Consider the following 288,358-nt stretch of genomic DNA (forward strand, 5'->3'; position numbering starts at 1 on the left):
AACATGGACAAATTGCGACGGAGGACTACAAAAGAATAGGTCAAGCATGTAGGGACAAAATGAGAAAGGTTAAGGCACAAAATGAGTTACACATAGCAATAGACATAAAAGGCCATCAGAAGAGGTTCTTTAAATATGTATACAAGAGAAAGATTAAGGAAAGTGTAGGTCCTCTACTTAACGGGGAAGGAGCGCTAATAACTGATGACATACATCCAGAAGGCTGAAGTGCTCAATACCTATGTTGTTTCAGTCATTACTAAAAAGATTAATGGTGTCCAGACATTCAACACAATTAATATTAACAACAAGGGGGAGGAATACAAGCCAAAATAGGGAAAGAACTGGTTAAAGAATAGTTAGGTAAGTTAGGGTATGTCTATAGGTGCAGGTGGAGTTGGCGGGGGAGTGGCAGCAGTCAACTCACAGCAGTGAAGACACCGCGGTGAGTAGATCTAAGTACATCAACTTCAGCTATGGTATTCACATAGCTGAAGTTGCATAACTTAGATCGATTCCCCCCTCTCCCAGTGTAGACCAGGCCTTAGATGTATTCAAGCTGCTAGGGCCTGATTAAATTCATCCTAGGGTACTTAAGGAACTAGCTGAAGCAATCTTGGAACCATTAGCAATTATCTTCAAGAACTCCTCGAGAATGAGTGAGGTCCAGAGGATTGAAAAAAGACAATCATATTACCTATCCTTAAAAAGGGGAACAAAGAGGACCTGGAGAATTATAGACTTGTCAGCCGAACTTTGATATCTGGAAAGATACTGGAACAAATCATTAAACAATCAATTTATAAGCACCTGGTTGATAATAGTGTTATAGAGAGTAGCTAGCATGGATATATCAAGAACAAATCATGCAAACCATCTAATGTCCTTCTTTGACAGGGTTACTGGCCTAGTGGGTAGGAAGAAAGGAGCTGCTGTGATATATCTGAATATTAGTAGGTTTTTGACAGTCCCACATGGCATTCTCATAAGCAAACCAGGGAAATGTGGTCTAAATTACATTACTATAAGGTGGATGCACAACTGATTGAAAGTCTGTACTCCAAGTGTAGTTATCAGTGCTGTCAAACTGGGAGGGCATATCTGGTGGGGCCCCACAGGGGTTAGACCTGGGTCTAGTACTAGTCAATATTTTCATTAGTGACTTGGATAATAGAGTGGAGAGTATGCTCATAAAATATGCAGACGACATCAAGCTGGGAGGAGTTACATGGACTTTGCAGGACAGGATTAGAATTTAAAATGACCTTGACATACCGGAGAATTGGTCTGAATTCAACAAGATGAAATTAAATAAAGACAAGTGCAAAATCCTTCACTTAGAAGGAAAAATGAAATGCACAACTGTAAAATGGGGAATAACTGGGTCGGTGTGAGTCCTGCTGAAAATGATCTGGGAGTTATAGTGGATAACAAATTGAATATGAGTCAGTAATATGATACAGTTGCAAATATGATACAGTTGCAAAAAAATATCATTCTAGCATATATTAACTGGAGTGTTGTAAGTAAGACACAGGAAGTAGTTGTCCCACTCTGCGTGGCAATGCTGAGGCCTCGGATGGAGCATTGTGTCCAGTGTTGGGCACCACACCTTAAAAAAGACTTGAAGAAGTCCCGAGGAGAGCAACAAAAATGATAAGGGATTTAGAAAACATGACCTATGAGTAGCAGTTAAAAGAACTCGACATGTTTAGTCTAGAGATGGCTGAGGGAAGACATAAGTTTTCAAATATGTAAAAGATTGTTATAAAGAGGACGGTGTCAGTTGTTTTCTATGTCCACCAACGGAAGGGCAAGAAGGAATCGAGTTAATCTGCAGCCAGGGAAACTTAGGTTAGATATGAGGAAAAATTTGCTAACTGTAAAATTAGCTAAGCACTGGAACAGGTTACCTAGGGGGCTGTGGAATCCCCCATCACACAAGAAGGGGTTACACAGACGATCCCTGACAGGTGTTTAGGTATATGTAAACCTGCTTCAGGGGGGCTGGATTACATGACCTGTTGAGCTCCCTTTCAGCCCTAAATTTCTATGGTTCTATGGCCTCTTGTTTGCGAGAATAGGGGAATTTTGTGCTCCTACCTCGGCTGTGCCTGTTCTTCCATTAAATGCAGGTTTCCATCTGTGGGGTGGTTCTCAAGCTTGCGTCTTCCACCAGAAATTAAATACCCTCAAAAGAAATGTTAACTTCATTGGTGAATAGTTTGATCCAACTTTCCCAAGCAAACCATCTAACTTTCCCAGATGTTTTTGTGATCCGCTTGAAGAATCAAGAGTAGCCAATGTCCGGAAAGTCTCCCAACATCACAGTAACGTGGTTTCAGCAACTGGTGACATTCCAGAGCGTGGGTGTCCAACGTCTTCCCTGTATCTAAGCAGAAAAGCAAAGAGAAGCAGCCAGCAAGATAATCAGCGCAGCATCTTGGGAAGATAGAAATAATTATTTAAACCTGACTTGGATTACTCATTGGAGTGCATCTAATGAACAAATTCCATTTATTTCTGTAACTATTGTGCAACAACCAGTGGGCGTTAAATGGAGCTCATCTGCCCAGGATTTCAATGGCATATTTTTGCCAAGATGCCTTTCTCTTTCCTACAATGCCCAATGCCAATGAGCACAGAGTACAGCTGGTTGCAACATTTTTGACAACATGTATTTTTCTTGAAATATTCTGTTTAATTGAAGCTGAAACATCTTTGCGGCGACACATCAATTTCAAAGACGTTTGCGCCGAGCGGGCTTCTGAGATTCAGTGCTCTCTGGGCACTTCTGATGACACAGACAGACAGACAGTAGAATCGAAATCCTGAACTTTCCAAGCAGAAAACGGACGTTTTGTCACAAGTCCATTTCACAAAAACATTCAGCAGGCTGATTTACATTCTCTTGTTGATTGAAACAAATTTCGAAACCTCAAAAGCTGTCGCAAAACCGAAGTCTTGCTCCATAATTTTCCCCCTAACTCTTACATAATGCACTTTATCAGATCTCAAAGCGCTTTACAGGGGAGGTCAGTATGATTATCCACATTTTACTAATGGGGAAACTGAGTCACAGGGCAATGGCATGACTTGCCAAAGGCCCCCCCCACATACAGACACACACACTGGGATTTTAGGGGGTGAATTACCACCTTTCTGGGAAGACTAGGTAAAAAGCAGGGCTCTTCTCTGTTAGCACATCCTGTACCAGATGGGAAATTCAGGCCCCCTGTGAAAATTAGTACAGGTCCAGGTTGAATTCTCTTTGCATGTGCTCTCTTCAGCTGTGTGTGTAAATGTTAAGACTCTGACTCCAGTGTTTGTGCCCTGCTGTAGGAAAGTTGCACTCAGTTCCCAGATGCCACCTTCATTCTGCAGGTCACTGGGATGGGAATGTTGCAGGCATTGACCCCGTTGCCTGATAAATATGTGTTTACATTGCACCTCTCACTGGACTTGTGCGAGCACATTACTGAAATTAAAGCGGAGAACTGTTGCTAGCTTTTGGGCAAATCCCACTAACATCATCCCATGGATAAGCACCTGCCCCAACTGAGACAATCTCTTGTCTCTGGTTTTTGTCCCACCCTCGTTGCTGTGCGAGCTGAGTGAACAAAGGGTGGCTAATCAGGGCCCCAGAAATTGGCAAACTCAGGTTCTAATGGGTCACACGAGAGAGAGAGAAGGAGCGCAGGCATGAGTAACATTTTTGGATCAAGGGCATCCACTGAAAATGCCCTGTCACCCACCTCCAAGATCCCAACAGGGGACAGAGCATAGCCACTGGCATGGAACTTGGATGGAGGGCCACAGCTTACAGGAGGAAAGTGGTTTACCCAGTTTGCAGTACATTAAGTGGAGAGCAAAAGCATTCGGGAGGATCACGCCTTCAGCTTAAGGAGAGAAACAGTGTGTGAGTTAGCCAGGCCCTAGGACATTCACAGCTGTGGGAATGTTTGTGGCCCAAGAACCCCTTAAAGCCACTTGACCAGGGGTTTACAGGAATGTCCTGATTCTGGTATGTACATTCTGGTGCACCAAAGAATGTCCTGCAAGGGCTTAAATGAAAGCCAGTGTCCACTGTTGTTGTGAAATGTACGTGCAGATACTACGTAAGCAGTTATGTGTAGATACTGAAACTATGTTCTCATATCACGGTATGAGTCACCAGCAGAGGAGAAAAAACAGGTCTTCTGTCAAAGAAGAGATGTTTTTTCACCTCCCTCAAGGTGTAAATTAAGCATTGTAAACTAACACAATGGATGGCCATGTACATGCAAAGTCAATAGAGAGGCAGGAAGCAACACACAGGAAAAACAAGCCCTGGTGCCTTGCCTGTCTGTGAGTACAGACTATGAGCTTTTTCGGGGCATGGGAAGTATAAGGAAAAGAAGACACCCCTTCATCCTGCACCTAAGAATTGAAAAGGCAGTGTGTTAACATTCATGAACATGGGATCTCAGCCAGCCTTGACTGAAAAACTGCAGAAGACTTGAGTGAGAAAGAACACCTTTAGACAGGCTTAGCTAAGTAGTTAAGTGTAGTCTCTAGAAAGCGTGTTATGATTTTATATGTAACCATTTGTTTCCAATGTTCTTACTCATGATCTCTTGAATCTTTGATGATAAACGTATTCTGGTTTTCACTATAAATACATCTCAGTGCTGTGATATGAAGCATGGTGCTGATTCTGAGCTGAATCATACAAACTGGTGTGTATTCTGTTTCTTTGGGGACAGCAAACCAGGTATTTCTGAGAGAGTTTAGTGGATAAGGGGCCGAATCCCATTGGGGGAACACTTCAAAGGGACTCAGGGACTGGGGCAAAATAAGGGCTAGCATACCCCAGAGGAGAGCGCTAACAGGCTGGTGGTGTTAGGGATCTTACACCCAATTAAACATAAGCTGGAGACTGTGGGTAACAAGGTGACTCTCAGTCCTGGGTATCCCAAGAACATTCACAGTGATAATACCCACAGTCGATTGCACTTGAAGCAGAACAGAAAGCCATTGCAGAGTACAACCACTACAATGCTCAGGTCTTCCCTTTCTGCTTCAGAGGCAGAGATAGCGGGAGTCTGCACTAGTTGAAGCTTTTAAGTGATCCTCAACGGTGGACTGAAGTGGAGGGACGTTGCAATAGTCCATCTTGGAGGTGACCTGTCAGACGAGAAAGGTCATAATCTGAGGGACAGCTATTGCCCTCTCTGGGAATCCAGGAGCAGTGATGGACCCAATAAGTCCCTGATATTTTGAACATCTGAGGAAAATGGTGACCAAAGGCATCCCCAACAGCAGGGAACACCCACAATAGCCATCGTTTTCTTCAGATGTTTCCCCCGTACACCAGTGTCGCCTCCACCTAGGTGGACTGAGTGGAACCCAGCGTTCACTGTCACTTTTACTCCTTGAGTGCTAACTATTGCTAAGAGATGTTTGCCATTGTGGGACCTTGTCATGTAAGCCTCAGGTGCACCACTGAGCTTGATGGGAGTTCTATGAGCAGAGGGATTTGATGGGCTTTGCACGTTTTTTCCCTTGGAGCCTGACCATCCACTTCCTCTCCATTTTTGAGGCTGAGTCTATAAATAGAAAGCCAATCAGGTTTCCAGACTGACGGTGTTGCTGCTTTCAAGGAAGGGTGGGAGAATGTTTGGGGTGGGTGGGAATGTATCTTGATAGAAAAGACCAGATGGCACACACACACACCCCAGCACAATACAATGGGAGCTGTGATGAGGCTGAAAAAGTCAGCACAGGAGACATAAATTAAAGCTTTGAAGCCAAGGTTGTAGAAAGTCCTTCTTAATGCTGGATAATTTATTGCTGTGAATACCTCCACCCCACTCCTCAGAGCCCAGCTGAGTCCCACTTTGCTCCTTCAGCACTTGGGTAGCTTATTTATATTTAGTGAGATGTATCCTGGGAATTAAACGTTCTGTCTTCTCACCCCAGCTGTGCCAGAGGCTTCCTGTCGGTAACCTGGGGCAAGGCTCAGTTCCACATTGTTGGGGATAATAATACCAGCCTACCTCACAGGGTATTGTAAAGATAAGCCGGTTAATATTTGTGAGGCAATGCTGAGAATCATAGAAAAGCCTATAAATAAACAGTAAGTGCACTCCCTCTGTTACCTTGAGCATGTTACCTGTTTTCTCACTGTGGCTCAGTTTCCCATCTGTGAAATGGGTGTTATAATCATATTTATCCCTGGAGCTTGTGAAGCATAATTTGGGAATGTCTGCACAATTCTTTGCGATACTTCCATGGGGGAAACTATTATTATTATTCACTATTCATCCTGAAGAATACCGAAATAGCTCTCACACTTCTGCCATTCACAAAGATCACTTTGCCCACCACTGAAATGCAGCCACCTCTTACATGGAAAAAAAGCAGCTGTTTTATAGACATCCTGCAATAATAAACAACAGTTCGGGACAGGATGCAGGCAGGCACTCTAAATGCAGCTGAGACTACTGAAGAGATTTAGATAATCAGAATATGATTACCGTAGGTGGACACAATATAACACCTTATTTGTGCAAAAAAGTGACCCAGGAGTTTTAATGAAAACCGAAGGTGGTCAAGCTCATCATGCTTTTTATGACTTCTCTGAAAGTCAGGCCCGACCACCTCACTGGAGCACTGAATTAGAACCAAATTAGAAGGAAGACCACCACCCACTACTTTGGTTTTCTTTAAAAGGCTCAAGTCCTGACATAGAATCAGAGAATCTCAGGGTTGGAAGGGACCTCAGGAGGTCATCGAGTCCAACCCCTGCTCGTGCATGGAGCCTGTGGGATCTGACAGGTTTACAGCACAAAGTGGTGTTGCTCCAGGCTATAGAATTAAGCCGCAGAGTTAAGCACCCTGTTCTTTAACCCATTTCTTAATCCATTTACTTAAACTGGAGAGCCGGTTTAAAGCCCCAGTGACAAAGGCAACCGCCCTTCAGAGTTTTCCTTCTGAGCTCCGAGCTCTGACCTCTCCTAACGTTCTGGCTGCCTTCAAAAGCGCAGCAGCATAAAAACACAGTTTGTGACAAAGCATCTGGAAGGATTAAGACCTTCTAGGATGGAACATGCTGCTTTCAAGAGCCTCTCTCCCCTCTAAGGTCGGTTGCCAGAAAGATGTTTGCACAGAGAGCTGCTAGCCAGCCTCCGGGCTATGTCTACATTATGAGCACTACAGAAGCACAGCCCCTGTAATGTTAGAAGCTTCCTCCATCAAAGGAAGGGACTTCTTGTATCAGCTTAGCCGCGTCTACACCCGGGTCTAGGTCTGCTGAACTTTGGCGCTCTGGGCTGTGCATTTTTCACACCCCTGAGTGACACAGCTAGATCAATCTAAATGTTTCGTGTAGACTAGGCCTAAGAGGAGAAGTGGTGAGGAGGATATACTATTGGAAGGTGGGAGAACTTTAAAAAGAAAAGAACCAGAGAACTAGGAAGTAACAGAACTGAACAATGCAGAAAATGAAGTGTTGTGAAAAAGAGGTTCTTGCTGGGATCCAGACGGGCTTGGAATGGAGCCCGGGAGGCAGCAAAACATGGTTGGGGGCTAGACTTCTGTCATCCTTGGAGCACGGCATTCTAGGTGACAGGCACCGTCCAAAGAGAGAAAGCCCGGTCCTCCTCAGCGTATTTAATCTGATCACACTGCAGTTATCAAGTATGGGAGGAAGGGGGAAAGAAATCAGCAGCAATGGTTTAAGGAAAGCTCCAGTGTTTGTTATTTTAACAGTCTGCCTGTTTCTTTCCTCCTTGGGAAACTGTTACCTGATCCCTTCCACCTTTGTTTACAACTGCAATCTGGGATGATTTAATCCCTGCTTGGTTTTCTCCTCGCTCTGTCTGGGTTGTCTCAGTGATGTAAGTGGTAACCAATTGCCCAGCACATGGAGCCAGTCTGTCGTCATATTTCCTTATTCATTCAGGCAGGCATCTTAGAAAGGCCGGAAAATATTACCAGAGTCCGAGAGACTTGATCTTCAGTATAAGGAACCAGTATTTCAGCCTTTGAGGCAACGTGAGTCTGGGACATGAACTGTCACTGGGCATGAAAACAGGCCCTTCTGCTGAGGAACAAACAGTTACCAGACACCCTACTGATTTCTTGATTTGTTTGTGAGGAGATTTGTGGGGGGACTGTTTGTTTTTGAGAGAAGAATTTTCATTGCAAACTAATTTTGAATGGAGAAGCAGCTTCCAGCAATAGTTTCTTCCCACTCAGCGCCCCCCTAAAGGCCATGTTGTGTTGCTTTCTTACACAAGCGGTGGTGGTAGGAGCCTCAACTGCTGCTGCCCCACGATGGCCTAGTATGCCACCTGTCTGCCATTCACAACTAAGTTCAGAAGAAGGCAAAGGGGTGGAAGCCTCACACTTCTGCTGGGGCCAGTAAGTCTTGTATGGGCTGCTCAGGTGGAGGTGGTGGGGCAGGGCAAGAGGCCTACCCAGTAGATTAGCTGAAAGTCCTTGGGCCAGTTCCCCCAGTTTGTGATTAGCAGCTCTAAGACAGCGTAGACCCCAGGGTGGCTAAATGATATCCACAGGGGACGAGACACCACGCACAAAAGTTTGGAGGGTGTGAACCCAAAGGAGGGAGAAGAATTGTGTAGGGTGATGCAAGGGGTAGAATGTGGAGCATTGGGAAGTTTCAGTTGACCATTAGGAAAATCTTCCTTATGCTGAGATTTATTCAGCTGTGGAAAGAGTCTCCCGTAGGAAGTGGTGGAAACGCCTTCACTTCTGCATTTTCAAAGTGCATTGGACAAAGCGCAAGAGCAGCTACCATATGCAACTGTCCGTCGTTGGCCTCTGGGAACAGACTGGTTGTGGCCTAGCAGGTGGTCTCTGTTTCTTATTCCTATGATTATTATTAGTACGTCCCTCTCCAAAGCACCCATCGCTATAGCATCTGGTCATTCTTTATAAACCGCTCTGACACTGAAGGAATATATACACTAAGAGCCTTGACCTCGATGATCTAGCTTCGAGCAGCCGCAGGGCGATCCTTCCTGGTCGTAAAGGTGACTCTGCCTGAAGAAACGGGTCTTACATCATGTTTAGATGGTTGCAAGACTTGGTGCTCAGCCAGATCTCTGGCAGAAACAAGTTCCACAGCTGAGGGACCTTCACTGAGCGAGCACCAACCAAGCAAGATCAGAGAATCCTAGGGTATGTCTACACTACGAAATTAGGTCGAATTTATAGAAGTCGGTTTTTTAGAAATCGGTTTTATATATTCGAGTGTGTGTGTCCCCACAGAAAATGCTCTAAGTGCATTAAGTGCATTAACTCGGCAGAGTGCTTCCACAGTACCGAGGCAAGCGTCGACTTCCGGAGCGTTGCACTGTGGGTAGCTATCCCACAGTTCCCGCAGTCTCCTCTGCCCATTGGAATTCTGGGTTGAGATCCCAATGCCTGATGGGGCTAAAACATTGTCGCAGGTGGTTCTGGGTACATATCGTCAGCCCCCCGTTCCCTCCCTCCCCCCGTGAAAGCAAGGGCAGACAATCATTTCGCGCCTTTTTTCCTGAGTTACCTGTGCAGACGCCATACCACGGCAAGCATGGAGCCCGCTCAGCTCACTTTGGCAATTAGGAGCACATTAACCACCACACGCATTATCCAGCAGTATATGCAGCACCAGAACATGGCAACGCGATACCCGGCGAGGAGGCGACGTCAGCGCGGTCCCGTGAGTCATCAGGACATGGACACAGATTTCTCTGAAAGCATGGGCCCTGCCAATGCATGCATCATGGTGCTAATGGGGCAGGTTCATGCTGTGGAACGCCGATTCTGGGCTCGGGAAACAAGCACAGACTGGTGGGACCGCATAGTGTTGCAGGTCTGGGACGATTCCCAGTGGCTGCGAAACTTTCGCATGCATAGGGGCACTTTCATGGAACTTTGTGACTTGCTTTCCCCTGCCCTGAAGCGCATGAATACCAAGATGAGAGCAGCCCTCACAGTTGAGAAGCGAGTGGCGATAGCCCTGTGGAAGCTTGCAACGCCAGACAGCTACCGGTCAGTTGGGAATCAATTTGGAGTGGGCAAATCTACTATGGGGGCTGCTGTGATGCAAGTAGCCCACGCAATCAAAGATCTGCTGATATCAAGGGTAGTGACCCTGGGAAATGTGCAGGTCATAGTGGATGGCTTTGCTGCAATGGGATTCCCTAACTGTGGTGGGGCTATAGACGGAACCCATATCCCTATCTTGGCACCGGAGCACCAAGCCGCCGAGTACATAAACCGCAAGGGGTACTTTTCGATAGTGCTGCAAGCTCTGGTGGATCACAAGGGACGTTTCACCAACATCAACGTGGGATGGCCGGGAAAGGTGCATGATGCTCGCATCTTCAGGAACTCTGGTCTGTTTCAAAAGCTGCAGGAAGGGACTTTATTCCCAGACCAGAAAATAACTGTTGAGGATGTTGAAATGCCTATAGTTATCCTTGGGGACCCAGCCTACCCCTTAATGCCATGGCTCATGAAGCCGTACACAGGCAGCCTGGACAGTAGTCAGGAGCTGTTCAACTACAGGCTGAGCAAGTGCAGAACGGTGGTAGAATGTGCATTTGGACGTTTAAAGGCGCGCTGGCGCAGTTTACTGACTCGCTTAGACCTCAGTGAAACCAATATTCCCACTGTTATTACTGCTTGCTGTGTGCTCCACAATATCTGTGAGAGTAAGGGGGAGACGTTTATGGCGGGGTGGGAGGTTGAGGCAAAACGCCTAGCTGCTGGTTACGCGCAGCCAGACACCAGGGCGGTTAGAAGAGCACAGGAGGGCGCGGTACGCATCAGAGAAGCTTTGAAAACCAGTTTCATGACTGGCCAGGCTACGGTGTGAAAGTTCTGTTTGTTTCTCCTTGATGAAACCCCCCCGCCCGTTGGTTCACTCTACTTCCCTGTAAGCTAACCCCCCTCCCCTCCTCCCTTTAATCATTGCTTGCAGAGGCAATAAAGTCATTGCTGCTTCACAGTCATGCATTCGTTATTCATTCATCACACAAATAGGGAGATGACTACCAAGGTATCCCAGGAGGGGTGGTGGAGGAGGGAAGGAAAATGCCACACAGCACTTTAAGCACAGCACTTTAAAAGTTTACAACTTTAAAATTTATTGAATGCCAGCCTTCTTTTTTTTGGGCAATCCTCTGTGGTGGAGTGGCTGGTTGGCCGGAGGCCCCCCCACCGCGTTCTTGGGCGTCTGGGTGTGGAGACTATGGAACTTGGGGAGGAGGGCGGTTGGTTACAGAGGGGCAGCAGTGGCAGTCTGTGCTCGAGCTGCCTTTGCTGCAGCTCAACCATACACTGGAGCATACTGGTTTGGTCCTGCAGCAGCCTCAGCATTGAATCCTGCCTCCTCTCATCACGCTGCCGCCACATTTGAGCTTCAGCCCTGTCTTCAGCCCGCCACTTACTCTCTTCAGCCCTCCACCTCTCCTCCCGGTCATTTTGTGCTTTCCTGCACTCTGACATTATTTGCCTCCACGCATTTGTCTGTGCTCTGTCAGTGTGGGAGGACAGCATGAGCTCGGAGAACATTTCATCGCGAGTGCGTTTTTTTTCTTTCTAAGCTTCACTAGCCTCTGGGAAGGAGAAGATCCTGTGATCATTGAAACACATGCAGCTGGTGGAGAAAAAAAAAGGGACAGCGGTATTTAAAAAGACACATTTTATAAAACAGTGGCTACACTCTTTCAGGGTAAACCTTGCTGTTAACATTACATACATAGCACATGTGCTTTCGTTACAAGGTCGCATTTTGCCTCCTCCCACCGCGTGACTACCCCCTCAACCTTCTCCCCTCCCTGTGGCTAACAGCGGGGAACATTTCTGTTTAGCCACAGGCAAACAGCCCAGCAGGAATGGGCTCCTCTGAGTGTCCCCTGAAGAAAAGCACTCTATTTCAACCAGGTGACCATGAATTATATCTCACTCTCCTGAGGATAACACAGAGAGATAAAGAACGGATTTTGGTTGAATGCCAGCAAACATACACTGCAATGCTTTGTTCTACAATGATTCCCGAGTACGTGTTACTGGCCTGGAGTGGTAAAGTGTCCTACCATGAAGGACGAAATAAGGCTGCCCTCCCCAGAAACCTTTTGCAAAGGCTTTAGGACTACATCTAGGAGAACCGCAAATGCCAGGGCAAAGTAATCCTTTCACATGCTTGCTTTTAAACCATGTATAGCATTTTAAAAGGTACACTCACCAGAGGTCCCTTCTCCGCCTGCTGGGTCCAGGAGGCAGCCTTGGGTGGGTTCGGGGGGTACTGGCTCCAGGTCTAGGGTGAGAAACAGTTCCTGGCTGTCGGGAAAACCGGTTTCTCCGCTTGCTTGCTGTGAGCTATCTACAACCTCCTCATCATCATCATCTTCTTCATCCCCAAAACCTGCTTCCGTATTGCCTCCATCTCCATTGAAGGAGTCAAACAACACGGCTGGGGCAGTGGTGGCTGAACCCCCTAAAATGGCATGCAGCTCATCATAGAAGCGGCATGTTTGGGGCTCTGACCCAGAGCGGCTGTTCGCCTCTCTGGTTTTCTGGTAGGCTTGCCTCAGCTCCTTCAGTTTCACGCGGCACTGCTTCGGGTCCCTGTTATGGCCTCTGTCCTTCATGCCCTGGGAGATTTTCACAAAGGTTTTGGCATTTCGAAAACTGGAACGGAGTTCTGATAGCACGGATTCCTCTCCCCAAACAGCGATCAGATCCCGTACCTCCCGTTCGGTCCATGCTGGAGCTCTTTTGCGATTCTGGGACTCCATCATGGTCACCTGTGCTGATGAGCTCTGCATGGTCACCTGCAGCTTGCCACGCTGGCCAAACAGGAAATGAGATTCAAAAGTTCGCGGTTCTTTTCCTGTCTACCTGGCCAGTGCATCTGAGTTGAGAGTGCTGTCCAGAGCGGTCAGAATGGAGCACTCTGGGATAGCTCCCGGAGGCCAATACCATCAAATTGTGTCCACAGTACCCCAAATTCGAGCCGGCAACGTCGATTTAAGCGCTAATCCACTTGTCAGGGGTGGAGTAAGGAAATCAATTTTAAGAGCCCTTTAAGTCGAAATAAAGGGCTTCATTGTGTGGACGGGTGCAGGTTTAAATCGATTTAACGCTGCTAAATTCGACCTAAAGTCCTAGTGTAGACCAGGGCCTAGAAACACAAGACTGGAACAGACCTTGATAGGTCATCTAGGCCAGCCCCCTGCACAGAGGCAGGACTAAGTATTATCTAGACCAGCCCTGACAGGTGTTTGTTTAATGTGTTCTTAAAAACCTCCAGTGATGGAGATTCCACAACCTCACCAAGTAATTTACTCCAGTGCTTATCTACCCTTACAGTTAGGACGTTTTCCCTAATGTCTAACCTAAATCTCATTTCCTGCAATTTAAGCCCATTATTTCTTGTCCTGTTCTCTGTGGATAAAGAGAACAATTTATCACCCTCCTTTTTATAACAACCTTTTATGTACTTGCAGACCATTATCATGTCCCCCCTCAATACTCTCTTCTTCAGAGTAAACAAAACCAGTTTTCAACCTTTCCTCGTAGGTCATGTTTTCTAGACTTTTAATCATTTTTGTTGCTCTCCTCTGAACTTTCTCCAACTTGTCCACACCCTTCCCTAAAGCCTGGTGCCCAGAACTGAATACAGTACTCTAGTATTATCCATGCTGTGTAGAAGAATTACTTCTCATGTCCCGCTTGCAATGCTACTACTAATATATCCCTGAATGATGTTTGCTTTTTTTTTGTGCAACAGGATTAAATTGTTTACTCATCTTTAGAGTAGCAGCCGTGTTAGTCTGTATCTGCAAAAAGAAAAGGAGGACTTGTGGCACCTTAGAGACTAACAAATTTATTTGAGCAGAAGCTTTTGTGAGCTCTCATGAAAGCTTATGCTCAAATAAATTTGTTGGTTTCTAAGGTGCCACAAGTCCTCCTTTTCTTTTTACTCATCTTTGGTTTGTGATCCTCTCTAACTTCTAGATCCTTTTCTCCAGTACTCCTTCCTAGGCAGTCATTTCCCATTTTGTATTTGTGCAACTGATTATTCGTTCTGAAGTGTAGTACTTGGCATTGGTCCTTATTGAATTGATCTTATTTATTTCATGTCATTTCTCCAGTATGTCAGGATCATCTTGAATTCTAATCCTGTCGTCCAAAGTGCTTGCAACCCTTCCCAGGGTGGTATCGTCCACAAACTTTGAAACTGTGTTCTCTATGCCATTATCCAAATCATTTATGAAGATATTGAATAGAACTGGACCCAGGACAGATCCCTTAGGGGCCCCATACGATACTTTCAGTACTCTCTGACTATGCTTTTCCAATCAGTTGTGCACCCACCTTATAATAGGTTAATCTAGGCTATATTTCTTTAGTTTGCTTATGAGAATGGTATGTGAGACAGTATCAAAAGCCTTGCTAAAGTTGAGATGTGCTCTAGGCTCGATCAGTATACAAGCTGGATAAGTTCTAGCTGTCACAGCAGGTTACTTGTTCCTGGTGAGCCATATTCATCTTTGGTGGAACTCCATTGTCTTTGGTGACATTATACCAGTGGTGATTTGGTGTCATGTGGCCATCTGCTGAGAATAAGCAAATGTCTTCACGCTCTGGTGTTTCTAGGGTGCATATCACTGTTGTATCTGGGCACTGCCTGGCAGGTGCTTTCATTCAAGCACCAGTCTTGCAATCGTTCCACAAGCAATTGACTTCAGTTGGAGTTCTGCGCAGAGGATGATTGTAGGATAGGGGTATAATAATAATTAAAGGTATATTTGGCTACATTTATCTTTTTGGGGGGATAAATGGGCCCTTTATGCCACCACTTGTCCAAAATAATAATCATTAGAAATAAGCCTGAGGCTGATCCAGGCTTCCCCAAAGCTTTGGGTTGCTCAGGACAAGGATGTTGCTAGAGGCCCTTCTGTAACAACGACTACTAATTACAAGTAGACCTGCTTGTTTGTTTCACCTCTCTCCCTTGAAAGAAAGGCAAGGCAAGCACTATGTATTTGGGCTGAAGGCAAGTCTGGTACAATAGACGCCAGCCCAGGCAGAATGAAATGAAACCATGCAGGTGTCATTGTAAACGGTTTTAGAAAATAGAATCTGTTGTGAAAAATTTCCAGCTTTGCAAGCTCTGACACTGCTGTGTTCATTCACTGGTTCCCACGCATACTCGGAACAGAGATAAGCAAGCCAAGAAGAGATCGCTTACTAGTCGGCCCTCCCCTCTTCACCCCTTTCAGCACGTTAGCTGACGTAGCTGACTTGCCTCTTTTGTTTGTCTGCTGGTTGGCTAATTCGCCTATGGAAAATGGGACAGATCAGATGCTGGTCAATGGAAACCTGAAACTGAGCATAAGCACAGGCTGGGAATCATATCTCCTTGCCACTTACAGAGACAAAAGCCGAGTCCTTCCCTCTCTATCGCCCCTGGCTGGGCGACAGTTTGCAAGATTAACCGTGAACAATCAGCAACTTAGGGGTAGCTGGTTCGTAGGGTGCTGGGGGCTCTGTGTTCAGTGTTCTCCGAGCCTTCAGGAGTGTCTCAAGAGCTGTGCAAGTCAATTCCTCTCCCCGTCCAAGCCACCCCAGCTACATTCTCTCCCCTCCCCTCCTCTGCCCACTCTCCTCCCATTTAACATGAATGTAGTAATTAGTCTAATGTAGCTCCTTGTGGCTTCTCTGCTTCTTATAGCTTAGGCACCCGGACAGTGCTCGACAAGAAATGCCACCTGGCCCTCGCTCACTGCAGTGAGAGTGCTTCCACAGTCTGCCCTAGGAGCCTACTCCACTGGTCTGATCACTCCTACCGTCTCGATCTCTTCGGCTGGCAAAAAAAAATCTGTCGTCTGCACAATGCTACAACAAGTGCTAATTGTTAGTGCTGCTTTTGTTGTGGTCCTACGGCAGGTCACCAGCATTTCAGCCTAGGAAGGTGGTGGGCCCTGTGTCTATACTTGCGGGTGGGAAAATGCAGTGGCTGGCATATTTTTTTATGCCAGGACTGCTATTGAGCTTGCCACCAGAGGCCAGGTTCCCCCTAAGCCCTGTCCCCTAGAGAGCAGCCTGGCTAGATCCCCAAACCCAACAGAGTTGGCAGCTGTTTGGCAGCTTCAGAAGTGGATCCAATCTGGTATGAGTTTGCTACACTTCCATTTGTGTCTCCATCTTCCAAACAAATAACTGAGTCCAGAAGTCCAAGCTGTGTTTTGCAATGAAAATGCTTCAACGTCTGGGAATTAGTTCTGCCGAAGGGAAGATATGGAGCATTGTTAACTGTTTAAAGGGTCACAAGAGACTTCTGAAAAGAGAGACACTTTCAAGTTTGATGGGCCAAACAAGTGCCATATGGACATTGATCCTGATGACACTGAAAAAGCCTTGAGAGATCTGTCTGTCCATCTAGGTTCTTATTCCCTGCTCAGACCATAGTACCTGGTTTGAAGTCCAGCAGCAATGAAAACTGAGCAGCATTCAAGACAAGATCTCTTAGTGACATACACAGAAATCACTCTGTGTGTGGAGGGTCGTTTCCGAACAAGGTCAGGCAAATGGGTTTGGCTCAAATAAAAAGCGATCCAAACCTTCACCTAAAACCAGCACTGAATATTTGGCAGGGGCATAGGTTCTTCATTTTCAGCTCTGCAAGTCCACATGGAGGGAGAAATGGGAGAGGATCCCTAATATAATGATATTTTGCCTTCCTTGAGCACTTTCCAGGATCCCAAGGCATTTTACAATCTTCTATCCAAGTCGTATGACCCCCAATGAACTAGGGGTCACCAAATGAAATTATCAGGAAGCAGGTTTAAAACAAACAAAAGGAAGTATTTTTTCACGCAACGCACAGTCAACCTGTGGAACTCCTTGCCAGAGGATGTTGTGAAGGCCAAGACTATAACAGGGTTAAAAAAAGAACTAGATAAATTCATGGAGAATAGGTCCATCAATGACTATTAGTCAAGATGGGCAGGGATGGTGTCCCAAGTCTCTGTGTCCCAGAAGCTGGGAATGGGCGACAGGTGATGGATCACTTGATGATTACCTCTGAAGCAGCTGGCATTGGCCACTGTCAGAAGACAGGATACTGGGCTATATGGACCTTTGGTCTGACCCAGTATGGCCATTCTTACGTTCACTGCCATAACAGCTGAGCTCCAAACATTATTGAATTGGAGTTTCACAGCCTCACCCTTAAACGGCAAATAGTATTGTCCCAGTTTTACAGATGGAGAATTTCGAATCACAGAGAGGGTAAGTAGCTTGCCCAAGTTCATATAAGGAATTGGTGACAAAGCCAGAAATGGAATCAAAAGAGTCCTGGTTCTGTTTTCTGCTTTACTCACGCTATTTCCCCCCCCCCAACTCCCCCCCCCCCATCTTTTGCCCTTATGGAATAGTTCTCTATAGAATTTAATAAAAAATAATAACTTTTCTATGTACTTTTTGGATATTCCTATGGAATTTAATGGTTATTTCCCTGTTATAGAATGTTATAGGTTGATTTTTTTAAAAAAAAACCCTATGCTCTGTTAAATTCTGCGTGTTTTAAGTGTGATTTCCATAGAACCTGCTTTCCACGCCTATTAATTGCTTCTTACATTTAAAGTTTAGAGGTGCCTATCCAAATCCATCAAACCTTCTGAGATCTGCCTATCAGTTTAGCACGTGTACCTTCAAACCACAGTTTGCCCAAATACAGAAGGAGGAAAGATCAGTAGCATTTTTATTTTCCCTGCCAAACTGTGTTTTACTTAAACTTTCCAGTGGCACTGGCTGAGGTCAAGTGACTTGCTGAAGGCCACTTGCCAAGTCAGGTGTTCCAAGAACTCACCATCCGGCCGGGTGCTTATCCAACAAGACCACGTGACCCCCATAAGTCAAGCCCTGCCTTCGTTGCATGCATCTTTTCCTCTCTGAATTGAAGGTGTAGGGTTTTTTCTTGGTAATGGATAACAACATTTCCCAACTTCTAGAAAGCAGCATGGGAATAGCTGGAGTGGAGAAGATCAATGGTCCACTGAGCCTGTTATCTTGCACGCCTCTGGTGAGTGGCTGATGCCAGATGCCTCAGAAGAAGGCATAGCCCTATCATGTCATACCACCCCTTAGAGCCACACAGGAAACAAATAGTTGTTCATTACTATAGCATGATCCCAGCTGGAGCCCAAGGATTGAGATATGTTCTTATGTTTATTGTTATGTGGCAATATACGTGCTTCTCATTCAAAATACACTGCTCTCCTGCAGCCTTCTCTCTGTGCATTCAGGGTCCCACCACCGTTGGCCTAACAGCCCTCTTCTCTGCAGCTCTTGACATCTGGGGCAGCTCCATCTGTTATCAAATTTCATCTGACAACTGCTATTAATTATTTGTTTAATGGTGACACTCAACGGCCCCCATGCTGATCAGGACTCCAATATGCTAGGCATACAAACACATCAGTACACACTCGCTGCCCCCAGGGAGCCTACCGTCTAATTAGAAACAGCAATACAGAAAGTGACAGAGGTAAATGATAGGAGAGAGAACAAGGGGAACTAAAAAGTCACACCATCAGGTAGGTAACAGTGGTGCAAACTAATGGCACCAAACCATCAGCAAGGTTGTTGTTTGGTTGGTTTTTTTTAAATCACCTTTGCTCGGCTTGTTCTCGTCCATCCTTCCACAAACACAAGACGACACTATACCATTCTGTTTTGTTGTGAGCACGTTCTTTCCATTTCTGGCCAAAGAGTTTTGCCATGGGATCAGCCCAGCGTGTTTACGGTCTTCCCAGCGGTCACTTGTGGTCTCTGGGGATCCAGTCACTGATGCTGGTTGTCCACCTATTGTCTTACCTGCGGACTACGTGACCCGACATCTCTGCTTTGTGTCGTACATCGCCTGCACTACATCAGTCACCTCTGTACTCCTTCTGAACTCATTTGGTGTGTGATCACAGAGCGATATCTTGCACATTCGCCTTTCCGTTGCTCTCTGGGTGACAGTGAATTTTTCTTCATCTGCTTTCATTGCTGACCAGCTTTCCGCTCCATATATCATTGTATTAAATAAATACATAAAATTAGCTCTCCCTGAGTAGATCATCACCTACCCAACATTGGTTAGATGATTTCTTGTAGAGATTACAGCAGGGAGTTGGTCCTTGAGGAAGGAATTGCATGAGGAAAGGCTGGTGCCCACGACAGCTGGACCCCTTCCTGGTGACTGTCCAAATTTTACATTGCAAACTGTGCTCCTTTTATCATGTGGACATGGACTGAATCCCAGTGGCCATGCCACTATATAAGGACATGTTGTCTCTGAACAGACTCCATCCAGTAGAGTTTGTAAGTGTTACTTTTATTGTACGAAACTCTGGTGCTGGACACCTTTGTGTTGTGATTGCCTCCACATTTATTGCAAACAAACTGGGGTTCTTGCCTTTTTTATTCTTGTTTTCTTCCCTGGTATGTATTTTAATTGAATGTACTTCAGTTCTTTCATGGCATGCTAATGCTTTCATTTGGGAAGCACGTTTTTTAACAGCCCCGCAACTGATCACCGTTCTATGCAAAGCCAAGTCTATTGTTTGGGATAACCTTGCTTTGACCTGCTTATCAGACATGATGTATAAATTGGTGTCTAACAAAAATAATTTGGTCTCTACTAACAGTTCACATTAGTTAGCCTGATTTCATACAATTGTAATGTAGCTGTCAATACTGTAGAGGGTACGTCCATTCATGGCTATTAGCCAGGATGGGCAGGGATGCAACCCTATGATGTGAGTGTCCCTAGCTTCTGTTTGCCAGAAGCTGAGGGTGGATGACAGGGGTGAATCACTCGATGATCACCTGTTCTGTTCTTTCCCTCTGAAGCACCTGCCTTTGGGCACTGTCAGACAGGATACTGGGCTGGGTGGACCATTGGTCTGACCCAATATGGCCATTCTTATGACACAGCTGGCAGCTGGCTTCTTGTAAAGAAAATGCGCTTTCCCTAGGGACATTCTTCCATGGATCCCAGTATTATTGAAATTTTGGAATGACTTTGACTCGTGCTTTGCAGGGCCTTTCATGCTCCCACTGGAATGTACTGCAGATCGCTAATGCCTCGGAGCCTACACCTTGTATCCATATTGAGGATTTCACCCTCTTCTGTAAAGTGACCCACCAAACTCATTTCATATCAGCTACTAAATGGAACCTATCACGACAACTGTTATTTCCACCAGCCTGGGCTGTATTCAAACAAGCATCCTAAAGAGGAAATTCTCTGGAGCTTACTTACAATCAGTCAAGCCATCCATTCCCTCTTGGAGAGGACTTTCATACCTTCTTCCTTACTGCATACTGAGCTAGAGACACTCAGTCACATCGTCCTTTAGCTGTGAAACACCCACACAATTCTGAACACAGATGGGCCTAAGCTGTAAAGTTCAGCCCTAGATCGGGGTCTGAACTGGCCAAAGTTCTGGAGTGTTTTCATGTGGGGTGTTTGGTTTGAGTTGGCCCTTTACAGAGCAACCGGCTTGTCAAGAGTCACATTGGACTCCCTCACACTTCAGAGAGTTCTGAGGTTCTAGTTTGGGCCTGTGATGTATTCAACACGGTCCCCGCAGTGATTTAAGGAGACCCTGTGTGATGACACGAGGGAGCCAGAGAGAACCACAGGGTCAGTCTGTGACTATCAGTCTCTGTTCCCTGGATATTCATCACAGCTGAGACTTGTGTCTTCTCTACTGCTAGGGGACATTACAGGAACCACGACTAATTACGATAAGTTGGGATTTTCTGTTTGAAAGCCAAGCAGTTAAAGGCCTTAGTAACCTCGCCCTGCTTGACAGTAAAAATGTCTATCAGATCAGTAAAAACTGGTTGCCATGACACCAGAAACCATGTTTCTTTGGCTGAACTGTGCCAAAATTTCAAACAGATGTGGCACCACAAACAGAGGTCCCCTTGGGAGCCCGCCAGGAGGGCCGGAAAATGCCACAGCAGCCAAGTGCGTTCAGAGCCCGCTCGCAGCCAGCGTAAAAATCATGCCCTGTGTGCACGCTCGCCAGCCCTGTCTCGCAGCTGAGGCCGGAGGAGCTGAGCAAACAGCCCTGTTGGAGAAGTCTGAAAGAAAACTGCTGAGTCGGGCTTTCTCCTCAAATAGCACCTGCCTTTTTTCATCCGCCTGTTTCTTTCTTTCTTGTTTCTCCCTCCCCCTAACACTCCCCAAGGGCTGAGCTTATGGCTTTTCCTTTTGGAAGGGCAAACTCCTGGCTTTTCTGGAGTTTGTTCTTGGCCTGAGCCCTTCATGAGAAGACCCTCTGCCAAGAGGGCTACTGCCACCTTCATTTCCACCCTGGAAGCGGGAAGAGAGCCTTCTGCATCGGTGACCCTTTCCCCTCTCTGCTGGTGACACAGCAGGGGTGCTTCCAGCAACTGTAAACTGGTAAATGGTCGAGCAAGATGGTGGCTTAAAGCCACCGCCTGCATTGCAGGGGCAACCAAACCATTGTGTCTGAGGAAAGCACAGGGACGCTGCCACAGGACGGATGTGCCAGAGGGCTTCCCCAAGTTGTACCCTTTCTCCCACCATGGCTGGTATTATCCAGGTGACAGCTGGAAACGCACTGACTATGTCTCCTCCCTCCCTTGGGCCACCTCTTGCAGCTGCTTTGTTGGGCGGGGCAAGGAGGACTCTGGCTCAATGTCTCTAGGATAATCGGGAGCCCTCAGAGAGGGCTGGCCCCGTTCTGCTGTTAGACTTGCACAGGGGCTAGGCAAGTGCTGGGCCCAGCACAGGGCAGTGCAAGAGAAGGAAGGATGTTTCTGGCCCTAATCATTTGCGTTCCCACGCCAGGCTAGGCTCGATCCTCAAAGCCAAACCCCTGCCTGGATCCCACGAGATGGGGAGGGGATGGATCAAACCCAGAACAAAAAGACAGTGCCTGCCCTGAGGAGCTGACAGCCAGACAGGAGACAACGGGCAGGGAAGCACAAGGAAACAATGAGACAATATTGGTCAGCGTGAGAGGCTGCAGTTTTCGCACACTAGCTGTCAAACCATCGTCAGGTTTTTTTGTAGGCCTCACAGCAAAGGAGAGCATTGAGGAGGGTTTCGAAGGAGGATAAGAAGGGAGCTTTGCAGATGTTTGTTGGGGGGGCTCCTCCCAAGCGAATGGGGGGGTGGCAGCACGGGAGAAAGCATGGAGGGGCTTGTTTGGGAAATTTAACCAATGAGCTGCTGTCGCTGCTGAAGCACAGGCAGGAGCTGACCTGGTTCCAGTTCAGCAGCAGCTCTAGGTGGGGAAAATCCCAGGTGATTGTATTTCTGCCACCTGCGGACCAAAAAGGAGGTTTCTGAGTCATCAGACTCAAACCTAGGCCTGATCCGGATGGGAATGCTGCCCCCTGCGCCCACCCAGCTGATCTCAGGCACCGGAGCTAGGGAGAGGGCGCGGGGTGTTAATAAAAGGGCCCACAAAGAGCAAACAGAGTTGACCCCAGGACATTAACATTGTGCCCAGGGCATGGGCAGCCAAACCCCAGCCTCTGTGGCATGACAACTGCTCATGGTCAGCAGGTGACTTAGCACTGAATGTGGTTCAGCCTCATCTCTCTGGCTATCAGGCAGAGCGAGGTAGGAGGGTCTCTCGTTTTTTCTTGCCTTTTTATAAATTAAACTTTTGCCTGCCTGGCAGGGTTTCAACAAGCAGAATGAGTAGAAGGAAAGGCCTTTGAATGGTTGCACAATATTATTCCTCCCCCCACCCTCCAAGTTGCTTAAAAAAGCTTTCCCAGCACTGGAGTTTAAATCTTGCAGGGAGGAGAGGTGGGGTTTGGCATGCTCTGTCTGATCTAATCTAACAATCAAATGTGTCTGTCACTGTGATATATAGGCACTGGGTATCCTAAACCAAAGCCCATTTTGATGGTCCTGAGCAGGGTGGGTGTGATTTCCCCTCTTTCCGCTTATCCTGCACTAGCTCGGGTAGGGCTGTTGTCCATGCTGGGGCTCACCTTTTCTTTCCTTTTGATCCCAGCTGGAGGGCATGACCGCCTTTATTCTCTTGCTAGGCTCAAGTCCTGGAGGATTTATAGTTCAATGGATTAAGGTCATGCTGCATCTGACTCAAACTAAGAGAGACCTCCCATCCCATCGGCCCTTTGCTGTCACCAAGATGCCACCAAGAGACGGGTGAGGAGAGGAAGGAGGACTAAAGGAGGGGTCGATGACAGACGCTGGGGCGTGCAGAGCTGTCAGGAGGATGCACATGTCGGAAAAAGCTGTTTGAACCAAACCAGAAGTCCAGTCAGTCACCAGTGATTAAAGATTGGCATGAGCTGCAGCGTTCAGATTCGGAGCTGGATCTGAATGCTCCCGAAGACACTTCCTTTCCTCCCCGCCCGCCTGAGCACATATGTATTTCCATGCCCAAACGCCTAGCTGTGATGGGCCAGGTCACATTCTGAGTGGTTCCCACCCCCAGGAAGCCTTTCAGAAATCATGTTTTTCTTCCTTTGAGATCAAGAGATTAGGAAGCAAAGAAAGAGCCAATTCCATTAAAATCTTATAATTCTCCACATCCCTCTTGTTTTTTCATTGCAGCCGCCAGGCTTTCACAATTTTGCTCAGACTGAGAAAAGCCACTGCACCAGCAGAGATAGGAGAGTGGGAGCAACCATACTGCAGTATGCGGGCTGGTTTTTCTTTTTCCTCTCCTGGTTCATCTAGATCTCTTAGAATCCCTCATTTTCTCCTTCTTTAACCTCGTCACCCTCCAGGCAGTTCACTGCATGCACCTACCATATCTAGCCTCTGGCTTTAGAGGGCTCGATAGGAGTCCATTCAGAACATGTCAGCACTGCTCCCCAACCAGCCAGAGAAAGTAGCAAGAGGCTTTTCCACAGTTCCCCATGCTGTCATAGGCCGGTGGAGTGAAAGATCAGACCTGGGTAGCTGACCCAAGTGTCCTGCACTCTCGCTATACCCCTGCATTGCATGGCACATATACACGTAGCCCTATTGATCATTTTTGGGAACTAATGACCCTGCCAAGCACCTAAGAACATGGTGATCTCATATATGTACCCTGCCCCTATGCAGTTACCCAAGAGAACAGATCGACCTTCAGAATAGCAAATTGGCAGATACTCCAGGTTAAAAGTGGAAGAGGGAATCTGAGAGAGAGCAGAGTAAGGCATCCAAACTAGGAGTGGCCTAGATGCACTAGAGAATGATTGCATTCTATATGCAAGCCCACCACAGATCATCCACTCTAGTATCCTGCCTCCAGAAGTACCCTCTATGTGATGCTTCAGAAAGCAAGATACCATCCTAATACAAAAGTTGTACAATGCTATCCATGCTATCAATGTTATCCGTGGTGATGATTAGCCCATGCCCCTGACCATGAGGATTGAGAGTCCCTGTAATTACTGTTACTATCTAGTGTCACTGTAGATTATAGCCATAGTCCTACACATATCTAATCCCTTTTCTGAAGTTTTTTTCAATATTAACCTGCAGCGGTGAGTTCCCCAGGTTGATTATAAATGGGAAGAAAACCTATTTCCTCTCCTGTTGCCTTTTAATTGTATTGTATCCCCCTCCACCCCCATTCCTATGATGGAGGATGTGCCTTCATTGGACCACTAGTTATTTTAGAGATCTGTTGTTTCTCTCCTTCTGTGGAAGCTCTTGCTTGCAGGTGCCCGTTTCATTGTCAGCCTGGTCGAGGTGGTTGAGGGCCATCCTTTGTTCTCCTGTTCATTTGGTTGGTTGGTTTTTGAACAACAACATCAGCTGATCCAAGCCAGGGCATCATATTGCTGCCGTTTAGAAAGTTTGGTGACTGCTGGTCTGCTCTCAGCTGTTGGCAAAGCAGAGTTTTCTGCCTGTAGCTCTCTCTCTTTACTTCCGCCTCAGTTTCTACTGTCTTTGTCTGTGCCTAGGTCTCTCTCTGTGTCGCTGCCTGTGTATTTCTCTCTCTGTCTCGGTCTCTCTCACTAAGCTGGATTTTTGCTAGACACGAGAGGCCTTGTCAAAATACTCTCATAAAATACGATAGCTGCTTTACAAAGTGCACGAACATGAACGAGTCAAAAGCCATAAACATGTCCCCAGCCGACATGGCTCTGCTCTGAGAGAGGTTTCTGTGAATAGATGGGATGTGAGGGAGTGGATGGAGGGGCACTGTAACAAATTCCTTTACACGGCCCCCAACTTCAAGGGGAATCGTAAAACAAGCAGCTCAGGGGAGACTCCTACATAGGTAGCACCTGTCTGCAGTAACCAGGAAACCACCCCCGTTGGGCTGTCCCAGCTCAGGTCTCTTCCATTGCTTCCTTTCTAGTCTGGGCTGTGCACCTCGTGCAGATCATTTCACTGCTGTCAACCATGCCCTGTTCCAGTATTGTTTTATGGGACAGGAGACTAATAGGTTCTTAAAAGTTCCCACCAGTCTTCATGGATTTCTCTGCATGTGTATCTCATTTTGATCCCAAAGTCGTTTTCTTTTATTTAAAAGAAAATTGTTGTTTATTATTATTTATTTGTCTTTTATCTCTTTGTGGCTGTGGTCAGTCAATTGTTTCACTGGAATCGGAGGCATCCCGAAGAGAATGATCTGGTGAGTGTTAAACCCGCTACAGGCCTGTGAGAAACATGGGGACAGGCAGCTGGGGCACAGACAATGTTGAGAAATAGCGGAGGGATGCTGTCTCCTCATCTGGAAATGCAACCGAGAAGGGCTTTAAAATCACAGAAATATGAGCACATCCCTAATTCCCAACCCCCAGTCATTCTCCCACGAAAGACCCAGCAGCCTCCGCTCACATCTCAGCAAACGTTTAACAGCAGAGGCAGAGCTGGAATGAAGGCTGCTATTACCAAGACTTCATTAGTTTTACAAATATGCACTCATCACTGTTCACTGGAGTACGATCGTCACGGAAACTAACAATGGGGCCAGAGTGAAACATCAGATCCAGCGCTACGTGGATTTAGCGGGAGTTCAAATCTGGATCCCATGGGCTATGAGAAGTGGAGCTAGGACGTCAACTTTGGGAATGCTGGCGTTCAGATTTGAACCCAGGTCCGACCCAGCTGACTCTGGCATATCCCTAATTATAGAACCATAGGGCTGGAAGGGACCGCAAGGTTCATCTAGTCTCACCCCCTGACACGATGCAGGATTTGTTATGTCTAAACCTTCCAAGACAGACGGATCCAGCCTCCTTTGGAAAGCCTCCAGTGAAGGAGCTTCCACTACCTTGCTGAGCAGTCTGTTCCTTTTCACCTAAAGTTTACTTGTCTACATAAGTGCATGTCATGCCTTTGGTGATGTAGGATCTATTGATTGTTTCAGAGCATTTGTTCACTTACCTACTCGTTTCCCAAGTTCCTTATTCCACAATGGGTCTTCCAGATATTGGTATGGTCTGACGGTAATTTCTCCCTTTGTGATCAAGGATCTTCATGCAAAGTTCTCCCAATATGTAACCATGGTGATCCATGGAAAGGTTCATTCTGAATTTTATGCCGATCAAATGGGTCAGGTGGGACTGGAGACAAAAGTCCTCTCTTTATACCTACAACCAAGACAGAAAGGTATGCTTTTCCCTCTCTCACCCCCATGATCCTCCAACGTTCATCAGTTTTTGTTTTTCTGGAAAGACCAACTCTGTGGGTGACGGGGAGATGACTTTCCATGATCCATTTAGTCCTTGTCTGCTCTACTCAAGCTGGCCAGTTTCTGCTGCCCCCGAGGTCTATATCACAACCACCTCCACGTCCACTGTTGGCACTAAGACCTGATCATTCCTGCTTTCAGATGCTACTAGATATGGGCTTGACTCCAACCATTGACCTAAAGGTGAAAGCCTGTGTTTTCTGTTCTTGGTCCCCTCAGATATCTATTCCTCATGACATATTCCCATTGAGCACAAGAGAAACAATTGAAGAGTCAGTCCCCAAGGACTAGGGGATGTGCAGGGACTTGGCATTTATTTCCAGGATTTATGCACATCTCTACCAACCAAACATATACTGAGAATAACCACTCCAGTTGTGGATCATTTCTGAGGTGAAAGCTCTGGAAAACAATTGGGACATCTCTAAGCACCAAAAATATCAAAGTCACCAAAATTGCTGCAGTCAGGCCAAATAATCCACACAAGATGTTTGCAGCTGGTGTTCATTCTTCAAGGAACCAAGAAAAATACCCATGTTGTAAGCACCGGGAAATGTAACAAAAGGACATTTATAAGGTTATTACTGGAACTTTGAGCCAGGAAAGTTGGCATTAACTGCTTGTGCTATATCAGTCCTAGAGAACTTAGGTCTCTGTGGCATGCAGTCCTCTACCTTTCACTCACAGAAAAATCACTTTAACAGAAATTGTCACCAACAAAAATGCTCATTGTTCATAGAATCATAGAAATGTAAGGCTGGAAGGGACCTTAAGAAATCATCAGGTCCAGTCCCCTACACCAAGGCAGGACCAAGTAAACTTCGACCATCCCTGACAGGTGTTTGTCCAACCTGTACTTAAAAACCTCCAATGATTGGGGATTCCACAACCTCCCTTGACATCTATTCCAGACCTTCACTATCCTTATAGTTAGAAAGTATTTCCCAGTATCTAACCTAGATTTCTTCTGCTGCAGATTAAGCCGATTGCTTCTTGTCCTACCTTCAGTGGACATGAAGAACAACTGATCACAGTCTTCTTTATAACAGTCCTTAACATGGTTGAAGATTGTTATCAGGTGTCCCTCGGTGTTTATTTCTCAAGACTAAGTGCATCAGGGTTTTTTAACCTGTCCTCATTGGTCAGTTTTACTATACCATTTTTCATGTTTGTTGCTCTCCTCTCGACTTTCTCCAAGTTGTCCACATCTTTTCCTAAAGTGTGAGGCCTCAGCAGAGCCAACTAGAATGAGACAATTACCTCCCCTGTCTTACATACAACACCCCTGTTAATACACCCTGGAATGATATTAGCCTTTTTTGCAACTGCATCACACTGGTGACTCATATTCAATTTGTGATCCTGTATAACCTCCGGATCTTTTTCAACAGTACTAACACCTAGCCAGCTATTCCCCTTTTTGTAGTTGCGCGTTTCATTTTTCTTTACTTAGTGAAGTACTTTGCACTTCTCTTTACTGAATTTGAGCTTGTTGATTTCATACCAATTCTCCAATTTGTCAAGATCATTTTGAATTCTAGTCCGGTCCTCCAAAGTGCTTACAAACCCTCCCATCTTGGTGTTATCCATAAATTTTATAAGCATTGTGACAGGGTCAGGCCAGATGGCTATAGGAGAGTAACAGAAGGCAGATATATTAGCCCCAGGCTAAGTAGATCCCTTTTCCCTGGGTAAGGTAACAGGGAAAGTTCCAGAACAATCAGGAACTTTCCGAAGACAATTAAGACAGACAGGCTGATTGGCTGCAGGTGTTCTAATCAAGAATAGTATAGAATCAATTAAGGCAGGCTAATCAGGGCACGTGGCTTTAAAAAGGAGCTCACTTCAATTTGTGGTGAGTGTGAGGAGCTGGGAGTAAGAGGCGCTAGGAGCTGAGAGTGAGAATGCAGACTGTTGGAGGACTGAGGTGTACAAGCATTATCAGACACCAGGAGGAAGGTCCTGTGGTGAGGATAAGGAAGGGGTTGGGAGGAGGCCATGGGGAAGTAGCCCAGGGAGTTGTAGCTGTCACACAGCTGTTCCAGGAGGCACTCTAGACAGCTGCATTCCACAGGGCCCTGGGCTGGAACCTGGAGTAGAGGGCGGGCCCAGGTTCCCCCCAAATCCTCCCAACTCCTGGTCAGACACAGGAGGAGTCGGCCTGGACTGTGGGTTCAGAAAAACGGCCAAGCTGAGGGCTGCCGTGAAGCTCCAAGGCGAGCAAATCCACCAATAAGAACAAGACCCACCAAGGTAGAGCAGGAACTTTGTCACAGCATTCTCTGCACTCCATTATTCAAGTCATTAATGAAATTATTGAATAGTACCAGACCTGCAGGACCCCACTAAATACATCCTCTCAGTTTGTCAGCAAACTATCGATAACTACTCTGAGTACAGTCTTTCAACCCGTTGTCCACACACCTTGCAATAATTTCACCTAGACTACATAAAGGGGAGGAATAGCTTGGTGGTTTGAGTATTGGCCTGCTAAACCCAGGGTTGTGAGTTCAATCCCTGAAGGGACCATTTAGGGATCTGGGCCAAAAACTGGTGATTGGTCCTGCTTTGAGCAGGGGGTTGGACTAGATGACCTCCTGAGGTCCCTTCCAACCCTGATAGTCTATGATTCTATGAACATTTCCCTGATTTGCTTATGAGAATATCATGTGAGGTTGTATCAAAAGTCTTACTAAAATGAAGATATATCACATCTACTGCTTTCCCACAATCCACTAGGCCAGTAACTCTGTCAAAGAAGGCAATTAGGTTGGTTTGGGTATGATTTGTTCTTGATAAATCTATGCTGGCTCCTCATTATGACTATTATCCTCCAAGTGCTTACAGACTCATTGTTTAATAATTTGTTCCAGTATCTTTCTAGATATCAAAGTTCAGCTGACTGGTCTATAATTCCCTGGGTCCTCTTTGCTCCCCTTTTTAAAGATCGGTACCATGTTTGCACTTCTCCAGTCCTCTGGACCTCACCCGTCCTCCAGGAGTTCTCAAAAATAATTGCTAATGGTTCCAAGATTGCTTCAGCTAGTTCTTTCAAGTCATTAAAGAGCTCCTGATGGAGCCATTTTGGCCTCTTACTATTCTTTCCCTCTTTCTTTCACATCGGTGTAGTTTTCAGTTCTGCAATTAACATTGGCAGCACCACAAACTATCATTGCATGGTGATGCTGCACCTCAGCTTGGTTATATCTTGCTTCCCCACAGGGTGGTGTTCAGGCCGGCATCCCCATGCAAGAATCTCCCCACTACAGCCCTTCCACTTGACAGCCCTGTTTGTCTCCTTCCCATCGCTGCCAATCATTTGACATATGTAAGAAACATCTGCTTCAGAACAACAACTAAATAAAGAACAGAAAAGCAAACTGGGAGGTCCCCATTGTACGGAGGGAGGGTTAAGATAAGACTGGCCCCACATACCAAAGGTGACCTTGCATCTCCGGAAGGGACTCTGAAACTTTGGAAACCCACCAACTCTGGAAAATGTGCAAGCAAGACATGGCCCCAACCCCAAACTTTATCCCTCTGCCTCCCCGCACCCTGAAAACACAAGCAAGTTTGGGACTCTTTCTCCCTCCTCCCAGGAGTTACACTTGTGGGGAGAGCATTTAGCTTTATTCTGTCACCCTTGTATGTGAGGAGTTCAGCAATGGGCTAACACTGGTGCACTGTAGCTTTTCGGAGAGGTCAGGAAAGACAGACAGGTGGAAACCCTAAGAGATGGAAGCAAAGCTGATTTACACGTAGCTGAAACGAAGCTGCAGCCCCCCGCCCCCCCCCCCCCCCCCGCCAAGTCATATTGATGTAGTGGCAACACAAATAGAGACGGGCAGAACAGCTTGTGCAAATATAAACATTGGCACATGTGACCGGGTTCACTAAGTTCATGCAAACACACACAAAAACCACAGGAGGCAAGTGCAAAGCCCATGTCAGGCTTAGGAGTCCAGTTAAATAAAGCAATTTTAAAAAAGCCCCTTCAGTGTGGCTTCAGGCAGAACTTCCTAGATCACTTTAATTCAGGGCAGTTTTAATAGGCCCCTTGCTCCTGTCAGTGTGTTCAGAAGACAGTGTTAATGCTTAGATACATAACTCTTATCATCAGTAATCTCTAGTTCCTGTCTGGGCTGTACGTTAGGAGGCTGGTAGTTCATGGAATCATAGATGTTAGATATGGGAAAGGCATATAATATCATCCAGTCCCTTTCCCTGCTGGTGCAGAAGGATTGTTCCCTACAGTGCAGGGGTGCTTGGTGGAAAGCGGGGTCAGTGGATTGGCATGTCTCCTCCAGGTCAGCAGGGAATGAAAGCGGTTACCCCGTTAGAATGGCCTGACCTGACATGAAGCAGTAGGTCTCTGAGAGGACAAGAATTGGATGGCAAAAACACAATTCCTGCTGACTGGCATCTTGGCAGAGAGAGGCCATAGAAACTAAACTCTGCTCTCAACCCTCGTGGCGGTTGGTTCCTCCAGGTCCCACCTGAGTCCTGCTGGCAGAAGGAAGAGGAGGGAAGCTAGCCCCGCTGCTGCCCGTGCAGTATCCGTTCCAGGGATGCCAAAACAGCGTCTTTCATCAGCACCAAATTGCTGAAATCACTGGCTTCTTGGTTAACTTGTTTTCCAACATGTTACATTTTCATTTCTTGCAAGAGCAACCTCAGTCTTCCCCCTTCGCAGACCTACTCTTTCCATCCCTTGCTCTTCACCTGTCCTCTGCGTCTCTGCTGTCACCTTTGGACAGGTCTGAGCCACCTCTCCGTGCCAGAGATTGGGAAGGTCTCTGTTAGGTGACTGCTGCCGTCTGCAAAACCTTCACAGGTTCAAAGCAAAAGCTAAGTTCTAAACAAGCAATGCTGTGCCGTCCCCTGTGGGGATGGCACAATCGCCTGCAACCAGAGCTACTACTGGCTAGAGCACAGGTCTGGAAGCCAGGATGATCCCATCCAAGCCCAGCCGCTGACTCAAAGTCCAGAACTACCTACCCCCATCTCCACAAAAGCTCCTGTTTCTTGGCATGTCTTTCATGCTCCCCCTAACAGATTTTATGCTATATGCCCATGAGGAAGCCCTACTTTGTTCTTGGTGTTGTACTCTTAGGGAGCAGCAGAAATACAGATCTCTGGTGTCTCCTGTGTTCCCCAAAGCAATATGTCCACAGTACTTGGGGTTGGATACACACGGCTGATTTGTGTGTCCTGTGCCAACCACATCGGTCTAGGCTGGGATCTGTCATGTGACAATCTGTCATGTGTAATAATGAACCCCACTCAAGCAGTTGTACCTTTGTAGAACCCCAGGATTGCAATCTATTACTGACTTTGCAATGCTGACATCTTAGGGCATCTGTCCTTTCCCTTGAGTGTCTCAGGGCGTGAATCTACGTCACACCTGCTTGCTGTTCAGTAATCTCCTGTGTGGACATTGTTACAGCACACTGAAAGTCCTGAAAGTCCGGCATACTGTGCTTTCACATAACTGGCATTCTTGTGGGCAGTCCCATCTGGGATGAACCAAATGAGCCTGCAAATATATTTAGAAAGCAGTGAAGTGTTTATGGATTTCAACTGGAAACTAGCCTCCATCACCCACTTCAAACAAGAACCTTCATACTTACTTTCTCCCATCCTGCCCCTCATGCTTGGGAGGAGCTACCCATAAACATCTGCAAAGCTACCTCATTATCCCCTGTGTCATGATGCCTACAAAAAACTTCTGTTGTGGTCTGCAGCGTTGGTGTAGCTGTGTTGTTCCCAGGATATTAGAAAGACACAATGCAGGAGGCGATATCTTTGATCGGACCAACTCCTGTTGGTGAGCGAGACAAGCTTCCGAGCTTACACAGAGCTCTTCTTCGGGTACTCAGAGTACCACAGCTAAATAGAAGGCAGAACAGATTATTTAGCATAAGCCGTTCACACACATTGTAAGAGACCCTGCAAGGTGAGGTGGCCAGGTAATGCTTCTGCAGTCACAGGACCAAAAAAGGAGGGGTTAGTGAGTTACAGAGTGTTGCAATAAGCCATAAATCCAGTGTCTTTCTTAACTGCATGATTTTTAGCAAAGTTATGAATTTAAGCTCCTAGGCTCATCTTTTGAAGGTGTCGTGCAGGTTTCCTTTGGGGGTGAGGACTGAGGGGGCCAGACATTGAGTGATGACTTTGTGAAAAGTGTTCACCCATTGGTGTTTTAGGGTTCTATCATTTTTCTGCGTGAGTCCAGTCGAAAGAATGATGATTGTCTGGTTTCACCCACATCATTGCTAGCGGGGCATTTAGTGCACTGGATGAGGCACATGTAGGACCCATGCATCCTGAAAGGTGTGTTGTGGGGGGGGGGGTTGATCATCGTAGTAGGTGGAGGTACATCTGCGGGTTTTGCATCTGTTGTTCTGGCAGGGTCTGGTGCCATTTGAGTTGGTGTGTCCTGGTCTGTGGGAAGCCTCCTTCTGACAATGAGTGCCTCCTCTTCTGGCCTTCAAACAAACCTCTCAACCTCGCCAAGCTCTCCACCTGTTGCCTTGTGTCTTACATTACTCAGACTGTGAACTCTTTGGGGAAGGGACTGTCTTTTTTGTTCTGTGTTTGCACAGTGCATGTTACAGTGGGGTTCTGGTCCGTAACTGGGACACCTAGGCATGACGATAATACAAATAACAGATAACAACAATAAATAATGACAGGTTTCAGAGGAACAGCCGTGTTAGTCTGTATTCGCAAAAAGAAAAGGAGTTCTTGTGGCACCTTAGAGACTAACCAATTTATTTGAGCATGAGCTTTCGTGAGCTCCTTTTCTTTTTGCGAACAATAAATAATGTTGCCTCTGCCATCTTAAACATTCCCTAAGCAGCAAGGTGAGTTTCCATGAGCCAAGAATAGAATGAACATGGCTTCTGAGCAACGCTTTCTCTCCTCTAATCCATGCTTGCAGAGCAGGGTTCGAGAGGAGACGTGCACATTGCCATTGCTACGGCCTGTGGGGCTTTGCAGATAAAGAGAGGATGTCTGTCTTCAAGTGCCTGTGTGCCACTGGTACTAAAAGCACGTTAGTAAAGTGTGTAGAGGTGAAATCTGAGAGGGGAACGCTGAGAGTATTTCAGAGGCATCCTCACGTTGTATCAGTTCTGGCCAGTTTTGCCTAGGTTTAGTGGCCGAAACGGCACTATAGATAACAACAACAAAAACCCTGAGAAGTACATAATATAACTGAGCAGGGCAGAGGGAGGACTATAGCAGGGTGTTTACGGCTGCTTGCAATTTCATGAGCTGTTGTAAACACTCCTGCCACTTAAAGATCATTAAACATATTCAGCCAATTGACCCTATACTGACAGGGTCAGTGTTTTTTGATGGAAAATGAAAATGTCTGTAAAATCCCATGGCGGGGAGTCATGGATCAGTTTCCATCATAAAAACCGATAGAGTTTAATGAGCACTTGCTTTATGAGCATAGTTGTTGGCAAAAGGACATGTCATCATGCTGTAACCTTCCAACTCTTTCCCTCTAGGGTGCATCAAAGGCGGCTGGATGCTTTACTTATTACAAAGACAGGTGCCGCAGACAGCAATGAAGAGAAATAAAAAAAAAAAAAAGAACCTTCCAGCCAAGAACGGAAAGAAGAGAGAAAAAAAGAGACTAAAAATGAAAGATGCAATTTGGCTGACTTGTGCGTCAATTACGCACCAGATTGTCCGGATGGTGCAGAGTAAGTGCTGATGATATTCCAGATTGGGGAGAGGGGATTCAACGCTAGCCCAAACCAGTGTTGAAATCCACTGTGAAAAGAACAAAATTCACTTTGTTTTTCTCTTTCCCCTTTTGCCAGTAAAAATCTGCTCTTCTGATGACAAAGCTGACCACACCGTGCATTAAGAATTTCCCTTGCGTACAAACTTTTGGAGAAGTTCTCAGTTTTTGGCCAGGCCAGCTGAAAACTGATTTTAATTAAATTATAAGGCTGAGGGAGTAGTAAAATGTGTCTTTTTAATTAGTTTATCAGTTTGGGAGCAAAAGACATGGGCAAAAGAATTTAATGATGTCACATCTGTGAGGTTCGGACAGTTTTATTTACATTCCCCACTTTTGCAGTGTTTTCCCTTCCACCCTTGTAGCTTTTTTCCCCTGCCCATCCCTGTTTCTTCTCGCTTCGTGCCAAGTCAGTTGCGTACCTGGGATCAACCTTCCCTTAAGTTCGGGAAGCAGAAGTATGAGTCATTGTGAGATGTTCCTTCAGAGGCTGAGAAGGGATCTCTTCTGGGACTACATATGGGGGATTCATAAACACAGATATACCCAGCCCCCGTTGCTGGAGTGTCTGTTTCTCTGCTGGAAAGCTGAAATCTTCCCTAGGCAACATGATGAGTTTCCATATACTAAGGGATGCTTATGGTCCTTATAAAAATGCATATGTTTGCAGACACAATAAAAAATGAAAAGGCCATTTCTTTTCTCTCTCTCTCGTGTTGTGGATGGTTGAAAAAAGTTCAGGCTGCATTGGGATGCTCTTTGGGTATTAACAGGCTTTGCCAGTTGGACGTGCATGAGTTCTGAATAATGCTTGTTGTCTTAAGTCATATAGTCTGATTGAATTTAAAACGTTCTGCGTCAATATCTTCTGTTACGGACAATACCTCATCCCAGCTCCTCGGAGACACCATAACTTAATCTGCCTGAGTCAGAGCGCAGTGTTCCTGAAAGACTTGTATATATCCCTATAAAAACTGAGCAATGAAAAAAGCTGCCGCTCCCCACCAGCCTCACTCCTACCCCAGGCAGGACTGAAAGAAGATCTAGGGAGGGAAAAACACCAAAGTGATGGACATCTTCTGCCTCTCTGTTCTGGGGGTAGAAGCAAATGTGCAGCAAGAATCCTCTTCGCACTGGGATCCCAACTGAAAGCCCAAGACATCCTTTTCTGACAGAGGCGAAAACCCCAAAGAGATTCCTTCATCAGACCTCACCTCTGTAGGGTCTGATCTCAGAAACCAACCAGGATTAGACAGGCCAAGAAATGATGCAGTTGATAGAATAGACTTTTCTCTCTTATCTACTGTTCCATCAATGCCCTGGTGAAGTGATAGGGAGTGCTATGCTACAGCAGATGCCATTTGAAGGTGAGATATTAAACTGACATCATGTCCACTTGAGATCACGAAAGATCCCGTGCTACATTTGCAGATACAGTATTCTTCTTTTCCCGCCCTAAACGGTTGTGTAGCTTTACTCTGATTCACATTCTGCTGCAGAGGTGGCGACATTTGTTGTTCAATGTGTACGTAAAGCAGGAGAGGAATTTGTGAGAAGTCTTGGACTAAGTGAAAGCTGACCTGATTAAGACAGATGTGAGGCTTGCTGGGAATGGGAAACTGTTACAGGGAGAGTCAGAGGTGCTGTCCTGCACCATTTATTAAATCTTATGCCAAACTAGTTTGTAGCCTCAAGGTCTTTGTGGCCAACAACGGCTTCATAACTGTATCAAGAAAATAGTAGAGAACTGGACTGAAAACAGTATAAAGGCTTTGTGTAAACTGGTGTTACTCCCTTTCCTGGAATACTGTGCAAAGTCACCGTTCTCAAAGAACAGTGCAGAAATAGAAAAGATCCAGAGAGGAGACATGGAAAGGTTGCCATATGGGAGAGATTGAAAAGATGAGGACTATAATTTAGACAGTTGACAAACAAGATACCAACAAAAAAATATAGAACAATGAAGTTTAGAAATGGTGATTTGGGAGCTTCCTATACACTTTCACATAATCTAAGGAATCTAGGGGATTGCTGTCCCCCTTTCATCCAGATATTTAAGCACGTGCCTAATTTTAACAATATGCTTAGTTCCATCAAAGTCTCATGGGACTATCCAGGTGCTTTTAAATTAGGCACTTGGTTCAGAACCTTACCGAATCAGCCTTAAACGGACTGATAGTCTATACACTGGGATGCCCCGTTAAATGTGGATCAGTGGGAAGGGCTTGAGACATAGAGTGGATTCTGTTTCCAGATTGATTGATGACTCATATGCTACCTTAATTCATTGAGCCTTAGTTTCCTTATGTCAGATTCTAATCTTACTTCACTAGAGTTAAAATCATAGAATAGAATCATAGAAGATCAGGGTTGGAAGAGACCTCAGAAGGTCATCTAGTCCAATCCCCTGCTCAAAGCAAGACCAATCCCCAACTAAATCATCCCAGACAGGGCTTTGTCAAGCCGGGCCTTAAAAACCTCTAAGGATGGAGATTCCACCACCTCCCTAGGGAACCCATTCCAGTGCTTCACCACCCTCCTAGTGAAATGTAGGTGTCAACTTAAAAACATCTAACACAGAGTTCCTGCAAATCAGTTTCTCCTTTTGATATTTGCCACGTACAATGCCCCCCATGCAAAAAATAGCAAAGGGTGCAGGGGAATACTCTGCTTTAGGAGCTGGGAATTCTGTCACTTGAAGTATGGCTGAGAGGCCTCGGGATCTTACCCAGTTTCCACAGCATTTTCATTGAATTGATTTTCACACGTAGAGAATGACCTTGATGTTTTCCCAAACCTGGTTAAAGAGAAAAAGACTCGTAGCTCATAAGGCCAGAAGAGACCATTGTGATCCTCTATCCCAGTGGTACTCGGACTGAGGCTCGGGAGCCACAAGTGGCTCTTCCATGTGTCTCCTGCGTCTCTTTGCAGCACATGATATTAAAACACAGTGTGATTTAATTATTAACCAATCTAAATTATTAACCCATCAGGAGGCTTTTACTATGTTATTAACCAATTGTAGTTAATAAAATAATAATTTTAGTCAATCATTTTGCTGTGAGAATAATATATATAAATATTTCCCCAACATACTCAATATATAATACTATAGTAAATGAAACAATAAATTCACACTCCTGTGGCTCTTTTGAGTAATGTTGATCACTAATTTGGCTCCTGAACCACTGAGGTCTTAGTGACACTGGTCTAGTCTGACCTGCGTAACACAGACCATGGGACTTCCCTGAATTTTAAAAGACAGGTGCTTGATTCTATATCTTGCTGCGTTTGCATAACATAAAGATGGGCAGGACCCCACTACATACATTAATTTATGGCACGTCCAAACGTTATTATTATTTATTTGTATTATCATAGTGTCAAGGAGATCCAGTCCTGGACCAGGACCCCACCGTGCTAGGTGCTATCCAAACACAGAAGAAAAGGACAGTTCCTGCTCCAAAGTCTTGCCAGTGTGCTGCGTCACATCCGCCACTGTCACTTCCCTTCAGAGATTGTTCCCCAGACGAAGAGCTCTCACTGTCAGCAAACTTTTAAGCCTCAATTTTCCCTTTCTTAAACTGGTTCCACTCCTCCTCACTATTATTATTATCATCCCCACTTTTATTAGGCCAAATAAGTTCTCAGTATTTACCCCTTTGAAATGTTAGCAGATTTGTCCTATTCCTCCATAGTTGTCACATAGCCACACTACAGGTACTCAGATGTTACAGTTATGGACACCAATGTCAGAACCTGGATAAAGAGATACATAATTAGTTCTTTAAAACTTTCCTTGTAAATCAATTTCTTCAACCCTCTGATCGTTTTTATTCCTCTTCCCTAAACTCCTTTGTCAATATCTCAAGGGCAAGGAGATGCCTAGAAATGAACATGTTGAAACACAAAGACCAAGATTTTCAAAGGAGGTAGACCAGTCTTGGAAGCTTTGATTGTTGAGCAGGCAGTGTGAGACATTCTAAAGGGGTCTAATTTGCAGAGGGCAGGTGCTTGGCGCTTTCTGAAGTTCAGGGCCCTTTTCAACCTTTGCCTCAGGTTGGACACCCCAAAATGGAAGTACCCACAATCACAAGAAAATCTTAGCCATAAAGCGTTGGCAGGTAGCATATCTAGCTGGAAAAAATCCCAAACAACATATTATAACAATACATGGCAATAATACATCTATATAATTACTTTAATCCTTGGATCTCGGAGCACTTTACAAACATTGATTAATTAAGCCTCATACAACTTTGTAGGTATTATTATACGCTTTTTATAGAAGGGGCAATTGAGGCACAGAAGATACAATATTCAAAGGCCCATGATCACACAGTGAACCGGTGGCCATGCTGGTAATAGAATGCAGAAGTCTTGACTCCCAGTCAGACTACGCTTCTTCTATAAGCTATTCTATAATGCTATTTTTGTGATAATGAACTGGCTTTATGTTTATTTGCTGAACATGCAAGGTACAGCCAAGATATAACGTGCTGCAGAATGTCCCAGGTGTGCCCGAGTATAACGCGGCCACTGAGTTGCCAAACATTCCAGCTTTGTCTCAAAGTTCCGATTTCAATACGGCATTAAGGAAGAAAGGTAGCACGGCAGAGCAGAGAAAGAGTTAAAGCCCGGTGCCTCTACCATATCCCCCAGTAGCATCGTCCCTCTTCACAGGATTAATACTCCGCCTGTGATCTGTACTAGACAGGTATGGGAGACATGATAGCGATCAACTGACGTACTTTGCCAAAGTTGCAAATGAACGGGGAGCGATTGTCCTTAATAATTCTCCACACACAGCCTTAGGAGGGAAGCTGCAGTAGATCAAGGATGTAGACAGCTGAACATGTAAGAACATGATGCCTGGGTTGTGATTCTTCTCCTGTTGTGCATTTGTGGGTATGTTCTTTGGCCTCTTTAAAAAGAAAGGGTGTGAATAGCTTAGATACTTTAAAGTGGTTGTTTTTTGCAGTATCTCTCTGTGCAACAGACATGTTGACTAAGCCATGTGCTGAGTCACAGAGAAATGAATTAAAACCAATAGGAAACCTAATGTCTTCCTCCGTGACTGGAATCCACAGAGTACAGACCAGCAGAGGGAGTGTGTCACGCTGACAATGTTGACAAAGGTCTCCAGAAAGGATCTCGCAGACCTTTTTACATAACTGCTGCATTGTAAGCTCTAAACATTCCATTCATAGCACACCAACAACAAACCCTTAAGGGTGTAGGGCTTGTTCCTCTGGGCTGCTCAGCACCTTCAATTGCCATTTAAATCATGAGAGTAGAGGGACCTCAGCACCTTCCAGGTTCAGGCTCTTTGGTTGCTGGAAGGAATATTCCACTTTGCATCCTGAAACCAGAGACAACCACGGAAGCTCCTGTCCTGGAACTGCATTGGAACTGGGCTGCTGTAAGATCTGCCTCGTCCATTTTTGATCATGGAGCCACTATCCATCAACAGGCTGGCAGGCATAGCTTTTCTTTCTCTGAGTTCTGCCCCGTGCTGGCAGATGTTCGCAAAGGGGTGGAGGGAGGTGTTACGTTGCACTCTATATGATTTTATAAAAATATGCTAATTAGTGTGCATATAATGTAACTGATATATGCTTCATGCAAAAGGTCTCTTGTAAGGTATCATTACAAAGCTCATAATCTACTGAGTGTGGTCATCCTATTTGTATGTATGTATCATTCTTGAATCTGAAACTAGAAATATGAAATATAACTCTGAGGACCTATTGTAATTATGCAAAGTGTGGGCCATTAATGGTGGTTTGGAATCTTGATGGCTTCCATTAACCAGGACAATTGTCTGTAGGTGGCTGCTGCCTGTAAAAACTGAGTCATGCATGGACATGTGACTTGTCCATGTGACTCCAAAACTCCATTTTGTAGCTGGATTCTACACAGGGGGAGGGAGGGGTGTCCACCCACAAGAGAAAGTCTATTTAAGCCCATGGGAGACCACTCTATTTTGTCTTCAGCTGGCACAAGAGATAGCCTCTCCACCCCCAAGGATACCTGAAAGAAACTGGAACAAAGGACAGTAACTACAGGGGGTGTGAGTGATTGCTGGACCCAGACTAGAAGGAGACTAGTCTGTAAAAGGAAGCTTACTGTAATTCCTCTGGGGGTGAGATTTTTATCTGTATTCAGTTTTATTACTGTACTAGACTTAGACTTGGGTGTTTTATTTTATTTTGCTTGGTAATTCACTTTGTTCTGTCTGTTACTACTTGGAACCACTTAAGTCCTACTTTCTGTATTTAATAAAATCACTTTTTATTTATTAATTAACCCAGAGTATGTATTAATACCTGGGGGGGCAAACAGGTGTGCATATCTCTCTAGCAGTGTTACAGAGGGCGAACAATTTATGACTTTACCCTGTATAAGCTTTATACAGGGTAAAACGGATTTATTTGGGGTTTGGACCCCATTGGGAGTTGGGCATCTGAGTGTTAAAGACAGGAACACTTCTTAAGCTGCTTTAAATTTAAGCCTACAGCTGTTAGGGATGTGGTTCAGACCTGGGTCTGGGTTTGCAGCAGGCTAGCAGGTCTGGCTCAAACCAGGCAGGGCACTGAAGTCCCAAGCTGGGAGGGCAGGGAAAGCAGGGGCAGAAGTAGCCATGGCACATCGGTTGGCAGTTCCCAAGGGGGTTTCTGTGATCCAACCCGTCACAGTAGGGTGTGGGACATCTTGTCCATTTTTGCTTTTGCCAGCATTCCTTTGGGTTGCAAGTTTGACAGATTGGCAGGAGAAGGAGATTTTTATCAAGTATGTAGCTGGAAGGATTGGTCAGGTGTTTTTAAAAAAACAAAATGAAAGTTTCCAAAGAGTCACCAAGAAAAAGTCGGTGCAAGCAATTCAGGAGTTTTAGTGTGTGGTACCGTTATACAAAGCGTGTTGCAAAAATTACATGTTTCAAAATGTCCTTCAGCAACTCTGGTAGCCTTGTTTAGTTAAAAAAGTGGCCTCTGTGTTACTGGTAGCTTAATGAACATACTACAAGAGATGGATAAGAGGGAACTGAATGGGTCAGGTGATTCTCATAGCAAGGCTTTCTAGGTTGCCAGTTAGGAAGGAGTTGGACGAGTGTGCACATCCCAAAATATGCATCACCAGTCTCAGCAGATTATTATTATGGCACTACCCAAAGGCCCCAACTGGGCTCATGGCTAGACAAACACAACAGAAAGAACTAGAACTAAGTAAGCAATGGAAACCAAAATTCCCCTTCTACCCCTCTAGCACAGAGCTCAGGCATGCTAGCTGGGTGGTCTGAAGGACATCTGACTTGCCAAAGTGTGCACTGCACCTCTTTGATGGACAGAGAACTTCAGTCTCCAGGGCTTCTCAGTCCAGCACCTTTCATAAGCACTCAAAAAAACAAACAAGAAAACTGCAGAGCCAATCCCCTGCACAGAGGACAGTCTGGGTGCCCCAGTCTTTGCTGAACATTGGATTTAGCCAGTGGCTTCTGGCAAGTGGAAACACACCCTGAGGGCTGTCCCTGGACTGTACGTCTCCCTCTTTGAATTTAGCGTGATGCCTTTTGGTCTCTGCAATTCCCCCAGCTCCTTTCAAAGATGAATGGATTTGATTTTGGCAGATATTCCGTAGGCCACATGTTTGGTTTATCTGGATGATGTGTTTGTTTTGGAGAGGACTTTCCACGAACACTGAAATTGCCCGGAGGATGTGTTTAACTGGCTGCAGCAGTCTGGCTTGAATACTTAAAGCCATCCAACTGGGACTTTTTGAGGTCCCAGGTGCAGTACTTTGGCCACATTATTTCTTCAGAAGGGTGTGCCCACCGATCCAGCCAGAGCAGATACCATTAACACATGGCCCACCCCGCAAATGGCAACAAAAGGGAGGAGTTTTCTGGGCCATACACCAGGAATCTGATTCCATTGCTGCATTTATTTACCATCTGGCAAAACAAAAGTATTGGGTGGGGGATGAACATGGGGTGGAGGATGACGTGCACAAGTCCATGGGGCCAGATTTAATGCATCCAAGGGTGCTGAGGGAGTTGGCTGATGTGATTTCAGAGCCATTGGCCATTATCTTTGAAAATTCATGGCGACTGGGGGAGGTCCCAGACGATTGGAAAAAGGCAAATACAGTGCCCATCATTAAAAAAGGGAAGAAAAAGAACCCGGGGAACTACAGACTGGTCAGCCTCACCTCAGTCCCCAGAAAAATCATGGAGCAGGTTCTCAAGGAATCCATTTTGAAGCAGTTGGAGGAGAGGAAGGTGATCAGGAACAGTCAACATGGATTCACCAAGGGCAAGTCTAGTCTAGTCAATGTCAATGTCTAGTTGGCAGCCAGTGTCAAGTGGAGTGCCCCAGGGGTCGGTCCTGGGGCCGGTTTTGTTCAATATCTTCATAAATGATCTGGAGGATGGTGTGGATTGCACTCTCAGCAAATTTACAGATGATACTAAACTGGGAGGAGTGGTAGATACGCTGGAGGGCAGGGATAGGATACAGAGGGACCTAGACAAATTGGAGGATTGGGCCAAAAGAAATCTGATGAGGTTCAATAAGGATAAGTGCAGGGTCCTGCACTTAGGATGGAAGAACCCAATGCACAGCTACAGACTAAGGACCGAATGGCTAGGCAGCAGTTCTGCGGAAAAGGACCTAAGGGTGACAGTGGATGAGAAGCTGGATATGAGTCAGCAGTGTGCCCTTGTTGCCAAGAAGGCCAATGGCATTTTGGGATGTATAAGTAGGGGCAAAGCGAGCAGATCAAGGGACGTGATCGTTCCCCTCTGTTCGACATTGGTGAGGCCTCATCTGGAGTACTGTGTCCAGTTTTGGGCCCCACACTACAAGAAGGATGTGGATAAATTGGAGAGAGTCCAGCGAAAGGCAACAAAAATGATTAGGGGTCTGGAACACATGACTTATGAGAAGAGGCTGAGGGAACTGGGATTGTTTAGTCTGCAGAAGAGAAGAATGAGGGGGGATTTGATAGCTGCTTTCAACTACCTGAGAGGTGGTTCCAGAGAGGATGGTTCTAGACTATTCTCAGTGGTAGAAGAGGACAGGACAAGGAGTAATGGTCTCAAGTTGCAGTGGGGGAGGTTTAGGTTGGATATTAGGAAAAACTTCTTCACTAGGAGGGTGGTGAAACACTGGAATGCATTACCTAGGGAGGTGGTAGAATCTCCTTCCTTAGAAGTTTTTAAGGTCAAGCTTGCCAAAGCCCTGGCTGGGATGATTTAATTGGGGATTGGTCCTGCTTTGAGCAGGGGGTTGGACTAGATGACCTCCTGAGGTCCCGTCCAACCCTGATATTCTATGATTCTAAGTCATGCCTGGCCAACCTGATTGCCTTCTATGATGAGATAACTGGCCCTGTGGATATGGGGAAAGTGGTGGACATGATATATCTTGACTTTAGCAAAGCTTTTCAAATGGTCTCCTACAGTATTCTTGCCAGCAAGTTAAAAAAGAATGGATTGGATGAATGGACCATAAGGTGGATAGAAAGCTGGCTAGATTGTCAGGCTCAACGGGTAGTGATCAACAGCTTGATGTCTAGCTGGCACCTAGTATCAAGCGGAGTGCCCCATGGGTTGCTCCTGAAGCCGGTTTTGTTCAACATCTTTATCAGTGATCTGGATGATGGGATTAATTGCACCCTCAGCAAGTTCGCAGATGATGCTAACCTGGGGGGAGAGGTAGATACACTGGAGGGTAGGGATAGGGTCCAGAGTGACCTAAAGAAATTGGAGGATTGGGCAAAAAGAAATCTGATGAGGTTCAACAAGGACAAGTGCAGAGTCCTGCACTTAGGACGGAAGAATCCCATGCACCGCTACAGACTAGGGACCGAATGGCCAAGCAGCAGTTCTACAGAAAAGGACCTGGGGATTACAGTGGACGAGAAGCTGGATATGAGTCAGCAGTGTGCCCTCGTTGCCAAGAAGGCCAACGGCATGTTGGGCTTTATTAGTAGGAGCATTGCCAGCAGATTGAGGGAAGTGATTATTCCCCTCTATTCGGCACTGGTGAGGCCACACCTGGAGTACTGCGTCCAGTTTTGGTCCCTCCACTACAGAAGGGATGTGGACAAATTGGAGAGAGCCCAGCGGAGGGCAACGAAAATGATTAGGGGACTGAGGCACATGACTTATGAGGAGAGGTTGAGGGAACTGGGCTTATTTAGTCTGCAGAAGAGAAGAGTGAAGGGGGGGTTGATAGCAGCCTTCAACGACCTGAATGGGGGTTCCAAAGAGGATGGAGCTCAGCTATTCTCAGTCGTAGCAGATGACAGAGCCAGGAGCAAAGGTCTCAAGTTGCAGTGGGGGAGGTCTAGGTTGGATATTAGGAAAAACTATTTCACAAGGAAGGTGGTGAAGCACTGGAATGGGTTACCTAGGGAGGTGGTGGAATCTCCATCCTAAGAGGTTTTTAAGGCCCGGCTTGACAAAGCCTTGGCTGGGATGATTTAGTTGGTGTTGGTCCTGCTTTGAGCAGGGGGTTGGACTAGATGACCTCCTGAGGTCCCTTCCAACCCTAATATTCTATGATTTTATGATTCTATGACTAGAATGGACAATGGCTAGTCAGCAAAATTTTGCTGCTCTTAATAACCTGTCTCACAATTCCTAAGCCCTCCAAAGTGCTTAGGCATCTGGTAGTACTAACTAATATCTTCTCTTCAAATAGTTTCTTTCCTCCTGAACACTTTGCAAAGTGGCATACAATTATACCTAGAGGTTAATTTAAATGCAGCCACCTCTGAGGTGACATTCGTAGCTGGTAAACATCACACAAGAATACCTCACATGAAGTGAAATGCAAAAAATACATCCCACATCCAATTGAATCTATGGAATAAATTTATGGTAGGCAGGATGGTGATATCTTAATTGGAATTTGGCCAGAGGACTAAGACTCACGCCCCTGCTCTGGCAAAATGACCATTACCCCAAACCTCTGATCAAGGCATCTTAATAACCATGAGTGGTTAGGACCTTCATTTGGAATTTCTGAAATTCAGTATCTCCAGCTATAGTGTTCCTTGTTACAGTGCTGGGTCTTTGGTACAATACTGACTCAGATTTCCCCATTTCACATGTAACAATGTCATTTATAATCTCCTAGTTTTTTCCAAAATTTGGGAGTGTTTGTAGTCTAGTTATTTGACTAGCGTCCCTTAGAGCCAAAGTCTCCTGTGTGGCATTGTTACAATGCCATTGATTAATGTCTGTAAACTGCACTGAGACCCTCAGGGGGATGGAGGTGTTATTATTAATTATTACATCATGTCAAAATAAGTGGATGAAGGGAAAGTAGTTGTAGCAGGTTCTGATTATAATAAAGCATATGATGCTGTGTCTCATATGAAAATTCATAGATTCCAAGGCCAGAAGGTACCATTGTAATCATTTACTTCAGGGGTCGGCAACCTTCGGCATGTGGCCCATCAGGGTAATCCGTTGGTGGGCCACGAGACATTTTGTTTACATTGACTGTCTCCAGGCACGTCCCCTCACAGCTCCCATTGGCCAGGAACGGTGAACTGCGGCCACTGGAAGCTGCGGGAAGTGGCACGGGCTGCAGGGATATGCTGGCCACCACTTTCCGCAGCTCCCTTTGGCCGGGAACAGCGAACCACAGCCACTAAGAGCTTGGAGGGGCCATGCCTGCGGACGGTCAACATAATCAAAATGTCTCGCAGCCCGCCAACAGATTACCCTGATGGGCCGCGTGCCGAAGGTTGCTGACCCCGATTTAGTTCTATATAACACAGGCCAGAGAACTATCCCCAAATAATTCCTAGAGCTGATCTTTTAGAAAAACATCCAATCTTGATTTAAAAATTGTCAGTGATGGAGAATCCACCACCACCCTTGGTAAATTCTTCCAATTATTAATTACCCTACCTGTTAAAAATTATGCCTTATTTCCAGTCTGGATTTGTCTAGCTTCACTTTCCAGCCATTGGATCATGTCATATCTTTCTCTGCCACATTGAAGAGACCATTATTAAATATTTTCCCCATGTAGATACTTATAGATTATAATCAAGTTACCCCTTAACCTTCTCTTGGTTAAGCTAAATAGATTGAGCTCCTGGAGTCTGTCACTGTAAGGCAGGTTTTCTAATCCTTTAATCATTCTCATGGCTTTTCTCTGAACCCTCTTCAGTTTATCAACGTCCGGTTTGAATTGTGGGCACCAGAACTGGACACAGGATTCCAGCAGTGGTTACACCAGTGCCAAATACAGACGTAAAATAACCTCGCTGCTCCTACTCGAGATTTCCCTGTTTATGCCTCCCAGCATGCCATTCGCTTGTTTGGACGCACAGTCACCCTGGGAGCTCATGTTCAGCTGACTATCCACCACAACCCCCGAATCTTTTTCAGAGTCACTGCTTCCCAGAATAGAGTCCCCATGGTGGAAGTGTGGCCTGCATCCTTTGTTCCTAGATACATACATTTACGATTTAGCTGTATTGTAATGCATATTGTGTGCTTGCTCCCAGTTTACCAGATTGATTCAATTCCGTTTGGAGATGTATTGACAAGGACTGATAACTGACGGAATGATTGTAAACAGACTATAGTACAATGGTTATGTATTCATCTGTTACTTTTTCCCATTGCCCAGCTTGAGAAAGGCACATCACACACTAAGGTAGGGTCTTCTTCTGGCCCCTGACTGACAATCAATCATTCAATGCATGTCCTTGATCGCAAAACTGAATGACCCAAAACTCTGCCTACGCCATATGACGGGGGATACACACTCAGGACGCTGTCAAAGAGAAATGGAAATGTAGCCATATTGCACTGCACAGACTAACTCTGCAATGAAAGGCCACTGCCCTTCCCTTCAGCCCAAGACTGGCTGAGAGGCCTAGAAAATCCTGAGGCCCTTCAACCATCAGCTCCTTGGGAAGAGCACATTGAGTGAGTAAAGGGGAAAGGACCAGGGTTTGAATGGGAAGTGTTCCCTGAATGTTTAAAAACTTTCTTTTTAGCACATCCAGTCCAATACCTACCAACAGATGATTTCCTTGCTTCATATACAAGCATGGCTGCTTTTTCAGCTCTGATCGCTACCATTTGAGTCTGGCAAGCATTCCCACAAGCTCTTCCAGGATCGTGGTAGCATTCATACTCCCACTGTTTCTGCTCTGCCTGCCAGTTAAACTTGATTAATCAAATGCTGCCTTTATCCACTTGTAGCTATTGGTGTAGTGGGAAACCCAAGTTGTGTCTGTACAAGACTGACTATCTGCATTGTATTTTTGATGCAGGCTGGCTTGGTCCTTTCTGTTGCACTGGGCACAGTATTTGTGCTATATTTCAAAAGAGCTTGACATTAGCAGACACTCCTCTCACTCACTTGCTTCATACCCAGCAGCGTTGTAACACAAACACAGGCATCCTCATTACTGGCATTAATTGGGGATTGCTCCCATGTATTTGGTGAGGGCTCAGCTGCTTGCTCTGGATTTTTTTATTTTGGTGTTTTGCACTGTTATTGTGTGGCCCTTAGGTGTTGGCAGCCGGTATCAAGTGGAGTGCCCCAAGGGTCGGTCCTGGGGCCGGTTTTGTTCAATATCTTCATAAATGATCTGGAGGATGGTGTGGATTGCACTCTCAGCAAATTTGCGGATGATACTAAACTGGGAGGAGTGGTAGATACGCTGGAGGGGAGGGATAGGATACAGAAGGACCTAGACAAATTGGAGGATTGGGCCAAAAGAAATCTGATGAGGTTCAATAAGGATAAGTGCAGGGTCCTGCACTTAGGATGGAAGAACCCAATGCACAGCTACAGACTAGGGACCGAATGGCTAGGCAGCAGTTCTGCGGAAAAGGACCTAGGGGTGACAGTGGACGAGAAGCTGGATATGAGTCAGCAGTGTGCCCTTGTTGCCAAGAAGGACAATGGCATTTTGGGATGTATAAGTAGGGGCATAGCGAGCAGATCGAGGGACGTGATCGTTCCCCTCTATTCGACATTGGTGAGGCCTCATCTGGAGTACTGTGTCCAGTTTTGGGCCCCACACTTCAAGAAGGATGTGGATAAATTGGAGAGAGTCCAGCGAAGGGCAACAAAAATGATTAGGGGTCTGGAACACATGACTTATGAGGAGAGGCTGAGGGAGCTGGGATTGTTTAGCCTGCAGAAGAGAAGAATGAGGGGGGATTTGATAGCTGCTTTCAACTACCTGAAAGGGGGTTCCAAAGAGGATGGATCTAGACTGTTCTCAATGGTAGCGGATGACAGAACGAGGAGTAATGGTCTCAAGTTGCAGTGGGGGAGGTTTAGGTTGGATATTAGGAAAAACTTTTTCACTAAGAGGGTGGTGAAACACTGGAATGCGTTACCTAGGGAGGTGGTAGAATCTCCTTCCTTAGAGGTTTTTAAGGTCAGACTTGACAAAGCCCTGGCTGGGATGATTTAACTGGGAATTGGTCCTGCTTCAAGCAGGGGGTTGGACTAGATGACCTCCTGAGGTCCCTTCCAACCCTGATATTCTATGATTCTATGATTCTATGAATCAATGCCTGTCCCAGGGCAGCACTGGCCCTTTATGAAGGCAGAGGCCAGGGCTCATGTGACTGGTCAGCTGACCTTCACTTCGGCTTAAAAGAGGGCCCAAGAGGGAGGAGATTGGCAGGTGCTGTCTGAAACCAGGAGAGGCAGAGACCTGGAGAGTCAGACTCTGAGAGAGCGAGAGAGGCAGGGGGGAGCTGGCAGGTGTTGCTTGGGCATGAGCTGAGTTTGGAAGGAGTTCGGAAGTAAATGTGAGTTGCCAGTGAGGAGCTAGGAGGAAAGTTATGGGGGCAGTTCTCTGACCTGTGTCATACAGGACGTCAGACTAGATGATCAAAATGAGCCCTTCCGGCCTTGGAATCTATGAATAAACAGCAGCTGGGGAGACTGGTCTGATGAATGGAAGGCTTGGGCAGCAACCTCTGGGAAAAGTGGAAGATCCTGCTTGGTCAGGGGAAGCTGAGCCCAGAAGCAAGAGGTTGGATCCTGGTGGGACCTGCCCTGAGCAGCTGTAGACTCATAGGCAGGGAGGCTGGGGGAGTGGACCACTCTAAGGGCTCCCGCAAGAATGCTCCCCACTTGGGAGCTGAGATAAGAGTCAGGAGGGTCCTGGCCAGTGATGAGCTGCCAAAATCTTAACAACTGGTTCCCTATTAAGAGTTCTGATGTAAGGGATGTGCCACAGTATGGCGCAGGGCTGGCTGGAGACAGGGCGCAGGGCTGGCTGGAGACGGGCTGGCTGCGGGCAGGGCAGGGGGTGCGGCAGGGGCTGGAGACGGGGCAAGGGGTGCGGGGGGTGGCTGGAGACGGGCTGGCTGCGGGCAGGGCAGGGGGTGCGTGTGGCAAGGGCTGGCAGGGGTGGCTGTAGATGGGCTGGCTGAGGGCAGGGTGTGCGGGGGTGGCTGGAGACAGGCTGGCTGCAGGCAGGGTAGGGGGTGCGTGTGGCAGAGGCTGGCTGCAGGCGGGGCAGGGGGTGTGGCAGGGGCTGGAGACGGGACAAGGAGTGCGGGGGTGGCTGGAGGCAGGGCAGGGGGTGGCTGGAGACGGGCTGGCTGCAGGCAGGGCAGGGGATGCGTGCGGCAAGGGCTGGCAGGGGGTGCGGGGGTGGCTGGAGGCAGGGGCTGGCTGTGGGCAGGGTGTGTGAGGGTGGCTGGAGGCAGGGCAGGGGGTGGCAGGGCAGGGAGAGCAGCAGAACGCAGCCCGAGCAGAGCAGCTGGGGACCCACCAGGCAGCAGCGGGAGCCCCAGGGCCAGGCAGCAGCCCACATGGCTCCCGCACCGCAGCGCCCGGAGGAGGAATTACATCACTGCCCGGCCGGAGCCCATCAAAGCATCAGCGCCCCTTGCAGGGAAGCAGGTTAACAACCGGTTCTAAAACTGGTTCAAAATTTAACAACCGGTTTGGGCAAACTGGTGCGAACCAGCTCCAGCTCACCACTGGTCCTAGCCATTCACAGGTGGAAGATGTGGAGAGTGAGGCCTGGAATGGGGGGGGAATGGAAATGGAAACCCAGTGCTACTGGGGGTCCTGGAGGGGTTGTCCCTAAAGTAGAGAAGGGAAATGCTGTTGTCGTTGCATTTATTGTGGAAACAGGAAAATGGTTTTATTACACGGTTTTGGGGAAGTTACTGCAATGGTGGGTGTGAATAAATTATGCTTAGAGATGTGACATTAAGAAACTATCTTCCTTTCATGGGCAGACAAAGGGGGACACTGAGGCAGGTGTCCCTGTCATGCCGCAGCCTGCTGCCAGGGGACACCCTGGATGAAGGTTGCTTTTTTCACAACTCCTTAAAAATGTATTGAATTACTCAGTAAGGTGTGATCTAGAACAAGTTCTGCAGCAGTGCAGGTACTAAAGAGCCTATGGCGTTCCACCAATGCAAATTATATTATTTATTGTGTATTATTGGTTGAGCATCGATCATGTGCTTGGTGCACAGAATGTGCAGAGCAAACAGTCCCGCTCCAAAGGTACCTCCCATCTCAATGGGCAGATAACAAGAATCAGAACTGGATGTGGAGAGACGACGGTCTCTGTCCTACTGCACACACCAGTGTAAATCAGGAGTCACTCCCCTGAACTCAGTGGAGTTACACCGAGAAGAACTGGATCCAATGCATATATGGTGTCAGTGACAATATGCATTGTTGGGGTGGGGGTTAAGGTTTGTGAGCTCTGCAAAAGAAGTTAGGTCGATAGGAGGGATTTAAACAAGGAGAGAGTGAGGACACTGGGATTGGGAAGTCAAGCCGGGCCACAGAGGACAGCATGGCAGAAGGAATGGAGATGAGGATGGGAAAAGAAAGATATAAAGGAAGCAGTGAAGCAAATCTGGTTGCTGGAGAGGTATGGGTTAGGAGGGATGATAGAGCAGAGATATAGACAGGAATGGAGCTGTGTAGGACCCTGAAGAAGTGAATGAGAAGAAACCAGTGGAGCTAGTCAAAATGGAGAGTGACTTGGCCCAAGTAGCAGATGAGGAGGTGGATTTTAGCCACTTCAGTCAAGATCAGTGCTTCATTGGTGCTGGGGCTCATCCCCGGCACCTCTTTCATTACAAATTAGGCACTGGTCCAGATAGACTGGAGCAGAATGAGATGGGAATGGAAGGTAGTTGTGGCAGTACCTAACGAAAGACAGGATGGAGTCTTGAGATGTTATGGAGGAACAATTGGCAGGGTTTAGTGATGGGCCTCTATATTTGGGGTGAAGAGGGAGAGGAGTCCAAAATGCCACTGAGGCTACAAGTCTGGCTGAGTGGGATGAGTGGGCTACTGTCTAACACAATAGAGAAAGGCGAAAGGGAGGAGGACGACCTCAGAGGAAAGATGACAAGCTCAGGTTTTGCCAGGTTTCACCAGGCATGTAGATCCTCCACTTAATCAAGGAACTACATCTCAAAAACTCCTCAGCCTGGCAGGAAAGAAGTTGCTGGGGATATCCTTTAACAGAGTATGGATCATAGAATATCAGGGTTGAAAGGGACCTCAGGAGGTCATCTAGTCCAACCCCCTGCTCAAAGCAGGACCAATCCCCAATTTTTGCCCTGATCCCTAAATGGCCCCCTCAAGGATTGAACTCACAACCCTGGGTTTAGCAGGCCAATGCTCAAACCACTGAGCTATCCCTCCCCCCGATCACCACCCTGAAAGTCATCTCCGTGGCTGGATTAAGAGTCTGGCTCCTGGGAAGTCTAAGATGGCTGTGGTGCTGCTTTCCTTATCCTCCCGGGCCACTCACAGAGAAACCAAACCCCTGCCTGAGGCAGCCACCACCCCGTAACCATACAGAAGTCACTGCTGTACAAAGACTGCTGTCTGTTCTCGCTGGGACATCCCCTTACGGCTACGTGTCGAAACAATGACCTCTGGTACCACGAACTCGGTGCATGTGGCCCAGTGGTGAGCATTCCGAGCACAGCGGTTGCTTGCAGGGGAAAGGAATTGTCTAATTGCAATAGCCTGCACTGGCATGTCTGACCTCGGCCAGAGGGGAAACTCATGCCAATCAGGAGCGAGTGCATTTAGTGTCTTCCGCTGATCCTGTAAATATCTCGGCGGGAGAGCATCCTGCGCATTTTCTCCATAGATATTTTTTTTGTCATTATCAAGGAGCAACATAACAGGGAAAAAATGACAGTAACCCAGTGTAGACTGAGGTCTGATGAGTCCTCTTATTCAAACACGGAGCAACACAGCTGATCAGACTCAAGCTTCTAAATTGCTTCTCCTTGCCTCATTCCAGCCATATGCATTAACAGCTAGAGGTGTCTAATGTTTCCTCTAAGAGGTCCACAAAGGTTTCCTTGGGGGGAAAAAGTGAAAAAGGAGAAGAGTAAATAAGACTGAGGCCAAGACCCTTAGTTGGTGTAAACTGAAGTCGCACTGTTGACTTCAGTGGAGTTATGCCTGTTTGCTGCAGCTGGGCAGCTGGTCCTTAGTATTATACTTATTAGCTCATTAATCCTCACAACTCCCAGTGCAGTAGGGGGAGAGTTAATTCTCCCCATTTTACAGATGGGGTCACCAAGGTCAAGAGGCTCACGTGACTTGTCCAAGAACAGAGATGAGATTAGAACTCTGGCATTTCCCAGCCACACCTCTTTCTTTCTTCTGTTCCAGGGGACAGAAAACCGTGCTGCAGGTAAGAAATGTCCCTTATTTGGTGCCTAATGTTCTCTAATTCCCTACTGATGGGATCAAGAGGCTGCTTTCAAGCAGTAAACATGCAAATGACCAGATACTGATTTTCTATTCTGAAGAAAACACAGTGGGCTGATGTCCCTTAAAAGCAAGCTTTGCCGTAGATTTTTTTTTTTTTAGACAGTTGATATTTATTTCCTTGACAGGTGGTCGCCCTAATCTAGAGTGAAGACTCCTAATGAGATTTCCAATGCCCTTTTCTACAGGTAGACCAACTGAATATCCTCTCTGGCACTTTGGAGCAACCATTGCAGACGACTCATCCCAATTCCCACACAAAGACCTCCCGGGACAGCACTCTTTGGGAGGAGTCAGTTCACTGAGTTCAACGTGTTCAATCCAAGCTGCTGGTTCTTTACCTTAAAAATGAGTCTTCGTGCACTAATACCAGACCCCTCCCGCAGGATATACAACAGTGGGCTGCTGGTGACCCTGGGGAAAGCTGTCAAAGCTACAGAACTGCACTGGCAGAAAGTTTGGCAGATGTCTCCTGTCAGGCCTGATGTTCTGCCATTCCCACTGTCTTTCAGTGAAAAGCTAGAGGCCTGCACTGTGTGTGCTGTAATGTACCAGCTAATGGGTGTATTTGCCATGTGTTTTACCAGCATAGCACAACCATTTGTGATTGTGTGGCCCTCTAGCCAAAGACAAAATGATAAAAGCCTTAGCACTTGCAGCAGCTAGCAGTGAATGTACTTTAGCTCATATGTTTTGGGTTGCTAATCCTAACTAATTCCTCCCATGGAGAGTAGGACTCTGCCGCCTGTGTCCATTTGTAGCCACAGATTTGTTGCATTGTCTCTCTGTGCAGCTGTAACTTTGGCACTAAACTGCACAGAAAACAGGGCTTACAAACACCCAACTTTCCATCACTGCTCAGAGAGAGGAAGAGAGGTTGGGATGTTATTTTATTTTTTTGGATGATATAAAGTGAGTGGTGGAGGGAGAGGAAAGGCTACTGGCTTGATGTCAGGTCTCAGAAGAAAGTATAATGCAAAGTCCGTATAAAGTTTCCTTTTAAAATAAATATATATGTAACGGGTTCTGTCACAGAGCCCCTCTTGGGACTGTCACCTGATGTGCTCAAATTACCTCTGAGCCCATTTTCCCTGCCAGCCTGGGACTTCCAGAACCCTGTCTTGTTGAGCCAGACATGCTAGCCTGCTGCAACATAGACCCAGGGTCTGGACCATGCCCCCAGAGCTGCAGGCTTTAAGTGAAAACAGCTCAGCAGGTTACCTGCCTCCAGCACCCTGACATCCAGCCCCCCAATGGGATCCAAACCCCAAATAAATCCGTTTTACTCTGTATAAAGCTTATACAGAGTAAATTCATAAATTGTCCGCCCTCTATAACACTGATAGAGAGATATGTACAGCTGTTTGATTCCCCAGGTATTAATCACTTACTCTGGGTTTACTAATAAACAAAGGTAAAGTTATTAAGTGTAAAAAGTGGAATTTAAGTGGTTTCAAGTAATAACAGCCAGAACAAAGTAAGTCACCAAGCAAGATAAAACAAAACACGCAAGTCTAAGCCTAATACATTAAGAAACTGATTACAGGTAATATCTCACCCTCAGAGTATGTCTACACTACGGAATAAGGTCGAATTTATAGAAGTCGATTTTTTAGAAATCGGTTTTATATATTCGCGTGTGTGTGTCCCCACAGAAAATGCTCTAAGTGCATTAAGTGCATTAACTCGGCGGAGCGCTTCCACAGTACCGAGGCTAGAGTTGACTTCCGGAGCGTTGCACTGTGGGTAGCTATCCCACAGTTCCCGCAGTCTCCGCTGCCCATTGGAATTCTGGGTTGAGATCCCAATGCCTGATGGGGCTAAAACATTGTCGCGGGTGGTTCTGGGTACATATCGTCAGGCCCCCATTCCCTCCCTCCCTCCGTGAAAGCAAGGGCAGACAATCATTTCGCGCCTTTTTTTCTGGGTTACCTGTGCAGACGCCATACCACGGCAAGCATGGAGCCCGCTCAGGTAACCGTTACCCTATGTCTCCTGGGTGCTGGCAGACACGGTACGGCATTGCTACACAGTAGCAGCAACCCCTTGCCTCGTGGCAGCAGACGGTGCAGTACGACTGGTAGCCGTCATCGTCATGTCCGAGGTGCTCTTGACCACGTCGGCTGGGAGCGCCTGGGCAGACATGGGCGCAGGGACTAAATTTGGAGTGACTTGACCAGGTCATTCTCTTTAGTCCTGCAGTCAGTCCTATTGAACCGTCTTATGGTGAGCGGGCAGGCGATACGGACTGCTAGCAGTCGTACTGTACCATCTTCTGCCGAGCAGCCATGAGATGAGGATGGCTAGCAGTCCTTCTGCACTGTCTGCTTCCAGCCAAAGATGTAAAAGATAGATGGAGTGGATCAAAACAAGAAATAGACCAGATTTGTTTTGTACTCATTTGCTTCCCCCCCTCCCCTGTCTAGGGGACTCATTCTTCTAGATCACACTGCAGTCACTCACAGAGAAGGTGCAGCGAGGTAAATCTAGCCATGTATCAATCAGAGGCCAGGCTAACCTTCTTGTTCCAATAAGGACAATAACTTAGGTGCACCATTTCTTATTGGAACCATCCATGAAGTCCTGCCTGAAATACTCCTAGATGTAAAGCCACCCCCTTTGTTGATTTTAGCTCCCTGAAGCCAACCCTGTAAGCGCCCCTCCCGGCGTCAGAGCAACGGCAAACAATCGGGCATCTGAGAGTGCTGTCCAGAGCAGTCACAATGGAGCACTCTGATGGGGCTAAAACATTGTTGCGGGTGGTTCTGGGTACGTATCGTCAGGCCCCCGTTCCCTCCCTCCCTCCGTGAAAGCAAGGGCAGACAATCATTTCGCGCCTTTTTTCCTGAGTTACCTGTGCAGACGCCATACCACGGCAAGCATGGAGCCCGCTCAGGTAACCGTCACCCTATGTCTCCTGGGTGCTGGCAGACGCGGTACGGCTTTGCTGCACAGTAGCAGCAACCCATTGCCTTCTGGCAGCAGACGGTGCAATACGATTGGTAGTCGTCCTCGTTGTGTCCGAGGTGCTCCTGGCCACGTCGGCTGGGAGCGCCTGGGCAGACATGGGCGCAGGGACTAAATTTGGAGTGACTTGACCAGGTCATTCTCTTTAGTCCTGCAGTCAGTCCTATTGAACCGTCTTATGGTGAGCGGGCAGGCGATACGGACTGCTAGCAGTCGTACTGTACCATCTTCTGCCAGGCAGGCAAGAGATGAGGATTGCTAGCAGTCGTATTGTACCATCTTCTGCCAGGCAGGCAAGAGATGGGGATGGCTAGCAGTCGTACTGTACCATCTTCTGCCGAGCAGCCATGAGATGTGGATGGCATGCAGTCCTTCTGCACCGTCTGCTGCCAGCCAAAGATGTAAAAGATAGATGGAGTGGGTCAAAACAAGAAATAGACCAGATTTGTTTTGTACTCATTTGCCTCCTCCCCTGTCTAGGGGACTCATTCTTCTAGATCACACTGCAGTCACTCACAGAGAAGGTGCAGCGAGGTAAATCTAGGCATGTATCAATCAGAGGCCAGGCTAACCTCCTTGTTCCAATAAGAACGATAACTTAGGTGCACCATTTCTTATTGGAACCCTCCGTGAAGTCCTGCCTGAAATACTCCTTGATGTAAAGCCACCCCCTTTGTTGATTTTAGCTCCCTGAAGCCAATCCTGTAAGCCATGTCGTCAGTCACCCCTCCCTCCGTCAGAGCAACGGCAGACAATCGTTCCGCGCCTTTTTTCTGTGCGGACGCCATACCAAGGCAAGCATGGAGGCCGCTCAGCTCACTTTGGCAATTAGGAGCACATTAAACACCACACGCATTATCCAGAAGTATATGCAGCACCAGAACCTGGCAAAGCGATACCGGGCGAGGAGGCGACGTCAGCGCGGTCACGTGAGTGATCAGGACATGGACACAGATTTCTCTGAAAGCATGGGCCCTGACAATGCATGCATCATGGTGCTAATGGGGCAGGTTCATGCTGTGGAACGCCGATTCTGGGATCGGGAAACAAGCACAGACTGGTGGGACCGCATAGTGTTGCAGGTCTGGGACAATTCCCAGTGGCTGTGAAACTTTCGCATGCGTAAGGGCACTTTCATGGAACTTTGTGACTTGCTTTCCCCTGCCCTGAGGCGCATGAATACCAAGATGAGAGCAGCCCTCACAGTTGAGAAGCGAGTGGCGATAGCCCTGTGGAAGCTTGCAACGCCAGACAGCTACCGGTCAGTTGGGAATCAATTTGGAGTGGGCAAATCTACTGTGGGGGCTGCTGTGATGCAAGTAGCCCACGCAATCAAAGATCTGCTGATATCAAGGGTAGTGACCCTGGGAAATGTGCAGGTCATAGTGGATGGCTTTGCTGCAATGGGATTCCCTAACTGTGGTGGGGCTATAGACGGAACCCATATCCCTATCTTGGCACCGGAGCACCAAGCCGCCGAGTACATAAACCGCAAGGGGTACTTTTCGATAGTGCTGCAAGCTCTGGTGGATCACAAGGGACGTTTCACCAACATCAACGTGGGATGGCCGGGAAAGGTGCATGATGCTCGCATCTTCAGGAACTCTGGTCTGTTTCAAAAGCTGCAGGAAGGGACTTTATTCCCAGACCAGAAAATAACTGTTGGGGATGTTGAAATGCCTATAGTTATCCTTGGGGACCCAGCCTACCCCTTAATGCCATGGCTCATGAAGCCGTACACAGGCAGCCTGGACAGTAGTCAGGAGCTGTTCAACTACAGGCTGAGCAAGTGCAGAATGGTGGTAGAATGTGCATTTGGACGTTTAAAGGCGCGCTGGCGCAGTTTACTGACTCGCTTAGACCTCAGCGAAACCAATATTCCCACTGTTATTACTGCTTGCTGTGTGCTCCACAATATCTATGAGAGTAAGGGGGAGATGTTTATGGCGGGGTGGGAGGTTGAGGCAAATCGCCTGGCTGCTGGTTATGCGCAGCCAGACACCAGTGCGGTTAGAAGAGCACAGGAGGGCGCGGTACGCATCAGAGAAGCTTTGAAAACCAGTTTCATGACTGGCCAGGCTACGGTGTGAAAGTTCTGTTTGTTTCTCCTTGATGAAACCCCCCGCCCCTTGGTTCACTCTACTTCCCTGTAAGCTAACCACCCGCCCCTCCTCCCTTCAATCACCGCTTGCAGAGGCAATAAAGTCATTGTTGCTTCACATTCATGCATTCTTTATTCATTCATCACACAAATAGGGGGATGACTACCAAGGTAGCCCAGGAGGGGTGGTGGAGGAGGGAAGGAAAATGCCACACAGCACTTTAAGCACAGCACTTTAAAAGTTTACAACTTTAAAATTTATTGAATGACAGCCTTCTTTTTTTTGGGCAATCCTCTGTGGTGGAGTGGCTGGTTGGCCGGAGGCCCCCCCACCGCGTTCTTGGGCGTCTGGGTGTGGAGGCTATGGAACTTGGGGAGGAGGGCGGTTGGTTACAGAGGGGCAGCAGTGGCAGTCTGTGCTCCAGCTGCCTTTGCTGCAGCTCAACCATACACTGGAGCATACTGGTTTGGTCCTGCAGCAGCCTCAGCATTGAATCCTGCCTCCTCTCATCACGCTGCCGCCACATTTGAGCTTCAGCCCTGTCTTCAGCCCGCCACTTACTCTCTTCAGCCCGCCACCTCTCCTCCCGGCCATTTTGTGCTTTCCTGCACTCTGACATTATTTGCCTCCACGCATTCGTCTGTGCTCTGTCAGTGTGGGAGGACAGCATGAGCTCAGAGAACATTTCATCGCGAGTGCGTTTTTTTTTCTTTCTAAGCTTCACTAGCCTCTGGGAAGGAGAAGATCCTGTGATCATTGAAACACATGCAGCTGGTGGAGAAAAAAAAAGGGACAGCGGTATTTAAAAAGACACATTTTATAAAACAGTGGCTACACTCTTTCAGGGTAAACCTTGCTGTTAACATTACATACATAGCACATGTGCTTTTGTTACAAGGTCGCATTTTGCCTCCTCCCACCGCGTGACTACCCCCTCAACCTTCCCCCCTCCCTGTGGCTAACAGCGGGGAACATTTCTGTTTAGCCACAGGCAAACAGCCCAGCAGGAATGGGCTCCTCTGAGTGTCCCCTGAAGAAAAGCACTCTATTTCAACCAGGTGACCATGAATGATATCTCACTCTCCTGAGGATAACACAGAGAGATAAAGAACGGATGTTGTTTGAATGCCAGCAAACATACACTGCAATGCTTTGTTCTACAATGATTCCCAAGTACGTGTTACTGGCCTGGAGTGGTAAAGTGTCCTACCATGAAGGACGCAATAAGGCTGCCCTCCCCAGAAACCTTCTGCAAAGGCTTTAGGACTACATCTAGGAGAACCGCAAATGCCAGGGCAAAGTAATCCTTCCACATGCTTGCTTTTAAACCATGTATAGTATTTTAAAAGGTACACTCACCAGAGGTCCCTTCTCCGCCTGCTGGGTCCAGGAGGCAGCCTTGGGTGGGTTCGGGGGGTACTGGCTCCAGGTCTAGGGTGAGAAACAGTTCCTGGCTGTCGGGAAAACCGGTTTCTCCGCTTGCTTGCTGTGAGCTATCTACAACCTCCTCCTCATCATCATCTTCTTCATCCCCAAAACCTGCTTCCGTATTGCCTCCATCTCCATTGAAGGAGTCAAACAACACGGCGGGGGTAGTGGTGGCTGAACCCCCTAAAATGGCATGCAGCTCATCATAGAAGCGGCATGTTTGGGGCTCTGACCCAGAGCGGCTGTTCGCCTCTCTGGTTTTCTGGTAGGCTTGCCTCAGCTCCTTCAGTTTCACGCGGCACTGCTTCGGGTCCCTGTTATGGCCTCTGTCCTTCATGCCCTGGGAGATTTTCACAAAGGTTTTGGCATTTCGAAAACTGGAACGGAGTTCTGATAGCACGGATTCCTCTCCCCAAACAGCAATCAGATCCCGTACCTCCCGTTCGGTCCATGCTGGAGCTCTTTTGTGATTCTGGGACTCCATCATGGTCACCTGTGCTGATGAGCTCTGCATGGTCACCTGCAGCTTGCCACGCTGGCCAAACAGGAAATGAGATTCAAAAGTTCGCGGTTCTTTTCCTGTCTACCTGGCCAGTGCATCTGAGTTGAGAGTGCTGTCCAGAGCGGTCATAATGGAGCACTCTGGGATAGCTCCCGGAGGCCAATACCATCGAATTGTGTCCACAGTACCCCAAATTCGAGCCGGCAACATCGATTTAAGCGCTAATCCACTTGTCAGGGGTGAAGTAAGGAAATAGATTTTAAGAGCCCTTTAAGTCGAAATAAAGGGCTTCATTGTGTGGACGGGTGCAGGTTTACATCAATTTAACGCTGCTAAATTCGACCTAAAGTCCTAGTGTAGACCAGGGCTCAGAGATGTTCCAATAAGCTTCTTTCACAGACTAGACTCCTTCCTAGTCTGGGCCCAATCCTTTCCCCTGGTACAGTCCTTGTTAGCTCCAGCAGACATCTTAGGTGGTAAGCAGGGGTTTTCTCATGGCTGGGACCCATTTGTCCTGCTCCACCCCCTTTTATAGCTTTGGAACAAGGCAGGAATCTTTTGTCTTTCTGAGTCCCCACTCTTCCTTCTAAATGGAAAAGTACCAGATTGAAGATGGATTCCAGTATCAGGTGACCTGATCACATGTCCTGTGAGACCCCAGCCTCCATTCTTCCCCGGTTGGTCCACTCGTACCCAGGAAGGTTTGCAAGTTAACAGAGCCATTGCCAGGTCATTGACTCTGAAGCACCCTTAATGGCTTCCACTTAATATGTTCACATCAGTAATACGAGTTTATATCTTATTCTCCTAACTCCGGACCTGGAAATAACACATGCAAACAAATCGGATGAACACACTCAGTAGATTATAAGCTTTGTAACGATACCTTACAAGAGGCCTTTTGCATAAAGCATATTCCAGTTACATCATATTCATAAGCATATTTTCATAAAGCATATGGAGTACACCATCACAATATATCTTTGTTCTCTGACCAGAAAAGGCCCTAAAAACCTGTTCCTCCAAAGCTCAGGCAGATTTCACAGCCAAAGCAAGGTCATTCGGAGACCGCTGCCAGGTCAAGCTTTTTACTTTGAACATTTTCACTATTTAAACTAGCCCTCGCTAGTTTAAACTATGAGACGCAAAGAAGAGAGAGAGAGGTTTGGGAGAGGGGAGGGGCATTCCCTCTTTTTGGTAATTTGTTTACCCAGGAAAACTCAGCTTCTGGGGTTTTGGTAAGGATCCTATTTATTTCCCCAAATCTCCAGCTCTGCAGAGCTCAGGTGAGTCAAGTGACTTGTCCAAGATCCTAGAATGAGTCGGCTCTGGAGAGATTAGAACCAGGATCCTCTTGTCTGCTCATTCTTTGTACTCACCCTGGCTAAACTGCACAGTGTCCTCTCATTTTAAAATACATTTCAACCCACGGCTCAAGACCCAGGTGAAACAGAATAGTTTCCAGGCTAAAACTTTGGTGGAGCTTTAAGATGGACGTGGTCAAAACGCAACTTACAATAGTTCTTATTGGATTTTTTTTTTAATTTCTTCTTACTGTTGTTCATAACCTGGGACTCACGAGACTGAAATCTATTTAATTACCAAAGTTGTCATCTCCATTGTGTGTACACAGCTAGTTTGTTGTTATTACAGGGATGCTTGTGAGAAGTGGGTCCTGTGCATTGGTTGTCATTTTAGGGATGCTCATGGCTGCACTGGGGGGAGGAGTTACTCCACGCAGGCAATGGAAGGGTTAAGGTAGACCCGAGAGGTCGGTTATGTTACTTGGCTGCTGTTACCTGGAGGGTGGGCCAGACTTAATTAAAAATGAAGCCCAGCAGGGGAAGGGAAATGCACATTAGAAGGCTTCTAGAGAAAGGGAGCGCACATTAAAAGGCTGCTGGGAACAGAGAGTGGAGACACCAGGAAGAAGCCTAGGCAAAGAGTTGGCCCTTGTGGGTGGAGAAGTCTGGCAGGAGGCCAGGGGAAACACAGAGCAACCACTGGGGGTGGAACAGGTGCTGGTGGTGAACCCTGATAGAGGGGCAGGATCTGGCTGTACAGGGAGAGAGCTCTGGGAGAGATGGAAGGTCAAACCCAAAGAAAGCAGAAGGTTGTTGAAGTCTATAGATTTGGTATAGGATTTCTGGTTCCAGGGCAGGCCCTGAGAGAAGGGTGGACATAGACAGGCTATGGGAGGGGTCTGCTGGTGGGCTAGGGTAGGAAGAAGTCCAGGAAGGCAGCAGCGAGGGGTCTGAAGGAGCCGCGCTTGGCAGTTGGTTATAGCATCTGTCAGGGTACATCTGCCCAAATCTGAACTCTGCGTTACAGATGTGGGGACCCATATGAAGGACCCCCTAAGCTTATCTTCTACCAGCTTAGGGTAAAAGTCTTCCAAGGCACAGTCTTCTGCCTTGGACAAATATTCCTGCCACCGCTAAGAGGTTTTCACAAATATTCAGGGAAGGGTCACTTGGAATCCCTATCCCCCGCAAAATATCCCCCCAAACCTCTTCACCCCCTTTCCTGGGGAGGCTTGAGAATAAATTACCAACCGGTTGCCTTAGCAATGTGAGCACAGACCAACCCCTTGTCTAAGGACTTTGGAATCAAAGGATTCTTTAAAAGAAAAGTAAATTTTATTTAAAAAGAAACACGTCTGAGAACTCAGGCTTTAGGGATTAAACACCAAAAATAACTTTATTGGGGTTCAGCTTAAAGCTTACAAGCAAAACAAAAGCACCTGGGGTTAGCACAGAGGAATCCACAAACCAAAACAACCAAAAGAGTTCCTAATCGCATCTGTCTGAACTTTTCCTGTGCTACTTACAAATCTGTGGTTCCAAATGAGGAGTTTCTAGGTATGATGCTGATGATTTCCCAAACCTGGCTTAAAGTTTTCAGCTTGTTGCTGCCTTCCCCTCTCTCCAGCCCGAGAGAGAAAGCGAAAAAAAACCCCACACCTGGCAGTTTTTCCAATTTGAAAGGGTACAGCCTTCCTATTGGTTCCCTGGGCAGGTGCCTGTCTGGATACAGCCTGCAATACTTACTGATTTGTTCATCCTTCCAAATGGTTCAACGGCTGTTTCATAGACCGACTTCTCAGCCGACGTTACGCTCAGGTGTTTCCGCTGAGTCATCCTCGAGTAGTCACTATTCAGTATTTGCTATGTGAGCTGTCATCACTCACCTGAGTTCCTGGCTCCTGCTTCTGCCTCCAACTGGGTGACCCGACCTTTCTAGAATGATCTCCACCTCCCCTCTAAATTAATTCCATGCAGTGATTATATCACTCTCGCTTCTGGGCATGAGATTGCTTCCACAAACAACACCCCCACTCGCACGGTTTTTCAGGAGAAGGAAATACAAATGGCTGTGAACATGATCAAAGCAAGATTCTGTTTAGAAACTGCTTTACATGTTTGCAAAATATTTTTCTCACTATCTAGAGACATAGATTTTAAGGCCATAAGGTACCACTGTGATCACCTAGTCTGAGCTCCTGCATAACACAGACCACAGGATTTATCTATATTAATTCCTGCTTCAGGTCCAATAGCTATGCTTGTACTAAACCATATCTATCAGAAAAACAACCACTCTGTCCAGGTATGTATTTTGGTTTATTTTGGTAGGGTCGCTCATGAGCACTGGGCTGCGTGCACTGGTCGGTTGTTGCAAAGTTATTCATGGATGGTGAGGTCTTTGCAGTCATTTATTAGAAGTTTCAGAGTAGCAGCCGTGTTAGTCTGTATTCGCAAAAAGAAAAGGAGGACTTGTGGCACCTTAGAGACTAACCAATTTATTTGATCACAAGCTTTCGTGAGCTACAGCTTATGCTCAAATAAATTGTTAGTCTCTAAGGTGCCACAAGTCCTCCTTTTCTTTTTATTTATTAGAAGGTTGCTCATGAATGCAGGTCTGAACAGAATGAATTATTATTGTAGGGTTTCTTATTAGCACTAAGTAGCTCTTTCTAGTTAGACACTGTAGCATTGTTTGTAAATGGTCGGTTTTGTGTGCTGACTCGTACAGGATATTCATGGGCACTCGGATACATACATAATGGTTTGTTGTTGGACTGGAGTTTGCTGAGCTGCTAATATTTATGTGTGTGTTTGGGTGGGTGGATTTAGTTTATTGAGAAAAAAAGAGAATGAAGCTTTTGGTTTGGGGGGCAAAATATCACACACAAAAGAAAGAGACCAACTTCTGTTAGAGCAAACAAGAAGGAGATCCCATTTTGGTTCTCACCAACCTTTTAAATAATAAACCAAAGGAAGCAAAATGATCAGCAGGGCTGTTCTCACCAGAGTCCAAGGAGCCACGTTCTGTAAAACAGCAGAAGCCTGTTAAAGAAATAATCTCAGTGTCCTGACCTCTTATCCTTTTACAGGAGTTGTTTTGGAGAACTCTGCCATATCATAGAATCATAGAATATCAGGGTTGGAAGGGACCCCAGAAGGTCATCTAGTCCAACCCCCTGCTCAAAGCAGGACCAATCCCCAATTAAATCATCCCAGCCAGGGCTTTGTCAAGCCTGACCTTAAAAACCTCTAAGGAAGGAGATTCTACCACCTCCCTAGGTAACGCATTCCAGTGTTTCACCACCCTCATAGTGAAAAAGTTTTTCCTAATATCCAATCTAAACCTCCCCCACTGCAACTTGAGACCATTACTCCTCGTTCTGTCATCTGCTACCATTGAGAACAGTCTAGAGCCATCCTCTTTGGAACCCCCTTTCAGGTAGTTGAAAGCAGCTATCAAATCCCCCCTCATTCTTCTCTTCTGCAGGCTAAACAATCCCAGTTCCTTCAGCCTCTCCTCATAACTCATGTGTTCTAGACCCCTAATCAATATGACCCAGTGTAACCCACACACTTCCTGAGTGTGTGTGTGTGTGCGGGGAGAGAGAGAGAGGCCGATAACCGGGGTCTGTCGGTGTTACAAGTAGGGGCTCATCCGAGATTTCAACTGGGAAGTCTAGCCTCTGTTTGCCAGAAGCTGGGAATGAGCGACAGGGGATGGATGATCACTTGAGGGGGGAAGGGATAGTTCATTGGTTTGAGCATTGGCCTGCTAAACCCAGGGTTGTGAGTTCAATCCTTGAGGGGGCCATTTAGGGATCTGGGGCAAAAATTGGGGATTGGTCCTTCTTTGAGCAGGGGGTGGGACTAGATGACCTCCTGAGGTCCCTTCCAACCCTGATATTCTATGATTACCTGTTCTGTTCATTCCCTCTGAAGCACCTGGCACTGGCGACTGTCAGAAGACAGGATACTGGGCTAGATAGACCCTAGGTCTGACCCAGTAGGGCCATTCTTATATCTCTGAAGCTTGAGACGTTCTTCCTCAGCTAGGGGAAGTATGTAACCCATATAGCTTCTGGATGTGGTGTTCTGTCCCATCTAGCGGCACTAAGACCACTTAGAGAGAGAGAGAGATTAATGAGTTTGCTCTACAGCCTTAGCTAGCAGCCAGTTGGCTTTTATCTCATCTGGGAGAGCTCATGCACTGAGGTCCCAGGTTTGATCCTGCCCGCCAACGACTGGGATCTGTCTGTGTTACACTGGTATTCTGGAAATGTCTTCGTCAAACAGATCTAAGGCCCGCTCTCAGTTCCACTGATACAATCCCATTGACTTCAGTGGAACTGCACTCACAGAACTAAGAGTAGAGTGTGAACCCCTTCCTCTCACATCTGGTCCCACTTCTATTGTATTTCACGTCGTGGTGCACATTGGAATTTTATTCTTTTAATAGTTTGTGCCGTTATGTGGAGTTTCTTTAGAAGGGGTCAGGCCTCTGGGGAATCAGTATGTGTGAGCTGTTTGATCTCTTAACTTGTCTATTTCCTTAAATGAGGTTCTCAGTTAGCCTCAGTGTGCTCATGGAAATTGCTCCTGCTGGAGGAGAAAGAAGCTATGAATTTTAACTCTGCAGCCGGATGTGCGGTGAATATCTTAAACCACATAAAGTTTTGTCTCTGTCACCAGCAGAAGTTGGTCCAATAAAATATATTACCTCATACACCTTGTGTTTCTAAACCACGTGCAGGCAGCCTCGGGAATATAGCTAATGAGTCATGAGTCACCAAAACCACAGCCCAGCTACCCCCGGGGCTAACGAAGAAATCTTTCTTACTACAGCCGATCGGGGATTTTTCAACCAAACGTTATTCCATCAAAAATGCTGATTTGTCGAAACTGAATCTTTTTACAGGAAAGGGTCGTTTGGGTGACTTTCCCATTTTGAAAAAGTTTTGGGGAAAAAGATCAAAATTGTTGAAACAAAGTTCCATTTCTCCGTTCAAAGTGCCTTTACATTTCAAAATGTAATTGACAGTATTTTTTAATTTTAAGAGGTCACAAACAAAACATTTCAAAATTATCTAAACAAAATGTTTTGACTGACCTCAGCTGCATTATTTTTAGGATTTTTGATTTGGAAAATATTTTGAGATTTTGACTTTTTGTCCCAGTTCTTCAGGACTGGAAAACGTTTTGCAATCTTGAAAATTTTCCCAAGACAGAAAAAGCATTCCCCTGCCTGCTTTATTTCTGAGTCTCCTACTAGAGGGAACTAATATTTCCATGAGCAAGTCTAAAACATTTTACTCAGCAGAGGCACGCATTCCCCTGAAGCACTGGAGGAACTCAGGGATCATCGAGATGACTGGATGAGCAGATGAAACATGTAGACATATTGGTATGTGATTTAATTAATCTGAGAGGAAGGATCCTAGCTCAGGAGCATGTGATGAAAGAAATGATCGCCATCCAGCGATACTGCCCAAGGAAAGAAAATGGGTGAGATAGGGAAGAAATCACTGAAACCTTCGCTCAGTGCACACCTTCAGTAAAATAAGGCAAACAAGGTACCAGGTTGTGTTGGAAGAGGGGCTGAATTCAGAACAAAAGATGAGATGTTGTGACTTTACAGTACAAGGCACTTGTTGGGCACTGTCTGGACTTCTAGGTGCAGTCCCACAAGAAGGACGTTTCTGATTTGTAAAAGGTTCCCTGGAGAGCAAAATACACAATACCAGGTCTGAAGAATCTATGTTCTGTGATGTTCAGAAGGTTTTGCTTATCGTTCGAAAAGATGAGACTTGTCGAGACTTTTCAGATTAAGGCAAGAAATGGAATAAGTGAACAGAAGTGTTGTTATCATTGAACGGGCCACAAACTAAGGGGCATCATTTAAAAACTGAGATGCTAGCAGTAAATGGAAACTGCGGGCAGACCTATATCATAGAGAGTACAGACAGGAACCTGTTACCTTGGAAGCCAGTTGAAACAGAATATAAATTAGATCAGGATGGCTTGAGGGATTTCTGTAGAAGGAGGAGTGAAGGGGGGCTGGTGAAAAATCAGGAAGGGGGAATTAAAATGAACCATAGAAATGAAGGCAGATTGGGGTGTATGAACGTGCTCTTTGCCTAAAATTGCGTACGGCCTTATGATCAGCAAGAAAGCTTCATTCTCAATTATATAAATTACAGGAAAGCAGCATAGTCCTGAAGATCTCCTGGGGTACTTGCTCAGTCTGCAATGTTCCCAAAGTGCAGTTTCACTACAGAGTAGGGCCCAGCTTTCTCCTTCCACAAGCCATTTTGAAAGAAAAAGATCATCTAATGAACATGCTTCCCCTCCCAGCACTGAAATCTTGCACTGCCTGGTTCTCAGTGTATTTCATTCTAAGGATTCCTGGTGACCAGGGGTCAGTGTATGAGAACCATTGCTCTAGAGAAGCTCTCTTGAAATCCCTTTCCTGGAGAAGGGTTTAATGTCGTAAACCCTAGTCATCCCTTCTCTTCTCTGATCAAATCAGTCAAAGAGAGACCTCCAGAGACACAGACCTCCCTTACCAGTTGAGCAAACTCACAGTTAATTTTTCCCCAAATGCTGTGAATCACAAATCTGGGATGGCCACCTGCCCTGATCTTCTTGGGGTGAGACTCACTTTTCATGGGTAGATTGTGAATGCTGCAAGGCTATTTTGCTGGGCATAAAAACAAATACATGGTTAATTTAGTTCGTCTAGGGAGGAAAACACCTCTGCTTTCTTCCCAGCATTGTAATGTTGCATCGTATTGGGATGCTCATGCAATGTCTTTATGTTGTGGCATCACTTTTGTTATGTGCTGCGGGAGAAATCTCCACAGTAGCAGGCTTCATAAAAGTTTTGTGTCAACAGAAGTGAGAACTCCATTTTTGTCAAACCTTTTGGGGTCCCTTAGTAATAACAATACAATTATAACTCTGGCAGAGCAGTTTTCTTGAGTAGCTGTTAAAGTGCTTTACAAAGGAAGTCAATATCATTATCCCTGTTTTACAGATGGGGAAACTGAGGCACAGAGAGGGGACATGACTTGCCCAAGGTCACCTAGCAGGCACGTGGGGGAACCTGTTAAAGAACCTAGGGCTCCAGAGTTCCAGTCCAGTGCACTAGCCTCTAAGCAACACTGCCTCCTTGGGAAATGCACCCTTTGTGAACCGTCCCCTGAAAATACCGTCAAGGCCTGTACTGAAGTGCTCTCAGTCTCTCTGGCATCCTGCAGGACCAGCTTGGTGGGAAGGTAAAGAATCCTGAATTAATTTCAGCTGTTGGTATATTGCATCCCTACATGCACAGTGCCATGAGGATGCAAAGCTGCCCTGCACTGGCCCAGCTCAGGGACACAATATCGCAAGAATTGCAGTGGTCTCTTGATGCAAATGCACAAAGCTGACGGCCTTGCCTGAAAGCACCATGTGCTCCCTTCACCCCACCGGTGGCTTCAGCAAAGTCAGTACTGTTAACACCAGGCATCAACTTGTCCCCCTCCCTCACCATGAGTTTCTCTCTCAGGGCCCATCATGGCTCTGAAAGCAAAGGAGAAAAGTTGAGAGAGAGCAAAGCGCCTGCCCCCAGGTTGTGAAACTTTTCTCATGGGCCTAGGGAAAAAAACAAACAAAAAACCATGGCTTGGACCCAATTCGGGCCTTTGATGTGCGCTCTGAGTCTTGGAAGCTTAGAGACGATTGTATGTTTAATGCCCCACTGTTTCGGTGCTTGGCACAGGCTCCTTCTTCCCTCCCTGCCTCTTGGATTGCCTTTCAGTTCATTACTTCTCCGGGGAGGGGGCGCGTATTTGGTTTTATTTTATTTTATCAAATGAAGCAATGAGATATTTTAGGGGCCAATCTCAATTTTTTTCCAGACTGGTGCACTCCGGGGCTTGCTTGGATCAGGTTCTCTATAGTCTCAGTGCTGCGGAAGCTGCAAGGCATTAGCTGGTGCCCCGATGAACAATGCAACCCACCACAGTGTGCTGTTGGAGCACTCCTCCTACACACCACCAAACATGGCTTCAGAGAGGGACCAGGCTCAAGCTAAGGAGAGAAGGGAGACTTCACAGCGAGAGCAGGCAAGTCCCTGGGGAGGAAGCGGAGAATTCTGTGTACATGGGGTAGCACAGGTGAAACAATGACTTATTCAGCTCCACGAATGAGTCCTGCCTCCTGCTTCCCCCCCCCACACACACACACACATTCTGCACACTTACTGTACCTGGAGAAAGGGCCAAATTCTGTCCCGACTTAACACCCCCATGAAATTGTCATTGAAGTCAGTGGGATTGTACAGGGTGTAAAACAGGGGTTTGATGCAGGTCACTCCTCTGACCCTACTCGCACCCTCCCACGCACACACCTACCTCATCTCATCCCAACGGTTGAGTCCCCTGAGCTTGCCCAGTCTGGAGATCATGGTTTCCCCTGAACCCTGCCCACCCTTCCAGACATCATTCCTGTCATTTCAATCATGTCCCTTTGCTCACCTGAATGTCAAATCCACAGACTCCTTGAGAAGCGCAAGACCTCGGACATATGTATTAACTTGCAAAAGGATCCAGCTGTGGCAGAAGTTATGGCCGGATGGCAGAGACCTCGTGGTAGGCTTACAGTAAAGAAAAATTGTGACTGTAAAAGGTTTTGCAACAGGTTGATAAGACAAGTTTCTGACTCCTTATTTAATCTTCCCAAGGCCCATATGAACCCACAATGCAATGCAGGGTCAAACCGAGCAAGCACAGCATAAAAATCAAACGTTGAACCTGCCATAGGGTCACACAAATCCTCCCTCACTAAGACCCTGGCTGTGTTGCAACTTTTAACTGAGTTTATAACCAGTTAGCAAGACACTGATAGGCTCTAAAGTTGGCTTGTGCCTACATACAATGCAGTTAATACTCACCATGGCAGCCAGCTATGTCATGCCTAACACCAGCCTGGGCGTGTGAAGAACCTGAGAGCTATTTGCATTATTTTCGTTAATATTATGTGTGCCTCTGTTTATTTGTTGTTATGCTGTTTGCTACGGTTGCAAAGGGTTAACTCCTGCAGGAGCTCACCTCACAACCACAGGAAGGCAGACGATGGCTTTAGATATCCCAGTCACCAGTACAAAACTGACAACGCACGTGTCAACGCCTTCGAAATGTTGCTTCTGACCATGCTGGGCCCAAAGCCCCTGGCTTAGGACAGGGGAGGAGGCCTTCAGAAGGGAAACATGAAACAAAGAACCCTAAAGGAGATAAAAACCTGGGTCTTGAGCCCGGGCAGAGAGAGTGGGTTGTCAGGGACCTGCTCAAGGAGGAGAGAAGACTATGCACAGAGACAGATTCTGAAAACTGGATCTTAAATAGCTGTCCCTGCCTAGGCTTTGAGGGAAATGCTAAATGTTCAGTAGGATGTATGCATGTAGGCGATTTATTGTTTGACACCTTTTCTCTGAATGACATGTTCCTATGGTTAAATAAACACTACTTTGTTTGGAAGAAGCCATTCAGAGTCACCGTATCACGGGCTGGTCACTGCTTCCACACAGAATCCGTGCAGATGGCCAAACACCATCAGGCGTGAGGAGCAATCACAGTCGAAACACTGGGGTGCTGCAGGCCCAGTCTAACAGTAGGGTGAATTGTGGGATTCCACCAAGGTAGAAATGAAGGCATGGGGCCTGTCACCTGAAACGATGCACTTGAGAGAAATCTGAGAGGGGTCAAAGGGAAAGCTAGCCCAGTAACTATGACAGAGTGTTTTCCTGTCACCCATTCAGCACTCTGTTTTTTTGTTGTTGTTCATAGAATCATAGAATATCAGGGTAGGAAGGGAACTCAGGAGGTCATCTAGTCCAACCCCCTGCTCAAAGCAGGACCAATCCCCAATTTTTGCCCCAGATCCCTAAATGGCCCCCTCAAGGATTGAACTCACAGGCCTGGGTTTAGCAGGCCAATGCTCAAACCACTGTTTTTTTGTAGCGTGGGAAATCTTCCCGCCTATGCCTGTGGAACGTTTTTGGCCTGTCCTCGTTCCATCCAGCTCCCTGGACATCCCAGAATACATTGCTGGTGCTCTTTTTGAATATTCTCCAGGCACTGTATTCCCTTGCTGAAGCACTATAGGATAGCAGCCCAGAATGCAGTGTGACAAATACCGTCAAGCAGTGTGGAAGATGCAGACACGCACAAGTGGTCATGTTAGGGGTGGACCGCTGCTACATGGGTACATCTAAATAGCATTTGCTTTAACCCAGTCAGGTGAGGGTGTCATGAACAGGTTAATGAAATGTGGCACCATGTGTAGCGGACGAGGAAAAGAAAATGCATAGTTTAGAGTATATAGCTAGGGCCTATCTGTACTTCCTAGTCATGATGCATATTAGGTGATAACATTCTCCCGCCCCGGGACATCTGCATTATTGATTCCAGCGAGGCTGCAGAAGCAGATGGAGAAATGGTAGCAACCCCTCCCAAGTGTAGTGTCAACTGTGTGTTCTGAGATTTTAATCTTTGAAACAAAGGAAAAGCAGAGCTACAAAAGGCAGATTTCTAGGCATGGGTGAACCCTCCAAATTGTCAACCTCCCAGCTGGCTGGAAAACTGTGACTATTATAAATTTAATTCATAGTAATCTTGGAAAATTATAACTTTTTTTTTTTGGTTTAGCTTTTTTGGCAACCAAGAAAGGTAACTCAGTGAAAACGCTGGCCAGAAATCCAGCAGAGCTTGAAATGCTTCAAATGAGGAGGGGGAAAGAAGGGGCGTGGGGTAATTGCTTAACAACGGCTCTTGGAAAAATACCATAGTCATATTTTCATTACTCGGGAGAGGAAGGAAACAAGAAAGAAAATAAGTGGCAGGATTGTCGTTAGAAAATAATTGTGATGAATGTTAGAGATGTGGGGCGTGGAGGTTTCTGGGAAATAGCTAAATGGCCCGCACCCAGCCTGTGTTAGTAGGGACTGAAAGGAGTTAGTATCTGACAGTTGCTCCATGTCCCATTTGGAATGAGTTGGTAGGTCTCAATCTAGTTCCAAGTGGGCATGTGTCCACATCACAGAAGCCAGCATTAAGGTTGGTGCTAACTGGACCCGTGATGACAGTCTCAGCAGACCGGCCAGGATCTGAATGGGCCATGAGGACTAACTAATGGGCCACTGTTCTTTCTCTTTGTTGGTAAACGTAGGTGGACATTCCATGCCCACTGCCAATGTTGTACTTGAGAGACAAGATGGGTGAGGTAATATTTTTTATTGGACCAACGTCTGTTGGTAAAAGAAACGAGCTATTGAAATTACACAAGGCTCTTCTTCAGGACGTGAAGCTCTGTGTAGCTCAAAACCCTTGTCTCTTTCACCAACAGAGGTTGGTCCAATAAAAGATATTACCACACCCACATTGTCTCGCTAATATCTTGGGACCAACACGGTGAAGGCATTCTGTACTTGTACAAAGGACTTTTCCCTTTCGGGCTTTCAAGCCATGTCATTCACCATGGCAACATTCATTTCGAATCACAAAGTGCTCTACAAATAATTAAGCCTCACAGCTGCTTTTTGAGGTGGGGAAACATTATTCCCACTTTAGAGACAGGGAAACTGAGGGTCACAAAGTGGATCCATAACACAGGCTGGAACAGAACCCTGCTTTCCTGATTTCCACTCATGTGCTTTAACCACTAGACAGCACTCCTCCTCTTTTACACTTAATAAAGGAAGGATTAAGAGATGCTATGAAGCAGCACTTAGATCCTATAGAAAACTCTAAGGGAAAGTGATTAAATAGAGCAATAGATAAGAAAGAAAGGAAATAAGCATATTTGCTTGCAGGACAAAATTGTAACCTAACTTAATGTTTCTCCTAATGGACATTTTTATTTTAAAAAGTCAAATCCACTGTCACGCTGTTGCAGAATATTTCAAAGCAGATTGACCACTGGTTACCATGGACCCATAGTATTTAGGAACCGGTGCTACACAGCCAGGCAGGTGGCTATCAAAGGAAGCACAAATTAACTAGCAAAACCTGGCCCCAGAATTATGCTGACATCTCTGAGAACTTCAGCAGCCATCCTAAAAAAATTGACTGGCTCAATTTCAAGCAAGGTTGCTCTTCTGCAGTCACATACCTCAATGGACATGTCTCCTACTCAGTGCAACCTACTTATTCATGCCTCTCCTCAGTGCACACAGAAACCCACGCACCTTTCTTCTGTAGGGAGATCTCTATTCTCAGTGACCTGAAGTACTGCTCCGATATGCTCCGGAGAGTGGAGGCTGGTGGTGGAGTTGATACTTCAAAGTTGTGCCCAGCCAGGTCTTTGACATGACCAATGGGAATGCTCTCCGCACCCCACTCACACAAAGCCAGTCCACCCCAATCATGCTACAAGCAACAAGGAAGTAAAGCAGGCAAAGCCATGTCAGCTGATACGCCATGATAACCCAAGATGGCAGAGGAAGGATCCATGTTTGTTAAATGGTAAATGACCAAATCAGTAAGGGAAGAGAAATTATTTTCAAACTTCTCAGGGGTTATGAAATGACATTGCACAACAGTCTGGCATATGGGATGGTAAATGAAATTCATGGCCAAAATCAGCAAATGGACATAAAAAGGAGCCATCACTTAGAGAGAGAGCTGGATGCTTATTAGTGAGACAAGGGAGACTTAGTACGGTGCAGGTGTATTCCCTGGATTCAGGAGATCAGCACTCTTCTTCTCTCTTGACTCCTAATGTGCCCTCTCTTGCTTACATTACTACGACACATCTCAGAATCTGTAAAAATGTATAGGAATGGTAAGGAAAACCCAGAAGGTGCCAAGATCCTTTAAGGAAGCTTGCTTATCCAGAAGCTGCTCTCTGATTCCATCTACTGTAACTATCTGGCGTATTTCTGGTGCACCCATCGCCATGGTATCTAGAAGCTGCAAAGGCACCATGCTTTGTAACAGTTGGCACGACAAACCCTCTGTATTTCATTGCTCCACAAGGTAAATAATTGCATAACACCTATAGAATGCAGCAGGCTGGGGCATCTGTTCAAGTTTCCCAGAGACAGCTTGAATTTATACTCCTTTTATTTATACTCTTTGCTGGATGTTGATGATGTTTCTCTTTGTTTTTATTAGACGCAGGTGTTTTCTACACTTCAGCTGGGAGCACTTTCACTTTGCAGCCAACTCCAGCCTTGCGTTTGCGTCTTGGTCACCTTTTGAATGTGATACTGAGAGAGCAACCGATCTTTTTTTTTTTTCTTTTTGCTGCCTCAGCAGATGCTTGCACCCCCACCTTTTCACCATTAAACTTCAGGAGAGACAGTCCGTGCCTCTGGCTGGGGCAAAAGAGGCATTGTTTGAATCTAAAACAAACCGCAGTGAAAAGCTGGCCTGCAGGGAGGGAGGGAGAGGGAGAAGAGAGAGAATATAAAAAAAAAAAAAAAAAAAATTAAATTCCCTGAGCACACTGTTTGAGGCACTCCGAGCACTTTCGAAGACGTTCGTTAGTTAAGCCTCACGGCTCCCTATGATGTAGGTCGGTTTCATTAGCCCTGTTTTGCCGATAAGGAAACTGATACCCGGAGCAGTGAGATGACATGGCCAAAGTCGTACAGCGAGTTCTGGGAAGAGCAGGTAACCCGTGGTCTTGTTCTCCACCACGTGACTCCCACTCGGGTCTGATGGGGTGTTGCCTCATGTCCTACCAAGAGAGAATTGGCTCCTGCTTCTCAGTCCCATGCACTAAGCAAAGGAAAGAAAAATATCTATAGCCCTTTAATTATGAAATAACTGTCTGTCAATCCAAGAAACTTGGGCCAAGTTCTCTGGTCACCAATCAACTTAGATTGTGGAATGTTGCCCCTTAGCGGTTTCTGCCCATGGAATTTAAGCACCCTTGTTAGACTTAAATTTGGGCAAGATTTTCAAGTGACTAGTGATTTTGGATGCCTCTGTTTTTTGGGGTGCCCCATTAGAGACTGCTTACATGGGCCTGATTTTCAGAGGCTGGGTACTTGGCATTTTCTGAAAATCATTCCTTTTTACTAAAACCGAGGCACCCATAACCGCCAGGCACTTGAAAATCTGAGCCAAAGATCTTACGTAATACAAAACTCAGGCAGCGTAGAGCCTCCAACGACCAATGCCTTGAGCTGGTGTGGTTTAAAATTAATACTCCCAAGAATCATGTTAGGAACCAAAACACTGATGCTGTCTTCACTTAAAGCACTGAGTATTTAGGTTTTTTTAGTGAGAGAGAAAACTTCTTGCAAAGAGATCATTTCATTCATCATTGCCCAAACTGTGTGTGAAAGGATGTCCCTGGAGGTAAACATCCAATGTATCCACTATGCCACCTAGTCCTCACAACTGCTATTACACTCACCACTCCAAGAATGCTCTGCCATTGTGTTTTGTGTATTGGTATATAGCTGGTTTTAAAGTTGCTCCGTGCACAGAACTGCAGTGGTTTCTTAAATTATTGTTATGATTACAAATCAGAATGCTGTTTAAAGGGACACTGTCGAGAGAAAAATAACGTATTTGGAAAGAAAAAAAAAGAATGTTTTACACAAGATACAAAAAATACCTTACAGTCAATTGGAAAATAACTTGGAAATCAAAATCCCCTTTTGTTGCCTGTTTATTTTTTGCACTTCTCTCTGACTTCACTTGTTATTGGTCAGTTTTCTGTCTCTGGTTCTTGTGCCCTAGCATCATGCTTTTGAACCCTGTGAAGAGATGCTCAGATTCCAACATAGCTGTTGTCACTGGCTTTTCTTTAATTGCATGAGAACATGTCTTTTCATGTTTATAAAACTGTATTCTCCTTCACAAAGCCTACATTTTGGGCTGAAACTAATTTGACAGTGTTCCCTGAGGAAAAAAAAAAACAAAACATCCATATTTGTGAGTCACCTCTGAACTTGCTGGATATTCCAAGTGGCACCAAAATACACTGATGAGGCCAGACTAAAGCATACGCTCCATCTCTTTTATCACATCCTTGAAAGCCAGGGCTTTTACACATTACAGAGAGGATTATAATGAAGTGTAACATAGCTGAAAAGTAAAGAACAGTAACCATTTTCCAAAGAGATCTTTTGTAGCAAAGAGCCATGTATAAAATGTGCAGTGTATAGAATTAAAGTATATTAGAAGAGGCTAACAGAAACATGGATGCTTTCTGTTCACTCCCCAAATAAGAAACAGGTTTATATAAATTTCAAATATTCTCCTGCTACCCCCTTGCAATGTACAGGAATGGAGAGATATGATCTTTGCTAGTCACAGGTTCTCTTATGCTGCTAACTGGCTGGTTTCTTTTTTTCCATTCTTTTAAAGTGAAATGGTTTCTTTCTGGCTGGTGAAAGATGCCCGATTGACAGCCTTGGAGAGGAGTTCAGACTCCATTCACTGGCAACTCTGTCAAGACTACAGACAAGGGGACTGTTTAATACCCACTCTTGCACTGTAGCATACAGGACAGAGGCTGCTCTTATCATTTTGAAGAGTCCTCAGTCGAGAGGCTACAGACAGGATCAGCTTATGGCTAAAGGTTTAAGGCCTACTGGCTTAAGACTTCAGACTGCCTCTTGCCATGGTCTTGTGGTTAGAGGACACAGCTGAGAATAAGGAGAGTGTGCTAGGTCTTGGAGGGGGGGCACAGCATAGAACTTGCAGCCCAGTAGGAAGGAATGTAGGGTATCTTTAAGACAGCTTTGCTCTCGCCCCTGATCCCCCAGTGTAACTTAGCTCTAGGGAACTGTCTAAATTAGGGCAGCCTCCCAGCCTCTCCACAGTACTGTTGGGAACCTCCACCCTCATACACACCACCCACTCCCAGTCCAGCTCCGGCCCCCTGTGGCCAGGCTTGCGGAAGCGTCCTCTGAAGGCAGGCCTTACACCTGTCTTCCACAATGCTCGCATCAAGGGAGTCCTCCCATGAGTGGAACTGGGGCTTTATTCATCACACTGGCCATTTTTATACATTGTGCAGGGGCTGGAGTGGGGTGAAATCTCACTCCTGTATTGTATGGCTGTTTCTGCCCATGTCTTGCTGTCTACAAGCCATTTAACTTCTCTATGCCTCGATTTCCCTGGCTTTAACCATGAGGGGGGAGGAATGATCAACCACCTTAATCACTCCTGCAAAGTACTTGAAGATCTTCAGGTGCCAAGTGCTATATAATCACACAGCATTGCTGTTATGACATGCAAAACACCCCTTAAAATCAATGGGAGAGTATCATGAAAATCAACGGCAGAATATTTGCAGTGTTGGTGTAGACTCGTTGGTCCAAGGACATTACAGAGACAAGGTGGATGAGCTGACCTGAAGGAGAGCTCTGTGTAGCTAAAAAAGCTTGTCCCTTTCACCAGCAGAAGTTGGTCCAATAAAAGAAATTACCTCCCCCACCTTGTCCATCTAAAAGCAGGATATGACTAATATTCCATAAAAACTATCAGTGTCCAATGTAGAATTTATATTTAAATATGTCGTCTTAACCCTATCTATCTATCTATCTATCTATCTATCTATCTATCTATCAGCTACCAAAGGGACAGCCACTTGGAAATAACTAAGTGTGATCTAAACAGATAGTTTACAAGAAAACCTATGAAAACCCTCCTTGTAGAAAAACAATCATCAACATTGTAAACTTTGGCATCATTGTTCAGAAAAAAAAAAGGGAATCTCACATTTAATACAAAATCCATGTATATGGTGAAAACATGAGCAATGCATTAAAACAATGAACCCCAGAGATGACTAAGGCAGGCTTAAGGCTAGGCAATTGTTGGCAGAAAAAGAGTTAACCTTTTTAAGCAGCAGAACCAATGTCTTATCATAGATAAGGGTGCATTCTAGTGGCAAAATCCATGCAATGCAGGCAGTCACATTCTTCGTGAGCTGAGAAGCAACCTAAGAAATATGGAACTAGGAGGGTCAAGGGGGGGCTCTGATATTTAATTTAAATCTCATGAAGAAATGGTCGATCCCTTTCTATTTCTTCCTTTGCCTGAAGGCAGCATCACTTAGAGAACACACAACCAAGCCCCCCAAACCTGCTTTTTGTTGCCATTGTTGCTCAAGGTGTACTGTGTCTGCTAACAGCAGTTCTGGAGTGTCAGGGGATCGGGTGACGTATTTATTAGTGGAGATTTAGTGCTACAAAAGTTAATCTTTACAAATAATTAATAAGCATGAAGGACTTTGTTGTATGCTAGTGTGAAGGGATGTGGCCTGACCATTTGTGTTTAGGAATGCTGTGTCCCTACCAGAAGTCTGGCTCTTTTCAATGAGGGGGTGGGCCGGGGAATTTATGGGGTAGAACAGGATTGAGATAAAATATACAAATTGTGCTTCGCGTGGCAAAATTCCCCTTGCTTTCTGGCATCCTGCAAGGCACAGCTCACTTTTCCAGAGAGGAATCTAACACAGTTCTTGCAGTCGGCCTATCCCTGCCTTATGTCATGCTCATCCTTCAGTTTTATTAACTCTGTGTGTTTTCCGTGCAAGGAACTTGTGTCAGCGGCACAGGTGTGCATGCAAAGGAGAACGTATTTTTATCAGGCGTACAGCTGTGTACTGCACCAATGCAGAGTTAGGAATGTTCTCTGCTCATTCTGTAGCTACAGTCCTGAATAAGTGACTGCGTTAACACGTGGTACATACATGTCATACTTACAACTGATGGGTTCCTATGCACATTATCTCCCTCATTTAGGGCCTAATCCGGGGGGGGGGGTGGATGTTCATGACGTCTGAGTGCTAAGTACTATGCCTGATAGCCAATGTTTGCAGGATTGGGCCCTGCGTGATTTAAAAAGTCATTATAACTTCAGTGGGAAATCAAAACGACAGAGCACTCTGCGATATCTCACAGACAGACATGCCAAACCCGCGAAAAAAACACAGAAATTGGGCTTGGTTTTGGCTTAATTGGCTTGTGAGTTGCTTGTTGTCTAGTTTTTGTAGCTTGTTTGGCTTGTAGCTTGTTGCTTCTTTTTTGTGATCGGCTCCCAGCAAGGGGGGAGGCAAGTGGGGATAAGGGGGGGGAGAGAGCCAGGGGTGCACAGCGGACCCACCACAGTCCCAGGCTGCATGCTGGGGGGATCTAGTCACATAGAGCGTTGGGGTTCTTGTTCTGAAATGGGATTAGCTAGATTTTTGGCTCATTGTGAAAGTCGGGGTGCTTATTTACCACGTGAAAGTTGGCAACTGTGCTCACAGAGCTTCCCAGACAAATCCTCCCTGTGTGTCTCTCTCAAGCCTAGCCAGAGCTGCCCTCCTAACTGTCCAGTGTTATTGGGAAAATCGGAGCAATTTGTTTTCAAGACCCTCCCTTCTTCCCCACCCCCAATCATATATTATCCTTGATCGTTGCCCGGGGTTTGAAACCTAGAAGTCAAAAGCTGCAGCTCCCACCCCCACTCACTCTGAGTGTGCACTGACATTGCTGTAATTCTGGCACCCCTCCAAGCTGAGGTGTCATTGGGATCTCAAATTGCAGCTAAGGGCTGGCAGGCAGCCAGGGCAGTCTATTTAAAAGACAAGCCTGCTCGGCAGTATTCAGTCTCTTTAGAAACTTCTCCGGGGGGAAAGTGTGGAGAGATCTACAAAGTGGAATTTTTTTCCTCCTTTCCCCCCCCCCCCCCTTCAATTTTCTTTTTCTTTTTTTAACTCTTCTCCTGCAGCCTTTGCACACACACACACACACCCAAATCCAAACTTTTGCAGAAAACTTTTCTTGACAGCGCTGGAAGAGGAGGGGGGAGGCAAAGCGACCCAATCAAAACACAATGTGCTTTCAACCAGCCTCTCCAGCCGCCTAGCACTCCCTGCTCTGCTGGGTTTCCTGATTCTTTGCAGCCCTCCTGCCAGGAGCCCCTTCCGCAAATAACTTTGCTCCCCACTTGCCCTCCTCGCCAAGCGTTGGAAACCTGCTGGGGGCAGGGCGGGGGTGGGATATTTGCTGCCGGTTTAGGGAGCCTTCACAACCCAGCTCTTTGCTGGCTTGTGATTTATTTAACACCCCCCCCCCCACCACCACCACCAACCTGTTGCAGCCAGGCTGTGCACGCTGGTTATTTTCAGGCCAAAATCATCATCATCATCATCATCATTCCCGGGACTTTTTTTTTTTGGAATTTAGAGGGGGAATTTTTTTTTTTCCCCTCCCACCCCTCCCCCTCTTTAAAAGCCAACTTTGCATCCTCGCTCCTGCCTGGAAGATGCTCCTGACCCTCTGCCTGCTGCTGGGCACGTGCCTCGGCTGCTCCCAGGGCCTGGGCTCCTTCGTGCACTGCGAGCCGTGCGACGAGAAAGCCCTGTCCATGTGCCCGCCCAGCCCGGCGGGCTGCGAGTTGGTGAAGGAGCCGGGCTGCGGGTGCTGCCTGACCTGCGCCCTGGCCGAGGGGCAGCCCTGCGGGGTGTACACCGAGCGCTGCGCCCAGGGGCTGCGCTGCCTGCCCCGCCAGGGCGAGGAGAAGCCGCTGCACGCCCTGCTCCACGGCCGGGGCCTCTGCCGCAACGAGAAGAGCTACCGGGAGCAAGCCAAGCTGGGTGAGTGGCTGCGACGGACCCCCCAGTCCTGCTGCAGCCCCTGCGGGGGGGGGGCATTGCACCGTAGGGCATTGCACCTTCCTCCCCCCCCCCGGCTCACCCCCGCCCCCCATGGCATTGCACCTTTCCCCCTTTGCTTGCCCCCCGGCTCACCCCCGCCCCATGGCATTGCACCTTTCCCCCTTTGCTTGCCCCCCGGCTCACCCCCGCCCCATGGCATTGCACCTTCCTCCCCCCCCGGCTCACCCCCGCCCCCCATGGCATTGCACCTTCCTCCCCCCCCGGCTCACCCCCGCCCCATGGCATTGCACCTTTCCTCCTTTGCTTGCCCCCCGGCTCACCCCCGCCCCATGGCATTGCACCTTCCTCCCCCCCCGGCTCACCCCCGCCCCCCATGGCATTGCACCTTTCCCCCTTTGCTTGCCCCCCGGCTCACCCCCGCCCCATGGCATTGCACCTTCCTCCCCCCCGGCTCACCCCCGCCCCATGGCATTGCACCTTTCCCCCTTTGCTTGCCCCCCGGCTCACCCCTGCTCCCCATGGCATTGCACCTTCCCCCCCCCCGCGGCTCACCCCCGCCCCCCATGGCATTGCACCTTTTCCCCCTTTGCTTGCCCCCCGGCTCACCCCCGCCCTATGGCATTGCACCTTTCCCCCTTTGCTTGCCCCCCGGCTCACCCCCGCCCCATGGCATTGCACCTTTCCCCCTTTGCTTCCCCCCCGGCTCACCCCTCCCATGGCATTGCACCTTCCCCCCCCCCCGGCTCACCCCCGCCCCCCATGGCATTGCACCTTTTCCCCCTTTGCTTCCCCCCCGGCTCACCCCCGCCCCATGGCATTGCACCTTCCCCCCTGGCTCACCCCCGCCCCCCATGGCATTGCACCTTTCCCCCTTTGCTTCCCCCCCGGCTCACCCCCCCATGGCATTGCACCTTCCCCCCCCGGCTCACCCCCGCCCCATGGCATTGCACCTTTCCCCCTTTGCTTCCCCCCCGGCTCACCCCCCCATGGCATTGCACCTTCCCCCCCCGGCTCACCCCTGCCCCATGGCATTGCACATTTCCCCCTTTGCTTGCCCCGCGGCTCACCCCCACCCCCCATGGCATTGCACCTTTCCCTCGTTGCTTCCTCCCCACCCCCGGCTCCAGCCGGGCTCACCTCCCCACCCCTTAGGGCATTGCACCTTTCCCACTGCTCCTGCCGCACTCACACTCCCTCCTCCTGCAGTCCTTGCTGTATCCCCCCACCCCCTTATGGCATTGCATCTTCCCCCCCCCCTTGACTCCCCCTGCTCCAGCCGCACTCACACCCCCTCCTGTGCTCCCCTGCTGCAGCCTCTGCCGTGTCTCTCCCCCCATGGCATTACACCTTTCCCCCTGGCCTCCCCCTAGCTCCAGCCGGGCTCACACCCCTCCTGCTGCAGCCTCCGCCGTTTCGTCCCCCCCCCCATGGCATTGCACCTTTCCCCCTTTGCTTCCCCCCTCTGCTCCAGCCAGGCTCACTCCCCCCCTTAGGGCATTGCATCTTTCCCCCTGCCCCAGCCGGGCTCACACCCCCTCCTGTGCTCCCCTGCTGTGTCCCGTCCCCCTTTAGGGCATTGCATCTTTCCCACTGCTCCCGCCGCACTCACACCCCTTCCTCCTGCAGCCCTTGCTGTATCCCCCCACCCCCTTATGACATTGCACCTTCCCCCCCCCTTGACTCCCCTCTGCTCCAGCTGCGCTCACACCCCCTCCTGTGCTCCCCTTCTGCAGCCTCTGCTGTGTCCCGCCCCCCATAGCATGACACCTTTCCCCCGGCCTCCCCCCCAGCTCCAGCCGGGCTCACACCCCTCCTGCTGCAGCCTCTGCTGTGTCCCCCACTCCCCCATGGCATTGCACCTTTCCCCCTACTCTCCCACCTCCCGCTCCAGCCGCGCTCACACACACCCCTCTCCGTGCTCCCCTGCTGTAGGGCGTCGCCTCCCCAGCCCCCTGCAACATCTCCCCTTCCTCCCCCCCACGAGGGATCCTCCCTTATCCCCTCTCTGTTCCTCTCCTCCTGCTCATCTTGCTGCACCCTCTTCCCCCTCCTATTGTACCCCCTACCCAGCTTGGCTTCTCCCCCAGGGAATCCTGCCGTCGGCCCCTCTCCCCTGACCTTCCACCTCAACCCATCCCCTGAAAGCTGCTGGTTCCCTGGCCCCTCCGTCCATCCTCCCCGAGCCCTCCGCTCCTGCGCCCTTCTCCCCTTTTCGTATCTACCTACCTCCCCAACCCCTCTCCCTTGGCTTGGCAGCTAACTTGTGCTTTGGAAGTGAAGCAATACAAGCCAGAGCCTTCCATGCCAAATCCCCACCCATCCAACCCTTCAGTTCAGCCCCCAACGCCCCCGCAACACATACCCCTCCGCCCCCGCCACTTCAAGACCAGCTTTTCCAGCTTGGCTACTGGAGGTCTTTGCTGGGCAAGGAGCGGGAGCAGGTGCATCGGGGAAAGGAAAACCCAGATGCAAAATGAATGCAAAAAAAAAAAAAATTAAAAGAAAGCCAAGGTGGTTTCGCCTTTGTACACTGCAGTTTGCAAAGACAAAAAGGGAGCTACATTTCCTTTCATTATCTCCAACTTTGGGATCCTCTTTAGAGTGACCACCTGGCCCTTCGTTCATTGATTTCTCCCTCAGGGTGACAACCCATCCCTTGTTTTAAGATGTATTGAAATGTATCAAAACTGATCATGAGAACCGTTTTAAAGGTGACACTGGAGCTTATGATAATTACACTGTATACCTGAGGGCAGTCGCAATGTACACCTGATAGAAAAAATACATGATATGCTAAGGGGAACACTATTTCCCTAAAATGTCCCTTTACATAAAGCATTGTCCCTTACTGTTCATAGGGTTTTCCCTTATTTCCATTATCCCTGTCTAAGATCCAGTAGGATCCTGTTGTTCTATTTGTCCCGTTTGTTCACCTTCAACCACCAAAGGGAAGGGGAGGGTGGGAGGAGACCCTTATAAAAACCCCGAACTGCGTATGCAAAAGAAAAAAAAATCCTTTTTTTTTTTTTTTGCCAAGCCGCTCTTACATCCGTGCATCGGCGATTTGCTCCTTATCCCTTCTAACGCCCAATAAATCTTGCCACTTTTATTATTTTTCCCCCCTTCTGCTGCTGCAAGCGTGTGCTGCTTTTTATTTGTCTTCCTTCATAGCAAAGCCAAATATATGTATTGGCAAAAAAAAAAAAACAGTAAGGCTCTCTTTGGAGCAGTTTAAAGGCACAGGCCACTTTCTGGATCATGCAGAAATGTGGATTGGGTCTGTTAAAGTGGAAGATGGTAAAAGAAGAGCTGATTTCCTGTCTTGGAACCCAATAAACTGAGTAATAATCCGGTAACACTGAAACCACGTGAAATGTCCCCGTGCGCCACGCATGTCACCCATAGCATTATTTACTCTGTGTGTGTGTACGCCCAGCGCAAGAGGCAGGTGGTGTGGTCAGGGCAACAAGTAATGTGGCTAAAATGCAACAGACAACGCGCTGAGCTCGGCTCCCTACCTGCAGTTCAGTGTAACAACAGTGCCCCTTGCAGACAGATGGCACCAGCCACACTTCGACTTTCCACTTATTTCTCAGCAAGGCTGATTATTCTCTTTCTCTCTCCACCCTTCCCAAGGAATCCAGTCCTATAGCAGGTGCATAGATATGAAGAAGCACTTGGCCAGGCTTCCTTTAATCGGCTTGGTTTTTCGTCCTGTAAGGCACTTTCTGACTCAGTCAGGAATCCAGTGGATGAATGGGGTGAGAGAGGTTGGGTTGAGGAGTTGTTTTACTGGTCCCCTACTGGCCTTCCACTCAAATCTTGCAGGTGGGCCCATCGGGAGCTCTGTTGGTTTCTCAGATTAAGTGAACAATTCTGAACGTCTGAACTGAAATTTAGAATAAAACAACCTTCTTGAGCCAAGAAATGTCTGGATTGTATTGGAAGGGAGCAGCAGAGTTAGCTTTAGACTTGCGAGGTTGTAAAAATCAGGAATTTCTGAGGACAAGGAGAAACAAAACAAAACAAAAAACTCCTCGTGGCTTTTGAGTGGTAGAGGGTGGGAACAGCGAAGTATATTTTCATAGGCATGTTACTAAGCAACTGGGGAGGAAAGAAAATGAAGTTTGACTTGAACTTGCTGGCCTCTGCCAGCTTGGCCAGAAATCCAGGGACAATATGTCAGGGAAGCTGGCCTGGGTTACAGTCTCTGGATGTCCAAACTTGGCCCTGAGCTGAGAACTGCTGCGAAAGAATCAACCGTGTATAACTAAGTGACAGTCGAGAGGGATGGATTCAGCTGCATATTTATTTATTCATGCTCTTGCAGCAGGTCTGTTTAAATCCACTTCTCAGAAATATTTTTTTCCTCCTCGTTGTTATGGTGGATAGACAGCTAATGCGGTGCAGATTGTAGCATAGGACTGGAAGGCAAGGGACCTGGAGTTCTAATGCCAGGTCTGCTATAGACCCGCTGTTTTACTAGGGGGGTAGGTTCACTGGCTCTCTCTGTGCCTCAGTTTCTCCAACTGTAAATTGGGAATACTGATATTGAGAAATTAATCTACCTATGTACAGGCTACATTCATTAATGTTTATAGAGAACTCTTAAGTGTCTTGAATGAAAGCCGCCACAGAATTGCAAAGGAATATTATGGTGTTCGTTATTAATATTACTAGTGCTTAGATACCCGTGTGGTGAGTACCCGGTAAAAATACTCTGTTATCAGCGGGATCGTGTCCTTACCTTCAAAGCTGTAACTTACCCCAGTGAAATTTACAGGATTGTAAAAACACAAGCAGCATCATTTGTGTAGCTCGGTTTTTAAAATGTGCCTGCTCTTTCCGTTTTTCTTTCACGGTTTGCCACATCACACCACCGCCTGTTGACCTCAGAGACAGAGAGGTCGGAGACAAGAACCAGAGTGGAGTTTACTGGCCAAATACAAGTCTACTGACTTGAAAAAGTTCATGGAAAAACAAATGTAGCCAAAAATTTCTCTCTCTCATTCCTTCTTTCTTTCAAGAAAGAAAAAATAATCTCTGGCAAGTTTCCTTATGAAACTCTGAGCCAATGATAACTGTAGCTGCGAGGGAGAAATCCAGAGCTAGCTTTAAGAAAATGCTTATTGCTGTGTCAGCTTAAACAAGACAGGAGAAGCAGTGGGTGTACCTAAATTCCCTGCAGCTAGTACCAGGTTTAATTCTTTATCATTCCCTTGACAGATTTTCCTCTCCCTCTTCCATGCTCTCAGTTTAAGTGTGCTTTACCATGCGGCTGGGTTTAACAGACACACAACAGCTGTAAATGAGTGACTGGGATATAAGATGGGCAGGTGTGCCTCTATAGACTGGAGAGCTGGGGTGAACTGGGGTTAGATCTAAGGGTCAGGGTTAGGGCAAGGGTCATGGGAGCAGGGAACTATGTACACACTACAGTTACGAACATGTGCTGTCCAGGGGAAAACCGGCATAGTGATCTGTGCTGAGTGGTGAGTTCTTTGTGTGAAGCTGAGACCATTAAAACCCTTGAGATCTGAAAGCTAAAGCTAGTAGCAACAGGCTCTCGGAGCAGAAACAGGAAAAACTCCATTTTTCTTTTTGAGCTAAAGTTTAAAAAAATGGTGAAATCCATCAGGTGCAAGCAAGAAAGTTGGTTTTTGTGGTATGGATCAAACAGGAAGGGCTGGGGGCCTCTTGACGGGCAGATTCTGCCACAGCTTTGTTTTTAGAGCAGGAACAAGTTTATTGAGTAGTTGATCCAAAATAAATGTCTGCCTAATCCCACCAGTGAAAAGATGCGTGGCTGTGTGTGTATTATGTAGGGCCAAATTCTGATCTGTCTTGCACCACCGTTAATCTGGTATAACTCCACTGACGGCAATGGAGTTACTCCAGATTTATGCGACTGTAACTGAGAGCAGAATCTGACCCTATATAAGTGAGCCTAAGCAAGTTTGAGGGAATCTAGAGGAAAGTCAAGGGCCCTGGTCATACAAAGACTTAAGCACACGCAGACTTTAACCACATGCGTAGTCTTACTGTCATGTCAATCACGTGAATAAAGTCAGTTATATGCTTTAAGTGTTTGTAGGATCAAGGCACAAGAAAACATACATGGGGACCGGAAGAAGGGGGAATAGACACTGTTGTAGGTTCTTTGCTGACTTAGGATAGGCTCCCTTCTGAACCTTTCCTAAGTATATTGTAGATTTAGTTTGGCTATAGATATACATCCCCCGTCTGCACTGATAAAGAGAAAAGAAGCCCCAAGATGGCCTAATCTGCTCCATGGAAGCCAGGCATCTGTCTCACAATACTCAGCATTCTGGTTTCTCCTTATGAACGTTTTGCCTGACGGCAGCGACGGGGGGTATTTGTGGGGCTTCCCATTTTCCTCGAGGGTCTCTGTCAGGGGCAGAAGAGCAGGTGAAGAGGCCCATTCTGGGGCGGCAGTTCCTATGTTCTTAAGTAGGATTTCCGAGGCTCCCTGTTCTGTTAGGGAGTAAAGAGGAAGAAAGGAGTCACAAGAGCCTGACGGTCGTTTCTGCTTTTGCTGAGCAGGACAACTGGTGAGCTGCAGTGCCTCGTTGCCTGAGGGTACCAACCTGCACAGCACAGCCGATAAAAATGCCAGATTCGGCCCTCGCTTACCAAACACCTTACAGCCCTGTTGAAGTCAACAGGCAGCTACAGAGGTGTAAAGGAAGCCAGAATTCACCCAGAATGCTCACATACGTATGTGTCTACCTATATCTTATTAGATTATTACATACGTAAAATGTGTGTTGACATGCCCCCACGTATGTATAGCTACTCAGATATGTATGGGACTATATAATATACTATAGACATACGCACATATACACTCATTCATATATGCAATAAGAGGTAAATAGAGAAGCACTGTGTGCATTACTATTAACATTTAATACGTGTACTTAGGGTAGCCCCCAGAAGCCCCTGTTGAATTGGGGCCCTGTTGTGCTAGGCGCCAGGTGCTGTGCAAATGCATAGGAAGAAGCACTCCCAGCCCAAAGTGCTTCCAGTCTAGTTCAAGGCAAGACACAAGGGAGGGCAACGAGCAACAGAAGGGCAGGGGGAGAGGGGCTAAAGGCGGCAACAGCAGCAAAGACCTTGTGGTGATGTCCTCAAGCTGTGTGCACAACTGGATGGAGCTGAAATCATGTCAGATTTTTTCCTTAGCTAAATAAATAGCACTGATCCCCTGTTGGCCTCTCTCGCTAGCCGCTGCGAGGTTGGAGGTCTGACAGGAAGGGGGTAGGCCGAGGAGAGGGATTCGTGGAAATGAGTGCAGGTGTCTCTCCGGGGAAGTTGTTCTGCCCAGAAGGGGTGGCAGGCAGAAAACATGGAGACAGCTGTGGTGAGGGAATCTTGACCTCAGTCGGGGAGCTGAGGGGGCCGGGTGCTGCAGCAAGAGACAAGTGGGGGGAAGGAAGGGAAGGGAAGGCTGTCGGGCTAGGAAGTGAAGCCACGGAGCTTGAACTCGGCATGGGGAAGCCAGCCGAGGGATTTCACGACTGGAGCAGATGCATTTGTATACGGGCCAGAGGGCAGCGATGGGGGTGCTGAGGAGGAGGATGTCAGCGTCGGGGCAGGAAATGCTGAGGGCCGGGATGGGGCTTTTAGCCGTGAGAACAGAGAGCTTAGAGATGCTGAGGAGGAAGAAGCGAAGGTGGCCCGGAGGAACCAATTATACATTTGCCAGCCAGAATAATCTGCGGCTGGATACGCAGTAATAATCTGCAAGGGAACGTAATGCCGGTAAAAGATGTCACCGAGAGACTGAAATTGTCTCTTTAGCCTCGGGTCAGGTCCTGTGCGGGCAGCAACAAAGCAGGCATCTGCTGCCCCCTCAGCTACGGAGACCACGTCTAGCTAGGAGACGGGGAGGGTCTAATCCCAGGCCTCTGAGCTCGAGTGCCAGCAAGGGGGGGCAGCTGATGTCAATACCGGTCCTTTGAGACCACCAAGCTCATTGAACATTGGCCAGGAGATGGAAAGGATTTTCAGTCTCTCTCATCATGGCCTTCCTTCCCTCCAGCGACATGGAGGTGAAGTGCACCGAGGCTTGGAACCATCCGGGGCCGTAGACCTTCAGCAGGCATCAGTGGCCAGGGCAAATCTCAGCCAATGTTACTTTTTAGGTGGCTCTTCAATGCTAGTGAACTAAGGGGGCGCTGGTGTTTATTTCAGTTCAGCCCCTTGTAATTTGTTCCTGCAGGTGCAGGATAATATGCTCGCTGAAATCCAGGGCCCTCTAGAGTTCTGCATGGTCAAATTCACCTGTAGAGAGACTGATCTTTCAGAAAATGTCTCTGAGTTCGTTGTCGCTTTATGTTTTCATCAGTGCCTGCTACAGACTAGTTCCGCCGGTTACGCAGTCACCAGCTTCCTGCTGAGACAGCTCTACAGACTCAAGCTGAAGCAAATAGCGAACTTTGAACCTCAGCTGCACGTATTGCAAGAATCTGGCCGTCAGGTGACAGATGCTGCCCGTGACGGGTTAAGTTCACTGCTTGGCCTCCAAAATTTGCATAGGTAGAATTTGCAGGCCTACCTGTTCGTGCAAATCCCTGCTCTGTGCACACAGACACAGAGGTCGGCAATTTATTAAATTGACCCTGGGTGTGTTCCTGAAAGATCTGCCCTAGGAATTAGTCTGAGAAAGTTCTCTGGGCTGTGTTATGCAGCAGGTCAGTTCTGGTCTTGGAATCAGGGGCTCTGGAACAATTTGTATAGCGCAGGTGCAGAGAGCCATTGAACCAAACTGTAAATCCTGTATATAATGGAAACTGCTTCAAGCCAGGGGGGGCGGGAGCTCCCCTAGTTCCAGCACCTATGCTTGGAATCTATGAATCTATATGCAAACAGGCACAGCCATAACATTTTTAAAGGTAGGGGCCCTCTTGGAAAATAGAGCCCTTTAATGGCTGGATGCCAGTAGATAACGTTCAAAACTTAATTCCCTTCCTTTGGTGCCCCCTCTAGGTGACTCCTGGGGAAGTCAGTGGGAATTCCACATGCAGAGGGCTTAAAGGATCAACCCTATTTGCAAACAATACTCTAATAGTGATACTTAGCTTTTCCCTAACACTTTTGTTCTTCCAAGGATTTCAACTGGCCGTTCAAACATTAATTAAGGCTTACAACACCCGGTGAGGGGTGAAACTTCTATCCCAAGAGAACTGTGCACTGTGTGATTGCTTTAGCTTTGCTGGTGGGGATGACCAGTCTGGGTGTTGTTTAAGGTGGAGAAGGCCAGTCTGATAGGTATTTAATGCAGTAATTGCTGAGCTAGTATCCTAGATTGAGTTTACAGGGCACTTTTTGGTCAAATTTGGTCCAAAAAATTAATTTTATAAAACCAGCACAAATGTTTCCTTTTGTTTTTTATCATTTGTTTGTTTAATTCAAGTGGAATCTGTGTTTTTTTTAAACAATCCTTCTGCTCACTCTTAATAACCCAAACACCAGGGCCTTGCCTTGCCTTAGAACATGAGAACCAGACAGTGAAACTGAAAATGTCTAGAAGCAAAAGTGAAACTGACTAGTTGGTTTTCTTGTTTACTTTTTGCATTTTGTGGGGCTTAAAAAATGAATCTTAGTGAAAAAAGTTTTGTTTTAAATTTTCTAAAAATGGTTTTAACAAATTTCGGTGTTGCTGGTAAAATCTGTTATTGTCATATGATTTTCGATTTCCTTTAGAGACAGTGCACGTGGATAAGCTCTTTGTACACAATTGTGTAGCACAGATGCAATCATACAAACTGGTTCCTGGCCTCTAAGGTCATAGAAAGAGGCACAGTTTGAACATAAAACACTTTGCTAATTCCAAGAATTTATGCAGATTTTTCTGGAGGAGCAGTATAGAAAAAAAATGTCCTTTCCAATCATTCTGTTGGATAATTTTATGACCAATGAGGGCCTGGTAATAATATATTTCCGTTCTCAGGCTTCAGGGTATAAGATGCTCTCCTCTGGACACCAAGAAAGAGTTCTGTTTCTTACTATGCAGCCTGGTACAGACAGCTAAGTGCATTATGGATTGTTGGGGTGCTGGGGTTTAGGGGGGACAGGGGTTGCATTGCTGCAAAGTATCAGACATGAGTCACTACTGGAGGCAGGCAGCTGACCTGATGGACCAAAAATCTCAGCTAGTATTGCCTCTCCTTTGTTCTAATTGGCCAAACAATGTGTCTTGTTACACAGCGGTAGCCTAGTGAGACATTTTCCTACCTGGTGTAACAGATGACTGCGTGTGCTTAAGGGCAAATTATGGCCCTTTCTGTGTGGGTTCACTAGCCAGGAGCCCACAGCAGTACTTTATGGATTGGCCAGTGCCCGGCATAGTAAGGGGAATGCATTTTGCCACAGCATGGGAGCCACTCGCAATCTTTGATCTCCCAGGGAAGTCTCCATCCCTGGCAGTTTTTAATCAAGGTTGGCTGTTTTTCTAGAAGACCTGCTCTAGTTCAAACAGGAGGTATTTTGGGGAAGGGCCTGTGCTATGCAGGAGGTCAGACTAGATGGTCACAGTGGTCCCATCTGGCTTTAGACTCTATCTCTGTATTCATCCTCACAACACCCCTGGAAGGGAGGCCCGTGCTGTTGTCACGGGGGAACGGAAGGATGGAGAGGGTAAGTGACATGCCAAGGTCACACAGGGAGTCTTTGTCAGAGGAAGAGATTGAATCCATGTCTCTTACGTTTTGGGGGGTTGTAGCACAGAGAGGGAAAGTGCTAGGAAGGTTTGGGGTGCAGGTTCAAATCCAGCTTGGGAAGCAGGGGTTTCAGTCTGCCATGCAGGAAGGGGGGAAGCATCAAGCTGGGAGAGGAATTGCCTAGTTTGGCAGCCAGGAGCATAGTGAGTAGTGAAAGGATTAAATTGGCTGATCGATTTCCTGCTGATGAGATCTATTAGAGAGTAGAATCGTTTCTCAAAGGAAGTGGCAGAAAACCGATTGCTTGCAACGTTTAATGCTGAGCCGCACACTGTGTTGTAGGAAACAATCTCACGCTAGTGCAGAGACAGGATCAGATGATCCAACAGATCTTTTCCACCCACTTCTATGACTCCAGGGACATCCTTAAGAATCAGGCTGGAGTCATAGAAGATCAGGGTGGGAAGGGACCTCGGGAGGTCATCTAGTCCAACCCCCTGCTCAAAGCAAGGCCAATCCCCAATTTTTGCCCCAGATCCCTAAATGGCCCCCTCAAGGATTGAGCTCACAACCCTGGGTTTAGCAGACTAATGCTCAAACCACTGAGCTATCCCTCCCTGTCCTAGAGTTGAGTGGTTTAGATGTGTGATTTAGATGCTGAAGGCACAAGTCACTAGGTTAAGTTTCCTGTTGGGTTTTACTTTGTCTCTTCCAGCGCAGCATGTTTCTTCTGTGGGTTGATAACGATTTTGCTCTCTCTTCTGTTTTCCCTTTTTCTTGATAGTGCTGGCGAAAGGTGACAGATTGACAGTGCGAAAGACTGAAATCCTCCCTGTATTTGTCCCCAAACCAGCACAAGAGGGGAGGGATAGCTCAGCGGTTTGAGCTTTGGCCTGCTAAACCCAGGGTTGTGAGTTCAATCCTTGAGGGGGCCATTTAGGGATCTGGGGCAAGAATTGGGGATTGGTCCTGCTTTGAGCAGGGGGTTGGACTAGATGACCTCCTGAGGTCCCTTCCAACCCTGATACTCTATGATTCTATGAAGACTCCTCCACACAGTCCCCTCCTAACCCACCTCACCCCTTTAGGGATGACACAAGAGTTCAGTCTCCATGGCCCATTGAGTGCTTGGCTTCTCTGCTTAGGCTGGCTACAAGGGCCCCAATGTATTAGAAATGGTGGATTTTGTGATGTAGAGACCTGTCCACCAGGAACAGGCCGGTGATTCCCCACCCACCCCCTCCTCCACCTCCCCTGCTCATTTCTACTAGGCCACTAAACAGCTGTCAGATTATAACAGCTTTCACTCACTACTTGCCTGCCTTGAAGTCAAACCAGTGTCCTGGTGGTGAAAGGCTCCCTATCCTGTTACCAATCCCCAGAGCTTTTTCTAGACCAGGGGTTCTCAAACTTCATTGCTCCGCGACCCCCTTCCAACAACAAAAATTTCTACGCGCCCTCAGGAGGGGGGACCGAAGCCTGAACCCGTCCGAGCCCTGCCACCCCCGGTCGGGGGACCCAAAGTCAAAGCCCCAGGGCTTCAGCCCCAGGTGGGGGGGGGGGCCTGCAATCTGAGCCCCATCGCCCAGAACTGAAGCCGAATCCTGAGTCCTGCTGCCCAGGGCTGGGGCTTCGGCCCCGGCCCCCGGCAAGTCTAACGCCAGCCCTGGTGACCCCATTAAAACCATTTGAGAACCACTGTTCTAGACTTTTGTGGCTACCTCTCATGCTGCTGTCTTTAAAAGGGAGCTTGGCATCTGTAATGGGGCAGATCCCCTCCTCTAGAGTCCCCTGCTCTAACCACTTGGAAAATAAGAAAGATCTCCCCTTTATCTGAACATTGCCCTGAAGCAAAAACACTCCCCTATTCTACAACAATAGCCAAAATTACTCTAATCTCATCCCTGGAATCTCCTCACTCCTGAATACTATTGTATTTACCAGACCTTTACCAGAAAATACCATTGTATTTTCCCTTTAGCTTCCAGGCCTGTCCTTGTTATGCTCCGTCAGGCCTGGCTAGGTTTTGTTTAGTTAAGTCTGATTTATGTTCTAACAGTGCTGTCATTTCGGCAGAACATACATGCACGTTTTTTGCAGGCTGCAGCAAACTGAGCCGGGTTCCAGCTGAGCTTTAGGGAAGGCTCCTGCTAGCCAGAGAGAGCAAAGTTACTAACTGTCCCAAATTGACAGCTCCTCCCTGTGCCTCTCCTGTTGAGTCATCTGGCACCAGGGCCTGAGGAATGATTTCTGACCCTTGCTGTGTGATATTCGTTAGGGTCCTGTTCCAACCTGCCGTACCTCCTTCATAGCAATGCAGCTGAGATTTCTTAGGGGAGCTCATTTCCACTTTGGGGTTGTCTCCTGGGGCCAGACCTCTGGCAGCTCAGGGCCTGGAGTGCCAGGACATCCTCAGGGAAAAGAGTCTCATGTTCCCATTTGTCACATAAAGTTTTGCAACTTTTTTGTTACCAGTAAACACGGCCGTGACGAGATGTTGGCACCTCTGATTCCGGCCTTCTGGCGCCCCGTTACCACCAAGCAATTCATGGGGCTGTTTACAAATCATTTTCTAGAAGGGTGTTTCTCTCTCTTTCCCCATCTCCCTCCTTGCTGCTTGGAATTCCTTGGGGGATGGGTAAGGGAAGGACTTGTTACTTTCTCCACCTGTGGTCTATGTCTGGTGGAAGGGGGTGCAGAGAGTTTTAACCATTGTAACCTCTGATCATGGCAACAAAAATACGGGTCCTGACAACATTGAATTGAGCTGCCTCTCTACTCTCCCTTTGTTCATCCCTCTGCATCTTCTGTAGTTCCAGAGGTCATGGAGAAATCCCCACCATCTGGAGAAATGCTAATCTCTCCATCATCAAGACTGAAGCTATTGCAGCTTCCCATTGTAAGCCTGATTTTGAAACAGCTCCTCCCCCACAGCCCACTGTAGCCTCACCAAATCCAATCCAACCCACCTGCCGTTCCCTTGTGTGGTCTGGTGCCTGAGTCAAATTGCTTTTAGAAACCCATGCGAATGAACCAAGGCAATTCAGAGAGAGGATTATTTGCATTAGAGGCCAGATCCTCAGCCAGTGTAAATCCGCCCAGTGTGACTGAAGTCAATGGACCTTCATCGCATTACAGCAGAGGGAATTCTTGCCCTCAGAGTTTTCATTCCTTGGAAAGTTTCCTAATTGTTTTATTTGTTTGATATTTGTGGCTCACCCTAGCTCAAAAATGGCTTGCACTAGGGACGCCACGTGGGTTTTTATTTTGTTGGCCTCACTGAGGACTAGCACCTGTGACAGCTTTAGGAGCATTCGGTGGCCAATACTGCAAACACTTACTCATGAAGTCAGTGGGACTGTTTGAGTAAGTGCACGGATTTTTCACCTGCATAAGCATTTGTGGGACTTCTAAGTTATTACAGGCAATTTAAGTAGTTGTGTGATTAAATAAAGGGAATTACAGCACTCTCTACCACTGCATCCCTATGCCTCCTATAGCAAAAGTATATTGCAGGGACTGTTTTACCTCTCCCGGTGATGGAAACACATCAGCATCACAGACAGATCATGCTAAGCTAGCGATCTGACCCTCTGCCCACACCGATCAGGCCTGCACTTGTGCAGGCTGAAAAATGCAGGTCTAAATGAAGTCGTTCCCCTGGGTGCGCTTTTCCCAGGCACTAAACTAAGCTTTTTTCTTCTCCAGCTCAGCCCAGGTGCAACAAGGTCATTGGGTTAACGCACTCCCAGGCCTGCATTTCAAATCAGTGCCACTTGTTTTAGAACTGCCCAGGTGGTGTAAAACACCTTCCTGTTCCTTGTCCCAAATAGTCACTCCCTACAGGCAAGCAGCAGCTGACTCAGCAGAGTCTTCTCCTGCGTGTTGGTGCAGAGGAGACGCAGATCCGGTGAGAAGGCCCCAGTGCGCCACTGGCCCAAATAGCTCCTCGGGAAGGGGAAGCCTTTTGAGTCACCGCTTCATCCAGCTAGACTTGACAGATGGCTCAGCCTGGTTTTCCCCAACTGGGTGCAGTGTGCTAGAATGTTGGTGCCCAATTCTCAGCTTGTGGGCTCATCGGACTGAGAGATGGAGAAGAGCTAGTAGATCCTCCAGCCTTTCTCCAAACCATCGCAGGGTCATTCCCTACAGTACCTGCTCCAGTGCGTGACTCTAGTCTAGTTCTAATAGTCCGAAATGATGACTTGGGAGACGAGGTCACACATCACACTGTCCGAGAAGTATCTGTGATATCTAGCCTAAATATTACCTCTTCATCACACCTAGTTAGATCCCTGAGAGCCACCTGAAATCATCCTTCAGCTGTTTACACTGCAGATATTTGTAGGCTGCTACGGTGTGTACTGTTGATTCACCACTTGGCTAAAGTAGGCAACACGTTGGCCCATAGTTCAATGAGTCATAGAATATCAGGGTTGGAAGGGACCTCGAGAGGTCACCTAGTCCAACCCCCTGCTCAAAGCAGGACCAATCCCCAACTAAATCAGCCCAATAGTTCAGTCCTTCCAGTCCCCTGACCACTTTTGCTGCTCTTCTCTGAGCATCACCCTGTTGAGCGATATCCTTCTCTTAAGGGGATGCGCCAAACAAAGCAAAACATCGCCAGGGGAAGGGACCGTCGTCTTCCTGCTCCAGGATGCGCAGCCTAAAATTGAATTAGCCTTTTCTGCAGCCACATGTCACGTTGCAAACTTGCATCGGATGTGTGCACCGCTCGCACCCTGGGCCACATTCAGCATCACTGTTTCTCAGCTTGCTCCCTCCCAGCAGGGACTTATGTTTCAGACTGTATTCCCTAGGTGGCTTTGCGTCAATAGTTCCAGCTGAATCTGCCCGTTTCTAATCCGTTCCCCCCCACACACCCCTTTTGGGGGGGATTCTGTCTGCATCGCTGCGTGCGACTCCTCCCAATTTAGTCTCATCTGCAAACGAACATCACCCATGTGCTCTACACACAGTGCGGCGGATCCTGCCCCGACCCTTGGCAGGCCCCCCAAGTTCCCCCTACAGCCCAGAACTCTGCCACTAACTTTTACCAAGCCCAAAGCCCGTGGCAGCTGATCACGTCCGACTCGAGCCATCACTCTTGCTTAGAAGGACGAGGTCCCTGAAAGCTGGCTTGAGCTCAGGCCCTGGCCGTTTCCACGCCTGCTTGTGCCAAAGGATGCTGAAGCTGAGCTCAGTGTGCCTGGCTGGAGATCTGTGGGGGGGTGCTGGGGAACTGAGATCACCAGCTGACCTCATCGGGGCGTTGGATCTGAGCGGGAACCCTAAGGCGCGAGGCCTCATGCTGACCAGCCTCCCTGTCTGCCACCTGCCTGCCTCTCTCCTGCAGCTCCCTGATGAACGGGGTCATTTGTTCACACAACTGCTGGCATTAGAGGGCCTGTCCCTCCTGCCAGGGTTTTCCTAAGCAGCCCGTTATTGTTGAGGCGTTATTATCTGGGTGTAAAAGTTCCCTCTCTCGAACCAGATTCCAGCAGGCTCTGTGCAGTCCCTCACGCCCTTTGCTTTCACAGCAAAAGGGAAAACCCTGCCAGGCGGTTGGATCAATATGTAACCCGCACGCCTCCTGGGTGTGGTGTTCTGCCCCCTCTGGGGGCACCGAGACCACTTAGAGATTAATGAGTCTGCTACAGCCTCTGCTAAGGGCCATGTGGCTTTTAGCTCATGTGGTAGAGGTCCATGCGTTTAGCTCCAGAGGTCCCAGGTTTGATCCCGCCTGCCGCCGACCGGAGTCTGTCAGTGTTATACTGAGATAGGGCCTCGTGCCCCTGTACCTCAAACACAGGGTCAGTTCCTGCAGCTGGGTTAGACCAAATGGCTCAGGGATGTGGTGATGGGCTGCAGAGCCTTCCTCCCCCCCCCCCCCCCCATCATGAGCATGGGTTCAAATCCAGCCTGGGTTGGAAGCGACAGAAAGTTTGTCAGCTGTGACAGGTAGCTATTAAAGTCACAGCTGCATTGCTCTGGGTGGGGGTGAATGGGCAGGGCTGTTTACCACCATCCACTGCAGCTAAGCCATGTACCCGGCCAAGCAGGACCCACAAAAGTAGTAAATACAGAGGAGGGTGGGAGCCCCTCCTCCCCCAGGGAAGGGTCAGCAGAGGTCCCAATACACTGGATGAAACACAGCCAATAGTCATTGTTAGTGGGGGAGACAGGAGGGCTGAAGTCAGGGCAGGATCGAAGCAAACCCGGTCTCGGCAGTTAGTCTATCCTCCTGTCTGGGCTGTGCTCCGTGGAAGAGTGCGCACCTCAAACACAGGCCAGCAGGGGGGAGCGGGAGGCCACCGTGGGGCTGCCTGAGGGGAGACTGTGCAGCTGCCCTGCGCTTGGGAGTTACTAGTACAGAGGAGCCCAGGAAGGCTGGAATCTGAAGGGGTTTGGGTTCAAGGCCAGGTTTGGCCCGTGTATAATGACAGGAAATAGTTTACATGCCGCCGTAAGGCGTACATCGATCCTGGGTGCTGGGCACAGGGCGGGATCCCTGCCCCCAGGTGCTTGCAGAGTAAGGGGACGATCCTGCACGCTGCTGAGCTCCCTTCACTCCGACTGAGTCCCGGGTGCGCTCAGCGCCTCGCCGGCTCAGCACCAAACAGCCCAGACACATGCCCCGATTGCACGGGCCACCCTGGTGGGCCCAGCAGGTGGAGTGCAAGAAGGAGCTGGCCCTAGGCGGATCTGGGGGAAATGGTCCTGGGTCTGGAGGCACTGCAGAATCAAAGCCTCCGCTTTGGTCTCTAGCCCAGTCCAGCTGGGTGCTGCCCACCCTCCAGCCCCACTGAATTCACTGGCGCGGGGGGTGGGTCACAGCACTCAGGATCAGACCCCACGTGCTTGAGGGGCCTCCCTCCCGGTCCCCTATTGTGCGTAGAAAAATCCCAGCTCCCCTGCCTCTTTATTCCATGATTCCAGGGTGACATGAACTGTGGGCCCGGCATAGCCAGTGCCTCTATTTTGTCCCCCATGAGAAGGGTCGCAAAACACGACAGAGCCTGGAAAACATTGTGGTTTTGTGAGCACTGCCTCCGGCAGTTCTGGGGAATCGGTCCCAGCTGGGCAGCTCCTGCCACTGCCGGTACTGTAGCCTCGCTGTCTCGAGCAAGGGTCCCGTCCCACGAGCTGGGAACGCTTAGACGCTTTGAAGGGGCGGCAGGGAATGGTGCTGGAAACCAGTAGGTGGCGCTCATCCCTTTGAGTCAGTCCTGGACCAATGCAGTTACAATAAACTGCGTGTTCCTGCCTTAAAATTCCTACATCGGTTTCAGCTTGATACATGAGTCTACTTCATTGCCAGCCCTAAAATGTAATGTCTGATTGCTGTGTGCTGGTAAACAGCTGCCACATTCCACGCCAGAGGTGGCTGCCTTTCAGTGCTGGGTAACGTGATCCTTACCTTTTTCCCTGCCTGACCAGCTGGTTGGGAGGCTGAATCAAGTAAACCAGTCTGTCTTCCTCCAGCACCTTTCACCTGAGAAGCTCAAAGGATTCCTTATTCTTATTAGTTAGTACTTACTAGAGGATTGCACGTGTTACTGTTTACGCAAGCTGAACTGTGTCTTATCCAACTTTTTAGGTGCAAAGGGCTTGTTGAGTTTTCCAAAACACCATAAACAGTGAGTTTCTATGGCTCGACAACAATGCAGTCGCATGTTATAGCCCCTATTTCCTGGCCTCCAGCCAGCAGAAAGCAAGAGACCATCAGAGAAGTTAAAGAACTGCCTCGTGATCAGGAATAAACTCACGATGGCCAGTGCAGGGAGACCATCAGAAGCTGGTACACTCCAGTAGGGGCCTGATGCACATCCCAAAAATCAGCATCGCTGTAGTTGCCCAGAAGCAATGAAAAGAGAGCTTTGCCCTGTGCTTAGGAAGATGCATGTGTAGTGGTAGGTGCTATAGAGGGCAGCAGATCTTGTTAGGGTTGCTGTAACTTTCACTTGCATGATTTGTTTCTTCCCAGAAACTTGGTTTGATTCTTAGCTACTCCAAGGCTCCTTTACATTGGTCGTGTGGGGGGGTGTGGAAAAGGCCCCCCCGAGAAACTCCCTTATGAAGAGATCCCACCCAACACCATGTTCTATTCCCAGCACTGCCTCCGGCCCTACTCGGTGATTTTGGGCAAGTCACTTCCCGTCCCATGCCTCAGTTTCCCCATCTGGAAAATGGGGACAATGATGCTGACCTCCTTTGTAAAGTGCTTTGAGACCTACTGATGCAAAGCACTATAGGAGAGCTAGGGATTATTACTGTTGTTAAACTGGTCCTGCTCTCAGCCCGCTGCATAGGGGGCAGGCTGGCGTACGGCTGGCGCATGGTTATTCTCTGCTTACCAGGGCCCATGGGAGATTAAGAGAAGCAGAGCACAGTTTAGAGCAGCCCTGAGGCTGTTCTAACTTGTGTCAGTCACCACACAGCCCCAGAATTCAAGCTGCACAAAGGTTGCTTAAAGCAACTTTTGCCCCCCACCTTTCCTGCCCCAAGGAGTAACTAAGACTGGGGCCCACTGAGTGCATTAGGGGCCCAGTGGAGATGGGGCATAGTAGGTGATGCCCTGCTCAAACTCCACCCACCATCCCAAGCTCCGCCCACATTTCAGAAGAGTTGGCTCTCTCCGCAGTAGTCCACAATGTTTGTGTTTAATTAAGCTGCCACCTTGCACTGGCAACCTCTCAAGGAACCCCAATGAGGAGCGAAGAGGCCAGTCCTTGCCCCCAGCAGCGACTTCCTCCCCTGGGTCCCGACGGCTCTCTCGAAGGGTAAAACGGTGGAAAGGGTTAGCGGTTCCCGCTTCTGCGAAAGGCAATCCGACTGTAACTGCTTAGAGGTTCGCCCGGGCTGCTGCACTGCGAGTGGGGCGGATCCTGATGGAGTAGGAGGCAAACTTCAGTCTCCTTCCTGAGCCACTAGGGCCCTGCATGCCCAGCTGCAGACGCTGACCCGGGAGTTCCCCCCCGCCCCCATCTGTATTCTGCAAACCCCCTGGGTCTTGTTCAGCCCCAGCAGCCCCAACCTGGCCTGTCTGGGGGTTAACGGAGCAGGTTTGGGGGGCGGAGGCTTTCGGCAGGCGTTAATGTGTCGCTGACGTGGGCGTCTTACCCGATTGCAAAGCCCGGCTCAGGTTCTCTCGGCCGGAGCGAGGAGGGGGATTGGGTGACAGCGAGAGGCTGTATCGGTGACGCGGCCTGGGCCGGGAGTGTGCACGCCGCCGGATACAAGTTGCTCCCTAATGTTCCAGCCAAGGAATACATGATCCCTGGCAGGATCCCACCGAGCTGCTGTTTGGGGAGGAGAGGAGAGGGGGGTCTGGCAGCTATCCTTGCCACCCTCCCCCAACCCTGGGCACCTCTTGGCCCTCCCTTCCCAACTGGGACGCCAGCCTCATGAGTAACTCTAGGAAAGCAGGAGCAAGGGAACCATGGTTGGATTTCTGGAGCTGGGGAGCCCCCTGCCGTAGGCCCTGAGAGGTGGATCAGTGGATTGAAAACACAACCAGCTCTCCCCATCCAGCCCCCTCCCTCTCCCTCTGGCAGACAAGGATTCAGCTAAAGTGAGACCTGGTGTCTTTTGTAAAAGCTTCGTCAGCTGGGCTGTGATTTTGCACAAACTAAACCATGTCCGGTTTTCCCCTGATCCCTCATTTCACATGGTGGGAGGATGCGGGGATAGGAAGGCGAGGCCGATGGAGGAGTAGGCTGTTGTCACTGTGACCGCTTCAGACCCAGCTTCGGGTGCAGTGGAGATCAGAGGACGCGCCAGGGTGTTGATCGGAGCAAGATAATGCTCTGGCGAATACGGAATAACAACTCTAGGGGTAGCGGGAGCTAGACAGGTGTAAATCAGTTTGGGAAATACCAGCCCCCTAGCCACGCACACCTCAAATCCATTCACTTTACAGGGCGTCTGCTCACACATTTTCTGTCTCCTACCTCCCGAAAGGGATCGGAACTGGGCCATCCACTCGCTACTCATGATTCTGGCTCGCAGATAAATTCCAGGTTTGCAAAATTACAAATGACAGCAAGCGGGAACAAAGAGCTCTGTTTGCATCCTTATTATATGCCTTCTCCCTGGCCATACCTGTGCCGCTGGTGGCCCCTTCAGAAAAGAGGAACTGCTGCATTCAAGCTGGACCAGGCCATTTTCTTGAGTGCCCAGCAGACCCCCAAAAAACAAAATACACACAGCAGAGTTTGAGAAGATCCAGGACCCAGGCTTCCAGTTCATGATAATCTCTGTAGCCGACACTGTACAGACAATAGGGGAGGCTGGCCTGCGTGCTGGGCTGCACATCCTGGTTTGTTATTGTAGGGTTGCACAGGAATGCCAGGCTGCATGCTCTCGTTTGCTATTGCAGGGTCGCACAGGAATGCCAGGCTGCATACCCTTGTTTGTTATTGTAGGGTTACACAAGAGCAGTGGGCTGCACATCCTGGTTTGTTATTGTAGGGTTATTTATTAGGGTTATATGTTTTTAAAGGAAAAATTCAATCTAAACTATTCATTCTAAAACCAGCCGCAGACCAGGAGAGAGATGTTAGTGCTCAGCTGGCTCTTCCGCCCGTAGAGCTTGTCCCCTTACTGTTAGAGCTGAGGATTCAGTGGGCATGGGATCTTGGCACTCTCTCATTATTCCAGCAGGAGCTGAGCACCAGTGCCTGGGCCCAGTGTCCAAACCAAGTTTTTAAAGCTGACGATGCTGGAAGAGGAAGAACAGTGACGGCAATAATGCTCTTCAGCCAGGGGCATTTTGGGGGTTTCCTTCTGTCCTCTGGAGTATCAGGGCTTGGGCACTGCCGGAGATAGGATGCTGCACCAAGTGGATCTGGCATTTTACCGCCTCGCTTCTTACCTGCCTTCCAAGGCTGATGTTCTGTGGTCTATGGGCCCGATCCAGCGCCTAATGCAGTCAGTGGGGGTGGCGTGAGGTTGAAGACGGGAGAGTTATGCTGGGGTACATGCTGCTTTTCTACCCGGCTTTTCAGTTGGCCTGGCGAGGGGTTCACTTTATATAAAAGGGGCATCACTCATTTATGCCCAGGGTGTAGGTTTGGTTAATACAGCTTGGCAGAATAGGGGATTCATTTCAACGATCTGGTGAATGAGAAGATTTCAGGGTAAAACTGCGCCACTTCCAAACACCAAGGCCTTGCATAGTGACTGGTGGCTGCTGGCTGGTCATTGTAACTGACAAGACACACACCATGCGACTGACCGGCTCCTGATTCCCAACTGGTTCATTCTTCCAGGCCTGATCTTTTCCTGTTTTATTTAATGAATACATTTGTTTCCTCCAGCAAACAAAGAAAGCCCTAAAACACACATCGTCAGCACCTGAGAAAACCCGAGTGCACAGATAAGCCTGGGGCCTCATGAGATGAGAGAAAGGGAGGATTGCTCAGTGGTTAGGGTGCAAATCTGGGACTTAGAAGACTTTGCATCAATACCCTGTTCTGCCAGAGACTTCCTGTCTGAGCACGGGTAGATTTCTGTGCCTCAGTTCCCCCATCTGTACAATGGGCGTAACAGCACTGTCCTGCCTCCCAGGTGTTGTGAGAATAAATACTTTAAAGGTTGTGAGGATGTGAGGTACATCAGGCTCTGTTGAACCCAGTGGGTTTGAGTAAGATCCTGAGAGGCTGTAGTAGGATTTGTTCAGCAGTGATCAGGTTCACTGCATGGCTTTGGATAATGCACGTGAGTAGCTGCTAGGCTGGGACACTTGACTTTGGCAAGTAGCGTATTTCGGTTTTCTCAGGGCTGGGAGAGGAAAAGTTCGACTTGGCGTTGATTGAAATTGTGAATTGGGGTTGGGTGCGGGGGGCTGGACTGACAGCTGTAGGGACCACAGGGCCTGAGCTTCCACCCTCCAGCACACCAATTCTGAGACCCTCCCGCCCTTATGAAACCCCCTGTGATGATTTTGCAGTGTTTTGCCTGGTGTTAAGTGGGAACTAAAGGCATGTGCTGCCACCTGCTGATCCACAGGTGAAATGCTTTCTTTCTGTAAGTGCAAGTACCCAGGGGCAGCGATTGCAGGACTGTTATTTAGCTGTCTGGCTTGACACATTCCTGGGGGCCTGTGAATGACACTCTAAAAGATAATATAACAACTTCCATTACATTCTGCCTCCTGTAAAACTTCCCCTCCTATCCTACATGCTGTTGCAGTGTTCCCCTGTGCTGTTAAACACAATGTTCCACCCCAGAGATGGCTGCATTAGGTCCTGGTGAAAATCCCTTGTTGGCCTTTTCCTAGCCTACACCTGGGCTAGGTCAGAAAATAATTTTCTTTACGTTGATGGATGTCTCTGCTTGTCACAGAATCGTCTTCTGTGGGGCTGGTGTCCCATCTCCCCCAAGATCATCTGCAGGCTTATTCCTTGCCCGAGGATCATCCTTTGCACATGTTGGGTTCATTGTGACCAAATTCGAGTCAGGTGCTCTCATGATGGCGTGGGGGGGGATAAGTAGGTGGATGTATTTGTATTTCTGATTCCGTTCCACTCTTCCCCCTGTTCTCCTCCTCCCCAGTGTTGTGCATTTGCCATCTCTTTCTGTTGCTTCTGCCAGAGGGGCCCCTACAATAGAAGAGGCCTGGTAGGAATATGACCCAGGGCTCCACTGTCTCTGGAGGGGAGAGCTATATTCACATCTAGAACCGAAAATAACCCTCTTTCACGCCAGTGGCTGTATTAAAGGTCACAAGTCAGCTAAGTATAGGCTGTCACCGGCTCACTCCTATATATAAGCACTCGGGAGCCCTGCTGACATCTCAGCTGTTAAAATCATATTGGCTGCGAGCAAAGTGTTCAAAAGGTCTCCCAGCATATATGGGGGTAACTACAATGGATGAAACAGCAGATGACTTAGGCACAGACACACACACAGAGCTTGAGGCTGATCATACCAATAATAACTCATCCAGAAGGATCCCCCCAGCACTGCAGAGACTAGATACATACTGTACAGGGATGACTTAGCCACCACAAACATGCATTCCCCTCCTGGTGGACTGGGACACCCATTCTTGCAATGAGACACAGCAATGTGACACACGAGGTTTTAATGTGGACCCTGCGTTCAGCTACCGAAAAGGAACCTTGCAGCTCTGCCAAAGCTCCCAAATCCGATGCAAAGCATCTCCTGCTATTCCCCTCCTGAGCCCTGTATATCCCTGCCAGCTGCCCCCAGACATGACCTGCAGGGACATGGTCTCTCTCAAGCTAAGCCTGCCAAACCCTGAGGTGATTTTGCCCTGGGGGCAAATGAAAACCAGCAGGAGAGAAGCAGGCCACCCCACCACCATCTCCTCCGCAGTGGGATTGGCCCTCTGAGCCCCACACCCCAAAGAGACGACGGTTTTTCCACCCAGCCTGAGCCGATTGAGGCGCTGTGCAGAAATCGTTCGTGGCATGGCGTTGCCCTACAGACACCCGGTCTCGTGCGCGTCCCAGCGTCGATCTGGGCGTGTGTGTGACCAAGTGTGCGCATTCAGTAACATACCTGCGCCTCTCTTGGCTCGATGTAACGATACACAGTGGTCTGTGTCTGTGGGGGCCACTCCTTGGCCCAGTGCGACTTAGTCTTGTGAGAGTCGCAGAGGGGTGCCCTCATGGGGAATGGCACTGGAAGGAAAGGTCTCTCCTTTATGGGGAGATGGTGCCCAAGGCACTGCGATACTTGGCATGGCTCTCATTAGGTTATTCAGCCCTCCCTCCCTCCCTCCCTCCATGCCTGCTGGAGAGGTGCCAGGCAGTCAGAAAGAGGCGTACATAGGGCTGGCCCCGCAGGTTACACGGGTTGCTCACGGAGAAGTCACTCTGCTTTGTCCCTTCCTCCTCCAGAGCGGGAATCCCGCGAGCACGAGGAGCCGACCACCTCGGAGATGGCAGAGGAGACCTACTCGCCCAAGGTGTACCGGCCCAAGCATGGACGCCTCTCCGAGCTCAAGGCCGAGGCCCTGAAGAAAGATCGCAGGAAGAAGCTGACCTTGTCCAAGTTCGTCGGCGGGGCGGAGAACACGGCGCATCCCCGGGTCGCCGTCCCCGAGCTGAGGCAGGAGTTCGAGCTGGTGAGTGCTGGGTTCCCCTCGCCTGCCCCTTTTCTCCCGCCTGCCCCCTAGTGCCCCCAGCAGCAGGTGCTGAGAGAGATGGGCATGGTTGCCCGAGGGGGGCCATATTGCCACGCAGGAGATGAGGCTTTGCCCTGCTCTCTCCTGGCCCCGCGCTGGGAAAATCCATCCCTTCCAGGAGCCCAGCGGGTCACTGACTTGTGGGGCGTGCGGGATTCCCGGCTCTCAGTTGGTGATGGGGCCAGGCCTTGCTGGGCACCGCCTCCTCGCGGCGCCTCTCGCTGATCCTCTCGCTCCTCTGGCAGGGCCCTTGCCGCAGGCAGATGGAGGCTTCGCTGCAGGAGATCAAAACCAGCGAACGAATGACTCCCCGAGCCGTTCACCTTCCCAACTGCGACCGGAAGGGATTCTACAAGAGGAAACAGGTGAGCTCCCCCACGGGAAACCAGCATGGCCCCTCCCCACGGCAAGGGTCTGATTCTGTCAGGGCCGCTCTCCCCCGTAGCTCTGTGTTGAACCAATATGGTGCAAGGGGACGTTAATGATGACCCCTAGCTCTTACACAGCACTTCCCGTCCTTAACTCTCAAAGTGCTTCACCAAGCATCGCGCCTCGGTTTCCCCATCTGTAAAACGAGGGTAGAGCAGTGACGCGACCTGCCCACGCTCACCGACAGAGCCAGGAACAGAAACTGACCTAGAGCCCCGGTAGCCGCTAGGCAACACTGCTGTCAGGCCACTGGGGCTGCCCTCTTTCAGCTGAGATGTAAAACTGCGACCAGGAGTGGCACGAGTCAGGGCGTGGGTTCCAGGGCTCACCAGTCGTGTGCGCAAACCGTGCCGTCGGTTCGCCGGTTCTCTCCCACAGTGCTCTGCCCTAGACACGCCCTGCAGGGTTCCTCTGGTCGTCTTAGTGGCGGGCGGTCTTATTACCCACCCTCCTGGGGGGTCGACCAAGTCAAGTGGCATGAGGCACCCCATGCAGCAGCTAGCAGGAAGCTGCATCTTCCCTGAATCATTTATGAGTAGAAGCACCCGGAGGCCCTGGCCTTGGGAATCGGGGGCCTGGGGTCCACTGTGCTAGGCATGCTGCACACCGGGAGCAAGAGACAGAGCTCACGGTCCACCTGGAGAAGCCGGGCACAGGGTGGGAGAAAGGGAGGATTACTGACCCCATTTCACAGAGTGGGAACTGAGGCCCAGAAGGTTGAGCTGACTTGCCCAAGGTCGCACGGAGCCAGGAACTGAGCCCGGTTCTCTCCTGAGTCCTGCACAGCACCTGAGCCCTGGGGCTAGCCTTTGGCGAGGTCGAGGGCTGGTGCCAGGTTGCGCCCCATTAGACCTGGCGGCCGCGTCTCGTCCCCGGCTCGGAGCCACGCGGCACTGCGACCTGGGCTCTGCTCCAGGCACCGTTACTTCCCCGTGACGCGCCCGCCGCTGAGCTCCCTTTGCGTCTCTCCTCGCTTCCCCAGTGCAAGCCGTCCCGGGGGCGGAAGCGCGGGCTGTGCTGGTGTGTGGACAAGTACGGACTGAAGCTGCCGGGGACCAATTACGTGGCCGGCGACCTGCAATGTCACAGCTTCGACAGCGGCGTCACCGAGTGAAGGGCCTGCCCCGTCCCCTGCCCCCCGCCCCCACGCCTCCCCACGCCCCGGGACTCCGAACCCTTTCATCTCATTTCGAAAAACGGAAGAAACTGAGGACCTCGGAATCTGCAGCCCGTCCTCGCCTGCTCGGCGACGGCGACTAAAGGAGAAGAGGGAAGCAGAAGTCAAACCGGCGCCGCCTTCCCAGTACAGACCCCCCCAAGATGCCCCCAAACTGCTCTCGACTCCCCATGCAGGGACGCAGCCAGCGCCAACGTAGGAATCAACTTGGGGGCTTTTCTATTGTGGGTTTGGTTTGGTTTGTTGATATGGGAGGGGGGTGTCTTTTTTTGTTTGTTTTGGTTTTTAGACTAGCCAGCAACTTTCTAAACGGTCTCCAGCGAAACCAGACAAAGCCCTGCGACGGGGTACACGTCCACCGCTCAGCCCTTGCGTTTGAGTGGCTTGCTTGGCTCTGCCAGAGCTAACAGTGCCCTCCACTGGCACCAAAAGTCCTTTGATTGATATCTCTGTGGAGATAGGGCACAGCTTTCTGGGCAATCGGCGTCTAGAACATTGTTGTAAATGGGATTGCATTTCGTTAGGAAACGAGGCCGGGGATACCAGCTCCTGCCAGCAAAAAACGGTTATGGTTCCTTTAAAAAAAACCCCAAACCAGCCAAAAGATAACCAATCACCTTTCAGTTCCATCGGGGATCGTTGTCCCTGAGCAGCGTCAGGAATCTGATTTCCTGTCACGTGAGATTATTTTAAATGTTGTTGGCCATCGGTGTGTGGCAATTTATGTTCTGTACGGCAGACAGGATATTGGGCTAGATGGACCTTTGGTCTGACCCAGTCTGGCCGCTCTTGTGTCCTGTAGACATTAACGGGCCTTTTCCCATGCTTAAAATCCTGCACTAGGTCAAGTGTTTGGAAAATCAGCGCCCAAATTCAGGCAGAAGGACCCCCCCCACACACACACACACACAATCCTGCAAACAATTTAGCATGTGTATAACTTTACTCACGGGTGCAGTCCCACAGACAGCTTTGCTTAAATGGCTGTGGGATCGGGCTCCAAAATCTTTACCACCCTCTGCCATGATGGGAAAAGGAATGATATTGTCCTTGCCCATCATAAGAATCGTTTGCCCGGGGTGTGTGCGCACACCCACCCACAAATGCAAACCTCTCTCTTCTTCTGTTGCAATGGTAAATTTACAAATGTCAAGTCTCTCCCCCTGCAATGAGCTCCATAGACACTTAGGCCTGGCAGAGCTTATTGTGGGATCGGTGCCCTAATTTGGCCAGGACCGTTTGGCCAGCTTGTCGGCTGTTGTGACCGACACACGGAAGCCACTGATCTGACCAACTCAAGCGGCATCTTCAGGTGTGGCCAGGTCGCTGCAGCCTTTGGACTTGTGTATTTTTTAACTCTTGGGACCGTTTTTTTCCCCCCTACTTTCACCACGACAAGGGTCTTTGTTAAGGTCGCTTCCAACGAGACTCCGCAGCAAAGAGGACGGGGCGTTTGGCTGACTCCCTGCTTTGGCCAGCTAACGGCGCTCAAGCTGTTGCTGTCCATTGCTTTGTCGCTGAGTGTGCGGACGCGCCCACCGAAAGAACTAGCCCCCGCCCGCATCCTGGCAGAGGCTCCGACTGGCGCAGCTCGTTGCAAGCACGCCCAGGCAGCGTGCTAATTAGAGACACGAAGAGCGTGCCGGTTTCTTCCCCGTACCAGCCAGGACGGGCCCTGCTGCGGGCTGATCCTCAGGAAAGCCAGAGCGACACCCGCAACACACTAGTGCAGATCAAAGGGAACCAAGGAATCTCCCCAAGCTAGACTGGCTACTGCATGACCGGGACTTGTGGGGTTTCTTCCTCGACCTTCCCAGAGGAGCATGGGTCTGGCATTGCGGGGGCTGGGCAGTGCCTCCCTCCCCCGCCGGGCTTTGGGCAGCCAGGGGGGGAGTGGTCGCCCCGCTGGTTTTGCTGAGCGGAGCAGAGGGTTTTGCCCCGTGGGAGATGGGTAGGGAGTCTGTGTGTGCCAGCAGCCCCTGTCGGTGCTATGACGCTGTCCTCCCAATACCGGAGCGTGCTGTGCTCACGGAGCCTGATTCTCCGTTCCCCAGGCCCCTGCTCAGGGCAGAGGGCGTCTTGTAGTCTAGGGCTGGGCAGCCCCCAGCATCAGTAGGGCAGCCTCAGGGCTGCTCTGGCTTGCGCTCTGGCCCCAGTGCAGTGTGCTCTGGCCACCCTTCCTCCCACGGCCAGCCGGAGACGCAGTGTAACCGGGAACCAGGCCCACAGACCAGGCCCTGGAGAGGGAAGCGGAGACCTAGGCTCAGAGGTGGGCAGTGATTTGAGAGGGGAAGCTGCCCCAAATGCCCTTCTCCCATCACCAGGTGGCGCCATTTCCCAGGGCAAGGCTGGCCGTGCAGGTCCCTGGGCCTCGCCATATGCGATGTGTCCCCGGTCCAGGGACCCCGCCCCGCCCACACACAAACACCCAGCCCGAGCTTTGGTGCAGGGAGGTGCAGAAAGCTCGCGACACTTTTCCCTCGCCCCGCTCGCGTCTTCCAGGCTGCCAGCCAAATGCGTGTGGGGGACGCAGGGTCACCCCCAGGTACTCAGTGGAGTTACAGGAGGCATTTATTCTATGCATGTCCACAGATAGCACATCCATTGGGACCTGCCCCCCTCCCCGGCCCACTCTAACCCCGTGAACCATGAAAAACGGGCCACCCTGCAGCCCTGGGCATCTCTCCAACTTGTCCTGGAAGCTCTGGGCTACTTGAAGGGAGAGTGAGCACACGTTGCTGCGGCCGGGGAGCCCGCACAGTTCAAAGGCGTTTGACGTTGGTGGGCTGGGTCAGTCCACCGGAAATGGAAAGAAGAGGGGACGTTTGCCAAAGTCACAGCTATATCCTGGTCCGGCTCTGCTCCCCGCTCCCAGGGGACAGACCCGGGGTGATCCCACCTGGCTTCGGAGGTCACTGGGTGCATTATAGGGGAGCCACAGCCTTGAAGATCGGGGTAGGTGGCAGAGAAGAGAGCACGGGGGCCATGTACACCCCAAAGGGGGACGGACTGCGCTAGCAAAGCTCTCGCCTGGGGAGGCAGTGCCCCCATCCGCCTGGCTTGGCCAGTCCCTGTGCCGTGCTCCCTCCCCAAGTGACCCCGAGTCCTGATTCTTTTAGGCCAGTACCCATCGTCTTCCCTTCTCGTGCTTTTTCGCCCTTGCTTGTTCATTTGTTTTGCTGTTGCTTTAGTCCCCGAAACTTGAAAGCTGCGAAAGCCTGGCTGGGCAGGTGATGTGCCCCGGGGCCGGGCTGGGGTCTCACCGTGTCTGCACTCAGCTAGGGATGGCAACTACTGGCTGGGGGCGGGAAGGGTCACTTCCAAGCTGTGTCTTATAGCTTGCACCCTGAGCCCTTTTATTGAAAAGTTGATGGGGCAAAGATGAGTCTAAATTTGCCTCTCGGCTACCCCAGGGTCAAGCCCCAAGCCATTGCAGTCAGTAGCACGGCTCCCATTGCTTTTAGTGGGGGGAGAACTTAGTCCTTGCTTCTCTGTTCTCAGAGGTTTTTATGGGGGGGAGTGGGAGAGAAAAGGACTGTCTCTGTGGCTCCAGTGGGATCCCCCGCACGGTACACACCAGGGGTGGGGGTGGGGGCACTAGACAAATGCTGGGCCTGGGTCAGCAGCCTAGAAAAAGCCCTGACTCTCCACGTTAAAGAGCTGAGCGTCGCCCCCATCTCACTGGCTGCTGCCCCAACCCCGAATGACGCCCCCCCCCCCTTTGTACTGGGTGGCCAAGGCAGTTCTGCCGGGAGGAACAACCCCGTGCCGCCGTGGGCCTGTTTCCCCCAGCCTGAGTGGCTCTAGAGGTTGGCGCTAGCTGATGGTGCTACAGCCGGCCGAAAGCTAATGCTCTTCTGCCTCAGTTTCCCCCCTGCTGAAGTGATCTCCTGTGTGCCTGTGAGCTCAGCCCAGGGGGGAGGCACAGCCAGCCGTAGCCCCGTGTTACGGCTGCCAGTGGGATCCCCCCCCCTTGAAGCATTAAAGCCGCCCATCGGCCTGCCGTCACTCATGGAAGGCCTGGAAAGGGGACGGCGGCTGGTGCAGATTCAGGCTGTCCCAAGGCCTTCTGCTTCCTGGGACCCCAGCAAGCACGCAGTGATTGGGGTGCGGGGCTGTGCATTCCCCCCTTCCCCCCCTGTGGATCAGCATAGGGGTCCCTTGCCCGACAACGAGAGACTGAGTGGGCCAGCCCAGGGAAAGGGAACCCAGTGGAGACACAGCCCCTTAGGTGCCTCGCCCACACAGAGCTGTGGGTCTCTGCCGTCATTGCTCCCTGCACGGTCCCCTTCGGAGGAGCCCGGGGCTGAGCCCGGAGAGAGGCGGATGCCCGGCTGCACAGATGGGCTGTCAATACTCCCTAGGGCCGTGACTGTTTGAAAACTGCACTAAGATTCGCTAAGCAGGGTTGAGCCATGTCCCGGGAAGTGGCTCACCAGGACTATGTGACCCTCCCACCTTGCCCCAGGACAGGAGTTTGTTTTGGGGGAGTGGTTTGGATTTTTTTAATGGTGGATCCAGCAAACCCAGACGGGAAGACTCCCTCCAGTAACGGCTTAATCCCCGGGGAGGTGCCGGTGATCTCTGAGGCACATTTCACCTCTCGGTGTCCTTCTCGCCTGAGTCTGTGGCAATGAAACAAGCGGGGCGGGGGGGGGCAAAGGAGGATCGAATGGGGTTCAGATTGAAAGCAAGGCCAGGGCGTGGTGGTGAGCAAATAGCTCCTCTCCGGCGGGGTTATTCCGTGTCTGTGCTGCGGCAGGCAGTCTTATTTTAAAACCACTAGTACAAGAGCATTTTGCACTATTTCTCCACTCTCTTCTCTCGCACGGTTGTTTTTTCCCGAACGGAGTGTGTCGATTTCAACAAGCAACAGTTCACCTTGAGTCCAGCCCTCCCCGGATGAGCCCCTTGGCTTCTAGTCCAGTGCACGGCACTGCCTTTTGCCCCACCCCCCGCCCCGCCGGCCTCGGTGCGGCCTGTCCACAGTGCAGTTATCTACCATTGTACTACCGCCGTTAACACACCAGATTCCGAGATCCCTGCCTGGTTTTTAATCTTTAAGCAATACTCACTACACATTTTACGGTAGCTTTTTATAGCTTTACATACATACAGTAGCTCTGTTTTGTTTTGTTGTTTGTTTGGTTTTTTTTTTTTTCTTCGTGTGTGTGTTATTGTTTTTCCAGTAAAGAAGAAATATACATAATCGTACTGGTGGGGAAAAAAGAAAAAAAAAGCAGTTTGTGAAAAACTGACAACGGATGAGGAGCTTAATGCTCTGTTTTGTACTTTTAAAAACAAATCTCACGTTTTATTAAAAAGTGAAGATTGCTGTATGCTATTTATTCAACTTATAATTTATGTTACTCTTTGATCTTTGTCTTTTCTCATGGCAAAGCATTTATTTAATAAAGTTATGCATTCAGTTAGCGCGGGTCTACGCCCTGGTGGATGTCTGCATGTGAGGGGGGGGCTGAGCATGAACAGAGCTCGCGACAATGTTTTGGAAGCAGCGTCACTATGGTAAAGGATGAGAGGCGCTTATAAAGCTTCATGCTTCCAGTTTTAGCCATTCTAACTATTTAAGGGGTTAGGCCAGGCCCTTCCTTCCATAGTTGCAGGGTTTTCTGTGTCTTGCTCTGAAGCTTTTGTTAGTGGCTTCTGTCAAAGATAGGACACGGGGCACCTCGAGTCTGCTCCATGCTGGCAATTCCTACGACACCGCTGGACGTTGCTAAATGCTCTCACAAGGCTGATTCCTGGTTAGTTTGGATACCCCACATGTGACCAGTGCACGATTCCTGACTCTCCCACCGGCTTGCTGGGTGCCTCCCACAGGCCAAAATGTTCCAACTTAGGGTCCTCATGGGAGGCATCCAAGTGGAAAGCCGGCCGCTGCCTAACTTTAAGCAGCCAATTTGACCTTTGGTGGCTCTGTGCCCTGCCTTCCCCATTTGTAAAGTAGGCAGGAAATATTGACCTTCCATCATGGAGGGGTGGGGAGGGGCTTTGCATTCATGGCTGTGCCACGTTGGGCCCTTAGGCAGCTCCTGGTAACAATCTCTGCTCATCCTGATAAGGCCCCCTGAGCCTTTATGTCTCCACAGCCCTTCACAAACTGCAAGGACCAAATCCTCTGGCGAGGACGGGCAGAATCACACGCCCCAGTTTACCAAAGGAGAAACTCAGGCACAGCGTGGCTAATGGAGCTAGCCAAAGTCTGTGTCAGGGCTTAGATCCCAGGAGTTCTGGGCCTGTGGCCGAGTCCAAGGGAACTGAGGGGAGTGCAGGATTTTACTCCGCTCCAGTGCTTGGGCCAGGCCAGTTTTAACGTACTCCAGTGATGAGGCTGAGAGGAGAGACACCTTATCCTAACAGGATGAAAAACATGGCATCGGATCAGGCCAATGTCACCGAAGGTCAATGTGTCTGGCCACACACGGAAGGGACTAAAGTCCTTGTGCACTGCCGCCAGACCGCTTAGATAAGGCACAGCCTTGCCTCACGGAGTTAGGCAGAGTTTTGTGAGGTCCCACACACACCCCGCAGCCCCAGCCCGATGCCCTGACTATATGTGCAGGCTAAAGGACCAGCCCCTCCTCCCATGGTTTGCAGCTGCAGCCCGGCTCAGGGAGGACACCCAAGCAAGAGCATATTCTAAAGATCCAAAAGGGTGAGTCCTTACTGAAAGTGCCATTTCAAACAGACTACGTCACACTGCACACATCCAGGGAATAATCACGCCTTTCCAAGGACGCGGGTGCTGTGACAGTCTGGTCTTTACACAGCTTTTGGGGGTGGTGTGGGCTGCAAACCATATTTATGGCCCGCCCGTGGGGGGGGGATTGCCCGTGGGGGGGGTCAAACCGCGCCACCTGTTCGTGCTGTGTGCTCGCTGTAAGGGCGTCGCCGCGGCGGCCGCAGAATGCAGCCCTTCCAGCAGCCACGCGTGGCCAGACAAGAACAAGACATGGCCAGACACAAAGAAGAAACAGCAGCCCGAGTTGTTCGTTTCCCCTGGGATGGGGATGGGAGGCTGCAGTACTGGATCTCTGCCACCAGGGGGTGGTGGTGTGGCGCTGTAACTCGGCCGCACGCCCAGGCCCATGGACACGAGTCCCAAGGCCCATGGACACTAGTCCCAAGGTAGCATTGCACAGCAGCGAGCAGGCCCAGCGGGCGCCCCTGCAGCACCTGCCCCCCCCACACACACACAGCAGGATGTATGGCCCCCCCCCCCCAACGGGGCAGGGTGGTGCCCCCTTGGTGCAGCAGGATGGAGGGGAGCAGGGTGCAGCCGGCAACTGGCTTTGTCTCTCCCTCTCCCTTGGGCTTCAGGGATGAGGCCAGCTCTCGGGGCTGACCCGTCAAGCACATGCCCCTTGGCCATTGGCTTGCTCCTCATCAGCCCTCCAGCACAGGGTGGTCTCGCTCACTCACGTGTGGCACTGGCCCTGGTCTGTGGCTCAGCAGACTCGCTGGGCCAGGCTCCTTTCGCCGGTATTGCTTTTCTCCTTAAAAGAAGTCGTGTGACAACCCAATTTCCAGCCCCTCTCCTCCCTTCCCCTGTCCACCACACCTGGGCAGAGGGGTGCTGAACCCACCTGCACAAAGCAAAGGCGGGCCGGTAAAGTTTATAGGTGCTGAAGGGTGACAATGACCCTTACAGCCACTCTTCATACAGACCTGACTAGCCGGCTCTGGCTTTTTGGGTCCTTAAAGCCGTCAGGGACCCACCCAGGTCTCGTCCCACCACTGACCCTGCAGATGTAGCCAGCCCATCCCCCCCCAGCTGCCTGCCTGCCTGATGACCCCCAGCCACACACACCTCTCCTTTGTTTAGGGGGCCTCCATAACACAGGCAGCCCAGAGTGGAGCCAATGTGCAATGGCCCAGACAGGGAGCGGGGCGGCTGTGCCCCGCAGCGCCCCACCACAGCCCTTGGCAACCAGAGCCAGCTGGGCTATTAGCACATTAGGGACTGATGCAGCCGCAGAGGCCAAAGAAAGGCTGGGGCTGATGCTCAGAGCGAGCTTCGTTCCTTTTTCCTCAGGTCTGGGAGGGCTCGTGTTTTCCATGCCCTCCTCCCTCCCTTGGTTATTGGGCCAGGCTGTATTTCCATTTGTAAATGCACTATAGAGAGCTGATACATGTGTGCATGGGGGGGGGGGGAGTGTGTACATGCACCTGTGTTTGCGTGTGTGTGTGTGTGTGTGTGTGTGTGTGCGCATACGTTTATGTGTGCAGTGTCACCAGTCCTGAGCAGTCAAAACTCATGCGTCAGGACTCCCCCAAATCATGAGATTTTTTCACTCTCACTGCTCTTTGACACTTCCTCATTCCTTCACCTTGTGGGGAAGCCACTGCCCCCATCCTTGTGGTGGGGGTGAGGGGTGGCTGCCCTGCCAGCCATTGCTATACCCATCCCTAGCAACTGCCCCACTGGCCTTCTCTCTCCATGTTTCCCACAGTCTCCTGCCCCCTACATTCCCTGCTCATTGCCCCTCCTCGGATCGGTGCCAGGAGTCGAATTCTGGCTGGACTCCCTGGCTCTTCGCTGTACAGGAACAGGCCCCCCCGGGTGCCAGGGCCCAGCATGGTTTGGCCTGGCCACACATTTCAAAGGCGTTGGGACCCACCAGCCGGAGCGATGCTCGGGCCCACGCCGGTAGCTGCTATACGGATTTAGTGCGGGACCCCTGCTTAAAAGTGGTCAGGCCACAGCCCCCTGCCTGGCTATGTGGCCTAGCGACCTTTGCACAAGGGGCATTCACCCCCCCACCCCACTAATTGGTGCCACTGGCTCCATCTCTGCCTCCCCCCACCGTCCCCTGCACCCCCTCAGTCGGCCTGCTTCCTGCCCCCCACATTCCCTGACACCTTCCCTGTCCTGCTCCCAAGCTCCCACCCCCGAACCTGCTGGCCCACAGGCTCATTCCCGGCCTCTTTACATTCCCCTGGCCTCTGCCTGCCCCTCCCGGGGAGCCGCTATTATTTTCCTTCAGGGCAGGCCAGCTTCAGCCCCCTGGAAAACAAGGGGAGGCAGTGGCCATCTTTGCTCAAGGCAGGCTGGCTGGCACTTGCAAATATATGGGACCCATTACTGAAGTAGCTGAGCACGCACCACCTTTATGCATTTAGCTTCCCACCACCCCGGTGAGCGACGGGCTGGCTCGTAGCCCCATTTCACAGATGGCACACTGAGGCACAGAGAGACGATGTCTTGCCAGGATGTGTGCGACAGAACAGGGATTGAACCCATGCCTGGCGCCCTAACCACTGACCCGCTCTGCTGAAGTCCAGAGGACAATGAGGAACAAAATGATAGGTTAAGCCCCGTGTATGCCGTGGGTGATCCCACCAAACGGAATGAGAAATTACCAGTGGCTGACAGCCCTGCGCAGGCACCAGCCATATACTGGCAGGGCTGGGGCTGATTTGCAAAAATCTGTACTCGGGCATCACTGAATAAGTAACATCTCTGGTGAGCGTACGCCACCCACTGGATTGTGGCCTCACTCCATCAGGGTTCAGAGAGTATCTCTGACACAAGCATTAAGGCAGAGTCCTGTTGCAATGCCCTTTATCTGGGTCTGCTCCCACTCCCTCTGAAGTCAGTGGGACAGCTCCCAGAATCAGCCTTTAAGAGTCACATATTATTGACCAAACCCCACGTTGTCAAACGTTGCCTGAGCTGGAAACGAGTGGGTCACCTACACTCACCTGCTTTGCCAACCACCGTAAATTTGGGAGTGGGGATAAACTGTCTTTGACCCTCTTCTAGCGCATATCCCAGCCTCGCCTGGAACACACTGTGAAACCTCAGTCAGCACACAGAATCATAGGGCTGGAAGGGATCTCACTAGGTCATCTAGTCCAGTCCCCTGCACGCAAGGCGGGACTAAGTAGTGTAATAACTAGTTGGTTCCTGACATGGCATGGTACCATCTGGCAAAATCCCTGTTAAACCGGGACTATTTGTTATTTCAGATTGCCAGTGTCTGCTTTGTTCTACAAACTCTCCAGTACAATGCATTGGTTCAGGGCAGTTTGTTCTCAGCCTGCGGCCCGTGGGCCTCTTGCAGCCCAATCAGCACGCAGCTGCGACCCATGTGACATCCTCAGGGCCATGCATGTAGTATTGGATGCGGCCCACATAACACATTGTGGGCTGCCTGTGCGGCCCACAATGGTAAATAGGTTGAGAACCACTGGTTTAGGGTCTGCATCACAGACCCTGCAATTGGCCAGCCACAATGAGGCTACCAATCTGCTCCTTACTTAGCTGTGCCGGAGCTACTGTGCTCATTAGAGGCTTGTTCTAAAGGGCCAAAGTTTGATCCCCGCTGACGACTCTGGTGTGGGCCTGGATAGTCATGGTGTCTTATGTAAGCAGAACTGGGGTGCTCGGCAAATAATATGTAGTGGCCCTGATCCTGAGGCGCTGAACACCCAAAACTCCCTTGGACATCAAAGACAATTAATAACCAAAGAGATGGTTTCAGGGGCAAAAGAGTCTCTCTTTTAAGCGGGATTGCTCCTTTAAAGCAGCAGAGGACAGGGCAGCTTCCATTTCTAATGATACGGGAGACGCTTAGGCCTCCATGAATGGCAGCGGATAGCCCACTGATGTTCAACAGGAGGCTGGCACATAGCAACCCCTGGGAGCACGGGGCCTTCACGGAGCAAGCGAACTTTAGGCTGGTATCACTGTTATTTGTTCAGCATCTTGGTTGTCGCATTCCGCATCGTTCATTAGAAAACAGGCCAGCACTGTGACGGACAGCCAATATCCTGTAATACGCAGCGGCATTGTAGTCGTGTTATCCTGGATATTGGAGAGACAAGGTGGGTGAGGTAATATCCTTTATTGGACCAACTTTTGCTGGTAAGAGAGACAAGCTTTTGAGCTCACACAGAGCTCTTCTTCAGGCCTGTAATATCCTTGGGGAATTAAGATCAACTTTACTGGGAATTAAGCTAAACCTTATTGAATTAGGGTTAATACCTTTGGGGGGGGGGTTGGATTAAAATTGCAATTGGCTGTGTGTTATTGGGGTCATGTATGGGAGGGAGAATGCTCATGTAGTTCTTCCGTTACCAACCCTTTGAACCCAACCCCCTGGAGAGGCACACACGCTAGTTCAAACTGGATTCACCAGGGACCAATAGACAAAGAAAGGGCTTTTGGGCAAATCGCCTGGTTTTAAACTAGCTCAGGGTCTTCTTCCCGATCCAACAATTGGACAAGAACCATGAACCATGGAGCGCTCCTCCAACTATTAGGGTAGGGTTGGAAAGACTGGACCTACTGAGACCCCATAAGACTGGGGCTTGCTCTGAGCTGAAGCTGTGATAGAATCAGAGAAGTGCAGGACTGGAAGGGACCTCGAGAAGTCTTCTAGTCCAGTCCCCTGCTGAACATATAACCACAAGGAATCTCCCCTGGGGTAGGGGTCTGAAGGACTGCTCCTGCCAGAATCCATGCCAGGGTTGGGGTTAACTCTGGTTAGCTCATTAGCATGTGTGTAAGTTCTTTTATTGTTTTAAGATGTTTCCTCTCTAATGCTTTTCCCATAAGAATAAAGTAGGCTTGCATAGGAAGTGCTGTGTGGGAACCAATAACCTTAGCAATCACACTTGTTAACCAGCTCTGAAGAGAAAGCAAACAGGTGTCCTTGGGCATTTGGGCTTTGCTAGGAATAACACAACAAAGGCAGGGAACTGTGCAGACAGGCAATGCTGGGGAGCTGGAAGCATGAATGGGTGTTCGTGCTGGGCCACTGAGGGGAAATACAGGTGGTTGTCCTTAGCTGTGACAAAGACAATCTCAGCTTCTGCCCTGTTCTCTTCCTTCCCCAGCCTCCTCTATTTTTCCTGTATTTCTTTCTTCCTTCCTTTGGGTCTGTATTTCCTTCCCTGCAACTTCCATCCCTCCTAGCCTTCACACCTCCTTTCCTCCCCAGTCTGTCTGCTACAATGATCACTGAACAAATGCTGCCATTTAAAATTCCACACGCCCACTTCGGAGTTAACCTCTCAGTGAAAGCTGGGGTGGCAGGAGGGCTCACACTGCTCAGAGCTATCGTTTCAGGCCCTCAACAGCCTCCCTGCTTTGGGTTATACGTGGCTCATACATGGAAGATCTTCTTTGCAACTAGGCGGGCCAAAGACTTATCTTTATTCAAAATGAGAGCATAACTGGTATAAGCCATGAGCACTGAATAAATGCAGTGGGCAGGCTGGCTGACGTATCGCTCTGTTCTCACCCTATACAAATGGGACCAATAATAATAATAAATGGCCACTGTCTCCTTGCTGCCCGTTGCCTCATGTTTACGGGTCAGTATTTGTGTGTGATGCACCAGGCACACACACGTGATGTATGAACGGATGGGGAAAAAAAGATGACACTTTTCTGGCATCCCATTTAATTTATTCCAACTTTACGCAGTTCAGCTTTTCCAAAAGAGAAAGAAAAAAGCATCATGATTTCTAAACAAACCAAAAGGTACAAACTGCAGACGAGATCAGATGCTCCCGAGGTTTATGTGAAAAGCAGAACCACCTCCCCTTTGATGTTAACAGAAATCAGGTAGCACCGATTTTTACAATGACTAGGTTTTGCGCGAGTGCACACACACACACACACACACACACACCATACACAAGAGATGACTCCTACCCCACCCTTTTTAATCTCCTTCACACTTCATCTCACAGATGGGTGAGCTGGGGGGTTAATTTCAGAGAGCAGCGCCCATGCTGTTTCCATGTGACATTTTGATCCCTTCCAGAATTTTTTTTCTGTTCATATTAACAACGCTAAACCTGGGTGTGATTTCGCCCTCCCCCTTGATGCTTCTTTTGTCCGTTACAGCTCAGCATCTGCATTTAAGAAGAGTCTGCAGTTGTTATTGGTAACTAAGATCATCTTTGTGTGTGTGTGTGCTCAAGTGCAGGTGATATTTACCAACTGAAGGCACTGGTAACTAACTACAAACTAGATCACAAGAAAGTACATTAAATGGAGCAGCAAATATTCACAGAGCAAAAGAACAAATGTTAAGCCTGGTCTCACTTCCTACCCCAGGATGGTGTTCTTGGATTTACCAAGTACAGTTTCAGTTCAACTACTATACAGCAAGGAAGTGGACAGAAAGCCTAAGCCCAGAGGTGTGTTACATGGTTCGGCACAGTGAAGGTCAGTTCACACGCTCTCCTTTCATTTCAGCTGGTCACAATTTTGTGCAGCTTTAACCCCTCTCCCACTTCTATGGGCAGCACATGATGCACACAAGATAACGCAGCAGCTCCTCAAAATGACTCAGATGCATCAGTGGATGGTGGCTCTTTTACACCTTAGGCTGCTTCCCCATTGAGCTGCTGCACGTTTCCCCATGAGCAGACATTCTGCCACCTGAAAGCTCTTCCAAAGCACTTGTCCATCTTCAGCATGCCTGTCCGGCAGAGCCATTGTTGGCTCCAAACTCCCCATGGGCAGTCCACGTGCTTTGCCCTATCTTTTAAATCCCATTCCTTTCCTTTCAACTAATCACCACCTTAGAAATGAACCAACTTCCACATGCGAGCTGCTGTACAAGTTACTCAGAGGAGTTCGACACAAGGAAGCGGTGGAGATGTCTGATCTTCCTCTTTGAATATATTTTTTTTAAAATCCAACGATTACTCTAAGTGTAAGGACCTAGTAATTGTCCTGCAAATGTCACAGGTATGAAAAGAAAATCTCATGGCTTATTCTCAGCTTGTGTGTGTTTCATACAGAAACAAATCAATGTGTAAAGTAACGGTAGAGAGACATCATCTGTTCCTGGGAACTGATCTTCCAGTACAACATCACCAACAGTTCCTGGAATTGTGTTTATTAAATCTATGAGAGAGACAGAGAGAGAGACAGACACAGAGTGTGAGCGTGTGCGTGCGCACGCAGGGAAGGGAGTGTGGCGGGGCTTTCCAAAGCACTCTCTCTATATACTGCACTTTACTTACAAAAGGTGTGTGCTGAATGGCTGATGCCCCCGGCAACATATGAGGGACGTTGGCAGCCACTTGGAAGTGTGGGTTTTAGATGGGTTTTTGCTATTTAGAAAAAGAGGGGGAGAGAGACAGACAGACAGACACTCCCTGGATTGTTACCCTAAATCTGCAAGAGCCCTCCTCTCTCTGCAATTTAATTCTTGCTCCTTCCATTAAAAAAATGTAGGGCCCGATCCTGTGAAATACTGAGCACCTGCAATTAAATTAAATTGCAGGTGGTCAGCGTCTCTCAGGATCAGGCCCTTAATTACCACCTTATCAGTAAGGCTCCTATCCACAAGAATGAGATTGCCCAGGAGATTGCGGGACTGGATTGTTAAGATTTAGGTTATAGAGATACTGAGAACTATCCACTCTCAGGGAAGTCTATGAGAACTGAAAGTGCTCAGCATCTCTGGGGAGGTTGCCTCAAGTGCAATGCATGGGGCTGGCTGTACAGTCTCAATTCCTTTCTCTCTCCATTGCCTCCCTGGAGGAGGGGGATGGGAGCTGCACACTGGCGTGATCCAGCTGGGAATTCCCCTCCTTTCCTACCCCACCACCACAACCCGCTTCATGACAAACCGAAAGAGCAGCTTGGCAATAGGGACAGGTTGACAGGGACTTGAGCAGGAGGTGATGCGTATTATTTACATTCTTTGGTCTTGGGGGGGCAAAGATTTTCATTCATCTTGTTTTGAGCATTATCACTTAGGCTCTTTGGAGACACCCGGGGAGCTCAGGACTCTACATTCAACAGGGCTGCTTGGTTTTCACCTGGGCCTCCCGCGTAAGCTGTGTTTTCCTTGCACTATGCTATCGCTTTGCAGTGGTGGGGCTAAGTGGGCCGAGGGGGACTCTGGAAGCACGTGGATGCTTAGTACGCTGCCATAGGGCAGAGCTGACAGAAGACAAAGCTTTGTCTCTCATTGACTTTACACGAAAGACCAAAGAAAAGCAATTTCTGCTCCTTCCCCCCTTGCAAACCACCCTGCACCCCGGTCCTTCCCCAGCAGGCTGAAGGCAAGAGAAGAGGGCCACAGGCAATGCACAAAGCCAGTCTTTTCCAGGACATAAATAGACTTGCTGAAACCCATGTAAAATCCAGCACCGGGGCCAGGCTGAGCTGTCTCCAGTGAGCAGGAACACATCCATCTACTGCGTGCGCAGGGCATGTGCTCCCTGCTCCTCCTGTTCATGGGCCGTGTAGAAGAGGTGGCACTCAGGGTCTCCGCGGATGGTAGGCGCTCCCTGGATCACTTTCCCAGTGATGGGGTTCACACACCAGCACTCTCCTCGCTGACCATTCACAGACATCTTGCACTGGGGAGAGGGGGGGGAAGAGGGGCGAGATGGACATGGTTACCGGGTGGAAAAGACACTGAACAGCAAATAGCTTCAGAGCCCACATGTCGGAGAACTGGCCTCCAGCTGAAGAATGAAATCAGAAGCCTGGTAAGAAACGGATACAGACTCCTTCGCTTCTTACACTAATAATAATTAACACTGAGGTCTGCAGCCTGGATCCCGACTCCTCCCAGTGAGGAGAAGCTTGGAACCAATCTGACACGTTGACCCATGAGAGAGCTGCTACAGGGGCATGCTTGGAGCCTGGGGCATGCTTGGAGATGGGAGTGTTTTGTTCAGGCCCATCTCTCTTTACTATAATATCTTTCCTTCTGAAAGAGCCCAAGATGCTTTGGGCCTGAACACACACACACATACTGCAATGCAACCACCTCGGGGGTGGAGAACGGCAGCCATAACACTGCACACTGGTGAATAAGCACTGGCCAAGGGCACCAAGCAAACCCTGCTCTTACTAAAAGGAGCATGAGATCTTTAGCGTCTACACAGAGCAGACAGGGCAAAACATCCCTGTCTGGATCCTTTCTCAGTGTGAGCCACTGCCACCCACATCCCCCTGAGACTTCTGGAGGGCCAAGCAGTAGGGTGACACCCTGAAAAGGGACACTCCCTCTCCTGGCTGCAACAGCTTAGTGCCAATTCTCCTGCAGCAGTGAGTAGCACTCTGTGGGGCCCGATGCCCTTAGCAGCTGCACTAGGCCTCATGGGGAGCTTACAGCCCCAGCGTCTTAGTGCAGAAGAGGGAATATTTCTCTGCTCCTGCAACTCTCTGGCTCCCTGCCCCTGCCTGGAGAGGGCCCTGGGCAGCAGGCCCAGGCCCAGGCCCTGCCCTGCATGGCAGCACCCCCGCAGCACCAGGCGCCTATGGTGACCGGTGCTGTCAATATATACAGCAGAGGTTCAGTCAGAAAGACTTGGAGCCTGTGTACACTTTAAAGTTGAACCGGAGCCACTTTCTGCAGCTGGACTGAGGGACAAAACACGAGCCATTCAGGAAAACAAAGGGAGTCCCTCATGCGAGACCCCTTCCAGGCACCCCGGTCCTGAGTGCTGGGACACAGGAGGGACTGGAACTGCTTTTGTTGGCAATTAGGTTTCCAGACTCAGGGCAGCAAACAAAAAGGAGCTGACCCCAGGGCACTTGGCTCTGGAAACACAGATGGAAGGAAAGTGCAAGGTGACCTTGGACTGCTGGGCCAGATGGAACCCAAGGACAGCCATGAGCAGTGCTCCAGGCTCGGGGACGAAAAGCTCCCAGCGAGAGCTAAAGTCTCCCAGACAAGCTCTGCAACAGCAGTAACAACAACATGCTGTCCTTCCCCACCAAAGATCTCAAAGCACTTAACAAACAAGAATTAAAGAGCCTTTTGTTGTCCCCGGGAGTTAGGTCTACTGATGGGGAAACTGAGGCCCAGAGAGAGGTAGGGACTTACCGAGGGCCACAGAGCTCATCTGTGGCAGATCCAGGATTGGAACTTTAGTGTCCTGAGACCAGGCCTAACCACAAGACTAACCCTTCGCCATTGAAAGGGCACGGGCTGGGGTTTTGTGCCTACTCTTTGGATGGTATTGCGCATGCCCTCCTCGCCACACAGCAGCAAGAGGGCTTATGGGCATTTACAGTGAACATCCTGCATGGACTCAGGGCCCAATCCAGCAGCCCTTACTCTCATGATAGGACCCTTCCTGGAGTCCACGGGGCTGCAATGTTCAGATGAGGAAGGGCTGCCCAGGTAGGTCTTAGGATAACATGGAGTGCGATTGAAAACCGCATTCCAACCAAACTCTGCTTTCATTGAAGTCAGTGGAACTGCACTAGGAGCTATGTTAGGCCAATGCTGAGTGCAGATGAAAAATCGCACCCTTAGGCCTTGTTAAAATGCCCATGGTGATGGACAGCACATGCAGAAGCTTCGTTAATTATCCTCCCCTGTCTATATTGTGCCCTCCCTTTTCGGAAGGTACAGCTCTCACACTGCCCCTACCCTTCCCATCTCCAGCCAGTCCCCAGGGGTATCAGTGGGAGACGCACTCAGTCAGGAAATAGGAAGAATAGGTTACTTGGGCCAGTACTTTGTTCAGACGATGGGAAAGTTCCAAGCAGGGCCGGGGGCCATGAGCCTGGGGTATCATCACCCTTTTGCCTCCGAGAGCAGGCTCAGAGGCCCACAGCTCAGCTGAGGACCTTTCTACAGGTTGCTCCAGCACCCACTGACACCAAGAGCAAAGCCCCCATTGACTTTACTGAGGTAGGATCAGACCTAATTAGGGCTCCGTCCTGCAAGGAGCGGAGAGTCTCCAACCAGGGCTGAGTGCTCTCAACTCCCATTAAAAATCAATGACAGCAGGATCAGCCCAGATTGGAAGAGAAGTGAAACGTTCCCCAGCGGGCTGGTCCCCTGGCAGCTCCAAGCACAGAGGAGGCCAGAATGCAGCAGCTGGCCTGTCTCACAGTTCTCTCTTCACTAGGGAGTTCTGGGGAAGGATTCGCTGCTATTTCCAGTATCTAGCTGTTTGTCCTTTAGTGCAAAGCCCCCCCCTGCCATTTCTCGGGCATGGTCTCCTCTCAGAAATCCACTTTTTAGAGAGGCTTTTTCTTCCCAATGCAAGTGAAACCTGTACTGCATAGGGCTTATTCCAGCCTAGATTCCTTCAGACAGATAATCCGTTTCAGGCGAATTAGCCAGGTCGATGGGGTGTGGTCATTCCAAGATAATTACAGCCCTGGAAATCCAGCTGGGCCATGTGCCGCTTCATAGCCCCAAGGGCAAGGAGTTGAGATTACCTCAGAGCCACCACACCCTTCTGTCATGTTCGTATCCACAGTGGTCAGTCCAGACCCCAGCTCAGCAAGGGAGTGCCTAAGGGAAAGTGAATGATCAAGCACTGGGACATGTCTCCTTAAGGCATCTCCTAGGTATTGATAATACAGAGGCCACTGAGGGAATGGCATGCACATCCAGGTGCAGTCCAAAGTCCTATATGATCTGGATCCTGACGGCATGAGAGAAACCACTCTTCCCAATGCGCCATCATGGCAGTTGAGATTAGATGGGATGCTCTCTCAGTTGCCAACTTTCCCGCAGTAAATAAGCCCCCCGACTTTCAGAATAAGCCGAAAATCAAGTTAATCCCATTTCAAAACAAGGCCAAAACAAGCCAATCTCCAACGCTCTATGTGACTAGATCCCCCCGGCATGCAGTCTGGGACTGTGGTGGGCCCACTGGGCACCCCTGACTCTCTCTCTCCCCCCATTGCCCCTGCTTGCCGGGAGCCAATCCAAAAAAAAAAAAAAAAAAGAAGCAACGAGCTACAAGCCAAAAACAAGCCAACAAGCAACTCACAAGCCAATTAAGCCAAAAACAAGCCCAATTTCACCATTTTTTCATGGGTTTGGCATGTCTGGATGCTCTCCCAAACAGTGGCTAGATCTGACCTTGTGGGGACAAGGCATTCTCTACAGAGGGTGTCTGGCTATGGAATTTGCTTTGCCTGTTGGTATGATAGTGCTGACAGTTTATTGACTTACAGGCTAGGGTGTAAAGCTCACTTGTTCACTTCAGTTTTTGGCAGGGATTGGAGGGAAGATTGTCCTGTTATTCTAGTTACAAAGAAGATATTGCATGGATAGGAAGGAGTAGAGAGAAAAACAATAGATATGATGAGGAGGTGGAAGGATAGATTGATGAGTGGCAGTGTGGCCTAGTAGCTAGAAGAGTGGACTGGGATTTAAGAGACTAGGGTTCTAATCCTAGCTATGCCACTGGCCTGCTGAGTGACCTCGGACAACTCACTTTACTGCTCTGTGCCTCAGTTTCCCCACCTGTAAATGGGGATAATGATATTGACCTCCTTTGTAAAGTGCTTTGAGATCTGCTGATAAAAAGTGTTATAAAAGATCTCGGTATTACAGAGAGATTAAGAGAATCTTATCTGCCCAGCTAGTGAGACACTGAGGAAGAGGAATTATTTGGGGTGATACACATGGGTAATGGAACAAAATAACTAAAGGAAAATATAAACTGAATGACAGGATATGCTTCTTATCAATGAGGTCTAAGGAAAGAAATGGAAGCCTCTTTGGGAATTTTAAAACTAGACTGCGTGCTGGTTACACTCCCCAACTACTGAGTCAACAAGACTGCTTTTCCCTATCTTCGGGTTGTCTACTGCCACCTATCACCATAGCCCATAATCCCCCAAAACTGTACTGGGAGGCAACACCTGTTCTTTCCTGTGGAGACCTTTCACCTGAGCCTGCTAGCTTACGGCTAGCTTACAAGATCACGGAAATCCCGTTAGTGGGGAGGGGTTGGGGCAGGCTGGTGGCACGAAGTTCACACTGGTCTCCTGCTGACAGATGAATGGCAGGCCCAAAGTCAAGAGGTTGGTTTTCAAAGTAGCAGACTTATCCTAGGACAACATTCAAATGAAACGATTTGGGTTACACCACACAACAGAGGCAGCTATTTTGTCTAGTGGATGGTGCTTGACTACTAGTCCGCACTCCTGCCTGACCTGTTCCCTGATTCTTCCTTCATATTATAATTATTAGCATATATACAGATTCCGCTCTCTTTGCTCATCCCCACAAAATAAATACAATGCAATATCCCAGCACTTGATCAAATGCATATGTAATAAAACATCTCTAAATCTCTTCCTGTCCTAACCCTTGTCCTCCTGCTATCTATCTCCTCTTTGTTCATTATCCCGTTATTTGCTATTACATCATGTCTCCTTGGGACAACCCCGTGAAATGCTTTAAGTGGGCACTAGCAGGTGACTAACAAGGCAGAATAAAGCTAGCCATTGGGGATCTGATGGGCTGGGGGGTGTGAAGTAGCAGTGAGGGTTCAGGCCACTCCATTCGTGTTACAAAGGACAGGGAGACACACGCATGCATAGCTGTTTTGGTCCCAGGATATTAGTGAGACAAGGTAAATTTAGATTAAAGGAGGAGATGTGGGCATTTAACATGGATTACTCCACTGCACCGAATGCCCCCTCTCAAGAGCACCCGATGTTGGTGGAGAGAGCCTGTCCTTGATCCCTGTTGATAAATGCTTCTTTGAAGCCTGTAGTAAGAATTTGGCTGCATGGAGAACTGGCCTTTATAACACTTTCCCATATCCAGATTGATTTACCTTCTAAAGGACTGCACTGATCGATGGTCAATTGCATTCACTTTGACAGCTATGCATGGCAGGGGTTCGCAGAGAAAGAGGCAGTTAGAAAATTATTTTTTTAATATTCCTTTTGCAGTAGCACCCAAATGGTAGCATGTGTTTTCCAAATACAGAAGACGACACATTCCCATCCCAATCAGCTCTCTGTGGAGCCAGAGACTAAACATTGCTGAGGCTAACATGCACTGCCCTCTATTGAATGGACTCAGAACTGCTCAGTTGTGTGTCAGAAGCCCTATACTGATAAAATCTAATGGAACTCATATGCTAGGGACTCATCCTTCTGGAGCATGGTAGATGCAAGTTCTATCCCCTGCTGCTTTTGTGAAGCTCCACATGGCCATGGTGTACTGCACAGTAACAGTCACGATACCCCTAAGTGACTATGGATCCAGTACAGTATTCAGGGTGGGGAGGGGAAAAATGTGCATTTTTATCAGTTTTGATAGTTATTAACATTCAGTTCCACATTGTTGGTTTTTTTAAAGTGTATAAACTTCCATTTTTGCACTAGCAGAAATTTTAAAATCCCCTGTAATACTAATTATGTATTAACCGCGTAATGATGGCAGAAGTCAAGATTCATGAGCAATTCAGAAACAGTCATATCTCAGGTAGCATAATCATTTCTTAATCTTTTGTTTTTAAGCACCGCCGAGCAGACTGTGCTGCAAAACACGCGCAATGATTCTATGTATCCCACTGAACTGGCACTGATGGAATTACAATGCATGTTTAGGCCCCACCTCTTCAGCTGGGACCCCAATGCGTGTTTATTCACAATGCAGTACATGTACCCAGGAGCAAAAAGATAATGGGCCTCACAGTTGCCACAGCTCCTCTACAGAGGGAGGGCATGCAGAGTGATTCATAACCCCGCTGCATGGCACAGCTGGACTCGGGTCTAGCTCTTCAGTCGCAAAGCCAAAGGGAACCGATACCCATTTTGTCAGAAGTCCTACTCCTCGTCAGGTGTTGAAAAGCACGGCACAGTGTCTGCCGCTACCTTTGCTAACTGCTGCACACCACCATGTTACTCATGCCTGGAAGTCTTGTAATGCAGCCTTCAATTATTATTATTGCCAAAGAGGCTGCGTTTGTGGTTAAAGCATTGTATCTAAAACACCCAGACACCGTAAAGCCACAGGTTCAAGGCATGGAAGGGCCAGCTCAGTCCTCCCTCTTTCTGAGGCTTATTCACGGAGTCTGGTGCTGTGTGCAGGAATGGGCTGTCTGTCTGTTCTGCCTGCACATTAAAGATCCCAGAACACTTCTGGTAAAAGTTGAGGTTTTTCCTGGTGTCCTTGGCCAATTTTTTCTTTCCCTGTGCAGCGGTGCGAGAACACTGGGTGCTGGGCTCCCCATCAAAGGTGCTGTATGTATGTAGGTTATGAAGGGCTTTGGGATGAAAGCTGCTGTATAAATGCTAAAAGCAGAGGGCCTATCAGGCCAAAGTCATCCTTTTCCTGTGTGGCCCATCCACCTTTCTTACTACAACTCACTAGCCAAGGGGTCAAACCCATCTACTGACTTAGCGGACTCTGGGCCCAATAGATGTCTTCAGAAAGGTGACAGATCTCAGCCATGATCTTCTTGGAAGGATGTACCCCAGGACTCCAATTCAACATCCTTCACAAAATCCTGGTAACTTGGAATCGGCATCACTCTTGTAGTAGAAAACTACTGAACTTTGGCATAAATCCTTATTCCCCAAACTTCCTGTCATTCTTTCAGGGTTTCCACAGGTTAGGGCATCTGTAGGGTTGTACAACACACCACAGAGCTGTCCTCCTCCCCACCCGCCACACGCACAGTTTAGTGGAACCCAATCAGACCAAAGGTCTGAACGTTTCATTTTTCTCCCATTTTGGGGAGAATGGGAGACTAAAACCCTTCCTCTTTCCTGTGCCAAGTCACAAGTATGTAAGTGTGGAACTCTGCACTGAAAGAGCCGCACAAACACGTTTAAGTAATTATCAAACAATCCTGCTATGATTAAGGAGCTAGAGGAATTGATTTATGGGGGAGAGCAAAAGGAGTTAATGCGTGGTGTCTGACAACCTTTACACAAGTGTGGGAAGGGCTTGTAAGAGAGAGTAATGATTCGACACCCAAAGTTATAAACCAAAGGGTCTCGGATGAGAAGAAAGAGAAAGTTAAGGCTCAATATCCGGAGAAACTTTCAAGCAGCGAGAGCTAGAAGGCTGTGGGATAATCTCCTAAAGGAAGGGGTGGAAGCCCAATTGCTCTGCACGTTAAAGAGTAGCCTGCACAGAGCACTAGGGAATAATCCTGCACTGGCCCCTGGGGAAAGATTACCTGTGACCAGCTAGGACTCTTCTGGCTCATATAAATGCCAAGTAAAATGACAGTTAATGTCCCTAGCTCCTGTCTAGACCTGTGGCCTGGCTCCTGGGGTTATGATGAAGCATTGCATGCTAGGACCCATGTTCTCTGAGGGCAGCACCTACGTACACAAGTTGAGGGCTGGTGTGAGCTGCCATTTTGTTCGCCCACGTCCGCCAATGGAGGAATGGCTGAACACTGACCTCAAAGCAACACCGAACGGTCAAACCCCAAGCGAAGGCGCACGCTTGCGGCGACATGCGCACAGGGTAGCCCAGCCGCTCTCCGCACTTGCCTGTTTGAGATTGTAAAAGCCTCGCTTGTCACAGTTGGGGATGTGCAGGGAGTAGAGGTGCTCCAACGGGCCACGCTCATCTGGCAGACGCATGGTGGAGATACGTTCCAAGACCTGATCCAATTCCTGCTGGCAGGGGGTCTGAAAAAAGGCCAAGAAAGCGAGGGAAAAAAAATTAAAATCAGGGAAACAGCAGGTTTCAGCCAAAACAAAAGAGAGGACAAATCCTTTCCCCTTTCTCTGACGTATGCAGGGGAAGGTCAAGGCCCCTGACAGCCACCTAGCAGGAAGAGGTATTGTTTCACTATTCTCACTCAGCACAGCCTTCAGGTTGCTCTCAACAAGCAAAGAGAAAAAAAAAAATCCCTTCAGAAGCACTTGGAGCATTTACCAGCACAGCTAATTTTTCCTATAAGGGGCCCTCTGTCAAGGTTGTTCGACCTTCGAAGAGGGTCCCTCAAACATTATGACACACTGGCAAGTTGCCCAGAGACCCTGGCACTATATTAGCATGTGTACTTACATACAGCAATCAAGCCTTCATACACAATCATTTTAACATTAGCTTTACTTGTATTTCCCCTGATAGATTAACAGAAACTGCCTGTGGGTTGAATTCACTAGCAATAAAATACCCACAGCAACAGCTTTGTCTTTAAGCCAATTTTACTGGGGGGAGGGTTGAGGGGGGGGGCGCTTCACATTGACAGAAGGCACAGCTCTTTACGAACACTACTGCAGCAGGCTGGGATTTTCAGTGGAATTTAAGGAAGTTAAATGCCTAACTCCTATTAAATTTCAATAGGATTTAGAGGCCTAACACTCTTAGACACCTTTAACAATTCCAGCCTTAGGCCTCTATTAGGTAGAATTAAAAAGATTGCACTGCCCAAGGTAATCCAGACTGAATCTATGGGGTGGATCTCAATGCAGTCTCCTGCAATTTTATGGAACTCAGTGGGATAAAATCTGGGAAAACACCGTAACAGAGAAATCGTAGCCTGGAGGCCAAATGTTCAAAAAGAGCACCAGCAATATATTCTGGGATGTCCAGGGAGCTGGATGGAACGAGGACTGGCCAAAAAGGTTCCACAGGCATAGGCGGGAAGATTTCCCACGCTACAAAAAAACAGTGGTTTGAGCATTGGCCCGCTAAACCCAGGGTTGCGAGTTCAATCCTTGAGGGCGCCATTTAGGGATCTGGGGCAAAAATTGAGGATTGGTCCTGCTTTGAGCAGGAGGTTGGACTAGATGACCTCCTGAGGTCCCTTCCAACCCTGACATTCTATGATTCTATGAACAAAATGTCTGTGAGTTGCATCACAGCATAGAAATAAAAACACTATGTGCACCTAACAGCTACAGAAATTGACTTTTTTTTTTTTTTTGGAAGTTGTGTATACACTCAATATTGCGGCTGCTGAAATAAGTGGTTATATGGTACAACTAAATTTTTTATCTTGTTGTCAATATAATATCCAGGTGAGACTATGTGAAAGCAGAATCATAGAATATCAGGGTTGGAAGGGACCTCAGGAGGTCATCTAGTCCAACCCCCTGCTCAAAGCAGGACCAATCCCCAATTAAATCATCCCAGCCAGGGCTTTGTCAAGCCTGATTTTGTCAAGAAGATTTTTGATAGTCAAAAGTCCCAATCCCTGTACTTATTTTATTTAAATATATATATTTTAGGATTTAGGCCCTGTGTTATATTGTTCATTTTCAAGGAAAATAACAAATCTCTAGTTAGTGATGTTAGTTTAGCTAGCTGTGCTGTAATGGTTTATCTTTGGGTAATTTTCCCTCTGATATTCACCCCTTCTTGTTGACGGCTGAGAATAGGCCACTTCCACCTTCATTGAATTGGCCTCGCTAGGGACCCCCCACTTGGTAAGGCAACTCCCATCTTTTCCTGCGCTGTAATATATATATACTGTTTGCTGTATTTTTCACGCCATGCATCTGATGAAGTGGGTTTTAGCCCACAAAAGCTTATGCCCAAATAAACTGGTTAGTCTCTAAGGTGCCACAGGGACTCCTTGTTGTTTTATCTTTGGAATGTTACTCAGTAAAAAGAAACCTGTAACTGCTAGTTCTGTGTGTGTAGAGCTGTCTTATGGGAAAGACTCATACTTGATTCCTAAAAGGAGCGAAGAAAGTGAACCCTATTTTTTCATATTGAGAGTGTTCCTATAGAAAGTCCAGCTGTTGTGTCTTACAGGGATATGAATTCATGGTCTGTGCAGACACCTTAAGTCAGCCAGAGGAGTTCTGTAGCACAGAAGGGTAAGTAACTCGATTTACCTCCCATCTATGTAGGTTACATGGCACTGGAGGAGAATCACATCGGACTGTATTTCTTTTAAGATGCTCCAGTGATTCTTCCCTATGGCCTCCTCCCTTTTTGGATTTTGGGTAGTTCCAAGGCCCATTATACAAGGAATGTCTGACTGCACAATTTCCCACAGCCCCTACTAATCAGCTACCTTTTCCCATTACTTGGCACAGCCTACAACTTGCTGCCACCCTTTCCCTTTTCTACCTCCCCTTCGATTTGGAAAATGCAAGGCCACCTGTGAGGAGCGAGCTCCCCAGGCCCCTCACACACTCCCAGAGCACAAACGCTTTGGAGCGAGTCTTAAAATCATTTTAATACTCTACTTCGCCAGTCTGTGTCAAAAACTTTCAGGGACTCAAACTTTGCTTGGCACAAGGCCAGGCAGAGCAGGCAGAAGCCAACTAGATCAGTGTTTCTAGCAATTATAAACAGACAGAGTGGGAGGAAAGCCCCTTGTAACATGGCTGCTCCAGGGTGATCCAAAAGATGTGAGCACAGGAGTGGCCTGTGTTTCCTCAACTCAGCAAACCGGAGAAGATCAAAACCTGAATTAGAAAAGTCACCACAGGAGGGACCAGAGACTGCCTGGGATTCTCACTTCTGCTGGGTGAACTAAACCAGTAAGTGAGTTGACTGATATCCAGGATCATTAAGGGGCCAATCCTCTTTCCTGTGCCCAGCCAGCATACCCAGTTTGGGGCAGGGGAACTTGCTGAGGATCAGGGGGTTGAAAGATTCTGCACTCTCCAGCCTCAGGGCTATGGTACACACACACACACAGGGGCAAACCCTGCCATGGGTGTGGGAGATTAATAAAGAATCTGAATATCAGTGGATCTGCTGGCTTTGTCTTCCCTCCTCCTTAAGACCATCTATTCCTCAAGCTCCCTGCAGGGCAGTGGAAAGAGTCCCAGAGGATCTGGGCTTCCCAGTGCACAGGGGATGTATAAAAAACTGCGCCCGTTCCACCAGGCTCAGAGCCTTTCCAACGCCCCTGTGGTGAGCAGGATTTACCCCCCACAAAGAATGTGTGTCGCTCGCAGAGTGTAGGCAGCGCAAGTTAGGGTTTGATTAGTAAGAGAGGGAGCATTCACGGACCTTACAAGGAGTAGGGATGTTTTCATCATCCTTCCCCCTGCACCCCAAACGAAGGGCCCGATTCCAGGCTTTATTGCAGTCCCTTTGTGGCCTCTGAGCCACCATAAAGAGGACACAAAACTGTCATAACTGGCACCTGGCTAACATTGCCAGCACCAGGGCAGGGAAAGGGTGTAAAAAAATAAATAAATAAAACAAATAAAGCCCTGTAGAGAGGTGCGCTGAAGGAGTCTCCTAGGCCAGGTGAGAGGGGGACTGGATGGTGCTTTGCGCGTGGCACTGTTCTAGATTACACTCTAGGCCATGCTGGCGCCCAGACACCGAGACGGAAAGGCAGCAGTAAGTCACCTTTGCCCCCCTCCAGGAGTTGTGTATTCTGTGCTGCACCCCTCAACCTCACCCGGGTCTGGATTTAAACAAACATTCTCCTGTAGCGCTAGATGCCCAAACCCAATGCCCTTAGTCTACTACTGTGGGTGCCAGTCAAGTCTCCGCACTGCAGCTGTTAGATTGACCCTGGCAGTTAAATATTTTTAATAAAATCTTCAGTTCTGCAGGCATCAGCCATTTAAGCCCCTGCTTGGCAGGGATTTTAAACCCCTTCTCTCGGTGTGTTTATGCCACATCCACCACTGTAGTGTCTAAGCACCACTGACAAGTAACAAAGCCACGCACATTGCAGCAGGGTTTTCTGCCATACACAAGTCGAAGGTTATGTCTAGACTAGACACCTTTCAATGCAGCTGCACCACTATAAGGTGTCCCGTGTAGCCGCTCTATGCTGATAGGAGAGAGCACTCCCACTAGCATGCTTATATCAACCCCAATTGAGCGGCAGGACAGCATCTCCCGGCGACATAGCACTGTCCACACGGGGGCTTCTGGGATGTTTTCCACGGCCCTGAGTGACGTACGTTTTACAGATAGAAACGGTAGTGTAGTGTGAATCAGGGTCTCTAGCAACAAAGCCTGTTGGGCTGATAAACCACGAGGGACAGGTGACAGACCGAATCCCTTTGCCCTGCTTCTCCTGTTTTGCGTTGATTTCCCTTTGAGAAGATGACAGCTTACCCAATGGTAAGCTTGCTCTATGCTCCCTCAAGCGCCCCACAATTTACATAGCCAGCCAACAAGGTGCATGGTGGATTAGAAAAGATTTTCATGACAATGCTGTACAGAAGCTATGCCTAAATTGTCCACTACAGGGATGAAGTGGCCACTTATCGAGATCCTTAGGGACACATCCCCACACATGGGAAAGGGGACTAGGGAGGAATCCTCTCCTGCCAGGCTGCAGAAGATAGGCAGAGCTGTTTATCAGAGGCTACTTCAGCCAAGCCTATACATTCCATTCAAGCCAGCAAAATGTGGGATGGAGGACTGATGGATCCATACAGCTGCAGATTCATAGGCTCATCCTCCCTCCCCTGGCCCACTCCTATCTGCCTTCTATGCCAGTGCAGGTATACACTCCCTACAGGACTTCCCTGAGCCCAGATCCAGTGCCTTGCACAGAATCATTGTACTGGCTCTTCTAAGGCCATGGACACTGGGGACAGGACTTTTACCAAATGTAGCAGGTTACAGTGCTCTTCCTCTGTCATTCAGAAATTGCAGTCTGCAGAAATAAGGAGGACCGTGGCCTGTTGGGATCTGTGGTCTCCGTGGGGCATGCCTCTACAGGGAAGATGACCGCCCACTGCCCACTTTATAGACTGCCATCATTGCCTGTAGTATTTATTTATTATTTTGCGTATGCAATCTGGTCAAGCCAAGCCACAGCATTCTTATCCACCATGTTCAAAGCACGAAGGCCTCCAGGAAGTTGAGTCATTTTGCAGTCCTCAACAGTATGCGTCATGATTTATGGCTGCCCACACTGACATAGTGGACTGTCTCTAACACACCAGCGAAATTCTGCTGCAGCACAAATTCCATGCCCAGTACGAAACCGGTTCAGAAGGCTCCATTGCCTTTGTGGTCAATCAAACCCGGGTTGACGTTAAGTGGGGTCCGAGACAAGATAATTAGTTGTCACTTTCTCTGAAGACCATGAAGCTCGCCACGTGTCCTCTACCATAAATCCCTCACCCAGTAAATGTATTCACATTGGGTGCTGTGAGGGCAGACAACCATGTGGTGGGCTACAGTGGTCTTCAGTGAACTGAAGTGAACCTGTACTGTACAAGAATTAATCAAAGATTCCCACAGGGATGTTCACTGGAGTCATCTAGAGAAAAGGGTGTGGAGACACCACTGTCACCTACTGCTGTTTAGTAGGAACAGGTCCTGTTCCTACAAAGGTGGATGCTCTGCGTCTCTTTTAGTACTTTGCTGCATAACCCTGTAGGTACAAGGAAAGCAAGGCCTTCTCACTAGCACACAAAGTTCATTATTTGTGTGTTTGAGCCCAGTTTCAGGCCAAAACAAATGTTTGCTTCATTTGTTTGCCCTTTTTAAAAAATGCTTGTTGCAAATACGACTGACATTTTCCCCTGGGAGTCTGCAGCTGGAACTAGGATAATGATGATTCTCTCCCAGCCCCCCCCGCATAAACACACAGGTTTTGCCAACTGACCCTCATGGACGATGGCCGTAATTTCTTCAACTCTTCATGGTTGTGGTGGTGCTTGACGATTTTGCCCATCTGTCTCTGCTGTTCATTCACTTTCTCTCGCATAACAGCAAGCTCCTTCATGCCAGGCTTCATGGGCTTTCTCCCGCCACCTCCACTCACCACACCGGGGGTGCCATCCACATAATTCCCCGTAAGGACTTCTTCAGGCTCATCATCACCATTTTCTGCGTAAGACAGAAGGAAGGAAAAGAAAAATTCCAATCATTCACACAATTCCTTCCTTGATTGTTTCAAGGCTAGCACATTACCAAGCCACAAATGTTTAACGCAAAATTTAAAATCACATTAGCCCTTTAATCTGGAAAGTAAGGATGGCTCCTTTCATTAGCGTGTAATTACCTCTCTAAAAGATAGTTTAGAGCAGAGGGGGAAATCATTTTTGAGATATTCTTTCTGGTTTTATTTGCCCTTCTAAATTACTTACTTAGGCATGTACTTTTCCCATCAGAAGTCCAGTTGGGTTTACGGTGCCAATTATATTTTAGCTTCAAAGTTTAAAACTGAAGCGATTAGTAACGATACTTTGGTTCTATCTATCATCACCCAGTGTATCTACAGGAATACTTACTCCATATGTGTTAAAGTAAACGTTCAAGACTGTTCTCTGAAATAGCCGGCACTGTTTTATTTTGGCCCTAATTTTTTGGTAGAACCTGCCATTTCAATGATACTTCTTGACAGGTCCAACTTCAACCAAATATGCTACATTTGGCTACTTCTCTCGACTCCAGCACAAGTGCAGGTGATCTGGGCTAAACATGCCACTGTTTTCAGCTTCAAGACCTAAAATATAATTTAGCATCATCAGACTCAAGCAACAGGAAAACTCAAGGTTACAGTTGGGCTTACTCCAAAACTCTGCACACCTTTTGTTTCTCCTACAATAGAATGTGTAACATTGCGATCAATCTATTGCCACCTAGGTCATGGTTGTCACTCTGCTGCAAACCACAGGCATTATGCGGTAGCAATGGGTTCTCCAGCTTGCTTCAAAAGCACAAGCCCTGACAACTCTCACTGCTAAAAGAGAACCTTGACTAGCTGTTGGCAGTACAGTGCCGAGGAGACACAGAGGAGCAGTTCAGTTGACAGTAGTGGAATGCACACACATGAGCCAGTCATTACAACAGTCTAATATTTGGTAGATTTTTCTCCATTCTTTAGGAGCCTGGAGCTCATATTAGCTACCACTGTGACAAAAGCTAGGCCTTATTCATCTCTCAAAAGAGACATGCGTACAGTATCTTTCAACATGTATAGAACTGTGTGTCATGGAATATAGATGCATGGGCTATACCACAGTTCACAAAACAGTCCTAATTTTATGGTTCTGTCCTGCTTCCTAGGAGACTAAGCTTGTAAAACATTTACGTATTTCTACAACATGATGTTACGTCAGGACATAAGTGTGCTCTCAAGACAGAGAGAAAATACTTAAGGCTCTCCGTGTCATCCTAGGAGCTGGGCAAGGATTACTTTCCAATAAGAATCTTAATTGTTTACATATCACAGTCTCCAATTTAATCAGAAACAGATGATGGTGTGGGGGGACGATGGCAAATTAAATTGCCTTTAAAATGAATAGAATTAAAAAACAAATATTGTGCCAAGCCCCAGCTTTCTGAAAGTCATTTGAGGATTTTAGCCTTTTAGTGTTATAAAGCAGAACTCAAAAACACGACCAAGTTTTACCCATTTCCTAGACATACTCAACTTTAGATGCTGGTAAATTACAGTTGCGAATGAGTGGTGTGCCTGCCAATAAGGTCAGGATTTACGACCAACAGAGAAAATGAAATGGTGCTATTTTTTCACTCAAGCTTCTCCACGGCTTCGTTCAGAAAAAACCCATGAGCACGAGCTAATGGAAAGCAAGTAAATCTGCAGGGGCAGCCAGTCCTTTCCTGATCAACTCCTGTTGCTTCCTGCTTCTCACTGAAATATATATATATATATATATATATATATATATAAATTTGCCCAAGTAAGCATTGTTCTAGTAAAACAAGGCCAGATGGTAAACATCTCGTCAGCTAGTTCATTCACAAAATCTGCTTCTGATATTTTCATACCATTTTCCCCCCAAAGCTAACAAATATAAAACCAAAGAAAACATTGGATGTGAGCACAGACGCTGGAGATGGGAGAGAATGGTTTTGGAAACAATCGTGTTAGTCTGTATTCGCAAAAAGAAAAGGAGTACTTGTGGCATCTGATGAAGTGAGCTGTAGCTCACGAAAGCTCATGCTCAAATAAATTGGTTAGTCTCTAAGGTGCCACAAGTACTCCTTTTCTTTTTGGAAACAATGTGATCGTAAGAGTTAAACTACAGCAGGAGCCAGAAATCTCCAGCTGGTAGAGACTGCATCCCTTCCTTTCTGACGCAGATCTGTCCATTGTGATCCTTGCTTTCATCACCTTTGGACTGGCCTCCTAGAACATGCCCTACCTGGGGCTGATTGCAAGGGCTACGTGCAAGCTGTAGCAATTTTTCTTAGGGCAGGGCTGCAGACTCTGTACGGCTCCATGTCCGGTTCCAGTTCTTCTTGTCAAAGTCTTGTAAGTGGGCTGTGGCATGACAATGCAGCTGACAGACGTTAGAATAAAGCTCTTATGAGGTGGGGACCTGCAGCTGGGTAATGGGGGGGAGGAAGGATCACCATCATCAAAGTTCAGATCTTGATTCTTTCAGAGCACCATGTGGGACATATTTCTTTGCATAGGTTGTTCCTCAGTAGGGGAGGCGACAAAGTGGCCAGCCTGTTTTTTTCCATTCCCTAGATCAGTGGTTCTAAAACTATATTTGGTAGACCCCAATGGTCCATGGAGTATTTGCTGGTGGCCTCCGAAGAGCTGGCTGGACATATCGAGCTGACTTTCCTTGTTTCCAGCTGCTGCGCTGCATTAAAATCAGCTACAAGGACTTCCGCTCTACAATGAGCGAAGAAATAAGAGCTAAATGAGGAAGCAGAGAAGACGGCCCATGCTTGGAAAGCAATGCGAGTCCTTTAATACTTGTAATGTGTTCAAGCTGTGTGTGTGTATGTGCGTGGGGCAGACTGGCCTGGATGAGGATTACATTTGACAGAATCCATTTCAAAGAGAAAGCAAGCATCCCTAGTGCAGGAATCGGTATGCAGCAGCAAAAGCTAAGAGAGAAAAAGGACTCAAGGCTGGAAGAGCACACAGAAGACTGAGATAAACAGTGACTTTTTACAGCCAAATGTTTTTTTTAATGTTGCCTGAGAGAAGCGATTCATTTTGAAAACCACTATGAATCTATCCAGGAACCAAGTATGCCACCCATTGATCCTGAGGTATTGGGTGGGGCAAGCACTGGTTTGCCTTTGTGATACATCTCTAACCCATCTGTCATATACCCTTCTGCCAACCAATTTCAATGTACACTAAATATATCTACTAAAAAAGCAGTGCTAATATTCAAAACTATTATGTTTTATAGTTCTTCATTTTTCATATGGCATGTGGAAAACATCTCCTGTTCTCTTTTGGACCAAAAGGGAGAGTGTTTCACACAGGGCAGGGTCACTTGTTGTAGAAGTCAAAGCAGATAGCAGAAGTGCTACCTAATATGCATTGATGGGGAGTCCATGGAATACCTCCGGGAGCGCCAAGAAAATGAGTTCTCTCAACTTTCTCTGTAGAAACTTCCCATTAGCTTCAATAAGGTTAAGGTTAAGATTTGGCTGCAATTAAAGCCCATTTAAAAAGTACATCAGCTAATGTCTGTAATGCATTACACAGTCTGACCAAAATTTCCAAAAGCGGGCACCAATTTCCATTGCTTCTGTCTTTGGGAGGCCAATTCGTGCTCTCTAGGGGGCTCAGGTAGAATACCTATATAACATTGAGGCCCTCAGAATCAGTCTCACTATAACAAAAACCGTTATTATTATGACAACGAGGATGAATTGTATCAGCTCCCGAACACATCTGAATTGCAGGTTGGACTTCTGCTAATAGCATTCCTTTAGGGCAACAGCTCCAACCTGAACCACGAGCTGCATGGGCAGCATGCAATGTGTTCCTGTCCTTCCTTTGAGCACCATTCTGTGTCTATTTGTTTTTCTTTAGCAACAGCTCACATGCACTGTGACAAATTCAACGACTTTGTCTATCTCACATGTTTACAGAATGCCTAAGTGCTGATGTAGGCCCCAGTCCTGCAATGAACTCCACTCACATGGACCCCAGCACTCACCCAGAGACCCTTTGACTTCAGTGGGGTTCTGCACTTGCACAGGGAGCTGCTTACAGTGAACTCACTGGAGGATCAGGGCCTTAGAGGCCCAAAAGTATACATTATTTTCTCTCTTGAATAATGGCACTCTGCTTGCTACAGCAAATTTCATCTGAGGACATCAAAACATTTTACAATTAATTAACTAGGCCTCACAACATCCCTGAGAGAGAGGTATTGTCCCCATGTTGCACATCAGTAAACTAAGGCACAAAGCGGTTAAGCATATTGCCCCAGGACAAAGAGCAAATCAGTGACAGAGGAAGAGAACCCAGGAGTCCTGAATCCTCATTCCCTGCTCTAATCACTAGACCACACTCCCACCCACAAAAACACAAGAGAGTCATTATAAATATGAAATCAAGGTGGAGCAAAACACCAAAAAAGCCAGTATTCATTAAAGCAAAGCTGTCTTTTTGACACTGTTTTTGAATGAAAGCCATAGGGATGGCTGCAGAAAGATTACACGGAAAAGGGTGGGGAGGGAGCACATAAACATCACACCCACCCGTCCAGCTGTCCCCTGTGACTCTTCTGAAGTCATCTTAGCATTTTCAGGAGCAACTTGGGCAAAGGTTCCTGTGCAGTGGCTCCAGAGAAAGATTTTGCTCACGTGGAATTCAGATAGCCGAGAAAGAGGTTGGCAGCAGCAGTCATATCAGTGTTCCGATTTCCTTGAAACAGGCGCTTCAAAGAACAAAAGTTCCCATGTGATCTCTCCACCCACACACACACCCACACAAAATCCCCGGCTTGTTTGCTCACTGACATTGCTCACAAACACAGGGCTTTGGGTTGATGCATGTCACCTTTTATATGTCACCTGGTCTTCTCTGGAAGCACTTTCTTACAGTTCAGCTGCAGAAGCAAGCAGGATTTGTTATATCTCCCTGAACGGGTTACAGCTCAGCATTTACTATCACCCCACAACTACTCCCTCCAAAGAAACACGGGGGGATTGATGTGGATAGTGGGAAAGGCCGTAGAGAGAAGAACAGAACCAGCAAGGAGGAGGGCAAGGTGAATGGGGTGGCTGTGAGAGTGAGGGGAAGTTGGGGGGAGTTGTGAGGAAAGGAGAGAATTGGAAGAGGAGAGAGAGAGGATCTGCGTGAACTCCAATGCCCACTGAAGTCAATGGAAGTGTCGCCTTTGCCTTTTTAGTTCTGTTCATTCAGAAAGCAGCCCAGAGGCTTCCTAGCAGGGAAGAACTGGTGTCACCTGGACCACAGTCTCTCATTTGCTGTAGGAAATGTGATAAGGCCCCCTTCCCTTGGGGCCAGATTCTGGAAATGCAAAAGGAGAGAGACTTGCCCCTCTCTCTACATGTTTTTATTGATTAGCCACTCAAACTTTTCCACTGGGGCTCCTACTCTTGTTCAGTTTCTCCAGCTAGGGTGAGTGAGGCGCTAGGAACTCTACTGGGTTCTCCTACTGTCACACAGTGAGTTAGTGGCTCAGAAAGGGTTGGTTAACTCTCAGATAGTTAATTAACCCCAGTGCCTTGGACACATTCCAGTGTGTTCAATTTTATTTTCCCTACCTAAAATTTCTTGGCAGTTTTAATTGGATACAGTATTCTCCCTTCCTGTCCTAAAGTATTGTGCAGTGTTGCTGTGTGATGGTGCCATGTGCCACCTGAGGCTACTGCTGTAATTTCATCTCTCATCCTCTTCTGGGTGCTGATTTTCACATAGTCACCACCTCCTGTTCCATGCAATCTCCTGTCTTGGCTTCGACAGTTCTGTCCTCTCTTGATTCTCTACGTACCTGTCAGACTGCTGCCTCAGAGTCTCCTTGGGCTCCTATCAAAAATGGTCCAGCTAGATCCCTCAGGACTCCATTCTCCGAGCCTCCCCTTTTCCCTTTATATTCTCTTTTGGATCAGCCCCAAACTCCTGTGGTTTTGGCTACCATTTTTCTGCCACTAACTCAAATCTAGTGCCCCTCATTGTGTTATCTATCTTGGACCCCCTCTGTCCAGTCTCCACCATCTCCCCCTGGATGTCTTGCTGCCCTCTCAAATTTAATATGGCAAAAAATGAGTTTCCTGTTTCCTCCCTTCCCACTATCTTCCCTACCATGCAGGCTCCAGATTCAAGTATCCCTACTCCTCTGCTTCCACATTCTGGCTCTTACCAGACACTGTCACATTTTCCTCTACAATCCACCATCTCCTCTCTGTTTCCATTGCAAAACCCCTGACCCATACCTTGACAAACTCTGGCCTTGACCACTGCGCCCTCCTCCTGTGTGGCCTATACAAAATGCAGTTGGTAAATCTGTCTTCCTTGCCCACCACCCACACAATGTTACTCCTCTTTTTGACTCCTCTTGTCCTCCCCATCAAACTCAAGATCCTCATTCTGACCATCAAGGTTGGGCAATGCTCTGACTGCCCTCCACAGCTCAGCTCTCACTTCCACCTGTTCCCCCAAGCTGGACTCTGAAATGTCCCTCCTGTATCCTTCTCCCATTCAAGTCTTCCATGCACTCCCTGGAACGCCCTCCCCTTTCTTGTGCCCCACACAGCCACTCTCTCTTCATTCAAATCGCTCCTTAAAAGCACACTTGTCCCATGATGATCCACAGAAGAAACCCTATTATACATAACCTGCACTGATTTCAGAGAAGGGTTTTAATCCACCATTGATGTATCTGAACTGTACTGTTTGTCTAGTTTAGTTTGTGAGCTCCTTGGGGCAGGTTCCATAATGTTCTCTAGGATTGCAGAGTCCTTGTGTGATTTAGTTGATAGAACTCATTAAACAATCATTCATTACATGTGTAAACTCACTCACACAGCCTGATGTTGCAGTCTTGGCATCCATAAAACTCCCATTTAAGTCAAAAGGTGTTTAAAAGCTGCCCGTGTGAGAACTGGTGAACAACCCATAATTTGTAAGTGCTTTGAGATCCTTTTGTCTGAAAGGCACTGCATAAAAACACACAATTTCTACTGTCCACTCTTTTCAGCCTATCTATGCAAGCAGGGAGTAAATGATTAAGCAGGAGAACTGTATGTTCTGGCTGGTTGTTGCTTAGCAAGTTCCTCTTCTTGTCCCGGGCTGCTGGCACGGGGGTGATCCAAAGGGTGCCCAGTGCTCTCCTTTGGCTGTAGCATTCCACAGGAAACAGTTTAAAATCCTTCAAAGCTCACGGACTTGACAATCACTGTTCAGCAACGGCAGTGTGGGTGCTAGCAGTTCAATATAAAATAATGAGCTTTTGGAACAAAGACGATGGAGAGGGGAGGTCATCCCAGGCCCTCATCTTCCCTCTCCAGTTATTGGATCTCTTTTTCGGGATCAGATACGTGCTCTCCCCATACCAAAGAAGGAACCGATGCATAACCGATGCCACCTTATGAATCTGAAGAGGCTCTGCGCATGGACTACATCGCATATGCTAGATCCAGGTCTAGATTAATCGCTAGGATGAAAGGTGCAACACCACACCAGCCAGGAAATGGATCTGAAAGAACAGTTGCTTGATCATCCCAATATACACCTTCAGTGAAGTAAAGAAAACAAAACTGGCAACTTAGCATGTGTTGCCTCGATTGCTATTTGAGCCGTTTAACCCAAAGTAATTCAGAAATTGTCTTGTGGACACTTCTCCCATTCATGGGCACATAGTATCCCTATGGCAACTACAACAATTGCTTACATGGAAAAACAACATTAGGGAAGGATTTAAGTATCGTTCGCTTCCTTTTAATAGGATTTACAGGTGGACATATGGAAGATAAGCCAGTATCATGTGACCATCCAGCTCTCCATGGACCAACAGTGGTCCACAGACCACCATTTGGGAACTTCTGATCTAACCCTTTTATATCCAACTGCAAACCTGACAATCCTGCTTGCAGTACCTCATTATCCACAACATTACCTCTGGACAGAGAACGACAAAGTAAGAACCCCATTCAAATCCCTGGAGCATCCAGCAAATTATTCTCATATCCCCTCATTTAAAAAAATTACCACTGTAGTTGCTCTTTTTCTTCTTCATTGTCCCTTCTCTTCTAACCTGTCTGCTGAATTTCCACCCTAGCACATAACTGCAGAGGTAAGATCTTAACCCTCAAGTGATCCTTTGACTGCAAATCTAAATCCCTGGTAAAGGCTGCACGATCTAGTGCATTGAGCTCACAGCTGAGAAGCAGCAACTCCCAGGTTTCATTCCTAGCTCTGCCACATTGTATGGGGCTGCGGGCAAGCTACTCTGCCCCAGTTTCCCCACCTGTAAAATGAGTTGAGTGCCACTTCCCTCTCTTACAGTACACTGCGAGGAGTGCTCTGAAGATGTGAAGGGCGACCGAAAAGCCAAGTCCTGATGCTGTGAACTCTCAAAGGCTCCAGTTCAGCAAAGCACTTAAGCATGTGCTTCTTTTTAAGCATGTGCTTAAATGCTTTGCTGAATTGGCCCTAAATCCCCGCTGAGCTCCCTGGCCGTGACACCATAAAAGATTTCTACCTCAGTGTTGAAGCATATCCTGCGCTTTCTTGACACTGTTCTGAAAAGCCTTAAAGAAGCTGCAATCTCCCCAGACCAAAAGAAACTAATTACTTTTAAGACTGTTGCCACAGCCCAGCTTAATATAACTGGACTGCAACTTCCCCATTTGACCCTTGACCCCAAATTTAAAATAACTTTTTGTTTCAGAAAGTGGAGGAAGTAACCAGGAGGACAGCCATTTTACACTTGATTCTGACCAATGTGTATCTGAAAGTGGAAGGCAATTTGGGTGAAAGGGATCATGAAGTGACTGCTTTCATGATTCCAAGCGAAGGAAGGAGAGCAGCAGAATAAGGACAATGCATCTCAAGAAAGCAGACTTTAATAAACTCAGAGAAATGGTAAGTAAGGTCCCATGGGAAGAAAATCTAATGGATAAAGTCAGGGGTTCTCAAACTTTTGTACTGGTGACCCCTTTCACATAGCAAGCCTCTGAGTGTGACCACCTTTATAAATGAAAAACATTTTTTAACATATTTGACACCATTATAAATGCTGGAGGCAAAGTGAGATTGGGGAGGAGGCTGACAGTTCACGACCCCCCATGTAATAAGCTCACGACCCCCTGAGGGGTCCTGACGCCCAGTTTGAGAACCCCTGGATAAAGTAGTTAAGAATAGCTCGCAGTTTCTCAAGGAGACAAAATTAAAGACACAACTACAAACTAGTCTGAAGCGAAGGAAAGACTGAAAGAATAGTAAAAGGCCAACATGGCTGCATTTTTAATGGCCTGAAAATCAAAAAGGAATTGTACAAAAAGGGAAAACTCAGATAAATTACTAAAGAGGAGTACGAAACAACAGCACAGGCACATAAGGGACAAAATCAGAAAGGCTAAGGCACAAAAAGCAATAAGAAGAGGTTCTTTAAATATATTAGGAGCAAGAGAAAGATGAAGGAAAGTAGAGGGCTCCTACTTAGCAGGAGCGAATAACTGATGACATCAAGAGGACTGAGGTGTTTACTGCCTATTTTGCTTCAGTGTTCATTCAAAAAGTTAATGGGACCCAGATGCTCAACACAATTAATATAGGGAAATAGGGAAAGAATAGATTAAAGAATATTTAGATAAGTTAGATGCATTCAAGTTGGCAGGGCCTGATGAAATTCATCATAGGATACTTAAGGAACTACCTGAAGCAATACTGGAACCATTAGCAGTTATCTTTGAGAACTCATGGAGGACAGGTGAGGTCCCAGAGGACAAGAATGGCAAACCATAGTACCTGTCTTTAAAAAGGGAAACAAAGAGGACCAGGGAAATTATAGACCAATCAGCCTAACTCTGATATCTGGAAAGATACTGGAACAAATGATTAAACAATTTGTAAGCACCTAGAGGACAACAGGAATATAAGGAATAGCCAGCCTGGATTTGTTAAGAACAAATCCTTTGTGACAGGGTTACTGGCCTAGGGGACGGGGAGAAGCAGTAGATGTGATCCATCTTGATGTTAATAAAGCTGTTGATATAGTCCCACGTGACATTCTCATAAGCAAACTAGGAAAGTGTGGTCTAGGTGAAATTTACTACAAGGTGGGTGCACAACTCGTTGAAAGACCTCACTCAAAGAGTGATCAATAGTTCACGGTCATACTGGGAGGGCAGATCTAGTAGAGCTCTGCAGGAGTCAGGCCTGGGTCTGGTATTACTCAGTATTTTCATTAATAACCTGGACAACGTGCGCTGATAAAATTTGTAGATGACACCAAGCTGGGAGGGGTTTAGGCACTTTGGAGGCCAGGATTAGAATTCAAAATGACCTTGGAAAATTGGAGAACTAGTCTGAAATCAACAAGAAGAAATTCAATAAAGACAAGTGCAGAGTACTGCTCTTAGGAATGAAAAATCAAATGCACCACCAGAAAACGGGGAATAACCGTGTGGGTGGTAGTACGGCTGAAAAGCAGCTGGGGCTCACAGTAGATCATAAATTGAATACGAGTCAAGAATATGATGCAGTTGTGAAAAATGCTAATACCATTCTGGATGTATTAATAGGAGTGCGGCAGGGAGGACTAGGTCCGGAGGCCCCCTGTGGGAGGCCTCGTGGCCCTGCATCACCCTACCCCAGAAGAGAGCAGAGAGAAGTCCTCCAGTCTAGAGTGGCTGCAGAGGGGCGGCCAATCCGGGGCCAGAAGAACCCTATATAAGACGAGCGGCAGAGCAGAGAGGTCAGTTGCTATGTGGAGCGTGACAAGGGAGGACTGGGTGCCGGCTGGCTAGACGAACAGCAGGCCACGGGCAGCTCACTGCAGAGAGCTCACCAGGCAGAACTGAGCCCAGGGAAGGCTGCCCGAGACCAAGTGCCGGGTGGCTGGATAGAGTAGCAGCAGGACCATGAAAAGGTCAGTGCGGGCAGGCTGAGCCCAAGGGACTGAGCCCAGGACCTGTCCAGACCAGGCGAGGGTACTGAGATAGGCTCTGCTGGTCTGGTTGCAGACTGAGCCCAGGGAGGGCTGCTGAAAAGGACACCCGCGGAGGGTACCGAGATGGGCCCCGGCTGGGTGGTTGAAGAAGGCAGTGCTTTGGGGAAGACGCCTTAGAGCTACAGCCCTATACCAATGCCGAGAAAGAACTTGGCCTGTATACCCCAGAAGGGGGGGACAGCGCATGCGGCTCAGTTGGAGGGCTGAGCTGCCGAAGACCAGCGGAGAGAACCAGCGGCCGGGAAGGGTGCTTGCGAGAGGTGGGTGCCACCCTGATGTAAGGCCAAAAAAGAAAAGCAGGCTCACACCTAACTGAGAGAGGGGACCATCCACGAAAGGTGGGTGCCTCCTTCCCCCACGAGAAAGAACTGTGTTTGCAGGCACTATCGGCCAGAGAAAAGGGGGCGCTCACGAGAGGTGGGTGCTGACCCCGTTACAAGGAGTGTCGTATGTAACACATGGGAGGTAATTGTCCCACACTACTTGGCACTGGGCACCACACTTAGGAAAGATGTGGATAAATTGGACAGAGTTCAGAGGAGAGCAACAAAAATGACAGAAGATTTAGAAAACCTGGGCTGTGAGGAAAGGTTAAAAAGCTGGGAATGTTTAGTCTTGGGAGAAGACTGAGGGGAGACCTCATAACAGTCTTCAAACATGCAAAGGGCTGTTATAAAGAAAACAGTGATTAATTGTTCTCCATGTCCACTGAAGGTAGGACAAGAAGTAATGGGCTTAATCTGTAGCAAGGGAGATTTAGGTTAGATATTAGGAAAAACTCTCTCACTATAAGGGTAGTAAATTCTGGAATAGGCTTACAAAGGAGGTTGTGGAATCCCCATCGTTGGAGGCTTTTAAGAACAGGTTGGACAAACACCTGTCTGGGATGGTCTAGGTTTACTTGGTCCTATCTCAGTGCAGGGGATGGACTTGATGACCTCTGAAGGTCCCTTCCAGCCCTACATTTCTATGATTCTATGTGGAGTCTGAAGCTGTTTGCAGCCAGACCTTTATGAAGAGCAGACAGCTCAGACACAATTTAGGTATTTCTCAATAACAGGAAGAGCTCTGATTTGAAAGGCCCCGATGAAGGCTCCCTTGTGCAAAGGGAAGAGTTGCATAATAGGGGGCTTGATTTTTCCTTCTCCCTTGTGAACTTTCTAGGGATTAAGGGCCCAATTCGGCAAAGTATTTATGCACATGAGTAATCCAACTGAAGGTAATGAGATTACTCATGTGAACTGCCTTGCTGAATCAGAGTCTCATACAGATAACCCCTAATTCCCGTAAACAGGAGTTACATGTTTTCTCATGCTTTGACAGGTGAATCACTTTCTCTGCCATACTCTTAAACTTGTGCAGTTTTCCAGTATCACCCCAAGACTAGGAATCTGCAAGCTCATATGTGAAATCCATATTGTAACCCCTGCAAAGTCAGACAGCCCATATAGGCTGTATATTAGAAAAGTCTTCTGTGGAGAGACTGACTACTCTAGAGTCTAACAGGCTTCACTATGAGAATGTGATGATACTCCATCACTAGTCACTTGGTAAATTAGGCCCATTCAAACAGAAGGCAAGGTCACTAATGAACAAAGAATGGAAGCCATACCTACAGAACGGGGGACCGTACCCTGGAAAGGAGTGACTCTGAAAACGATCTAGGTGTCATAGTAGACAAGCAAGTCGCTATGTGATGTTGTGGCAAAAATGGCCAATGCAATCCTTGGATGTATACACAGGGGAGTTGTGCATTGTTGAGACTGATTCTGGAATACTGCCTCCAGTTCTGGTGTCCACATTTTTAAAAGGATGTTGAAAACCAGAAGAAGGTGCAGAGAGGAGGCAAAAAATTATTTGAAGGCTGGAGAAAATGTCTTGCAGGGAGAGACTTAAAGAGCTCAATCTGCTTAGCTTATCAAAAAGACTAAGAAGTGACTTGATTGTGTGTGTCAGTACCTTTATGGGGAGAAAATACCGGGTGCTAAAGGGCTTTTTAATCTAGCAGAAAAGGTCAGAACAAAAACCTATGGCTGGAAGCTAAAGCCAGACACATTTAAATGAGAAAGAAGGCACAAATGTTTAACAGTGAGGGTGATGAACCATTGGAACAAGCTACAAAGGGAAGTGGTGGACTCTCCATCTCTTGATATCTTCAAATCAAGCCTGGATGCCTTCTGGAAGAGATGCTTTAGTCACACCCAGTCACTGGGCTTACTGCAGGGGTAGCTGGGTGAAATTCTCTGGCCTGTGTTATGCAGAAGGTCAGATTAGGTGGTCTAATGGTCCCTTCTGGCCTTAAATGCCATGAGTCTATTAATCATTCCTGCACTGATTCATTGGGGATGGGGTAGCTGACCAAATAGGTCTTCTCCATCTCTAACTTCTAGAGGCTGGATTCTGCCCTGAGACACACAAACAAACTCCGACTGAAGTCAAGGGCTGCTGCACGCAGGTGCCTAAGGACAGAATTTGACCCTCAGAATCTATGACAGAATATTTTTGCATGCATTTGGAAAAGGATGCTGTCTAGCCCTGCCAAAGGTCTGACCTTCCACTCAAAGATCTGCAAAGAAGCATGAAGATTGAAAAATAGGAGGAAAATACTATGAGTAAAGTTTTTTTTTTTTTAAAAAGTCAGAGCAACACCTCACCTTGCATTTTAGAGCTGTCTAATCATCCATCTTTCAGATTGCTTCATTTTCCCTTTTCAGCCATATTGGCTTCTATTGTTGTTATGATTATTGCATGCAAATGGAATGGACTTCAGCCATTGGTATTATTAGTCTTAAAATAACATCTCACTTTTCCACAGTCAACTTTCCAGACAGACTAACAAATTTATTTGAGCATAAGCTTTCCGATGAAGTGAGCTGTAGCTCACGAAAGCTTATGCTCAGATAAATTTGTTAGTTTTTAAGGTGCCACAAGCACTCCTTTTCTTTTTGCGAATACAGACTAACACGGCTGCTACTCTGAAACCTTTCCAGACAGTGGTTTAATCCAGGGTTTTTTCCCCCGTCCCCACCCAAATCTCATTGTGCATTTCCTCATAGTCTGCCTTTTAAAAATGCAACATTATTATAATTCCTTTCTACCTTCTCCTCAGGAACAACTCCAGACCCCAATTTCAATGACCATTAGTATGATTTATAGGGCTGGATTAGCTGGGAAACTAAAATATCCTTTGATTCAGGCTGAGCACCAGACCTCAAACTAATCTCTTATCTGCTTCTCCCCAGAAACACACTTCCCCCTCAGCCATGCCACAAATGTTTAAATAAAATGAGTTGACAACTTAATTTACATCTCTATTATCAGCACTACTGACTACTGAAAGGAGGTAATCAACCTTTTTATTTGACTTTTGGCACTTCATTCCACCTACCTACATCCCCTGACAGTTTCAAATGGCTAGAGACATTCTTCTTCACTTCTTCTCCAACTAGTGCTGTTAAACAATGGCCATGTGCAACCCTAGAGGTGGCTGTTCTGGCTGATGCCCAAGGTCCTTATTCAGGCTAACCTGCCACCGAAATCAACAGGAAGTTTGCCCAAGTAAGGGTTTCCAGATTTATCCCATAGTATAAGGGCTTGTCTACATCAGTGTTTCACTAGTTTAACTAAACGGCTGATTTACAACTGGTTTCATTAAACCAATGCAAACCCCTGTGTGAAGACTCTTATTTCAGTTACAACCAGATTTATTTCAATTTATCTTAAGTCAGTTAGGAATTGGTTTAAGCTGAACTAAAATAAACCACTCTTAAACTGACATAAGTATGTCCACATGCGGTTTGCACTAATTTTAACCAGTTTAAAAATGATTTAAGTTAAACTAGTGCAACTCTCTCCTACAGACAAGGCCTAAGACTGCAAAATTCTTTGGAGTCCCTTGAGATGAAAGGTGCTCTATAAATGAAGATATTATCAGACAATCTGGCTAAAACCTGAGGATTACTTTATCCCCACTCAAGCAGTTCAAAGCGTAAGTAATTTAAGAGGAGGAAGCACTCACTAAGTATCAACTAGAGAGAAAAGACTGACCAGGCAGAAGAAGTTATTCACCTCAAAGCCTTAAGAACAGCCATACCAGGTCAGATCAATGGCCCATCTAGTTCAGCATCCTGTCTCTGCAAGGTAACCTATTTCCCCTTGTTTTTTCCTACCCCCCTTCCCCTCCTCAGACGTTCTTGTTAAACCCTGGATTTGTGATGGAAATGGCCCACCTTGATTATCATACACATTGTAAGGAGAGTGGTCACTTTAGATAAGCTATTACCAGCAGGAGAGTGGGGTCGGGGGAGGTATTTTTTCATGCTTTGTGTGTATAAAAAGATCTTCTACACTTTCCACAGTATGCATCCGATGAAGCGAGCTGTAGCCCACGAAAGCTTATGCTCAAATAAATTGGTTAGTCTCTAAGGTGCCACAAGTACTCCTTTTCTTTCTGTCTCTGACAGCGGCCAGTGCCCGACGCTTCAGAGGGAATGAACAAAACAGGGCAATTCTGAGTGATCCATCCCGTCATCCTGTCCCAGCTTCTGGCAGTTGGAGGTTTAGTGACACCCAGAGCACGATGTTGCATTCCTGACCATCGTGGCGTATATCCTTCATGAGAGCCTTCTCTCTGAGACATTAACTTTCATGTTGCTTCTTTCATGCTGCAGTCCTGGAGTTCTGAAATCCTACCTGTCCTGCAGCCTGGAATTGTCCATGTCATTCACCCTCTATGGGGAGAAACTTCCTCTCAAACAGGCAGCAGTGCAAAAAAGACTTCAGGGGGACAACGTGCAGCTACAGTTTCATACAGTGTTTTTACTTGTCTCTTGCATTTGTACAGAAACAGGCTGGATTTCACTATGTCTCTGTTAGACTGTTTCCAATTTTCCTGCTTTTTGGGTCACCCATGGAGTCACCCATGGCTCCACGTTAAGTGGCATGTATCCTCCTGCTGAGTGGGGAGCAGGCAGGGAGAATCACAAAACCAGAAAGGTGAGGAAGGGAGGAAAGTGGGAGAAAAACCAGGGAGGAAAACCAGAAAGGAAAAGGAAAGATGAGGGGGAAAGTGGGAGACCAAAAACAGAGGCAGAAAAAGAGACAGAGAAAATGGATAGGAAAAAAAGATGGAGCCGTGATGTGCACGGTCTATCTGCCAATCCACCATAAGAGAAGGCTCCAGAAGAAAGAAGTTGGGGACAACTGCTCCAACTTTATCCCCTGAGATGAGCAGCATTCACATTACAGCTATTATCACGTCTGTCTAACACTCAGCCATATACAAATCCTACACCAGCAGCTACTTCACAGGCATCCAGGTTTCCCAACTGACACACCCTTTCTTTACATACCTGGTAAGCACATATACTCAGAGAACCAGCTTTTCCTTTGCATTATGACACAGCCAGTACGTCTACACTTCAGGTGAAAGGTGTGATTGTAGCATGGGTAGGCATACCCATTCTCTCTCTCATCTGGCTAGCATGGGTAACAAGACCTGCAGTGTAGATGTGGTGTCATCACAGGCTAGCAACCAGAGTACAAGCCCTTCAGGGAATCTGGGCATGTGCTTGGGTTGCTAGCCCATGCCCCCAAGCCTACACTGCTACTGTGACCCACGACAGAGTGAAGCTCACATGTGTATGCCTGCTCATGCTAATAGACATCTCCCGGATGGCATGTCCTTGGGTTGCTAGCCCATGCCAAAGCCCATGCCACCATGTTTACATTGTTAGATTAAAGCAAGCAGGGGGTAGGGCTACCCGTGCTACAATCACACCTTCATTTGCACTGCAGACCTACCCTTGGAGTCCCCTCAATTCTCCATGGTCTAGAGTTGGAGATGGAAGGATTATGGTGTTATGTAAAAAAAGACAGGGCCATGAGGTACAATGCCCACAGTGGCAGACTGATTGTTAGGCGTTGCCACAAAGAAGAGGAAAGAAAGCTGGCCGTAAAGGCCTATAAATTCTGAAGATAAACAGATTGGCAATGTGTACAGGTGCACATGTGATCTTACATGACATTTATGCTGTACCTTCCAACCTGAAGCATCTCAAAACTCTTTACAACAGATATACAGCCGGCCATTTCACCTACCACTGAACTGCAGCCATTTCTAGGGTGAAACAGGGCAGTTATTTAACTGCCCGTAACACCACTGTACAATAGTTTGGGACAGGAACGGAAGAAGAATCCAACTGAGCCACCTAGGGCAATTTAAGATGTCAGACTGTAAGTAGCTAAATTGAAACTGGACTAGAGCATTGTAACTAGTGCCCCTCATTCCTCTGAACACCACCGTGAGATCTTTAATGACCACAGATGGACGACATTGGCTGAAACACAGCACATCTTCAGCTCCACTGTGACCCCCCCACACCGAAAAGGTTGGCAAACACTGTCCCAGAGAATGGAAGAAAAGATGAACTACAAGCACCTGCTATATTAAATTTCATTGTTCCTAAAATAAATCCTTGCTCCAACCCGTTACCAAGCACATACACATGCCTCCATTACCTTCAGTTAATAAAACTCTACTTCATTACGGCTTCTGCTGCCACCGCCACCACATCTGCTAGCATTTTAAAAACAGATATGTCTGGTTCAATTGAACTCTTGGTTTTACTCCTGCTTTACCTCTGTCTCCTGAACAGGGGTTTTTGTTTTGTTTTGTTTTTTCCTTTTTTCACAGGGGCCCCACCCCAGCCAGGAATGAAAGCTCCCACCACAGGCCACTCATGTGAGCAGAGCCGGCTGTTAAGAAAGCCTCCCTTCTAGTCTCTGAAGCCGATCCTAAGTGTTCTGGCAGTGCGTGCTCTGAATCTGCAGAGCATTAACACACTAACTCCCCCGCCTCCCACTCTCCCTCCGTCCCCCTGGGAAAAAAATCAGAGTTGTTGGCTAAAGCCATCTCAGCCAACGCCAGGAAAAAAAAAAAAAAAAAAGCTCGCTGCCCCTGCAGCGTCTGAAACTTCAAGTTTGCCAAGATACAACAAACAGGAAAAGCAAAAGCAAAACACAGCCCCCACACTCCCCTCCATCAGCCCACTTAGTCCTGTGCTAATGCCAGCTACAGCTCACAAACAATTACATTGAGAGACTCCTCTGGCACATCCTTCCAGGTGGTCAGAACAAAAACCCAGGAAGTCTACATCCGATGCATGGGGCGTTTTAAATCCCTTCCAGTAAGTGCAAAGGTTCTTCATGCAGTGGCCGGAAAAAGGGTTAACAGCAAATCTGTTTGTCAACTTCCAGCCCTAAGAAGCCTTTACATGAGGTTCACAACTGCCTTAAGCCTGAAACTGCTTGTGCCCTTCATATTAAAGATCACAAACAGGCAAAGAAGGGGTGAGTCTGGGGTGGAGAAGAGTGCCAATAGCTGGAAACTGTATTGTCTTCCCATTCCCAAGCCACACCAGTGGGTCCCCATCATTGGGGGACGGATAATACTAGTGCAATCCATCTAGGTTCCCCCTCACTACAGAAACAGTCTGCTGGGCCCCCACCATCCCATCCTGTTCAACTCCAGGTGTGCTAACTTGCAATGGAGCTTGGGCCACTCACAATTGTGGGACTGGGGTTTCAACCATCCCAAATCCCGTTGCTGGTAGAGTGCTCACAGCTCAAAAGCAGGAAGCTGGGACTGGAAGTTACAGCTGAGGCTCTAGTCTGGTAAACTAGTATTGCTGCCCAAAAAGGCTGGAAAACCTGGTGTTCTGCCAACGACAGAGCTCATCCTCACCCCTTTCACCAGCAAAGCGCGAGGTTGTCAGGTAACAGTAGCACCTGTGAAGACCCTATCTATAACACTGGCTCTGCCAGTAACCTGTAGGTCAGTTCTTTCTCAGACACAGCAGACTGAGAGCCATTCCCGACACTTGGGACCAAAGTCACTCAGGGAAAGGTGTCGCACTTCTCAGACACCATCTTCCGCATGGCCATTTTCTGGACCGTGCATTTTTGAGCCTGATAAGTCATTCCCCACGAGGGCGCACTGCCTGCCCACAAGGGAATCCTGCTAGACTGGCATATGTGAGAATTCTCCCTTGTAAGCTGCTGGCTTTTGGCTCTTCCAATAGGAAGCTGAAGCAGATAGCTCCCTCCACAGCCTATGCCAGAAAACCAAGATGTTCAAAAGGCATCAGCTTTATTAGTGCCGTGTTACAACTGAATTTCATGCTGTGGTGCTTGGTTTGACAATTTGTTACACCTGCTGCCAAGCATCTTCTCTCAGGTGGCTGATGAGTTATGTGCACTTAACACCACAGCAGCTCCCCTTCAGACGCAGCTGGAAAGCCAAAGCAATTCCTATCCTCAACAACAACAAAATTACTGGGGTGGACGTCCTGACTCCAAAAGAGTACACGTTTTTCAGATTCTGTAAATGGTACATTTAAATGACACATTGAAAAGTGGCCAAATTTGAACTCCTGTGATCACATTCTACATACCAAAAAGAAAAGGAGTACTTGTGGCTCACGAAAGCTCATGCTCAAATAAATTGGTTAGTCTCTAAGGTGCCACAAGTCCTCCTTTTCTTTTTGCGAATACAAACTAACACGGCTGTTACTCTGAAACCATTCTACATACCGATATTCTCCACGCAGTCTCATCTGGACTCAAGATCCTTCACTTCCTCTTCTAAACTGTTATGCAATGTTACTGTGCTCCGTTTATTTCAGTGGTGGACAAGCAACCCCTATAACTACAGCAGGGGTCTCAAACACGTGGCCCGTGGGCCGCATGCAACCCACAGGGTTCTTCCCTGCGGCTCGCCAAGCTTCCTGCGCCCCCCGTAGCGCACCGCGTCCCCAGCCTACCTCCAGGCCAGGGGTGGGCAAACTACGGCCCCGGGCCGAATCCGGCCAGCGGATTTGCCAACCCCATGGTGCTGAGGGCCCCACGAACGGGGAAGCGCGCCAATGGGAGCTTCGGGGAGCGCGCCAATGGGACCTCACCGAGTTCTCTGCTCCCCCTCCCGCCGGGGCCACAGGGAAGTGATGCCCGCCACTTCCTGGAGCGAAGCGGCACGGGGCCGGGGCCAGGGCAGTTAGGGAGCCTACCCTGGCCCCGGTGAGCACCCCTGCCACCCCAGAGCTGCTCAAGGTAAGCGGTGCCGGGCCGGAACCTGAACCCCTCCTGCACCCCAACTCTCTGCCATGAGCCCCCTGCCTGAACCCCAACCCCCTCCCCTGAGCCCTCTGCCTCACCCCAACCCCCTGCCACACCCCGCACTCCCTCCTGCCCCCCAACTCCCTGCCCTGAGCCGACGGGAGGGGGGGTTCAAAGGGAGCAGCTGCCCTGGGGCCGGCGATTTAAAAGGGCCCAGCGCTCCAGACACCTACCGCAGCAGCAGCGTCTGGAGCCCTAGGCCCTTTACATCAACACGGGAGCCCAGGGCGGTGCAGGCCAGGCTCCCTGGAAGGGCTGGCTGGGGGATGCTGACCCCCACCAGCCCTGCCCCTTCTGCCCGAGACCCTGCCCCTCCTGGGGGCCGGAGCCGCCCTGGCCCCGTACCAGGTAACTGCCCTCAGTTACTTTCACACCTGGATGCAGGCCTCTTTTTACCTTCCTGTACTAAACTGTCATGCCCTGTGCTGTATGCCTTTAAACACTGGCTGTCTTTCAGGGGTGAGTGACATGGTTCCCGTATATTTCAGTTTGCGCAAAGCCATCAGCAGAGGAAGAGCCACATCAGATTGTAACTAAACCACAGACAGCTATGACTGGACTTCATGGCTGCGCACAACAATGCCACTGCAGCAACAGGAACAGAACCCAGACCCTGCTGCCTCAAGAACTTGCGAATCAGAGAACCGTAGGACTGGAAGGAAACTCGAGAGGCCGTCTAGTCCAGTCCCCTGCACTCATCGGCAGGACCAAGTATTTTCTAGTCCATCCCTGGCAGGTGTTTGTCTAACCTGCTCTTGAAAACCTCCAATGATGGAGATTCCACAACCTCCGCAGGCAGTTTATTCTAGTGCTTAACCACGCTGACAGTTAGGAAGTTTTTCCTAATGTCCAACCTAAACCTCCCTTCCTGCAATTAAAGCCCATGGCTTCTTGTCCTATCCTCAGAGGTTAGGGAGAACAGTTTTTCTCCCTCCTCCTTATAACAACCTTTTACATATTTGAATGGGGAATCTCCATTACCTGTGAGCAGTATAGGGCAAGTGACACACAGTTGAACAGTTGTGATTCCACCCAGTAGAGGGCACTGATGACACATACACACATCTGATTCATGACAATAATGTTAGTGTCAAATATAGGTGAAAGACAAGGTTTTAAAATAAAGATTAAAAAGAAGAAAGTGCTGCAATGACTTGGAGAGAAGTCCAATGCACAGAAGGGCATCACCAGTGCAACAGTGTCACGTGGAGGATAGGTCCATCAATGGCTATTAGCCAAGATGGGCAGGGATGTAAAACCATGCTCTGAAAGGTCTCTAGCCTCTGTTCGCCAGAAGCTGGGAATGGACGACAGGGGGATGGATCACTTGATGATTTCCTGTTCTGTTCATTCCCTCTGGGGCACCTGGCACTGGCTACTGTCAGAAGACCGAATACTGGGCTAGATGGGCCATTGGTCTGACCCAGTATGGCCACCCCCGGAGAAAGACAGAGAGAGGTAGATCTAAAGCATAGTGCTGGGATGTGCAGCTGGTTGGAGCCAGTTCATGTAGAGGTCTGAATACCAGAGGTGAAACCTTGGTACTCTGTTCAAACACGTTTAAAGGCCTTTCCCCTGATCCGTATATGCATCACCCGAAACAAATGTTTAAAGAGTGGTGTGCACCCGCACTACAGGATTACGGTGAAATGAGTTTTACACATGTCTCCATCAGGCCTCTGAAAATTACGGCAACCCAATTTCTGGGCTTTAAGCCGGGACCCCTTTTCTTTCAAGGCAAGGAATTCTTCTGTTTCCAGACCTTTCATAAATACGGTAGGGCCTTGGAACAATCAGTGGGCACAGGAAAGATGCCAGAGCACATGGAAAACAGCAATAGCAGAAGTGTGGCCTTATTACTATTAGCCTAATTCTTATTGAAATGACTCCTCAGCAGTCCAGTAAGTCCCACCAGTCAAGCACGGGCAAGCCTGGTGCAGGAGAAGGAATCTCTGGTCAGCATTCAGTTTACTTTGAAATTACAGGGGTGGAACCCCCAAAGTAGCAGGCTACATGTTTTGATTTACTCATTTTTACTTGTGCTTTAAGAGGTAGTGGAACCATCAACAGAGGCAGAGTTGCAGTCTGCTTTTCATTCCCCTCTAGAGTGAGACAGTGGGGGCCACGCAGAGCAGTTTGTTTATGTTCACCAGGATGTCCTGTGAATCCTCTGTAGAGATTCCCTTGAAACATTCATGGAGGCGTCTGCAATCCTCTGTCAAAGGTTTCCGAGGAGGGCTGCCTTATTTTTCCCACCGTGATAGGACCCCTTTCCCATGCCACTCAGCGATTATTTCAGCAGGCATCACTGCAGTAGACAGGCTAGCAGCACATGGGCCCTGCGTGGCATCAGGATGTCAGCAGCGGTGGTGTTCTCTCTGCCTCTGTTTCCCTCAGGAGCGAGATATCCGCTACAATCACTGTCGCCTGTGGAAACAGTGCCATTGCCCTATACAACTAGACTCATGCAGCTGAGCTATGACCTCCTCATTACCCCCACCCCCGAGGCCCATACTCTCCACAGCTGGTGCTGCGACTGGCACCATGCTCAATCAGTCTGAAGCAGGAGTGAGAACGTCATGCTTACAACTTTTGGAGAGCAAGGAAAGTAAGTTCAGCATCTTAAAGTTTTGGTTTCTGTGGTGAATATACTGGCAATGGTACCTCTGTGTGCTGTACCTGCAGCTGCTGCCATTGTGGCCTTCAGGGTCTCCCCCTCCACACCCACAGAACGCCTGAGCCAGAGAAGAAGGAGAAAGACGAGAATTTGGGATGATGTTCCGGATCCTGCACGCCAATGCTGCATCAGAGAACAAGCACAGGGCCTGGAGGATCACCCTTGCAGACAGCCTGGAGAAGGACAGAGTGGAGAGGAGAAAGGCACAGGCAAAGGAGAGGGAGATGAAACTGGAGATGTTTACGCTTCACAGACAGGGAAAAAAAGATGCTGAGAACTGTGGTGGATCTGCAGGTTCAACAATCCTGTGCTCACCTCCCTCTGCAGCCCACAGAGAACTCAGTCTCAGGACCTCCCTATATCCTCCCTTAGCATTCCACACAGCATCCGGGGTCAGTGAACTACCCTTACCACTTCACTTTAAAAGGGGGACATGAAAGACAGTCACAGCCTCACAAACACTGACCTATAAAAGCCATGGTTTGTGGATGTGTAGCTGAAATGGAAATGACTGTTTCTTCCCCGTCATAAGTTCTGTTCCCTTACTTCACCCAAGATCACTGTTGGCATTTCAACATTCCCAATGGTGATCTGCCGGTCAGGAAAGGAAGTCCCTGCTTGCAGCTTTCTAAACAGTCCTGTGTTCTTAAAGATATGTGTGTTATGCACCTTCTCTGGCCAGCCCACACAGATGTTGGTAAAGCGTCCCCAGTGATACTGTAAGGATAAGGCCTCTTCTTGTAGCCATATTGTAAGGTTTGAGGCCTTTGTCTGCAGCCATGTTAGGAGAGCAGCAGCCATTAGCTAAGAGGCGGGAAGTCACATCCTCACATTCCATCTAAATGACATTAAAACACTGTAATATCAGGCTGTTAGAAGAACCTGTCCTAATAGCACCCACTATCACCAGATAAAGAAACAGATCTTAAGATGGTTAAAGAAAACTTAGCTCGATAGCATCCTGTCCAGAAATCACTTATCAATAGTTGTGGTTGTAAAATCCTCATTTCTTTATTGTTTTATCTGCATGGTCCCCACTTCCCTATTGTTTGTCTGTGTGATCTATCTGGTTCTTTGATTGTTTCTGTCTGTTACATAATTAATTTTGCTAAGTGTAAATTAATTAAGGTGGTGGGGTATGATCGCTTAGAGAATTTTGTTACAATATGTTAGGATTGGTTAGTAAAATTTTAGTAGAATGATTGGTTAAAGTATAACTAACCATAGTTGACTCAAGTTTCACTGTATAAACTGGGGTCCAAAAGAAAGTTCTTTGGGAACCAACTCCAAGACAGAGCGCCAAAGAGCAGAGCTGCCAGACCTCAACACTCTGCCAATGACACCGTGCAGAAACGAGACTCCCAGATGGACCTGATCCTGACATCAAGAAAAGTTCATCTGTGTTATTGGGTGTGGTGAGCACTGTATGTGTAGCGTGTGTGGTCTGTTTTTGGTGATCGGTAGTAAAGAGAGGTTAAGTAGGACATTACTGGGTAAAGTATCAGAAGGGTAGCCGTGTTAGTCTGGATCTGTAAAAGCGGCAAAGAGTCCAGTAGCACCTTATAAACTAACAGATATATTGGAGCATAAGCGTCCGTGGGTGAATACCCACTTCGTCGGATGCGTGTGATGCAATACTGGGTAAGGCTCTTTCATTGGTAAAAGACCCTGCAAACCCACAGAGCGTCAGGTTACGCCTGAGCCCTAGGAACAGCGTAAGGATGGGGGCCCCTAGAGTGAGTAACAGAGAATTTTGTGCAGGTAACAATACACCAGTGCTTGCATAGCCATAGAAAAGTAGCCCTTTCTGTTGATGTACTCCTTGGCAAGCTGGTGTGGTGCCAAAATAGGACTATGCATGCAATCTATTGGCCACCGCAGTTCAGGAACGCCATTGATGCAAAACCATCCACTATGTCCTCCACATTGCCAAGAGTCACCGTCCTGAATAGCAGGAGGCAATTAATGGCCCCACACACTTGTATGACAACGGCTCCCGCAGTGGATTTCCCGATTCCAAATTGATTCCCGACTGACCAATAGCAACCTGGCTTTGTAGGTTTCCACAATGCAATCGCAACTTGCTTCTCAGCTGTCAGCTCAGTTCTCATTTTGGTGTCCCGGCGCTGGAGGGCTGGGGCGAGTTCAGCACAGATCCAGGAATGTGGCCTCGTGCATCCGAAAGTTCTGCAACCACGCCTCGTCATCTCAAACCTGCATGACAACGCGATCCCAGTAGTCAGTGCTCGTGTCTCGGACCCAGAACTAGTGCTTCTCCATCTCCAGCTGCTCCACGAATGCCACCAACAACCTTGAATTGTTTCTTTCTACGTCCCACAGCAACCTAGCCTCCAAGGAATCGTCATGTTCCCCACAGCTGCTCTTGCGGCTCTGCAAATCCTGCAGAATCATGTGCCCTGGGCTTGTAAAGCTCGTGACAATAGCGCAAAGCTGTGCAGGGTCCACGCGTCTGTCACAGATGGCAGACAGCGAGGAGGGATGTGTGGGTTTGTGGGATTTTGAAAAGAAGGCATGAAAATTATGGGATGCAGAGGAAATTATAGGATGGAGAACACTGTATTATGGGACGTCAACTCCATGCTCCCAGCCATCCCTGCGTGACTAATTTCAGCCCCCTCAGGCATGGGAAAAACTTCCCAAAATACACCTCGCTGGACGGTGGAGAGTTTCACTAAAGGATACCTACCTGGGGTGCACTGCACACTGCAACGATACAAGCACCCCTGGTGAGGACGTGCACCACCGACACAAGAAGCCAAGTATGCACACACACGAGCAATGTAATAACTGCAGCAGCTGCATGGCAACACAACTTAGGTCGACATAAATTTGTAGTGTCGACGAGGCACTTGAGGCACACCTCACTCCTTCAACTCAAAGGCAACATGCCCTTGTAGACTGCGTTTGGGGGCGGAAGCCACCAATGCTTGAGTTCTGACCCCAGCTCTGCCACTGACTTACCAAGTCATAATAATCAAGTCACTTTAAAGTCGCCTGCAAAGAATTTTTTAAAAATTGGAGTGAACCTTGATGATGTATGAAGGAGGCCTGAAAAGGATTTTTTTTCTATTAAAGGTGGATTTTTTTTCTGCTTTGTTCTGTTTTGTTTTAGATTAAATTAGATTACAAATATCAAGAATGTCAACACTAATCTTTGCTTGCTTGTGCTTGGGAGGACATAGGACGTATATGGATAGCTCCCAAACCTCAGCTGAATGATGGGGTGCTGAATCTATAAATTACTTCCTTCCTCCAAAATGTTAGTCTTTGAAATTTAACAGGGATTGAGAACAAACAAACAAACAAACAAACAAGACACCCTTCCTCGTTCAACAGCAAATCTTTCACTCTCTTGGCTCTTGCGGTGTCACCATTTCACTAGTTCTACTGTCACCAGAGAGTCTTCAAGGCTACAAAGTTCAAATTTCCAAATTCAAATGTCCCCGAAGTATGGGAGTGTTCAAATCTTTGGTTTTGTTTTACTCTAGCTCCAACAACAAAATGAAGGGAATTTTTATTACCCTGAAAAGCTCAATCAGTGTAACATTGAAAGCTGGGTACTCAAATCTCAAGAATAAATCTACAATTGCTTTAGGAAAAGGTATGTCATACTCTTTGATTTGTTGCAGGCGAAGAGTCCTGTGGCACCTTACAGACTAACAGACGTATTGGTGCATAAGCTTTCCTGGGTGAATACCCACTTCATCAGATAGTCTATAAAATGCCACAGGACTTTGCCGCTTTTACAGATCCAGACTAACATGGCTACCCCTCTGACACTTGCAATAAAAAGGCCTTTTAAACAATCAGAAATGGGGGAAATGAAGTATCCTATTGCTGAATGGGATTCTATAACTATAAAAAAGGATTAACAATATAGGCAGCAAACTTGAAAATCTCTGCAACTGTATTTTCTTTTTTAAATCAGTACAGTAACCCTATTGCAAAACATAAACAGAGCTTCAGCTTACGTGTGAAGACTGCACTTCGAACTAGTCTCCAAACACTGACAACACATTTTTTTTAATTTAATTGACAAATATTAATCATTGGACTTTAATCTTATGAGCCAAAATTTATTTTTGCAAAGTTGAGCTGATGTAAGAATTACAGGGCCCACACTGGGTTCACCAACAAGTTAGACACACATCTTAAAAAGAAAAGGAGGACTTGTGGCACCTTAGAGACTAACCAATTTATTTGAGCATAAGCTGTAGCTCATGAAAGCTCATGCTCAAATAAATTGTTTAGTCTCTATGGTGCCACAAGTACTCCTTTTCTTTTTGCGAATACAGACTAACACGGTTGTTACTCTGAAACACATCTTAAAGAGGCACAGCCAAGATTTAAAAAAATAGATCTTGTATTTACAAAATTCTTATTTGTGTTGCTAATAACTGATGGGTAACATTTGTGTTGCTCATTACTCTCCTGCATTACAGCCTGTTTGACACTGATACTAGATGACTCAATTTCGTTTTCTGATTCCCCGGCACGAAGTACAGAGCTGATGTCTATAATCACAGTGCTGACAGAAAACCATATTCAAAAGCTATTTTCAACAAGATATTTTAAAAATAATGAAACAACAATTATCTTCTGGTGTCAGTGAGTTTCTCCGTCTCTTGGCAGCACCATTTACTTCTACAGAAGGTACTCCAGAAACACTTGATTATGTTTTGTGAAATACACATATCCTTCACAAGTAGCATCACAAAATAAAGCACAGTGAAATCACTGCAAGACTGAAGGGAAAGGGAAGCTTTAACGGCAAGACTGAAAAAGGAACTGACCCAGAGGAAAGGTCTAGAGATGAAGCAACTGAATTGAATCAGTGACCATCAGCCTCAGCAACTGTGGGGGGCAGACAAAAAGGGGGCAATGGAAAAAGGCTCTGATTCAGCACTACACTTAAGGATGTGCCCAACTTTAAACATCTAAGCAGTCTCACTGTAGTCCCATAATTAAAGTTAGACACATGCCTTAGTTCTTAGTTTAATTAAAGCCTAATAATCAAAAAATGGGAAAATGTGGAAGAATAGCTGGCTGTGGGCAAGACTTACGCCAAGAGAAAGTTGCACCCTTGCATGCCGAAGAATGACCTGTACCAATCTCCCTACCTCAAGGAACTATTAAGACCATGTGCCAAACGTCATGGCTCAAATATTTTGCTTCTTGTCGCTTCCTTTCCCCCTTATCCCACACTACCACTCCCTTTCCGGGGTAGTTTGTCTATTTCAGAGTGTAACATCTTCAGACCAGGGGCCCTGGACCTGATGTTGATCTTACTTAAACCGGTTTACACTGGTCTAACTTCATGGACATCACTCCTGATTTACAGTAGTATAAGTAAAAAGAAAAGGAGTACTTGTGGCACCTTAGAGACTAACCAATTTATTTGAGCATGAGCTTTCGTGAGCTACAGCTCACTTCATCAGATGTTGATGTTCAAACATCTGATGAAGTGAGCTGTAGCTCACGAAAGCTCATGCTCAAATAAATTGGTTAGTCTCTAAGGTGCCACAAGTACTCCTTTTCTTTTTGCGAATACAGACTAACACGGCTGTTCCTCTGAAAGTAGTATAAGTGAGATCAAAGGTGAATAACAATAGTCTCGTAGCTGAGGCACTGGACAAGGCTTCAGGAGAGGTGGTGGTTCAAATACCAGTTCTACCCCAGACTCCGTGTGTGTCCTTCGGCAATCATTTAATCTCTCCATGCCTCAGCCCCCCATCTGTAAATAAAACAGGGATAGGAATATTTCCCTACCTGACAGTGTGATTGTAAGAATAAAGCCATAAATACTTAGGGTAGTTGGTTACTATGGTGATGGAGGCCATATAAAGAGAGAGATAGGATCAAGCCCTCTTGGTCTTTGTATCTGCCCCTAAGGCACTGAGCACACGTTTGGTGATATACAGATGTTACCATTTTACTTCAGTGATGCATGCTGCAGTAAAACCTAAAGGGTAACTGGTCAGAGCATTCCCCCTTAGACAGCAAAACAAAGAAATCTACAGATGGACAAAAAGAGCAGGTTTCTTATCTCCATCTTTCCATGACTGCAGCTGATAAGCAAATTAGAAAGGAAAGGCATTGTGGTAATTACCTCACCTGCCTCACTCAAGACAATAAGCCTGCAATAACTGGAAGAATGCAAAGTCAACAGATACAGCCAGTGCAAGGCAGTAACCTGAGCCACATATCCTACAGGCCTAATCACTTTGTTAAGTGTCGCTAATCTCTGCGGCTTGTTCGGCATCTGGCACATAATTACAGAACACAAGCGGGCAAAAGCTCCCTGGCTCAGGAGATTCAACAGAATGTTGGGGGTCATTTTTTTTAAGTGGCAAGAATCTACATTTCAGCACAAGCAATCTGCATTTTAACACTGTGGTTTTTCATGTCAAAGGCATCAATATGACACAAGGTGCCTGTCACCAAACATCCCACTAATTGTAATACCCAAAAGGAAAAAAAAAAGTGAGCAGGGCATTGAGTTGCTAATTCACAGAAGGATAAATCTTGGACCCAGTTAACTCAGTGAGAGTTTTGCTACTGACTCTAGAGAGACCAGGGTTTGGCCCTGAAAAAATAACTCTTAGGAAACTGAGAACTTGAACCAAAAATTTTAATTTTTAAACTTTTGCTGCCTCAACGTAGGTACCTATATCCATATTTGGGCACCTAACTAGAAGTGTTTCCGTTATGACTTAGCTTTGCTGTAGAAGCCCCAACCAGTATGGGGGTCCCATTGTATGCAAACATATTTGAAGAGGATCCCAGCCCCAAAGAGCACACAATCAAAGAAAAAAACTGGTCTCATTTTCGGAGGTGTTGAACACGCCCAACTCCCACTGCCTTCAGGTTGGATGGATTTAAATATCAAATTTTAGGTATCCAACTTGATATAGCAATTTGCAGGTATAGGCCCAAAGGCCAAAACTTTCGAAGTGCTGAGCTGTCACAACTTCAACTCCTTTTTCTGAACCTCCCTAGCAGTGTCTCGTTAAACATTTGCAGTGACTGGTGGTATCACAGGGTAGCCCTCTAGCACCACCCAAGACAGAGAGCCCTACACCCTCCTTGAATGGATTCATAATATTTTTCATGTTTTATATCATCTTCCAACAAGGTTCTTGTCACGGAGTCCCTGGGCGATGCTCTGGAACTGCTCCCCATTAAGCCAGTCAGGACTCTGGGGTAGTCGCCTTTCTGTGAGCAGCCTGTCTTCAGGACACACAGCTCACACAGCTTCCACCTTCCTGGGTCTGACCTCGGAGCATTCAGCATCCTCTGCCCCTCCGTGCGCTTCCCCACAGTGAGTCCGCTCAGGCGGGGCTCCTAGGGAAGCCAGAGGGTCCTGCACCCCAACTTCACAGTCAGACGTGACTCTCAGCCAGCCAGTAAAACAGAAGGTTTATTAGACGACAGGAACATGGTCTAAAACAGAGCTTGGAGGTGCAGAGAACGGGACCCCTCAGCTGGGTCCATTTTGGGGGGCAGTGAGCCAGACAACCACGTCTGCACTTCACTCCATGTCCTAGCCAGACCCAAACTGAAAACCCCCTCCAGCCCCTCCTCCTCTGGGCTTTGTTCCTTTCCCGGGCCAGGTGGTCACCTGATTCCTTTGTTCTCCAACCCTTCAGCTCTCACCTTGCAGGGGGGGAAGGGCCCAGGCCATCAGTTGCCAGGAAACAGGGTGTCGGCCATTCTCTGTGTCCAGACTCCTGCACACACCTGCCCTCTAGGGCTCTGCAATGATCATACACCCTTACTCCACCCCCTAGATACTTAAGAACTGCCTAGGGGAAACTGAGGCACCCCCACACTATTCAGAGGAAACATTAAGAACAGTCCCACTTCGTCACAGTTCTCAAAGTGTTTTGCAGTCATCATAGAGATACCACATACCCCTTGAGGCAGACACCGAAGCTAATTAAGGTGAACTCAGTTGCCCAGCATCATGCAGGGAGTTAGTGGCAGAGCTGGGATTAGAAGCCAGTGCTCCTTACTCCTGTTCCCGGGCTTTAGTCACAAGAGTGTTCTTCCATAATGAAAAGTGTGATTTTGGGACTTGGCAACTTGTTTCATGCGAGCTCAGATCTCAATCTGGTGTGTTGCTCCATGTGTTCATTCAGAGCTCGTGAATGTGGAATTCTCTCACCTTATGTCCAGATTACCAGCCTTGACTGCAACAGGGTTGAAAGACAGATAGAAGACAAAGCAGAATTAGCAACACAGCCCACCTCTGTAAGGATGGCAGACAGTTGTTACCAGTCTCACAAGATCTTGTCATTCCTTCACTAAGTAGCCACAGTGGAGAGCAGCCCTGTTCCTCCCCTCATAGAGCATGAAGATTAGATGTGCTGAAGGGCATCTCAAATTTAGGTGAGTTGCTCCTAGTCCAGTTGCACTTAATGGGTTCAGCCAGGACAATGCTTGTCTACTGCAGACAGACACTCTCCACCAGTTAAATCTAGTGTTATTTCACCTCGAGCTACAGGCAACCATAACCCGCATTTTGGGCACAAGGTTCCTCCTCCTTTTCATCACTTCTCTTACCAGTCCTGCCTTCCCCCACAACCTCAAGGTGACACATCATGCCAAAAATGGATAGAGAGGAATCCCTATGGAGCCAGGAAGTGCCCCCCCTTAATCTGCCAGAAGGGATGCCATTAAGTGACATGAAGCATTCCCCATGGAACCCGTCAGGCCTTAAGCATGCTGCCTTTGCATAGTCCCTGCCTTAGGCGAGAGAGACACAAGGAGCACCTCCAGCACAGCGCAGAGAGCCGAGTCCCGACTTACTACTCTTTGTATTACCGACAACGATCCAGGGCCCCCTTGTGATAGGTGCTGTACTAACATGGAACAAAGAGGTGACCTCTACCTGTGAGAGCTAGCAGAGAACACCATCCATACATCTGAAAGACGTAGATGTTAACACAGTTCCACCTCACAAAATGAAACTAGACAAAGATGATGCAAAGCAACTTGTTCAGACAACAATTAACTTCTGGTCAGGGAGTTTCTCACTTCCCTTTCCAGTACCTATACTAGTCATTCCACCCTCTCTTTGTTTCAGTGCCAGATAAACTCCAGTACAAACTCATTTGCTAATCAGGATGTCCACTTGAAAGAACAAATGGGATTATGACATGGATGCTGCACTATCCCTTATCAGTCATGGGCCCCTAGCTTTGGGGTGCACTGTATTCAAAAAGATCAAGGGACTAGAGGACTGGATGGAGGAGAGAAGGAGACTTAAGTATGCATAGCATGGAAAGGAGACCACCTGATAAAGGTCTAGAAACCCCAAGAAAGAGTGGTTATCAAAAGAAGAAAAGTGGCCCTGAGGGGTGCGGGGGAGGGGGAATTAAAAGCCCTAATTTGAAAATGCAGACCGAAACACATAAATTCAATACCAAGCCTTTTAAAAAAACAAATACCATCAGATAGTTTTATGAGGCCAGTATTCATAGCTCCTTCACTGGATATAGTAAAAGAAAAGTCAGATAAAATAATCACGTACACATTCCTAACACAACACTTATCTCTTCTATAGTACCTTCCAGAACAGGTTCTCAAGACCACTCTAGAAAAATTAATAATGAATCAAGCAAACCTCACTATATCCCTCTAATATAGGGAAGTATTATCCCCATTTCATAGCTGGGGAGCTAAGGTTCAGAGACGAAGCAACTTGCCTAAGATTACATGGGAAGTCTGTTGAAGAGTCAGGTCTGGAGACCAGACCTCCCAGTCCCAGGCCTTAAACATTCTTCAGTAGGGACAACTGTATATTGTAGGAGTTAGACTAGAACATACTATATGTTTTATGTATAATCCAAACTATACATATAAAATGATGGGGTCTACATTGGCTGATAAGACTCAAGAAAGAGATCTTGGAGTCATTGTGGATAGTTCTCTGAAGACATCCACTCAATGTGCAGCACCAGTCAACAAAACTAACAGAATGCTGGAAATCATTAGGAAAAGGATAGCTAATAAAACAGAAAATATCATATTGCCTCTATATAAATCCATGGCATGCCTACATCTTGAATATTTAGTGGAGATGTGGTCACGCCATCTCAAAAACAATATACTGGAACTGGAAAAGGTAGAGGCAACAAAAATGATTACGGGGTTGGAACAGCCTCCATAATAGGAGAGATTAATAAGATTGGGACTTTTCAATCTTATTAATCAAATAAGAGACGACTAAGGAGGGATATGATTGAGATCTATAAAATCATGACTGGTGTGGAGAAAGTAAATAAGGAAGTGTTATTTACTCCTTATAACATAAGAGCTAGGGGTCACCAAATTAAATTAATAGCCAGCAGGTTTAAAACAAACAAAAGGAAGTATTTTTTCATACAACGCAGAGTCAACCTGTGGAACTCTTTGCCAGAGGATGTTGTGAAGGCCAGGAGTATAACAGGGTTAAAACAAGAACTAGATAAGTTCATGGAGGATAGGTCCAGCAATGGCTATTAGCCAGGATGGGTAGGGATGGTGTCCCTAGCCTCTGTTTGCCAAAAGCTGGGAATAGATGACAGGGATCACTTGATGATTCCCTGTTCTGTTCATTCCCTCTGGGGCACCTGGCATTGGCCACAGTCGGAAGACAGAACACTGGGCGAGATGGACCTTTGGTCTGACCCAGTCTGGCTGTTCTTATATTCTAGAAGCTGTGCTACTAAGTCAGACCATGCAGTCTGAGATCCTGCCACCTGTGGAAGTGGGCTATGGCAGGAACATCAGACCAGGTCGTCTCCACTCCTCAATAAAGATACTGATGGACAAGCACCTTTCCTGTCCCCTCTATAAAGAACAGTCATTCTGTTTTCAAAATGAGCGTCATATTTTTCAAAAGCTTTCTGTGAATGTGTTGCCCGTGCGAATGAGGAACCAACCATGCTGGCTAGATGCAGCGTAATATTGCAGGAGTCTCACATACAGAGACCAACAAATCCACAGTTAATAGAATCCAGGTCTTGAGAAGGGAAAAGTCATCAAGTCACCAGCCAGAGAGACCCCGACATTAGGGAGGCTACTCTCAACAGTCTGTTTGGCAGGACAAGCCCATGGCAACATGACGACAGGCTGACCCCCAACTAACTGAAGACACATTTATAAGACACGGGGAAGTCCTCTCAGCACAGACTATTCTGTAAAAGGAAGACAGGTAGCAGGTGGCAATCCTATTCCATGTGCACTGCCAGCCGTAAGAACAGAACCCACTGCTTTAGCCTTGATGTTCTTCTGAGAAAGAGAGTCACTTACAGCTGTTTCTTTCATTCTTATGTCAGTTACCCCAATTTGCCATCCCCCAAATTCACCCTAATGTAGAAACTCAAACTAACAAATACCCCCAGTGATGCTGGGACAATAGAGCAGTTTACATCCTACTGACACCACAGGAAATGTAACTGTGGGATAGAGAGGCTGGACAGCTCAGGGAGCTGCAGTATCCAGCTGATCGGCTGGTTCTTATAAAAGGAGTGGTCAATTCTCACTGTTTTTCAGTGAAGATCCGGCCACGGAGCAGAAGGACAATTTACTGGGTAACCTTAACACTTTGCTTGTCGTCTTTTCCACGGGAATTTATCATGGGATGGCTTGTGGTAAGTAACCCAATCAGAAGTCAAGCAACACGGGTTCTTATTCCAGTCTCGATCACCAATCTGCTCTGTGCCCTTCAGCAAGTCATTTCCCCACTTTCCCTATCTGCAAAATGGGGATTATACAACCTACCTAAAGAAAAGATCATCCAGCGGTTAAGGCACTAACCTGGACCATGGTTCAGTTCCCTGCTCTGCCACAGACTTCCTGCCTGACCTTGGGCAAGTCACTTAGCGTTTCTGTGTCCCAGTTCCCCATCTACAGAAAGGGGATAATAGCACTGACTTCCCTCACAGGGAAAGTGAGGGTAAATACTCAGATACTACTGAAATGGGGGCCATATAAGTGTCTACAACAGACCTCTCTCTAAGAATTTACACTGAACTCCTCACCACGGAATCTGCCTCATAGAGGGGCTGGGAGACTGAAACTATTACTATTTATGAAGCACTTTAAAATCCTCAGGTACAAGGGGCTAGAGAAAGCCAAGGCGTAGTATTTGCTGTGTCTTCCTAAATGCTGCTAAAACCGAACATGCTAACTGACGTCTGGGGGCAATGCATGCCTGCCATTACTTTACACCTACTAATGCTGTAACAACAATGCATAGCGCTTCTCATCCCACCTGTAAAATGGGTAACTTAACTGAGTAATCTTACAGCCGCAAAATCATCCTTTAAATTACAGAAGAATGTGGAGCCTTTGGAGGTGGTATAGTCAGTCCACTTCACTGATACATGTGAGTAATTGGGTCTGGTTCCCTCTATCCAGGGTTTTGGACTGTGCCTCTCTGCGTGGTACCTAAGTAGCTAATGAGTGTTTTGTATAGATATACAGCGAATACTGAAATGTACTTTAAATCTTGAAAAAAAATGGTTAACCACCAGTTCCGGTTTTCGCCTGACATACGAACAGTTACTGACTGCCACCGTAAAAACATCTCTGTTTCCCCTCTATCGTGTGCATTTGCTTCCTCCTTATATTTTGGTAGACGTTTGTTTTTTCATGGCACCGCTAGGCCATCAGAGATTAGTGGCCATTGTAGAGGTTTTAGAGGAGAAGGAAACACTGAAGAGCTCAAGTGCCTAAGATGCTGGCAGTGGAATGAACAAGCCCCTGTGGGAAAATAAAATGTCCTTTTTGTAAAGGACTCTGTCTTCAGTTGCATGCCAATGCTGCCAAGAGCATTTTGAGAAATGAAGCGTATGAGGGGGAGGGATGGGGGAGAAAGAGGCACATAGTAAAGGATCTACATGTGAAATTAAGTGATTTTAAACGTGGGGGGGGGGGGGGGGCTTGGTGAAGCTGGATTCCCAAAACAGACCTCAAACATGCTTGCCTGTGCTCACCAGAGCATCCCAGTGATTCTGAGTCAAGCCCTCGAGCAGCAAAGGAAATAAATGCCTCTGAGAGCTCACTCAGGATGTGAATGGGCAGAGACAGATGTGCAGCTGAAGGTTTAGGGCATTCTAAAGAGGCCTGTTTAGAATCAAAGCTGACTGGTAGGTCATGCAAAAACGACAGCAGAGGCCTGTCTGCCACCTGCCCCCAGCTGTTGCCTTTGCCTGTGAAACAAGGAGGCATTGTCTGTGCATGTATATATCCTTAAAGCTGCGTCAGGGAAAGGAAATAGCATTGGTCCAGATCATCCGCTGCATGGGAAAACCCCACACAAGGGGGTAAGAAATTCCACTGAGATCTACATTCTCCCCTGGGGGCAGTGGGGGGAAGGGGGGAGTTGCCTTTTCCGCCCCCAGAAGAAACATGTTCAGCCTCCAAAACCCTCAGATTCCCCCAAAGAGTCACTTGAGACCAGAACCATCCATTGAAGCCCTCTTCCACCACACATCTCCTGGCCTCTCTTGGCCCGCTCCAAGCTCCTTGGCAATGCATGTGCCACTAACCACTGCTCTCAGAACCCCCTGTCCCGTCAAGGGGGTTTCCACATTCCCAGACCTCCATCCATATCCAGACGGGGGAGAAAGGGAGGAGATGATGTGAAGCGAAATAAGCTTGAATAAACTTTAAGTGATTTTATTAACAAAACAAAAAAGTAAAATCTAATTTAGAGTGAGTGGAGCACTAAGGAGATACAGCCTGACCCCACAGACTGACTGATACATTCGTTTGCTGCCTTGCAAACCATGTATGCTGGGGATAGTTTCCCTGTGCAAGGACTGCTGTCTCCAATCAAGCCCTGTCTGGAAAGAGCGATATTTGCCATTGTCACATTTACCCAGGAGGCAATCAAACCAGTTGGCAATTCAAATGCTCCAACAAGTTTTCCATTCTCCTACTGCTAGGGTAATTTCCAAAGCACACTGTCAAGGTTGATGGGCCCAAAATTTGTCACGCCCCCAGCCTGACCCTTAAAAAAAAAAAAAGAGAGAGAGAAAGTAAAGAAAGAAAAGAACTGTGTCAGGATGGAGGGCAAGCACAAAAGACACAAGCATAGACACGTCAACAGCCCCTGTGAAGGGGAGCAGGGTTGAAACACAGCCCAAGGCTGCTGCCTAGCAGCTGGGATTTTAACTCTTATTACAACCTTCATTTTAGAGGGGCAGCAAAACATCATGTAGAGGGATGGATGTCAGATTTGGGGCCTGCTGCTTCCCAGGTCAGGAGATCTCAGCAAAGGTTGCATTTTTCTTTTTAATTCAGAAAGCTACACAAGATTACATGAAACCGGAGCTGGATTTCACACCTTGCAGATGATTTCACATTCAGCTCTTTCCACCTGGCTGCAAAAGCCTGATTGCAATATAATAGGAGGAATGAACGCTTGCACGTGATTAGACCCTGAAGTTACAAAACCTCTGTGCATCACCAAAGCAGGAGAACCATGGAAACAGGAATGGGCAAGTTTCAGAGTAGCAGCTGTGTTAGTCTCTATCCGCAAAAAGAACAGGAGTACTTGTGGCACCTTAGAGACTAACAAATTTATTTGAGCAGAAGCTTTCGTTAGTCTCTAAGGTGCCACAAGTACTCCTTTTATTTTTGAGGAATGGGCAAGTGGATTTTTTTCTGTTGAACATTTTTGGGGTGTTTTTAACTAACACTTTAGTGAATGACAACTGGTATTTTTTAACAACTTATAATTCTTCAGTTAACCTCCGACTCTGCATTCAAATCTCCCCTTAAAACACATTCCTGCTGCAAAGCCTTCCATAGATTTTCACCATGTACTGACTGTATTGTTTATAATGAATAAGAGCATGTGCACAAATAAACACTATCTCATGAATGTTCAATCTTCAGCCTACATACCATGTGTGTCTAATACTGCAGTGAATTAGCTCGTGTGCATGTAGGGTGACCAGATAGCAAGTGTGAAAAATTGGGACAGGGGTGGGGGGTAATAGGAGCCCATATAAAAAAACCCCCACATATCGGGACTGTCCCTATAAAATCGAGACATCTGGTCACCCTATGTGCATGCATCACCATTGCCTTCTGTGGGTCAGAATCAGCTCAACTGTGTTTCATAGGCCATATGCCGATCACAGCTAATAAAGATCCTTTAGCTTAGGTAGGAATCTGTGCTTTTGGACAGTAGGTAGCCTCTAACATCAAAAAGAAAATAAAGCAGCCAAGGAAAATGCTACGCCCAACCCAGATCAACACAGGCTGAATGAAATTAAAAAGAAAAAGAAAAAGTCAGCACTCCAACTAACCAGGCCCTCCATTTCCAAATACTGAGCCCCCTGTTCTGTGGGCCCAGCAGAGAAGGGAGGCCACAAGATAGACAGACTAGAATTAATGTAAATGGCTTGATATTGGAACCTAATGTGGCAGATGCCTGCCATGAGACTTCCCTACAGCAGGAAATATACATGTTGCTGGCAAAGGGTGTCAGCAACATGTACAGTGGACAGTGCTGGAAACAGGTTAGCCTTGTCTACAGTACGGGATTTTATCCCTAAATTTTCTCCAGTGCTAACATTAGACAGTGTTAGGAACCCTAGTGTAGACAACATATGACATGCCAGCATGGTTTTCAGCACCCGATAGTGTTAGGTAACAATGCTGAAACCCTCTAGGGTTCCTAACTATTGTGTTAGCCCCATAGGAAACTTTTGATAAAAATTCCTTGCACAGACATGGTCTTTAAGGTTCAACAAGAGTTTCCAGAATGATGCCAAAACCAGTTGGTCCAAACGTGCAATTAAACCATTTTCCACACTGACTCAGCTGCACCAACTGCTGACACCCATTGCCAGCAATGGGTAAGTTCCGTAGTGTAAACAAAGCTTTAAAAACATTTTGCCTAGATAGACAGAGGACTTCCAACCAGTAGACAGATTCTGACCTCACTTACAGTGGTGTAAATAAGGAGCAACTCCACACCTGGTATGAAGTTCTAAATACAATACCTGCGCATTGCCAGTTAAAGCCAACATTATTACTGGAGGGAAGGGAAGGGAAGACGCCTAAGCTTTATCTAATGTCCTTTTGCCTTGGAACATGATTGATTTTGGTTCTAGAGAACGGCATGGTTCTCATTTTCTTCTCAAAGGGAGCAAGACCCACTTATAAATGCTAGGTTTCAGAGTAGCAGCCGTGTTAGGCTGTATTCGCAAAAAGAAAAGGAGGACTTGTGGCACCTTAGAGACTAACAAATTTATTTGAGCATAAGCTTTCGTGAGCTACAGCATCCGATGAAGTGTATGCATCCGATGAAGTGAGCTGTAGCTCACGAAAGCTTATGCTCAAATAAATTTGTTAGTCTCTAAGGTGCCACAAGTCCTCCTTTTCTTTTTGTAAATGCTAGTGGCTTCCACACGCAGATCCAGAGAAAGAAGTCGAGACACCGGGCAACCGCCTGCTTTAGGGAAAGAATTCACCATGAAAAATGATTTCTCTCTCTTAGTGTGACTAACATTAACTTTCTGAAAGACTTCATGCCTGCTTCTGCATTGCAGCCATTACTCACATGAGTAGTCCTAGGAAGGGCTGCAGGAGAAGGCTCTTAAGATTATTACTGTTTCTAAACCATGTCAGTCAATGAAGTGACTCACTAGAAGCTTAGTCAAGCTGGTGAACAAAAGGGGGGGGGGGGGAAACCTGTGACAAATTGAAAATTCAGCATGGATTGCATAACTGCATGAATACTTCTTTTCAAACCAAAGGGATTCCTGCAACATAGTTGAGGTTTGCTGCAGTTCCTCAGTGCTAGTTAAGGAAAGGGCTTCTAGATTATTTTTTTCTTAAAGAAACTGCTTATATGCCTGTTGCAATCTTCAAGATGCAACTGAGTTTCCATTGTTTGCCTCCCACTGCTCTTTCCTGCCAACCACATGGCAGTAGAGACAAAGATGTCTTCAATAGGGCAGAGGGGGGACTTCGTTATAAATGGCTGAGGTGCCCATTTTCTTTTATTTGAGTCAATTTTACACCTTTGCAATTAAAAAAAATGAGAAATTCACTGGGAGAAAATCTGATTACAAATATTTTCTTTCAAATAGTTAAATTAGATTTATTAGAATGTGGGATAATCTCACAACAGGAAAAACAGATGGAGAAATGTAAGTTGAAAGCAAAAATAAAAAAAGGGGGAGGGGGAGGAAGTCCCCACAGTAAGCCCCAGGCTGTGGAACAGTTTCCAGAAGGAAGGGGTGGGAAGCTCTCCCCCCCTCTCAGGCCATTTAAAAGCAAATATGATAAGCTCTAGAAATCTAGGAAAGAACTCTGCATTTGGTGGGGTAAGTGGGATTCCATATTGTGACCCTATGAATAATAATTCAACACAACTTCAGGTCAGCAACATCTCGATTTGTACTTTTCCATGCGTGTTGACCCCAACTCACAGGCATATATTTATGCTCACCAGTGACATACCCAGAAACAATTCTCTTAGGATTATTTGTAAAATCTTTCCAATGTTAGCCAGTATCGGTGGGACCACAGAGACCATTTGTTAGCACGCTCATATCCTTTCGTGAAATCTTGGGGAAGCACCTGCGCTTGTCAGAAAGGGGACTGTTTGCGTCTCCAGAAGGCTCTCCAATTCCCTTTTCTCTCATCTGCCTTGTACTAAAACCTATTGTGCTGAGTGCACCTGGATTAAATAAATATTTAGAAGACGCTATACTACTATTTCATTTACAGAATGAGCTGCCAGGCAATAATGGCCAGATATTTATATAGCACCATCCAGCCAGGATGTCCAAGGCTCTTCAGGACTACAACCTCTATTGGCAGCTAGAGCCAGTTCACGCACATCCTGGGCTCCTGCTGGCCCACTTGACTAAGGCTAGCCCTTAGGGAGGGAGGGTTGCAGAAGTAGGCTCGGGGAGGAAGGGAAGGGAAGAAGTCAGAGTTGTGCAACAGTTTCCAAGCAGACAACTGTCAGGGAAGTGAATCATAGAATATCAGGGTGGAATGGACCTCAGGAGGTCATCTCGTCCAACCCCCTGCTCAAAGCAGGACCATCATCATCTAAATCATCCCAGCCAGGGCTTTATCAAGCCTGACCTTAAAAACCTCTAAGAAAGGAATCATAGAATATCAGGGTTGGAAGGGACCCCAGAAGGTCATCTAGTCCAACCCCCTGCTCGAAGCAGGACCAATTCCCAGTTAAATCATCCCAGCCAGGGCTTTGTCAAGCCTGACCTTAAAAACCTCTAAGGAAGGAGATTCCACCACCTCCCTAGGTAACCCATTCCAGTGCCTCACCACGCTCCTAGTGAAAAAGTTTTTCCTAATATCCAACCTAAACCTCCCCTGCTGCAACTTGAGACCATTACTCCTTGTTCTGTCATCTGGTATCACTGAGAACAGTTTAGATCCATCCTCTTTGGAACCCCCTTTCAGGTAGTTGAAAGCAGCTATCAAAGCCCCCCCTCATTCATAGAATCATAGAATATTAGGGTTGGAAGGGACCCCAGAAGGTCATCTAGTCCAACCCCTGCTCAAAGCAGGACCAATCCCCAATTAAATCATCCCAGCCAGGGCTTTGTCAATCCTGACCTTAAAAACTTCTAAGGAAGGAGATTCTACCACCTCCCTAGGTAACGCATTCCAGTGTTTCACCACCCTCCTAGTGAAAAAGTTTTTCCTAATATCCAACCTAAACCTCCCCCACTGCAACTTGAGACCATTACTCCTTGTCCTGTCCTCTTCTACCACTGAGAATAGTCTAGATCCATCCCCTTTGGAACCACCTCTCAGGTAGTTGAAAGCAGCTATCAAATCCCCCCTCATTCTTCTCTTCTGCAGACTAAACAATCCCAGTTCCCTCAGCCTCTCCTCATAACTCATGTGTTCCAGACCCCTAATCATTTTTGTTGCCCTTCGCTGGACTCTCTCCAATTTATCCACATCCTTCTTGTAGTGTGGGGCCCAAAACTGGACACAGTACTCCAGATGAGGCCTCACCAATGTCGAATAGAGGGGGACGATCACGTTCCTCGATCTGCTCGCTATGCCCCTACTTATACATCCCAAAATGCCATTGGCCTTCTTGGCAACAAGGGCACACTGCTGACTCATATCCAGCTTCTCGTCCACTGTCACCCCTAGGTCCTTTTCCGCAGAACTGCTGCCTAGCCATTCGGTCCCTAGTCTGTAGCGGTGCATTGGGTTCTTCCGTCCTAAGTGCAGGACCCTGCACTTATCCTTATTGAACCTCATCAGATTTCTTTTGGCCCAATCCTCCAATTTGTCTAGGGCCCTCTGTATCCTATCCCTGTCCTCCAGCGTATCTACCACTCCTCCCAGTTTAGTATCATCTGCAAATTTGCTGAGAGTGCAATCCACACCATCCTCCAGATCATTTATGAAGATATTGAACAAAACCGGCCCCAGGACCGACCCCTGGGGCACTCCACTTGACACCGGCTGCCAACTAGGCATGGAGCCATTTATCACTACCCGTTGAGCCCGATAATCTAGCCAACTTTCTACCCACCTTGTAGTGCATCCATCCAGCCCATACTTCTTTAACTTGCTGACAAGAATACTGTGGGAGACCGTGTCAAAAGTTTTGCTAAAGTCAAGGAATAACACGTCCACTGCTTTCCCTTCATCCACAGAACCAGTAATCTCACCATAGAAGGCGATTAGATTAGTCAGGCATGACCTTCCCTTGGTGAATCCATGCTGACTGTTCCTGATCACTTTCCTCTCATGTAAGTGCTTCAGGATTGATTCCTTGAGGACCTGCTCCATGATTTTTCCAGGGACTGAGGTGAGGTTGACTGGCCTGTAGTTCCCAGGATCCTCCTTCTTCCCTTTTTTAAAGATTGGCACTACATAAGCCTTTTGCCAGTCATCTGGGACTTCCCCCGTTCGCCATGAGTTTTCAAAGATAATGGCCAATGGCTCTGCAATCACAGCTGCCAATTCCTTCAGCACTCTCGGATGCAACTCGTCCAGTCCCATGGACTTGTGCACGTCCAGGTTTTCTAAATAGTCCCTAACCACCTCTTTCTCCACAGAGGGCTGGCCATCTATTCCCCAGGTTGTGATGCCCAGCGCAGCAGTCTGGGAGCTGACCTTGTTAGTGAAGACAGAGGCAAAAAAAGCATTGAGCACATTAGCTTTTTCCACATCCTCGTTCTTCTCTTCCACAAACTAAACAATCCCAGTTCCCTCAGCCTCTCCTCATAAGTCATGTGCTCCAGCCCCCTAACCATGACAATGGTTCTGGGACAGCCCCTAGCATGTGGAGCAGGTAGCATCCTGTCGGTAACTGCGTCCTGGAGAAACCCTCAGCAGTGGGAGTGACAGGGAAGGTGAGAGTAAAGACAATGCTAAGTATCTCACCAGGGCCAGGCAATTGCTGGTGATACGTTTAACTGTGGCTCACTAGATATTTCTACAAAGCTTTAGCTGCCAAGCGAGACATGGGGCACTCTGGCCTTGGGGTCTCCCATCTCCACCAAGCTAATGCAGCACACCTCGCTCCCTCACTGCTTACATGGTCATGTAGCAGCAGAGCAGACTAACAGGTCAAACTCATCCAGACAATATCATTTCACCAGCCCACTAAATAGGACCTAATCCTATGAGGTGCTGAGTGCCTCCTTCACTCAGTCAACGCTGACAGCAATGACAACGGAGGGTGTCCAGTGCTTTTTTTTTTTTTTTTTAAACAAAACAGAGGGTGTTCAGCAGTTGGCCAAACGGGTTCTTCACTGAATAACGTATAAGCATAAGGAGAAGGGGGCACGAGGACTGCAGGGGCATTAGCCGATGAGATGGTGAAAGCTTTTGTGTAGGAGACCTCATGGTAACGCTCCCTGAAGAATGTTTTGGGCCAAAGGAAAAAAAATATTCTCTTCAGAAGTATCTTTATGACCCCGGTTCTCCCCACACACAATGTCCATCGCTTCCCCTACACGAGGCATTTCAGCACTTCCAAAATTCTATGTCACATCTTACGCCCTCATGCAAACCACCTCCACGCCCAGACACAGTAACCGTTCCAAGTCAACGCTTGATCCCATTCCAGCTGGACAATTCCTTCTCTCGTCCCTCCACTCTCTCCTCTCTGGCCACAACCCCAAAAGTTTAAGCCCACCACCGCTACAACCCCCTGATTGCTATTTTCATCTCTATGCCCCGCTCCACTCTTTCATCACTTACTCCCCACATTTATGTAATGTATACAGCCCCCTCTCCCTCAGCAAACCCCAGTACCCTTTTCACTTTTGGTTGCTCACCCCAAAGTTTCCCTTCCTTGGACTAGATCTGGAAGGGTGGGATGGTAGCTTGGCTAGTTTGGAAGCTGGGGCAGATGCCTACAGTTGGGTTGGGAGAGGGTCCAGCATCCCTCCTCCGGCTCACCACGCCTGGCTGCTGGGCTGAGGGACAAGAGAAAGCTATTAGCTGACTGGCCTCTTTTCCTCTGGAGCCACGGGAATCTCCCCTACACTGGGAAGGATCTGGGTGAACCCAATGGGCCGCAGCTGAAGCTGGGTCGGGGTCCTGCCTGTATAGTGCAGCACTATACCCCAGGTGGTGCTGTTGTGCATTTTCTGCTTAGGTGCAGACTGAGTCCACTACCGGTAACCTATCTCCATGTGTTCCCAGCCAAACCAGCACATTCAGGGGCACATGTGCTGGGATGGGTGGCTGACCCCAGAGCCAGCCTACATCCCTTCAGCAGCCTCCTATCCCTAGTGGCCTAGTCTGAGCCTGGAAAGAGGAGTGAGGAGCCAATATTCTGCCCATCACTTTGGTATCTGGGAGCCTCCTTATGAAAAGTCCAAAAAACCAGCCGCTTCCACATGACCAGTTTCCTGCTGCACCAGAAGGCCCTGTAAAATGATAACAAAAGCACGGCTCATCTTCCCTTTACTCTCCCACCTGCCCCATTAAGCAAAGAGCTTAAGCAAGTGCTTAATGTTAAGCATACGAGTAGCCCCACTGACTTAAGTGCTTTGCTGAATCAGGACCTAAATATGTCTGACTAATCCCTACCATCAGCCTCCAAATCCCAGCCAAATGCCTCTCCTCTCTGGTTTCACGGAGAACCTGATCAGCCACCATGAATCATACAACACATCTTGCAAGTCTTTTCAAGACTCGTCAGTCTGTCAGCAGAGAGGGGGGGAAATTACAGACACACACACTAATTAGAGGTATAACCATCTGCCCTGTTCGCATGCTTAGCAGCACTCTGATTGTCTGGACATGTTTACCTCAGTAAGTCAAGCCTCAGGACAGCTTTTGTGACAGAAAACAAACATTAATTTTACAAAAGAAACCCTCATGAAAGCGGCCACCCGCCCTGCACTCTCTGGTACACTGCTCCCTAACAGACAGGTCACTCTTCCTGGAATTCTAGCACTGACCCATGGACAAGGAGCCACCTTTTCTTTTAAGCTATCAGACAGGCAATCAAAACAAACCCATTCGTTTGCGGGTTCTCTCCGGCCAACAGAGAGGGGGAGGAAAAAAGGCCAAGGAGACTGAACTGATAAATATCAAAGTGGCAAACACAACTATTATCAAACATGTCTTTCGCCGAAATCCCAGCCTTATTAATGTTTCATTATTGGTTAAAATAAAACTCTCCCCTAGTAAAACAGTTGCCACGTGCCTTGTGACCTACTGTAACTTGCCCTGCCTCCTCATGACTTACTGTGTTTTGGAACCCAATGTAGTAAATGTTACATTAAATATCTATGGCCTGCCATTTCTCAGCTAGGCAACTGTATTCCCAATTAGCCCTTGCATTCCGTTTCCAGTTTATCCCCCTACATGCAATGTGTGGAATCAAATGCCTCAACTAAACAATGGAAATCTCTTATTAAAACATAGTAATGCCTAATATAAACGAAACACAGTTTTGTCTTGCAGTATAGGATGTGTCTCCATCAGTTGATAGTCATACAGGGTCTATGAAACACAGGCAGTTCTGATTCTGTCCAATAGAGAGCAGTGACATACATACTAGCCAATTCATTAAAATATAATGAAAATTAGACAACCTTCAGAGGAAATTTTGAGCAGTATATACGGTGCTTATTTAGGATGATATGCAGTGGCTAGAGATGCATCTTCTTCATTTCTCTGAACATCAGTGTCATTTACTTATAATTACAAGAAATAATAATTACAACTCTCTATAATAAATGAAATATGAAACACAGACTCCAATAGAAGCTTATGGAGCTGCTTTATGTAGGCACTAACCAAGTGGCAATGGAATTTAATCAAAACCCTGCTGCCTTGATGCAAACGCCAAAGTGGTGACACAGGGAAAGAACAGACACGGCACTGAACTCCACAATACTCCAGTATCAGGCAGTACAGAAGCTGCAACTCCCACCGCTGGAAACTGAAACTCACACACCATTGATTCCTAAAGCCCCTATGCCTGGCAGATCAGAGGCACAAGGTAATAGAACCACTTCACCTCTTCCAAAAGTCATGAAAAGTCCAATACACACAAAGGAGAAAGCAAATCCAGTAAAGGTTTCGTCTACTCCCAATATCCTGCCTCCCTAATCATTAAGTCACATTCTGAACTTCAAGGCTCCACCCTCTGAATAAGACCCATAATCAAGAATACCAAAAAATTATCCCAAAATTTTGAAACGTGATTGTCTAAAATTATGTATGTACTCCATATTAAACACACACACACAGCCTAATTTTCAAAGGAGTAAAGGACCCAGAGCTCCCACTTAAATCAATGAGACTTTGAAAATCAGACAAGTTATTTAAGCACTCGTGTTTGGAAATTACAGCTTCAGAGTGCATAGAACTAATTGCGATTTACCTGCGCACTACTAGAGATTACAAAACAGCACACACACTTGAACATTGATAACTGGAGATTCTGAATATCTGAATGGTAGGAAATTAACATCTACAATATAAGGAATTCAAGCTTGTGCCCTAGGTCACTAGAAAGGTCGTTTTCCTTGGCTTTGCAGCACCGTGTTGGATTTGACCTCTCTCCTCAATGTGTCAGAGTACCAATAATCTCTATATGGGCAGCCGAACAACGATCTCACCCACTGTTCCTATTTGAAAAATTCCACTCACTTTATATGTTATATGCAGAGAACGTGCAGCTCTGTATCACCTTCACAGCAGACAAACAGCACCATCTCTGAGCTCTCCAATGGAATGGCTGAGATCAGCAGCTGAATGAAGAACAGAGGTGTTGCTGATGGGGAGAAGAACTTGCCACTTCTGTAACAGTGCCCTCCCCTAGGAGATTTTACTCTCTAATCGTCAGGAGAATCTGCAGCTTCAGTGTCCCCTGGACTTCTCACTGCTTCTGGAACCCAAATTGCTGCAGCCAGGAAAATTGCCCTTTTTTGTGTATAGGTGTCAAGAGTACCACAAATCCTCTGTCAGATCCACATTCAGCCATGGCAATTGACACTTTCAGGACCTTCAGGCTTGGTTGTCACAATTCTCTGCACAAGGTACAAAACCACCAACAATGAAAGAGCTATAGATTGCTCAGAACACAGCAGCCCCATCTGCTCAGCAACACAGGTCACGATGAGCATTTCATCCCCCCATCTTCACATTGAGTACCGGGTCAAATTCAAGATTTCGATCCTCATCTTCAAGGCCCTTCATGGGACTGGCCCTAGTTATCAGAGAGACTAGACTGTCATACTTTGTCCTGGAAGACAACCGTCCAGAACAGGTACACTCTAGTGGAACAACTGAACGGTCAGCCTCAAGAGTGGGCAGGAGATGGAGCGGTCTTGGAAACCGGCCTGCCAATATGGAGCTTTGCTGCCCAAAGAGAACAGGATGAGCACGCACAGAGCAGTCTTCAGAGCCAAACACAAAACCCACTTCTCTGACCAAGCCTGACCACAGTTGCATCACACTTAAAACCAACTAAACAAAATAAAAACCATACTACATAAACAAAGCTCAGCCCTGACTGACTGACTGCAGACACACCTTTTTATACTTTTAGGAGACACTCAGTTACCACAGTATTGCGGGCCACAGAAGAATACAGATAGGATACATTTGAAAATTGCATACCAGCATACGTATGTAGAAAATTTCCCTCATCCTTCGGGCGTAATCCAGCTCCTACTGAAGACAATGGAAAGACTCCCATTAACTTCACTGGGAGTTGGATATGGCCCTACTATAGATGCACTGTGCGTGCATGTGAGCGCTATGTTGGTATGTTCAATGAACTGGCAGGCATGGCTAAGGAGGTCAGAGGGCTTGTAATTCCCATAAATCAAGTCGCTCCAGACTTTTTTTTCCTTTTTCTCCATTGCTCTCTTAGTTCCTTAAAAAAAATCTACGGAATTCAATACAAAACTCCTCTACAATAACTTAACATTAAAAAAAAAAAACAGGAAATGCAAAGGTTTAATGTTATAACAATATTAATTCAGCGGCACTGCACATAGGCAGTATTTGCCAAGCCTCTGTAGTTTAATGTGTAGCTTATGATATTATTGTTTCCATTGTAAAATGCATTCCCTAAATCAGAGCGTCATTGACTTTTTTTTGCTGAGCCCCTCTTTGAAGATTCAAGTCCCATACACACCACCCGTCTCTTTCTAAGAAACATGGGAGAAGGATGCCCTGTATTCGTAGGAGCCAGGGGATGGGGAAAGGGGTTACCTGCACTCATGGGGACCAGATATGCCCTGTCCTCACAGGGGCTGCAAAGGGATGGGGTGCCCAGTACATGTGGCAGATGAGGAAGCCTTCCACTGCTGCTCAGCTGCTGGGACCCAGCTCCCTGCCTGTCTCGCTCCTCCACTGCATAGAGGAAGCAAATAGGGCTTGGGTGAGGAGGCAAGAGGAAGGCTGCACCTTGTGAGTACCCGGCTAGACACAGCCCCCTCTTGAACCCAGCCTTTTAGCACTGCCCCATCCACTTCCCCTGTGCAGGCTCTGTCTGGCAGGGGAAGTGGATGGGGCTCTGTGCCCTGAGGCCATGCTGAAGGGCCAGCGTCAAAAGGGGGCTCTGTCCAGTAGCATGGTCAGTACCCACAGGGTGCAGCCTTAGGCTCCCCTCTGGCACAGTCCCTGCTGTCCTCCCCTGCACAGGGAGGATAACGGCCATTGGTGGCTACTGCAGCTGCACCAGTGAGGGAACAAGACGGGCAGTAGTCCGGCCATTTGTCCGGCTTTAGGCTGGACGCTCCTCTCTTTCTAAGGTTTCTTCCCTGTCCAGTACTGAGACAAAAACAGATGTGTCTTGTCCAGTATCAGGCAGGGGATGCCGTTTTGAAGAGAGCCCTGCCCCCAGGACCTCACATGCACGGTGGGTGCAAAGTCACGCCAGCGAGGACGGGGTGGTGCTCTCTTCCAAATGGCACCCTCCATGCAGCATGACCTCACACACAGTGTGTGTGCAAGGTCATGCTGGTCAGGGCGGGTCACACCAGCAAGGGTGGGGTCACACTGTTCCCGGAAGTACCAGAATGGCTGGTATTCTGGGGATGGGAGAGTGACCTCCCTAAGGGGCAGGTAGAGTTACCAACTTTGTAATATTTAAAATCTGGACACTCCAGCAGGAGTGCCAGAACCTTCCCTGCCCCACCTCTTCCCCAAGAGACCCTGCCCCTTCCTCCAGAGGCCTCGCCCTTGCCCCGCCTCTACCCCAGAGGGCCCACCCAGACCCCATGCCCAAGGCCCTGCCCCGCCTCTTCCCCTCAAGCCCCGCCCCCATTTGCTCCTCTTCCCCCATTGCACGCTGCTTTTCCCCTCTCCTCCGCCCCCGCCCCGGGTCGGGAGGAGCTCACCTGCAGAACCGGGGCTGGGAGCTGCAACCTCCTGTTGCAGGTAGGAGGTGGCCCAGGCTGAGGAGCAGCTGGCACAGGTGATGACCCAGCACCTCCCCGCCTGCAGTAACCAGACTTTGGGTGTCCAGTCAGTAGATCTGACCGGACTCTGGCAGGTCCCCTTTGCCACCAGACTTTCTGGTGGAAAAGTGGGCACCTGGCAACATTATGGGCAGGGAGCCTGGTCCGAGCAGACAAGACCACTCACACAGAGCCCCATCTTTCTCCTGCAGGACAGACCCCTCTACTGACTGTGGCCCCATCAGGTCCTCGTGCTCCCCTGCTAACCTCGTCACACACCCCCAGAGGGGCACACCCCGGACTTTGAAAACCTCAGCCCTAAAATATACAGAATGGGGAATGTAGCTACTTAACGTTACTGGACATAGATACCATAACGTTGCTTTTCTTGCTTTATGATTTTAACAGTGCAATCTTAACATTAAACAAAAAATTGTTTCCATTTAATAAAAATAATAAAATAACTATAGTATCTGTACGGCTGTATACGTAAAGGCCTGCATGGGCAGCTGTAAAATGGGATGAAAGCACCATATTAATTGCGTCTTTCATTACAAGTTTCAGAGTAACAGCCGTGTTAGTCTGTATTCGCAAAAAGAAAAGAGCTGTAGCTCACGAAAGCTCATGCTCAAATAAATGGGTTAGTCTCTAAGGTGCCCCAAGTCCTCCGTTTCATTACAAGAGCACATGGTACTTGGCACTATGATAAATAGTCAATAAACGATACCATGGAGCTGTACTTTTCCTCTCTCTCTCTCTAATTCCTTTATACATTTTGTGATAATACAATGCGAGACCTTTTTGTACTGCACAGGGCTCAAGGCTAGTGAGTAGTGACACTTTTTAGTCATTTTTGCCTTTTGGTTATCAAGCTAAACTATGTACGAATGAAAAACAAACAGGGATATGTAAAAATTCTGTCATGGTGCATCCAAGGAGATTTGGGAGCATAACCCCAAAGCCAACTTTAATAGCGAAGGAGCTTCTGAGAAAAAATATTTCACCAAAAAATAAAACCAAAAAAAAACCACTTAGATTTATTCTGAGTAATGTAAAATAGTTATACAAGCCTTCTACTTACTGTACTGTAGAATATTTAAACTATAGAAGAACAAACTTACAAAAATTAAGAGTAACAACAACTTTTTACAGAGAGAGAGAGAGAGAGAGAGAGGCAGGCTTCTTGAATATAAATAAGAGGCTGAAATAGGTCAGCGTGTTTTTTTTCTTGGCCACTGAAGTTTGATACTTTTCACTTGAAATTAGCCTGGACGGTGGCTGCACACGCACTGTACCAACGAACGCTGCAGCCAAGGAAATGAGGCGATCAGCAACATTTACTTTTTGTTGGAGATCCAGTCCCGACACAAAATAAACTGGTAATGGTTTGTAATTAACACATGGAGCGCCAGAGCGATGGGCTCTCTCAGCTGCTGCATGCTGCTGAACAATAGCTGAGTTTCGTCCCAGAGGTAGCTCAACCGGTCCTGCTCGATCCCCTACTCATGTCCTGGTATAGACTCCATTACTAGCTCTGAGATCAAGTGAAAAGCATGACTGAAATGCGAAAATATTGTATGCGCTGGTGAAAAGCGCCTACTGAGAACTAAAGGACCAAAGTACTTGATTTATCCACACAACAAATGCAGTAGGGGGTGAAACCTTGAAGTATGTTAGGAACTAGTAGGGAAAGGAGAGAAAATAAGACAGAAAATATCATAATGCCATTATGTAATCCACAGTGCGTCCACACCTTGAATACTGTGTCCAGTTCTGGTCACTCCATCTCAATGGCGTGGAACTGGAAAAAGTCTGGAGACGGGCAAATGGAACGGCTTCCACACAGGAAAGATAAAGGATGGATAAAGAGAGGGGCTATCATGCACATTGTGAGGGGAGTGGTCAGTTTGGATGAGCTATTGCCAGCAGGAGAGTGAGTTTGTGGTGGGGGGGGGGGAGAGAAAACCTGGATTTGTGCTGGAAATGGCCAACCTTGATTATCATGCACATTGTACGGAGAGTGGTCACTTTGGATAAGCTATTACCAACAGGAGAGTGAGTTTTTGTGTGTGTGTTTTTTTGAAAAAAAAAAGGGGGGGGGTGCAGGGGGTGAGAAAACCTGTATTTGTGCTGGAAATGGCCCACCTTGATTTTCATACACATTGTGAGGAGAGTGGTCACTTTGGATAAGCTATTACCAGCGGGAGAGCGAGTTTGTGTGTGTGGTTTTTGGAGGGGGGTGGGGGGGTGAGAAAACCTGGATTTGTGCTGGAAATGGCCCACCTTGATTATCATACACATTTTAAAGAGAGTGGTCACTTTGGATGGGCTATTACCAGCAGGAGAGTGAGTTTGGGGGGGGGGGGGGAGAGGGGTGGCGGAGGGTGAGAAAACCTGGATTTGTGCTGGAAATGGCCCAACCTGATGATCACTTTAGATAAGCTATTACCAACAGGAGAGTGGGGTGGGAGGAGGTATAGTTTCACGGTCTCTGTGTATATAATGTCTTCTGCAGTTTCCACAGTATGCATCCGATGAAGTGAGCTGTAGCTCACGAAAGCTCATGCTCAAATAAATTGGTTAGTCTCTAAGGTGCCACAAGTACTCCTTTTCTTTCAGCTTAGAAAAGAGACTATGAAGGGGGGATATGATAGAGATCTATAAAATCATGACTGGTGTGGAGAAAGTGAATACAGAAGTGTTATTTACCTTTTCACACAATACAAAAACCAGAGGACATCCTATGAAATCAATAGATAGCAGATTTAATATAAACAAAAGGAAGTACTTTTTCACACAACTGATCTGTGGAATTCATAGCCGTGGGATGCTGAGAGGGCCAAAAGTATAACTGGCCCATCAACAGCTATTAGCCAATACAGTCAGGGATGCAATTCCCTGCTCAGGGTGACCCTAAACCTCTGATTACCAGAAGCCAGGAATGGAAGACTGGGGTGGAGAACTCCATAACTGTCCTGTTCTGTACACTCCCCTTGAAGCTCAGGTACTGGCCACTCACGGAGACAGGATACTAGGCAAAATTGACCGTGGTCTGTTTCAGTATGGCATTGCTTATGTCCTAACATATTCTCAGGCTCCCTTAGGCTCAATAGAGGGGTAACTGAGAAACTTAATGGCCAATGATATACAGGAGGTTCGACTAGATGATCTAATGGTCCCTTCTGACTTAAACTCTATGAAACCATTGAAGTCTCACAGTGTTCCCTGAAGTGCACCTCTGCATCCACTGGGATCAACATAGAGGTTGCAGGGAAATTCTATCTCCATGGCTCATTTAGCCTTTACCTCCCTCCTGAGACTGTCTACAAAGAGAGCAACTGTGATGCTAGATTTGTGTGAGAGATGCAGACACGTTTCCGCAAGGAACTGGAATGGAGAAAACAGCTCATTTCGCAGTCCCAAGACGACAAGGCAGGTAGTAACATCTGATCACTATACAACCTGGGACGAATTCAGTCTTCCACTATTGGAGCCACCCAGGCTCACAGCATATCAGCTTACCCAGCTACTTTTACCCTTCTCAGGGAGCTAAGCAAAGGGCCTAATTGTTATTAAGGCTGTAAGAAAATTGTGGGCTGTAATTTTGTTGCAAAACCCACAACTTTTAACACCCACCGCAACCTTTCATAGTTGCCACAAATTTAAGTGGCATTGCAACCCACGTGCCAGGTCACAAAGCCACCCCTGCATCATGCTTGCCTTCAGGAGCCAAGTAGGATACATGGCATCCCTTCTGCACTGCTGCCCTGCTTTGGAAGGTAGGCTGCATGCCTTGAACCTCAACTTTCACAAACTGTGGCTGCGATTTTAACCAACCGTGGCTGCAACTTTTCAACCAAAAAAAAAAAAATCACAACTTTCTCATAGCCTTAATCATTATGCAATTTGGCCATTAACAAAACTAACTCACAAAAGTCATCAATGCCAAGTTAATAAAACTCCAGGATATTTAGATGCATAACAATCTGTTGCTATGGAAATTGAAAAGGATTAGTAAATTTACTGTAAGAAACTGTCACCAGGGAGGGTGAGCGCTTATGTTTCTATTTCTGTATCACTATCCTAATACACATTTTACATTTGCATAGCACTATACACAGAGGTGGATTAACACATGGGCCCCCAAGCCAATTTGGGGCACCCGGAAAAATCTTTCCTCACCGTGGCCCCAGGGCTGGAAGAGCTGTCACTCCCTGCCACGGGGCTGAAAGAGCTCTTGCTCCCCACTGCAGTCGGCAGGTACATAGAGCTTCTCCAGCCTCAGGGTTGCAGCGGCAGAAGACGAAAGGATTGAGCGAGGGGCAGGGCCGTGGGGGGAAGGGGCAGAACAGGGTGGGGCTGTAGGCTGAATGGGGCCACCGGGGGAACGGGAGTGGGGTCGCAGGGGAAGGGGTGGAACAGGGTGGGGTCATGGGCTGGCCATGGGCAAAAGGGGTAGGATGGGGGCAGGGCCCTGGGTCCGGCACCAGGCCCCCCACTTGCTCTGGCCCAGGGCCCCAGGAGACCTTAATCCGCCTCTCACTGTACAAACTTTCACCAAACAATGATCCTTGGATTTCTGATTAAGGAAATCCACTTTATAAATTAAGCCTATTTGGCTCAAATCACCCTGGTTTATGCTAGCTTTTGGCAGCAGGAATCAAGATATAAGGTCTCCCACAGAGAAAAGTCAACTAGGGGAGAAGTATTGGGATTCTGCAACATCACACCCACCCATTAAAGTCTGATTTGTGGGCAGCAATGGCTGCTAATTCAGCACACCCCCTCAGTGGCCAGCCACAGATTTCCCTTTGGAAAGTGAATTATTTTCCCCAGTATAACACCCAAGAGAGGATATGGTATGAAACAACACTGCCCTCCCTAAAGAGGCCTCTCACCCTTCACCAGACTACAATGGGCATCATTGGTATAGGAAGGGGTCATTTGTCCCTCCCGTGTATTCATGTCTCTTTCCCAAGTTTGCACAAACAAAAGAAAAAATAGTTACCAATCATTCAACATGCAAATCATTACCTATAACTAGTTAACACATGGCTAGCCTGTTCAGGCCTCAGAGACATGGGGGTTGGGTTTCTCTCACATCCACAGACTCTTTGGACTGTTTGAACCATTATCATTGGCTCAAAAGTTGTTACTTTACCAAAACCAACTGAGACGATTGCTCCCAAACTGACCCAACAGGTCAGTAGTCCACGATCAGAGAACAATCCCTGAGAGGTGACGTTTTCCTTGCTTCCCACAATATTTTTCAAGTGCACAGCCAGCTCTGAGAAAAATCCAAAGAGCTAACTGAATAAATATTGACCAGGTTCAAGAAAAATAGCAATAAAACATTGTCTTCTGGGTTAAAGACAAAATAACTTGAGATTGTGCAATCGTGTCCTCCTCTAAATACTGCACAATCCCAGGAACTGTTATAAACCCAAAGGCAATACTGCTATTGCCCTTGAACCCAGTGAGCTTTTGTGTAATACACACACCAGGCAAGAGGTCTGAATTTCTAGGATTTTATAAGACCCCATCATTAACCAGTTAGAAAAGCCAAAAGATGTTGCTTTGGTGAGGAACAATCTACTATAATTCTGTTTGCCATCTTTCCCCAAGATAGCAAAGGTTCTGTAACTCTTCAGCAATTAGGCAGATGCTGCCTACCCTCAATATGCCCTCCTTCCCCTACCTATTAATACACACACTCCGACAAGCCTTCTAGAGAAAGTCTGCATGGAAATATTGAAAGCAGAGCTACATGATGAAAAAATAACAGTCACCTAATTAGATGAGATCTCACTCAGCAATCCCTCACAAGGTGCTAAGAAGCGTAGTTAGTGCAAACGACTGAGTTAGCCATGTAAACTGTATCCCTTTTTCACAAAAGGAAACTCTCTCTCCCCATCTCCTTATAGGTGAATGACAATATATTTTTATACACATACAAAACCCTCTGGGCTTGTTAAAACAAACAAAAGCCCTGGAAATTCAAGATTCCAGCAGGTCATTAGGGACTGTGAGTAGAATTTTATGACTTGATGAAAAGCATGAACCCTGAACATAATAAAAATGGCACCTATTATACCCCTTCCCCCAAAGAGTACACAATGCCTGGACTATTCCTAATAATAAGAACGTACATTTCAATGGTGCCTTTCATACTGAATGATCCCAACGAGCTTTACAACCCTGATCTAAGAATCATTTCACATGCCTCTGGTTTGAAAGGTGACAGCTGGTAAGTAACATACAGTAAAACTACACAAAATTACAGGACAGAAAGTGAAGGAGAATACTGTAACCAGTTAAAACTGTCAGAAGAATGTTAGGAAGGAAGGAAGGAAGGAAGGGTCCTCCATACCTAACTAACGTGAAATTTTACTATTAGAAATTCTCTCTACGGTGCCATAAACAGGCATACCATTTTACAGACAAAAGCTCAAAGGCCAAACTCTGCTCTCCACTTTGCCAGTGTAAAGCCAATAAAATTACTCTGGAGATACACGTGCATAACAGAGCAAAATGCGGTCAGCATCCTGGCCACAGAGAGTTTACAACCTAAATTGAGACACGACTTGATGGGAGATGGTAACAAACACTGGGGAGAGAGAGGACAAGAGTTACAGTAGGATTGTGCCATTGCTTTAATGTACATGTTTTGAGGGTACACAATTATTACTGAAAACAGAAAAAGCAGAAGTGTTCAATAAATATTTCTATGTCTCATCATTTGATCATACAATCACAGACTATCAGGGTTGGAAGGGACCTCAGGAGGTCATCTAGTCCAACCGCCTGCTCAAAGCAGGGCCAATCCCCAGCTAAATCATCCCAGCCAGGGCTTTGTCAAGCCTGACCTTAAAAACTTCTAAGGAAGGAGCATCATATGATGCTGATAACACTCTTTTCCTTCCACTAGTATCTCAGGAGGATGCTAAACAGCAGCTACCAAAGTTAGACACTTTTAAATCGGCAAGTAGGTCCAGATAACTTGCATCCAAAAGTTTTAATAGAGCTGGTGGAGAATCTCACTGGACTGTTAATGCTGATTTTGAGTAAGTCTTGGAACGCTAAGGAAATTCCAGAAGACTAAAAGAAAGTGAATGTTGTGCCAGTATTTAAAAAGGGTACACATTATGACCCAGGTAATTAAAGGCCTGTCAGCCTAACAAGGACCCTGGGCAAGACAATAGATCAACGGATACAGGACTTGATTAATAAAGAAATAAAGAGGGGTAATATAATTAATGCCAATCAGCCTGAGTTTATGGAAAATAGATCTTTTTTACATGTTTGGTTGATAAAGGTAATAGTGTTGATATAACACTCTTCTCTAAGGCATTTGACTTGGTACCCCATGACATTTTAATTAAAAAACTAGAACTATATAAAATTAACATGGCACACATTAAATGGTTTAAAAACTGGCTAACATATACGTCTCATCATCGAGCAAGAGTGTTTCTAGTGAGGTCCCACACAGATCTGTTGTTGGCCCTTCACTATTTGACATTTTTATCAATGACCTGGAAGAAAACAAAAATCATCACTGATAAAGTTTGCAGATGACACAAAAATTGTGGGAGTGTTAAATAACGAAGATGACAGGTCACTGATATACAGCAATCTGGATTACTTGGTAAATAAACTGGGCTCAAGAAAACAAAATACATTTTAAAACAGCTAAACGTGATGAAGTGAGCTGTAGCTCACGAAAGCTCATGCTCAAATAAATTGGTTAGTCTCTAAGGTGCCACAAGTACTCCTTTTCTTTTTGCGAATACAGACTAACACGGCTGTTCCTCTGAAACCTAAACGTCAATGTTATACATCTGGGGAGGGATAGCTCAGTGGTTTGAGCATTGGCCTGCTAAACCCAGGGCTGTGAGTCCAATCCTTGAGGGGGCCATTTACGGATCTGGGGCAAAAACTGGGGATTGGTCCTGCTTTGAGCAGGGGGTTGGACTAGATGACCTCCTGAGGTCGCTTCCAACCCTGACATTCTATGATTCTATGACCTAGAAAAAAAGAATGTAGGCCATACTTACCCGATGGGAGACTCTATTCTGGAAAAGTGACTCAAACAGATTTGGGGATCATGGTGACGAATCAGCTGAATGAGAGTTGCCAGTGCTACACTGTGGCCAGAAGGGCGAATACACTCCTCCTGTGCATAAACAGGAAGAATCTCGAGTAGGAGCAGAGAGGTTATTTCACCTCTGTAACTGGCCCCGGTGCGACCGCTGCTGGAATCCTGTGTCCAGTTCTGGTGTCCACAATTCAACAAGAAAGTTGAAAAATTAGAGAGGGCTCAAAGAAAAGCCACGAGAATGATTAAAGGATTGGAAAACCTGCCTTAGAGTGATAGACTCAAGGAACTCAATCTATTTAGCTTAATAAAGAGAAGGTTATAGGGTGACTTTATTACAGTCTGTAAGTACCTACATGGGGAACAAATGTTTAATAGAGAGAGGTTACTCACTTTGTGTAGTAACTGGAGTTCGTTGAGATGTGTCTCCCTGTGGATGTTCCACATCAGATGCACATGTGCCTTTGATCAGAGATTTTGGCAGTAGTGCCCATTTGTCCCATGCATACACCCCAGCGTCCCTATGCCCTGCACTGAGGCTATGTGGGGCTGCGTGGGCAAACCACCCTCAGGTCCTTCTCCACCACAGAGACCCACAAGAGATATTCTGAAGCAGAGGAGAAGGGGAGCGGGTAGGGGAGCACCCACAGGGGGACACATCTAAAGAACTCCAGTTACAGAACAAGGTGAGTAACCTCTCCTTCTTTGAGCAGTGTCCATGAGGGTGCTCTACTTCCGGGGACTCCTTATCAGTAACACCATTAAGGAGATGGAAGGTTTGGAGCAGAGTCCAATAGAGAGGAGAGAATTGCATTTCTTACAGCAGCATCTGATCTTGCCGTAGGTACTAAAGCATTATGTTTAGAAAAAGTATAAACAGATGAGCAAGTTGCCACTCTACAGATGTCTGCAACTGGTACATCCTAAGGCTATCGACATAGACAGTGCTCTTGTGAAATGTGTTGTCACTCTCAAAAGAGATTGAACATGAGTTCTCTCATGACAAATCTTAACACAACCAGAGATCCATTTTGAGAACCTCTGTTTTGAAATTTCCGAACCCTTGTTTCTGTCTGCAATGGATACACATAGTCTAGGAGATGTTCTACATGGTTTGGTCCTATCTAAGTAGAATGATGTCTTCCTGATATGTAGGGTATTTAATAGGGCTTCTTGAGTAGTCCGATGCAGTTTTGGGGAAAAAGGTGGGAGATAGATGGTTTAATATGAAATTCTGAGGACACCTTAAGTAAAAATCTTGGATGTGCCTATAGGGACACTTGCCCTCTGGTGAATATCATAAATGGGGGGGAAGGTCTGCCATTAAGGCCCCCAATTCTCCCACCCTTCAGGCAGAAGTGATTGCTACAAGGAAGACTGCCTTCAATAATACATCTAATAAAAAACATGTAGCTAGTGGCTTAAAAGGGTGTTTCACAAGGCAATTAAGTACTAGATTCAAGTCCCAGCTCAGAGTAGGATCTTTGATTTGTAGGAAGATATTTGATAAACCTCCTGAAGTATCTTACTGTACTTGGGTGAGCGAAGAGTGAAAAACCCCCTATGGGTGTGTGAAAAGCTGTTATTGATGCTCGGTTTCAGAGTAGCAGCTGTGTTCGTCTGTATCTGCAAAAAGAAAAGGAGGACTTGTGGCACCTTAGAGACTAACAAATTTGTTAGTCTCTAAGGTGCCACAAGTCCTCCTTTTCTTATTGCTGCTCAGTGAATCCTAATGGAATTCATAGAAAGACCCAATGTTTTCAGTTCCAGTAGGTAATCCAATACCCTGGGAAAAGGAGCGAGTCAGCAAAATCGGACCACTGTTACACCAAAGATGTCATTTCCATTTCTGGAGGTAAGTATTTCTTATAAATTCTTTTCTACTATTTAATAAAACACATTGTACCTCTGATGAACAGGATCTCTCTATTTTTGAGAGCCATCGAAGAACCAGGCTTGGAGCCTCAGAATCTGCAGGTTGGGGTGAAGTGTTCGACCAGCATCCTGGGTCAGTAGATGAGGACAAATCAGAAACCTCCACAAAGGGCAAGAGTGAGTCTGATCATATAGGGACACTAGATATGTCTTGGCCACATTGGTGCAATCAGTATGACTCTGGCTGGATATCTTTTTTGGAGCCTTTAACAGTAATGGTCTCAGTGGCTACACATAGAGAAGTCCCTTCATCCGTGAGATGGGGAATGCATCTCCTACAGATTGGGAATCGAGCACCCCGCTGGAGCAATACCAGATGCATTTTGCGTTGGCTGTCGTCACAAACAGATCAACCACTGGGCACCCCCAGGCTAAGAATATCTTGTAGAGGACTCTGGAATTCAATTCCCATTCGTAATTTAGAAAGAAACATCTGCTGCGGTCGTCCACCATGGTGTTCTGAATACCTGGGAGGTAAGAAGCTGAGATAACTATGTGGTTGGCCATGCACCAATTCAGAGTTTTATCGCGTAGGCACAGACGGATGGGGAATGTGTGCCTCCCTGATGATTGATATAATATATGTATGTATGTCTCATTATCTTAATGGACTTCAATTTGTGTAGCAGTAAGAAGTGCAGGCAAGCATTTTTGATGGTCCACAATGCCAAAAGAGTGATGTGGAGAAGCTACTCTTGTAGTGATCGTTTTCCTGCACCTTGTGAGGTCACAGACGTGCCCCCCAACCCAAAAGTGAAGCATTTGATGTTACCACTATGGTAGGGGGAATCTGTAAGAATGGAACAGCTGTGCATGTTTTGATTGGATCCTTCCACCAGCTGAGTGATTGTAGAACCCACTGGTGAACAGACCGTTACCTGCCTAGACTGGGTTTGCTTGATTTGTAAACTGTTCAAAGTCATCTCTGTAGACCTCAGAGGTACAATCTGGCATGCTGCATAACAAAAACACAAGCGGACATGTGTCACAGCAGTTGATGACAGTCTCTTACTGTGACTTGAGGATTGTACTGAATTTTTGAGAAGAGATTCCGTAGTGTGAGAAATCTGCTCAGCGGTGGGTATGCTCTGCCTGTCACTATATCCAGGAAAATTCCTATGAAATCTAGACACTGTAGTGGAGTCAAAATGAACTTTCTGAGGTTGATTTGATGGCCCTGGCTGTGAAACAGGGAACATGTGATCTTTACTGATGTCCACACTTCCTGCCCCGATCAACCAATCGTCTAGCTATGGGAAAACAAACAACACAGGTGAGAGGAAACTACTGCCAGAGACCTTGAAAATACCCTCAGTGCTAAAGATAGGCCAAAAGGGAGCATCTTGTATTGGTAGTGCTCATTGTTTATCAGAAAACGAAGAAACCTCTTGTGTGAAGAGCGAATAGTGACATGAAAATATGCGTCTTGTAGGTCAAGAGTCGCAAGCCGATCTCCTACTTCGAATGAAGGAATTATTGCTGCAAGGGTCACCATCGTGAATTTTTATTGCTTTACATATTTGTTGAGAGACCTGAAGTCTCCACCTCCATTCTTTTTTGGGAATCAGGAAGTATTTTGAATAGAATCCCCTTCTCCTCTGTTGCACAGAACCGGTTCTGTTGCTGCTAAATGTGGAAAAGAGGTCACCCTCTTGCTCCAGCAACTGACTGAGAAAGTGGTTCCTGAAGAGGAACAGGGAGGGGGCATGGGTAGGAGGGCTAGATTTGAAATGAACAGCATAACCAGATGTTATGGCTTCCAAAACCCTTTTGTCCAATGTTATATGCTCTCATGCATCCTGAAAACGGGAGAGGCAGCAGCAGAAAGGAGGGGGAGAGGTAAGATGTTGCAGCTGTAAGACCTTGTTGGTTGGATGGTTGAGACTCTTGACCAAGTTATCAAAACTCACTTGGAGGACACGGACGGCTGAGAAAACATAGCTGAAGGAGGTTTTTTGTTTTTGGTTTTGGGTTTTTTGTTTTTTGTTTTTTTTTTAGTATCTTGGTGTTTTGGGTCTACAAAATGCTAAATATGGGGCTGGGCATACTCTTTGTGCAGTATGAAACCTACTACATCTCCTCATATTTACATGAGCATAAATCCCTAGGAATCACAGTGTGGCTCGAGTCCTTTAAAGTGTGGAGAGATGTACTCATTGAGTCACCAAAGGCATTGAGTCGCCAAAGGTGAGGTCTTCAACATGAGAACAGTCTCATGACAGGAGAGGCACCTTTTGAATCCTAGGGAACCCGGCATTCCCAAGCAAAAGAATGAAATTTTAACCCCTATCTCTCTACAAATAAAATGGTTTTGGTTTTTTTAAGAAAGAAATGAAAAACAAAGGGAATAACTGTTCCAACAACTATAGCACTATAAGGTAAGTACCTATAAGTTAACTATCTGAGAAAGAGCTAAATGTTAGAGAACGGGCACACAACAGACTCCAGCTTGGGCTCAAGGAGGTTGAGAAAAAAAAATGACGGAAGTTTGCCAGCACAACCGTGCATAGCCCCTGCGCAGGCTGAACGGGCACGGCTACCAAAAATTCCCGATCAAAGGCACAGGCGCACCTGAAGTGGAGCGCTCACAGAGCCACCTACTCAAATCAAAATGGGGTCTTCAATCTAGCAGTGAAAGGTATAACATGATCCAATGGCTAGACAAGTTCAGACTGGAAACAAGGACTGAATTTTTAAACAGACAGTAATTAATCATTTGAACAATTTACCAAGGGTTGTGGTGGATTCTCCATCACTGACAATTGGATGTTACACTAAATGTTTTGCTCTAGGAAATATTTTGGAGCAGTCCTATGGCCTGTGTTATACAAGAAATCAGGTACATGATCACAATGGTTCATTCTGGCCTTGGAATCTATGAATTGATTAAACTGCTGTTAGGGTTTATCTACACAAGGAAATCCGCCAGAGTAGCTCCCTGTGTGGATGCTCTTATTAAAGATATAATTACTCTGGATAAAATGGTCACTTTTGACGTAATTATTCCGGAATAAGACCATCCATGTGTGAAGCTATTCCTGTCCACTTCCTCATGTGCATGCTCTTATTCTGGGATAATTACTTCAAAACTGGCATAATTACTCTGGAATAAAGGTGGCTTTAAATCCAGAATAGAGAGTCTACACCAGGAAGTTAATCCGCCACAGATGGAGTGGAATAGTCTATTCTGCTACAGCTAAGCCGATCAATTTCCTGGGGCAGAAAAGCACCTCAGGGTGGCGGGGGTGGGGTATCTTTGCAGTCCTGATAGCCCTCAATAAAGACGATCTGTGTAAGTGGCAAGTGAGGGTTCTCTCGGGAACAAGCCCTTCACTTCCCTCCAGATGTTGCGGAGCCAGTGCTTATATGGAGGTGGGGAGGCCTCTTTAAAAAAGGGGGGGGGATGAGAAACAGCAAACTATATCCTGGTTTTGTTCAGAGCACAAGAGAGTCATTCATCATTTTTCTCTAAGCACAAGGAGTGTTCTCACCTCCCCCTCAACCCTAAATCTCTCACCACCAGAAAAAGGCTCACATTAGCGAAACAAAACAGACTCACAGCAAGGAAGTAAAAACTCACAAGATACTGCAAATAGCTTGAACACAAAGGGCCAAATCCTGAGCCAGTGTAAGTGGGTGCCAGCCCCGTGGAAGTGTATGAGCCAGTCTCAGTGGTGGCATAAGTGGTAAGTCAGAAAACCAGCACGAGGAGTACAGTAGCCTAATTTCACCAACTTGAATTCTTTGAGATGCAAAACAACTGTAATTTACATGCTGACGAGATAGAAAATGGGGGAGAATGTAGCAGAAAAAGACACTAACAGGAAGGTATAAGATAAACAGTCTTGGCAGAATATGATTTTTATAATTTCAGCTGTATAATTTATTTGTAAACATTGTTTTGATTTTTATCGATTTAAATAGTCACTGTTGCATGAAATTATGGGTTTTAAGCATTTTTTTCATTTTTATCCATTTACATTTTCAGTTGTAAGAAACTGGGAGGTGGGGGGACAGCATTTTCTGACTTTGCCCATCTGTAAATTTTGTTTATTATTCAGGGAAATATTTTTCATCTGTTGGTGCGTGCATATTGAAATTGACGTTTACCGACATACAGCAATAAAAATCCAATCCTTCCAAACCTAAAGATAAAGCATCTTCTCCTTCTTCCCTCTATACAAAGTGCATTTGCAATCAGCTGACTTCCCAGCTTTGGAAACTTTTCCTTCAAAATTCATTACCCATCAAACCTGCTGGGTTTCAGAACAAACAGACGATTCATGGAGAAGTTTCAGAACTTGAACTGATCCATGCGGTTTTGATGTAAATCCACCAAATTCATGCTTCTGTGTGGACTGCATGGAAATCTGTGGGAAACTTAAATGTGCTGAATTAATTTGGGAGTTTGAACCCAATCTCTGAGGGGTGCAAACTCCTACATATCTAAATCATGGAAAAAGTTCAGACAAACTCGTGCAAAATTATGAGGCAGGGCTTTGCTTAGTAGTCTCTGATATCCATAAATTAAGACATGGGCTCAAAGGCTACCACCCTGTACTACTGCCAGATTTGGAGGGGAGAAAACTGTGGCAAGCCTGGACAAACCCACAGCAGGAGGGGGAAAGCCCTTCTGCCCACCAGCAAAGACTCTCCATGTGGGAAGAACTGAGAGGCTACTATGAAGCAGCTGGAGGCTATGGAGCTGCTGCTCGGTTTCGCATGCTCCACTTGATTCCTGTTGGTCAGATCACTAGTAACTTCCTTACATGTCTGTAAACTTTCTGCCCTCACGGTCTGAGTGGAGGTTCTAGAAACACCTGCTTGACAGCAGGGAGCCATGCCACCATGGGGGCCAGGCATCCCAGTGAGCTACACAGAAGCACCAAGCTTCCACACAAATAATTCCGCCCCCTGCAAGTGTCCGGAAATCAGCTGGTTTTAGGAGAAACACGCCCCCACACCTGTTCTGTCTCCTTCTTCCCCACTTTGTCATCACAGTTTGGAAACATGCACATGCATGTGGCCTATAACATTTTGCATCTCCTGCCTCAACTGTATTTGTTCTCTCTGCAGCCGCCTGAAATTCTTTGTCTTGCTCATTCATAAAGGAAGGGAGCTGAGCGTCACTAAAAGATACATAAAAAGAAAAGGAGAACTTGTGGCACCTTAGAGACTAACCAATTTATTTGAGCATGAGCTTTCGTGAGCCACAGCTCACTTCATCAGTTCACGAAAGCTCATGCTCAAATAAATTGGTTAGTCTCTAAGGTGCCACAAGTTCTCCTTTTCTTTTTGCGAATACAGACTAACACGGCTGTTCCTCTGAAACCTAAAAGATACATGTAGCTGTAGTGAGGCAAAGCAGTTCTCCTCAAAGGCTCTCAAGTGAGCGCTAAAAGCTGTGAACAGTTAAAACACTTTGGACACGTCTTTAAAAACAAGTGCGCATTTGCATGATAACCACCCCGTGTGAAAATCTCCCAGTACATGTGCGGAGCTGGAGTTAGAACTGGTTTTACTAGATGGAAAGAGACGGAGACCTGCCATTTAACCAAGGTCTCAACACAAGAGTTCTACACTCCTCTTATCCACACCTATACTCTCCATCCTTCTGATTCTTTTTCAAGTGAGTGCAAGTTTTTTGGTGTGCCGGGTCACGCCTCAAGCAGACAAGAAGTAGGGAAAGTTAGAAGCTACAGCGCATTGAAATTTTAGAACAAGAAGAGATCAACTTAAACAAGTGCAGAGTCTGGTGATAAGGGTAATGAGGTGACATTTCTCTTGTACAAAGAGCAGCTAAGTTTCTATAATAAAATTATCAAGGGGCCTGCTTCTGCTCCCACTCAGCTCAATGAAATTCACCCCCCTGTGCAGAGGGCCAACACTCAGTGTGTGCAGCATAGGGCCTATGATCACTAACAGGAGCAAATTACACAGAGCATAGGAATCAGAAATGGAAAATATCCTTTAAGAGTGTAATTAAAAACAGGACTCCCATATTATCTGGTGCAAAGACTTATCCTGGGACACACAGCCACTTTGAAAGCACAGGGAAAGGAAGGTAGGACTCCTCACTTAAAAAAATACTGCAGGTTTCTTCTCATCAGAGAGAGGTGCAAGGGTCTAGTCCTGCTTTCACTGATGTCAATGGCAAAGCTTTTTATGGGAGTGGGATCAAGCCTTAAATCCGCATAGTCAGACAATCAAGAATCAAATGCTGCTCGCTGTACTCACTTTTGTAATTCCATTAAAGTCAATGGACGGGTGGCATGATTAAAGCAAAGGGGCCTCATGAAAGGTCACCAAAAAAGGGCAAAGTATGCCAGAATTATTTTCATTAAATATCAAAGAGCTTATTGACTTGTATATACTGGCTGATCTGGATGTCCACGGATTCCTCACCTGGGCTACTTTATGCTGAATCCAGGTGTCAGAACATGCAGGCCACCTTCACCATTAACAAATGTGCACACACAGAGCACACTGAACCTGACCCTTCCCCCCTCAGGGTAGCCATGAAGTCCTGCTTTCTCAGAAGGCAAAACAACAGGTTGAGCAGGTCCTCTCTGAGTGAGGCATGTCAGAGATTTACAGAAAACATACAAAGTAATTCTGCATAGAAAGAAAGAAAGAAAGAAAGAAAGAAAGAAAGAAAGAAAGAAAGAAAGAAAGAAAGAAAGAAAGAAAGAAAGAACATACCAAATTGTAAAGAAGAAAACAAACACCATAGACAAAACCAAGTGAAGGGTAAAAGGACAGAGATAAAGGGATATAAAAACCAGCAAAGAATACAGAATACAGTAAGTTCAATGTGCATTAGATCAGGATATACAGTAGAACCTCGGAGTTACAGACATCTCGGCAATAGATTGTCCATAACTCTGAAATGTTTAACTCTGAACGAAACGTTATGGTTGGTCTTTCAAAAGTTTAATACTGAACATTGACTTAATACAGCTTTGAAACTTTACTATGCAGAAGAAAAATACTGCTTTCCCTTTTTTTTATTAGGTTACATTTAACACAGTACTGTACTGTTTTGGGGTTTGTTTGGGGTTTTTTTTGTTTTTTTGTTTCTGCTGCTGCCTGATTGTGTACTTCCGGTTCCAAACGAGGTCAACCTCTGAATCTCTTATCTAAAGAGTTTTTAAGTTCAGAATAGGAGCCTATTTCAACGAGACTGTTACAATAGCTTATTCCAGCTGTTTGGTGTTGCACATCTGTTATGGTATAATTTAGATAGTAGTGAAAGGACCACTAGGTCACAAACACTACCTAAGGAACAATGGGGTCACTTCGCTTGGTATCAGTCCTACACAAGGATAATTTTGCTGAGAGGAAGCAAGGAAGGTGTATAATTAAAATACAAAAGGGTTACACACAGCTAATATTCTAGAGAGAGATAGAGAGAGAAGTGAAGGTATAAAAAATGCAGTCTTGGTTAAACATTTATAGGAGCTCCCTCGCATTTTAACGCTGAGCTGTTTTTGAGGTCAGCTGGAACATTTCAGCTCTGCTAGAAAAGGCTAGTTTCACGGGAAAGAATTCCATAGTTAAACACAAACACACCTTGGAGCTGAGAATTCAAAACTATCCAAGTTGATAACACAGGGGAACAACAGACTGGACTCGTGCTATTTTCCTCCAGATACAGCCCAGCTAATCAGATTTGCCCTTCTCTTGCCACGCCTGCTGCACCCAAAGCACAAACAGGAAGATAGGAGAGCACCGCAGGTGCAGACAGTTTTGTTTGGGAGTCTTAGAACAAAGTCACATGTTGTGGGGGTGAAAGAGCAGAGATGGTCTCATACACAAAGAGTTAGGCTGCTGCACATGCAGAAGGTCAGACTTTCCAGAGGAGACCAATGTCAAGGTACTTAGTATGCTAAGTTACTATGGGGCCACCTCAGAAGCATTAGGGGGGTTGGTTACGCACAAATCTTTTTGGGAGCTCATCCTGCGGTCAGGAAAACTGGACTGGAAATCTTATAGGAACAGTCTTCTGTCTGGTGTTATGTCTCCAGCTAGTGGGATCTCCCTGAATTGAAGCCCCGAGACCCAGTAGTGAGATACATAATTATGTCTTTTATTGATGACATCTGCACTGCGTGGGCATTCAGACAACATGGGCTAAATTCCCTAAATCCTGTCTCAGCATGCACTGAGCTCCACGTAAAGTGATGTATTCTCTGGATGGCAGTCTCTTTCGTTGTTCTAAAGTCCTTGTAAAGTATTTCCAAGGAGATTCCCTGGAATGATAAAGCTGAGGCCAAGTGATATATTCTTCTAAACATCCTGAGAGAGACAGAGCAGACAAAAACAGAGGAAGGTGAAGGAAATCAAACTAATAGTGACTAAGAGAGACTTTCATACTCTGGGAGAAATTTACAAATGGATTCATCTTAGAACAGACCCATCATTTCACTTTCATTTTTCATTATTTTTTGGGGCACATTTTGCTAATGATTGAAGATTTACATTTCACCCCTTCCTCAGCTCAGCTGGTCTCTCTTCTAGATCTCATAGTGAGGTCCTGGAACGTAGTTCTGAAAGAGGCTGAGAACACACCACATTCATTAAATTCAACAGGAGCTACAAATGCTCCGCCCCTCCTTGACGCAGGCCCACAATACTGACCTTGGTGCATCACCTTCATTTGCAAAGCAGACAGACATATCACAAACACGGGTTTTAACGTCATTGCTGGATTAGGAAGAAAGGGAAGCTGGGCTCAAATGGAGAAAACTCCTGTCCAAACACAAGTATCCGAAGTAATAATAGCATAGTAAACACATAAATGGATGGGTCAAGCAAGCTGCATTTTGCCTAATACCCCTTAATATCATGCAAATTCCAGAAGAAAGTGTTAGAGACACAAGGCAGGTGAGAGAATCTCTTTTACTGGATATTACCTCACCCATCTTGTCTCTCGAATATCCTGAGACTGACATGGCTACAATTCCACTACGTAAAAGAAAGTTTTGCCATTTCTAAAAAGAGATTGAAATCTAATCAAACTAAATATGCAAAGAGCATCTGTTCATAATGCTGAGCAACAGCTCACAGGGTAGATGTGCACAGACCTATAATGTAATACAATAGCAAAATTATTGCTTTAGTAGCCCATAGCTATCTATTCAATCTAATGCTATTACTTCAAATGGCTAGTATCAGAGGGGTAGCCGTGTTAGTCTGGATCTCTTTGCTGATTTTGCAAATGGCTAAAGTCTCATGCTCCGGTTTTTATTGCATTTAATTTACTAAGACTAATATACTAAGCACTTACTAGCCTTTCTTCTGAGGATTTCAAAGTACTTTACAAACGTTAATGAAGTATCACATAACAACCCTGGAAGATAGGCAAGGGGTTACTGAAATGCTCCATCTCTGGGTTGGAAAGTGGCAGATGTTTTAACAGTACACAGCAACACTGCACAACAGCTAAGGAACTGAATGACATATCAACCTGAAACTGCAGGAGGAATTTAGGAAGGCAGGACAGGATTGCTTGACCTGGGATATGCGCAGGTCACTGAGATCTAAAACCTCTGTGGGACATGCCATGGAATCTTTAAGAGCAACTTCTGGTCAGGACTTTTGATTTAGGTCTTATTTGAAAACATGACTAACATCCAAGGATAGTAATAGGGAAAGCTTCTGGTTTAATGTGTCTGTGTGCCCTGGATTTCCTTTTACAAACAATTTAGATACCAATCAGTATTTTTAATACCATTTGGATTTTTCTGTGTAATTTGTTCAATGTTTCAGGCAGCACTAGGGCAGCAGCAAGGATGTTCACCATAAAAAAATTAAGCAGTTCATAAGAATTCTTAATTCATAAGAAGATGGGAGGGATTAGCAAGGAAAGCTACCTTATTGAGGTCAGAACATGTAGGGATAAAGTGAGAAAGGCCAAAAGTCATGTAGAGATGGACCTTGCAAAGGGAATTAAAACCAAGAGTAAAAGGTTCTAGAGCCATATAAATAAGAAAACAAAGAAAGAAGAAGTGGGACCGCTAAACACTGAGGATGGAGTGGAGGTTAAGGATAATCTAGGCATGGCCCAATATCTAAACAAATACTTTGCCTCAATCTTGAATGAGGCTAATGAGGAGCTTAGGGATAATGGTAGGACGACAAATGGGAAGGAAGATATGGAGGTAGATATTACCACATCCGAGGTAGAAGCCAAACTTGAACATCTTAATGGGACTAAATCAGGGGGCCCAGATAATCTTCATCCAAGAATATGAAAGGAGCTGGCACATGAAATTGCAAGACCATTAGCAAAAAAATTTAATGAATCTGTAAACTCAGGGGTTTTACCGTATGACTGGAGAATTGCTAACACAGTTCCTATTTTTAAAAAAGGGGAAAAAAGTGATCCGGGTAACTACAGGCCTGTTAGTTTGACATCTGTAGTATGCAAGGACTTGGAAAAAAATGTGAAGGAGAAAGTAGTTAAGGACATCGAGGTCAATGGTAATTGGGACAAAATACAACATGGTTTTACAAAAGGTAGATCGTATCAAAGCAACCTGATCTCCTTCTTTGAGAAGGTAACAGATTTTTTAGACAAAGGAAATGCAGCGGATCTAATTTACCTCGATTTCAGTAAGGCATCTGATACAGTTCCACATGGGGAATTATTAGCTAAATTGGAAAAGATGGGGATCAATATGAAAACTGAAAGGTGGATAAGGAACTGGTTAAAGGGGAGACTACAACGGGTCACACTGAAAGGTGAACTGTCAGGCTGGAAACAGGTTACTAGTGGAGTTCTTCGGGGATCGGTTTTGGGACCAATCTTATTTAATCTTTTTATTACTGACCTTGGCACAAAAAGCGGGAATGTGCTAATAAAGCCTGCAGATGACACGAAGCTGGGAGGTATTGCCAATTTAGAGAAGGACCGGGATATCATACAGGAAGATCTGGATGACCTTGTAAACTGGAGTAATAGTAATAGGATGAAATTTAATAGTGAAAAGTGCAAGGTCATGCATTTAGGGATTAATAACAAGAATTTTTGTTATAAACTGGGGACACATCGCTTGGAAGTAACAGAGGAGGAGAAGGACCTCGGTGTATTGGCTGATCACAGGATAACGATGAGCCGCCAATGTGATATGGCTGTGAAAAAAGCTAATGCGGTCTTGGGATGCATCAGGAGAGGTATTTCCAGTAGAGATAAGGAGGTGTTAGTACCATTATACAAGGCACTGGTGAGACCTCACCTGGAATACTGTGTGCAGTTCTGGTCTCCCATGTTTAAGAAGGATGAATTCAAATTGGAACAGGTACAGAGAAGGGCGACTAGGATGATCCGAGGAATGGAAAAACCTGTCTTATGAAAGGACACTCAAAAAGCTTGGCCTGTTTAGTCTAATCAAACGAAGGCTGAGGGGAGATATGATTGCGCTCTATACATATATCAGAGGGATAAATACCACAGAGGAAGAAGAATTATTTAAGCTCAGTACCAATGTGGACACAAGAACAAATGGATATAAACTGGCCATCAGGAAGTTTAGACTTGAAATTAGATGAAGGTTTCTAACCATCAGAGGAGTGAAGTTGTGGAATAGCCTTCCAAGGGAAGCAGTGGGGGCAAAAGACATATCTGGCTTCAAGACTAAGCTTGATAAGTTTATGGAAGGAATGATATGATGGAATAGCCTAATTCTGGCAATTAATTGATCTTCAACTATTAGTGGTAGGTATGCCCAATGGCCTGTGATGGGACGTTAGATGGGATGGGATCTGAGTTACTACAGAGAATTCTTTCCCGGGTGTCTGGCTGGTGAGTCTTGCCCATGTGCTCAGGGTTCAGCTGATCCCCATATTTGGGGCTGGGAAGGAATTTTCCTCCAGGGCAGACTGGCAGAGGCCCTGGTGGTTTTTCACCTTCCTCTGCAGCATGGGGCACGGGTCACTTGCTGGAGGATTCTCTGCACCTCCAAGTCTTTAAAGCACGATTTGAGGACTTCAGTAGCTCAGACATAGGTTAGGGGTTTGTTACAGGAGGTGGGTGGGTGAGATTCTGTGGCTTGCGTTGTGCAGGAGGTCAGGCTAGACGATCATAATGGTCCCTTCTGACCTTAAAGTCTATGATTCTATCAAAGTAGCTAAAGCTTTATCACCTGGAAAAACTGCCAGTACTGATCATTAATCTGGCTCTGGTCAATAGCAAGTTTCCCACGGATTTCAGTGGTGCAAGAACAGGTTCCCAAATAGAAAGTGTATGTGCAGTGACCATGCAGACTGTCAGAGGTGCCATTACTTGCTCAACATCAATTAACAAAGCCTTACATCTTTTCAAATGTGTCACTAAGACACCATCATGACTCTTTAGAAAATGTCATCATGAAGCGCCACGTTTATCCAGGTTCTCTCATTGATTCCAGATTAAATGTGCTCAGTTAAAAGAAAAAAAGATGTTTTTCACTGACTTAGTCCTACCAACTAAGCCAGAGCCAAGCAGAGGTTTTTTTCTTTCTCACAAAACATCTCTGGCATTAAAGGTTCTTCAGACCAAACTGTGCCTTCCCTAACGCCTGTGCAATCAGATTGTCTTCCATTTATGCTCTCAGAGACACCATCATTGCCAGGAGACGTGGGAGATGGATTGGCCATGTGCTTCGGATGGAAACGCAGTCCATGACCAGAGTAGCGATAAGATGGACACCTGAAGGCAAGTGAAAACGAGGCCACCCGAAAACAACATGGCAAAGAGCTGTGGAAGCTGAGCTGAAAAACCTGGGGCACAGCTGGGGAACCACTGAAAGACTTGCCAGAAACAGACAGGAGTGGAGGAGCTTCGTCACTGCCCTAAACGCCACAGGTGTAATGGGAACATCATGATGATGACGACATCTGTACAATTCCTTGCCACCAATATATCTGAACACATGTAACGACTGGCCCTTGAACTGGAATGTGACATATTCTCTTGATAGTGCACCGGAAGGAATAAAATCCATCTTACTCCCTCTTCGCTGTGCAGACTCTGCAGGGCTAAAGGAGTAAAATGCTGTAAATGCTTTATTTTAGTTACTAAAATCAGCAAAAATGGTTCTGAATACACACAGGCAGCAGGTCTGTTAAGTAAGAAAGTGATGTTTTACCCATGATCTATGCAGGGTATTTGTAAGCATGTTGGTCCCAGGATATTAGAGAGACAAGGTGGGTGAGGTAATATCTTTTATTGGACCCGAAGAAGAGCTCTGTGTAAGCTCAAAACCTTGTCTCTCTCTCTCTCTCTCTCACACACACACACCCCAACAGAAGGCAAAAGATACTGCCACACCTACCTTGTCTCGCTAATATTTCACACGGTCTCTTTTCTGAGATGACCAGCACTTTAACTTTCACTTGGACCGTTTTAGCTTAATGGTTTAGCCTAATGAGCCAACATTACAGCATCTACCTCCATCTTTCGCTGTGAGCACTGGTATGACCCTGTCCTGGTATGGACTAGAAGCCAAAACCTTTCGACCCAAAAGAGGCGAGTACTACCAACAAAGCCACGTGGACACCTGTAACAGTGGCTACTGAACAAAGTAACCCTCCTTTCCCTCGCAATTTTGAAGTCTAAAAATAAATGCAAAGAAAACATAACTGTATTTCTTAACACAACCAGCTGCAAAAGGAATCTAGCTAGGTTTTCTAAGGACAACAGACTGCAGAGAAGGCCCCTGTATAATGAATTAAAGGTATTCCTAAATTCACGTAAATTCCTAAAAAAACAACCACACACCTCAGTGCATTGTTCATTCAGGTCAATAAAAGTGTTTAACTACAATGCTAGTCAATTGTTTTAAGCATCATTTGCTACTCTATCCTTGCCCCACAGCATGTGTGATCTTGGACAATGGTGGATTAATAACTACCCAATTAAAACTGCAATGAAAGCATTATGGCAACAAGGTGGACTAATGCCATCCCAGAAAGCGAGGTGGGGAGAAGTCATCTCCGCATTTAGAGAAGTCATCTCCCCATTTAGTTAGTTGGGTAACATTTATATGGCACTTAGAAGATGGAACATGCTATCTAAGGGGCAAATACTGAAACAAAACCATGGCCAACTAGGAAACAATAGTTGTCACTATGCGTCCCTTGGAACAAAACAGCGATAACAGGGAGAGATGTAAGATCCTTCTTCTACAAAGCAAGAGGTCTATAACACTTGAGCAAAAGGGGAACCACCATTAGCAGTATAGAGCATATGACAAAAAAACAAGTAGTTCCGTTTCCATCCAGTAGAAGGAAATAGTGATTATTTCACGCTATTCAGTATATTGCAGTACAGTATCAGTATTGTTATTTTTATTTCCACTTGTCTGCTTTCATTGCACCTCCAAAGAAACAAAGCATCTCTAAAGTGGCATATGAATGGCTAGTTTGGTGACAGGTTATTCCCTGCAAGTGAGATGACACAAAACATCTCATTAAAAGCGGGAAGGGATATTCAGACAAGTATAACATTGCCTTGGCTGAACGTGCCTAACCTGCTAAAATTTAGGTTGGAAGAAGCCTGGGACCATTCATACAGTGGAACAGTTTCAAGAGAGACTGACAACTCCTTTATATATATATGTGTGTGTGTATATGCGTGCACGCCCCATCAAAGTCCATGACACTGGTCAGAGAAGAAAGAACATACTATCCCTTCTCCAAGGAAATTCTAATCTAAGTTAGACAGATAACTTAGCAAAGAATGAAAAAATACACTAGGGAGTAGCTGGGAGAGAATTGACAGGGAATAGGAGCAGCTAGCAAAAAGAAGGGACCTCAGCTGTTGCTTCATCCTATTTTGCAAGGAAAGGCCACAGTATAAGCGGTTGATACTTGTCCTACTTTTCTTGTTTGTTACTAGGAGATACTTTTTAATTTTCACTTGTTTGTTTTTAAATGGTCCAGTGCCAGGTCTAAGGTAAAAGGCACCAGGTGGAGAGGAAGAGCGGAAAGCTAACTGAAAGGATTGAGGTGTGGGCACATCCATGGGGGAGTGGATGTGTGGGAGAACTGACATCCGTCTGATAAATTTGTCAGTCTCCATTTTCCCTAAGTTAGCACGCATTGCCTCTCACACTTCACACACAACCGCCATTCAGCTCTGTACGACTCAAAAGACACCTTCAATTCCATTCAAAAGGAGGGAGACTCTGAAGTAACTCTCTACAGGGTCAAATTTTGGTTGGTTACACTAGTGTAAATCCAGAGTAGCTCCACTGGCCTCAGGAGTTATATTTAGGTCTTAAAAGATATAGGGCATTCCCTGCACACTGTGCAGCAATATTTTCCTATCACATGGTGCAATCAAGGACTTCTACAGAGTTTCAACAGGATAACTCAGATCACAATCTAGCCCTACATCTGTGGGTATGTCTACACTACGGAATAAGGTCGAATTTATAGAAGTCGGTTTTATATATTCGAGTGTGTGTGCCCCCACAGAAAATGCTCTAAGTGCATTAAGTGCATTAACTCGGCGGAGTGCTTCCACAGTACCGAGGCTAGAGTTGACTTCCGGAGCATTGCACTGTGGATAGCTATCCCACAGTTCCCGCAGCCTCCGCTGCCCATTGGAATTCTGGGTTGAGATCCCAATGCCTGATGGGGCTAAAACATTGTCGTGGGTGGTTCTGGGTACATATCGTCAGGCCCCCGCTCCCTCCCTCCCTCCGTGAAAGCAAGGGCAGACAATCATTTCGCGCCTTTTTTCCTGAGTTACCTGTGCAGACGCCATACCACTGCAAGCATGGAGCCCGCTCAGGTAACTGTCACTCTATGTCTCCTGGGTGCTGGCAGACGTGGTATGGCATTGCTACACAGTAGCAGCAACCCCTTGCCTTTTGGCAGCAGACGGTGCAATACGACTGGTAGCCGTCCTCGTCGTGTCCGAGGTGCTTCTGGCCATGTCGGCTAGGAGTGCCTGGGCAGACATGGGCGCAGGGACTAAATTTGGAGTGACTTGACCTGGTCATTCTCTTTAGTCCTGCAGTCAGTCCTATTGAACCGTCTTATGGTGAGCAGGCAGGCGATACAGATTGCTAGCAGTCGTACCGTACCATCTTCTGCCAGGCAGGCAAGAGATGAGGATTGCTAGCAGTTGTATTGTACCATCTTCTGCCAGGCAGGCATGAGATGTGAATGGCATGCAGTCCTTCTGCACCGTCTGCTGCCAGCCAAAGATGTAAAAGATAGATGTAGTGGATCAAAACAAGAAATAGACCAGATTTGTTTTGTACTCATTTGCCTCCTCCCCTGTCTAGGGGACTCATTCCTCTAGGTCACACTGCAGTCACTCACAGAGAAGGTGCAGCGAGGTAAATCTAGCCATGTATCAATCAGAGGCCAGGCTAACCTCCTTGTTCCAATAAGAACAATAACTTAGGTGCACCATTTCTTATTGGAACCCTCCGTGAAGTCCTGCCTGAAATACTCCTTGATGTAAAGCCACCCCCTTTGTTGATTTTAGCTCCCTGAAGCCAACCCTGTAAGCCGTGTCGTCAGTTACCCCTCCCTCCATCAGAGCAATGCCAACAATCATTCCGCGCCTTTTTTCTGTGCGGACGCCATACCAAGGCAAGCATGGAGGCCGCTCAGCTCACTTTGGCAATTAGGAGCACATTAAACACCACACACATTATCCAGCAGTATATGCAGCACCAGAACCTGGCAAAGCGATACCAGGCGAGGAGGCGACGTCAGCGCGGTCACGTGAGTGATCAGGATATGGACACAGATTTCTCTGAAAGCATGGGCCCTGACAATGCATGCATCATGGTGCTAATGGGGCAGGTTCATGCTGTGGAATGCTCTGGAAACAAGCACAGACTGGTGGGACCGCATAGTGTTGCGGGTCTGGGACGATTCCCAGTGGCTGCGAAACTTTTGCATGCGTAAGGGCACTTTCATGGAACTTTGTGACTTGCTTTCCCCTGCCCTGAGGCACATGAATACCAAGATGAGAGCAGCCCTCACAGTTGAGAAGCGAGTGGCGATAGCCCTGTGGAAGCTTGCAACGCCAGACAGCTACCGGTCAGTTGGGAATCAATTTGGAGTGGGCAAATCTACTGTTGGGGCTACTGTGATGCAAGTAGCCCACGCAATCAAAGATCTGCTGATATCAAGGGTAGTGACCCTGGGAAATGTGCAGGTCATAGTGGATGGCTTTGCTGCAATGGGATTCCCTAACAGTGGTGGGGCCATAGACGGAACCCATATCCCTATCTTGGCACCGGAGCACCAAGCCGCCGAGTACATAAACCGCAAGGGGTACTTTTCGATAGTGCTGCAAGCTCTGGTGGATCACAAGGGACGTTTCACCAACATCAACGTGGGATGGCCAGGAAAGGTACATGACGCTCGCATCTTCAGGAACTCTGGTCTGTTTCAAAAGCTGCAGGAAGGGACTTTATTCCCAGACCAGAAAATAACTGTTGGGGATGTTGAAATGCCTATATGTATCCTTGGGGACCCAGCCTACCCTTTAATGCCATGGCTCATGAAGCCGTACACAGGCAGCCTGGACAGTAGTCAGGAGCTGTTCAACTACAGGCTGAGCAAGTACAGAATGGTGGTAGAATGTGCATTTGGACGTTTAAAGGCGCGCTGGCGCAGTTTACTGACTCGCTTAGACCTCAGCGAAACCAATATTCCCACTGTTATTACTGCTTGCTGTGTGCTCCACAATATCTGTGAGAGTAAGGGGAAGATGTTTATGGCAGGATGGGAGGTTGAGGCAAATCGCCTGGCTGCTGGTTATGCGCAGCCAGACACCAGGGCGGTTAGAAGAGCACAGGAGGGCGCGGTGCGCATCAGAGAAGTTTTGAAAACCAGTTTCATGACTGGCCAGGCTACGGTGTGAAAGTTCTGTTTGTTTCTCCTTGATGAAACCCCCCGCCCCTTGGTTCACTCTACTTCCCTGTAAGCTAACCACGCGCCCCTCCTCCCTTCAATCACCACTTGCAGAGGCAATAAAGTCATTGTTGCTTCACATTCATGCATTCTTTATTCATTCATCACACAAATAGGGGGATGACTACCAAGGTAGCCCAGGAGGGGTGGTGGAGGAGGGAAGGAAAATGCCACACAGTACTTTAAAAGATTACAACTTTAAAATTTATTGAATGCCAGCCTTCTTTTTTTTGGGCAATCCTCTGTGGTGGAGTGGCTGGTTGGCCGGAGGCCCCCCCACCGCGTTCTTGGGCGTCTGGGTGTGGAGGCTATGGAACTTGGGGAGGAGGGCGGTTGGTTACAGAGGGGCAGCAGTGGCAGTCTGTGCTCCAGCTGCCTTTGCTGCAGCTCAACCATACACTGGAGCATACTGGTTTGGTCCTGCAGCAGCCTCAGCATTGAATCCTGCCTCCTCTCATCACGCTGCCGCCACATTTGAGCTTCAGCCCTGTCTTCAGCCCGCCACTTACTCTCTTCAGCCCACCACTTACTCTCTTCAGCCCACCACCTCTCCTCCCGGTCATTTTGTGCTTTCCTGCACTCTGACATTATTTGCCTCCACGCATTCGTCTGTGCTCTGTCAATGTGGGAGGACAGCATGAGCTCGGAGAACATTTCATTGCGAGTGCGTTTTTTTTTCTTTCTAAGCTTCACTAGCCTCTGGGAAGGAGAAGATCCTGTGATCATTGAAACACATGCAGCTGGTGGAGAAAAAAAAAAAGGGACAGCGGTATTTAAAAAGACACATTTTATAAAACAGTGGCTACACTCTTTCAGGGTAAACCTTGCTGTTAACATTACATACATAGCACATGTGCTTTCGTTACAAGGTCGCATTTTGCCTCCCCCCACCGCGTGGCTACCCCCTCAACCTTCCCCCCTCCCTGTGGCTAACAGCGGGGAACATTTCTGTTTAGCCACAGGCAAACAGCCCAGCAGGAACGGGCTCCTCTGAGTGTCCCCTGAAGAAAAGCACTCTATTTCAACCAGGTGACCATGAATTATATCTCACTCTCCTGAGGATAACACAGAGAGATAAAGAACGGATGTTGTTTGAATGCCAGCAAACATACACTGCAATGGTTTGTTCTACAATGATTCCCGAGTACGTATTACTGGCCTGGAGTGGTAAAGTGTCCTACCATGAAGGACGCAATAAGGCTGCCCTCCCCAGAAACCTTCTGCAAAGGCTTTAGGACTACATCTAGGAGAACCGCGAATGCCAGGGCAAAGTAATCCTTTCACATGCTTGCTTTTAAACCATGTATAGTATTTTAAAAGGTACACTCACCAGAGGTCCTTTCTCTGCCTGCTGGGTCCAGGAGGCAGCCTTGGGTGGGTTCGGGGGGTACTGGCTCCAGGTCCAGGGTGAGAAACAGTTCCTGGCTGTCGGGAAAACCGGTTTCTCCGCTTGCTTGCTGTGAGCTATCTACAACCTCCTCATCATCTTCTTCGTCCCCAAAACCTGCTTCCGTATTGCCTCCATCTTCATTGAAGGAGTCAAACAACACGGCTGGGGTAGTGGTGGCTGAACCCCCTAAAATGGCATGCAGCTCATCATAGAAGCGGCATGTTTGGGGCTCTGACCCGGAGCGGCCGTTCGCCTCTCTGGTTTTCTGGTAGGCTTGCCTCAGCTCCTTCAGTTTCACGCGGCACTGCTTTGGGTCCCTGTTATGGCCTCTGTCCTTCATGCCCTGGGAGATTTTGACAAAGGCTTTGGCATTTCGAAAACTGGAACGGAGTTCTGATAGCACGGATTCCTCTCCCCAAACAGCGATCAGATCCCGTACCTCCCGTTCGGTCCATGCTGGAGCTCTTTTGCGATTCTGGGACTCCATCATGGTCACCTGTGCTGATGAGCTCTGCATGGTCACCTGCAGCTTGCCACACTGGCCAAACAGGAAATAAGATTCAAAAGTTCACGGTTCTTTTCCTGTCTACCTGGCCAGTGCATCTGAGTTGAGAGTGCTGTCCAGAGCGGTCACAATGGAGCACTCTGGGATAGCTACCGGAGGCCAATACCGTCGAATTGTGTCCACAGTACCCCAAATTCGAGCCGGCAAGGCCGATTTAAGCGCTAATCCACTTGTCAGGGGTGGAGTAAGGAAATCGATTTTAAGAGCCCTTTAAGTCGAAATAAAGGGCTTCATCGTGTGGACGGGTGCAGGTTTACATCGATTTAATGCTGCTAAATTCGACCTAAAGTCCTAGTGTAGACCAGGGCTATGTTCTAAAGGAACAGGTACACGGAACTGAATCCTATTTCGAGGCAATGGGCTTGATTCTCCTCTCACTGACATGAATGCAAATCAGGAGCATCTCCACTAAAGTCCGTGACTCAGTAAGTGAGAGGAGAATCAGGCCCAGTGAACCCGATCCTGGTCCCAGTTATACTAGCATAAATCCAGAGTAATTTCACTAATGGGGCAGAGGAGGAAGGAGAGAAAGGTAGTGCGCCTCCCATTACTCAGCAGAGATCACTTCAGATAATTAAACTGTGGTTATTGTCAGGTAAGCGAGTATGCAGAATGGCATCTTCTTACTCGGTAAGACTCTTCCTATGTGTAATCTGAGTTAAATCTGGTTTCAGAGGAGCAGCCGTGTTAGTCTGTATTCGCAAAAAGAAAAGGAGGACGTGTGGCACCTTAGAGACTAACCAATTTACTTGAGCATAAGCTTTCGTGAGCCACAGCTCACTTCATCGGATGCACTTCATCGATGAAGTGAGCTGTGGCTCACGAAAGCTTATGCTCAAGTAAATTGGTTAGTCTCTAAGGTGCCACACGTCCTCCTTTTCTTTTTGAGTTAAATCTGCTGATTTTACTGACAAAAATAATTTTTTACTACCTTTACTCTGTTACCCCTAAAGAGTAATCAGAGCTCTGCATGAAGGAGCTGGATTCTACTCTGGAAAACACATCAGAAATCTCCAAGTTCCAATTTTTGAATCTTTTATTACTGGTGACAATGCAAAACCCCAGCTCGACACTCATGTCCTAGGTGGAATACGCAGGGCTGGCAATTAGAAAAAAGAAATATTTGTACTTAGAAACAGAGAAAAATCGATCCAGTAAACATGGAGCCCCACCATGCCATTTTTCGAATCACATTCTGAGTTATAATCACACTTCACAGAGCAGCAATGACAGGCTCTGGAGACTCCCCTCCAGACAAAGTGGCTGTGATGCAGTGCCACTAGATTGAAGACGAAGAGGCAATGGGTGAGGAGAGAGGAAATAGAGGCGTGTGCATCACCTTTTAAGTTCTGATAAGGGTCTGAAGGACACCCAGAAAATAACAAAAATTAGTTTGATAGCTCACTCTACTGCATATTGCACTGTCCGGCCAGGTTGAGACAAGCATATTGTCAGTGCTTTGGGACTTAAGTGCCCGTCCTGTCTTACTATGAAATGGCAAAAGGAAAATGTAGGATGGTTATCAGGAAAACTCCTCTAACACTGAGGTGAGAGGAATCTGTTAGGATGGACTGGTTGCAAAAGTGCTTTATCACTGGGGCAATTAAAACTAGAATGGACAGAACACTTGAGAATATACTGTAGAGGGACATCCTAGACTGACCCCAGAGAGATGGACTAGTTTGGACCTAGCAGATTTCTCTCTCTCTAGGCTCTGTGACTATAAATATACAGGTCTGGCATGCAATCTCCCCACAAACCGCACCACGGTTTAACTCCTTACCAACAGAATGAAGTCAAACGTTGCATCCAACACTGCCAATACTGCAGTGATTCTGCTCATAATGGCCATTTTTTACAGCTGCCTAAATCAAAGATGAGTTTAGAAATATGTAAATATACCGCTGGACTGGTGTATCTGGGAGAGGGGCTGTGAGTGTAGAGGGTTCAGTCTGTCTGTGTGAGACCACTGTTCTCTAATGGATGGAACCAGAACTGCTCAACTGTGCATCACAGATCCAATACTTCTCGTAGCTAAAGGTGATTCTCCTTTATTTAAAGTGGCAGAGGCCTTTGGAGCAGGAGGATATGAGTACTGTTCCCTTGTGAAATTTCTGAGTGGCCAAGACCTGCAACATATTGACAAACATGGTGGCCAAAAATTTGCAACAATATGTAACTGGGCTATATGTGCCATATCTACTGGATGACCTGAAAAAGCTACAAAATCTCACATAAAATTCTCAAAAAATTGTCTTTGAACACAAATATGATGTGGACACAGTATTAATTTCTAGGAAAAACATTATATTTCTGCTATCCCTCCAGAGATGTTGTATGAACAGAAAACTGCAAGACTAAACAATACTAATTTCAACATAGCCCAATTCCCACATGCACAGTCTACAAAGAGCGTCACTACTGACCAGACTCCAGTTATTGGTTCTGTAATCAAATACAAAGAAAGTGCTCCTCAAAAAAGAATTAATGCCACAAGAATCTTTGACTAGACAGACTAGGCAGCAAATACATAATTTTACCAGCCAAGAGGCACAACGCAGCTTTGCTATGAATAATGGCTGAAATGCTGAAACATTATTGTACCATTTGCAAAAGTGATTTGGGATCATTGTTATTTAGCCCAATATTCCATCTCTTTCCATAAGAAAGTACCTTGATTGCTAACTCTTTTCTTTTTAAAATAGCTAACTTCCATTGCAATCTCATAAAGGAAGGACCTTGCTTTCTGCTGGTCTCTACACAAGGACTTGCTAGCCTCTGGATTTGATCAAATAATAAATACAATAAAATAATAGATCGTCATTTTCAATTTTTCCTGGATTTTCACACAAACTGAAGCAGCGAGTGTAAAATTCTAAGTAACATTAAAAAGGAACCTTCACCTCACCCTTATTAGATCATGTTACAGCAGCCATTCCACTTTGGCGTGTTACTGTAAGAGAGCTCTGAGGCTAAACAAGGTTAGGCTTGGCCAGTTCCTTGGACAGGAACCCATAAAGGAAAATCTTAATGAGATGCTTGAAGTGGTAGCCCCAGGGCTGGGGGGATAGTGTAGGGTTGGTGTTTTGCTGCTAGATATGCCATTCCTACAGGAGATATAAATTGTTTGGGAACATTAAGAGAGAGAAATCAACCCTGGCATCCTAGACAAATTCCAGCTCAGGAAGCTCCAGACTGTTTCCCTCAAATCCCCTTTGTAGTTTCAAATGGAGAGATCCTCCTGCTCCTCCAAGCCCAGTCCCAAAAACCTGCCTGTATTATGTGAATCACATAGAATGAGGTACTGTATTTACACAATTCTCTGAGGAGTGAAGAAATTGCCATTAATGCATACTGTAAAGCTCCCTGTGGTGAAAACCAGCCTACCATCAGGTCAAAGGATAAATTCTGGGGAAAAGTTACGGCTCTCACCTTTGCTCATGCCAATGAATAACGGGAGAATCACATAGAAAACACCTTCAAGGGAGATTGCCACAATACATATGTGGCAAGAACATACGTGACTGAATATGGAGAGACACTGTACAAGCCTTAGGAGTAGTCATTTGACTTGCTCCTTTCCCAGTTCCAAAGTGTCTGGCAAAGAAGGTGGCGTGAAGGTGACAGGCCTAAAACTGGATATAATTTTGCATTGTGATATGGCAGCAAAAATATGTCAGCGTGAAGCTGAGGTGCGTACAAAGAAGCATCATTCCCTGGATCGGGGTGGGTGACGGGGAATAGCACCTCTGTACATGGCTCGAGTGAGACTGCACACTTAACTAGAAACGAATTGACAAATTAGAGGGTGTTTAAATAAGAGCAACAGATACACCATAGGCATTGCGAGGCACGCCCTCATACTGCCCAACGCCATGCCATATTACAGTCTGCACTGTTTGGCAAAGTTCTGGCAGCCTTTTTAAGGGGGGGGGGGGGAGAGAAAAGGAATGGCTTGGAACCTGTCGCAATGGAGAGGCAGCAGCCATCTGCTTCCCAAAGCTCTCACCCGCCACATGGGGAAAGGGGAGCAGGTCAAGTGCCGTAATTTTTATTCCCAGGGCCATTCTACAGGTGACCCTCATGTCGTTAGGAGTAACTTGCCCTGTGGTGGTAGTAACATGATCTTTCTCTCTCCCAGCAGTTTAACCCCCTCCAGACTCAGCTGCAGATACACTCTGCGGCCTCCTTCTGTATTCGGACAAGAACATTTGCTAGATCTTCTATATACAAATACTCAAAACAAGGCTCCCCTAGCCTCTGACTTCCTGCTTTTCACAATCAACCTGTGCAAATAAGACTGGTATTTCTGGGCAGCAGTTCGCTGTGTTCTGCCACTACCACAAACAACAGAGTGTGAGGATGACGCTTTCCTGGAACTGACCACCTTCGGGTTGTCCCCTAGTATCTTTCCAGGGACTAATCTTTGAAATCACAGACCTCACTTTACTTCTAGTTTTGCTATAACTGCCTTGTTTACTCATCATGCGTGCTTTTGACCAAACAGTCCAGGCAATTACTATGAGACACTGCTTAATATCATCAATACAACAAGGGGAGGGGTTTGTCCCCTAACCTCTGCACACCCCAGTTATGACAGATATTTCACTCTTTTCACACTGGACCATGCACGTACAAGAACTATTACGTTTTCCTGATACAAACGATTGTTGTGAATTTTGAGAGGGGTGCGAGAGTCCTAGAGCAAATAAGTGCATTTGGCAGACATATGAAACAGCATGTTATTGTTTGGAGTGGGGCAATTATAGAGCACTTTCCCAGATTACCTGGGCCAGAGACCTGCCATTAATACAGCTAACCCAACAAGAAAAAGCAATATATTTAAAGCCTCAACTGGCAACTGCAAGCCTGAGCACACATCTACAACAGATGTGAGCAGCTGGTGATAATGTGTAATAAAAGAGACCAATGGATTCAATTCATACTCTTGGCAGATGCATTAAATACTGTTGTGCATGAGACATGTAACACAGCAGCAACCAAGGAAAAGCCAGGTGAATGTGTGTGAAAACACCTTTGAAAACAGTTCTACCTACACACACACACACAATTACTTTGTGCAACTAGGACAAGAAACAAACACATGTCAAGTCTGCTAAACTGCCTATAGATATAGCTTATATCTTTCTCAGTCAGAGAAAGAAAACCTAGGTGGTTTTAAATCTTGGATCTAGGTACATAACTGGATCCAATGCTCTTTCTAGTATGAAAGAAAAGCTTTACAATGTCCTCAAACTTTAATTCCATCTGTGCGCGTCTCTCTCTCTTTACCTAACGTGTTCACATAATTTCTCTGAAAGAATCAAAGTGCCAATGGTTTATTTGGCCTTCCTCCTCTTCATGAAGCTAAGATCAACCAGTCAAGAACAGAAAAAATATCATGTGATTTACAAGAGCTAGCATATGACACAAATAGCAAATACTCTGTATATTCATAAACAAGAAGTTCTATCAGCTAAAATGTTTGTACAAAAGAGTCTGTAAACAATTAGAATAAAAAAACAAATTTGTAAAAATCACATTATGTTCACGAATAACTTGTGAGCAAATGCAATGGCTAAACTAGTCAGATAAACAAACCACAGCTAATCATTTGACAATCTCTAGTGCAAAGTTTCATAAATAAATACACCCCCTATGCTCCATTTTTCACTGTTCTCCCTTCTCATTGTTTATCCGAGCTCAATTCCTGGATGTGGATAAAACAAATGACATGAAGTTTCTCTCAGCCAGAACTTCTAACTATTCCCTCAGCAAATACCGCTTTTAGTTAGCAACAAACTGGAACCAAGAGGAAAAGAAACAATTGCCTCTTGGGACAAGGAGGAAACAGAACATTTGCCAACGGACAGGACAAAAATAAAACACTTCTTTAGTAAGCGTCCTGAAGTCTTCAAAATCTTCACCCCTTCCTACAAACCACCACTGTCACCTCAGTGAGGAGAAAGTGTGTGGAGACAGGAATTGTTATGTTATATTCAATGAGCTGCTTCATAATTATTTATTATTTGTTGTGCCATTGTGCTAGGTCCTGTACAGACACATCCTGCTCCAAAAAAGCTTACATAGATTAACCAACCCACTACTAGCTCCAAGTGAAGCTGGATCGCACACTAAACCTTCCACGACCATCTGAAGAAGGTAACCGCCAACATGAAAACAGGGGTCAACCTGGTCCAGAAACTGGGAAGCACAAGCTGGGGAGCATCAGCATCAGTGATACGGAGATCAGTGATGGTCCTGATATACTCCGTAGCCGAGTTCTGTGCACCCTTATGGACCAGAACTTGTTGATGTCCAACTGAACACTGCAACGCAGTGAATCACTAGAACCCTCAAGTCGACACCAACACCTTGGCTGCTGCTTCTGTCGCACATTGCTCCCCCATCCATTCGCCGTGATGCCTCAACCCTTCGGGATCGTGGAAAATGAACATCTCCCCACCCAACGGAACCTTAACAATGCCCCTCACCACCACCTGAAGTCATGTAAGCCTTTCTGGACCCATGCATTTAACCTTCGCCAATGCAACTTCACATCTGATGAAGCTTGGAAAGCGAAACTGAGTTCACAAGAAGTCACAAATACACACCTTGAGAAAGACCTGATGCAGTAGACCCCTGGCTTTGATTTCCTGCGAAGCTCCTGGGCAACCCTAAACTGCATCTGCACAAATCGTAGCAGATGCGCATACTTGCTGCACAAATGGAAAATTAAAGACTCTCCAGTGTGTGACTGCGATCACCCTGAACAGATCATGGAACTGCTCAATGCCCGATTCACGAATACAAAGGAGACATCACAGTGATACACTCCGGTACTCCTGACACAATTATCTGGCTTAACCATCTGAATGTAAAATTAAAGTAGTTACTCTACATCAGCCATACAAAGAAGATGACCAACCTTCTGGAAGCACCACACAGCAAGGATGAGAGAATGAGCTGTATTCTATTCTGGCTCATGCATCATCAACAGAGTTGTTAAATACATTCCATTTGAAGTTATTTTAATTTCTGGAAACTCACGTGTGGTCCACACAAAGTGTAACCTAACTTTTGTGGCAAGAGCCCTGCGTTCTGCAGCACTTCAGCACAAGACTGGAGATTTTGCAGCATCTTGAGAGAAATTAAAACACAGAGGTCTTCACTGGATCAAAGATGGAAATGAAAAACACCCTCACTACATTGCCCAGTGTTTTTCGAGTTAATAGTACATTCAATTTATTTTATGTTACCTCTATATTTGTAATTGTCAATGTGAGATACAAATCTGGATTGAAAATGCTTAACTGTATTCTAGCAGTTGTTGGGTGGAAGATGGAGATTTTTTTGGTCTTTGGCCCTCAAGGATGTGAGGCATTTGGAGCTTGTCAAATAAGCACTATAGCTGGATGTTACAATGATCCACAGTGAAAAAGTTAACTGTTCTGATGCTGATGTTTGTATTATTAGCTTTCAAAGTTAACACCCTATTGAGGTGAATGGGCCAGTTTCCACCTTTCCAACCTATTGTTTCAGGCTGTCTGATTAGTTAACGTTTGGAAGGATTGCTTTGCAATCGTAAGACCTAGAAACTTATTTTTAAATGAAAGCTGATATTCTGGAGCATAAGTCAGTGGCAAAGGGTGAATTCTGTGACAGTTTCTACGGACTTGGAATTGCAAAGTACACAAGGCCCTGATTACTAGTGATGATACATGAGCCAGAAAAAACAAGGTTGACTTTTACATCCCATGATCCCAAGCTGATTCTGCTGCTCTGGCAGTTAGAAAAACAGTCTTTTTGCTAAATTTGAGATAGAATAATTGAGACACAAACAAGGAACCCTACAATGCAGAGTACCATCTTTAAAGCCACTTTTCAGAATTAGAAGCATGATTTAACCCTAAAGCCTAATCTGCAATAAGGAAAAAAAGATGTTCTCTCCATTTGGGTCAGCTAACTCAAGATCAAATCCTAGTGAAGAAGACAAAGCAATTTGTAGTTTTCACACAAGTTAGCTGGTCAAGTTAAAGTCTAGTCTCCCCATAGTCTTTATTTCAACCTGCTAACATGTGAAAACTACAAACCAGCTAAGATTTTGCCTCAAATTAGCTAACACAGATTAGGAACACACCTTTTGTCCTAGTGAAGACACTGCCTAGGTGTCCCAGTAATAATTTAAATTCAATATGGCAAAACCAGTATTTCTCATTCCCATACTCCTATGCACTGAATTATTACAGCAAGCTTTCTCTTACACTGCCTCCTACCAGTGAACCTCACCCCTGCCCTGGAGTGATCACCTCTAAGGGCAAAAATGCAAAAGAACAGTCTCTATGGCCCATTCAGTTCTTGGCCTCTCTAAAACGGTGTAAGAGAAAGACAATTATTTTGACTGGAGTTGTGTGTTTGTAATCTGAACACTTCTTTCCTTTCTCTTTGATTCACACCCATCAGCTCAACAGTGACAATGGGGCCAAATTAAATCTTCCCACCATTTTCTATCTGGTGCCAGATTCACAGCTTCCTCTATTTCTCAGTCTTCCTCTATTTCTAGTTCTTTGCACACAGGAATGTATTGCCATCTATGGTATCCTTTCTGGGTCCATTCTTGGCACATGTCCTAACCACTGCAGTCATCTTTCTTGAATCTCCTGTAACAGTGTTATTTCTTCCTCTGTTTTCCTATCTCTTCATTTTTATTTCCTACAGTCTTGAAACTCTCAGTATGCCCTAAGTCAGCTTATTTCTGCGGTCAAAATCTTTCGTTCATCTGCTTTCCTCATACTTCCGCATTCCAACCGATACAACGGTTATCAGCATGGCAGTCGTCTCCTGTATGCTGATTTTTGTTTGTAGATTCACGAAATGATATTGACCTCACAGCTTTGACCGAGGAAGATTTACAGATAACAACTGACCAGGTAGACTGGAAAAGCAGAAAATTTGGTTTGAAGATCAGCACAGAGAAGACAAAACTTATGACCACTGGAAGATAAAAGAAAGAGATAAAGGTCAAACTCAGAGACAAAGAACTAGAAGAAATGGAAAAAATTGCGGACCTTGGAGGACTAGTACTGAAGAATGAGAATTGTAAAGATGATAAGAAGAATCAGACTAGCTGCTACAGCCTCTGGAAAACTGTGAAAGATCTGGAAGGCTAAAGACATTTCAATAAAAACAGCAATCTGGACACTCATCCTCTCAGAAATAGACTGAAACTCACCAAATCATTTCATATGGTCTTTAGAACAGCGATCAGAGAATAAGAATGGTCTAGCTATATTGGCCTTTGGGAGACCCAGGTTCAAATCCCTGCTCTGCTACAGGCTTCCTGTGTGACTTTGGGCAACTCAGTCTCTCTGTATCTTGGTTTCCCATCTGTAAAATGGAGATAACAGCATTTTAACTACCTCCCAAGGATGCTGTAAGGATATATGTGTTAAAGATTCTGAGATCCTCAGATATGGTGGGAGCCATATAAGCACTTTAGATAGATGGCAACACATTTGTTCCCTAGCTTATACAGTTACAGTGAGCAGAGCGTAAAATTTACTATAAAATGATGTAAAATAAACTGCAAAAGAAGAGTACAATTTCAATGGCATCAAAACTATTGCTGCAGACCAGATCCTGCGAGGGGCTGAGCATCTCAGCTTCCAGCTTCTGTGGGAGTTGAGAGCACTCCGCACTCTGTGGCATCAGGCCCCAAGGGTGCATCTATAAATTCTCACACAGATTTTCACTGACTGCTATTTTCTTCCGACATTCCCAACAGCTTCAAATTACTCCAAACCCCTTGTGCAACGAGCAGCGCTGCACGTTTCCTAGCTGTGTGGTGGTTTATGTTTCTTTCTGCTTACAACCATTTCTGGATTGGCATCGCAGACCTAAGTGGAAGACTAAACAATGCTGGATCCCACAGCAGGAGAATTTTCAGAGTCTTATTCCTTGTTTCACTTGGGCAACCTTCCTGCCTCTCATCAGATATAAAATAACTTGCCAACCCTCTAATTTAAAGAGCAACATACGAGTTTCACATTCCAATCCCCAACCAGCAAAAGGAGACTTTTCAAACTGGAAGGGTGAAGACAGGGTGAATTCCTTGAAATGCATAAAAAGGAAGGATCAGCACCTGCCTTTTTGCAAGAGAAAACTGCTCTCACAACACAGCATGCTTCAAACTATTTGACATCAGCGGCTGAAAGAGAATTTGATTCTCCCCAACTCCTCAAACTTGAGAACTGAGCAGAATGAATTTCATGGTTCTCTGTTACTGTTTGAAATGGAAAAACAAACCTCTTCCATCCTTATTTTGGGTGCATGTTGCAGCTAGAAGGTACAGTATGAATTTCAACAAAAGAACATCAGGGGAAGCTGACAGTTTTTTCTGCTATTAGGAACTCCCCCGCAATGGTTGCAACAACCTGTTAAAACTTATGCAGCTCGAAATGACTGAATCCTTCTCTCTTTGGTGCAAGAGGATGTCCAACTCCTTTTGCAAAGACATGCTCAGCTCTGAGTATTAAAACAGCATGCTTTATTCTGCTCCATTTGCCATTATTTATCCCTATGGGCATTACAGAGTAACACATACAGAGCACTAAAGTGTTTTTAAAATTTGTTATTGTGTGTGCGTGCATGTGTGTGTGTGTGTCTGTATGTATATATATAAAAAATTGCACAAACTGCAAGGAAACAAGAAACTTAAAACCAGACAAAAAACCCCACTGAAGTAACAAAAGCTCTGAGAGAAACCCACAAATGCAAGAAAACAGCATTCAGTAAGGAAACCCCTTACTTACACTTACATTTGTACAGAAGTTATTGTGCTTTTCTCTCCCTCTCCCCCTTCTAACAGCACAAGTAAACACTGGAAAGTCAACTCGAGATGACAAACCTAAGTGTCCACAATTTTCTGGAGAGTGTAAAATCAGACTATTGACATTTGTTTTCTTTAAGCTGAGCAAGATTTCACATCAACAGTGTTCTCAAGAGTTCTGGCTTTCTAAAGATCTTTACACACTTTATGCTACCTAGAAGCTCCAAACAAGATCAGGCAGCACTGTGACATGGGCAATGTAGACGCGCTTTATCCCCGGGGGAGAGCTCTCCCAGTGATAAAAAATAACCACTCCTAACGAAGGGTGGTAGCTTATCCCAGCGATAAAGCGCTGTCTATAATGGTGCTTTTCAGCACTAAAACTTTTTTCGCTTTGGGGGAGGGGGGGTGTTTTTTCACAACCTTGAACGACTAAAGTTTTAGTACTGAAAGCGGCAGTGTAGACACAGCCATTGTGTTAGCAATGTACCCTCAGGGTATGTCTACACAGCAAAGAAAAACCCACTACTGGCCCATGCCAGCCAACTTGGAGCTGTTTCATTGCTCCCCTCAGTAGTCACGCCCCCCCGGCTCCCCTCATCCACTCCCCAGGCTCCCCATCAGCCCAGCTCCCCTCACTACCCCTCCCTCGGGCTTCCCCTGAGCCACCCCCCGGACTCCCCCTCAGCCTAGCTCCCTTCACCACACTGAGATCTCCCTCACCTGCCCCCCCCAGGGTCTCCCTGCCTCAGCTCCCTTCTCCCCACTGGGGTCCCTCTCACTTGCATCCCCTGGCTCGCCCACAGTGAGCTTTCCTCACTCACCCCCCAAGTTCCCCCTCACCTGGACAGCCTCACCCCACTGGGGTCCCCTTCCCCCTCAGCTCTCCTCACCCAACCCCCAGGTTCCCCCTCAGCCTGTCTCCCCTCCCCCACTGGGGTCCTCCTCGCCCCACTGGAGAGCCCCCGCCCCCTCAGACTCCCCTCACTTGCCCCTCCAGGTTCCCCCTCATCTCAGCTTCCCTCAACCCACTGGGATCCCCTCACATGCACACCCACACCCCCACACCTCACCCCACCGGGGTCCCACAGCCCAACTCCCCTCACATGCCCCCCCCCACCATCCCACCCTCCTGGGCTCCGGGCACCTGCGCCCCCCCCGCTGTCGCGCCCCCCCAACTCCGCTCACCTGCACGCCCCCCCACTGTCCCGCCCCCGCTCCCCTCACCTGCGTGCCCCCCTACTGTCCCGCCCCCCTCACCTGCGCGCCCCCCCGCTGTCCCACTCCCCTCACCTGCGCGTCCCGGGCTCCCCTCACCACCCCTCACCTGCGTCCCCCCCGCTGTCCCGCCCCCCCGCTCCCCTCACCTGCGCGCCCCCCACTGTCCCACTCACCTCACCTGCGCCCCCCCGGCTCCCCTCACCTGCGCGCCCCCCCCACTGTCCCACTCACCTCACCTGCGCCCCCCCGGCTCCCCTCACCTGCGCCCCCCCCCGCTGTCCCACCCCCCGGCTCCCCTCACCTGCGCCCCCCACTGTCCCACTCCCCTCACCTGCGCTCCCCCCCCCGCTGTCTCACCCCCCCCCGGCTCCCCTCACCTGCGCCCCCCCGGCTCCCCTCACCTGCGCTCCCCCCCGCTGTCCCGCCCCCCCCCCGGCTCCGCTCACCTGCGCTCCCCCCCGCTGTCCCGCCCCCCCCCGGCTCCGCTCACCTGCGCTCCCCCCCCGCTGTCCCGCCCCCCCCCGGCTCCCCTCACCTGCGCTCCCCCCCCGCTGTCCCGCCCCCCCCCCCGGCTCCGCTCACCTGCGCTCCCCCCCCGCTGTCCCGCCCCCCCCCGGCTCCCCTCACCTGCGCCCCCCCCCCGCTGTCCCCCCCCCCGGCTCCCCTCACCTGCGCCCCCCCGGCTCCCCTCACCTGCGCTCCCCCCCGCTGTCCCGCCCCCCCCCGGCTCCCCTCACCTGCGCTCCCCCCCCGCTGTCCCGCCCCCCCCCCCCGGCTCCCCTCACCTGCGCTCCCCCCCGCTGTCCCGCCCCCCCCCCGGCTCCGCTCACCTGCGCTCCCCCCTCCGCTGTCCCGCCCCCCCCCGGCTCCCCTCACCTGCGCTCCCCCTCCGCTGTCCCGCCCCCCCCCGGCTCCGCTCACCTGCGCTCCCCCCCCGCTGTCCCGCCCCCCCCCCCGGCTCCCCTCACCTGCGCTCCCCCCCCGCTGTCCCGCCCCCCCCCCGGCTCCCCTCACCTGCGCTCCCCCCCCGCTGTCCCGCCCCCCCCCCCCGGCTCCGCTCACCTGCGCTCCCCCCCCGCTGTCCCGCCCCCCCCGGCTCCCCTCACCTGCGCTCCCCCCCCGCTGTCCCGCCCCCCCCCCGGCTCCCCTCACCTGCGCTCCCCCTCCGCTGTCCCGCCCCCCCCCCGGTTCCGCTCACCTGCGCCCCCCCCCCCGCTGTCCCGCCCCCCCCCCGGCTCCGCTCACCTGCGCCCGGCTCGGCGCTGGCCCCGTACTCGGCGGCGTCCCGTCTCCGGGCGCAGGTGCCCTGGCCCTGCACCAGCGCCTGCAGCGGCAGCTCGGCGCCGGGGTGCGGGTAGCAGCGCAGCCCGGCGGCGCAGCGCGGCGTGTACACCCCGCACGACTGGCTCTCCAGGCGGGCGCAGACCGGGCAGCAGCCGCAGCCGGGCTCCCGCACCAACTCCGGGCAGGCGGCGGCCGGGGCGCAGGCGGCCAGGCGCTCGGCGGAGCAGGGCGGGCAGCGGAACAGCACCTCGGGCAGCGCCGGCCGCGCCAGCGCCGCCGCCAGCAGCAGCAGCCGGAGCCAGGCGGCCGGAGCCGGGCGGCAGCGACCGACCCGCGGCAGCATCGTCGCGGGAGTGCGGGGCGGGCGGGCAGGTGGCAGCCTCCTCCCGGCCCCCCGGGGAGCCGGCAGCGCCGCCGGGTCCTAGAGCCGCCCGCTCCGCCCACCCCGGCCCCCGCCCAGTGCCAGCGGGCTGCCCCCTCCAGCCCAGTGCCGGGGGGGGGGGATCGGGGGCTGCCCCCTCCAGCCCAGTGCCGGGGGCGGGGGCCGAGCTCGGGGGCTGCCCCCTCCAGCCCAGTGCCGGGGGGGGGATCGGGGGCTGCCCCCTCCAGCCCAGTGCCGGGGGGGGGCTCGGGGGCTGCCCCCCTCCAGCCCAGTGCCGGGGGGATCGGGATCGGGGGCTGCTCCCCTCCAGCCCAGTGCCGGGGGGGGCCGAGCTCGGGGGCTGCCCCCCTCCAGCCCAGTGCCGGGGGGATCGGGATCGGGGGCTGCTCCCCTCCAGCCCAGTGCCGGGGGGGGCGGGCTCGGGGGCTTCCCCCTCCAGCCCAGTGCCGGGGGCGGGGGCCGAGCTCGGGGGCTGCCCACTCCAGCCCAGTGCCGGGGGGGCGGGCTCGGGGGCTGCCCCCTCCAGCCCAGTGCCGGGTGGGGGGGCGGGCTCGGGGGCTGCTCCCCTCCAGCCCAGTGCCGGGGGGGCGGCCGAGCTCGGGGGCTGCCCCCCTCCAGCCCAGTGACGGGGGCGGGGGCCGAGCTCTGGGGCTGCCCACTCCAGCCCCGTGCCGGGAGGGGCCGGGAACGGGGACTGCCCCCCTCCAGCCCAGTGCCGTGGGCGGGGGTCGAGCTCGGGGGCTGTCCCCCTCCAGCCCAGTGCCGGGGGGCGGGGGCCGAGCTCGGGGGCTGTCCCCCTCCAGCCCAGTGCCGGGGGGGGAGTCGGGATCGGGGCTATACCCCTCCAGATCAGTGCCGGGGGCGGGGGCCGCGCTCGGGGACTGCCCCCCTCCAGCCCAGTGCGGGGGGATCGGGATCGGGGGCTGCTCCCCTCCAGCCCAGTGCCGTGGGCGGGGGTCGAGCTCGGGGGCTGTCCCCTCCAGCCCAGTGCCGGGGGGCGGGGGCCGAGCTCGGGGGCTGTCCCCCTCCAGCCCAGTGCCGGGGCGGGGGAGTCGGGATCGGGGCTATACCCCTCCAGATCAGTGCCGGGGGCGGGGGCCGCGCTCGGGGACTGCCCCCCTCCAGCCCAGTGCGGGGGGATCGGGATCGGGGGCTGCCCCTCACCCAGTGCGGGGGCGGCAGGCTAAATTCCTGGACCCTCCTCCGCAGTCCCAGGGCGCTTGGCTCGGGTCTCGCCCAGTGCCGGAGGGGTGAGATACCCCCGCCACCCAGTGCTGGCTTCCAGGCGGGGGGGCTGCCCCTCCCCATTCCCAGTGCCAGGTTATGGGGCTGCTCCAGGTCCTGTGCCAAGGAATCTGGCTGGTGTTTGCTTCCATGTCAGCCAAGCGACTGGAGTTTTGAAGGGTGAATGAGACTGGGATCAAGGGCTGCCCCTTCTGCGTGCCAGCTGAGATATGCCCAGCTTGTGTACTCCGTGCGGAAGAAGCAAATTGACAGCGGGGCCAGGCAGATTGAAAGAAACCAGGCACTTGGTGTCTACATCCCAGCTATGGAAGGACTGAAAGCGGCTACTAAAGGAGTAGGCAGAATCAGTTTGAGGCTGAAACATACATGAGAAATCTCAGCACCCCTCTGTTTCCCGAAGAAGGTGAACTTCCATACCCATTATTTTAATAGCCCCATCTATTCCAGCGCCTCACACCAACTCTGAGATGTAGGGAAGTGCTATCCTAATTTTATAGAGGTGGAAACAAAGGCACTGAGAAGTTAAGTGACTTCTTCAAGGGCACATCCCAAGTCTTTTGCAGAGCCAGGAATATAAACCTGATCTTCTACTTTCCAGGTTTCTGGCTTAACCACAAAACCGTGCTTCCTCCTTAGTCCATAAGAAGCATTCATTGCTGTTAAAGATCACTGGTCTTAAATAAGTTTCTGGAGAGATGTTCCAATTCAGCAAGTCTTGATGCAGGGAGGTACATTCTGCATATCTACTTTCTCCTTTGCATGGGTCCCTAAGTGTTTGTAATACACTTAATGATTCTCAGATGGAGGGTGCAACAGAAAGGCATAGTTGTATCCAGATGAAACTGGAAGTGCCAAACCACATGACCAAAACCCTCTCCTTGTGATATTTCCCAGATTCCAGAAATTCATAGAGGTATCCAGATATTGATGCTTAAGGAACTAAACCTCAGAACCTTTGGAGGTTGACCTGGTCCCTACTCCTGATGAGTACCCAGCAGATCGAATAATACCTATTTCTTATATAGTGCTTTTCATCAGTAGATCTCAAAGTGTTTCACAATCTTTGATGCATTTATCCTCACAACACTCTGGTGCGGAGGGGAAGTATTAGTACATATAGGGATCTGAGGCACACAAAAGCCAATTGACTTCATAGAATATCAGGGTTGGAAGGGACCTCAGGAGGTCATCTAGTCCAACCCCCTGTCAAAGCAGGACCAATCCCCAATTTTTGCCCCAGATCCCTATAACAGCCCCATCAAGGACTGAATTCATAACCCTGGGTTTAGAAGGCCAATGCTCAAACCACTAAGCCATCCCTCCACCCCTGAGATCATGTCGGGAGTCTGTGGCAGAGCAGAATTCTGTTCTCCCAAGTTCGAGGCTTGTGCCCTAACCCCTGAACAATCCTTCTCTCTGCTCCAAGGAAAGTCAATGCACTGCAATAGGGGAGCCAATTGTAAGTTCAGCCAGATAAAAGAAAAGTTAGTGAGAGAAGGCGTGAGAACTGCAGCTACATTATTACTATTTCTATGGCAGTAGCTACCTAGAGGCTTCAAACAAGATCAGGACCCTATGTTAGGGATGTACCCTTAAGGTCTATGCAGCAAAGAAAAACCCATGCCGGGCCCATGCCAGCCGACTTGGGCTGTGGGGCTGTTTCATGGCTGTGTAGACTTCCAGGCTTGGGCTGGAGCCTGAGCTCTGGGACCCTTGGACTCCAGCTGGCACAGGCCAGCCATGGGCGTCTAGTTGCCTTATAGATGTATCTTGAGTGGCTGTGTGATGGATGCCATCCTGGCAATATATCAGGGACTAAGGCCATGACTACGCTACAAACTTTGGTTGACGCAAGTTACATTAGTATAAGGTCACCGCAGTTAGTAGATCACTTATGTATGTGGATACTTGCGTCGGCACTGCACGTAGACACAGGTGCTCCTGGTGACAATACACAGTGCGGCGCACCATGGTAGGTATCGCAGTGTGCAACCTGTCCAGGGCCCTGTCTTTTGGGAAGTTTTGACAGTGCATAGTAGGGCAGAAATGAGTTGAGTAGGGTTGACTGGGAGCAAGGGTTCAACTTGCCAGCGTGCAACGGTCTCTATCCCATAATGTTATCTATATCCCATAATTTTCACAACTTTTTTTTAAAATGCCACAAACCCACATGGCTCTCCTTGCTGTCTGCCATGTCTTACAGAAGAATGGAGCCTGCACAGCTCTGCACTATTGTCATGAGCGTTGCAAGCACAGGATGCACGATCCTCCCGTATTTGCAGTCATATGAAGAACCGAATCAGCAGAAAAGGACAGATTGCTGTGAGACATAGCGAGAACCAATTCCAGGTTGTTGGTGGCAATCATGGAGCAGCTGCAGATGGTGGAGCGCCACTTCTGGGCCCGAGAAACAAGCACGGATTGGTGGGATTCATAGAATCATAGAATATAAGGGTTGGAAGGGACCCCAGAAGGTCATCTAGTCCAACCCCCTGCTCAAAGCAGGACCAATTCCCAGTTAAATCATCCCAGCCAGGGCTTTGTCAAGCCTGACCTTAAAAACCTCTAAGGAAGGAGATTCTACCACCTCCCTAGGTAACGCATTCCAGTGTTTCACCACCCTCATAGTGAAAAAGTTTTTCCTAAGATCCAATCTAAACCTCCCCCACTGCAGCTTGAGACCATTACTCCTCGTTCTGTCATCTGATACCATTGAGAACAGTCTAGAGCCATCCTCTTTGGAACCCCCTTTCAGGTAGTTGAAAACAGCTATCAAATCCCCCCTCATTCTTCTCTTCTGCAGGCTAAACAATCCCAGTTCCCTCAGCCTCTCCTCATAACTCATGTGTTCCAGACCCCTAATCATTTTTGTTGCCCTTCGCTGGACTCTCTCCAATTTATCCACATCATATGATTATGATATGATTATGATTACATCATAATGCAGGTTTAGGATGAAGAGAAGTGGCTACAGAACTTTCAGATGTGGAAGGCTGGGGAAACTTGCAACACACTGGGGAGACTTGCAACACCGCACTGCTACTGGTCAGTGGGAAATCATTTTGGAGCTGGAAAACCCACTGTGGGGGACACTGTCATCCAAGTGTGCGGGGCCATTAATCGTCTCCAGCTACACAGGACTGTGATTTTCTGCAATGTGCAGGACATCATGGATGGATTGCGGCAGTGGGGTTCCCGAACTGCGGCGGAGCAACAGAAGGAACACACATCCCTATTTTGGCATCACACCACCTCGCTCAAGAGAACAAAAAGGGCTACTTTTCTGTGGCTACGGAAGAGCTGGTGGATCACTGAGGACACTTCGTCATTGTTGGCCGGTCAGGGAAGGTGCGTGACGCTCACATCTTTAAGGACACAGGATTGTTCAGAAAGCTTACAAGAGAGACTTTATTTTGTAGCCAGTTACTTTAGTTTATTGCTCGTTTATTGTGTGATGTTGTGATTAACAAACATGTTAAGTCATATATAACCAGTGTGTGCTGAACAGAGTTAAATCGTAGAATGATAGAAATATAAGTTTCATCACTAGTTAGTAGGGATAATTATGTATTGCATATCTAAGTAAGGCGAGCTAAAACGCAAGGCCTACAGGCTGAGTCGTACGAGGCCTTAGGCTTAAGAAATGCTTGACATAAGTAAGTGATCAAAGAACGACCCAATGCCGCAAGATTACGGGAAAAGATGTGCCAATGGGCGATATTGCGAAAAATTAACAGTACGAGTAATTTTTCGCTTACAAGATACGTGGTAGTCACATTTTTCTAATACATGCCCTGACCGCAGGGTGCATTATGTGCGTAAATGCTAATGAGGTATAGTCAGAATCACATTTTAAAAAGAGGGAACCCAGACTGTGAAAATTGAACTCCCTATGTGAAACTCCAGCAGGAGTTGCCTCTACTGATGATCAATTGGAAAGGCAGTCATCAGACCTCAAGAATATCAGGGTCAGACATTGTGGGACAGCTGCTGGAGGACTGTAAGTACCGCAGCATCTATACTCATGCAACATCAACCTCAGCACATCAACCCTGGCTCATTGCTTCAGGGAGGTGATGTCACTGCGTCACAGTAACAGTGTGCTTACATCAAAGTGGGAGGCAAATTTAAGCGTAGAGACACGCACAAGTAGGTCGGTGCAAGGTGGCTTACATTGACCTAACGTTGTCATGTAGACCAGATCTAAATCAGGGACCTCTGGAGCTGAAAGCATAAATCACTGCAGCCTGAGCGACAGAGCCTTGTCTTACGCTAAACACTCACATCTTCTGTGGCCTAGGCACGGAGAAGGACACACAACCTACCCTGACCAATGAGTTACAGTTTCACTTGAACCTCTGATCCCTTCCTACGGAATTCAGTCAGTCAGATGCTGTTGCTGCTTTTCTTCATGTATGGTACTGTCACAGGTGAATGAAAGCAGAGTGAGTCTCTCTGACAACAGAGGAAAAGACACACTGTGTCATTTTCCCCTTTGAGTTAAGGATCTTGGTGCTTCCCCAGTGGGTTTAAATCAAGATCTTTAATTAGCTCGTGCTCCCCATGGACAACCAAAACAAAGCTCCTGTCAATGAGATCTCAGTGCTCCAACTGTCAGAAAGGAAGTATAGTGTGCCCATGAAAGAGCCCACGTGTTAATTCCCTGTCCCACTTTAAGGCCTTTCCTTATCCAGCCAGTCTGCACTGGTGTCTGAAAACCCAGATCAAACAAACAAAGCAGGCACTGCTTCCCAGGTTGCACAGAGAGAAAGCAGTACATCTTGGTTTAAAATATGAAGGACAAACAGACATTTTGTCCAGGACTTTAGTCATAAAAACTGATTTGATGCTGAAAAAAAACAGTGTTCATGAACATTTGTGTGAATTACAAACGGCTCTTCAGTTTGACCAAGTGTTACTCGTGAGTCACAAATATTCACATGACAGGTTGGAACAGGCTCAGGCAGAAAGACTTTCAGCAGGGACCAGGGCTTCCGCTGGGACAATTTTTCCATTTTGAAGATTCTGCCATAAAAATGTAAAACAGCAGAAAAATCCCCATTATGCTCACTCAGTGATGTATAAACATCATAGTTTACATGGGACCTTTTAAATAGTAAAATTCTTAAGCAAAGGCAATTTATTTTTTCCACTTATTTAATAAAACACTAAGAAATTTAATGTAAACGAATACCCCCGATCCCCCCCCGACCCCCATTAATACAATATTAAGGTTATACGGTTAAAATTAAAGTCAGGAAATGAAATTTTAGTTCCAACAGCAACATTAAGGAGCTGTGTTGTACTTATGTAATATTTGTTATTTTTTCAAATTAAATAGGTTGCTTAATACAGTGTTCTATTATTTATGAGTCTGGTCCTCCAAATGCTTACCCACCTGCACAACATTAGGCATAGGACTACTCATGGGCAATGTCTTCAAGATCTGGGCCTCTGACATTAGATATATTCCATAAAACACATGCAGTGTGCAGAGGGACGAAGAGAGCATTCCTGTTGAAACCTTAACTTTTGTTTTTCATGATTCTTCCTGTGATTTTAACTGTGTTTGTTGCATTTATATAGTGCTATAAATCAAATTCCCTTGATACTAATAACACCTCAGATAATTAAAAATGGAAGATGTTTCAAGGTCTGCTTTCTTTTCCAAATTTATGCAGTTCATTTACTTTTTCCACTTCACTCAACACGGACAATGCATCCAGACTTTTCACTTTCACCTTGGAGAGTCAATTTCATTTTCTAGTTCTCTTGCACTAGCCTTGCACTGCAACATCTGGTTTGCAGGAAGTGCTGGGGGTTCTCCTAAAATCCAAGCCAACAATAACGTTTTCACTGACATTAAAAACAAATAATATTTCTATTAAGTTTCATTTTACAGAAACCCGTTTTAATTACAAAACCTGAATTCTGGGCCTAAGATACTTAAGAATGTCTCTTTAAGAAGAAAAAACAAAAACAACAACCCCACTGCCCCCCAAATCACAGTTTTTGCCTCGTGATTCTCATAAATCATAGGGGGGGGGGTGAACATTCAGATGCAACCTATTCAAAATCCCCATTTAAAGTTCATATTTAAGCAGATGTTCAATAGAAAATGTAGCAAATAAATGTAACTGCCCACACACCATTCCCCAGGAATGGTAAAAGAGTCTTTTTGTATATTTTTTTACAAACTGCAGTTGGTTTCACTAATTATTGACATTTGGGTCAAATGAAATATTTTCACTTGTCTAATGAAGCCGTATTTTGCGGCTTCAACGTTTTCAAAGGTGGTATCCCTTTAGTTACAGATGTTATGCTGCTGTGATATATGGTAGGTATTTTAGAGGCAGTATGGCCCTTTAACTTGTAACTAGATAGCATCTGTCTCTGCGTGTCTGTAAAAGAGATGGCCTGAACTTAATTATACAGCGAACAAATCCTGCATTTTTTGGTGGGCAAAAGGTCATTACCCAGGGGACAATTTAAAACCAATTTTTCAACACACGCTTAATTTTTGCAACAGTTCATTTTGCCATGGGTATTTACGAGCAAGCCATTAATAACCCCTGGCAGTGACAAATTCCTGTGGCGAGCGATTGTTTAGGTAGAAAGTGCACAAATCATTTTTCCACAGAGTGCTTCTTAAATCTGTTAGAAGGAGCAAGGGGAACTAAAGTGTAGGTACAGCTGCCTGTGTTGCAGGATGATATTAAACATAATGATACTGAAGGGACAAAACCAGTACACAGATCAGATGTGGGAATGCACCAGAATTTCCTGTTCCTATGCCTCTTTTAGTAGGTGCTCGGGCCACTGTCCTCCTTTTATTTATGTTGTTTTCGTTGGCTCCAGCCAAAGAATAATGGTGCAAACACAATAGATTCTGATGTTTCTTGTACTGCTGATGTTGCTGTTCATTGATCCAGTCAGGCAAAGTTAAAATAGGAGACCTCTTTTTAAATCTCTTGGGCTCTAGAAGAACAATGAAGATTTTACAGCTGTTCTGATTTGGTGGGGGAAGCGTGGAGGGACAGGAGACCAGAATCAGTGCCAGTGCCTGGCTATAATTTCTCCAGTGGGCCTTTGCTGACAGTTTTAGGATTAACAAGTGAGCTCTGTTCCCAGGCGTTTACCCTCCGTATAAGCTAGGCTGTTTGTTCTCAAGGGTTTATTTTACGCTACAAAATATGGCATTGCCAAACAGATGCAGGCTTGTTCCTAGAAAGAAAACTTATAACTGAGACTGCATCTCACTGAGGCATTAGCCACTGGAATTGTTTGCGAATGCTACAGTATTTCTAGGACCCTTTTCAAGGCCGGTTTTTCCCACAGACATTGTCAGTTGATTCTTTTATGGCTCTGTGGTTTGTCAATGACGAATTAAGAAAAATGAACTAGCAGACAAAAAGTGGAGGCCAAGCGCTGAGGTTCTCCTGGTCAAAATGAATAAAAAAGACTCTGAACTGCTGCAGGAAAGGAAATGTATTTATTCCTCTTTTCTTTCCTGAACTTGAGGAATTCTTATTATTGGTTATTTCTATACCCCCATATTCTAGGCGCACAAGATATTTTGCAGGCAACATGGAGCTTACAAGCACATCAAGGATGACATGCAAAGGGTAGCAGGGATGGGAAGGACAAAGGTGACAAGAAAAAAGGTCGTGGGATCTACGTGGGGACCAATCCTACACAGTGCTCAGTACCTCCTGACCACAAGGCTGTCGAAAGAAAGAAAGAAAGAAAGCTTTGCAGGCTATAATCATGAGAGAAAAGGGGTTTATAACTAACCCTGCACTCAAATGACATCAACATAACAAGAGGGACAGGCACTTCCACAGGACACAGTGATGTGTAGAAGCCAAAGGAAAGCTTCTCAAATATGAATTCCTGGAGACACGGAAAGAAGTACTAATGTTCTTTCGGATCTGTGCACCGTGTTGCTTTTGGAAAGCTTTCTACCCCTGCCCTCCTCTTTGCCTCCTGACTTACTTGGAAGTGACTTGCCCAAGGTCACAAACTGTATCAGTGCGAGAGCTGGGATGAGACGATTTGAGGCTCCCAGTTTCATGCTCAGTTGACTAGACCAGGCTTTCTCACACAAGGAAAGAAATGGGCTTGAAATCCAATTACAGAGCCTCCCCTCTCCCCCCCCGCCCATGAAGAGACAAAGGGGCTGGTTCAAATAAAGCTGCAATTGAACCTTCATGATAAGTGCATTGCTTCACGTGGTTGCTGTGGGGGGGAGGAGAGAGAAGCCACTTGCTATGAATTTGAGGAAAGGGGGGGGATACGGTTATTTCCTTGAGTGAAAATACACCTTTCCTTTCCATAACATTTTGAAATCAAATACTAACAGAGCGCTGGGACCTGGCTACTCCCTCCTGAGCTTACATCAGAGCTAAATATCCAGGTTCTATAACAAGAGGGGAGCTTCAGTATGATGGAAATCAAGGCGTTGCTAACTGCCCTCCAGATGCTGAGTTGGGCACTCCTCTGCCACATGAGCAGGGCTGGATTTACATCTTACACGCCTCTAGGTGCAGCATCTTCAGCACACCGCCCACCCCCCGTCTACAGCCGACCTTCATGATTTCTGTAAAAAATGAAATGAAAAGAAATACAAACACAGCCTCCCTGGGAAGGCACAAGACCCTGCACCACGCCTGGTGCTCCCAGCCCAAACTGGGGTGCAACCCACCCGCCCCAGGTGTGGCACAAGGAGGGGGCTGTACCTCTCCCCATTGCAAGCAGTCCCCAGGTGTCTTCCATCCCTCCCGCGGCCCGGCGCTCAGCAGCCTCGCTCCGGCTCTACCCGTGCAGGTGCAAGTGAATGGGGTGCCGGCCACAATCCTCCCTCTCCCTGCCCAGCATGGGGTGGAGGCATGGCCAAGGTTGGGAAGAGGCTGGGACGCTCCCAGTACTTTCAGCTGCTGCCCTTCCTGGCTGTGGCTCACAGCCCCCTAGGTGGGCTGACACGGACGATCACCCTGCTCCAGCCCCACATGCTGGCCGGCCACCAACCCACACCAGGAGCCTGCCCACCTGCAGAGGAGGTGTATGTGTTAACTTTTTAAACTTTAATACACTTTTCACTTTTTATCTCCCCTAGAATGTCAGCACCCATAGGCATGTGCCTAATTGGAAATCCGGCCCTGCACATGAGTTATTGTCTGCAACGCTGCCCCCCGGTCACTGTGGAGAGGAACCAGGCCAAGAAGATGCATAGTTGTGGCACCTCTGGGCTACCTACCAAGTACTCTGTTGAGCCTGGTCCAGGATCTGCAATCAAGTGGACAAGGAGGCAGGTGCAGTGAAAGACTCCTGAATTTATTTAGCGTGTTAGACTGTTTCCCCCCCGATACTTCCACTCTGTAAGAACATAGTTTTCAGCTCTCTAATGGCGCTGATGATCTGTGCATAGTAAAGGGCCAGGAACACTCTTGTCCAGGAGTGTGTGAGCTGCTGTAGCAAAGGCATATCAAGAGATCAGCCTTAGTATCAGACCCTAGTCCGCAGAAGGGGATTCCTCCCCTGAATATAAGGAGACCTTTTGAGTTGGCACTGTGCGTTGTTTTCTGTCTGAAAGTGGGGCATCAGTCAATCAGAGATGTAATATGTTGGTTTCATCTGTCACAGCTCTTGAGGCAGACGACACAGTAATGGCATCTCATCAAAGGTCTGGTGGAGCTCTGTGCGTTAGCACATACAGACTGGGGGCTGGTGTATAATTCAAGCAGCCACTAATACAAGTGGCCAAATTTAGCTCTTTGGTAAGAAGCTGAGTGTGGCAATTGTGCCTTCAGACCACAAGGCAGTATTCCACTAGCGCAAACACCAGGGACAATACAGATGTACGAGGAACCAAGGCTCTGCTACCTATGAGGTTCCCAATAGTTTTCATATCCAGGAAATACAGGAAGAGATCTTCATTTTCAGGTGTTCTATGTGAGACCAATATGTCAGGCTACAGTCCAAGTTTTACTCCCAAATACGTGACCCCTGGTTGGAATGGCAGTAACCGGCCTGGTACATGAATCAACATGGAGCAATTGAAAAGACAATTGTTTAGATGGAAAAGAGTTGCCACTCTCTTGGTTTCACTGAGAATTAGTCTCCATTGCTGGAAGAAAATAGCCAAGATGTCCATGCTTTGACTGAGATTCCCTTCAGCCCTATGGAGATCATTTCCAGTGGCAGCAGCATAGATGTCACCCGCATACACCTACTTCTCGGCTTCCGTTTCAGGAAGTATGTGGATGCTGTGTATGTGTACCAGTATGTGTACAAATTGAACAAGAGGGGGAGCCAAAACTGAGCCTTGAGGAAGGCTATTACAGAGACGCTTGAGGTGACTGATTTTCTCCCCAACTTCCAAGGTGAAGCTTCAGTAACGAATAATTTCTTGGACGAGCCGCACCGTTGGCCTACAGGGAATAACTTGCAGCAGTTACAACAGAAATGCTATGAGATTACAGTCTAGTCTGGGAGAATAATGTCATATGCTTTTCCAGTCTTGGACTTCTCTATATTCCCTGTCCTTGGCTCTTAATGCTTAAGGTCACTTTTTCACTTTTCCTGCTTATCTGTCTATGCCACTTTCTTTCCTTTTCTTTCTCTCACCATTTCATTTGTTTAAATTCTCTCATAGAACCTTCCTTTCCTCTTTGGGTTTTGGTTCGCTCTCTGCATAAAGAGCTCTGTGCAGCAAGGAAGCTATATAAAAGTGAAATCATTAACACTGCTGGATAGTTGTGTGAATCATGCACAAATACACGATTGCCTCCAATCTAGCATTTCATAGCTAGATCTCTCTTCATTAAGATCCACAGAGTCGCTTTTCATTAAACTGTTTTCCCAGCAGAAATATCTCTGTTCATAGTCTACCTAAAGGGGGAAGAGGGATCCATTCTAGGCTGGTTTGTTGTGTAGGATATTTTCTTGTTTTTACCCTATGTTTGGTATTTTTAGGGCACCCATCAACACATAGTCTAGGTCAGTGGTTCTCAAACTAGGCTACCTCTTGTTCAGGGAAAGCCCCTGGCAGGCTGGGCTGGTTTGTTTATCTGCTGCGTCCGCATGTTTGGCCCATCGCAGCTCCCACTGGCCGCGGTTCGCCGCTGCAGGCCAATGGGGGCTGTGGGAAGTGGCGCGGGCAGAGGGATGTGCTGGCCGCCCTTCCTGCAGCCCCCATTGGCCTAGAGCGGCGAACCACAGCCAGTAGGAGCCGCAATCGGCCGAACCTGTGGACACGGCAGGTAAACAAACCAGCCCGGCCCGCCAGGGGCTTCCCCTGAACAAACGGCGGCCCTAGTTTGAGAACCACTGGTCTAGGTGATTCGTACGGTAGTTAAAAACAAATAGAGTTGTCCAGGATAGATCATTATTTAGATTTCTTTAGCATCAATTAGCTATTATCAGGGTAAAAAGAAAGTGTATCACTTGGATGAGTGAACACAAGAGGCCTGACTTCCCAATTATCTTGTACCTTGTGTGGCCAAGTTGGTGTCAGATGTAACCAAGCCTGAATATCAGCAATTTTCAGCCACTTTGCACAGCACTTTGTAAATATCTACACAGGGTGCCAGGCAGTGGAGAATCAGGCCTCGAGGTTGGATGCCTCCAGCCGCCACTTATTTAGCAATGAAGCCTTTCCAGGGGAGGTTGGAGGTCCCTGTCAGTCAGGAGGTTGTGCAGTAAATAGCAATGGTTGCGAATTTGAACTCTTATTAGTAGCAAAAGTCTAGCATCTATTTCTAAAAGCTTTTCAAAAATATCTTAATTGGTGCCAGAAATGTAAAGAACACGTCTCAACAAAACAGTGCACTGGGGGGCAGGGGGGAGGTCAAACAAGCTGGGTTCCAAAAACTCAGGCAGAGTGATGTTGCTTATAAGGGAAATAAACATGTGGCATACGTTACCCATGGAGGCTTCTCAAAGCGAGCATAAATGACTTCCAGAGACTCCCGGATGTATTTCGATTGAATGAGGGAATAGGAGGGCACTGAGAGGAGTTGTACAAGGGAGTGGAAGGAAAACTCTTGGCTCTGGTCCGAGGCCCTAGAGTGTCTTTGCAAGGATATTCTTGCTTAAAAAAAATCTCTACTTGAAGTGATTCTTGAATTGAAATATGTGAGCTGACAGCTGAAGGACTGGATGGCTAAAGGGATTGGTAATGAGATGCAGACCTTTTTCCATCTCATTTGCTGATTCCAATCCACAGTGTATCAGTAGAGACAAAAATCATCTGCTGGTTGTCAAACGGCCTATATGAAATGAGTTGGTAGATTCTCAGTCCAGTCCCTAGTGGACAGCTGAACAGATCACAAAACCCGGGCTACCTTGGGTACTATCTAGACCTTTGTTGACAGTCTAAGCAGAAAGGTCAAAGACTGAAAAGACTAAATGGGCTATGGGGACTGAACAATAGTATCCTCTCACCTTGAGACCGGTCGCTCTGAGTTTTCACTGCCATTGCCCAGGCTGCAGCTATATAGAGGCCTTCAGGCTCCAGGCCAGTCAATCCAGCACCTTTCAACAAGGTTAGAGGATTTTTTTTAGTGTGGAAAAACTGCTAAAAGACATATACCGTAATTAGGTGTTTATCTTTTATCATAAGAGGAAGTGCACTCAGACAGCTGCAGCGGCACAGGAGCTAGCAAACAGAGCTGTAAACAGGGGAGTTTGAGTGGGAGTTCTGTTGGAGGAGAAGGTATTTGTGTTTGTTTGGTTTTGTATTGGTAGTATCTGTATGTGTAGAGGCTTGTAGGGGCTTTGTGCTGGGAGAGAAGCTGAGCCCTGATTAGGGGGCGGGGCTTCACTGACTAGGGGTCCTATAAAGGTAGCAGCCAGTCAGGCAGCGGCACAGGAGCTAGCAAACAGAGCTGTAAACAGGGGAGTTTGAGTGGGAGTTCGAAAGGGGAGTTTGTCTTGTGGTGCTTGTGTGGGGTTTGTTTTTGCTGTGGGTGGTGGTGTTTGGGTGTGGTTTGTGTTTCCCTGATTAACAGGATTTAGGTGGGAAGGCTATGACAGATTCAGAGGTGGCAGTGGGAGTGACCCATGTAGCAGATGACACAATGAAGATGACTGGATGTGGAAGCTGTGGTATGTACATGATCCTGGAGGGGGCACCTGGTAAGAGTTTTGTCTGCATGAAATGCCGTCTGATAGAGGAAAAGATCAGAGGTTTGGAGATGCAGGTGGAAAGTCTGGTTGAGTTTAGGAAGGAGTTTGAGCAGATTATGGAGCAAAGACATGAGGTATCTGAAGGGAAAAGCTCAGACTTGCAGATGGAAGCAGGACTAGGGAATTCTGAGGGGAGACTGGGTGAGGAAAGTGGTCAGTGGAAGCATGTGACTAAAAGAACTAGGCAGAGGAAAAGACGGGCTAGTGAAGGAGAAATAGAGCTTCAGAATAGGTTTGCAGAGTTGGAAAATGACGAAGGGGCTCAGCAGGTAGTCACTGAAGGTGACAGGGCAAGGAAGAAGAGAAGAGCGGTTAGTCCTATAGGAAAAGGGGAAGAGTTAATGGAGATTACACCAAATATGAGCCCCAGGAGGATACAGGATGGGTTAAAAAGGATTACAAGGGAGAATGGGAATGGAAAGAACTTGCAGCCAGAGGGAACAGGGGATAGACTGGAGAATAGCACCGTCACTAGGAAAAGGCAGGTCTATGTGATTGGGGACTCTTTACTGAGAAGAATAGATAGGCCTGTAACCAGAGCTGATCCAGAAAATAGGAGGGTGTGCTGTCTTCCAGGTGCTAAGATACGGGATGTAGACCTGAGGTTGAAAAGGATTCTAAAGGGAGCGGGAAAGAATCCCCTAATTATCCTTCATGTGGGAACAAATGATACGGCTAGATTCTCGCTGGAAAGTATTAAGGGAGACTATGCTAGGCTGGGGAGGACGCTTAAGGAAATTGAGGCTCAGGTGATCTTTAGTGGGATTCTGCCTGTTCCTAGAGAAGGGCAACAAAGGTGTGACAAGATTATGACTATCAATAGATGGCTTAGGCAGTGGTGCTATAAGGAGGGCTTTGGGATGTATGGTCATTGGGAGGCATTCATGGATAGAGGACAGTTCTCTCGGGATGGACTTCATCTGAGTAGGGAAGGAAATAGACTTCTAGGATGGAGGCTGGCACAACTGATTAAGAGAGCTTTAAACTAGGAATTTGGGGGAGATGGTTGGGAGATGTCCAGGTAATCTCCACGCCAGAATTTAGCATAGAGTGGAAAGAAAATGAAGTAAGAGTGGATACAGCTGTAGGTAGGAGGAAGGGCAGTGTAGATACAAGTCTAATAGGTTATACTGGTAGTAAAATAACCGTGCCTAATAGGGTACAGAATGTGAGTGAGGCCAAACAGCAAAAATTAAGATGTTTGTACACTAATGCAAGGAGCCTAGGTAATAAAATGGAGGAACTAGAGTTACTGGTGCAGGAAGTGAAACCAGATATTATAGGTATAACAGAGACCTGGTGGAATAGTAGTCATGACTGGGCTACAGGTATTGAAGGGTATGTGCTGTTTAGGAAAGACCGAAATAAAGGTAAAGGTGGTGGAGTAGCACTGTATATCAATGATGAGATAGAATGTAAAGAAATAAGAAGCGATGAAATGGATATGACTGAGTCTGTCAGGGCAACAATTAAATTGGGGAAGAAAACTATTAGAGCCTCCCCTGGGATAGTGCTTGGGGTGTGCTATAGACCGCCGGGATCTAATTTGGATATGGATAGAGCCCTTTTTAATGTTTTTAATAAAGTAAATACTAATGGAAACTGTGTGATCATGGGAGACTTTAACTTCCCAGATATAGACTGGAGGACGAGTGCTAGTAATAATAATAGGGCTCAGATTTTCCTAGATGCGATAGCTGATGGATTCCTTCAGCAAGTAGTTGCTGAACCGACTAGAGGGGATGCCATTTTAGATTTGGTCTTGGTGTGTAATGAGGACCTCATAGAGGAAATGGTTGTAGGGGATAATCTTGGCTCAAGTGATCATGAGCTAATTCAGTTCAAACTGAATGGAAGGATTAACAAAAATAAATCTGCAACTAGGGTTTTTGATTTCAAAAGGGCTGACTTTCAAAAATTAAGGAAATTAGTTAGGGAAGTGGATTGGACTGAAGAATTTATGGGTTTAAAGGTAGAGGAGGCCTGGGATTATTTTAAATTAAAGCTGCAGAAGCTATCGGAAGCCTGCATCCCAAGAAAGGGGAAAAAATTCATAGGCAGGAGTTGTAGACCAAGCTGGATGAGCAAGCATCTTAGAGAGGTAATTAAGAAAAAGCAGAAAGCATATAGGGAGTGGAAGAAGGGAGGGATCAGTAAGGAAAGCTACCTTATTGAGGTCAGAATATGTAGGGATAAAGTGAGACAGGCTAAAAGTCAAGTAGAGTTGGACCTTGCAAAGGGAATTAAAACGAATAGTAAAAGGTTCTATAGTCATATAACTAGGAAGAAAACAAAGAAAGAAGAAGTGGGACCGCTAAAAACGGAGGATGGAGTGGAGGTCAAGGATAACCTAGGCATGGCCCAATATCTAAACAAATACTTTGCCTCAGTCTTTAATAAGACTAAAGAGGATCTTAGGGATAATGGTAGCATGATAAATGGGAATGAGGATATGGAGGTAGACATCACCATATCTGAGGTAGAAGCGAAACTCAAACAGCTTAATGGGACTAAATCGGGGGGCCCAGATAATCTTCATCCAAGAATATTAAAAGAATTGGCACAAGAAATTGCAAGCCCATTAGCAAGAATTTTTAATGAATCTGTAAACTCAGGGGTTGTACCGTATGATTGGAGAATTGCTAACATAGTTCCTATTTTTAAGAAAGGGAAAAAAAGTGATCCAAGTAATTATAGGCCTGTTAGTTTGACATCTGTAGTATGCAAGGTCTTGGAAAAAATTTTGAAGGAGAAGGTAGTTAAGGACATTGAAGTCAATGGTAAATGGGACAAAATACAACATGGTTTTACAAAAGGTAGATTGTGCCAAACCAACCTGATCTCCTTCTTTGAGAGAGTAACAGATTTTTTAGATAAAGGAAACGCAGTGGATCTAATTTACTTAGATTTTAGTAAGGCGTTTGATACTGTGCCTCATGGGGAATTATTAGTTAAATTGGATAAGATGGGCATCAATAGGAAAATTGAAAGGTGGATAGGGAATTGGTTAAAGGGGAGACTACAACGGGTCCTACTGAAAGGTGAACTGTCAAGTTGGAGGGAGGTTACCAGTGGAGTTCCTCAAGGATCAGTTTTGGGACCAATCTTATTTAATCTTTTTATTACTGACCTGGGCACAAAAAGTGGGAGTGTGCTAATAAAGTTTGCAGATGATACAAAGCTGGGAGGTATTGCTAATTTAGAGAAGGACAGGGATACCCTACAGGAGGATCTGGATGACCTTGTAAACTGGAGTAATAGGAATAGGATGAAATTTAATAGTGAGAAGTGTAAGGTCATGCATTTAGGGATTAATAACAAGAATTTTAGTTATAAGCTAGGGACGCATCAACTAGAAGTAACGGAGGAGGAAAAGGACCTTGGAGTATTGGTTGATCATAGGATGACTACGGGGATGATCCGAGGAATGGAAAACTTGTCTTATGAAAGGAGACTCAGGGAGCTTGGCTTGTTTAGCCTAACTAAAAGAAGGTTGAGGGGAGATATGATTGCTCTCTATAAATATATCAGAGGGATAAATACCAGAGAGGGAGAGGAATTATTTAAACTCAGTACCAATGTGGACACAAGAACAAATGGATATAAACTGGCCACTAGGAAATTTAGATTAGAAATTAGACGAAGGTTTCTAACCATCAGAGGAGTGAAGTTTTGGAATAGCCTTCCGAGGGAAGTAGTGGGGGCAAAAGATCTATCTTGCTTTAAGATTAAACTCGATAAGTTTATGGAGGAGATGGTATGATGGGATAACATGGTTTTGGTAATTAAATGTTCATGGTAAATAGGCCCAATGGCCTGTGATGGGTTTTTAGATGGGGTAAGATCCAAGTTACCCGGGAAAGAATTTTCTGTAGTATCTGGCTGATGAATCTTGCCCATATGCTCAGGGTTTAGCTGATCGCCATATTTGGGGTCGGGAAGGAATTTTCCTCCAGGGCAGATTGGAAGGCCCTGGAGGTTTTTCGCCTTCCTCTGTAGCGTGGGGCACGGGTCACTTGCTGGAGGATTCTCTGCTCCTTGAGGTCTTCAAACTACAATTTGAGGACTTCAATAGCACAGATATAGGTGTGAGGTCTTTTTTAGGAGTGGTGGGTGAAATTCTGTGGCCTGCATTGTGCAGGAGGTCAGACTAGATGATCATAATGGTCCCTTCTGGCCTAAATATCTATGAATCTATGACTTCACAAACTCACAGGTTTTGGTGTCTAGATACTACAGTGCTTGGCTCCATGTAAGGCAGTCTCCCAAATTCCCCTGTGCAATAACAGTAAGAAACTGGCAAGATCACTTGGTCACCATCTGACAAATTTGGGAAACTGAAGCCACTCTTGACTTTTATGCTCATTAGCTTCCCATTGGTGTCTGGGAGTCCTGGATCAAGTGAGCAGGATGAGTGCATTTACAGTCAGAGGCATAAGAATTTGGCAATAAGGATTGCCCTCTTTCCTAGGCAATAGAAATTCAAGCTATGATACTGCCTTGAGTAACAATGCAACACCTAAAAAGTTTAAAAAGTCACTGAATGTCTGAAAGGAGCAGAAAATCACAATAGGGAATGGAATTGTTTGTGCAATCCAGCAGAGTGTGATTCAATGGAATGGAATGAAGTTCAGAAAAGGAAACTATAGGATGAATATATGTCAAGAAAAGCTTCCAACTGGTGGGATCTAGGAGGTTGTGGAATAATAGCCCTGGGGCAGGGGTAGAAGCCTCATCTCTTGGAACAAGACAGACAAGACTGGACAAAGCACTAGAAAAAATGTAGGGATCAGTTTTGCATTGGGCAGGGTAGGGGAAGAAGGAATGGACAACCTGACCCTCTGAGTTCTTTAGTTATTTAATCTATAACCTGGAACAGGTACAGAGAAGGGCTACTGGGATGATCCGAGGAATGGAAAACTTGTCTTATGAAAGGAGACTCGGGGAGCTTGGCTTGTTTAGCCTAACTAAAAGAAGGTTGAGGGGAGATATGATTGCTCTCTATAAATATATCAGAGGGATAAATACCAGAGAGGGAGAGGAATTATTTAAACTCAGTACCAATGTGGACACAAGAACAAATGGATATAAACTGGCCACTAGGAAATTTAGATTAGAAATTAGACGAAGGTTTCTAACCATCAGAGGAGTGAAGTTTTGGAATAGCCTTCCGAGGGAAGTAGTGGGGGCAAAAGATCTATCTTGCTTTAAGATTAAACTCGATAAGTTTATGGAGGAGATGGTATGATGGGATAACATGGTTTTGGTAATTAAATATTCATGGTAAATAGGCCCAATGGCCTGTGATGGGTTTTTAGATGGGGTAAGATCCAAGTTACCCGGGAAAGAATTTTCTGTAGTATCTGGCTGATGAATCTTGCCCATATGCTCAGGGTTTAGCTGATCGCCATATTTGGGGTCGGGAAGGAATTTTCCTCCAGGGCAGATTGGAAGGCCCTGGAGGTTTTTCGCCTTCCTCTGTAGCGTGGGGCACGGGTCACTTGCTGGAGGATTCTCTGCTCCTTGAGGTCTTCAAACTACAATTTGAGGACTTCAATAGCACAGATATAGGTGTGAGGTCTTTTTTAGGAGTGGTGGGTGAAATTCTGTGGCCTGCATTGTGCAGGAGGTCAGACTAGATGATCATAATGGTCCCTTCTGGCCTAAATATCTATGAATCTATGAATATAACTCAGGGTACAAATTCTTAAAAAGTCAGCATAAATTTTTAGACAATTGTTACTACTTCACATAGTGCAACTATAACAAAATTAAATCCCCAAGAAAGAAAACTCATGCCTCCTTGGGTCTCCCAGCTGTTAGGTAACAGTAGGAAATACTCCATAAACAGGAAACTTGTAGAACAATTCTGTCCCTTCCCCACCTCCCATAACCAAAGTGGAATTTCACAAATCCTCTTTCCCAGATCCCAGAGTGACTGACTCTTGATGGGCCTGATTCCATGAGTGTGTGAGATGCAGAGTGCTTTCTATGGGTGGCTGAGAGCCCTACTGTCCTGCTACCTTCACTGAGAGATGAAGGTGCTGTCCCGAGGTTCCTCACCTTCTGGCCGTTTTGGGAATTAGCTCTGGTCAGCAGGTATGCCCTCTGGTGGGGGTGGCTCTTCTGTCCTTGTGTCCACCTGCAGACCCCCTCCAGTTCCAGACTCACTGCCTCTGCTTCATGGCACAGCCCTCTGGCCATGTCACAGTCCAGATTCCCCCCTTCCATCGCCCGGCCACTTCTTCAGCGTTGAGTGGTGGTGGGGTAGAGGGGGACCAGGCCCACCCACTACTCTAGGTCCCAGCCCAGGGACCCTGTAAACACCAGCTTCCCGCTGCCCTTCCTTTCTGTCTCAGTTCCCCTGGGCCGCTTCCCTGCAGCCCTGGCACCTTCAGCTCCTGCCTCTTCCCAGGGCCTTGGGCCTGCAAGTCCTAGCAGCCCTCTTCACACTGCTAGTTCTGTAGGGCTCTAGGAAGCCAGTCCCCTCCCTTGGGCTTCCTGCGGCAGACTCCCTTGCTCTAGCCTGCAGCTTCCTTTTATATGGGCCGGCTGGGCCCCGATTGGCTAGTCCAGCCACCGCCCTAATTGGCTGCATCCACTGCCCTAATTGGCTGTTTTCCTGTAGCCCTCCAGGCTGGGTTTTAACCCTATCAGGGCCAGTGCGGGGCAGACGCCCTGTCACAGGTGCCCTCCAGAATCGGGCCCTTGGTTTTCTCTCCTTTGTGGACTCAGATGAGCACCAGTCACATTCCTCCCCATTCTTGCCCCAATGGTTGAGTTCATGGGAAAGAGTGCAGATTCTTGATGGAGTTCTCATATCCAGGGATAGGAGAGTGCACAGGGTTTTATCTACCCGGGCACAATCCCCTCTGTTCATCAGCAGTATTGATAAGAAAAATATTTAGATGCAAATGTGAATGTTGAAAACTCTCCTTTTATTTTTCTATTTCTGTTACTTGCACTAGTTGAATTCTCTCTTCTGAGTATTATAATCACTATACTTATAACAGTGCTTTAGCTAAAGACTATCCAGACAGCCACAAGGTCTCAACACAGGATATTTAATCATATGCTTTAAAGCACACTACCTGTCATGGCAGGAGATGATACATACAATCTCATTCACTATTATATATTATCACCCCAATGCTGAGCTGATTTGGGGGCATGACAAGGTTGCTTCCAATTGGAGGAGAGATAAATTATGTGAAATTTGAGTGTTTTCTTGGTGTAACATGTATATTTGCATTGTATGCCCCCAATCTTTTTGCAGGCAAACCCCTTTTTCAGAAATCTCAGCACAAACCCCAATGCCCAGTTTCCAGAGAGCAACTCTGCACCAAGAGCTGATTCTAGTTAGAGAGAATAAGGCAGAGATCAAACTCTGCTGCTGTTGGCAACAGTTCCCCCACCCCACCCCCAAAAGGCATCAGAAAACTAACAGTGCAGTTTGCACACCAAGGAAAAGAACCTGCATAACCACACACAACAGTGCTATCTAGCTACTCCTATCTCAACAATCTATATCTATATAAAATAATCCAAAGTTAATGTACCATGGAGGCTATAACCCCTATAACACAAGTAATAAACAGAGCATGAAATATTTCACAAGCAAAGTGCCATGGGACATATAGTGTCTAGCAACCCTTTTGCTATTTTATTTAAGGTTCTGGTGTCCTACTGGGAATGGTGATGTGACTTCACATTTTTAGAGACTTTACAGACTATACACAGGAATCACGTCAATACCAAAAGGCAGCCACTTTTGCTTTGGAACCTGGCTTGCTGGTTAACAGTGCACAGAAATGCTACATAATAGCTGAGGATACAAAGTGAAGAAAAACAATGTATCCAGTTGAAACAGCCGTGGGAATGTAGTTAGGTGAAATGGCATTACACCAAATGAAATTTGGCCAGGACTTTTGAGCCACGTTTATAGTAGGCCAAATTCTATCATGTTACTCTGAGGACAAACATAAACCTTAGAAATCCAGCAGCAAGCAGCAGGAACGGGGCTCAAGAACTACATATGGATTTGCAGTGCAGTGCCACTCTGAAAAGTGACTGTAAAACTGTAACTGTGGGGTTGGTTCCCTGTTTATCATCTCTCTGAGGATAACTTCTGAGGATAGGACAAGAGGCAGTGGGCTTAAATTGCAGCAAGGGCAGTTTAGGTTGGACATTAGGAAAAATTTCCTAACTGTCACGGTGGTTAAGCACTGGAATAAATTGCCTAGGGAGGTGGTGGAATCTCCATCATTGGGGATTTTTAAGAACAGGTTAGACAAACACCTGTCAGGGATGGTCTAGATAATACTTATTCCTGCCATGGGTGCAGGGGACTGGACTAGCTGACCTCTCTAGGTCCCTTCCAGTTCTATGATCTCTCAGTGATTCCAGATCAAATGTGCTTTTTCTAACAGCCCATCATGCAAACTCTGAATCACTCTGGTCTCTTTCTTTCTCACCCTGCCTTACCACAAAGAAAGGTTCTACAGGCTTTGGTGACACCTGTGCAAACCCATTGCTTTCTATATGTTTTCACAGGCATAAATTAGCAGAACTTAGCAAACAATTCTTTTGAGGTGCAAGGGAAAATGAAATCAAGCTGCCTCTTCTGCAGGACTAACAGGAGAAAAAGCTGTATAAACTTAGCTTGGCCGCTAAGGCTGGGGTTTTTAGGAGTCTAAAGAATGTAGGGTCCTAAATACTATTGAAATTTGGTGGAAATTGGGCACTTAATTTCCTTAGGCTGCTATGAAAATCGCAGTTCACAGTGAGCAAGATCTGATTCTGAACACCCACCAGGAGCAGAATGGCTAATAAGGAGCTGTTATTTTTTGCATAATGACTTCTGAGAGTAGAACCACATAATGCCAATAACACACCCCAAGGATTTTATTCAGAGAATAAAGATGTTGTACCATAAATGAGACAAGAGCACTCGCTTTAGTTAAAGTCCCCTTTTCTTTATTCACAGCTTAAATCCAATGAATTCAGGCTGCCTGGTTATGAAAATAGCTGTTTTGTATAAGTGCTGCCTGTAAGACAAACAATATATCACCTGCGCTGGGATTTATTTCCTGGTGTCAAATGCAGATGTGTAGTGTACATTACTGAGACTCGTGCAGCCAGGAGAAGAAGGAGAGTTTGCAAAGAGAAAAACTGTATATCCTACAGCAAGTCATCAGTAACCTCAGTGGATGAAAGATAACGTGGCTGTGTACATGCTCTGTGGCTTTGAATACCAGCAATTACAATTTTTGAAGTTTATTTGCACACCATGGGCTGAATTCAACATGACCATATTTGCTACCAGTGTATGTCAGTGTAAACAGCAGCAGATGTCCTTGGAAGTAGAATCTTTGCCAGGGGACCTGGTTTATAAGATCCAATATCTTATGACCCACCAGGGCTAGAAAAAAGAGCTGTGTCCCTTAAAAAAAAACCCAGCTCATTCCCACAGAATAAAGTTTTTGTATCCACCTGTGGTAGATTTCAAGCTGAGGAAGGAGAAATTTAGACTAGCTAGAAGCTAAAAGCTGTTTGAGTAAGATCAGTTGGGTACCACGACAGCAGAGATTCGAGACCAGGTTTGGGAAGCCGATCATGGGCATGATAAAGGATGATGTCTAGTAAAATGTAGTGGCTCAGTTTTCTCCAGGGACCTTTTATGGCCTAACTAACTGTGAATCTATATTATGTACCTTTCGTTAATAGTGTGGAATTGGATAGCAGACCGAGGCTTTGTCAGCTAACTTGTTTGCCCTCTGCTGGAAGGCAAGAGCGCAGCACTATTTCAAGGTAAATTTTCAGAGGGCCTTGCTTTCCACATGCTCATTTAAAGGGTAACGCTACTTTGCTAATAGCTGCTTGCACTAATAATTGGGGAGCAGGGGAATTACAAAAAGAAAATTAAAGGGTGCGGATGAAATGGGGAATATTTGCCCATATGTGGAACGTACGTTGAATTAAAAAGCCGTTACCGTACATAAAATTATATCAGAGGATTACAAAAAAGAACGTCAATGTGTAAATTCTCCTGGATTGTTTTCCCCTTACACAATAATTATCATTGGTGAAGCTTCTAGAACCGACATGAAACCAGTGTTTGGTCTGAATATCCCAGCTCATCATGTGCAAAATTTCCCAGCAAAACCATAAAAAGTGAGGCCCTATTTGTTCTTCATCATGGTGATGATCCCAGGGCACTTTCTGTAAGAGAAGGAGCTTGCCCCAGGGCATTTGGCTACATTTCCCCTTGTCCCACTGTTGTGCAATATCTTGTGTGTTGTGTGATTGCTGCTGATCTCTGACCCCAGAGGTACCTGCAGCAGCTCTGCCAAAGAGACAGGGGAGGGGACAGACAGTGGAGCCAGGAACCATCCGTTTCCTGCCCCATGGAACCGTGAAGCCTGTGGGCGTTGAGCAAGGGTGTGGTGGTCTCAACTCCACAGCCCACGCCATACTCCTCCTACCAAGGGGCCTCAGCACAGGGGAGCCTCAGAGTTCTCCTTCCTCACTGGCATTTTCTGTGGTAGGGCTTGATCTGGTCCATACGCTGGAATGTGGGCAGGACGCCAGAGTTAACTCCTCAACTCTGGTGATGGGGGTTTTAGACGAGACGACCCTGGAGGTCCCTTCTAACCTTATCGTTCTACTGTGAGCTTCCTGGGATCTTTAATGATCAAGGATTGCCAGGATCTGTCTCATGGGGTGAAAACACCCATTTCCTCTCCTCCTCCGCTCGGAGGAGAATTCTTGCTGTGCTCTGCTGAACACCCTCCGCTTGGGTAAATGAAGCTCAGAGCCATTCTGGAATCCCAGGCGCGTCCCCACGGACTTGGGCTTGGATTGAAACTGACTTCTTGAGGCTTTCCCCTCCTATCCCTGCCCCTGCTAAAACAAAAACAAAACCTTTGGCTCTTTGTTAGCCTGCCCCACTCAACCCTGCAACAAGACAAAAGGTCCCCTAATAAATAGCTTCTGTGTCCCCTAATTTCAGCGGACAGACCAGGGTGGAGGTCACCGTTCCCAGCATGAAGCCGCATAGGAGATAACAAGGGTCTCTGTGTACATATAATAGAGGCAGCCTGCACAAGGGCCCCATTAGATTTAAATCAAGGCCCGAGGGAAACACTGGCTTCTCTGGCTGAGCTATTCAGAGCCACAACAATACTGCTGAGAAGCAGCCGGAAAGGTCTGCTTGCAAGGCAGGCACATTCCACGCAGAGAGCAATTAGTTAGACTCCATCTTCCTGCAGTCTCCTTGGGGCCCGCAATCAGAGAGGTCCCAGCATCCTCTGGATCCACTGCAACTTTCCTTCCTTTCCTCCCTACCCCGCAATGTGCCAGCCAAACCAAAACCCCGAGTGTGAACTTTGGGGAGTCCGAGATCGGAATCCAGCTCCGCTCCAGAGTCTCAGGCCCAGCTCTAGACATGTAGGCGAATGGTTCAGGACAGAGGATCATAGGGCATCAGTAATGACTGTTTTCAGAGTAACAGCCGTGTTAGTCTGTATTCGCAAAAAGAAAAGGAGTACTTGTGGCACCTTAGAGACTAACCAATTTATTTGAGCATGAGCTTTCGTGAGCTACAGCTCACTTCATCGGATGCAGACTGTACTTCAATTATTCATGAGGGTCTAGTATGGCCTTGGCAGGTCACCTAACCTCCATGTGAGCTTCAGTTTCCCCATCTGTAACACTCAGCTTCCTTGCAGGAGTGTTGTGAAAATGAACCCATGTCTCTAAGGTCCTCATGATGCTTCCAGTAAAAAAAATGGATGTCGTTCATGTGTTGGTAGCTAATTCTCAAGCATCCTGGAGGCTAGAATCCTGGCTGGTCACATCGCACCCATATCGAACGGTTCCATGTGGTGCAATCCAGCCTTAAGAATCAATGAGAAATCCTTGGTCTGGCATGGATGGCATCACCACCTTAGGAGCATGCTGGAGTGGGAGGGGAGCAAAATCATTCCAAAGCTTATGGTAGATGATGGCATTCGCCCTGAGTAGAGTGGGAAGTACATGTGGCTGAAGAGGTGATGAAGAAACCCAAAGGTATGCCTATGAATCACGCTGGCTGGAAGCACAGGCTCGCCAGAGATAACGCAAAACCTGCTGCATCAAGCCTACAAAAATTGCGGAACAGGCAGAGAAATCCAGGCATTAGCCCGAGGGCAGGAGGGAGCAAGACAGCAGATGGAACCTTCCATCCCAGAAGCGAGAGTTGGTCCTGAAGGGTTCAGAAGACCCAGAAGCCCTATGCAGCAAGACAATACAGTTTAAGGCTGTGGGAGTTCAAGGATACGGAAGAGTCCAGATGATTGCCCAGGATGTAACAACTGTACCGTCGATCCTTGCTCAGAGCCAGTCTGCACAATATGGTGACATAAGCTGGTGGCCACAGGAGCCTGGTCTACACCAGTGTTCCCAACACCGCTAATGCTGGTGGATGTGAACCAGTGTTAGCCAGAGTTGGGAATTTTTTCAGAGAGAGGGTTAGTATGCACAAGGCCTAGGGATTCTACCCAGGAGACACTGAACATGCCCCGGGTCCTAAAGAATGAAACTGGCATCCCCAGCTCAGTGCTGGGAATGCAAGTGAGCGCAAGGGGAGTGTGCCAAGGTGCACACTCTCGGGGTGAAGGAATGTGGTGGACCAACCTTATTTCACACACTGAAACTGAACTGAACTTCGGTCTGTCACCTTAGAGATAACAGTTGGTCAGGGGAAGTGCTGGTTCTTAGATTTTAGCTCAAAATGTCATTCTTGTTCCCTTTCTCCAGAGGCCTGGGTCATCCCCATGACATCTTACCTGATTCTGATTCTCATTTCCATGGGACTTTGATGGAATTACTCTGGTGTCAATGAGAGATCAAGCCTACTGTCACTAGACAGGTTTCAGAGTAGCAGCCGTGTTAGTCTGTATTCGCAAAAAGAAAAGGAGTACTTGTGGCACCTTAGAGACTAATAAATTTATTTGCGCATAAGCAATAAGTGAGCAGTAGCTCACGAAAGCTTATGCTCAAATAAATTTGTTAGTCTCTAAGGTGCCACAAGTCCTCCTTTTCTTTTTGTCACTAGTCAGAATATCTTGAAGTAGGAACACTCCAATGGAAAAGTGCACACTGGCATACTCTGAAGTGAACAATGTGTATATTCTCAGCTTCCGAATCAGCAGAGAGTGAGGAATTTGCACTGGAACCGGGTTGTTTGTGCTTTCACCCATGCCATCAATTACAGAGACTCTTTACTATTCCCGGAGCATGTTGCCAATTACCCATTTTGCATGTCCATTACCGGCAGCACCCGGAAAGGAGCAGCATGATCTGCGGGGGACTGGAGCCAGCATGTGATCCCTCAAGAACAATAGTCACACAAGGATGTGCAAGAGCAACAAAAAATGTGAAAATGTGTTTAACACAGTCAGACTGGTGCAAACTAGCCAGCAGTGGGGAGAGCTCAAAAGCTACAGGGCGCTGGTTTGGAGAAGCTTCCACTTCTCCACTGGTTTGGAGACGTATCCAGGTTGTCTCCAAAACATCTGGCTCTGCATTGCTGGACTTCCAGGAAGCACAGAGGGATGCAGCTGTGTGATCCGTGTGTGCTAAGTGTCCCTTTTAGTGTCTGAGCCACAGATGCTGTGGGTGAGTTACACAGAGTGTGGTGTCGACTCAGGAGTGCTTTGCTAGCATGGTTCTACCCATATCCTATACCAACCAAATGCTGCTCGTCTGGATGCAATTTATTCTGGCAGAACTGCACTTTTCCCAGCATAGTTTATTCCAGCTCCCCTCCTCCCCCTCTCTCCCCTCCCAAGTGAAATACGCTATGCTGGCAAAAGCACAGTTAGGAGGGTGCCTACACTAGGAGGGTGTGCTGGCCCAGCTCGGTCGGTCAGGGATCACACCATCACACCCCTTACCAACACAGCTAGACCTGGTCGGAGAGGGGAGCAAATGAAAACCATATTTTTTAAAATAAGACAGAGGAATTTTTTCAAACCTCAAAAAAAAAAAAAAAAAGGAAAAAGGAAAAAGGTGGTTTGAATTCCAGGCAAAAGTCAGAGTTGAGACTTACTGTATCCAAACGGGCTCACCCACATTTCACGGTAACAATACTTAACAGTGCTCGCTATTTTGCCCTGCTCTAGCACCTTCCATCTGAGTCTCTCCGATCACCGGACGAGCTGCAGCGTGCCACATACATCTGTGGTGCTACATAAATTACCAAAAAGTGACCTTTCTCTAGTGCCTTTCATCTTCACAGAACTGGATGAACGTTGGCCAGGATCCAGGGGTGGGGCATGGCAGCTCTCTCTGTGCTACACCCCTGGTGGCTTCCGAATGGCATGTCCTTGTAGCTCTCGGGAGATCACCCCAGGGTAGGACGATTCCCTGGGGGCACAGAGCCAGCGCAGCAACTCCTACATCACCCCACTTCCGTGTTGCTGGTGTCGGGAACCTAGTCAGGGCTTCCCTACGCCCTGTTGATCCCGGGTTGCCCCCTGGCAGCTATTTTGACTTGGCGGGGAGGGGGCAGATGCTCTCACGTTTTGGGGACTGCAGACTATTACATTCTTGGGGAAATGCCCTCACTTTTAGGGCACAGAACATAAAATCATAGAAATGTCAGGCTGGAAAGGGCCTTGAGAGGTCATCTCGACCAGCCCCCTGTGCTGAGGCAGGACCAGGTAAACCTAGACCATCCCTGACAGGTGTGTGTACAACCTGTTCTGAAAAATCTCCAGTGACGGGGATTCCACAACCTCCCTTTGTAACCTGTCCCAGTGCTTAACTATTCTCACAGTTAGAAATTTTTCCTAATATCTAACCTAAATCTCCCTTGTTGCAGATTAAGCCCATTGCTTCTTATCCTATCTTCAGTGGACATGGAGAGCAATTGATCACTGTCCTCTTTAGAACAGCCCTTCACATATCTGAAGACTGTTATCATGTCCCCTTCAGTCTTTTCTCAAGATGAAACATGCCCAGATTTTTTAACCTTTCCTCATAGGTCAGGTTTTCTAAACTTTTTCTCATTTTTGTTTCTATCCTCTGGACTCTCCAATTTGTCCACATCTTTCCCAAAGTGTGGCACCCAAAATTAGACACAATACTCCAGCTAAGACCTCACCAGTGCCAAGTAGAATGGGACATTTACCTCCCATGTCTTACATACGACACTCCTGTTAATACACCCCAGAATGACGTTAGCCTTTTTCACAACTGCACCACATTGGTGACTCGTATTCAGTTTGTGATCCACTATAACCCCTAGGTCCATTTCAGTAGTACTACCATCTAGACAGTTATTCCTCATTTTGTAATTGTGCATTTGATTTTTCCTTCCTCAGTGTAGTACTTTGCATTTGTCTTTATTGAATTCTATCTTGTTGATTTCAGACCAATTCTCTAATTTGCCAAGGTCATTTTGAATTTTAATCCTGTCCTCCAAAGTGTTTGCGGCCCTTTCCATCTTGGTGTCATCCACAAATTTTATAAGCATACTCTCCACTCCATTATCCAAGTCATTAATTAAAATATTGAATAGTACTGGACCCAGGACTGATCCCTGACAGACCCCACTAGATTTGCCCTTCCAGTTTGACAGCGAAAAATTGATCACTCTTTGAGTGAGGTCTTGCCAGCAGTTTTGCCCCATTTTATAGTAATTTCATCTAGACCACATTTCCCTATTTTGCTTATGAGAGTGTCATGTGGAACTGTGCTAAAAGCCTTACTTCAAAGCCATACTTACAAAAGCCATACGGTTATGGGACACATCACCAGGTGGCGCTGTTACATAAAGTCTTCCAAGTTCTTTTTCTTAGCATGCAAGCAAATGTTCAGTCTTGGAAAGACATGCTGTGTGGTGTTACTATGCAAAGTTCAGGAGCAAAGGGAGTGGTGTGAGTAGCAGGAGAATTTGCTCTCTGCCTTGGTCTCTGATTAGAATCAGTTCTTGTGGCAGAGTAGCTCCCTGGGCACTGGTGTTGGGCTGTGATTCCTGAAAGAAGGGATCCCTGCATGATGTTTGTGACCACCTCTGTTCCAGGACTGGTGCATATATGTAAATAAATAAGTTGCTCTTAGAATGTACTCTGACTTTGCATCACTGATTTCTCTTCCACTGAGAAACCAGCCTACAAAGCCCTAGATATTTACTATAGCATAGGGGCAACTGTGTGATGCCTTTTTTCCAGTATGAGCATTTCCTGAAGCCTTCTTATGCTACGAATATTCTTATGCAGCTAAAAGGCACATTGTTGACTTCAAAACTAGTCAGTTTACAAAAGAGCGAGTTAAAGGGAGTTTGAGGTCCTATCCTGAGTCCTGGCTGTCAATTGTTGTGGTTTTACAACCAAATTTTCCTTTTTTTTTCAAATGTTTCTCTCTCCCTGTTGCTGTGCAAAAAAACAAACAAGAGGGGAAAGTGACTATGCAGGGGGAAACAATAAAACTGACTATGCACAAAGTGCTGTCCAATGGAGAAAGTAAACACTGGAGTAACCAAAGAGAAATATTAATCTCTTTCCCTTTTCTCCATCTTAGGTGCCACTTGTAACAAGTCTGTAAAAACTGTTCAAGTCAAAGTGTGATTTTTATGCTGAAATTATCCTTTTAAATATATTTAGCTAAGTATTTGGTGAGTAATTTTTTCTGCAATAATGTAACAATATGTTATGGATACACTATTCCACCTCTCCCAAGAGATGCCCCTTGGCTTACAGCAGATTTATCTCTGCCTCCACAGACCTGGTATTTTTTTACTTTTATTATTGTAATTATTTTCAGAAAAAATGCTGAATCAGGAAACTGACTATGCTAAGGAAATGAATCTTGCAAGGTTTAAAGCTGTCAGCATGGCCTTTTTTCTCGTGTCCCCATTTTTGGCTCTTTGTTCCAGGTGGGAATTTTGGCAAGCTGAGAAAGGTATATAATAGAGATCGTGCACTTTCACTCTGAGGTGTTTACTTGCCCTTCGAGTCAGTTAAACCCTGCACAGAATGGTTCCATCATAAGCCTGCCTAAAAACAGTCAGCCATTCAAAAGTTTATTCCCTCAGCTTGCTATTGTATACTATTCTATATTATGAATGGCTTCTTACATTTCTATCACACCTCTCGTCCCAAAGGTGCCCAAAGCGTTTCTCAGATTACATATACCAGAATTATTTTACTGCTACTGAAGTGCAGCCACTTCTGGGGTGGAATGCAGCAGCGGTTTCACAGCGCTGAGCAACACTTCACAGCAGTTTAGAATGGGATATGAAGACTATTCATATCCCACTGAAACACTCCGTCAACAACACACAGGGCCAGAATCAAGACTCACTTTGACCTTACGACGAGAGGCAGAAAATCCTCTCTGACATGCACCTCAACAAATTCATCCGTGACCTTGTCACATCTAGGTGAAATGACGGTAACGCATTCCTAATTGGGCTTCCCTTGAAACTAGTCCAGAGGCAGCAATGTTTGTAGAACATGGCTGCTAACTTGCTCCTTCAAATAGGAGTGACGGGGGTCTGTGACATTCACCCTACCTGATCTGCACCAGCTGCCAATCTGCAAAAGATACTCAAGACCTTAGTGAAAAGAAAAGGAGTACTTGTGGCACCTTAGAGACTAACCAATTTATTTGAGCATAAGCTTTCGTGAGCTACAGCTCACTTCATCGGATGCAAGTGAGCTGTAGCTCACGAAAGCTCATGCTCAAATAAATTGGTTAGTCTCTAAGGTGCCACAAGTACTCCTTTTCTTTTTGCGAATACAGACTAACACGGCTGTTACTCTAAGACCTTAGTGCCAGCACATAAAACCCTTAGAGCCCTTAGGGCCTAAGCAATCACCTCTTACCCTACTTGTCATCCCAGCAATTAGAGTCAGCCAGCCTAGGCAACTCCGAGTCTTCAGATGCAATCAGGATCAGATTAGGAAGAGGACTCCACTGTCTCAGAGGAGGTTCTATGTTTGTGGAACTCCCACCTGGACAGACTCTGCGGGTCAGAATCCAACCTCAGCTGTCTTTAGGGCACCATGTAGGGTCCATTTATTCTCTCTGGTTTGTTATGGGCTACACTGCGCGCATACTGTTTTTGGCCTCTGCTACTCCCTCTCCTTCTATCCCATCGTATCTGTGTGGAATGGATCCCTCTGCTCAGGGATGGCTTGCCAGTGCAGAATGATCCTTCTGGTGGTGGGTAGCTGGCCAGATGGTAAATGGGTTCCTCCTGGTGCCAGATTTTGTTGAGGCTGGCTGGGTGTGCCCTGGGGCTGGTTGGCTTTCTGGCCAGATTTTTAAAACATTTTGTGCTGTGGTTTGAGCAGCGCTTGGATACTTTGCAAAAGACACCTTATACATTGATTAAATAAATACACAAACCACTATTTTAAATCCTTCTTTCATGAGTACAACGTCCCATCCATCAGCTCCATCATCATGCTGCACTAGGGCCAGCCCAGTTCAACTACAAATACTTTGGCATCTGCACAACGGCTGGGAAATAAATATTTTATTTAAAGGAGACTTGGTTTGGAATAGGGACTGTGTCTTCTGTTATGTTTCCCACAATGCCTGGTAGATTCTGGGTGCTAGCAGAAACAAATACTTAAATTAATAATTATGATGATGGTGTCATCCACTTGCCCAAAGTCTCCCTAAACGCTAGTGACTTTATATACGTCTAATTAGGGAAGGGTGAACCTCAAAACATTTGGATTTTCCTATCTGCTACAACCTCCAAAGTTCAGATGATTTCCAAACTTTATCCAAAACCCAGGGACTCCAGTCCTGCCCTTACTGAACACACTAGAAGTTTTGCTATTGACTTCAATGAGAGCAGAATTAGGCCTGGAAATAGCTTTGGAGAATGAGAAGCTGACTCACAAGCTGACTCTCCCTGGGTTTCCCACTGATTTGAGGGGAGGGGCGGGGGGGGGGGGGAGATCAATCTATGGAGGTACCTGCCCTTGTAGTCAAGAGTTGCAAACCCGTCTTGTGAGCACAGGGAAGGGCTTATGGAATTCAATATCACCTGGGAGTTCAGTCTGAGGGTCTGTCTACCCTAGAAATGCCACAGCGGCCCAGCTGCAGCGCTGTAGTGTAGACACTTACTACAGCGATGGAAGAGGTTATCATGGAATCATAGAATATCAGGGTTGGAAGGGACCTCAGGAGGTCATCTAGCCCAACCCCCTGCTCAAAGCAGGACCAACCCCAACTAAATCATCCCAGCCAGGGCTTTGTCAAGCCTGACCTTAAAAACTTCTAAGGAAGGAGATTCCACCACCTCCCTAGGTAATGCATTCCATTGTTTCACCACCCTCCTAGTGAACAAGTTTTTCCTAATATCCAACCTAAATCTCCCCCACTGCAACTTGCGACCATTACTCCTTGTTCTGACATCTGGTACCACTGAGAATAGTCTAGATCCATCCTCTTTGGAACCCCCTTTCAGGTAGTTGAAAGCAGCTATCAAATCCCCCCTCATTCTTCTCTTCTGTAGACTAAACAATCCCAGTTCCCTCAGCCTCTCCTCGTAAGTCATGTGTTCCAGACCCCTAATCATTTTTGTTGCCCTCTGCTGGACACTTTCCAATTTTTTCACATCCTTCTTGTAATGTGGGGCCCAAAACTGGACACAGTACTCCAGATGAGGCCTCACCAACGTCGAATAGAGGGGAACGATCACATCCCTCGATCTGCTGGCGATGCCCCTACTTATACATTCCAAAATACCATTGGCCTTCTTGGCAACAAGGGCACACTGTTGACTCATATCCAGCCTCTCGTCCACTGTCACCCCTAGGTCCTTTTCTGCAGAACTGCTGCCAAGCCATTCGGTCCCTAGTCTGTAGCGGTGCATGGGATTCTTCCATCCTAAGTGCAGGATTCTGCACTTGTCCTTGTTGAACCTCATCAGATTTCTTTTGGCCCAATCCTCTAATTTGTCTAGGGCCCTCTGTATCCTATCCCTACCCTCCAGCGTATCTACCTCTCCTCCCAGTTTAGTGTCATCTGCAAAGTTGCTGAGGGTGAAATCCACACCATCCTCCAGATCATTAATGAAGATATTGAACAAAACCAGCCCCAGGACCGACCCTTAGGGCACTCCGCTTGATACCAGCTGCCAACTAGACATGAAGCTATTGATCACTACCAGTTCAGCCCGACAATCTAGCCAGCTTTCTATCCACCTTATAGTCCATTCATCCAGCCCATACTTCTTTAACTTGCTGGCAAGAATACTGTGGGAGACCGTATCAAAAGCTTTGCTAAAGTCAAGGAATAACACGTCCACTGCTTTCCCCTCATCCACAGAGCCAATTATCTCATCAGAAGGCAATTAGATTAGTCAGGCATGACTTGCCCTTGGAGAATCCATGCTGACTGTTCCTGATCACTTTCCTCTCATCTAAGTGCTTCAGAATTGATTCCTTGAGGATCTGCTCCATGATTTTTCCAGGGACTGAGGTGAGGCTGACCGGCCTGTAGTTTCCAGGATCCTCCTTCTTCCCTTTTTTAAAGATGCGTGCTACATTAGCTGTTTTCCAGTCGTCCAGGACCTCCCCCAATCGCCATGAGTTTTCAAAGATAATGGCCAATGGATCTGCAATCACAGCTGCCAATTCCTTTAGCACCCTCGGATGCAGTGTTCTTCCGTTGCTGTAATAAATCCACCTCTCCAAGAGACATTGGTTGGTCGCCAGAAGAATTCTTCCATCAACCTAGCAGGGCCTACATCTGGGTTTAGGTCAGCTTACATTTTTCGCAGCCCTGAGCGATGTCATTAGATGAATCTCATTTTGTAGTGTAGACCAGCCCTGAGATCCATTTAGGGGCATAAACCTCTTTCCCTTTGGGAGCATGGTGAGTAGAAAGGCCCCTCTCCCTCCTCCCTCCCCCACACAGACGTACTGCCACAAATCTCTGACAAGGGATGGGGAAGGACATAGGGCAGCATGGAGTGGAACTGAATGGAACAGCCCTGGTCTCCAAGCATACATTTACACTTGGAGCTGGGGGTGCAATTCCCAGCTTGAGGAGACGTACCCACACCAGGTCTGACCAAGCTAGCATGCTAAAAATAGAGCCTAGCCATGGCAGTGTGAGCGGTGGGCAGGCTAGCTGCCCAGTGTATGCACCGGCCATCCTGGATACATGCTTGCAGCAGCGAGCCACTCCTGCTGCTTGCCCTGCCACAGCTCCACTCGATTTTTAGCGCTCTAACTAAATCAGAGTTAGCATGAGTAGGTCTCCTTGAGCTGGGAGTCACACCCCAGGTTGAACTGTGGCTGCACCTTAAGGCTCCCTGAGCTGAGGTCATCCTGCTCCCTGCAGCACAGGGAAAGGAGAGGCAATTGCCAGGAGGGCAGGAAGTGGAGTAAAGGGGATTTTGGTTTGAGGCTTCGGAGAAACCTGTCACTGACTGCAGAGGAAGTTTCCTCTCACCTGGGTTATTTGTCTGGGTAGGTATTTATATTGCATTCATCACCCTGTTGTCTGGTGAGGAAGTGGCCCCCAGCCCATCAGGATCACTCCCAGAGAAGACTAGGGGTTTTCCCCACAGTCAGCTGTCTTCGCCTCCATTGCTTTTTTTCTTACATACCCCTGGCCCCATCCCACTCCCTTGTAGTTCTTTCTTTTCTTAGAGAGTCGACTCGGCTCAGCACCGAGGGCCTCTATCTGCAGCCTGGTCACTCTCCGACATTTCCTATAAAGCAAACACGCTCGGCACTTTCATCTCCTGTTAATTATCACTCTGGGGCAGTTCAACCTGTAGGACAGAGACCCTCTCACCTTTCTGCCCCGAGTCCCAGTCTGCACCAAGGCATGGACAGGAGCAGTGGCTGGTGATGTGGATTGGTTAGGCACCCAGCCCTCTGCCCACATCTCTTCCCCTTTTGTGTGTCAAAGAAACAAATAAACAGAGGAACAGGCGGAAAAAAAAAAAAGCAAAGGTCACAAGTTCCATTTATGCAGCAACTCCATGCTCTTTAGTGGGCCCAAACAATGCGCGTCCTTTAATGATTTATTGCTACAATGCTTTGCCTTTCAGCCACAGCTCTGGAAGGAAGGAAGGAAGTGCAACCTCCCCGGCACTTGTAATTTCTGACAGGTGTCAGAAAGGCTTGAGAAAAGAATGACACTTGGGATTTAGCCTCTTCAAGTCTGCAATTACACTCTTGTGCTCACATGTGAACTACTGCTCGGTGGGGTGGGACCCTGACACCAGCAGCCAATGACACTTGTTTGGCCTGTACGGCCCCTCCTTATGCGTTATGGGATACGAGTTGATAGATCCTATCACTCAGAAGTAAACATCCAGGAAAGTAAGGGAAACAATTCCAGTAGTGTTATGTAGTGTCTAGTGTATATGTGACATCACTTCCTTTCAACAGTCTACCAACTGATTGGTAGAAAGAACTCCAGTACTTCCTATGCCACCAGCATAGGCCAATGCCACCTGAGCTAAAAGAGAATCTCTATTAGCTGCTAGCAGTATAGGGCCTATGACACATTTGAACAGTCTCATTCCGCTCATTGGTACACGTGCATGCTACCCTAGTCTCTAAATAGTTTTACAATACTAGCCATAGGGTATCAATGATTATAAGGTAGTATATATGCTCTTTAAGTGGTATGGGACTCCCAAATATGGTACCATTGGCTGACAGATCAGAAACAGCTAACAGAAGACATTGGCTCCTGGACTTTGCTCCTAATGGCTTATAGCCCTCACCATGTGGTTTACCTTTTTTACAGGTTACTTTAAGGATCACAGTGTTCTGAACAGGAGACCTTCGGGACCACTTTGGTAAACCTGGGCATTTCTTTTATTCATTACCAGCCCCTGGCTGAATTAATACCTCAGCTATTTCAGCCCAGCACTTGCGTGCCTGTTAATATGTCTTTGGATTAATATCAACACGGTATACATCTGATGAAGTGAGCTGTAGCTCACGAAAGCTCATGCTCAAATAAATTGGTTAGTCTCTAAGGTGCCACAAGTACTCCTTTTCTTTTTATCAACACGCAGTTCCTCCTTATTCCACAGTTTTGCTGAATAGCTTTGATCTTTTGCAGTGGGTGCTGTGCACCGTGGTCTAGGGGTTAAAACCCCAGGGACTGGGAGTCAGGACCTTTGAATGCTATTCCTGATGCTGACACTGATTCTCTGTCTGGCCCTGGGCATGCTACTTCTCCTTTCTGTGCCAGTAGGCCCAGTTCCACTTCACATGAAGGTCTAACTGCAGCACGGGGAGGCGTGCCCATCCTAGCATCAATCTAGCTAGCACGGGTAAGAATAGTAGTGAATATATGGAAGCACGGGCTTCAGCCCAGGCCAGCTGCCCCAGGCTATTGTTACCCGCCCCAGCGAGGATGGGTTTGACTACCGGCACGACCATCCCATCTTCATCCGTGATGCAGACATACCCTTAGTGTATCCATCGGTAAAAGGTGGACCCCAGTGGAGTTCTGCCAGGAATGAACCTGGCCCAGCGTGAGTGTGTGTGTGTGTGTGTGTCATTTGTCCTTCTACTTTCTCCACATATAACATAAAACACCATTATCAGAACAATGAGGGGTCGGGGCTGGGAAAAGCACCAGAAACAGTTCAGTCAACCTACTTCTACACTTCCAAAGTTCAAGTCCAAAACCTTAAAGGCCACGAGGTCAAGCTCGTTAGTGCAACTAGTAATGGAATAAACTTGACCATGACAGTAACAAGACTCTATTATTTCAAGATCGGTTTAGACCTCAAATGAAGGTTTTGTTAAAATATTTAAAAGGAGGCGATGAAACCTTTTATTAATACAATGTTTTCAGGGGCTTTCTTTTTAGTTTCTTTCTGTGACAATAGTCTTCTGTTTGGACTTAACCCTTCTCCTGCAGCTTTTGCAGTGCAAACTTTGTAGTGCCATGCTAGTGGAGAAATTCACTAGAAACTGAAGTGTAGCAGGCTAGTTTTAATTGTCATTGCCCAGCCTGAGCGAAGACGAAAGCATAAGCAAACAGAGCTATAGACAATTAATACTCCGGAGGCATTCAAAAGAAAGAGAAAGTACAGGGTGGATGTAAAGACAAGAGATCCTATTGCCCTACATTTCAAAGGATGCAGGGGAAATATCGAATTAATGTTCAGCTTTGCCACTGTTAAAAAATGTCCATTTTAGGGTGTGTTGAGATTAACTCTCTGATACTGAATATTAAACAGCCTTAAGAGCAAGCAATACAGGTCAGTCACCCCTTAATAATTAGAAATTCTGAAATTATTATATGACTTTTTATCAGCTTTGTTGGGCGTGCCAAATTCAATATAGATAGCACAGAGGATTGTGATATTAAACATGCAGAGTGGTTCACCTTTAAAAATACTTGTTAGTTTGCCTTCCTACTTAATTTTTGTAGAAATTTTACATTATGCATCAGTCCAGTAGCTGTGCAACACACTATTCTGCCTAAAGTCCAAACAACAGACGCAGGGCCTAATTCTGCTCCCAGTCACACCGGCAAACAGTGAGTAATGGTGACGTCTCCTTTTCTGCTCAACTCTGTTCATTTTGTTGGCACTTCCTCCTCTCAGCACAGCCCTGCACCATCTGGGTCTCAACCACCTGTTGCAGCCAGGCTGACATGCAGAGTGTGAGCTCTACAGGGACTGACTGATTTTTTACTTGTCTGTACAACACCTAATACTATGGGGCCGGGATCCTGTACTGCAGTTCCTAGGTGCTATTGTAGAAATGAATTAATAATAATAAATTCAGTCACAAACTGGCTTTAGTTCTAATATCTCACTGACATTAGTATAACACAGTAAGGAAATTATTGTGTTGAAATGTCCATCTTTAAACGGGACCTCATCTCTTTAATTTATTACATAAGATGCTGCTGTATTGTCGTCATTATTTTAGTGATACCTCAGGCTCCAGCTCAGATTAGGGCCCCGTTGTGCTTGGTGTTATATAAATACATCAGATGATACACTCCCTACCCCCAACCGCTTGCAGTCTAAATAGACAAGGTGAAGTGTGGAACAAAGGAAGAACTGTTATCCCCCTTTTACAGACACAGAATTGAGGCCCACAGGGGGAACTAATGGCCACATTTTCAAAAGAGTCCAAAACCCAAAAGCTTTCATGTAGGCACCTAAATAGATGGCCTTATTTTCAAAAGCATTCAGCACCAGCAGTTCCTATTGGGCTCCACTGGGAGAGATGCTGGGGGCTGAACTTTTGACAATTTCGGTGCTTAAATGAACCCTAAGCTCTTTTGAAAAGTCTGACCCTATGTCACTTAACCGAGGCCAAACAGGGAACCTGTGCTGAAGGTGGGGCCTGGACCCAGACCTCCAGTCCAGTAACTTGACTACAAGGCCCGTCTTCCTACTGGGTGAGATATTGCTCCCAGTCAGGCACGATGAGCTACCAGTGTCATACGCACAAAAATCAGTTTAGCATTCCCAGGGCTGGGAAGGGCCCGTATTTCTCTCACCTTTGGGTTTGCGAAGTTCCTTCGGATTTTGTTTTTCTAAGAACAAATATTCCAGGGCAATTTTTTTCTGAAATCAGCAACAGTGGCTCCGTTCTCAGGCGCAACCCTACAATTACATTCCAACGCCTAGAGCCAGGGCCCGTGAACAACCCTACGACAACGCACTGTGCAGGAGAAAAAGTCATCCGTCAAGCAAACTGATTTCAGCGTGAAGCTTCTGGAGGTTTGAAATAACAGTCAGAAAAATATCTGACTCTAAAAATGTTTTAGAACACCATGAGAGTCCCCTGCTAAGTCAGGGGGGCTCCGTTCTGTCTCATGGGCATCTCCGCTCCCATTCATGACTGTGCGTCTCACGGACCCTCCCACCGGGGATCACAGAACATGCCTGTGATACACGTACTGCTGTTGTTGGAGTGGAAAGGGCAGAGGATTTGCATATTCTTAGACGTCTTGACTGGGGTTAGGGTTTTGTTCATCACACTGGCCAAGAGTTTGGTAAGTTTGGCAGGGCTCTTTTTGGAAATACGTTCTATCAACATAAGCACCTTTGTACTGGTGTAACTACTACCGCCACCCAAGGGGGTTTAGGCACCGATATAATTAAAGCAGTAGAAAGATTGAGTGTAGACCAGCCCCACACTGTCATTTTGGCCCCATTTCAACAAACACTTAGCACATGCTTAAATCCATCCCTTAATTCCCATTGACACCAATGGGACTAAAGCATGTGCTTAAGTGCTGTGCTGAATCAAGGCCTCAGGCAGCAGGAGCTGTTGGGTGCTCAGCATTTCTGAACACCAGGACACTTATTTTAAGTGACTCCACACCACTTCAAAGCCGAAGGCCATGTCTACACTACCGGCACTATAGAGCAGCCCGTAGCAAGAGCAGGCAGGTTCCATCACTGCAGGCGGTCTTCCTCCTCGAGCGAGGACAGCTAGGGCAACAGAAGCATTCTTCCATTGACCTAGTTGTGTGTATACGGGGGGTTACGGCGGCATAGCTATGGTGCTCGGGGGTACGGATTTGAAGTGCAGACTGGGCCTGAATGTAGACACCCGTTTTTGAAAATTTTGGCCAATGTTCATTTTTGCTCTTCATTTCTTTTCTGTTCCTCACTAGAAACAAATGGGGAACCAGATCTCTGCAGACCAGCCGTGCTCCATGAACCACATTTGGGGGACCTTTGTTCTAAGTCAGAACAATACAAAACACTCTGGTTTATCACTGATCCACTTCAGCCACTTTCAGCCCGCTGCAGAACGAAGGCCTCGTCCATATCAGCTTCTCTCAGCTCTCAACCTCCCTTCAGCATTGTGTCTGTCCTCTGTCATGCTGGAGGGTTTGGCTAGAACCTTCAGTTTTGCCAACCCCAACATTTCAAAAATCCAGAGCCAGATCCCCAAAATCATGAGATTGGCCCTAAAATTGTGAGTTTTTTTTTTTTTTATAAACAATTATATTGAGTTTTTGGTCTGTCTTCTCATTTCTGAACTCCCCACCAATGTCAGGAGGTGTGTGTGACACTCACAGTGTGTGAAGTCCCCTCGTACATCCCCAGCATGTGTGTATGAGAGACAAACACAGATGCGTGAACTCTGCCTGCATACCCCCTTTGTGTGTGTGTGTGTGTGAGAGAGAGAGAGAGCATCACAGGTACCTAAACTCCCCCTGCACACCCCCAGTGTGTGTGTGTGTGTGTGAGAGAGAGAGAGAGACAATCATAGGCGTGTGAACTCCCCCTGCATGCCCTTGTGTGTGTGTGACAATCACAGGTACGTGAACTCCCCCTGCATGCCCCCAGTGTGTGTGTGTGTGTGTGAGAGAGAGAGAATCATAGGTGTGTGAACTCTCCCTGCATACTCCCTGTGTGTGTGTGAGAGAGAGAGAGAGCATCACAGGTACCTAAACTCCCCCTGCACACCCCCAGTGTGTGTGTGTGTGTGTGTGAGAGAGAGAGAGACAATCATAGGCGTGTGAACTCCCCCTGCATGCCCTTGTGTGTGTGTGACAATCACAGGTACGTGAACTCCCCCTGCATGCCCCCAGTGTGTGTGTGTGTGTGTGTGAGAGAGAGAATCATAGGTGTGTGAACTCTCCCTGCATGCCCCCAGTGTGTGTGTCCGACAATCACAGCACTGCCAACAATGGCCCCGCTGCAGCGGATAGGGCTTGAAGACCCAATGGAGATCAAATGACAGAGATTTCTGTAAAGTGCCACCTGGTGATGCAGAGAGCTCACAGCCCCTGCCCAATACTCAACATTGCAACTAATTAATCTTTGCCCCCTCAGCCCCACGTCTGCCCATCCCCCAGCCCAGCACTTTGTTTTGCACTCCCAAGCCCCATGTAAATTCTGGGCCCCTCATCCCTACATCAATTAATTTTGTGTCCCCAGCCCTTATGTCTTCTCCAGCACCCAGTCAACACTGCCTCCTCACATCGGCAGTACTTCTAACTCCAAAGGCTGAAAAACCATGAGTCAGACTCCCCAAAAATCCTGAGGGTTGTTTTGTAAATAATGTACGGTGAGGTTTTTGGCCTGGGGATTTTGGCTCCTGCTGCAGCATGTCTCACCCCACATGTGCCCATCTCCTGCCCAGCAATTAATTCTGCCTCCCAGTCACTCCATCAATTCTGCATGTCCACACTCCCGTCTTCTCCTTCTGCAGCTCTCGTGACTCTTCAATTCCTTCCCAGGCTTGTGAGGGAGGGACGGACTGCTGCGGCCTCCCCTCTCCCACTTTCCAGACTGGGTGCTGCAAGGAGGGAGAAGGGCAGGGGAAGGAGCAGAGCAGCCATCCCCTTGCCCACAGAAGGCGAGAGGGATGGAGGGATTGAGCCACCCTGAGCGGCTGGGGTCTTTCTGCTCCCCGACCCCTGCGGTGAGAATGGTGTGGAGCAGCTGTCCTGACTGGCTGCTCTTCCCCAGGAGGCGGTGCAGTGGGAAAAGCAGCCGATCAGAGCTTCTGGGCAGGGTTGGAAATCAGGGGAAGGCTGGAGCTTCTTGCATTTTTACCAGACTTGCTCCAGCAGAGGCCAAAATCCTGACGCTATCTCGGGAGAGTTGGCAACACCATTACCATGACTGGCCAAATGGGATTAGTGACGCTGTGACTATGTCCTCCAGGGGGAACCTGCCAAACAGTGCTGTTCATTGACAGCATAGATTGGGGGTATCGGTCACACGATTAACAGTGGTGAATTAGCTATCAGCAGGACTGGTTGGAAAATTGGAGTGGGAGGGGAAAGGTTCACACACACAAAAAAATCATTTTTCTTGAAATTTATCTACAACTTTTCTGATGAAAACCCAAACATTTTTCAGTTTTGGAGATCCAAAGCTGAAGATTTGCTGAACACTGAAAATTTTTCCGTTTGGTGAAAAAACAGAACATTTTCATCAAAAAGAGACATGTCCTGCAGAAATTTCTGATTTGGTAAAAACACTACTTTTCATCTAAAAACATTTCAAATTAAAAATGTTGACCAGCTCTAAAAATGAGGTAGTGTCTTGAACTTCTTGTGGTCACAATGTCACTGCCAATGCCACACTCCAGACTGTTTCTTTTTCCGAGGCAGCAGGTAAAGTGAACATAACACTGCTCCTGAAAACAAGGTAACGCATGCTTTGCGCTGTTTGCTTTGGCCAGGAATTTGCTGTTGACTTTGAAGGGATTAATTTGGTGTGTTGTACAGCTTAGCAGTTTCCCCAAGTCCTCCCCACACTAAATAAACCCCTGAAAGGAAAACAGTCAATGCAAACTCATCTTTGTAGAGTGCAGGGTCACTGACACTCTTTTAAAGGAATAGCAGATCAAACAACAACAGAAAAGTCATACTGTTTTACTAAGCAACAATAAACTAATCCTCAGATGGGAAATCTGCAAGTTTGTGGAGTAGGGACTGGTAAACTGCTTCAGAGACCATTCCTATTGGCACCAACCTGGACACTGCTGCCTCACCAAATCTAGCTCTCCCAGTGATACTCAGACTGAGGCTCGCGAGTTGCAGTGGCTCTTTAATGTGTCTCCCGCAGCTCTTTTATTAAAACACTCTATGACTTAATTATTAACCAAGCTAAGTTATTAACCAATCAGGATGCTTTTACTACAGTAGGACCTCAGAGTTACGGACACTTCGGGAACGGAGGGTGTCCGTAACTCTGAAACGTTCGTAACTCTGAACAAAGCACAGTTTGGGCTCCAGATCCAGCAGCTGACACTCCAGGCCAGGTTTCAGCAGCAGCTGAGCTCCCTCCTCAGCAGATTGCAAGCTTATCCCCCTCCTGGCACATGTCCCCATCCCAAGAGGTGGGGGGGGGGAGGGGGAGCTAAACAGCACATCTCCCTCCTGGCCGTGGAGGGGGGGAGGAAGAGGAAACAGTGCCCAGGGGTGCTCCTGCTCTGCTGGCTCCGGCTGCCTTGGGCTGGCAGCCCCAGTGTCTTGCTGTAAATGCGGGTGGGAGTGGGGGTGGGGACAGGCAGCCCAGATGTGCCTACCTTTAAGATGAAATACAGGCACACCACAATATTTGCCTTTTTTTTTTTTGTCTTTTTTTTTTTTTTGGGGGTCTCTGCTGCTGCCGCCTGATTGGTTACTTCTGGTTTCACATGGTGTCCCGCTGATCGGTCGGCCCCGAACCCTGGTGTTCGTATCTTTGAGGTTTATTATTTTATACACATATACACACACACACACACAATCGTTCCCCTGTCATACTGTTTAAATATGAATATGCAGTACCATAGCAAATGAAACAGTGAATTCACACAACTGTGGCTCTTTTGAGTAATGCTGATCGCTAATTTGGCTCCTGAACGTCTGAGTATCACTGATCTATCCCAAAGATTCAAATTGGTTAGGAAAAGCACTGAAATATACACACAAGTCATTTCCCCACCTTCCCAGTGCTCCAGCTTGTGACTCAAACCTCCTTCTCCATCACAACTACTTCATTCAATGGTTTGGACCCCACCCAAAGGATAATCTTCCTTCCTTCCACCCAGTTGCCCTTCCCTTCCTTGGATCTTCCTGTGTAGCCAAACCCATTTCTAGTACAAACAGCTGATGACTTCGATGGGAGACAGACACTGGTATTTGGGGCGAGCCAGTGGGGGAATGTGATACAAACAACAGAAAAACACCTTCATGGACTCATCAAAACTTTCCAGAACCCCAGGCCTAACCAAAGTCTGAGTTATTTATCCCAATATGGGGTCCAAGTTATTGCTAAGTAAATAATGTACCAGTGCACACAGATATCTGAGGAAGGGACTGGAGGTGATCTTTAACTCTTTGGATGCCCCTTTGGAGCATGGTGGCCAATTCAAATGATTCATTTGATCAGGCATTAATCTGCCAGCAAACTGTCCAGGTCTTTCTTTGTTTAGTTTCTTTATATGAGCCTGGTAAATGCAAAAAGTTCTGGAATGACAGCTTTGAAGACTTAAGCTGTCTATCTACTGACCCAGGGGACAGGCCACCATGGGCTGGGCCAGTAAAAGCTTCCCTGTCCCCACCCAAATTCTTCACCCCTGCCCTGGGGTGGCAGCCTCTGAGGGTGGGAGAGGAGGTCAGCCTCCATAGCTCATTCACTCCCTGTACTTTCTACAGAGACAGTGAATGGAAGCCATCTCTAGTGGTGTTAGCAGAGCCGCTTCTCGGGGCGGGTGAGCAGGGTGGTTGCCCTGGGAGCCGGTTTCCAGCAGGCACCGCTGTGCTGCTGGGCGTTTTGTATTTTTCTTCCTCTGCTCTGATAGGCTGTCCATTGTTGCTCCACTCTGATTGGCTGGCTGTGTTACTGGTTTTATGGTGGTTTTGCTCAGTTGCTGTGTGTGTGCGTGTGGTGGGGGAGGGTGCCTAGTACCATGTCTGCCCTGGGCAGCAAAACGGCGAGGGCTGCTCCTGGGTGGACATATTTGTGCTGTGGACATGTCCACCGGCAAATGGATCGAGAGCATCAACTCATTCCATGCAGGCTGCCACTCAGCCTAGCCCATCCCTGACAGGTGTTTGTCCCACGTGTTCTTACACCCTCCAGTGACAAGGATTCCACAACCTCCCTTGGAAGCCTGTTCCAGAGCTTAACTACCCTTCACAACACCCCATCCAAATTGTCTCTTCCTCTGTCTCTCCCACCATTCCAGAACCTTGCCAGAAGGGACTAATGTCATCATACAGTCTGACCTCCTGCATAACACAGGTCGGAGAACCTCCCCCGCAATCCCCCCAAGTAGCTCATGGTTCAATGCCCTTTGCTGAGAATACTCCCTGAATTGATGGAAACAATGTATCCATCTGCAAGAGCAAATCTCAGATTTAAGAGAAAGAAAGTCATAAATGGCACACTGAGTCAGGGACAAAATCACGCACAACAGGGTTTCTCTGGCTCGAGATCAATAAAATCCTTGATGATGCATCAACCCCAGAGATGAGCGTGATAAAGCACTTCATTCCAAAGGGAGTTAGTAATCTCCAGGTGGGAGAGAAAATTGAGGGAAGAGACAAGAATTTGATGAGGCTGGCCCTCATTCAGACGAGCCAGGAGTTGAGAGGGAAGCTAATGAGTCAGGACGTGTGTGAAAGCTGGTGGCTCACCAAGCAGCCTAAGAAGAGACTTCTTAATCAAACAGGCATTAAACAAATACATTAAAGGGTAAAAATTAATCCCTTTTAAATTAAACAGCAGTGCGCGAACAAGCCCTTGTCTTGAATGCAAATAACCCATCACCAAGAAGCTACTAGCTGTTTTCCATCACTTTATTTACAGAGATTCATAGTGGTGAGGAAAAGACCTGGGTACTGAAATGTACATGCCCATAAATGGCAATCCTCATGTCTCATGTAGACTTAGTAATAAAGTGAAGGGAGTGTATCTACATCTAGTATTTAAATGGAGGGTGTGGCAGGAGGTCAGGTCTCCTGGGTTCTGTTCCCAGCTCTGCTGCTGATCTGGTGTGAGACTCTACGTGGTATCACGAGCCCCTTTAAAAACAAACCCTAAACTGTCCCCAAAACTTCCAGAAGTTGGCCCACACTCTGTTCCTAGTGTGCTTTCTCCATGTGGAACGTGGAGCCACTGGGTCCCCCAGAGTTCTCCCATTCTCTCTGCTGCCATACAGGAAGCTGGGCTGGGTTCCTGCAGGTGTCAGGCTCAAAGGGGCAGAAAGCTCACTGATCTGTTGTTGAGCGTACGTATACTGATGACCCTGCAGTTCAGGGCTTGGAAGGTGCCAGCAGGACCCGTCTATTACCTAGACCTCTGCCTAGTCATTCCCTTTCTCCCACCTCTCCCAACCCCACCAAGAGCTCACAGCAATCGAGAGGTGTGATTGCAACACATGTAGACATACCCAAGCTAGCTTTGAGCTACCTAGTTCAAATTTTAATCTCAGCTGCAAGCACACCTCCTGACTGCAATGTAGACATACCATACGTGACTTGCCCAAAGGCACACAAGAGGTTTGTGGCAGAGCTAGGAATTGTACCAAGGTCTTCTAAGTCTTTGATTCTCAACAAGAGGTACACGAACCTGGGGGTACGCAGAAGTCTTCCAGGGGTACGTCAACTTATCTAGTTATTTGCCTAGTTTTACAACAGGCTACATGAAAAGCACTAGCGAAGTCAGTACAAACTAAAATTTCAGACAGACAATGACTTGTTTATATTGCTCTATGTACTATATCAGTGTTTCTCAAACTGGGGGCCACGATTTATTGTATAATTATATGGTAAAAATGAAAAAGTCAGCAATTTTTCAACAGTAGTGTGCTGTGACACTTTTGTATTTTTATGTCTGATTTTATAAGCAAGAAACTTGGGGTATGCAAGACAAATCATCCTCCTGAATGGGGTACAGTAGTCTGGAAAGGTTGAGAACCACTGTTTTAAGTCTCAGTCGCGAACATCTTTCCCAGAAGACAGTCTTTCCACATAGTAAATTTTTAAAAAATCTAATAAAAGCATTTGTTTTCAAAAGATGTCATAAACCAGCTTGTTTGATTTTCTTCAAATTCTCTGAACCGCTCAATCCGTTTCTAGCCTGAGAAATTTCAGTCCAACAGCAGCTGTGCTAGAAGCCCAGAAGGGATCCATGGGCAGGTTTTGAATGGCAAAGGTTGTGCCACTTTAACCCAGAGTTGCCAAGCAATGAACATAGGGTGACCAGATAGCAAGTGTAAAAAATTGGGACGGGGGAGGAGGGTAATAGGTGCCTATATAAAAAACACCCCCAAAATTGGGACCGTCCCTATAAAATCGGGACATCTGGTCACCTTAAATGAATAGCACAGCACAATTGAACAGACAAGGAATTTTAACCTCACCCAGTGAACTTTTCTAGAACTTTACACCTCTTTTATTGTTGTTGTCGCATTTGCACCCTCTCTCTCTCTCTGTCTTCAATTTTCCATTTGGCCAATGTACTGAGCTGAAGCAAGGAGATAGCTACTGGTTAACAGCAAATTAATAATTAGATTCCAGAAGGTATGTGCAGGAATGCACATGGGGTGAGAGGTTCTGTGTACTACATTACAAAATCAATGAACCAGCTCTGGAATTGGTTTTCTGCCCAGAGGGATCATTTAGTGGAATTCGCCATTTGCTCCCAAAGTGATTGCTAACAGGTAAAGAAGTACTCACACAAACAGTGACAAAGCTCTTGCTATTGATGCTCTTGCTGTCTAAGGCCTTGTCTACCCTGGCCAAGGTGCGTAGGGCAGGTGTAGCTACATGCCGCAGTGAAAAGTAGGGTGTGACCGCACTACCGGTGTGTAGTTCCACCCCGCAGGGAATTGCTTTGCCTGCAGGGTGGCAGCAGAACACTACACTGCTAAAACCAGCCATGTAGACAGGAGCAGGGGAGGCGGTGTTTGGGTGCTCAGAGAGCTGTGTAGGGTGTAGACCTACTCGCTGTCTACACTGCTATTTATACCCATGTTAGGGGGTGGGCAGCGTATGTACTCTACAAGCTGTCATAAGTGCAGACATCACTCAAGTGGCCCAGACTTATTAAAATAATGCTAGTCCTTGTCAGGATAGCACATTAGGGGTTGAGGACAGAGCTGGGGTTGGAGCTGGCCAGCAATTTCTCGATGGGACTTTTTTCTGTCGGGAAACGCAGATTCATTTAAATCAAAAAATGTCTCTGGGCTGCCAGACTCCCCGGATGTGGAATTTTTTCAATCTTTCCCTCCCACAGAAGATTTTGAATGTTTGATCTTCCATCCCCATTCCGGACAAAAATGCTTTCCAAAATTTGAAACCTTCCACACAAACAACACATAGAATATCAAGGTTGGAAGGGACCTCAGGAGGTCATCTAGTACAACCCACTGCTCAAAGCAGGACCAATCCCCAATTTTTGCCCCAGATCCCTAAATGGCCCCCTCAAGGATTGAATTCACAACCCTGGGTTTAGCAAGCTAATGCTCAAACCACTGAACTATCCCTCCACAGGAGGGAAAGAATATTTCCAGCCACCCCAAGCTGTGGCACCTCTTCTGCAACAGATCAGATTTATGAAACTGGGATCGCCCCATTCTGGCAGCCGAGGTGCACAGTGTGCGTCTAGAAATAGAATATTTGCAGTGTGTCGTAGCCGTGTTGGTCCCAAGATACGAGAGAGAAGGTAAGTGAGGTAATATCTTTTATTGGGCTAAGTTCTGTTGGTGAAAGGAACAAGCTTTCACGCCAGGTCTATATGACAGATCTACATTGGTATAACTACATCGCTCAGGGGCGTGAATTTTTCCCGTAGCTACTGCCTCTTGGGGAGGAGGTCTCCCGTTGGCATAGGAGCGTCTTCACTTAAGCACTACAGCGGCGCAGTTGCATCGGATGCAGCATTTAAAGTGTAGACCCTCCCTCAGTCTTCACAGACCTTTGCCTCTGGTCTGGAGAAGGTAACTAGGCTGCCCAAGCTAAATTCAAGGTGTGGGACAGATTAAGTATAAGGGGTTCACGCATGTTGCAAGAGACCATTTAAAATGAAGTGAGTAATTAATACTTCTGCGCCCATAAAACTATGGAGGGTTAGCAGGCAGTAGGATTTGTGGCAAATTGTTGTAGTCAGACATAAAACCAGTGTCTCTGTTAAGGCCATGGTTCTTAGTTTCCAGGCTCATCTTTTAAAGTTGATGTGCAGGTTTCCTTTGAGGATAAGGACTAAGAGGTCAGATATGAAGTGATCATTTTGTAAAAAGTGTTTGTCCATGGGTGAAAGTGTGTTTTTAGCTTTTATCATTTTTCTGAGAGTTCATTCAAGAGCATAGTGATTGTCTGGTTTCACCCACATAGTTGTTGCCGGAGCATTTGATGGACTGGATGAGGTACACCACATATTGTGAAAGGCATGTGTAGGACCCATCGAGTTTGAAAAGTGTGTTGTGGGTGACATTGATCATGGGAGCAGTAGAGGTTTTGTATCTGTTGTTCTGGCAAAGTCAGGTGCCATTTGTGTTGGTGTGTCCTGGTCTGTAGGGAGTTTGCTTCTGGTGATGAGCTTGGAGAGGTTGTTGGATTCTTTGAAGGCCAGAAGAGGGAGTTCGGGAAAGATTTTTTTCAGTATGGGTTATAACAATTTGATGATACCTTGTGTGGGTTCTAGTGTGAGGTGGTAGGTGACAACTAGAGGTGTGCAGTCAGTGGGCAGGGGAGGGTGTTTCTGTATTGAAACAGTTTCTCCTGGGGTATTTGTGTGGCCCGTTCCATGATGCAATCTACTTCCCTGGGGAATCTAATGGTTAATTACCCTCACTGGTAAAACTAAATAATAAAACAATTATAACAGTAGGCAGCTGTGCTTTGCATGCCTTGTGTAGCAACAGTCCTGCAGCACTGTAAGGGACATTATTCTTGCTTTACAAATACTTTTTGTTCTATGTCCATTATTTGTTTTTCCATGTTCTTACCCCCACTTGCTGGACTCCATCCACTGGCTGGGAAGCATTTTGCAACTTCCACTGCACTAGAGTCAAACAAAACAAAACAAAACAAAGCACAGCCCTTGCGTGGACGGGGCTAGTTAGATCTCAGCATTCCCTTGCGTTTTGGGTTATGGAAAGAGTTGTTTGAGCCAGGCCCATAGCAACCTTTTAGAAAGAGTTCTCAGAGTTATGTAAAATATTTTCCCTACTTTGGTAGCTGGCAAACTTCATTTTATAAGAAAAATGGAATTTGTTAACACAAAATATCTATCAAGCTTTTGTAGGGTTTTTTCTCCCAAGAGTGGAGGACTCAACCAAGGAGTCTTTCATCTTCATTTGTCTTTTGGATGTTAAAAACCCAGTCGATTTAGAATACAATAGGAGCCAGATTCCTTCCCTCTCCGCTTTAAATAGAACCCCCTTTTCCCCAAGCAGAGATTTGTTCCCCTTTTTATGAATGGACACATCTTCCTGCACTCGCAACATCTTACATTTAATGAGGATATGTCATGCCAAAAAAATTGTTATTACTTTGCATTGTGGTATCATCCAGAGGCTCCAATCAGGGATCAGAGCCTTGTTGTACAAGGTGCAATACAAACAAATACAATATAGCGCCTGCCTCCCAGGGCTCACAGCATCCAAGGTGATAAAGCAAGGTGGATAAAGGGAAAAGGCGGGAGGGGACAAGGTAGCCGTACGCAGAGGTATGGTTGCCAAAGTAAGTACTGTTAGGGCGTGTCTACCCTGCAGCTAAGAGCTGGCGTCCGAGCCCAGCTCAAGTGAGCGTGGTAAAAATGGCAGGGTGGACATTGTGGCGGCGGCAGAGGCATGGGCTAGCTGTCCAAGGAGCAAGCCTGCCCAACCACCTGGGCCCATACTCAAGCGGCTAGCCTGTGCTGCCAAGTATTTTTAGCGCGCTAGCTCACACAGGGCTATGTCTGTGTACCCCCCTTGGGAAGCACGCTCCCAGTTGCAGCGTAGACGTGCCCCAAGTGGTCAGAGTAGTTCCCCACCAGCTTAGCCAATGCTATGCTAGCAACCACCCTGTGACTACGTTGACCGCGAGGACGACTTTCTTACGCTTTGGGCTGCGGGCTGGACTAGACGGCTTGGAGGATCGGTAACGTACACTCCGCTACAGTTAGGCAGGTGGAGTGCTGGACCACCGCCCCGTATGCTGATTCTGATAGAGGGCTGGGTGGACCAGACAGTCTTGTGGTTAGCACACCCACTTCTGGCCCCTTGCTCCTCTGTCAGGGTAGTAGAGGTGCCTGTTCCTGACCTTAACTGGGAAACTTTTGCTCTCCACCTGCATCTGGGCCTCATCCTTTAAAAGGGTATGCTAGGGGGACCTGGGCCCTCCCTTTCCATCGGATCCCAGCCCAGGGCCCTGTGGGAAGCAACACCGGCAGGGTTCTCCCTGCAGCAGGTCCAAGTACACTTCCCTGGGCTACTTCCTACCAAAAGGTTCCTTCAGTTTGGGGCATGGCCACTATAGTTCAAACAGTAAGCCTCTCAACCAAAAAAGAGTCCAAAAGAGTGGGGCCCTGCAGGACCTGCTGGTTCTCAAAGGGGACGGTTAGGGTGGTGGTGGGAGAAGGTTCTGCCTGAGGGCCTTACCCACTCTGTGAGCCCTTCTCAGGCTGGACCTTTTGACTAGCTTCCTGGAGAAGGTTTCCTTTCTCGTGCAATCTGTCCAACCCCCTTGCCTGAGCTTCTGAGTGCCCTTTTAACCCACTCCTCCAGTTGCAGCTTACTCAGCAGGTCTGGGAGGCAAGGCTCCCGTATTGCCTTTTAACCCCTTCAGACCCAGTGTGGGGTTTGTATAGCCCATGACAGAGACCAATACGGTTTCCTTGTACTCCCCCCTTTGTCCACACCTGTTGACTCCTTTCTTATACTTAGGTTATAAACCAGTGGTGGGAAACCTGCGGCCCATCAGGGTAATCCACTGGCAGGCCACCTGCAGCTCCCAGCGGCCACAGTTCACCGTTCCTGGCCAATGGGAGCTGCGGGAAGCTGTGTGAGTCACAGGGACGTGCTGGCTGCTGCTTCCCGCAGCTCCCATTTGCCAGGAACAGCGAACCACAGCCACTGGCGGCCATGCAAATAAAACAAATTGTCTGGCAGCCCGCAAGTGGATTACCCTGATGGACTGCAGGTTGCCCACCACTGTTATAAGCTCTTTGGGGCAGGGACCATCTTATTCCATGTTTGTACAGCACCTTGCACAATAGGGCCACGGTCCATGACGGGGGCCAGTAGGCACTACCACAATATAAATTATAAAATGGTTGATGAGGATGACACACTTAAAAATCTCAATTTGTGAGGACGAGTTGAATTATTTCTTTATTGTTGTTTCACCAGGTTTTCTATGCCTGTGATATGATTCTTTGTGGATCAGGAATAATACGTTTTCAGCTGTTTAAGATCCATGAATTCTCTGTTGTTGATGCCTACAATGTTTTTTCCCCCTAACTGGGATCCAGCCTACATGTGTGGTTTTTCTTTTTTCTGACCATTTGCTTAAGAGGTTTATTCCTTATATCCCAAATTCAAAACCTGCTCATGCAAAATCATCACAACCAGCAGCCTCAGTGAAGATCGAATGGGTCACGGAGACCAATCTCCCTTTCTCTACAAATGACCTAAGTTCACACCCATTGCCAGGGTATCTGAGCACCAATTTGCCCCATAACTAATCTTTCTAGGTCCAGGGTGAGGCATATCAGCGAGTGGTGGTTTGGAAGATAGTTATGCCTTGGAAAAATGGAGGCCTCTCTTTCTCCAGGGCTGGCAGCATAGCATTTTTGTCTGACACTTCTTTAACGTACTGTTTGTTTTGGGGACAGAGGTTCCCCTTTAATATAGTGCATTCTCCTGAGTCCGCAGCCCTGAAATTGTTCCAATTCCGAATTGGAGCGCAAGAAGCAGGTCGCTTGTCTTGGGAAGGGCAAGAGGTACAGAATAAAATGTTCTTCTCCTAATAATATTAGATTTAATCAAAGGAATGGAGAAAGGTCATGGAGCAAATTCCTGAAATCAAAGTCATGTGTTATATATAAATATTCCTTGGTGAGGCTGGAGGCTCCTTTGGAAAAGTCCAGAGTGAAAATATTTCATTGGACACAATAAAAATCCTTCCTGTTAACACAAAGGATATGAGAACAAGCCTCGCCACACTATGGGTTCCACCATCTGGGGTGATGCATTCTTTTTCTACTGCATGCAAAGCACCAACAAGAGAGGACACAGCCGACGTGAATGTCCCAAAGAGGGGAGACATTACCTAACATGGGCTACAATCTATTCTTTGGCTCGTTTTCTGTCTTGTTCTATTTCTGTACAGAAGAGCTGCCTCCTGGGTGTTTTCACACCCCTTCCTCTTGCCTCAATTCTGCTAACTTGGTGAATAACTGAGCATGGGCTCCACTCTGCCAACCAGTTTAGTTACATCAATTAATGCTGCGCCCATAGCCCCAGTGCTTAATTTGTGCCAGGGCTTGCCAGGGCTCAGCCCTGGCACCTCTGAGCTTGGCAGTTCCTAGCCCTTCATAGACGGGCACTTCTGGGCTTGCCACGTCAATTATGAAAGTAAAAATATTGCTTGAGCCCTGGAACCTCTTTCATTACAAATTAAGTACTGCATGGCCCCCACCTGCCCTTTTGTTCATAAAGATCAAGTAGGTATTTAGATCCAGCAGAAAGAGGATTGTGCTTTGCCACAGGTCCTGGGGATTATTTGGTTCCTCATTGGACACATTTTTCAAATGTTTGATCTCACATGGGATAAAACAGGGTGAATGTGTGTGCGCGCAGAACACACACACAATATATAAGGCCTGGTCTACACTACGGGGTTAGGTCGAATTTAGCCACGTTAGGTCGATTTAAAAATGACTGCATCCACACAACCAACCCCATTCCGTCAACCTAAAGGGCTCTTAAAATCAACTTCTGTACTCCTCCCTGACAAGGGGAGCAGCTCTAAAATCGACCTTGCTGGGTCAAATTTGGGATAGTGAGGACGCAAATCGACGGTATTGGCCTCCAGGAGCGATCCCAGAGTGCTCCATTGTGACCGCTCTGGACAGCACTTTGAACTCCGATGCACTAGCCAGGTACACAGGAAAAGCCCCAGGAACTTTTGAATTTAATTTCGTGTTTGGTCAGCGTGGCGAACTCAGCAGCACTCAACATCACAGGTGACCATGCAGTTCCCCCAGAATTGTAGAGTGTAGAATGTTTCTATGCTCCCCGTATCATCTCCGTCCCTGAGGTTATCACAGATTAGAAGGCGAAAAAAACGCACTCGCGATGACATGTTTTCCGAGCTCATGCAGTCCTCCCGCACTGATAGGGCACAGCTTAATGCATGGAGGCATTCAGTGGCAGAGGCCAGGAAAGAATTAAGTGAGCGCGAAGAGCGGAGGCAGGACACAATGCTGAGGATAATGGGGGAGCAAACGGTCATGATAAAGCATCTGTTGGAGCTGCAGAAAGCCAACAAGAGCGCAGACCCCCCGCTGCATCCACTGTATCACCGCCTACCCTCCTGCCCATGTTCCATAGCCTCCTCACCCAGACGCCCAAGAACGTGGAGGGGGAGGCTCCTGGCACCCAGCCACTCCACTCCAGAGGATGGCCCAAGCAACAGAAGGCTGGCATTCAAACAGTTTGATTTTTAGTGTGGCTGCAATAAGCAATGTGGCCTTGTCCTTCCCCCTCCCCCACCACACCCGAGCTACCTTGTCCGTTATCTCATTTTTTTTTTAATTAATAAAGAAAGAATGCATGGTTTCAAAACAATAATTACTTTATTTCAAAGGGGGGGAGGGTGGTTGGCTTACAGGGAATTAAAATCAACAAAGGGGACGGGTTTGCATCAAGGAGAAACACACACAACTGTCCCACCGAAGCCTGACCAGTCATGAAACTGGTTTTCAAAGCCTCTCTGTTGCACAGCACGCCTTGCTGTGCTCTTCTAATTGTCCTGGTGTCTGGCTGCTCAAAATCGGATGCCAGGCGATTTGCCTCAACCTCCCACCCCGCCATAGATGTCTCCCCCTTACTCTCACAGATATTATGGAGCACACAGCAAGGAGCAATAACAATGGGAATGCTGGTTGCGCTGAGGTCTGACCTAGTCAGCAAACAGCGCCAGCTAGCTTTTAAATGTCCAAAAGCACATTCTACCACCATTCTGCACTTGCTCAGCCTGTAGTTGAACTGCTCCTTACTACTGTCCAGGCTTCATGAGCCATGGGAGCAAGGGGTAGGCTGGGGTAGGTGCGACCGCGCGGTGCTGCCGGCCAGGAGAGCAGCCTGAGGCAGAAGCCTCCAGCTCGCATGATTTTCCAGGCAGGACTGAATCTCCATGAGACAAAACTTAAAGAAGAGAATGACCTGGAGTCTCTGGCTCCCATTCACTGCTCTAAGAGGAGAATAGCCATGACTGTCCTGGCGCCCCTGCTCGACCTCACCGAGGTCTGCCAGGAGCACCCAGGAGATGTACGACGGCTATCAGTCCTACTGCACCGTCTTCCGCGAAGGCAAAGAGCTACTGCTTTGTAGCAATGCAGTACTGCGTCTGCCAGCAGCACCCAGGAGACGTACGGTGACGGTGAGCTGAGAGGGCTCCATGCTTGTCGTGGTATGGCGTCTGCACGGGTACCCCAGGAAAAAAGGTGCGAAATGATTGTCTGCCGTTACTTTCACGGGGGGAGGAAGAGGGCCTGACGACATGTACCCAAAACCACCCGCGACAATGTTTTTGCCTCATCAGGCTTTGGGAGCTTAACCAAGAATTCCAATGGGCAGCGGAGACTGTAGGAACTGTGGGATAGCTACCCACAGTGCACCGCTCTGTAAGTTGATGTTAGCCACGGTAGTGAGGATGTACTCCGCCAACTTAATGCACTTAGTGTGGACATACGCAATCGACTGTATAAAATCGGTTTCTAAAAATCGACTTCTATAAAATCGACCTAATTTCGTAGTGTAGACATACCCTAAGTTATAGGGCTCTTACATAAAAATTGTGGGCCAGATCCTCAGCTGTTGTCAATCAGCTTAGCTCCAGCTCAGGTTCTGGTCCTGTTTTGGTATAAAAATAATAAAGCAAGTCCAGCCCTGACCCTTAACGGCACTCTAGTGAAGGGGACCCAAGATGAGATCCAAAGTGCTTTAGACCAGGCCTCCTGTTAACAGCAGAGCTGTCAAAGATGAGGGCAGCTCCAATCTGCTCCTCTGCCTGAAAATTAGATGCATCCCTCAGGTCTTTGGCAAGTTGCCAGTCAAACCCTGAGCACATGTCAGAGTGAGGTGCATTGGCAGAGCTGGGTCAGGCTCAGGGTTAGAATAGCAGGAGGTGCAGCAGGCCAAGGTCGAGGGGCACCAGCAGAGCTGGGGAAGGGCTATGGGGGGAATTGCAGTTCACTCATCAAAACTTTTTCCACCTCAAAAAAAGCGTCATTTTGAGCATGAGTCAAGTTCTGAGTAATGGCTGAGGTTGGTTGGAAAATCACTTGTATGCTGCTGAGAAACACTCTGCTCCCAAAAGCAAGCTACTCTTGCCTAGGGTTTCAGCACTGGAAAAAGGGTGGCCTGAGAGTACCAGATGCAAGACTGTGGCTTCCCCCTGACTGCTCTAGCTCGCTGTTTGTGCAGCTGGAGGATCGCCAGCACAGTTCCATTTTCCTGCTGCAATTGTATTCAGTATCACGCAGAACGGGAGAAAGCTATGACTGATGTTGGAGCTGTTGAGATGTAAACTTGGATTAAGCGGCAATACTTATGGCTTCTTCGTGGCCAATAATTAACCCAGAAGAGAAAAACGAAGCACATCAACTTTATTCACTTGCTAACTGACCCTCCAATGGGGAGGACAGGATCTGCCATTCCCAAATGCAGGTGTTGGGATCGTACACC

At 47.2% G+C, this 288,358-nt stretch overlaps 2 protein-coding genes across 2 annotated transcripts; one reads left to right on the plus strand and one right to left on the minus strand.

Moving 5' to 3' along the window:
• The first annotated feature begins 80,154 nt into the window (after window positions 1–80,154).
• On the plus strand, window positions 80,155–113,050 carry IGFBP5 (insulin like growth factor binding protein 5). The gene is made up of 4 exons (XM_048869760.2): window positions 80,155–81,148; window positions 105,726–105,952; window positions 106,258–106,377; window positions 107,424–113,050. Exons 1-4 carry the CDS (start codon window positions 80,818–80,820, stop codon window positions 107,553–107,555), a joined length of 810 nt encoding a protein of 269 aa, XP_048725717.1. The 5' UTR covers window positions 80,155–80,817; the 3' UTR covers window positions 107,556–113,050.
• Window positions 113,051–120,035: 6,985 nt separating this feature from the next.
• On the minus strand, window positions 120,036–230,519 carry IGFBP2 (insulin like growth factor binding protein 2). Its single transcript, XM_048869603.2, has 4 exons — window positions 230,123–230,519; window positions 136,872–137,095; window positions 130,858–130,998; window positions 120,036–122,981 (listed from the first exon to the last, which is right to left on the minus strand). Exons 1-4 carry the CDS (start codon window positions 230,502–230,504, stop codon window positions 122,814–122,816), a joined length of 915 nt encoding a protein of 304 aa, XP_048725560.1. The 5' UTR covers window positions 230,505–230,519; the 3' UTR covers window positions 120,036–122,813.
• Window positions 230,520–288,358: the final 57,839 nt, after the last annotated feature.

This window comes from Caretta caretta, chromosome 11 (genome assembly GCF_965140235.1).
Source record: "Caretta caretta isolate rCarCar2 chromosome 11, rCarCar1.hap1, whole genome shotgun sequence".
Lineage (NCBI taxonomy): Eukaryota > Metazoa > Chordata > Testudines > Cheloniidae > Caretta > Caretta caretta.

Excerpts from the sequence above, each read along its gene's own strand:
- IGFBP5 (XM_048869760.2), top strand. The coding sequence starts at position 80,818 with ATGCTCCTGACCCTCTGCCTGCTGCTGGGCACGTGCCTCGGCTGCTCC. Across the intron at positions 81,149-105,725 it reads CCGGGAGCAAGCCAAGCTGG|AGCGGGAATCCCGCGAGCAC; the intron begins GTGAGTGGCTGC and ends TTCCTCCTCCAG. Across the intron at positions 105,953-106,257 it reads TGAGGCAGGAGTTCGAGCTG|GGCCCTTGCCGCAGGCAGAT; the intron begins GTGAGTGCTGGG and ends CTCCTCTGGCAG.
- IGFBP2 (XM_048869603.2), bottom strand. The coding sequence starts at position 230,504 with ATGCTGCCGCGGGTCGGTCGCTGCCGCCCGGCTCCGGCCGCCTGGCTC. Across the intron at positions 137,096-230,122 it reads CAGCGCCGAGCCGGGCGCAG|AAAATGGTGATGATGAGCCT; the intron begins GTGAGCGGAGCC and ends TGTCTTACGCAG. Across the intron at positions 122,982-130,857 it reads GCTTTTACAATCTCAAACAG|TGCAAGATGTCTGTGAATGG; the intron begins GCAAGTGCGGAG and ends CCCTCTCCCCAG.